The sequence below is a fragment of the Temnothorax longispinosus genome, chromosome 3 (genome assembly GCF_030848805.1).
Source record: "Temnothorax longispinosus isolate EJ_2023e chromosome 3, Tlon_JGU_v1, whole genome shotgun sequence".
Lineage (NCBI taxonomy): Eukaryota > Metazoa > Arthropoda > Insecta > Hymenoptera > Formicidae > Temnothorax > Temnothorax longispinosus.
Window position 1 is genome coordinate 9121163 of NC_092360.1, and position 216222 is coordinate 9337384.

The 216222-nt window shown below is 38.0% G+C and overlaps 9 protein-coding genes and 1 non-coding gene across 32 annotated transcripts; 3 read left to right on the top strand and 7 right to left on the bottom strand.

The window, feature by feature from the left end:
* Nucleotides 1–7652: 7652 nt before the first annotated feature.
* On the bottom strand, nucleotides 7653–58219 carry LOC139810329 (cysteine-rich secretory protein 1). 4 transcript variants are annotated; one of them, XM_071773764.1, is made up of 8 exons: nucleotides 57985–58219; nucleotides 50377–51082; nucleotides 22700–22797; nucleotides 21486–21622; nucleotides 15392–15537; nucleotides 14596–14802; nucleotides 10102–10356; nucleotides 7653–9009 (listed from the first exon to the last, which is right to left on the bottom strand). In XM_071773764.1, the coding sequence occupies exons 3-8, from the start codon at nucleotides 22779–22781 to the stop codon at nucleotides 8958–8960; spliced, it is 879 nt and encodes a 292-aa protein (XP_071629865.1). In that variant the 5' UTR covers nucleotides 22782–22797; nucleotides 50377–51082; nucleotides 57985–58219; the 3' UTR covers nucleotides 7653–8957. The 4 variants fall into 4 exon arrangements, with proteins under 4 accessions (XP_071629865.1, XP_071629866.1, XP_071629864.1 ...); XM_071773765.1 differs by lacking the exon at nucleotides 57985–58219 and adding an exon at nucleotides 51786–52243; XM_071773763.1 differs by lacking the exon at nucleotides 57985–58219 and adding an exon at nucleotides 51576–52243.
* Nucleotides 58220–68187: 9968 nt separating this feature from the next.
* On the bottom strand, nucleotides 68188–84431 carry Dnaaf6 (Dynein axonemal assembly factor 6). Of its 2 annotated transcripts, none has more exons than XM_071773767.1 (5): nucleotides 82445–84431; nucleotides 81345–81553; nucleotides 80636–80763; nucleotides 80282–80453; nucleotides 68188–68506 (listed from the first exon to the last, which is right to left on the bottom strand). In XM_071773767.1, the coding sequence occupies exons 1-4, from the start codon at nucleotides 82557–82559 to the stop codon at nucleotides 80324–80326; spliced, it is 582 nt and encodes a 193-aa protein (XP_071629868.1). In that variant the 5' UTR covers nucleotides 82560–84431; the 3' UTR covers nucleotides 68188–68506; nucleotides 80282–80323. The 2 variants fall into 2 exon arrangements, with proteins under 2 accessions (XP_071629868.1, XP_071629867.1); XM_071773766.1 differs by lacking the exon at nucleotides 68188–68506 and adding an exon at nucleotides 76136–77780.
* Trnat-ugu (transfer RNA threonine (anticodon UGU)) lies at nucleotides 76128–76200 on the bottom strand. Its single transcript has one exon. It is a non-coding gene; the product is annotated as a tRNA-Thr (tRNA).
* A 192-nt stretch (nucleotides 84432–84623) lies between the features above and the next one.
* On the top strand, nucleotides 84624–88638 carry Lysrs (Lysyl-tRNA synthetase). Of its 2 annotated transcripts, none has more exons than XM_071773759.1 (8): nucleotides 84624–84800; nucleotides 85296–85440; nucleotides 86092–86541; nucleotides 86719–86964; nucleotides 87058–87480; nucleotides 87691–87884; nucleotides 88023–88185; nucleotides 88356–88638. In XM_071773759.1, the coding sequence occupies exons 1-8, from the start codon at nucleotides 84766–84768 to the stop codon at nucleotides 88452–88454; spliced, it is 1755 nt and encodes a 584-aa protein (XP_071629860.1). In that variant the 5' UTR covers nucleotides 84624–84765; the 3' UTR covers nucleotides 88455–88638. The 2 variants fall into 2 exon arrangements, with proteins under 2 accessions (XP_071629860.1, XP_071629859.1); XM_071773758.1 differs by lacking the exon at nucleotides 84624–84800 and adding an exon at nucleotides 84856–85219.
* Nucleotides 88607–91827, bottom strand: LOC139810328 (deubiquitinase OTUD6B). The gene is made up of 4 exons (XM_071773760.1): nucleotides 91589–91827; nucleotides 91043–91451; nucleotides 90699–90918; nucleotides 88607–90551 (listed from the first exon to the last, which is right to left on the bottom strand). Exons 1-4 carry the CDS (start codon nucleotides 91656–91658, stop codon nucleotides 90369–90371), a joined length of 882 nt encoding a protein of 293 aa, XP_071629861.1. The 5' UTR covers nucleotides 91659–91827; the 3' UTR covers nucleotides 88607–90368.
* A 915-nt stretch (nucleotides 91828–92742) lies between these two features.
* On the bottom strand, nucleotides 92743–166671 carry Rdgb (retinal degeneration B). Of its 14 annotated transcripts, XR_011731293.1 has the most exons (23): nucleotides 127801–127972; nucleotides 113800–114042; nucleotides 112810–113146; nucleotides 112263–112402; nucleotides 112037–112154; nucleotides 110488–110908; nucleotides 109312–109475; nucleotides 108653–108682; nucleotides 107919–108023; nucleotides 107544–107729; nucleotides 107198–107360; nucleotides 106732–107124; nucleotides 106278–106549; nucleotides 106004–106156; nucleotides 105536–105798; nucleotides 105347–105455; nucleotides 104973–105129; nucleotides 104549–104698; nucleotides 103928–104108; nucleotides 103263–103537; nucleotides 101914–102030; nucleotides 100945–101197; nucleotides 97402–97540 (listed from the first exon to the last, which is right to left on the bottom strand). XR_011731293.1 is itself a non-coding variant. In XM_071773749.1 (21 exons), exons 2-21 carry the CDS (start codon nucleotides 113875–113877, stop codon nucleotides 97387–97389), a joined length of 3849 nt encoding a protein of 1282 aa, XP_071629850.1. In that variant the 5' UTR covers nucleotides 113878–114042; nucleotides 166467–166671; the 3' UTR covers nucleotides 92743–97386. The 14 variants fall into 14 exon arrangements, 12 of the variants coding, with proteins under 12 accessions (XP_071629850.1, XP_071629853.1, XP_071629852.1 ...); XR_011731294.1 differs by lacking the exon at nucleotides 101914–102030; XM_071773749.1 differs by lacking the exons at nucleotides 100945–101197; nucleotides 101914–102030; nucleotides 127801–127972 and adding an exon at nucleotides 166467–166671 and having other exon boundaries at nucleotides 92743–97540.
* LOC139809305 (uncharacterized) lies at nucleotides 129644–164663 on the top strand. 5 transcript variants are annotated; one of them, XM_071772097.1, is made up of 25 exons: nucleotides 129644–129889; nucleotides 143679–143804; nucleotides 144384–144514; nucleotides 145324–145450; nucleotides 145572–145697; nucleotides 146217–146360; nucleotides 146521–146609; nucleotides 147360–147564; nucleotides 148045–148205; nucleotides 150522–150627; nucleotides 152369–152491; nucleotides 153785–154011; nucleotides 154277–154376; nucleotides 154532–154866; nucleotides 154962–155202; nucleotides 155315–155452; nucleotides 155826–156011; nucleotides 156166–156449; nucleotides 156600–157356; nucleotides 157692–158026; nucleotides 158151–158289; nucleotides 158470–159376; nucleotides 159649–160046; nucleotides 160351–161035; nucleotides 161417–164663. In XM_071772097.1, exons 2-25 carry the CDS (start codon nucleotides 143688–143690, stop codon nucleotides 161548–161550), a joined length of 6195 nt encoding a protein of 2064 aa, XP_071628198.1. In that variant the 5' UTR covers nucleotides 129644–129889; nucleotides 143679–143687; the 3' UTR covers nucleotides 161551–164663. The 5 variants fall into 5 exon arrangements, with proteins under 5 accessions (XP_071628198.1, XP_071628197.1, XP_071628196.1 ...); XM_071772096.1 differs by having other exon boundaries at nucleotides 129644–129885; XM_071772095.1 differs by lacking the exon at nucleotides 129644–129889 and adding an exon at nucleotides 138882–139413.
* Nucleotides 166672–178002: 11331 nt separating the features above from the next.
* On the bottom strand, nucleotides 178003–187874 carry LOC139809383 (protein charybde). Its single transcript, XM_071772241.1, has 4 exons — nucleotides 187524–187874; nucleotides 185363–185546; nucleotides 184750–184905; nucleotides 178003–184395 (listed from the first exon to the last, which is right to left on the bottom strand). Exons 1-4 carry the CDS (start codon nucleotides 187570–187572, stop codon nucleotides 184305–184307), a joined length of 480 nt encoding a protein of 159 aa, XP_071628342.1. The 5' UTR covers nucleotides 187573–187874; the 3' UTR covers nucleotides 178003–184304.
* Nucleotides 187875–200564: 12690 nt separating this feature from the next.
* Nucleotides 200565–211557, top strand: LOC139810790 (RNA-binding protein RO60). Its single transcript, XM_071774666.1, has 9 exons — nucleotides 200565–200722; nucleotides 201771–201977; nucleotides 202048–202405; nucleotides 202777–203000; nucleotides 203412–203641; nucleotides 203716–203836; nucleotides 204234–204643; nucleotides 205199–205358; nucleotides 205441–211557. The coding sequence occupies exons 2-8, from the start codon at nucleotides 201789–201791 to the stop codon at nucleotides 205329–205331; spliced, it is 1665 nt and encodes a 554-aa protein (XP_071630767.1). The 5' UTR covers nucleotides 200565–200722; nucleotides 201771–201788; the 3' UTR covers nucleotides 205332–205358; nucleotides 205441–211557.
* Nucleotides 211558–211859: 302 nt separating this feature from the next.
* Nucleotides 211860–215210, bottom strand: Hsc70-3 (heat shock protein 70 cognate 3). Its single transcript, XM_071774665.1, has 5 exons — nucleotides 215022–215210; nucleotides 214489–214909; nucleotides 213901–214266; nucleotides 213372–213775; nucleotides 211860–213257 (listed from the first exon to the last, which is right to left on the bottom strand). Exons 1-5 carry the CDS (start codon nucleotides 215156–215158, stop codon nucleotides 212603–212605), a joined length of 1983 nt encoding a protein of 660 aa, XP_071630766.1. The 5' UTR covers nucleotides 215159–215210; the 3' UTR covers nucleotides 211860–212602.
* Between the last annotated feature and the right edge of the window lie 1012 nt (nucleotides 215211–216222).

Sequence of the window (216222 nt, forward strand, 5' to 3'; positions counted from 1 at the left end):
GAGTACTTACGGATATATGTCGTTAATAAAATTAACAAGAAGAATACAGGTTCTATACGATTTTATTAATTATATTATTGTCTGATACTAATTAAAATAGTGTTTTGATAAGCGACAACAATATTAAATTAATCAATTATCCAAATGGCGATCGCCGAAAATGAGAGTGTCTGTAAAGCAGCGTATTAGTAAATATGCCGGGAATTGATGAAAACGACGCTACTGTTTCTCTCACTAATTAGCGCAAATTATTAATTCAGTTTCAAAATTCGATAAAATGACATCAGTTGCGAAAACACCAGCGACTCGTTACTCTAGGGATATATGTATAACCTACATAATCGCGTGATAACACATTTTCCTGATTATCACGGCAATTAAACACGAACCGTAGAATTTTGACCATATGACCAAAAAATCCCTAATGACATTTCATAAAGGTTGGTATTAAAAATTTCATGCTTAATATCGAATTTCGTAATCGTTTTTAAATTTTATAAATGTATGAAAAAAGCTGTGGAATGCACTGCAATGATATTAATTACTTAATATATCTTTTGAATAAGTAACCGCTTTCTAAGATATAAAACAACAATATATTGTCATAATTTTTGTATAAAATGCTAAATGTTTTTGTGTATAATAAAAAAAATTTGTTATTGCAACATTCGCGCTCTCTCTCTCTCTCTCTCTCTCTCTCTCTCTCTCTCTCTCTCTCTCTGTCACTTAAAAATAAAAATATTCAAATAAACTGTGTTATGCCAAATTAAAATCGAACATGATTGAAAAATTGTAGCGAGCATTATTCTCAATGACTATTTTAACAGCATGTGCTTGGATTAGATAAAATTAATTTGATTAAAGTCTATGTGTGTGAAACTTATTATAGAGAATAATATTAGATGAGATTTTGTGCTATTGTAATTTATTAATATTTTATTATCATATATTTCTCTAATCATTATAAAAGCAAGCTCACATATCTCGCATCTAATTGCTACAGAATTTAATATTGCCTATAATAGCTGCAATAAAGCTTATAGTAAATTCTTTGTAAAATTCTTTGTAATTTATTAATATTTTGCTACGTTATTTAATGTTATATAAAATACATTTTTTGTATATTTTATGCGTGACTGTTAATTAAAAATAAACGCAAAGGAAAGCAGGATTAAAAAATTAATTAATTAACAAATTTTTTAATTATTTAATGTAGCTCAAAAGTAAATGAGAAATATCTTTTTTTATTTATCTTTGTGATAGATTTGTTAAAGAAAAACACGAGAAAAATAGGTATACAAATAAATCCACAAAATCGTGCAACGATGAAAATATAGCCATGGCATGGAGAAAATGTTTGACAAACAAGAGTTTGATTTTAAGATATTTTATTTGTATTTCATTTGTCACGATTTTTTCAGCTTTTAACATTGAATAAATTTAATCTTATTTTAAACTAATGTTTAGAAAAAGTTGATTCTTTAAGTCCTTTAAAGAATATATTTATATATTATTTTTGTATTTCTTAAGTATCTTATCTAAGTTAATCAACAATTTAATTATAAGGAGAAATAGCCGTAATCGATTTTATATAATATGGTTCTAACATACACGCAATAACTTTCTTCGCATGCAATTCTTTTACTGAGAAAGATACTACGTCCTTCCTTAATTGAACTATGTTTTTGCACGATACAAATTCTAGAATAGCCATTGCTGAACACGATCTGATTTGCTCTCTCGAAAAAGTGCCACGAACGGGTAAATCGAGCGGAAGCGTTAAAGCTCCGCGAAAGCTCTGATAATTTACGCGAAGCGGTACTTAATGAATAAAAGAAAGAAACGTTCGAGGTAAAAGAAGCTCGCAATGGAACTGGCCTTTTACTTAGCTCGAGAAAATGTCTGAAAGCTATATAATAACGAATGACATGCTGATTAATTAGCATAAAAAGAAAACGTGTCGCTTCTCAGTCATTGCTGTGCATGTTATAACTAGCTCAAAAATTAGAAGCGCATTCTATATGAAATATTTAAATAATTGTATTGATATTCTTTGACTTTAAACAAAAATTATATATTTATATAATTACGTACATAAAAAATTATATTTATTTATTGAAAAGATCACGAAATTGTTCGAGTAATATACTAGTTACAAATTTTTTTAATATCACATTTCACATGTCGATTATAAATTTTTTTTATTTGAAATAAAGTTAGTGTAGTAACATATTGCAAAAAATAGTCTAGAAAATAGTCCAATTAGAAACAATGTGATAAAAGCATTCGTTTGTTAAACAACCGCAAAATGTTCCATTGTCCGCATTTCTAAATATACTAGTCCAAAAAGTAGCCGCAGGTGTCAACAAAATTTCTCGCGATTTAACGCGAGTGCCGACCTAATTTTGGCAAATTCCGACAATTTGCAACTTGCGTCACGCTAGTGAACTTTCGCGGTACGAAGTCGACCTCGCGCTTTCGTAAACGAAGCAGCTTCGAGCTTTTTACTCAAAGACGTCGCGTTGACTTTCCAGCAACATCAGTCAATGCCGCTCGTCACTGTCGACTGTCGTTGTATGGCAGTTTTCATTGCCGTGAAATATTGCCGCGATGTGCAGACATATTGGCGGTCACGCTCGTCCTTAACTCGATATGACAGGCACTATTCATAGATGCAAGAGTTGTAGAAAACTGATATTCAAAAGATGAAAACTAGATGAAAAATCATAAGACATGGAGATTTAAGTGTTAGAATTATTTAGGAAGAATATCTTAAGATCTACAGAATATATATAGAATCTAAAGGCACAAGAGAGGACAAGATGGAACAGCTAAAAGTGTCAAGCATTCTAGAATCCGAATAGCTGCAAGTTTTAAGAATCTAACACGCGAGGATTTAAAGTTAAGAATCTAGCTACTCCAGCTGGCATCCAACAGTCTGAAAGGATTTCGATTTTTTGGGCCGCAGGATCAAAGAAACTTTTCTACGTTTTGCAGATCCAGCTACCTACAGCCTCAAATTTATAACACTCCTTTACCGCACACCCCGTGTAGCGCAACGAGCGGAAAAAAAAGAGGGATGAGGAAGACTACATCTCATCTTTCCGCTGCGCTTAGCATTTTTATCGCTCCTTTTCGCCGTGGAGGAATTTGCCGTATCCGGAAACGAGTTCGCCGCTCCCAAGTTGGCTATCGCGCAACAACCTACCCTCTTCTGCTATATTCAAAAGATTCAGATTCTCCTCATTCCCTGGGCATCAATATGTTCGTGGGAATTCGTGCTTGGCTCTACTGTAGCCTTTGCACGTCATAAACAATTTTTCGTGTAGCGTTTGAGACTACAAAATGTAAATCGCGAAAGTTGCCGCATCCTAGAATCTGCAGAAGATCCAATAATACAGAGCACGTCAAAATAATCATATTAATGAAAAGATTCCATGTCTTTCAATAATATAGAAATTACACTATCTTATTAGTCTTTTAATGTATAAAACTCAGAAGATAAACAAAGATTTCTATATTATTTTACAAATTTTAGAAATTTTGTGTCGTATACCACTGAATTTCACTTTATATTTTTACTTATTCGATTTGTTTCCAAAGCGCGCATTCATAATTCAGAATTTATTTTATATGGCTCTTCTGAAAAATCAGATTTTTAGACATACGTTTTCTCTCTTTTACTTGAAATACTGAAGTAATTACAATGTTACGAGCACAGAGAAACTCTCTTTTTTCTCATGCAATGTACATGATCCGCTTGCGACTCGCCGAAAGCTGGAACTTTCTGCTCGGTCGGCTAAAATGGATCTGATAATTCACGCGCGGACGTCGATATGCGGCTTTCGCTTTCGAACTCGTCGATGAAATGCTGATTTACGCCCCGGGCAGATTCACGCTGACTGCGCGTTTCCGTCGCTGCGAGAAACTTACCTTGTGCCGCGCGTCCACGGTGAGTAGAGCGGCTCAGTATGGTCCAGGTTCACTGACTTGGAAGCTTGCGTCAGCTTCGTCCTACCGGTTAGTTTCCGGTTCCGCTTGTCGGCGTGCAAGATATTACGTCGGCGAAATGTTGAAAATATCGAATGCCCTCTCCTCCGTCCCTCTCGACGAAAAACCCTCGTCACTGCCTGAGCGTGGATAGTAACAATTTCGATTCTTAATACTTATGCTGCTGCTACAGGTGCATCTAGTTAGGCTATCTTTTCCCAATATTGTTATTTTTTGAAACGCATGATTATTGCATGCAGCACTCGATAAATTATACAAAACTTTACTCGCACATATACTATACGCAAAAAAATCTATACTTTTACGCAAAGATATTCTCTATTGGTATATATAGATATAGAAGCAAGATTTTGTAAGCGAGTCTTTGTTAGTGATTTATAAATTTAAGACAATGTGGGTCCAAAGATCTACAAAGTTAAAATCTGGTAATGAACCCCTGAAAGCGAGAAATCGTACAATAGATTAAAAGAATGCTTGCACTCCATTTGCTTCGAGATAATTTGTATAAAAAAGAAACGTGTGTGTGTGTGTGGCAAATATGTATTTTTTTAATTTAATTTTTGTTGTATAATACGAATGAAAACGGCGTATTACAAAAAATATTTGCAATAATATTCTTTAGCATATAAAATTGTTTCAAACAAGATGGGATGAAACGTGCAAATACTTCTTTTGTGGCTGCATGTGTATAAGAGACTTGTATAACATGATATACATTCTAATATCATAAATGTACCAAACTGAGGATCTCTTTCGAAATTTCACTTTATTCTTCCGATAAACGAGCTTCTGATAAATGCACTTCTACAGCAGTCAGAAATAAGAACAAAATTGCTTGTGCGGGCTATCGATCTGATGCTCGAGATGCCCGGGTATTCGATAAAATTTAATGTCCCAGTTTCTCTTAAGGAATTCAATTAACATAACAAATCGGGATACGCCAAGCGCAATTGCGTGAAATTTTAAATAATTACGTGCTCTCCACTCCGATCAATTGTTTACGACTATGTAAACATTTGCATATGTAAACATCGAGAACGCATATTGTAAAGAAAACATGGTTTGTATAATATTTGGATATTGAGTAATTGAATTATATTATGCGATACGGAACTATAGAAACATTGTACCGTGAAAAGTATTATTTTCACTTGTTAATGAAGCATGGCATGTTCTCTTGCTATTAATGAAATCCTACAAAATGCAACTTGTTATTAATTCTGCTGTAATAAGTAGAAATAAAAAACTATAGCTTTTATCCTTGATTAAAATATTAATTTTATTAACAGGAAGAAAAATTAATTTTACATGAAATGAAATGTTTTTTATTCCTAATAGTTTTAAGATTTGAATTATTATATATGACAGTTGATATAATGCTGGAATAATTCTAACGATGTATCACGGATACATTATACTGTATTAAAATTGACATATTATTGGTAATAAATTATGGAAAATTCTTCAATAATTTAAATAATAGCAATATAATTTAACTTTGCTCATGCGAATAAATTTTTTAATATGGAATTTCAAAAATATTTAACACATTGTCAGCGTGAGAATTTCGTTACATTTCTAAGTAATTAGGGCTGAACTCATAGCTACTTTACAGTATAATTACTGGCTATCAATCAACTAATGATAGCGCCCCGGATATAATTTATGTGTTCATAAATCAACCTTGTAGTAACACCTGCTTTAGCGAAGTCATTGCAAATTACACACACTGAATCACGTATATCATAAGCCTATTGCATTGTTTAATACATTGCCAAGATTCGTGATATAAATAATTGCAGTGTTCTTTTATTGCAAGTTTTACAATATTTACACACCTAAAATCTTTTTCTCTATTATCCGCAATTTGTTCTGGAAAAAATTTTGAATTTTTACACAATAGTGCTTCTAGAGCTAGACTAGAAATTGAACAAAATTTTACACAATAAAGCTTTAAATGTTTTAAAAATATTATTATTAATGAAACCTTGCTGAAATGAAAAGTTACTGCTAAAGCACAATTTTACTTAAAATTAATCGAAAAACAAGATTTATCTATTATACGTTATGAATCATTTAATTTATTTACTATAATATAGTTTTTGATGTTAAGTAACTTTTATCAATGTCTCGACATCGAAGCAATTTCTTTTTTATCTTTTACTTTAGGTTTCCCTGATGTAGTGCTTATTAGAGAAACATTTGATGCTCGATACTTTTATACGTATAATGTAGCAAAATAATAACTATATGCATGCAAAATACTTGGCGGATAAATTATTCCGTGGACTTGAAGCAATTTGTAAAATAAAACCCGCTAGCTTCTCTCACGTTTTCTCAGACCTTCCTACATTATATCCGCGGCACTCTTTGTTTCCCCGGGTTATACCCTTACACTCTAGAATTCAAAGAACTACAAAAAGGATTAAATTTAGCGAACGAATTTTTCGCTTCGACTGGCCGATTTTTCAATCGCCCTTCTCCTGTAAAAACCTTCGAAAGACGGACGGAAGGAAATTGCTCGTTCACGACAATGCGATCACCGATCTTTGACGAAAGCGCGTGGCGGCATTATCGGCGACGGAAATAGCGCTGCTATTTGGTCCTACCTACTTTTCGACGGGTACGTTCAAAGGAATCCGTGTCGACGGGCCTTTCGGCTTTGCTGAAGTCGTCAGCCCGCGGACGAATCGGCCCAATTCCGCGACGAACGGGTATTATTCCACTTGGCGGGGCCCGCCACGGCCAAATCGATTTTTGCTCGCATTCTTTGATACCACGCCGGAAATTGATGGCTGTATCGTTCTAGGCAGTCGATTTCGCCCATTGACAAAGAAAAATTTAAAAAATTTTTTAAATACTGCATTATTTGATATTATGATAATGATTTGATGTTATATATTTTTGTAAAAAAAATGTTTATTTGGTTTTTAATCCCTTCGCTGATAGATTATCCAAATTAGAATCACTGCAGTGACTGTGATCTTTTTTTGTTAATCTTGGCACTTAGGATTCTTTTTTGTTAAATTTAGGTACAAGTCTAAATTTTAGATTTAATTTAATAAGACATTTACGATTTTACGTAAAATCTCAACGCAGGGCACTTTATTTGGAAGTCTGACGAAGTTCGCACTAGCGCCATTTTGTCGTTTCCCGAACACAGTTTGAAAAGCATTCCTAAGCCCTTTGAAGCAAAAAGACTATGCACTCGGTTCACCGCTAACTCGAATTCACCGACTGCACATTCCTCTTGACCTAGGGGATGATTCCCTTCTCTCCCACCCTTAAAGCTCTCATCGATTTATTCGCCACATAATTCCGCTTAATCCTTCGATTCCCTAACAAATAAATATTACGGCGCGATTAAACGCACCGTAACCGACCAACCATGCGTTCATTCTCTTGATCGAGAATACGATTACGCTTTGTCAAAATTCAACAATATACGTTAATTTATTAGGCATTAAGAGGCGCTTAAACTCCTTTGATATTACGCGCACGTTGTTCGTTTATTATATATTGATAAATTCTATTATTTCAATATCACAGTTATGAATTATTCAAACGCTTATGAAACAAATATCGAGAGATTATGGCTATTCGAATATGCGGTTAAGTAAATAATGAAATTCAGGGAAATGTAATATTTACAGGATATTTATTCTGTAAGTGGACAAAAAGTATTACAGTTTAAACATTTTATTTGGAGCTGTACCGTTACATTCACTATTATATCTCTTTAACGAACTCCTTAATTACCGACAAGTACTTAACATTATCATCAATCACGCTCGCCACTCTCGTCACACGCATTGTTTCTCGACGCGTATTATTGATTATGTGTCTTATGATTTATGATTTATTTTAACTCTTTACCGCATCATTGCGGTACGTATTTCACAATATTAATTTTTCAATTTCTATAAAAATAACAACAATGATTTTTCATCAAACCTTACGATGCGCTATATTAAACATTTCACTTTTTACAAAAATCAAATAGATATATTTATTTATATAAAATATTTATATATAATATAATATAATATAAATATAATATTTGCAATATTTCATTTTTAGGAAAATGCATCTTTTTTATTTGATAAAAATTTGCATTTTGTTGCTAGAATTCTTTCTCATAATTCAGCCGAAAATTCTCGTTTTGCATAATAAACGTATCATATTGTTATGAAGATAATATATAGATAATGCGCTTTTGACATCGCGCGATATGTGTCTTTACAAATTTTTTCCAAGAAAAGAGAATTATGTCTCTAAACGCACCGCATTGCTCATCTAAAATATATTCTTAATTGTAATAAGAGAAATTATGCGGTAAAGAGTTAACTTTACAATTCCGATTTGCTTTCATCCGATATTGCACTGTGCGTGAACACGTTGTTGTTAAATCTAAGATAAAAATAATTGTTATCGTTATTGTTAATTGCTAAAGGAAAGTTCCATCGTTACATCACGACAAGAAACATCGACACACCGTTTTCTCAAAGCTTAGATTAATTTTTACATTGTTCCTCTTAACAGTTAGCTAAAATTAAAAGTACGTCTATCGTCTAATAATTGTCAGTTTCGATATGTTACCCACCGGATTTATTTACAATTTTTATGATATTTAAAATTGTTATTGTTTTAGGCAAAAAATATGATATAGATATATGGGTAAGATTCCACGATTAGATTTACAAAAAGAAATATGATCCAATTAGCTTATTATTTTATCCATTTAAATGAGTTTTTTGATTACCCATTTAATTAATATTTGAGGCAAAATCTTTTATAATGGAGTAAATATTTACAGCCAAAAATATAATTTGCCGGCAGTCACGTTAAACTAATGAAATCCGTTATGTCTTAAGTTTTATTTTGTGCAGGTTTATAAGAATACAAAAAAAAATGTGAAAATAATTACGAAAATATAAAATGTAGAGTTAGCCTTTATTCTTCTTTTGACGTACAGATGACCAAGCTGTGCTCTGTATGCTATAATAAAATACAAGAGCGATAAAGATTTTCTCAGATATTATTTGTTTGTAGATATTCAAAAGATATAAAAAGATAGCCGCTCTGAATTATCTTGCATACAATGTAACTAAAAACTCTATCTTTACAAAGAGCAAGCAGATTAAAGAGTTGTTGATAAAAAGCTAAGCGTAGGTAAAAAACTTTTCAAACCCAGTGGAACTTTGTTCTTCTGCGGACGTGCATGATGTGCGTGCATATTAATTACGAAATCATGTTCATCTTTAGACACGTGAGATGTAAAACATCTCGATTAATCTCGATTTTAAAGACGGCACACGAAATTTACCTGCAAAAAATTAATCCATTTCTATTTAAGCTTCTCTCTTTTGATCTGTTTTTACATTATTGGAAGAAACGAGCACGCAAACAAGTCAAATATTAAATTAAATAATGCTTTAGCAAATTAAAAATTATATATATACGGTTGATATTTTTTGCAAATGTATTGTTACTTCGCGAGAAATGCGATTTTATTCAAATCATAAAAGATAAACAGATGCGAGTTTTACACCGATAATTCGTAAAGTTTCCAAGGATCCTGAACATTCGATTGTAAAATTCAGAATCCTAGAATGTAAGGATTATATTACAACAATTAAGAATCATATTTTGAAATCTCTGGGATCTGAAATCGAATGATCATGTGCAGTCATTAGATCGTTGCGGTATATAATTTATTGATCTATTGCATAGACTTGGGGGCAATCCCTAGAATCCGCGAAATCTAGGCCCCAGAGATTCAGATAGCACACAAATTCCACAATCACTTCATCTACCATATTTCCATATTATCCCCGTTTACTCGCTATTCGCTTTGTCTGTCTCTCTCTGTCTCTCTCGATGCCCTAGCTCGAAACGTTGCGAGCGTTCCTCCAGCTCTCATCACTAAACAAACGAGCTCATCAATAAAACAACACGATCCCCCGTTAAACGATCTGCAGCCGTTTAGCCGTCGTCACACCCACCAGGTTTGAGTTTAGTTTTGCAGAGCGATTAAATTATTCATGCAACACGGTGGACCCAAACGCGGAAGTCAAGGAGCCTTCCTACCCTTGGTGATGGTAGTAGATCTTGTCCTTGCAGTTGCACGTGGCGCCGCAGAACTTTCGGCGTTCACGGCCCTCCTTAGTATCCGTCTCGCAGACCCACGAGCCGAACGTTTTGACCAGTTCAGCGCAGTTCGACCACAAATCTGTGTGGTAGCAAGCGTTCGTGCAGAGCGCGTCCCGCATGCAGTGATCCTTGCACATGCTGCACGGCTGTCCGGCCACGTAGGGTAGACCGAGACGGCCCTTGTAGTTCCCACTGCGAGGCAAAAACATACCGACTATTAGATAATCTCGATTTTTTAGGGACGATTGTGCAACAGCCCGAAGCGACAAGAAATGTGAAAAATAGATCCAAACATTTCAAACATTTAAATATCGCGGCGTTACAGCGAAACACGTTCAGCATTCCACTGCTCTGACATAAAAGAAAGAAAAATTTAAATTTCATCGCGCGACAAGAATATAAATTTAATATCGACTAATTCAGCATTCACTTCAATACTTGTAATGTGAGAAAAATTTTTTACATTGAAATAGTTCGTTGGATTTTACAAGATGTTATTTATATTGCTCTCTGTTTCTAACTTATGCAAAAAAATAAATATACCTCGGATACAAGATCCACTGTATATATTATTATAAATACATATATGTTGAGTTTATATATTGAGACTTGAGTTTATACGAAGGAAGGAGAGTAAAGGATCACATCAAAAGGTGTCGTTTAGGGTGTGTCTAAAGCCGGCGCTCTTATTAAGCCCGTACTCGACAAATTGGAGAAGAGGGAGAAGTCCTTAGGGTGAGAAGATTTTAACACGCGCGCGTTTGCCTTGTAAAGATCAAAACAGTAATTATATACAGAGTTTGAACCAAAGTTTGCTTTAGCTAAATTTCTTGGATTAAATTTCTTAATTCGTAGCAACAAGTATTATCTCGATAATTAGGTTTCAAGATAAGCTCAAGATAAACCTATGTATTGCTACAATCATTCATTTTATAATTTATACTCAATTAAATGAAGAATATGTAGAGTTAATTGATCACTTTCTATTTTATTTACTGTGAAAATATCTGTTCTTTTTAAAATAGCTTCTAATAATTGCGACTTAAAATAAATACCCGATTTCTTCTGAGGTACTCTGCACAACAGTGTAAATACTTTAGGCAGTATCCTAATCCAAATCCATTAGCCACGCGCATTAACGAAAAGCCGTGGAAGGACCGTCGAGCAATTTGCAAATGGGCCACCAAATTTACATTCAAAGTATTTTTCGGTGCGAGTCGCGCGTCTTAAACGATCGGGCGAGAATTTCCGTCTCTAAAGGCCGCTGAGGTCCGGGCTGCTGTATATCCACGAAATTAATTACGAGATAGAGCCGGTGTGGAAGAACGGCAAGATAAAAGGAAGGATAAGGTGGCCCACCACCACGTGACGCGGTTTATTTATTCAGGACTCGGGCCACTGATGGCGGCCCATGCAACCACGCCGGCTTCGCTTTTCGTGCAAAATAGGTCAGGCGTCAAATACACCGCCGGAGAATGTACGCTGCTTAACAAGAAGTACAGATCGACATATAAAACGGCATATGAAATGATCTTAAAAGCCACTTCGTGTAACTTCGTTTTATCTGAAACGCTAGAGAGCTCTTCTAATGGAAATTGATTTTGAATTTCGCAATGAATTAACATTCCACTTTTCAGCTAATTTTGAAACTTATTACAAAGTATACTCGATGTATGAGGTATATATTCTCTAGTTCTAAAAATGTACGACGTAAAACATTTCATATTTGTTTCGAAAATGCGGATCTGAATTTAGTTTTATTTGCCAAATTGCTTTCTCTGCGGCAGAAAAGCTAGTACGATGACCGTATATGCGTTTGCCTGTTAGTATCTCGTCTTGTAACATGAATATATGAAGCTGCGGTGAACTCGTCGCCGATCGCATTAAAGCGGATCTCGCGGAAAATTTATCGGGTCTGCGTATTGCGGGGGATCGATATGAGGAATATATAGCGTCGCGATTTGTAGGAATCCTTAGTTCAGAATTGGGTCGCCGGCATTTTTGTACGGATTGCAGGAGCGATAAATTGCAAGACCGAAGACCGGACCGAATTTTAATTGCGTGAGTCGTTCGCGCGTGAAATGTCGTTGAGAAAATCATTTATTTATTGTCACTCACTTGGACAGCTTATCCGGGAATGCAAAGGTAGCAGCATGATTCTCTCTCTGATATATAATTAATTCTCTAGAATCCATGTTACACAAAATAAAAAGTTATTATTTAGCTTACAATTTCTAGAACAATATCTGAAACGTTATATATAGGAATGTAAAAATTATTACAAATTAAAACAAATTATTCCAGCTATATCTTCCTGAATAGCGTTGTTATTTAGAGAGTGAAGGTGTAAATAAAATAAAAGAGAATTATATACAAACAATTTCAGTCTCTATTAACAAGAAGTGTAAAAAAGCGCAAAATTTATTTCAATATAATCATTTTTATACTTTTAAGAGAGTATATAGCATTTTATTTTAAATTAATTTTATATTTAAAGTTATTGAGGTTTTTACAAATTTATTAGTACTTTTTAATTCAATTTCGTTCGGTATCATAAACAGTTTTTTGTAAATCAAGGTGATATATTTTCCTTTTCAACCAACTCGTACTTCTCTCTCACTGATATATTTCTCGTCAAATACATATTAAATCCAAAGAAACCAAGCAATCATTTTTTACCAGAGAGCTTCAAGACAATTTTTGTATCATACGTTTTGCATTGAGCATCCTGCACATATACAAACGCATATAAAAATATACATATATATATATATATATATATATACATATATTATATAATATTTTCTTTTTCAACCAGTAGAGTTGCGTACAATGAAAACCATAAGTATACCGAGAAAGTGTGCCATACTGATGACAAAGAGAGCCGTCTAAGTGCCACAATGGGCATGACAAAGACGAACGAGCTATAACTTGCGCTGACGTTGCATATATTCCGCACCAGTGTCACCATTTTCCTTGTTTTCCTTGCTTACGTCGTTCCTCCTGTTCTCCCCCGAGCGGGTTATGTCGCTTACATACAGTGTATAAATATAGGATTTACATATTTCAGCGCGTCTAGGGAAAGCTTACGTGCCAGTCTCATGCGAGCTTGAATACAACATCGGTTATTTTTGGTTCGTAAAAAAGGCTGGGCTATAATCAACTTCATATATGGAGTGCCTGAGGAAAAATTGCATCTTTTTGGCAATCATATGAAAAAAATATAGCTTCGAGTTATGGAATTTGCTGGAACATCGCACCGCGAAAATTTATAGTACCACACTAAGGTCACTGTATCCCGAGTGTTAACATCGTTTTCCATTCAAGAAGCACGTTTGACAGCACGTTTTCTCAAGCAACATTCTTCTCAGCTGTTTGTGCAATATCTATAGTTGACTATAGAAAAGAAGCTAAAGAAAAGAATTTTTCAATATCGAAATAACAAATATCTTCCGTTCCACAAATATGCTTTATCAATTCCATTATTACGTATTGATTCTTAATAATATATTCTTCTTTTATTCTTTCAGTCAATATTCTATAATATCAGTCTGCAATAAAGGTTAATTCCTTAAGAGGAAAACTTCTAATAGATTTATTTATGATACAAAACTAAAGTTCTTGTCTAAATTTGACTATCGCTGCTAACGTAAAGAGTGAATTGTTTGCGAAATTTAATCGAGCTTCTTTTCTCTTTTCGTCCTAGTCGAAAAGAGAGAGTCCTTCTCTCTTTTCCTCTTATATTTACTCCTCTTGCATTTTTAACAATCTGCTTTAACCTTCTTCCATTCAACGTGCAAATGTCGATTTAACTAAGATCCGCTTTGACGATACCGCGCTACTTTCGTCAAGTTTACGGTTAACCAATCCGCATTTCCCTCCAGCAAATTATTGCGTCAATTCCATGCTAATGAACTAAGTTCTAGCCGTGGCCCAATTGCAATTGCTGTTGCAGAAACAGCCGTGTATCATAACAGTCATGGCAAACGGCGTGCAACCCCGACGAAAATAATTACACCGCCTTATACTATCCTATCGATATACTCTGCATTTGCAATGTGTAACATTGTTACACGTGGATTGTATTGCGTTAATCTAGCAAAAAAATGAAAATTTCTTACGCGTTTCGACATTTAAATAACAAAATAACAATGCGCGAGAATAATCTTCAATAATTTCCATAATCTCCAATATCGCAAACACTTTTATGAAATATAGATACAGACAATATTGCGCGAGTAGTAATGTAATTCATTCTCTCTCAAAATGAAAGGAAGAAAAACATATCTAGAAATATATATATCTGATGGACATGCGTTTGATACAAGAGTATGAAAATTCTTTTATATGAGACGCAAGATGATGAAACTCAATCCGTTTAACTGAACTCGCTATTGAGACAGTTCTTCAATTGTTCAACATTATACCTACCTCGGAGCGTAGTTGCAAACATACATATAGAAATCCTTGCCGAGCGGACCCTTGCCGCCGGTGCAATGGCTCACCCCGCATCCGACCAGATGTGTCGTTGCCCACACCACCTGCGTGTAATGGCCGATCTCGAGGATCTCATTCGTCGTATTGGGCCCGTACTTGAAGTCCTTGTACTCCATGTACCACATTCTGATGGGGAAGTTCCTGCAACATTCCGACGAATAATTCGGAGGGAGCGATCTTGATTTGTGGTCGTGGCGAATTGTCCGCGTGCAAACGTAAAGCATGACGCGTCCGGCAATGTTTGTGAAGCCCCTGGCCTGCATGGCAAAATCTACGCGCTAGCCCCACCACTGGACTGTTTGTTTACGTTCTACGTAATCTAATTTTAGCTTTGTTGATTGTAGAATTAACGACTGTACGATTAGCAATATCCTTTTTCAACAACACGAAGCAAAATTTTCCGATGGATCGAAATGTGATCAGTTCTTTTAAAATCATCTCTGCGTGTCGGAATTTCGCAATTAAAACATAAAAGTCGAAATCTCGTCGCATCCAACGGCAATATTAATAACCATCCCGAATGGTATCTTCTCGAGAAGTTATCTTTGATATGTAAATAATGAAGCCGGTAGTAAGCTAATTAACGGCGCATCCATGGCAGATGGACCGGCGTATATTTTCATGAGATAAAGTCTGGCGCGCGTGCATGGAGTCTGTACATCTGTACAAATATACCGACTGCAACACGAACTCGCTAACTAGAAGTAAACAAGATTTAATAATATCTCACCAGAGTGTACGACCCGTACTGATGAATATATTTTGTCCACTCTGTCCAAAGCCATCCAGGTACAGGCCGGTTGCATTGTCATGAACTAAACCGAGGCAGCGATCGGCCCACCTCTGTGCTGCCTTCGCTAAACCCGAATGCCATTTCTAAAACAAAGAAAGATATCCAGAATTATCAGACGTGCTTGACGCTTTACACAAACAGCTCTTGGAAAATACTATCGTTAATTGCAAACTACGAATATTACAGACTAAAAGGGAAAAATATTTTTATTAATAATTGATAATTTTCAAATTATAAACGCTATCGAAAATTTAATTTCTTTTGTGAATTAAGCTTTAAGGAACCAAATAGATAACAAAATTTTAGACAATCAAATAGACAATTCTTACAATTTGAGTAATTAGTTACAAATAAATTTAAAACTAAATGTTAACAAAATGTTGGAAAAATGCGCACAATCTGTTTTTTATCAAAAAGAAGATGACTGCAAATTAATCGAGGGATTCGTAATTGAAAGACTCTGTACATTATATTTAAAAAAAGTTTAAAGTTTAATTAAATACCTATAATATAACCACGTTTACGAGTGAAAAAAAGTTTTCTCGCGTTTGCGTGCATACGTAAACTAGCGGCAAAAGTTTCTTGACTTTCCTGTGGCTTCTTAATTGCTCGTTATATGCAAACATCGTGCTTTCAAAACCATAATGTTCGCTCCGTAAAGGCGTACCCCGCATTCTCAGAAGTTTCTCGAAGGAAGATGCTGCGCTTTCTATTTTTTTTTTCGCTATTTCTCATATTTCCCTTTATTCTCCCATATTTCCCAAGCTCGATATCTGTTTTTCTTCCCAAATTAGAAATGTGGGTTAATTCTCCGTAATGAACGACCTTTGTAATCGCAATAACTGCAACTATATAACTTGACGTAAAAAAACGGTCAAAAGTTGCCCGTGATGTTCCGATATTGCATTCTACGCGCCTACATTAAGCTTAAGAAAGTCAGAACCTAAGTCCTAGAGCAAGGTTCCTTAATCAGAGGCGCTTCTTGATTTATGCATCTCGAGGCGACTGCTTTCTTGCTTATATAAAGTTGACTCTGAATTCTAAGTACCAGGTGCAATATCCTGTAGCGCACAATATGCTTTGAAATTACATTTTTAATTATTGCTCGCTTCGTAGAAGTTTGTAAAATAGATCTCAGTATATTACCGTTATATTTCATATAGATCAACATTTATGTATTTATTATTATGTCAGCTCTCTCTCTCTTTCTCTCTCTCTTATATAATTTATATATACAATAAAACACAGTGATATTTTATAAATGAAAACACTTAAAATGGAAATTATTTACTCGTAAACATTGTAAAATTAGGAAAGGTAAAGATAATTCTGATAATTCTCTATTGCAAATTCACATTGAAATAAACTCATGAATGTATAAAATCAGTTAATCACGATTTCCTTTAATAAATTGTAATGGCGATATCATTGTTGATAATGATAATTTGCTGGATAAAAAATGTAATATTTCGTTGACCATCCTCGATATTAACCAACTTTAACACATCTCTACTGAATCGATAGAAGTATTCCCGATATCGGTCATTCTCTCCTCGAGAAACTGCATCGCGTCTCGAGTTTTGCCGAGAAACCTCAGATAACAGTCGCATCTACGGCGTAACTCTCGCCGAAAGTAGCTTTTACGGTGTCGTCGCTGGTAGTTTCCGTAGGAAAAGAATTTAAGTGGGAAGTCGTGTAACTTATAACCAAGCTTGAGATTGGCGGCGCGAAGGAAACGACGAGCAAACGCGCGGCGAGGAGAGATTCAGAGATGGTCTGACCACGTAGACACCTGGCCGCGTCCACAAATATACCAGATTTTCCGGCAAGATATTTTACCAGGTGCAAGACCTAACTTCAAATACTCGAAAATTTGTGCAATATAACAAAGAAATTAATCATACAAAATATGTTAATTTATTAATAATATAATTGTACCTATACAATCGTTACTAGCATAAACTGCTAAAAAGACAATTGCAATAGCAGTCGTGCATGGCCATTTCGTTCTGACTTCTTCTTTGCATATATTCCTTACGCTTTCATTCTTGTGTCTGCTTCGTTTTATTTAAAAGAAGAAACTATTGAATTAATCTACATTTCGATTTATTTGGGTTAAACTATTAACTGCGGTATAGATATCGTCTTTCCTTCTGGAATATCTCCAACGCTATATCGCCGTGAGAAACAACGGGAAGTGAGTGATATATAGTACATATACATGTTTATATATAGATCGGATAATAACGTCGATGCAGGCGGAAATTGAAATCTTGCACCGTACTCGACGGCGAACCTCGAAAATTCAGTTTTCTGATCAAGTAAACCGCTTCGTAAGGTAAATCTCTGCAAACCCGCTATTTTGTATGCACAGCGCGTTTAACATCTTAATATCTTCATTGAGCAATAGAAATATATCCGTAAGAATGAATTTACAGCTACGTTTAGATAAAACATTTTACATACATACATATGTGCATATATGTATATATGGGGCATTCCATGCCAAATCGACCTGCGTTTGACCCTCGACCTCCGCGATTTTTTTATGTTATTGTTCCAACTTTAAAAAGCATTCGGAATTTTTTTTTATTTTTTTTATAAATTTGATTTATTTATAATTTTTTAAACCGACATATCGTTGGCCACAATTTAAAAATCTGAAAAAATTCTCAAAAATCCTATATTAGATATCAACATTTTTAAGCCTTGACCCAGAGTGGGCTGGCGTTTGCTTCTATTTTTTCAAGCTTTTTTCGAAAAAAAAAACCATTGAAAAAAAAACATTGAAAAAATTAGAAGCATAAGTCAGTCCACTGTAGACTGTTGCTTGAACATTTTTATATACAACATAGAATTTTTTAGAACTTTTGAAATATTTTTGAAGCGGTTTTCTAAAATGCCCCATATATAATTATTATAATTGTGTAATTAAATACAAGAGAATTGTTCACAGTATAATTAATTATACTTTTGTTTGCCTTTTCATAATTACTTGTATTATAAATTTATACACTTTATTCGTAATTGAAATTACATAATTAATTCACAGTTAAATAACCTGTTACCTTTATTTAATTATTCATTATTTCTGAAACATCAGAGCACATCTTATTATCATGCTTTATTATCCAAATAGAAGAAAGGCACGTGTTGCAAATAATAATTGCTATAGGATTACATTCAGCAATTCTGATAATTTTCCAGAGAAATACGGAAAATCGCGAAACGAGCGTATAACGAGCGCTTTCGCCGCTTAATTTTAATCAGTCCAATTAACGACGCGCATTATCTACTGCGAAGTTGCCAAAAACTCAAATTAAATGCGTATTGTGCACACGAGAAAGTTGAATTACGTTACTGCTGTATTTATTGTGCCGCTTTTGTTGCATTTCCAGAAGAGTGCCTCCTCATTCGTTGACCAGTAATTATTTCTCCGAATGTTATCCGAATACAAATTTTACGAAGAATAAACCAGTTAAATCTGTGTTTTCTAATTGATTTTATTACATAATATTATTGGATATATTCAGATCTTTGAACAATTATCGTATGATTAAATTTGTGAACAGATTTTCTCAGAAATAAATTTGAATTGCTAATATTTATTAAATTAAAACTAAATCAAACGTATTAAATGTTTGTATTGTTATATATTTTTTACACAGAAATGATGTATATACAGTAAAAACATAAAATAACGATACATTTTCATTCAAATTTTAATAATAGTTCAATAACAGTTTTTATCCCTCAGACATAATATAGATATGATATTTATTTTAGAGAGAGAGAGAGAGAGAGAGAGAGAGAGAGAGAGAGAGAGAGAGAGAGAGAGAGAGAGAGAGAGAGAGACTTTTATTTTATATTTGCTCACTCTTTTTTTTATCATTAAAATATCCTAAATTATATAGAATTTTCAATATATTAAAGTGCATCATAATTAATCGATCTCAAATAAACGAAATAATCTATCAATATCGATATCACGAGACTCAATAGTCGAATAGTCAAAAGGCTATTTCTATTTCTGTAAAGGAAAGAGATACGCGAACCAAAGAGTTTTGGAAGATTCCATTTTGAAAAGTGACAACGTATTGTCGAAGGTACAACGAAAGATGTGAATCTGGGGAAAATCGATAGAATTTCAAAGCGAGCATCCCTGCTATTATTCGAACTGGCTGAGAAACCGTTCGTTCGCATTATTCACGAATCCTATACGCGAAAGAATTCTAAATCCAAGCAGCTGATATAAAAAAAACTAGATCCTTAAAACTTCAAATTTAATAATAATCTGATTATAATACAATTATATTATACGTATTAATACGTAATATACGTATTCATATCAGAACTCTTACAAAAAATTGATTAGGCAATAATGAGTAACAATATTTAATGTTATCGGTAATATATATTTGATGTTATTACAATATTAAATATTTTTCCAATATTTAATGTTATTTATCTCCTGTAATTATTCAAAACGTATAAAAGAAGATGTTTCTATTTCTTTATCGCTCAAAGTAGCTTTAAGTTGATGTATAAGGTTTGTCATTTGTCTATCAAGCTCTGATGTATTAAACAAAGTTAAAACTCGACTTCTTTGCAAAGAGAAGTGAAAAATTTTATTTCAAACAAAGTGTGAAGTATACTAACATGAAATTCATAGCGATACTTTGGCTTTGATTTTGCTAAAACTTTCAACTCTTTTTGTACTAATACGACAAACTTTTTGCAGCAATCTAGTAGACGATCATATATCTGCAGAAATAGTGTTCGCATTATCTCTTGGTAGTCACACGGGATCAAAATGACCCCATTTTTAAACAGCTGGATGCTGTTCAAAAACTAACAGTTTAAGTGGATCGCAAAAAAAATCTAGAATTAAGTTTAAACATTTTGTATAGAATGTATTCTCATTATAAAATATTAACTTTTTGAGTGGCATTATGTTAAAAAAGAATCCTTTAAAAAATGTTTAAAAAAGAGGTGTGATGACTACCGAGGGTTATACATCTTTTTTATTTTAGATTTAGATGACTTATTTGAGATGATAGATAGAGAAGCGTATAAATTCGTCTTAAAGTGTGTAAAAATTTGCCGCGAATATCACTAGAGAGATCGCGAAATTATCTTATATCACATCTTCGTAAAATTCCCAAGTCTTCGTGTTTTATCGTTCACGAAATAACAAAAATATGCCGTCACGAATAGATGCAACACGATGACAAGTATATCAAAGTTCCCAGTATCGATTATTATCGATCGCACGTACTGCAAGCGCTGTAGCGCGAGAACGACGGCGGACAAAAAGCGAGCGTTAGTAAAATATCGTGATGAACTGCCAATGAAATTTATAGAAAGGTGGTTATCGCGACCGGTGAAAGTTCCCGTAAACGTCCCGATGAAGCGCGTAACGTCTACTTCCGCCCGGCAAAACCAATTTTACTTTAATGTTCGAGTCACGCGGACAGACGTCGATCAACGGAAATAGGATATATCGATTTCGTGTCTCGCTGGAATACTTGCGTTTGTACTTCCAGCACCGTAAGAGGCACCCGCGGTGTAAATTTCCCTTCCATAAACTGTTTATCGTTCGATCCAGCAGCGATTTACAATCAAATCGTGACATCTTTGTGGATCTATCTCTGACAAACGACTTTTCTCGTGCTCTGTACGCAAATATATTTATACATGCATGTACAATATACTCGGTATTTAAACACGAAAAACACTTGTGTGATTAGAAAAGAAAATGATCTAACTTACAAACTATCTATTATTGCATAGGTAATTATGCAATAATATTACATAATATTGCAATATTCTGAAAATTTCCATAGATGTGGTATAAGGGATAATCCAACGCCAAGGTGCACAGTTCTAATGATAGCCTTCGACGAATACGGAATCAATTTTTCTAAATAAAAATTTGATCATTGTCCAATATCTTGAAGGCGCTGGAAGTTTATTGAACTGTAAACGGGATTCGTCCCTTGTTAGGCGGGAATAGAAATGGAGCTCTTACCATGACGAGCATGTTGGCGGCAGATGGCTTGACCTGCGTGCGAAAGTAATTGTGGGTGTCCACGATCTTCTGCCGCACCTTGCTACTAGTGGTCCTTATTAAACTGACAGGGACTCTGTCACCATATAGACGTGGCGCTGAAAATAAAAAAAAAACATCTCCTTCCGATAACCGACATCTGTCGCCGACGAAGGCTTGAGTTTGGCCGATAGCTCTGCGACTACTCAGTTCTCTTTTGCGAAGAGCAAAGGGAAGATCTTGGACAGATCTTGCTGTGAAAGCGAAAAGCGTATTTTGCTTCCCAGCAAAATATGTCAGTTAGGACATAAAGAAATGTGAGAATAAGGAAGAAAAAAAGAGTACAGAATTCCATAACTATAGGATACAGAAGCTCGTGTTGTTTCATAATGTACTTTCCACTTCTCGTTTACTCGCGACGTGTCGCGAGAGTTCCGATCATTTCGGAAATTACTCGAATGTCCGGTTGAAAAACGGAAATGTTTCAAACGGATGCTATTCTCGCTATCACATGACGCGATATCGTTTCAGTTCCTGTTTCGACTCTGTCTAAATGCTTTATTCCGCATATATCCTCCTTTGATAAAAACAGAATATTTTCTTCGTTTTTATCGTCCAGATTGTCGGAAGAATTGAAAATCTATCGTAAAACAATTTCGGATAGCAATATCGTGTGTATTTTTGAACAGTCACGGGTCTCTTTCGGAATCGGCTTACCGTCGTTATGCGGGGAAACAAGCGACGGCACGGGCGGTTTTCTTCATCACGATGTGAAGTGATTCTCCGCGGCCGTGTCCCGATCAAAATCGACTTTCCGCCTGCTCGCGATGTATCGAGTAGCCTTCCGCGATCCTTTTGGGAACCAGTATACAAGAATGTCCGTGATAGGATAACGGTGAAAACGGGAGCATTTTGATCGAATATCTTTCCGGATAGTTACAAGATACGTTCTTTGATGTTCTCGTATACGAAAGCTCACCGTGAAACCTCACGAACTTCCATTTCTCAGAAGTTAGATAGAGCGTCCGGGATGCGCAAAAACGACCAACAAATGCAATAATTGTAATTAATAAAAGAATAAAAGAAAGACACAAGTTATTCTCTTCGCATAAACTTTTAAAGCAGTTTATTTCAGGAATAATATTTCTCTGCTACAACTGCTCGTGAAAATTACTTATTTAAAGGTGTTTACTTACTCGGCTTGCTCCTGTGGATTTTTCGTGGTACAGCAGCTGGCAGCGCCAGAGCCACTAAGACAATTATCCAAAGCCACTTCATTGTTTCCGTATATGAGCTGGAACATGAAATGTAGCCGTTTTATATTTCAAGTTCTCGTTGCCAAGTTCTATTCTATTAATATACAAGGCATTGCAATATTAAGTGCTCAAACTTTGAGATCGTATTGAATATTCAAAGATGAACTGAAAGTTTCGTTGAAACTATAAGACATCTTTTTTCGTGTGTCATGCACATTACGTGAGCAATTGATATTATACAATTGGCCTTTCGTAAATTTCTTTGTCATTATCTATTCGTTTTACTTAAACAACTTTTCTTTTAATGTGACATTTAATCCCCAAGACAATCAATGTTGAAAATTACAAAAAAATACGAGAAAATGAGCTCTAATGCATTGCTAAAGAAAAATCGACTTTGAAACGGTCAAAGAAACTGCAAACGAAGTTTCCACGTAATTTTTTTTATCTCCGTACATACAATTGTATTTCGATCAATCTTTTTCTCCCTGCTCTTGTTAGTCATTCGGTCGTCGAACTTTTCTAGCACAGCGTGCATGCACATGTGCGCGCAGCCTCAGTCGAGCGACACGACATTCGTACCTGTGTGCGGCTCATTAATCACCATTCGCCTCGTCAACGGCAAATTTCATTATTTCTCGCCCGCGAAACTGTATGTCCACGGCCGTAGCGTTATCAACCCCGCTATCAACCCTGACAACGCCGCCGCTATCATCAATAGCACGGCGCCTTTCGCGGTGGTAAACGTCAAAGGCAAATGGCACGTACGAAGACAGATTACGTTGAACGTTATTCACGTTCACGCAATAGTCCGCCGAACAAAATCCCTCGATTTTTTTTTTTTTTTTAATCAGTTCACTAGGCAACAATGAAATACTCTCAATGAGACTCGATAGTGTTTCCAATTCTCTCCAGTTCTCTCCGATTTAATTTTCGAAGAATTTTGAAGCTAGAAATTTGATCATTTTTACATTTAAAAAACATTCATAGTTACAATTTTTGAAAATACTAAATGTTTTTTTATTATTTGATATATATTTGTAAAAATCGGTTAAAAGTATTAAATAGCAGCTAATCATATTTTTGCATTCTATAATTAATATCTACGTAAGCTGAGCGACTGATATAATTTTGAAAAATATAATTCTTATATAAATACGGATTCTTCTCGATTATGAGGTATTAAATATATAGAGATCATTTTCAAACGTCTATTAAGATGAAATGTAAATTTCCTGAACTTATATTAATATCCATCTAATTACCGACTCAAATCTTTAATGCACATTGTCAAGCAAGTAAAAATGACAGAAATGTGTCTACATAGGAATAATATTATATTCTCTTTAATACGTTCTCTTTAATATGAGGTTCTTTAGATGACGGGGACCAAAGTTCGTCTTCTTCGTCTGTTCTATTTGCTGCGAAGACTTTGAGGACTTCGAAGTATCAAAGGAATGCAAAAAGGTTCGACCAAGCTGAACGACATCAAAGGCACATTTTGTTTCCTCAGTCCTGCGCACATTCTTATGTCCGTCACTTTTCATTTTCTCTTTTAGAATATCCTCCGTCTTCCGGACGAAAGATATTCCAATTTCCCCCCTTCTAAAGCCCCTTTTCTCTCTCGCAGACGGAGCGTATGCAAAATAGTTTAAGACAGATGATACATATGGATGTCTCTTGGCACGCTTTTCGCGTTGATTAGATTTTGATCACTCACTCTCGAAATCGACACAGAAAAACGTAAAACATCCGCTCGTTCAATTTGGCGACTTGAAACAAGAATTAACAACGAAAGCTTTTAAATTTTCTTTAATTAAATATTTTCATATTTTGTTGTGTAATATTATATATTTTATTTGTTTTTAATATTTAATAAATTTTAATTTTCCGATTTGATTTTAAAGCATAAAATTATATCATATCAGTTTGCAATTTATATTGTATTATTTCATCAATATTATATCAAAAGATTTATTATACACAGAGTGTATAAAAATGCAACTGACGATATCTTTTAAATATACTGTCCGCGTATAGGATTTAACTGAATAAAGACGGGCTCTATACGAATATCCAGTGTATTAATATCCTCGGAAAGTACTCGTGGCTTCTCGGGATTCCGGGGGAAAACGCTAATGCGAACTCACCAAACATTCGGAACTTTGTACAGGCTGTTGCTGTTTGCTTCGACATGCTAAACACATGGCATGCGGATGTCCGAGTCGCAATAATTATTCGCAATTTTGTTGGCTAGTTGCGCATGTTTGAGAAACGACAAAACAACATGTGTGATAACAAAGTTTCTCCAATTCGAGAATCTTTCGAAAGCAACGATCTTTTCGCCCAAGATATTTTTTATCACGATTGCCTTTTAACTTACAACGCCATTTCATGAAGTTTTATACCTTTTGTTTTTTAAATTCTCCCGTTTATACCAATTTTTTATTTTTACTTTAACAAGTCTTGTTTAAGAATCTCAGACGTCTTTCCCTACCTACATCATCTCACGAAGACTATATTCTCTGAATAGGTAGTATAAAAGAAAAGAATTTTTATTAGACAACTTTTTTTTTACGTTCTATCGTTTTTATGCTTTAATTGCAAGTGTATTTTGCATGCGAAAGTGCAAAGTAAAAATTAAATGAGCTAAAGATGTTGTAAAAAGTACAAATATGTATATACGAACTTATAATTAAAATCATCATTAATTTAATTTTTGCTGGCAGTTATCACTAATTTCATAGTTTTCATATTATGCAGAAGTGTAACAATGTCGTTGTATAAATAAGTTAAGTTTTATATTATATTGTAACATTGTAAACATCGACATATGCAAGACTTGTCTGCGCCTTGGCATTATTTCAAAATCGTACGTGACAGTCCAAACCCACTCCTTTGTCGAAGCACATATATGCGGTGCGCTCGCGGCTCGCCCTCGAGGGTTAAAAGGATACGATGGTGCCGTAGTACTACCACATATTCCACATTTATTGCACGTTTGATGTGAACAGTGTAGATAGATATCAGTTTATTCTAATGCGAGTGTGCGGTACGCCTTTATAGCGCAGCGCTAGTGGTAGAAGCGAAGTGAGGTCAGCCGTGTCTGACCACAACCGTCGTTTTCACTGAAGCAATTCACTTAAAGTATGTTATAGCTTAATTTACCCATACTCAGCGTTCTTTCGAGACTTGTGCAAATTTATTATCGAGTTCTAGCTATAATTCAATGAAGATACAGGCGTAAAGATATGGCTCTCATAATATAAGAGGCCGGTATGTTAAAGTGTTAAAAGTGCTGTTTCGCTGAATTAAAATTAGTTTCTCTGCCGTTTTTTCGAGTACGAATCGGTAATGGAAAATTAATGAGGCCGATTGAATGCCACAAAGGATGATTCTTTTGTCGGACGAGTTGGTTATTACGAGATTCATTACACTCCATGTTACATGAGGAATAAAGGGACGCTCCTTTCATCAAGAGTCAAAAGCGGCAGTTCGTCAATAATTCAGAGGAAATTTCAGACCGAGGATAAGCCCGACGGCAACCGCATTTAATTTGCGACAAAGTCCGTGGTCGACGAAGTACTCCGAGTACCCGTGAGACGACGATACGCGCGCGTGTTACCGCGTAAAACATGTAGCGCGTAATATCGGCCGCGTGTAAATTGCTCATAAATATTTTCACTTAATTTCGCAAATCAAGAGTGCGTCGCACGGATAACAACGGTTCCGTCAAGCCCCTCGGTAACGCCCGTTTATAATTAAAATCGTAATTGCGAAGTAGCTTGCCGACTACGAGATGATCTAACTTCTCGTTTTGGGATAACCACGGCTCTGGATTTAAGACCGTGCAATGATTTATTATACCGCGCAACGCGATGATTCTCGATATTTGTTCCATGTAAATAAGAAACATTTATATATCAATGTAACCCAATTTGACACGCGATCAATGACGCGTATTTGTATATTTAACATAATTAACGTAAATACGGAAACACTTTCAAATATAAGCTGAATTAATCAATATATTTGGAAACTTGAAGGCACATAATATTTAAACGTTTTAGAAATTAATTTTAAAATAAAAAAATATCTTTTATATAAGAAAAATTATAATAAAAAAAGAGTTTTATTGAATTTATTAAAATAATTATGCCTGCAGTCCGTCGAGCTGCGTATAAGCAGTTATCATTTTTTTCTTTCTTTTTACTTTATATATCTTCTTATGAGTTATGATAAGATGACGATTTATTACAGCTATAACATCGTTATCGCGTAAGGTTAGAATTCTTGGAGGATTATCTAAATGTTGATATAATACTATTATGTCATTTGCCTCCCTTGTTGCAGCAGCACAAAAGTCGAATTACAAGGCCGCGGACGACCTCTTTGACTCTCCGTCGTAGTCGGAAACGGGAAACTTTATCGATAGTTTCGCATTCCCCGCCATTAAACGCGGCTTTCGCATTCAACTGAATCCCGAAGTATCTCGCTAATGGGTACACCCGGGCTTTTGTGCGTTAAACTCCGAATGAATCGTCACCGCATTGCCGCCGCGACATCGCTACTAACAAACGGAGGCATAAATCGCCCGGTTATTTCGCGGTGCACATGCACGAGCATTATATTTTTTAATAAAAAAAAAAACATGGAAATAACACTGCAATTTGAGGCAGCAAAGCTACAAAGAGCCTCCGATTACAAAGTATCGTGCGGCATATATTGAAATATGTATTCCGACGGTGAATATCGAAATTGCAGAACCATTTTTCATCTCGCAGATTATTTTTTTTCGGACGAAAGCAGTTTATTTTAAATGCCAGTTGTTTGAGAAAATGTTATATGGAAATTATAATAGAGGATCAAAAATATAAATGCGTGGAAAATACGAATCATTTAACGTTCTTCATAATATACCTACAATACATGTACGACATTTTACTTTATTTTACAAACAATTATTTGTTTTCTATTATGTTTTTGATATAACAAATTGCTAGGTTATTATTTGCAGCCCTGTAATAAATCCACAAATCAATAATAAATTTTATTAATCTATAAATTAAAAATCTTTAATATTTAAATTTATATATCATGGATTCAGTCTGCGGTTTAAATGTCTTATTGTTAGAGAAAATTCAATTTCAAATTCGAAAGTACAGTTCTGCTACTGATCATATGCTTTGCCGGATATCATACATAGCATTTTATATGACATTATATTCACGTATATTTCCCAACGATTTCCGACTTGGAAGTCAACGAAGTAAATTGCAAATTTCCATTGTGTCGCGGAACACGATGATCAAACAGCCGATGGTGCACATTCGACGGGAGTGTACGCTGGAAACGTTTTCTAGAAGTACTCTCTCGTGCATATTCATGGTGGTTGGCTGAACACTCGATCGATTGCCAATAGACACCACGAGCCAATATGGAGGCTAATTCCGGACGTGAAAACGTTAGCCGCGCGGGGTGGTCCGTGACCAAGTAGATGGATAAAATAAACTACAAGATAATGGAAATTAGACGTAACAAAACAGATTGTGTGATGTGAGCGAACTAAATCTATAAATATCAAATATATCAAGCAAGAACAGACTAGTTACACAATTTGTCGGTCATGATGTCGTAATTCACTAAGTGAAGGTTACAAATGTATGAATTTAGTTTTTTAAGTATATTTTTGAACTCCTGAAATATTGGCATTTAATCACGACACAATGAGATGAGTGAATTTTGGAGACAGCATAAATTGGAAAGCTAAAGTGCGGGCAAATAACTAGAAAATTTCACTGTTACAAGATAAATAATTCAGATAAGTTTATGCTTTCGAAATGCATTTCGTCGGCGATTTTCTTTTTTGTAAAATTATGCATTTACATTATTTTATAGAAATGACCGAATCATCAGAAATAAAAACAAAATGAATTTCAAACGGACCATGGTATGATGGCGCGTAATAATTTTTCTCTTTTTACGGACAGCGTAAATGTGCAACGTTTTATTTTCCATAATGTGATGCGAATACGTGCCGAGTATACATGTTGGGCAATGATTTTTGCACGAGCTCAACGCGACACAATGCCACCTTGCACTCAGGTGCAACGTTTTCCCATTGCATAAAGTGGATACAAGCAGAAGTGCGATGCGAACATCTCTCAGTGGCCGGCTTATGTATATGCATTGCGGTTGGACGCTCGTTTGACTGTCAATATCAATGTTAACCGACTATCCAAATTTGTAACGGCCGGTCCTTCAACATCCAAGAGCAAGCAAACGGACATGTTACGATGACACATGTTGCTCAAGGTTGACGATTTCATATTCGTATTCTAACGCGCATTTGCAATGCATATCGTCGATCCATTTAAATCTCGGTGATTTTTAATCGGACAGACAAGAATTTAATAGCATGTGTGTTATTAAAGCATTGATATTTTTAACTTTTAATGCACTTGTCCTACTTTCTAGATTAACCCAGTCACAACATATCGCAAACAAATTATAGATTAAAATATTCTTCTAAAAATTAACATTAGAAGCTAATCGGTTAGAAGCTAAGAAATAATAAAATCTAGATCGGGGGTGAGGGGAAAAACTTGCTGTTTTCGTTGCAGTCACCAGTCCGCTTTTATTTTGCAATCACGAAGCAAATGAAAACTCGGCTTTCTCAACTGGAGATAAAGACGCGCGCCGATGCCAGTAAATATGTACACGAACTTCCTAGGATAAAAGGGGGTCGCGGGGCTAAGCTTTTCCCATTCTCTCGCGTCTCCGTCGAATTAATGGGCGCTCGCTACAGCGGGCGCATTTACTCGATATTTTACTCGTGCCCTAGCGCATTGGAAAAAGTTTAACGGCGGCGTTTTTCCACGACGACAAAAAGAAGCGGCCATCAACGGCTGCTCCCTCTAACGCCGCCACCCTTCGTTGTCAGTTGCTCGACAGCTCGTAGACTTCCAACCCTTTCTACAGCGAAAAATTCTCGCCACCTCAGTGGAGGGTGAAATCGGAACGATCGGTGGTCGTGCGAAAGGAGGACAATTTGCTTCGTGATTGCAACCATCCGCCGTACTTGTCCTTTATAGCTGCAAGAGTACACAGCTGTGAGTATCCTCATGATTTTTAGGGAAGTATTATCGGGAAGTACGACGTTAAAAACACCGCATTATAATTTTTTTATACGGTTTTTCTAAGTGACTTCAAATGTTGAAATATATAAAATGCTTACGCTGTAAATGGTTGAAAGTGTGAAGAAATGCATTTTTTTATACGAATTAATCTTTAGCAGTATAAAAAGTAATAAAATTACGTATTTTAATTTATGCTCGTCACTTCATTGTGACAGAATTTTTACTTAATTATACTGGGATAATGTTAAATATAATGATGTTGAATATAATGTTGGATACAAAATATAAAGAAAGCGTAAAAGCAAAAAAATAATATTGTTACTTTTTGTTAAAATCAACTGTAAGCTCGTAAGGTAATTCGACACATTAATTTAGAGCAACGCGCGGCGCGAACAAACGGGGGGTGTTAAAGACGCGAGAGAAATATCCGTATCAGTTGACGGTGCCGGCACTTGAATGGTGTTTCGTTACCCATGCATGCAGAACCGGTGTTGTGCGGATACTCCGTAAGCCTCATATACAATCCCGAATCCCCCGGTTCACCGCAGAAGCGCGGTAAATGGCCTGGGGCATCGTTCGCCCCTGAACTGTGATCAGGAAAGGTAGAGAGAGAGAGAGAGACAGAGAGAGAGAGAGAGAGAGAGAGAGAGAGAGAGAGAGAGAAACGAGAGGGAGACCCGAGTAGTGCGAAACGTGTACACAATGTCAAGATGTTCGAGCGGAATTCCGGCTGACAAGACTAGAATTATATCGTATTTACAGCAGACGTCGCGTCGATCCCGTAATACAGCTTATCGACATAAGCTTATCGTCGATCCCGTTAGAACGTATAGAGCCAAAATTCCCGTTTCAGATTTCCGTATCTTCTCGATACATCGCGTGCGAACCGAACACCCTACCCATTGACGGATCGGTAAGTCTCTTCTCTTGCTCCTCGAAATGCGAGAAGTCACGTTTCCTGACGAGAAACTAGCGTCCTTCGCGAGACGCAGCCGCGCGCTCGCTTCGTGCGCGCATTGTAGCGTGTATCGGCGCAATTTGCCATTCAACCTAGAATCCGTGTTTGCCAAATAGTTCGTCCCGGATACGTGTGTGGCTGCACCTGCAGCCCCGTACTGGCGACGTGTGCTGCAATTCCATCAGCGATCGGCAACATCCGGAAGATCGCGCGGCATCGACGCTTTATCGCCCCCCTCGCCTTCCCCTCTCCCCCCGCTCGCTATTCTCGTAAGCAAACTCGTGCTCGTCCCGCGCGAGCTTAATGGGGAACGGATCGCGTAGAACGAGTGGAAAGGAGTCAACAATCCGTCCGCGTAATTGGGTAACTCGAGAGCGCTCGCGTGGAATGGAGATCCCACCCGATATGCTGATCGTTGCCCTCTTGGATATACTCGGTAATGTCTAAGATAGGTATCAAGGACTCTGAAATTTTTGCATTTTATATGTAGATCCAAAGATTCTTGGATCTTAGAGAGATTCTGGGATCCTAGAATCCCCAAGTAATCTGGAATCTTAGATAGGGTAACCAGATTTTTTTCATGAGATTCGAACGATAGGGAAGAGAATTAGAACATTTGGCAAAAAAAGAAAACAAATCTAGAAAACTAGTGGAGGTTTACATATTTTTATTATCAAAATAATAAATGCCACAATATTATATCAATTTATTATTAATTATTCTCTAAGTGTATCACATAAAATATAAGTATTTTTTTGCATAAAAATTATTTTAAAAAATATGATGCAATGAAACAGCAATATTAATAGTAATATATGACTTTAATAAATAAAACATGGGCGAAAGGCGAAAGATATTTAAATTTTTAGTTATATGATTCTAAGTACAAAATTTAATAAATTTTAAAAATTTATATTATGTGTTGTGTAGAGACTCAATATGTTTATGGAGTGTAACACAATAGTTAATTGTGCAAAAATTATATTTAAAAAACATGTCTCATTTTTAACGCTTTTTCGATAGCAAAGTATCACGTTCAAAGATGTCGGTTTTATCAGCAATCGGATATCCTCCCAATATAATTGTATTTTTCTAAGGATAAGGTCAGATGATTGATATCATATCGAATCGATTGGTCTCTTATTTCCAATTTCCAGGCAAAGTGCTACGAATCCATCGTAAAAGCCTCCATACACTGTAGCCTTTTTCAATAATTTTACCCGAACAGACTCTATACAAGTTGACCTTAATCCTAAATCCTGGGGAACATTCATTCGCTTGGAGCTGTCGAAAAAAGCATGTATATAGACTAATAGCGAGATACTCCAAAAAATGACGTCATGTACATAAGAATGCCGGGAATGAAGTTCGGGCGTGTAATGCAAGTTGTTTCGATAGGTATCTCATCGAGAAAGGAACAGCCCTCGTAACTGTAAATGAGTCGAATCGAGCAAGCGAGGGGCGGGAGAGAAAGAGTTTGTAGGAGAAGGAAAAATAGCGGAAAAAGTTTTAAGTAGTTTCCAAAGTTTTGCAATCAATACTGTCACCAGCAACGGCCGGATAAATTCACCTCGAATCGTTTTCGTAAACTCAAGTCCGTTCGCGATTTATCGGGATCGCTCGCAACAACAGTACCGATAGGCCATCGAATTAGCTCGATGACTCCTGGAAACATCGAAAGTCTTCGTTCTCTCTAATAAGATCACGGTCGGAAGAAGAAGAGAGAATTCTAGCGCGAAATATAGCTATCTAAATGGTTGTATCTCAATGTCTGTATTTTAAAACTTATGTTGAGTAAATATACCATTCAGAATCGCATTTGACGTTAAATCAAATAAAAGTGTAACAGGAAACAATCGTTAACAGTGCTGACTGGGCACTGTCAAATTAATATTCATACTTCGATATTGAAATAACCGCGGCATATTTATATCAATTTGATTGCCAATATCTGATGTTTAAAGAAAGCGCGCGGTGCGCCGGAACGCCGATGTACGCTATAAATGTGGAAAGGGATATAAAATACGCGATGACGTGTGATATAAATTTAAAAAAATCCTGATAAACCAATCGCGTGTGGTGAAACAGTATCCTACGATTTTCTTCACGAGGTGGCCACAGGCCAAATTTTCCAATTTCACCCCTTAATCGAACGTCGGGCACGAGCATCGTTTATTCCGGTATTTATTCGTCAATATCGCGCGGGCCGCGTATATCGCGTGCCCGTATTGCACCCAAGAGATTAAAATTGCGATGTATTATTCCGATCGAAACGGGCTGGCGTAGAGACTGCGCTCGCAACCGTGAATGCATCCCGCGTTTCGAATGTGGCGCTACCTTCCATCCGCGCCACCATTGTGATTTATGGCCCGTGTAATGCGAATCGCAAATTTACCTCAGAACCAAGACTATATGACGGAACGATTTGTCTACGAGCATAAATATATTTTAAAATATATTTTGAAATTTTTACGGCAAAATTTGCTTGGCAAGTTTCTCCTCACGTACGTCAGCCCTTGTCTCTGATATGTGACGTCAATTTTATATCCCTTTTCACATTCGTGATTTCTTCTGACAAGAAGTAATTACTCGGAAATTTTATCGTTGCGTGGAAAACATTTTTTGGATAGATTAAAATTTTAATTCGGTCAGTCTAGATAAAACAGCAGGATGTTTGATATAGTCAAGTAAATATTTTTTCACGATCTAAATTTTGTATGATTTTCTATAATATCAAAAATTAACTAGTCAATGTCACTCCGCGCGTAACATTTCATTCATTAAAACTTAGTATTATTTCTAATTTAAAAAAATAATTACCTGGCGATTTTTTCATCGTATGGAAAAAATTATTTTGACAAGTTAAAATTTTAATATAGCTTTTAGGTGTATTAGAGCATCAGGTATTAGAATGGTCTACTTTAAACTACGCATTTTTCATAACTGAATCTTTTATAATGCATACGAGTTACCTAATGAATTTCCCTTCACACACAGAAAGTTTCGGTGCAGCTGGAATTTTAATCGAACATTTACATTAAATATTTGAATAGTCTATTTTGGCAAAAACTCTTTTTCCAGATTTGAGTCTTTCATCACGAGTGAAAGTTATCTAGCGAATTTTATACGACGAACGAAAGTTTCTGTAGTCTGATACATATTTTAACCAAGTTACATTTGCATTGAATGTTAGAATAGATGGTCTTGAGAAAATCTTCCTTTAAATCCAGATCTTTACAGCTGAAAAACCTTTGTCACTCACAAAAATTTTATGCGGTTGAATTACTATCTGTTTTTATTCCTGCCATATTTTCCACCTGCTTTTATACAACGCTGTAGTTATGAAAAGTTCTCTTTTTCTAGTTTTAAAAATATAACACGTTTATAGTTTTGCGCTATTAAACGTATTTCACTATGATGCACATTTTATATGCACGTAAACTCGTAAAAGCAGTTGATTGCAAAACTTTCTAGGATAAATTTGCGCATAAAAATATTCGCCTACTAATATTTCTAATAATTAATATAATATTTAAACACATTCCTAATTTAAAAGTTTGTTTATATCCATTTTTTATTTTTTCCTATATTAAAAACAGGCAAAGTCATAAACTTTTAATATACGCAATATTCTTACTATAATAGTTGATTTTACCTTTCGTTTAAAGTAAAGTTAACAGAAAAATATGCGTGTCTTACTACATAATTGTAAAGAATAAATAATATGTACTTTCAAGAGTAAGAATACTATATGATAGGTACACCAGAGGAACAATCGCTGGTTTGTCACAAATCCAGCTAGACTGTAGATTCTGATTTATTCGCAAAACGGCAGTAACGCCCAAGGGTTGCTTGGATGGACACAAAGGGACAATATTATACGCTGCACTATCGCAGTGTACACGAGTTAGCCATTTTTGCTGTACACTGCACGGAGGTTTTATTTCTGCTCTATTTTATGTAGCTTGAGGGAGATTTTTTTTCATTTACTTAAGATTTATTTATCAGTTTTTATCATACATTATAAAAGTTCTCGATTTTAATACCGTACAGTTTACCCGAACAGAACTCAACGAAGTTAACTGTTTTCTTTTTATTTAACTTGAATCTTCATTGTTTTGGTATATGACATGTTGCAAACGAACATGCTTGCAACAAAAAAAGTTGCAAGCATGTTGAAAACGATGGTAGGCACCCATGGAATCGAGTTTGTTTTTCCGCCATTCTCGCTAAAAATTCGCGACTAAAGGGAATCCGTGACAAAGGCGAATTTAGAAGTTTGCGCATAACACAGAAAATTGTAGTGTAATTCTCTATGGAAAATTCGATGTGACAAATGGAGAGTTTCGGATGTTTCATAATTCTACGAATGAAGGGTGAAACTATCCGTTGCATTTGCATGCCGTTGCGGCGCGGTTACATTCTTTCGTAATTAAATAAAACCGTTCCGGGGTACGCAAGAATTCTGCGCGATCGATACCTGACGTCATGAGAATGGTCAAAAAAAGAGACGGTATACGCGGTGGCATAGAGGCAGCGCGAGATTCACCAACTTCGTTTCCCGCGACCAGTTTTTTGCTCTGGCGCGTTGTTTTTAATTTGTCCTAATTAACGCGCAATTAGGGGCTGCGTCACGTAAGCTGTCGCGGCGTAAGTCGACGAGCGGCGGCTTATCCGGAAATTGCTTTCTCAACTGCGCGCTGGTAAACTCAATTCTTCCCTATGTCCCTTTTTTAATTAAAAGTATCCGCCCGCGCGCGCATGTCGTAATCGTCGTGGCATTAAAAGGATACCTTCTATCCCGATGCCTCTCCCTTTTTTAAAACAGCACGAAAAGTCAGAGACGGCCGCGTCGAAGCGTTCTCGCAGCGCGTGAGAGTACGGCCATTATTTCACTTTAAATCCAACAGGATTTTCCATTTTTCCCGACGGCGCTGGCCGCCTAACGCGCACTCTGTTCTCGGGTATCTCCCGGAGACTGGAAGTTATTACTGCTCGGAGCGTGCTTTATTTCCATTATTATTTGCTCGGCGAGTTTTCGAGCGCGAGCAAGGTGCCCGACGTCGTTCGAAAGCTCATTATAATAATATCGGCCTAGTATTTGCATTGAAATGATAATTTGTATTCACACCGTGCCGTCGCTCGACAAGCTACACCCTTTGTCTACCTTCGGTCCCTACCGCACTTTGCATTATTCTTTAACTCGCAAATAACACAACCATACTTGAGCGAAATTATTTGCTTCTTGCGTAACGATTATTATTATTATTTTCGCACATCTTCTCTATAAAATGTTATATCATTAAAGGAGAGAGATACCTGTAAAAATACATACAAATACCTGTTACGTAAAATGGTAAGGTATTGCGAACCACGTTCGCTAGTATTATCTGTATGATAACAAGCTTGTTGTAATAACGCTCAATCGTGCCTTGTCAAGTTTTACCTCTGGTATATTCGCTGGTTTGCTATCTCCCAGTTGCGACAGCGTTTAGAAAAGCCGCGTCTTGGAAGGAACTACGGCACGTTCCAGCTTCATTTCGGAGACGACGACGTGATTTTTCGCGACCGTTCACGGATTACTGCAAACCCGGAACGCGCAACTTTCCCGTCGTCACGAAATTAATGCATCCGGCGACAGCTGCTTTGACAGTCGTTATTGAAATTCCATCGATAGTGAGAAAATTTTAATAACATCTCCGTCGTTTCAGCGGAGCGACGGAGAAGCCGGAAATAAGGAAGTAGGCTGTAAGTGAAGATTAGATCGCAGGCTGTAGATCAGGGAAAATACGATTTAGCACGTACGTTTACATTAACTCTTTTTTCACTGATAAAGCACGTGTTTATCAAGTCTTTTGTTTCATTTTTTCTTGCGTCTATTGAAAATAATGAAAATAAATAAGATCGTAAAAGACGTGTGTAACCCATTGCAAAAAAATGTTCTCTTTGAAATAATTTATTGTTAGCTTTCTCTGAAAAAAAAAAAAAAAAAAAATTATCAAACTTGTACAATTTATTTTTGTTATAATATAACTGCTTCTATTTTTACGCATACTGCGTGAGACGGTGGCAAGAATAAACTGTTGCCACGAACACGAACAATTCTAATTACGGCCCCTTAAGAGGGAAATCACGCAGCTGCCGTAAATAGAAGCGCCGCGCCGCGCCGCTGATTGCGGAATTAATTGTTCCCCTCAGGAATTTGATCGGCAATAATTAAATTTCGCGCACTGTTTGTAAAGTTTCTGGGGTAGAACGCATATTCTTCTAACGCCGGAGCCCACTTGCTTCCTTTTTATTTCGTTCTGCGTAAGCGATTCGCCATTTGTTGCACGGTTAATGACTTCTCGCAAATCGTCGAGTAAATCACATTCGCGCAAAATGAGAAAAGTGTACCTGCGTAAAAATACACAGGCGGTACTAATAAATCTTTGGTTTTGCAGTTCCTTCATTCCACGGATCCTTGCTTCCTGTAGTCTTTGCTTTCATAAATCCTGGGAACATCGTGGATACTATGTTTCAGGAATTCTTAATTCCACGGTACCTTGATTTCGCAAATTCTGTTCTACAAATCAATATCTCTGTGGCTTTTTTATTACGTACACAGAGATTCCGGGAAACGCAAGAAAAGTCTAGAAAATTTATTCAAATGTAAGAGAGGTTTCCTCTTCAACAAATCTTTCGACGAATCTTGAAATAAAAATCCTTTTTTCTTTCCGTTCTCTCCTCTTCATACTAACAATGTTTGATTAAACACAATGTTTTTAATTATCAGATTACGACACGTGTAACTCGCAGACGAGATGCGAGTAGTGCGTAGGAGAATCGCGACACTTTGAAAAATCGAACATATATACTTCGAAGAATCCCGCAATCGCCGCGAATGATAACCACCCAGTCGGCTTTCCATTCAGCCCGCACGAGCGAACCGGGACTTCTTTGGATCGGCGACGTCTTTCACGAAAATGGAGCGGTGAGATGGGATGAGCTTTGAACTCTTATCAAAAGTGCATTTCAGCGCAAGCGACGAACGAGAATGCCCAGAGTTTTGAATGCAACGCGGCAACCGACAATGAGATTACAATGGAGTCTCGCGGCTCGCGACATATTCAAAGTGTCGCATTTATACAAACTTATCAGTACACAACCCCCCGTATGATGGGGGACGAATAATAAAAAGCAGTCTGGAAAGGGGGTGTCGCGCGGTGATTTTCACGCAAGAGATAACACGAGTTTTAATGTCGCGGAACATCGGGAAAGTTAAACGTTTAAAAAACGTGATAGAAGTCAAGATTACTGGTATCTCTCTTTTACCCTATTTGAACACTCGCTACACATACACGCAAATAAAGTGTGTCCCTATTGAACGATTGCGACTTCTTATGAGAAAAATGTTTTCGTATAGGTATTAGAAAATAATAATGCATATTTTCCAAAATGATGCTGATATTAGTAAAATGTAAAATTAAATCTTATTACTTTTTCAAATTATATTTGAGTTTAATTTATCTTATTTAAATATTCTTTGTACGTAACTCAAAACTAGTCAGTATAAATTACGTAAGTCTCAAAAGCAAAAGAAAATAATTGAGTCGAAATTATATCTATGCAGGAAAAGAGTGCAAATGAGAAGAGCAATAGGCGGATAAAATAAACTGTAATATATTTCCGACAACATTAAAATCTTCTTTGAGGGATCTTCTATCTCTTATAAGACGTATTTATAATTGCATTTAATTAACAAATAATATATGACGGATAATAATGTGTACATAATTATTTTACGAGGGCACGGGTACTCATGTTCCAAAGCTTATATATACGTGTATAATGCACGCAGTATAACTGGAGGGTTATAACAGACAAGCTGCTTCCAGCCTCATCGTCGACTAAGTGCTATTGTTCTTCCCGCATGATCCTAAACGAGCTGCCCATTGTCTAGTCTGAATTTGGTAAATTAACGTCGGCGTTTGCGGTTATCCGACTACGTAAACACAAACCGAGAAGAAGCGTTAGAACACAATGGAGAAGTGAATGCAGAGGCTGCGTCAGGTAGATAAGCTGCAGCGATTATTTGTTATCTTGAAATTCTTCGATTATTCAATTTGGAGTTGATCTTTCTTAGCAAAAACCTTTTATCTCTCTTCTTTTTCGTTATTTTATAATTTTATAATTTTATTATTTTTTTATTATTTTATAATTTTAGAACTTTTATATATATTGCTGATTAAGTGTCGAATGAAAAGTCCCTCGAGATAAAATCTGTTCGCAATTAACCGAAAAATATCACGGATCCGTAATGCAGAGTCTACGTCAAATTTTTATCAAAGAGACCGACGAGGTGTGGAGGTTTCTGGGGCGTTATAGCATAAGAGAGGGTCGAAAAGTTCGGAAACTTTTCTCTCGAAGATGAACCAACCCATGCAAATGCTTCTAGATGGAAGCATCTCGATTCTTCTCTATGACAAGCAAAATCTTGTCGTAACTTGCCACCTCGTGAAAGCCAGGAACATATTAGTTTTCATCGGATGACCGTCTCCTCTCGGAATGAAACTTTCCACCCCCTCTCCCTTCCCTCTTTCTGTCTCCTTCGGGCGATCGCGACGGATCCTCCGGCTCGAAGGACCACCGATTCGGAGTTTCGGCACGTCGCGTCGGTCGGCCGCGACGTTGGTCCAGCCAGCCAAGCTAGACCGGGAAATCTCGACCCCGGGTTCTTCGCCGGCAGTGCCGCGAGAGAACTGCGAGACATGCGTTGGCGGAAGAACCGGGTATCCGAGGAAGCCGATCGGGCATGAAGCACGCTCTGATTGCACAAAGAGGTGGCGAAAAGGGAACGCGATTGATTGCCACGATTGTGGCGGCTGTCGGGGATCCTCCTCCCCAGATCCCCCGATTTACTTCAGAAACACAATGCGCCATCCTCCGATACGATACGACTTATTTCGCCGTGTTTGCTTTCATGGTTTTCATGGAAAGTCTCGGCGAAAGTCTCAACGACCGCAAGTTGTCGAAAGTTTGTTAACTGTCTCGTCGTCGGTGCGCTGTAGACTAGCTCAATACGTTGGTATCAGGAATATTTATCGTAATCTACTTAAATATAGAAAGATCTTAATATTTACGGTTAATGAAAAAGATATTTCTTGAGTTTCGCCAGATAATCGATAATTCAGGTCACGTACACGTTAAACATAATTTTCATGAGAATTAAATCGTCGATTTCTGGTTCTGGAGTATTAGATTACTTCAGATAAAGCGATGCGCTTCTTGAAAAACTTTATTTAATAATAGTGGCGCTGTCTGTTTAACTGGAAATAAAGAATATGAATCGGATATTGAGTCGGAAATGTAATCTTTATTGCATGCGATTGTCATCGATCGATAAGTGTATATTGACCTCAATGTTACATAAAATACTAAACATGCTGCGATGCAAATCTAATATTGAATTAACTGTAAATGTTCATCACGTCTGTACATTATGTTACCGATTTATTTAAGAAATACTCGAAAAAAGATATAATAGGAATATAATTTAGATATCATACGTGCGTGCGGGAGCGGACGCGATTAGCAATTTATTCACGCAGGGGCAATTCATATAAGCAGCATCTTATAGAATTGCGGAATCCGTTGCGATTACGTCGGCGCGACGGAAAAGAAGTAATCAGATTGATTGCCACGATTGCAGTAGTGCTCAAGCGCCGTCTCCCGCTATCGAAGAATACAATTGGCTTGAGTGCTCTCGGCTTGAGAAATCAGGTCAGATAAGTGCAGCCAATCATTAAGCGGATCTGTGAAGTCCCGTCGGATTGTTGTTATCTCTATATTCTCGATTCGTCGTTATCGTTGCGCTGGACGGAACGACGGATCATTGGCTACATCGAGAGTGATTTTAGGTGATAGTCTCATCGGGTTTCTCCCTTTCCTTCCTCCATTTTCTTTTCGTATCATCAGTTGGGTCAAGAATGCTGCAATGTTTTCGAGAGCTGCGCGCGAATAGGATCGGAATAGAATCGATAGAAAGGATATTATATTCCAGATCCATAACATTGTCTGTAATCGCTTGTTGTACAGGGACATGAACTTTTATCTTCCAAAATAAATCAGAATAACTATACATCAGTAAGATTAAACGTTCTTCTTCAGTGATAAACTTTTTTAGTGACGTTCTATGATTTTTAGGCTTAAAACTCTTCAGAGTCATTGAAACAACCATGACACGCGATTATTTAACAATTTAGTAAACTAAAGCTTGACGAAATATTCTCTTAAAGGCTAAATATTCTATTAAATTGAAATTTAAAAAAGAAAAAAGATTTTGCTGTATCTCGTGTCTGTAACGATGATCTCTAGAAAGCTGTTTATACGCCCAATTAAGGAATTGTTGTACGGTCGACTGTCATGGAGATATCAAATTGACCGAGAAAGATGGCTCGATAATATACACAAACACCGCGCGATATATTGTCTCATTGCGCCTCCAGTGTTCATTCTCTGCTCAGCTACGAATTATCTCCGGGCTCCCATCAGTCCCAAGTCATAAACGACCCGCACATCATAAATCTCGGAAGATATTGCCGTAGTTATATCCGCGGGGACGATATATCGCTGGCGATTATTACGATAGTGCGGTGGCCCACCGATAAGCGCGTTTCGTCGCTCTCTCGCAGGACATCGATCCTGCATCGACGTGGCGGATCGCCCTAACGCCGATAGCGACTAGATCGTGACAATCGTGACAATTTTGCGTTTGACGTGTGTGTGTATACAATCGCGTCGGTCTATTTGCGCGTATTTACGACCGCCTCGCGTTCTGACTCGGTTAATTGGCCGTGCGTACGCGGCGCAGATGCGCTCGCGGCGACAACCCGGTTCCCCGGTAGATCAATTAGACGTTGCACGCCTAGCGCCTCGTCGTTTCGACGGATTGATCCGCCCGTTTGAGACGCGTTTTACGATAGTATCGCGTTGGCGCACATCCCGGATTTCCATTTAACCTGTGACATGTTACGTCGCTTTTTCGGAATCGGACAAATTGAAAATGGATCGCGATAAGGAAACGTTGTACTTCGTGATTCACTGTTTCTGTACAAATCGGCAGAAAATAATTCGAATCTTTTGAATTCTTGAAATTTATAAAGTCACTGCCTTCGACGCTCGCGTACACACTTTTCCCTATAGGGTAAACTCGGGTAAGATGGTCATAGAGGAAAGATGGCCAACGTATGTTCTTTCAATCTAACTCGCCATGAAACATCGAATGAAGATGAGTTGGCCATCTTACCCGAGTTCACCCTACAAAATTACATTTAAGAGACAGATCATTTCGCGCCGTCGTAACATTGCGCGATAACACCGTAACATGTCCCCGTAACTCCTTCGTCGTCAGGCGCAATATGGACATCCGAAGAGCCAGGATCTCGGCAGTTTAATCTACGGGATTTTAAACTAAATCCGGGCCTTGTCGAAAAGGAAGAAAAGCAGGTGGAAATCCAACGAGGGGGAAGCAGAAGGAGAAGGGAAGGTGTCTTCGTTCGTCGGCAGACGGCCAACATGCAAATCCTTCAGGATGGCACAGGAGAGGGATTTCGATGGCGGAAGGGTTTTCGGTTTATCCATATTAATGCTTCTAATTAAGTCTCAGACAGCACTTCGCACGGACGTAGATGCAAACAGGAAAACACGTGTAGTGAAGCGCATAGCGGCGCGCGGCGAGTTGTAGCGCGAACGAAAGGCAGGGACGATATATTGATTTGGATTTGTGTCTGTTTGTTCATTTGGATGTATGAACGGTCGACTCTCCGGGAAACTTAACTCAAGCGTCGAGGTATGAAGCACTGAAAGCTACGAGCTAGCAACGATGCTATGCGTTGCAGATTTGCGAAATTGGCTAATTTAGAGGAATAAACCGTGATGGAGGAAAAGTGTTGCTCTGAGAAACGTACGTCGTCTTCCAAATTGCGACGAGGCTGAGGTCCTCCCAGGAAATTAAATTTATGTCGGAAAAATTATAGGAAGGAGATTGCGTAAAACATATGTTATCGTATCCATCATACGTATAGTATAGTTTATAAAATTAATGTATGAGCGTAATGTCACGTGACGCGATTTCTCAGCGATGAAGCCGCGGAAAGATAAGCGTAAGAACAATTCGCTTGCGCAAACTGCTGCGAAACTATTCCCATTGCATTTCGCGCGGATGTAATATCCCTCGCGCTCTTGTCGCATATCCGTAACACGTGTCGACGCCACGAAAGCGTAGAAATTCATGCAAATCTCGAGATTACTTGCGCAACTAGTACACGTTAGAAATACTAGTACACTAGTATTTCTCGTATTTTAACTTTAGGAAAATACGAGAGAGTGAGAACGCTCCGCGGACGTATTGCACAGTGTAGTCTTAAATCTCCGAGAAGAATCCAAGAGAGGCTAGAGTATCGCTTTACACCGTGTTTATTTGTTCATTGGACATGCTCGCGCGATATTGTAAAGTCAAACCTATATATAGCAGCAGACTTCCTACGCGTATCGAATTCTTTGATTAACTGCAATTCGTCATTCTGTTGGCGTATCATTCGATAGCTCGTCGTGTAAGAGGAATATTTTATTTAAATACGTTTCGAAGAAAAATTTCTTCTACGAAAACATAATTGCGTTCTTATTTATATTATTTCGTTACAAACACAATTATTTTTACATATTTTTACACATTGTAAAATCTATTTACAATTATTTATTTATTACTAAATTCGATATAAAGCTCATTTTTTGTAGATGATTCGCTCTCGAAATTTAATTTTCATAAATTTCTCATAGAGATTAAGCTCAGATAAAAATTTTTCGGAAAGTTTGTATTAAATTTCAATTAAACTGTAAGCTCTTGCGCGTAAAGATTAAAATGAGCATAAATCAGAAAGTATTTGCCAAGTTTAAATCCATTATAAATGGGAAAGCACACTTCTTGCGGAGCCGCCTGTACGTAAGAACAAGTTAGACGGACAAATGTGCCCGGTATACGGGGCCAGCTGCGATTTTATTTCAGAAAAACATCGGGGGTGAAGCCAGGAATCTCTTTTAATTACGGCCAATCCGATACGAAGCAAAAATGGCAGTGTGCTATCGATTCCGCAGCCGCCTCTCGGCGGAGTTGAAATCTCAAGAAATTAAAAGTAGAATTAGTTCTTTCATTTTCTCCCCTTCCAGCTCCGTGACCCATCTGTCCCACCTTCTTGTGATATATCCGCCGCCGTCGCCGACGAATTCGATGTTGCCCACGGATGAATTAGGAGTAATGGAACAAGCGCAAATGAAAAGGAACGCAACACAAGTAAGTGTAACACGGCCGTCGACTACTTTCGCAAACAATTATTTATCGGTTCTACGAAACGAAGCGGATAGCTTTAATTAAAGGCGCGTGTACACGGCCAACTGAAGAGCCACATTTCAAGGATTGTGAGTGCTCTTACGGTCTCTTAACATTTATCTACCACGGCTTTAATTATCGGCGTTCCCCGTTCCGCGAATTGTTTGACTCGCGAGGAAGAGGGTGATTAACGAGTATAGATAGCTACCGCGAGCTAGGCAAAAAATCGTTTCCCGGTTTTTTACGAGTACCGCGTACCGCGGAAGTACCGCGTTGAACGTTACAAGTGTGATACAAGATCCGCAATAATCTGCACCTCATACGTAACAAGAGGATCATTTTCTCGAAGGCCAAGCTAACAACGGAGTTGTAAATGCGATATTAAATCCTTTTTTAAATCGTTCTTTGTAGAATTTTCAATGAGCGATTATATAATTTTGCAGTAGGTTATATGCAGTATTCGACAAAATCGTAGAACACCTTCACAAATTGGAAACCATGTATTAAGACATAAAGTTAACACCGACAATTGCCAGATTTATCGTATTTTTCAATGAGAGAGCTGCGATTTTTTATAACAAATATTATAGCTTTACCGAGAATTACGCAGCTTCTTTCGTTCATGCTCATCCGCAATTCGATATGAAATATGCAAAAATACGTTTATCTCACACATTATCATAAATATTTTTATAACTATTTTTCGAGAGATATTTTCTATTTCTGAAGTGGCCTTTTTGTATAAAATTTTATTCAAAAGTAAAGATCGTTGAGAGCTTTGTTTGATGGCAGGGCTTTATCGCCCTATGTTCCTTTAATAATCCCTCGCATTTCTCTTAATTAATCTTTCGTGTTTCTCCACTCCCAATAGTTTGAAACTAATTCTTCAACTTTATTAGATTTTTAGATTTTTAAGTTCTGCAAGCGCTTAACAATCTTTAAAAAAAAAGCCTGAGAGATTTATAAGTCTCTACGATGCGTTTGATCTCATTAGAATCTTTTTTGGTTTATCAGAACATTTTTTTAAATTTGATAAGAAGTAGAAATAATCTTTTCTTTACACAATTTGTTCTAATTATAGATATTTCATAATAAAAACAAACGTTCTTGTAAATTATTGATCGCGAAGTGTTTTGTTGCAAAATTTTGTTTCTTGAATAATTTCAAATTTAGTTTTGTTCAAAATCTGTTAAAATTCTGATTTAGGATATTTCAAGATATTTAGTATTGGAAATTACCAAGATTACAAGAAAGATAATGACTATATAAACACATTTGTCACGGAAAAGTCATCAAAGAATCTGTTCCTAAAATATTTTTTAATATAATAATATATGACTAAATACATTTTTTCTAAAATATTTTCAATACAATGCATCCTATTGTAAACAAAATTGTAAACACAATTTTAATTGTTGTCGATAATTCATTCGTTAATGAATTATCACGAGAATTACATTTTAGGCCGGTACATATAATAATAATAACAATTATGATAACAATAACACGGTCGACAATGCCGATTTCGTCTCGGCGAAGGCACGATATTTCGCGATTAGTTTCGCGTTAATATAATGCACACCTTTGTTTATCAGGCTCCGTTACAGCCGTAGTTCCATTAACTAAAATGGAACAAAGGATTACTTCAGGACCTAATTAACTCCTTGCGTGCACCGTAACAGTGCGGTTGCTTCTCCTCAACCCCTCTCTAACTCCTGATCGCAACGAGCACGAAAGGAAGTCCGCACGAAACAAAATTTCATAAAGCGGAATTTTTGGAATGTACTTTGTCGACAAGTTTCATGAATCACGCGGCTTCCTCAACAAAGATTCCGCATACTTGTAACTGACGTAAGCAGGCGTAGAATAATGAAGGTAGCGCCAAAATATTCTACGCATGTAGGACTTGGGTTCAGTTTGGCGACGTGGAAGATACCTCGTTGCCTTAGCATTAGCTTCCTAAGATTCTTGCAAAACGTCGATGTAATCAGAAGCTCGATTATTTCCGCATTGAATAATATCAAGCTACTTGACTCGTACAACGATGCAATCTATATTTAAATTCAATATGTATCGTACCTTTTCTTATATGAATTATTACATATAATCCAGATCTAAATTAAAAGAAAACTGTTTTAATCATTTTTCCTTTTTCACGCTAATAATAATTTCGTACTCGTCACCTGATTTTTCGCGGAATTTATATAAATCTAAAAAGATTTATAAACATAAGAAATTTTAATTTCTGTGCCCACAATAAGACGTTTCAACAAGAGAGAATAGATCATTTGTAACGAGATTAGTATAGTTGAAAGGGAGTTCGAAAAGAAGAATAATTATAATCTTTCTCATTATATCGTGCCATTACGTTTCTGCTACAGGCGTTTACTGCAGTTGAAAAATTCGATGCAATTTTGCGCGCGAAACTAGTCGGACGTCCACATCGGGTAGGAGTGGGGAGTTAACTAATCGCGAGCTCAAATTAACTCATTATTCTCGAGTTTAATTTCCGCGGCGTGCCTCATTTTGGCAGAATGAAAGGGCACAAAAATAAACTCCGGATATCATACGGCAAAACGAGGCTCCGCGAACCGTGCAATATCACGACGAGGAAAGCGGGGCGAAGTGTAGTTTGCACCGGCAAAATGCAAGATGCTTTCGGTGATAAACTACTCGTGGAATAACTCTCAGTTTGCGAAAAAGTAATTGACCACTCTCCGCGAAGTGAGTTTTATATATGTATTTTTTTTAATATCCAGTTAATTGAGAAATTTAACTCAAATTCTCGAACTTGCATATCTTATACTAGCTCGTTAGATATACATGTATGAAATGGCCGAAAAAATTTCGCTTGGAGAGTTTTTATAGAACAAGTTATACAACAAATGTGTGTGTGTGTGTGTGTGTGTTATACTTAATTATTAAGTGCAATGCGTTAAAATGTCATCATTTATCTGTAATACTTAAACAAATATACTTCAGTCGTTGATAAACATTTTTTAACAATAACAATTACATCTGAATAATTAATTAATACTTTTATAACGATGCGCCCCAAAACCGCATTGTTCCCGGCGAACATCAGCCGGATGCCATCACCCGGCCGAACATCCGCCGGGCGAGGAAAGGCACGGTGTGCCATATTTTAATCTTTTACAAAATCGCGTTCAAATAAGTCCACGCGAAGGACTTATCGCGGCAACCGACCGGAGACCGCCGAACGCAATCGCGACGTCCGCACCGAGATGGAGCGGCGGCGGGACGATCGGAAATTAGTGGCGTCCCGACATAAAATAGACGATATAATTACTAATTTTTGGAATGTCTCTGAATTCCTCACATTTTAGAATTGCAGCATCTCATTTATTTCATTATAATCCAGTAATTATAACGTACGCGCTTCTCCTGTGTTTAGATCTTTCTCATGTATGGTGGATTTACATACACAAAATACAAAAAAATTGTTGAAAAGCGCATTGCAAAATAAATATTACTTTGTATCAGGTTACCCAGCTAGCTTTACCGAATAAATACACGTAATAACTCACGTGAAATATTCTGCGTATGTAAAAACCGCCAACGCGCGAATACGTTTATGCATGACAACGAAATAACAATCGGGATAACGGTGCTTACGCGAATGTAATTGAAAATTTTGCATGAGCTCGCAAAATTTCTTGATATAAATTGACGTCATTTTCTAGCAACGAATGCTTAGCAAACATTAATTTATCACATTTTGGCGACACGACCTACCGCATTTTCATATATTAATCGCTTTATGGAGCGAGAGAATAGCTGGTTTATTAAAATTCCAGATATTTAATAAGATATTCTAGTAATTTACATAACCATACTTATATAATTAAATGAATTAGTTCTAGTCTTTTATTATATATTATATAGTAAGAAAATCTCACACACACACAAAATTACATATTGAGATATCTTTTTATGAGTAAACTGATTTTTTTTATTATTATTAACCTATTTTTCAAATATTGCATAAGAATAATAATAATAGAGCATGATAAAATTACTTCAATGCAACACCGCAAGCAAAATATAAAAATTAATTAATTTAATTAATTAAATATATAATATGCCGTAGATATAAATTATATAAAATTATTGTCACTACTCTCTTAATTCGTGAATAACGTTTACGTAATTAAATTTCCTATTTACAGTCAGAAAAAGAATATTACACGTATTAGAATCAAGAGGTGCTTGTGACATGCAGTTGCGCGTAATGGATTTATTAATTCCAACACTCGATCTTTATGCAAACGGAGTATGCAAACAGGGGAGAGTGGCAGATAAACGCGGCTACTAAACCAGAAATATTTCCCTCTATTCTAACGCGTATAGGTAAACAAATTGCATTTTGCCCGGTTTAAACTTTTCCACCGCGACGATATCGCATTTTCCTGAGAACAACGGGCAAATAAAACACCAGCTGCTGAATCGGCAGTTTTTATGCCGGATCGCGGGATGAAAATGTGTTTCTGCTTTTCCGAGTCGCGCGGTATTTTGAGGATTTCAAAGGCTTTCCGGAGATTCTTGAAAATATTATTCCTCGGAGCTTCGTGAAAGATGAAAACGGTGAAATATATATGAAAAAATATTTTAAAATATTTCAGGTATATTCGTAATATTGAAATGAGTGAAGCAAAAATTTGTGCATTACGATCAATGATGTTTCCATCCCGATGTCTCCAATGGAAAACATGATGAAAAAGGTGAATACCTACGTGAAAGAGATCATCACAAGAGCGCGACTTAATCCTCTCTCGTTAATACGTATATGTAATATCTTTTTAAGTAATTTATAATTAAATATATTTTCAAAGCTTTTATCTCTTTGTAAGTATAATCGTGAGAGTTTTAAAAAAGCTGCTTTGTAGTTTATTCTGATAACATGGACGTGAAAGATAGAAAGATAATAAAGAATAAAAATATATTCTAATTTATTATTAACATCGCTCGCGCTAACCATTATTAATATTTTATTATATTATTATTTTAATAAAACGTGAACTCTCTCTCTTTCTCTCTTTGCTTTTTGCTAAATGTAAAGCGGGTATGAGTTTGCGCTTTATACGCGTGGTGAATAAATCGCAAACGAGAAATTGCTTGAAAGGCAAAGTTTCTCGGAATCCGCGCTTCATTGACCAGAGACAGGCCAGAGTCCGAGACTGTTACGGCCGATAAGAGACGTACAATGCAACGGTAAATTTCGCGCGAGCGCGCCCACCGCGGAAACTTGCCGCAATGACTCTAACTTATCTTCGTGCCTTCCACGCTCGTAAACGTAAATGCGGATATAAAGAATCGACGAGGTCGAGTCGCGAGATATGCGGCGGCAGATGCGCGTTAGTGTCGCAGCTAACCCAGAGAACACTGCAATTCTTGCAAGCATGCAAAGTCAAAAAACCAAGAAAAGGAAGATTCTCAAGACCGATTACGTGGAAGTATCGGTATTGTGCGGATTTAATTCTGGACTGAGGACGCGCGTGATATCATTGGGATTCCTGCCATTTATTTTGTAATTTTGAAATTGTTGATCAATTATTCTTTTTTTTAAAAGCTATTTTTAAACAATAAATTTAAAAAAATAAAATATATAATTTTAAAAAATTATATATTTATAAAACTTGATTCCATGAACAGTTAATACACTGAAAAATGCGAAAAAATACAATAACAAAGTATGTATACAAAAGTGAAAAGCAATTAATTTTATTTCTTTTTTCATATCTAAAAAGTATAGGAATCTCTAAAACTCCACATCCACTAGAGTGTAATATAGACAAGACACACGTCCATAGTTAATATAAAAATTTACGCACGTCGCATTCCGGACTTTGGCAATTTTTTACGTTATCGTTATTTCGAATCTCCGTCGAGAGGCGATCGGTTCCGAATTATGAAAATCGGATTACACGGTGCTGTCATACCCTCGATTACAATCAACAATAAAGACCCTCCATCTTCGCGAGAGCGGTTTATTAGTTCGCAAGCTAGGCGAAAACGACATTGAATGTGTTTGTCGAGTATCTTACGCGATTAGAGATGTCCTTATGTACAGATAAGTGGAAAGTGTGTACAAACAGCTACTAGGCTGTCGCCGAAGAATATTTGCTCGACTCACCTCGCGACGACGGGAAGCGTGAAAGGAACTCGCAGCTCGAATCCGACAGAGACGAGGAGCGTGAAGAGTCACACTGATTAATTAGCGGCAATTATACGGCGGCTCTAAGATAATTAGCGATGCTTAACCTCGTTGGCTCGTCCGATCTCATTGCAAACGTTCCATCGTGTACAAAGTGAACCGCACATGCACACAGGCACACAAACATATACGCCAGGAGGATCAAACCCTTGTCCACAGTTAATTTAACCGCTGATGGCGGCGGTTAATTCATGGGACCACCCCTATCTCAGCTTTATATCACAGTTTATTGTTTATTATTTATACGCACAGATGTCGCTCGAACGTGTTGATTAACGCTGCCGTTATTTAACGTTGTTTTTCGAGTTGTTTGGTTATATCGTTGCCGTCGCTATTGATATTTTGTATCAAATGAAGCACCAGGCGACGCGTCGCGACATAGTTCCTTCCGTCGATATTTTTACTTTTGCAACGAAAAGTAAATCACATTTGAGTCCCACCGTGTCCCTCGCACTTACGAGATTGTCTTCGCGGAAGCACATTCGACGAAGTGAAGTTATATGATCGCTGAACCGTACTCTCCGTACTCTCAAGTATGTATTGTCAGCTACAGCTCAGTCCGTATCTCTCGGTCTTTCCGAATCCTAAAGTTGCGGTCGTTGTCTCTTGGCGATTATTAAAATCTCTAAAAATTCAACAATTCAAAAATAAAACCCATAACTGATATAATATTTATAGAAATAATTAGATAATAAAATTGCTTATATATGCGTGCCAATTAATAGGATATTTGAATAATTAATGACAGAGTAAACTCAATAATAAATATCGTTTAACAATTTGAAAGGTCGAACAATTAACGCGAAAATAAACCTGGTATATCGGTTGACGAGATAATGAATCGATCAATAATTGACGCGAAAATACATGCGATCGCGGATAAAAATTAAATTCAAAACATCTAAGGAGGCAAATCCAATCTCATCCACGTTCGTTTAAGTGTCTTTAAATTTTGCGCTATTAATTTGAACCTATGATAAAACAGCAAACACGGAGGAAAAACAAAATTAACAGAACTAAACGAACTAAAAATAAACGATTAAAAGCAAATCCGCTCGCGCATTGACATTCTCGGATAATTAATGCGCGGAAGCTCGTATAATTAACACGAAAACAACCTGAATGTTCAGGCTCTTCAAGTTCCTTCGCGTAAGAAGTGACTCGTCCTTTTCAAGGGATTCTCGCGAAATTCCAAGGGGGCTGTGAAGAAGCACGAGCACGATCGTCACATAATTTTGCCGCAGCGCGCGTATCGATTCTCAATCACCGAGCCGCGTTTTAACAGGCGTCTACGTTTTGGGGACGATATCGCGAGAAATGAAACCAACGTTGAAACTCTTCGCGCTCTTGTCCCTATCGAGCGTCGTCGCGTTTGTGTCCATTCTTTGAAGGATCATCGAGGGGCACGTTTCGATCGACTTCCTCGATCGTCGCCGAGCCGTGCACCATCGGGACCACGCGCGATCACATCGTTCACCAGTGATCAATGGGTCTGTCAATCATTCACTATTCACGCGAGTCCCCGACGACTTAGCGCGGGATCTTGATCGAGAAGCGAAAGATGGAAGACCGTGGGGGAGGTCGAGGGCGCGAGGCCGCGCGAGGACGCGAGATCGATCGCGAGTCGAGGGAAGAATTCGGACGACTTTACGACGACAGTGCGACGACAGGTGAGCCGAGTGTCATGCCGATGAGGAACGAGCGGGATGGTTCTTGCGCAAACCGTACGACGGTACTGCGGCCGGCGGCGCGTTACCGCGTTGGGAACCTGTCCCAGAGTGTTCCGTACCGCGGCGCGCGGCTCTCTGCGTGCTAACTGGCGCAAGCTCTTCCGAAGCCGAACCGGGGACGGGACGGAACGGGACACGGGTCCGGAGCGGCGCGGCGGAACTCACGAGCGGCGAAACGGGACAAAGAGGAAGCACGATTATTCGGAAAGGGGCACGCGCGGCCCGCGCGACGAGATACACGGGGGATAAAGCGATGACCGAAAATTCGTGCGCTGATTCCGCGATATCGCTGCAGAGCCTGGTTTCAGCCTGCCGGATATTAGCCAGCGAGTCCCACGAGTAATGCATAGCGATGCGCTGCTAAATTATTAATAACGAACGCGCGATATACCTTCAAACGATCCTCGCAATTTGCGTTTCCACCGATTATTTTGGGTAATTTTTTTTAATACAGGGCATATTGCGTAAATGCGGGTCATTACGCCGAGTGTATAGTTTTTTATTAATTCCGCTAATCCCTCTGATAATGTCCCTCTCACAATTTTTTTTTATAAAATTCTCCGACCCAAATACATCGCTGCTCATTACGTTCTAAAAGGAAAAACTTGAAAATTTATGGAACAGTAATAGGTAGAACGGGACATAGAATGTTTTTTTTCTTCATTTGCAGATACCAGAGACAGAAGGAGAAAGGAGAAATTTTATAAATTATAAAATAGAGATGTGTGAATTGAGACGAAGATACTTTACATATATATCGATCAATAACTGAGATAAATAACTATGAAAAATATTTGCAGTTGAAATTTGTTAAAAGTTCGAGATATATAACATTGATATTTCGCGATATAAAGTCAACATTAAAATATTGAAAATTTATTGATTCTCCTTGATAAATGAAAAAATTTAAAATAACACACTAATAATTTATATATAGAAAATATGGAAAACGAATAAGATAACTGATCCAGTCACTGATAAAATAGTGCAATGTTTTTACATTTTATCTCTGTCGGGGACTTGAACTACGAAATCGAATCGGAAAAGTATCTACTGTTTTATGATGGATGAAAATATAAAGGTGACGTCCGCGACTTCGTTCGTTTATACCATTTTATCTATCTCAAGACGGTCAACACACAGGATATGACCATTAAATACAGACTTTTTATGAAAACAGTTACTATAGACGACAATAATGCAAAAATTTTCAAGAACGATTAAAATTAATTCTATTAATTCAAAATTGCAGTTTAATTCAAAAGATTCAAGCGTGAAATAAAGAAACAAATAAACTTTAGATTTACTTTAGATAATCTGTACTAAGATTTATAATTTTAGGTTACTATATGTACAATATGAAAATATATCTCAGCATGTGCCTACCGATAATAAAAAAAAGTCTACCGATCGCAGTCTTATTCGTATAGATCGCAATTTACAACTTTTATAGTTCAGACCAGGTGTAGTTTTATAGCTCATGAATATGAGGGAATATTCGATGTCCTCCGACTACGACTAACGCCCTTGTCAGACTTTATTTACGCGACAGGCGGGTCGCCGTGCATAGCCGAAAGGAAAATGTTTATGATGCGCGAATGCATTAAGCGAACGCCGATCCCGTGATATGCGTCCGCATAAATCCGCATTTGTCCTGCATTTACCGAATCGATCGATACCAGTGTCTTTCGGTCGTGTAAAGGGAACGCCGATGGAGAAAACGTTCTTTCACTCTCGAGCAGATCAGACAGATAAGTTTGTTTATCCGAGGAGCGAGGGAGGGCAAAAGAGGGAAACGAGAAGTTTCCTTAAGCACACACACACACGGTGCAATCCATACCCTACCTACTTGCGGAGTGACCTGTGGGACCCTAGGAACAGCAGCATTCTGCGACAGTAGTGTCCCTCAGTAAATTCGAGCTCACGTTGCCGAAAGTCCGAAACAAGGTTTTCTCTTGCTCTATCTGTAATTTCTTCAAATAATGCACGAGCTACTCCGGGACGCTATGAATTAATTCTTGACGTAAATCTATCCCGAAAGTAAGTAAAAGTACGAAAAACAAAATAAAATAAATAAATAAATAAATAACGAATCTAAAGGATTCAGCATAGTGAAAAACTAAATTTGTCTGTTGTGACAAAGGAAGAACCGTATAGTGTCGGAGTTTCCTCTTCATCTTGGTTAATAAAGGCAACATTTCCAGGACGCGTGTCAGAAAAAAGGCTAATCAACTATTCTCTCTCTCTCTCTCTTTCTCTTTCCCACACGCTCTTTTTTTCTCTTTCTCTTTGCAAAACGCGCCCGTGCATATGCATCACCCGGCGTGCGCCTTGCGCATCTTTATTCTCGTGTACAATGTGCACGGTGTACGCGCGTGATGCATTTTTTAGGGCGCTGCAAGAGAGAGAGAAAAAGAGAGAGAGAGAGAGAGAGAGAGAGAGAGAGGCTTGATAAAGAAATCTCGGTTTCGCGAGAGCTCGCGCACCGGGATACCGGAAGCGAGGTAGCAACCTAATTAAAACAAAAACTTGCAGCCACTCATTACCGGCTTAATACGTTTTTTCGTGCGCATAGAGCACAGAGCAACGCGCGTCGGAACGTACGTAGTGCCTGAAAAGTCGCGCTGCACAAGATTTACAGGTGTAATATTATCAGTGCGGAAACAAGGTTGCCAAGCAGTCGTCTTGAAAAGGAGAAGGAGCAAGATATTTAAATACCTCTGCATTGGAAAATATGAAAAAATGCGGAACGCTATTTAAGTGGCCATTAAACATTTCTTATTAATGTAAATTTAATAAAACAATTTTATACTTCACAGATTTCCTCGCTTGCTTATAAACTTCTGAGTTCAAAAGTTCAAAGTTCAAACTTGTGCAAGATGATATTATGACGTTATATAATCGTGCCGCGATATCTTGGATATCAAGATAAAATGCAAAGGATAGAGAAATCAAGAGACACGTGTAAGTGTCTCGTGCTAAGTACGCGCGGAGCGAGACCGACCGTGACTCATTTACGCGATGCCACGAATTGCGAATCTCGAGATGTTGAGATCTCAATAACGAGTGAATCACGAATCAAGTTCTAAGTAGGCGATAGCTTGGGGTCGATTTATATAATATGTGATTACATTAAAAAAACATTAATAATCTTAATAATATTTAAAAAAATTATCTTTGACAGAAAGAAAATTATATATGTATATATTTACGTACGTAATTTTTTTTTTTTTAATTATACATACGTTATATTTATTCATTAGATGCACGAGTTATGTTCTACATGTTTATGTTATTTTTGAATGCAAAGAAATGTTAAAAGTCTAGATATTTAAATATTCCGTTTTTGATAACTCAGCTCGCACACACTTCTTCTATGAGCTTTCATTTATTAGCGAGTTGAGAATGAATTTTTATTTAACAACAATGATTTACGTTTTCAAATATTTTCTTGTATTAAATATCTTGATAATTAATTAATGTTTCAATGGGAACATGTTTTACTTCAAATTTATAAATAAGCTACTGTGTAGTAAAAATAACAGATTGCGAAAGAGAACTATAAATGAAAGAGAAGGTAGAATTTTCGTTAAAAAGAAATCGACTCCGAGTTCATCAGGAAATGTACTGTTAAGAGGAAAGGCAATTACCTCAAGAGCACCTAATATAATTATTTCACTATTCGATAATATTATACCTGTAGTTTCTGCAACAACGCAATAGAATAAAAAAATACAAGATCTAAATTTTGTATTTTAAATACAAATTCTATTTAAATCTAAATTTATCGTCGAAATATCGCACGTGAATTACATATTCCGATTGTTCAATCGCACAAAGATAAAAATTTCGAGAATCTCATTACCGAGATAATTCTTGCGAAAAATGTAAAGTTTCACAATTGGGCAACTTGTTACGAAATAACTGGAGCATCGAATTTATTAAAAATAGCCCCGTGCCGTTTTATATTGTTGCATGTAAGAAGAACATTTTGTTTTACTCGGTTATTTCCACCTCAATAGCAGAGGAAGCATCGTAAAAATCATGCACTATGTGTTATTCAACATAATAATTATTATCCGCATAGATGCAGTAAAAGTCACACTAATCAAATCGAAATTAAGTCTAATTAAATTACTAATAATGATCATCTTGAATTCATAACGGGTTTTCCGTAAATAACTATTATTAGATGAATACAATATTAAGATTTACCGGTTATAAACATCGTTTTCTCATGATAATCAGCTAATAAATCATGCGCATTCGTGCGCACATTAATGCGTATAATTAATGAGATTCGATCGGATTCTTCCGTCATGTAAAACATAATCGTTAAATGATGAATAGTGAATAATCTTAGAGATTTATTATAAATCCACGTGAACGATTATAAGCCGGTTATATACTTACTTGATACTAACACGTTGTAAATAAATAAAGAAATTTCCTATCGAGACAAATTTTATTATAATAAAGTCGAGAAAGAGAAATCACGCGTTGCGCTGCTATAAGAAATTTTGTGAACTGCGGAAGGTTAATTAAATGCCGGCGGCGATCGCGCTAATTAGGATAGCCACGGGCACACTCGCGTTTTCGCTGGGACAGTTTGCCTCATCGGAGTTTCGTTGGGAACTGCATCAAACGGGGTTTTGCCAATCCCGCCGCATACTCTTCCCGGTATTTCGCCGTTCCCATGATTTTACTCGGCAACGCTCGGTAGCTATTACACGAACAGTTTCGTACTGTTATACGCGTATACACATAGCAAGTTTTTGCGCACGGTGCCTCGCACCCTTTACGTGTCCTTGTCGCGCCGCCCTCCCGAACCTCGTTAAAGCCGTTTCCGGGCTTTCCTATATTGCGCTCATTCACCCATTCATTGCCTCATCCTCCGTTATAACCGGAATCGACGATACGTTTTCCACTTTTTATTATATCTCTTTTTTTATCAATTTCGATGGAAAGATTTGTTGCGCGGGACGTTATTAATCTCCATATAGTTATAAGAAAAATATTCATTACATTACAATTATATAGTCGGCGTTTCTTTATTTGCTCTTGTCTGCATATATACACATTATAGTTATACTTATTTATACAAAAATTAATTTTTATTAATTGTGTTTATTAATTTATTCATTTATATATATACGTGTTGATGTGGGTTATTTATGGATTTGTTTATTCGTACTTACATTTGTTGTACGTTAATTCATTATATTTATGCTTCATCAATGCTTTAAATGTTTTGCATCACAATAATTCAAACTTCAACATAAAATACGGACGTAGCGTTTTACATTTGAATAAAGATCTATCATCAGAATTATAATCTAAATTTCCTCTCTCTCTCTCTCTCTCTCTCTCTCTCTCTCTCTCTCTCTCTCCCGAAGATTAAAGGGCGTCAGACATCGTGGAATAATATTCTCGAATTAAATATCTCGCCGTTTCAATATCGCTCCATTATAATACATATAAACTACGTATAACGGGACGACCCGACGAGAAAGTACGAATCACTCGTGGAATAATATTGCTGGATTGAGAATTCATCGTTTCAATGCGCGCTGCACCATTAAAATACAAGTCAGGTATAATAAACAGTTGCGAGAAAGGAAAAATTGGAAAATCACAAATATCGCGAAATAATATTCCTATATTGGTGTGTGCGTGCACGCGCGTGTGGGTGTATGCCTGTGTTGACGTGAACTCATCAATTCCATATTGTCCGATTTCAATAACGTGGTGGCATTAGGGGTGCGGCGTAATGCCGTTCGCAAACTAAGAAACTCACCCTTTAAGCGTCGCCCGCGCTGCCGCTGCTGCTATACAATACTGCGAGAGCCAGATGCGACAAGCTGGCGCAACGTTTTTGCGCTACGCGAACTGCACGTTTGCTCGGCACCGCGACAATAAAAAGCCGCGGTGTACTGGCGAATGGCGATCGATCGCGACCGGCTTGTCTTTTATAGTCTTTGGGAGCGCCGTGAAGCCCTCCTATTGATGAAGAGTAATCAGTCTCGAAGGCTCGCGGTAATAATGTCTTCGTTAAAAGCCCGTTTGAGTCATCCCGGCTCGATAGAAAAATGAAAATGCGGAGAACAACTTGAGCCGCTGCTTGATTGAACGCAAACAATTCCGCATGACGATACACGCAACGGTCGTTATATTGCAGATTGTCGCGCGATCGCCGCGCAAGCATGCCGAGCGTGATTAAATATGATTAAATATTATTATGCAACGCCAAGTTGCAGCTTGAACTTGTAGACGCCGCGCGGGAGATAATAAATTGTCTTACATTTTTCCCCTCTTCTTTTCTTTGCGTACGGTGTATAATAACAAATAATTACACAGGTACGTTGTTCTACTGCTGCATATTTTATTTTGTTATTTTTACAGAAAAAATTTAAGGCGGTCTTTTCTTACGAACAATTAAAGAGGGGTTTAATAGTAAAGTTAGTTTATTAAAATATACTTACGCAAAAACAATAAGTATATACTTTATACATACACGGAAAAAGAAAGTCGTAAAATATGGACAACTAACATTTTTTTGCTGCGACCTAAAGCTACATTTTTAGCAGTAGCAGTAGCAGCACAAAAGCTACTATTACTAAAAATATAGCTCTCGCAGCAAAAAAAATGTTAATTGTCTATATTTTACAACTAGATTTCCTACGGTAGTTAATTTTTTTCCGTGTAGTTATAAAATATACTCTCTAAATCTGAATTAGTGAATAGTACTGCTGAATCAATGACTATTCACTGATTCAGATTTAGAGAGTATAGATATACAATCATTAAAAAGTGTAAATTCTTTTTACCTATATTATGCGTAGACACTTCAGGATAATAGAATTCTTAAGTTTAAAATATTGATATTATTGTCATGTGGGTCAATTACATAATATATAAAGTACTAATTGCCTCCCTTTTTTTCATCGATGTATTATATTTATTCACGTTGTATAAGCGCGAGCGATTCTGCGAACGTTTCATACAGCAAAATAATTTCTATTAAAAAAAAAACGCTAGAGAAACATCGGAGCGATATAAATTTTATTACGGTCCGCAACGTATGCAACAAGCGTGTGTTATTCGAGTATTACTCGAGCATCTCGCGTGTTAAACGCGCTCACATTAAAGTATCGCGCATGAGTGTAGGTAATAAAACATTAATTACCGGTGTAAAACGAACGTTACATTGCCGTCTGTTCGACTGGTGTTTTCACCTACGGCTTATGAATATCCTTTGACCCGGAAATCTGCCCTATCCCTTTTCGAGATTCACAAATGAAATGCACATTTAAACGCAATTTCCCCCTTCCCCCCCCCCCCGCCGATTATTAAAACCAGTCGCACCAGTCGCGTTACGGTGATGCGCTTAATTCGCTAAAAATTTCGTTACGCTCTCGTTTAATTTGCGAAATATGTAATCGAGACGGCTCGTTTCGCGATATGTAATTTATTACATCGCCCATCGATGTCATTTGCGTTTTCGCGATCGATCACCGGCGGTTTCAGCCGTTGGCAGTGGTTTGGCGAATTTCGCGTTTAGGTCGACGTTGCTGATCGATAATATTGCAACATGAAAATTATTTTACTATAAGAATCGCGTTACTAAAATGGAAAATAGATGGATGACGTCGATATGTCATGGCAAGCGCAAAATGTAGGCAAATATGACCCATTGGCTGGAGCAATGGTATAAGCAGCTTTTCTCGTTTGGGGAGAAACATAAGAAAAATTTATGGAAGTAAGTGATGTATAAAACCCACTTATTTGATCGTGTTGTTTATGCGCGTATATAAAAAGAAAAATCCATCATTTTCTGTGTAATCCCAAATTGATGGATTTTTTTCGCGAACTAGTATAAATATTTCTTTCTTACTTATAGCTATAATGCTATATGTATTATTTCGTTAATTATTAATGTTTATGTTGAAATATGTGGATATGTGGTATTCTTCGATTCTATGTGATTCTCATTCCTACGATTAATTAGTTAACAATTTTACCAAAAAAAACTTTTTGGCTGAGGCTCGAATCACCGCAAGTTTTGATTGCAGCTGGTGAAATTTCGATAAAGATGAGCCCTCGATTGATTCACTTTATTCACTTTATCACTTCGTGGATTATTGTATTGCCGAGTAGTTAGATTACCCTATTGAACCAGATGTTCTGTGTGTCGGTTTGAAACGATTCCCTTGTCGGCGCACGGCGCACTAAGGTTCGACAGTTTCTCTACGGGATTGGTCACGAAATTCCCTCTGAAGTTAAGATTAGTTAAGGATAGCGACTATCGGAAGAGTCAGACTGAAACTTTGCCCCCGTCCAACGACTTCCATAATATTTCTTCTCGTTTTTCTTCGATGTTTTGTACGCCCGGTAATTCGCCGAGGCAATATTCTACGAAAAACGAAGCATCTCCGACACACCATAGATACGAAAACCAAAGATTTGTGAAATTTCAGATTTAATCATCGATATGAATTCTATATTGAGAAAACCAAGAATCCGTGAAAGAAATGCTCGTGTAATCAAGGATCCGTGAAGAACTTAAAAAAATTGGTTATCCATTTCGTTAAAAATCTATGAAACATAAAAATATATGCAGATTTGTAATATTAAGGAATCTAAAAATAAACATTCAATGAAATAATTTATAAAAATATCTGATCTGCGATGAAAATTGATAAAAGAGGCGATGCGTATATATACATAATTATATATATAATAAGTTTGTACATATATAAGTTTGTACATATATAGAGTATATATCTATCAGAACTGGAGTCTCTCATAACGGACTCTTACAAAACGTCAGAATCATTATCCTCGATTAGACACTTTTAACTAATTTACAGATCTTTGGAGAGATTTACACGAAATATTTTGTTCATTATTTCTTTATAATCTTAACGAAAATTCTGCAGAAAGTCGAAAATATCGGCGAGAGATATCTAACACTGAGATAATTAATCAACCTGGATGGAAAGTGTATGCGGAGAAGGAACTCGCCTATACTACTCGTGGTGGCAATTTTCCCGGGAGAAAATTTGGTTCTCGGTTCCGACTTTGATCATTTTCGTGATAGCTCAGACATCTTGATCCCTGGCTGACTCGTGACGAGGTAGCGCGAAGCTTCTTTGACACTTTGCTCATATAAGTGACGAAGGTAAGTCTTTACGGTGTACAGGTGTGGAATCACGTACGTAAGTAGGCGAAGTGCGCTCACGGGCAACCAAGACGGGACATGTAAATTGGCAACGCGAGCGTTACTTCCACCGTGGAGGCTGGGACGTGATACGTGTGTAAACGTATTACATACTTACACGTATAGCGCTCCTCGTCGCAACCGCACTTCGTTTCAACCGAGAATTACCGCGGAAACAATTGAAGGAGATCGCGTTTGAGAAAATGGCAGGTAATTCTTGGGAAAGCGAAAGAATTAAATCTGATCAATCGCAATATTTTGCGCACTCAAAATATAATCTTGTTCCCGTAGAATTAACGCGCCGTTAATCTCAATAATATCCCGTTTAAAAGATAATAAAGACGTACGAGATTTTAAAAACGCGATTATTTTTAGAGATTCGTTTAGCCCCTATATAATGAAGAGAAAGCGCGGTTGCTGTCGAGACACCCGGTATAAGGGACAAAAACGGATAAAGCGAAAGGTCTGGGGAGAAACGGTGGTGGAGAGAAACGCGAAACGATATATAACTCATGTGCGAAACGAATAGCGCCCTGAGAATAGAAATATTCCTTTTAACTCCGCAGAGTTATAGGAAATATTCCTCTTAACTATGCCGTACCCGCGTGGCGTACCTAAAAGGTATCTAAAAATCAGTATTTCCGCCGCAAAATTTTGTCACCGCGATAAATGCGAGGCATATTATTTATGAGGGAAATTTGCGTTGTGCGCGCAGCATTAAAACGGGCCCACAGGGAGCTGTATATTCATGAATAATAAATCAGGAATTTATTAAGTACCGTGATAGACGTGGACGCAAGGATCTGTGAAATTAGGGATCTGTGAAATCAATTGACATGTCATTATCGTTGCTAAAGCAAAATCTGCATTAAATTGCTCAATGCATAGATACAAAAAATTACGGGAAATACAAAGCTCTTTACACATACTTGAAGGATATGAAGTTGTAACTTGAGTGATAAATTGTATACAATAAAAATATAAATTTTATTTTAAAGAAAAGAAAATATATTCATTTTACTATGATTAATATCTTGATAAATTTATATTAATGAATTATCTTTTACTAACTGTAAAACTCTATCTTATATCTTGAACGTCATCGAAATGACAAATTGAAATCTTCTTTCAATATTAGATATTTATTGCGGATTATCATTATTTTTCCTACATCATTTACTTGTATTCATCAGATATCCGTGAAGGAAACGGATCTCTGTGTGTAAATGTCGAACGAAGATCGAGAAACGTTTGAATGGCGAAGTTAGTATCCTCATCGCATCTCGCAATCACATCGAAATTAGGTGAAAGTGACACGTACAGAGACGATGTTCGCGATGAAAATATCAAACGACTAGAAAAGAAATATTCCTGAGAAAGATGGGGAGAGAATAAGAGACACCCTTGCGCATGAGGAATATATGTACACACACACGCATACACACACTCACACATATATACATATATGTATATTGTATGCGGGATAATTTGGGAGTCTGCTCTTCAGTATCCTTGCTCCAGATAAGAGGTTTACGGCAACTATCCTGTCCTCGCGCTCTTCCCGACCTTTCTCCCTCTCACGATACTCCTCTTTTGGACTGCTCGTACCGTGCCGAGATTTATGCACTCGCCACACGACCGAATGCACAATTATATCATCCTTCTCTTCATTAGCGCGCACTTCGTTGCTTACATTGTGCTTACAGAAACAAGCATGCTGAATCCTACAAGGGTCGCATCGATCTGCAGAATGCATGTTACAAAGTAATTTCGCAGATTCTACAGTCTCATTTAAATATAACGATTTTTTATGTGCACAATTATGAAATTACTTACAATAAATTCTTTCGAATTTTTTCAATCAAAGAAAATACCTGCGAATTTTGCTGCAACGATTTTCGAATACCTTATATAAATAATTTCTAAGCACGTATAAAAAATTTTATTTCTGCATTGACTTGTTAGAACTGATCATAATAAAGAAATTTTGTTTCTCTCTATCTATGCGAAAACGCTCCGCTCAGTATCGGGAAGATTTCTTTGTCAATACTTGAATTATCCGCTCATTGTAGAACAGCGGATACTGTCAGACGCACAAAGAGATCGAACAGACACTAATTGCCTTCTGCATTCAGTTATCTATCCCCCTTGTTCAGCACTTTTCCACGTTATGGCAAAAGAAACCACGATCGCACGATTCTTCCGTTTTCTGCGGTATATGATGTATAAGAGAACAATTTTAATTAAATCGCTTCCATACTCTCTCAATTATATCTGTGACTTTCAGGCAATGCATAACCAAATATTGTATGATCGTAGCTAGTTGTTTGATTGGACGAGGAAGCAGAGGTTTACGTTTCATTATCTTCCGTGAGTTCTTTAGAATGCTCGGAAAAGTTAGATTCCGTTTTTGATGAAAAATCAACAAATGTTAATACATAAATTTTTTTCATTTAAAAAAATTAATGATAGCTGATGCGATATAAAAACACAAAGTTTGTATAAGATTATCTGTTTTTAATTATTTAATATTTGCATTAACTTAATAATATTTATTAATTATAAGTATGTAGTTACTATTGATAAGTAATTACTAGTAATAAGAGATATAATTATTATAACTAATACATTTGCCTTTTGTATTATCGTGCAACTTGAACAATTAATAAATAATCCAGATCTTGAATAATTGAATGAATTAGACGAAATAGAATTCGGAATCGTAATAAAAATATTTTCATACATTAAATAAAGATTTTATTTAAAATACATCTCTCGTCCAATTCATTATAATTTTTATAAATCATTAATAGTGTGGAATTATTTAATTAAAATATTTTTCGTTCGATCATTACATTAAGCTTCTTCACTTATATTATTCTGCATAATTAATCAACCGTTCGAAGTTTCAAAATAATGACACAAATATTTTACAGTTTTAGTTCCCTCTCGTGCAGGGAAAAAGTTTTCAAATTATGACGAGATGTTTTGCGGCAAAATTTTGTAAAATGTCAACGTTTCCTATTCGATCGCTTCATCTCTATCTACTTCACCCGGAAAAAAGGGGCGGGCGAATTCTGAAATACGCGGGGGTAGAAAATACTTCGGTGCTCGTACGGTACGTGACTTATGGCGACCGTACGTATATCGTCGAGAACACCGCAGTTCCGGTGCCGTAGGAAGCGTCGAAAGTGTGGAATATAAACTTTAACGGATGGCTTCTTCCTCGTGCACCGCGAAGTCTGATCTAGAACGCCTGTCCTGTTCATACAGTACCCTCCAGATGCCAGATACAGGGCATTTCATACTGCGAAGTTGACGTCACTATGTGTAATCCATTTTCTGTTTTGAGGTATACGCCGTCTATCCCAAAATATTAAGCGACGCTCAGAAATTCCGGAATGTCCTATGTACAGGATTATTTTTAAGGTGTGATTTATTATCTGTGAGAAGGCAGAAAAGAAGTCAAGTCCATCTTTTTCTGACATACGATCAGAAAAAAATGTTAGCATTTCTATTTTAATGATATTTTTAGATGAAATCCGGAGATAACTTGACATATTGAATTTATACATATTGGTATAACTTTAATATTCGTAATGTTTTAAAAGTCACGCACGAATATATCTCTGCTAGTTGTGTACAAAAGAAAATTGTTTATCCAAATAAATCAAAATGTCATAGAATCATGCGAATATGGACATGGAAGATATAAAGTTATAAATGTGAAAATGTTGCTAATAAATAGTTTTAAATAAAAATTATAATATTTATGTTATTTAATGTTAATTAATTTTTATTTTAAGATTGATTTAAATCATAAGTTACATCCCAAATTCTCGATATAATCCTTTTTAAATCGCATACACGTAAATCAAAACTTACTTTCTTTAATATCAGTAACGGTATAAATTTCAGAATCAGTTATTTCGACATACCAATTACTTAAACCGATTTTACATACTTTAAAAATCAATATTTCGCACAGTTCTATTGTGCAGAGTTGATAAAAAATGTACCTATAATACAGCATAGTGTTGCATTCGAGTAGCATTTATCAAAACGCATCATTTATTTCAAAAACTACTTGTTACTCGGGTATTAACATCTTGGATTCAGATTCTTAGCATAAAAAATTTTTGCTTAAAAATCCGCTTGAGAAGAAGATATGAAAGAAATTTAAAGGAACAATATGCCGCAACACACAGAAAAGTTGAAAACTGTGTTGAGAAAATTTTATTTTATTCCCACAAAATGAAATGCTATTTTTATGGAAAGTTATACATTAACTACTAGTCAAGTTTCTTTAGAATTGCGCTTAAATAATTTACCTCTCTCTATTATTCATTACCTGAGCGATGTAAATTTAATTTTCGTACTTGAAGAACAGATTCTTATCCGATAATCTCAATCGAGTATCAAAACTTCTATCAATTTTTTGCCAATTTTTCAATAATCGAGTTTTTCGTAACAGAGAAATCTACGAAGAGCTTATCGTAAAACTAAAATTTGTAATATAAATTGTCGGCTAACTAGGTCGCCGAATATATTTCTCGCTTTAAAAACGCTTGCAAAAATTGTGAATCTTCCATTACGCAAAAGATCGCATTCTTGGCGTTCTAAAACTCTTCACTTTGAATAGTTATTTCTGGAGAGAACCCGCAATTTGTCATACGTGTATAAGATGCGCGCCGAGCGGCGCGTTCTCCGTCTCGTCGAAATACTCCACTATCAATGGAATCAACTGGATCATTAGGAATTCACGAATACCCGGAAAAATACTTACGAGCGCGCTCGATATACATAATATACACACGACAACAGCTAAAACAGACGACGTCGATTATCGCCGACACCCTCGTGGCACGTGGGAAATCGATACCTAATTATCGTTCGGTATTCTACGTGCGAGCTGCCGCGGGAATTTCCTTCGCCGTAGTAAACTCGACCTGTCCTGCGCCGCCTCTATACGCTCCCGAGGGATTACAGGGCGAACTGGTTCACGAAGTTAAGCACAAAGTAAAGGATACGTGGCGCTCGGTATTTACGTAAGCAACGAAATTTACGGATCGAGGGATGTCGCAGAAAGGCAGCATTGTATATCTGAAGGATATACTCTCGCACGCATTTGCACCTAAATCTACTTCGAGTAACAATTTAAGAAGATACATATACGTAAAGGCCAAAGAAAGCGATCTTTTTTCGAAGGGTTTTCTGCGTATTTCTTGACTTCTATCTCTTCAAAATCATACTTTTATCTCTCATGTGAGTGTAATCAAAATTTTGTGATTAGTACTCGTTTCTTTCGACGCTGTGAAATTGATGGTACAAGAAAGTAGGACAAAATTTTTTTACATATAAATTCCTGTGTGCGGAAAGAATTTAAATATTTAGATTCCATGAATTTTCCACAAATATCAAACGTTATTGGATCAAAAGTGAGTAGTCTCTTACGTGGCGTTTGCTAAGATAGAAAATATTTTCTCTATTTTGCATATAGCATCGTAAATAACTTATTTGACACGAGTAAAAAAATTAACGCATGTTTACGAAGTCTGTCGAAAAAGGTTCCGAACTTTGTTTTTATCATTTTTAGGGGTTTACTTTACAACTTATTCAATCTTGTCTCCTTTTTAAAAATGTTCCTCTGTTAATAACATCCACTCACAACCCGCGCCGTTTTCACTTCTGAAAGCAGTTCTAGTACGCGTTTTTCAGAATCGCGCGTAAGTCCGTCTGCAAATTTTTCTTGATGTCTTCAATTATGTCGAATATTCAGTTTTGAAAAAAAGAAGAAAATCCGCGAGGGCCAGATCGTGAGAGTAAAGAGGCTGAGGAAGTACAATCATCTTTGTTTTGGTACGGAAATGACGAATCAGCAGCAATGCGCGTGCTTGAGCGCGGGTCGTGGTGAAGGAACCATGAATTGTCTTTCTACAATTCAAGTCAATTTTTTTTCCAAAACGAAATTTACGTCGAAAGGATTCGACACTTGGAGACATCAAGAAAAATTCGTAAGTGAACTTTTACTCGCGATCCTGAAAAACGTATATTAGGACTGTTTCGGGAAGTGGAAACGGCAATCGAGAAGGAACATGTATAAATAAGTAAACTGCCAAAAATTATAAAGACAAATTGTTCGAAATCTTTTTGGGTAGACCTCGTATACCGTGAAAGAATTTTATTATTTGATATCTTCCGTAGTTATCTCGTAGTTATTTTAATTGAATTCCTAAATGACATCTTCATTATCTCGAATGACAAAATCGAATGACTTAAAGTGTATCAATATCTTAATTGTACAAGCTTGCGTTTTTCCCCGAGCTCCGAGAAGAAGCTCCGTTCGTGCCGTTATTTACGAACCCACTTTCGAAACGATTATCGGCTCGCCCTTTCGGGATACCGCCGTTAGCCTTTTCCTTCTTCGGCCTCGCGTCGCCGCGGGACAGAGTCCGGCGGGCATTAGGACTTCACCCAACTCCCATCAGTCCTGCTGAAACTGCACAAGTTCCGCGCCCTCTCCGACCGACCTCGGCAAGGAAAATTTCACATCCGAGACATCTGCCGCTGCTTTGCCTGACCGCCGTTGCAATTAACTTTTAAGGCTGGCACCGCCTGCCCAACATGGGCGACGGAACCACGAGGCGTTTCGTGCGCTGCTACCCTTCTCATTCTTTGGTAGCAATTTGGTAAAGGGAGCAAAAAAAGTCTAAAATATACGGAGGATTTCTAAAAAGCTCCAGCGAATTCTGTGGATCCGTCTACAGCAATCTACGCTATAAGAAAAGATCGATCGTTATCGAAGCAAGATTACAAAACGAAAAAAAAAGCTCAAAAAATCATGTTGCATTGTTAAAATAATGCGGATCGATACTGCGCGATGCAATCACCGTGGCTATTACGAAGCTTCCGTGCTTCCGAACAAAAGTTTTGAAAAGACGGTAGCGTCAACGTGCGAGTATTGGATTACAAAAAGCGGATGCAAAAAGACCGAGAGAGAAAGAACCGCGAAAAAAAGCTAAGGAGGAAACTCACTGTGTAACTCCACGTTGGAAGATAAAAGTTAACCGGTATCCACCGCGTAGTTGTTATTCTATCCCTGGAACAAAAAAAAAGGCTAACTCGGCGTCCCGGCGTGCTTATTTCTAAAAGCGAGGGCCGGGTACTTCACAATGGCCCATTGAGACCGGTAGTTCTTCAAGAGATTCCTTCGTGAGTTTTACGCGCCATTTAATCGAGAGGGTTAGAAATAAATTGGGTACGCGTGTAAAGGCGCGTTTTCATCATCGAGAAAACAGCTATGAACAAACGCGCAGCAACCAATTGTTATAAACAATAACGTCTTCTCTATTATTGCCGATACTGTGGTTTCCGGCATCTTTATCAATTAACAGTAATAATAACTTCTCAATGATACTTGCAATTAATCAAAATTAGGATCGACAACAATTTTCGAACTAAAAGTGCATTTGGAATCATATATTAAAAGAACAGTCAGAAATTTAATATTTGTACATTTTTGAAAAGTAGCTCGAGTGAGACATTTCTAAATCTCAACGAAGAAATTTTACTCTACAATATTTCTTCGATAAACACTTGGTCCGTGGGGCACCCTATGGAAGCGCAATCCTATAAAAAAAAAGAAAACGAATCCATAGCTCAGAGGTTAAAGCACTGGTGTTGTAAACCGGAAATCGCAGACCGCAAATCTCTCTGGGGACAAAACTTTTTCAAGCCCCCCTTTCCCTGTCGCGCTTTTCTCGCGCCCTTGTAATGCCGTCTCGACGTTAATTCCGCGAGTTACTTAACCCTTGGAGGAACGTTTGCCTTATTGACAAAATTTCACGGGAAAGTCGTGAGCTGAGTACTATTTCGCGAGTTTCACGAACTCCCTGTCAAACTGCCTGAGTTTTTGTTCGGATCCTAACTGATGACAGTTTTTTTTTTCCTTGGAACTACTAAATGTACGAAGCAAAGCAAAATAGATCCGCTTATTTTTTATGTAATTACAACATTCAAAATATCATGCGAGAAGAATAATGAATAATTACGTATGCTGCACAGAAAAATTTTAATTCGTAAAATTTTACAAAAATATATGGCGTAAAATTATATAGGGCATGAATAAGTCACAAATTGTGGAAACGCTAGTTGATCATACGGGCTGTATAAAATGAGCAATGGTCCAAATCATCCGGGTATTTGAAGATCATTGCGAGGGAAAAATTTATATTTAGTATAGATGATAAATACAATAAATCATCATTCCATACTAATGTAATCTTTTTAAAGTACCATCGAATCATATTTAATGACAAAGCCATTATTCTATCATTATTCTTTATCTGATAAATATTGGAGAATTGAAAATCTGATAATATGCGTATAACAAAAGCTGTATATACTATCAAAATAAAAACAAATAAAATGAATAATACTTTCCTTCTGCTCGTTCATTTTGTACGATATCGTTATAATCAATCTCTTTCAATAATTAAAATATTTAGCATTCTATAACATTCTTTTCCAATCGTTCCATAAATGAGAAAAGATCCTGTTTTCCAAATTAATGAAGGCAGGCTTACTTCGTCTTCAAGTTCAACGATGTATAAATTCGAATACAATAACGTCTAGTTCTCGCGTGTTACGTTCTCGAATCCGACAAATTGAAGCGCGGAAATGAGCTACGCCCGGCCTCGGTCATTAAACTATGTCGCGACGAGTTAATTGTGCGCAGAAACGAGATACCGTTCGATGTTTATTTCTCGGTTATAAACGATATCGCACATATCGAAACTCACAGCAATTTCCTGCTTGTGTATCAGTAACAACGTTGCGCAAGAACCTTTATATTCCCCGGCAAACTGGGCCAAGAAGGCAAACGCATCCTCGCGCGCAACCACATTACGTTACTTCGTGTCGAAGTAACCTATAGAATAGAACTTTGTCCTCCAATTCGGTATTCGTATTCTTCAACAATACAGGGTATCCCTATAGAGCTAAAAATAAGTAAACTAAAAATAAGAGAAATTTCTCGCAAATTACCGGAAAACCTAAAAGTAAAATTTTTTACAATAAAAAATAATTCCTTATCTTCTTTTCTTTAAACTGAATGTTATTCGAAATGATCAAAAACGTTGCGACATATTTTTTTAGTAACAATCGTTTCTTTTATCTCTTGCAACGAAAAGTTAAATTATTTTTATCTGAATTTTACTATTATTTTAAATTTTTATAAGATATGTTACATAAATGATATATTATATGTAATATAATATAACTTTAACAATGTTATTAAAAAATCCGTATATTTCACTAAAAATGTAAAAAAAATACGATCTGTTTAATTATAATTATAATTCTCATTATAATTGTAGAAAACGTATTAAATTTTTGTTAAAAATTTCCATTTGCCATGTGCACATACGTCCGCCAAGATATTCTGAATTATTTATTATTAACCCATTACCCACTTGCTGAATAGTTTAAATTGCAATTTCAGAAATAAAATCGAATAAACGCACAATGAATTACTATTACATGTCTACGTTTTTCCGTGTTATCTGAAAAAGTTGCTTAACAAAAGCCCAATTTTTCTGTTCATTTTTCTTATATTTAATTATTGTACGCACGCATACACGCGCATATACGTACCTATATCCTGTCGGTAGAATTATTTGACGACCGGTTTTAAGAAATGTAGTGGCGAGAGTAGAACGACGTCGACGAAAGAGGAAAAATGTGGGCAGTCGGATATGTAGGGCCGTGCCTCGGGAAACCAAATGTTTGCAGACAAATCGTCGTTTTCAACGAGGAAAATCAACAAACGTCCCTCGTTCGGTCCTAATGCACCGCTCGGAATGAAAATCGTTCCGCACGCGCGGACTCTCGATCCCGATCCAGAGGATTTTGGATCCTCTGTTGATCCACGTTTCCGATTGGCAAATCCGGGAAAACTGAATGCGGCATAGAAAAACTCGGCCGTTTTCATCGATTCGCGGAAATTTGCCGAAGTTTTATGTTTCGAGATCCAGGCCGCGGGATTTAGTAACGCGAGCCTGTCTTGCAAAATGCAAAGCTATGCAAACAGAAAACATCTTTTCCATTATAAATTCTTGTATGAGTTTAGAATCGATTCTTTAAATAAGATGGAAAGAAAGAGAAAAGAGTTAACAAAACTCTTTTAATATAAAAAGTTAAGTATTTTCTCTCTTTTGCTCATAAATCAGGCCTCATATATATGTATATCGTCTCCAACCAAATCTTTAGCGGTAAAATTAAGTAATTAAAAAAAGAATAGAAGCATGAGATGGACAGCGAAGTCTAAATTTTCCACGCAACATTAAATAGGCCGGCAATTGAAGTTATCTTCGATCTAAGATGTGATAAGGAAATTGAAGAGACAAGGCCGATATCAAGATTGTAAGAATGTAGCAAATTAACTACCAGAAATTAGCAAAGTCTAAGAAGTGTAAAGTGTCATAAAAGGCAACACGTGTATAGAATTATTATAAAAAACATACTTTAAATTGGGATCAAAACATGAATTTTGAAGATTTACTAAAAAAGCATATGATTGTGAAGAAGATATATAGGTATGTACATATATATTTTTTTTTATTTATCTTTTATAATTTTTTAAATTATATAATTAAAGTTAAAGTTAATTGTAAAAATTGTATTAACTTCTCTCTCTTTCTTTCTCTTTGTCCAATTGCTCCTCATTGATTTGACATTTTGTTATAAAATTAAATCATATTATTTCGTACCTTTCATTCAGAAAGTGTAATTGCGTAATTATAATTGTAAATGTAATTGTACAGCAAAAATGCAATATAATTTCAAGTATTTCATTTAAAGAGTTAAAATATTAATATTTTCGTGCGCGACAAATCCGACGGCATTCAGAGGTATCGTGCGGTTTATTCAGATTATTCAATCTACTCTGGGGCAGAGAAAAGGATCGGGAACTGTTACTACAGTTACCTTTGTCTACCGCTTCTTCTCTTTATCCTTGATTTGCATTCTGCGACTGCTTATTTACATTCTGCGTTAAGATATTCTGCAACTTCGTATTTGAAATTAAAGTGGAACACCAACGAACTGCTTGCTTTGCGCTAATTAAATGTTAACAAAACGCGAAACATGTCTTATTATCTTAAATGTTTGAAACTTTTTTTCGCAAACCCAGACAAAATATTCTCGAGTTTAAGCTCGATATTTTGTTGCACCGCTCGTATTACATTTGTTTCTTCATACAAGTTTTCATTATTTTAGCACAACAGCGTTCTCCTCCTCCCTTGTTTTTAGATCAATAGAAAGTAACTTTCTGAAAAATTTGAGCTATATTTAGCACTTAAGGTCTCTGATTCATCACTGCAATAGTATCGGTTTACGATGTCAGAAACATAACGTGATTTATTTTCTTGATGTATATACGTCGAAATAAATAACTTTTTTCGCATGCCACGCTCGTATTCGGCTTGTGCACTTCCTCTTTTCGGTCCGTGTGAACATTAATAGATAGCTATAAATCTTAATCATCTGTCACGAAGTCCGTTTTCGTATAGAAAACGTAGAACACGTATAGATTATACTACCACGTGTAGATTATACTACCATGTAAATTATACCACCATTTATTATACTGAAATAAGAGAATCATAGACGGAGACTTCGGTACATTTTACCAATCTATTCGATCGAACACGAATAGCTGCGTGTAAAACAAGATAATTTATTTCAACGTGTGCTGTATATGAGAAAAAGATTCATGTAATTTCCCGATTCAATATTGTAGCAAAGAAGTTCGGGAATATTTTTACATTTAAAAATGTATATTCACGCATTTGTTTTGAGTTTTTCCATTTGCTCGAACAGCGTAAATTCTAAAAAAAATATATATATATATATATATATGGGATCTAACGATACGAAAAGATATGCTCTTCAAAATTCATGAAGAGCTTTGAGAGCAAAATACATGTGTAGAAAAGAAAAATTCCCGAATTTTATTGGATATTTCCTCGCAAAAAGAAGCAGGATGTAGCTCATCGCAGGGGTGTTTCCGTTTCGTCTTACGGCGAATAAATTCTGCCGTCGATACCCGGCGCGCGGCGGATATCCGGTATCGCATCGGCTCACCCGGTACACACTTGGCAGGCTTATGGGCTTTTCAATTTCGTTCCCTCGCCGAGTGCGAGTTCCATACGGCGTGGCGGCGCGCGATAGCTATTGCGAGAGCTCTACGTGCACGCCCGTTGAAATTTTTCCGAGACGGCGTTTCGGAGGCCATTATGGCTTTCCCATTTCTTGAATGATATCTCGGACGAAAGCGCAATGGCGCGGGCGAGAGGATGGCTAACGCTATCCGCGAGAAATGGAAAAATAATTGGCCGGATGCATACGCCAGTCCGGGCGCATTTCGGGAATATATCACGGAGACCGAGAACCGCACCGTACGCCCGCGCGGCAGTACGGCGCGCAGTTTATTTCGCCTTTAGTTTATTTGCGGTTAGCTCCGCCGTACGTAAAAGTTCCCGGGTTGCCCGAGAAACGAAATTTCGAATTTGTTCGTATTATTGCCGTCAGATCGTTGTTATAATTCAATTACAAAATGTAACCTTGCGTGACTTTACGATATCTTATTCTGTGATGTAAAAAGCGATTATTGACCCTCGCGTGAGGTGTAAAATACACCCCAGCCTTAGGAATTTACTAACTTCACAAAGTATAATGTTTATTTCTACGAATGTAGATTAGCTTTAATTTTTTTTTTTTTTTTTTTTTTTAGAACTAGAAAAAGATAAAGACTGCATTCCGATATTTACTGTCAGTAACTATCAGTACTGAAAATGTATGCTATACGTGACGCAAAATATAGAAAAATATAGATTTTCAGTATATACTGACAGTAGTGAATATCGGAATGCAGCCTATAAGTAAGTTAAACTGAGATTAAAGTTAATCTGCATACGTTGAAATAGATGTAAAACTTTTTCATCGATCGAACGCTGCACAAAAAAAATTGTTTCACGATTAGAAAAAAACTTTTGCACTTACCTTTATCTAGAAAATATATCTATAGAATATAATCAACCTTTATTTAACTGTAAATCATCAAAGAGATAACAATGAAAATTGCGATATAATGTTGAAGTGTAAAATATACCTTACGTGAGTGATTATGTTAAAAAAAAGTGCGAGTAATACATGGCTTTAAGAAGATTAAATCTACGTTCTCTCGAACGTAGAGAGGGTTTTTCGCCGACGAACGGAAACGTTCACGCGCGAAACGCTTTCGCGCAAACTTGCCGCGACTATCTCACGTAAATTTCAGGATCCGAAACAATATCACGTTGTATTACCGTTTATTGAGTCTTGACCGGAAGGCACTCAAGGAGCTCGGTAGCCACAATGGCTCAATGCTAAATTGAGAAAGTTCCGGAAAGTTTAATATCCCATATACTCCGCAGGGCCAGTCAACAATAATTCTCGTTACGTCTACAGGATGTACCAAAACTCGCGCATTTCCTCTAAATTATAAACATATCGGCGAACTCGCAGTTCCGCAGGTTCTTAGCAAGAACGTTTGATTAATCGCAACTTTCTAACGTTAAACATGAAACATCGTTATATTTAAGGCTTCATTAAGATTCTATCAAAGCTTGAAATTAAAATTGATTAAAATTAATTGAAATTTAAAAAGTAACATTCTACCATCTATTTGCAACTCAGTCTCTTTCTCAAATTTAACTAGCTTATTAGTTTCTGTTGTTAACTAACTGTGCAAAATCGGAAGTTCCATTATAATATTTTCCCTAAAGAATAATAAACTCCAAATTTATCAAAGGAGTTGCATAGAGGAATTTGTAACTGAACAAGGGGCGCAGCAACCTCTGATACACTCTGTACATTATGTATACTAAAACACTACGACGCAAACGATCCTGTGGAAGGGTACGGGGGCAAAGTTTCTTAATAAACGTTGACGTCGACACCGCGTGGCAATTCCTTAAGTCGATACAGAAACCCGCTTCTATGAACTGACTAACGGATTAGAAACGGACCTCCGTTTTAATTAAGCTCCGCGGAAATATTAATCCCGTTAAAAATAGATTTTAGCTATGTTAAAGAATTTTGAATCTTACATTATTGGCAATTCAAATATTGAAAGAAGGGACGTTTCTTAAACACTTTTTTTTTAGAAGCCTGACAATGGAAATTTTATTAAAGTATTATATTTTCGACGCTAATCAGTACATTAATAAATCCGGTATGAAAAGATTATATGAGATATATATATGTCATTAATAGCAATCACACATCTACAAGTTCTGACTAACACGACTTCTTTCCTTTTATACATGTATAAGGCGAATAATCGAATGAGTCATCATATCGTGATACTGATATCAAATGCATAGTCATTAACGTTTTATCATCATATTAGGTACCTTTTTGAGTAAATATTTTCGGATACGTATTTGCATAGTTTTTCCTTTTTTTTTTTTTTAATGAATACGTGATTAAAGTATTCCATATACTGTAGAATTATATTTATACGTATATATGTGAATATATATTGTAAATATATAAAAATACAATAATATTAACATATATTTCTGTATATGCACTACCGTATGCACGTGATATAAAAATTAATGTTGTTGTAAAAAGCCTATTGGTATATTATGCAGAAATATTGAAAAAAAAAATCTTGCCCCCAGAGAGATTTGAACTCTCGACCCCTGGTTTACAAGACCAGTGCTCTAACCCCTGAGCTATGGAGGCTTTCGATTGGCACTTCTTTCAACACGCTAAAAAGTGGTAGGACGTAAGTCATATTTAATGCATTAAACCAAGATGTTATTTTAATTGCAATAGACCTCTTCTTTCTTTATTTTATAAAATAATATCGTCAATTTAAAAAAAATATAAAAGATTTTCATGCAGAAAAACGAAAAAATCACTTTAAAAAGAATCTATTAAATACATTAATTAAATATACCTATATGTAAGTACTTTCGTAACATTATTGAACTTTCATCGTTTTTTTAATTCTCTGTTAATAAACAAACATGCACAAAGTATTCTATTAAAATAAAATTGCTAGTTCTTTTTCAAGTCGTTTTGTGTTAGAAAATATTACATAAGTTTGTTTCAAAAGGATTCCAAGAATTCGAACAAAAGAGAATTCAAGTAAAACATCAGATTGCCTGGATTGCAACAAATAAAATTGTTCATTTAGAAAATCATAGCGTAGGATATTTCTATACTTTTTACAATACAGTAGCGTTTTACCCCAGTTTTTCCGAGTCAAAAGAATCCGCTAATATATTTCTCAGTACCTTTGAACCGCTTCTTTCGATGCTACAACTAAATATTAAATATTTATTTTAATATTGCATATTTATAAGGAAATGCTCGCATATGCCGCCACCGTAAATTTGCGTGTTGACATTTCGCATTTTATTTCGCATCTACTGAAAACTTGACATTTTTGCGAAATTTTAAATCTGCTGAAGTGTCACGTTTTACTAAAACGATTGCATTTACTCACACTATATATCTCCGAATTTTTCAATTCATTAAACGTTTAGCCTTTATCTTATCGTACCTAATTACATCTGAAAGACAATGTAATGAATTTAAGCTTCAAAAACTCGAAGCAAAATGATATTTAAATACCGCAGTATATATATAACCGAAATAAGTTTATTAAATGTAAAACCACTATCTACGTCATTAAAAAAAAAAAATAAGCGTTTTACTTTGACGATGATAAACAAGGCGTGATGTAAAACGCTCCTGAAAAACACCTTCCATCACTCGTTTTCCGCCAAATAAGCTACGAAATGCGGCGGAGGAAGTCGATGAAGGACAGCTCGTCGTAATGCAGCCGGTTCTATGTGCGCAGCCACTGTACCTTTCGCATACCTTGGGGAGTGCATCCTTGAGTGCGTTCGCCAGGCGACAAAGTTCGCCTGCGCTCTTATCGTAAAATCACTATGTCGCCCTGTTTTAAGCTACCGACTTCGCGATGTCTGTGTAAACTTTAAGGGTAAATGAGGATAAAGTAAAATTTTACGCCGGCGCCGCCCGGATAAAGTTCAACTCGTGCAAAAGCATCTTTATTGCTACTGTTATTATTGAACGCATTATACCATGATTTCCACAAGCTTAACTTTATCGCGAAACGTTGTAAAAATCGACGGATGTATCTTTATACATCGTCCTCCAGTTTCTTCGGCGAGATCGGGGAAGAGGAGTCTTAAAAAAAAAAAAAGAAGAACTGCGCACAGTTTCGCAACGTAATTTTTTTACGACGCTGTAACTTTTTACACGCTGGAATGATCGTCCGGGGATTCTCTCTGCAAAAATGCGAAATAGAAAATTATTCGATAATAACGGCTAAGTTCGCCGTTTCGGAATTAAAAACTTTAGCCGCCGGAAATTAAGGCAAGAAACTAACGAACTACGTTCAAGGGTTGATTAAGTTCCGACAGGGCTAATTAGAAGCGGTCCGTGGGCATTCGTCGACTCGCGAAAATCGTGCTGATTTGATTAAGAGTATATACAACGTCACGTTAAAACGGGGGAGCGTGTAAAAAAGCGCAATCATTTTGAATTTATGCATCTACGTTCCACGGAGGAAAATAAATAAAAGGCGAAACGAATGCTTTTAGCCGAAGGTGGAAACGGAAGCATTTGTTTGTTTCGCGTTATAAAGCACGTCGTACGTTTCCGTTTGAGTAATCCTCCGTTTTTACTGCACAGCAATTGCTTTGCTTTTTCACTCTCAAGTCTGCAAGGCGTCTTTTGTCGTCGCTATCGCATCGGCTAACGTAAATCTGGTTACCGTTAACATATTTACCACAGTAATTGGTCTTTAAAACTCGTAATATATAATTATCGCGACGCGTGTATATTGCAAGATAAGTAGAAAGAGAGATGTACATTCGAAGTATACCGGGAAGTCAATTTAATATCGAGGTATTTACTTTCACGTGTATCGAATGTGCCAACGTTATTCATCTCCAACGTTATTACGACTTCTTACTAACAAAAACAGATAATCTAATATAAGCAAAAAAAAGCTTTGTTATTAAAATTTATTTATTAGTACTTTATCATTTCTTATTAATATTTCTTATTAATATCAGATAAACACAGAGAACATATAAATGCTGGCGAACAAATTCTCCAATCGCGTGGACTTTTTCCAACCCTAAACTCTTTTAAACGATCAATACTTTACTATCTTACTTATTCGCTAGATCTTATCTGTTTTGTACTGTAAATTGTAATTTGTTATTTTTGTATTCTTCTTTTCAGCATTTTTTTCTGCGTCTTGCTGATGTTATAATTATAATTGTTATATGTGTACTGAAGAAACTCTCTAAATCCCGATTTAATTTAATTCAATTAATTAATTAAATAAATATTTTCAATATTTTTGTATTGTTTTTGTTACTTAATTAATTGTGCTCGACACTGGTTGATCACAACTGATTGAATCACAACGCTAAACTGCTAAATAACAACGGCGTTTTTTCATCTGCAAGAGCAATCAAGTGGGAAAGAGAGAGGTAAAGAGTCAACATTTTATGATCAAACTTTTTTCCATCCTCTTGAACGATAATGCAAGTGCATTCCTTTGCATCATCCTGCAGTGCCTACTATCAAAATCCAAAAAACTTCTTCCCCAAGTATGATCGAACGATTGTCTTACAGCACAATCGTGACGGTCCATCCCGCCCTGACGCGACGGTTGCGCGCCTATTGTCGGTTATCGCCGATAATTACCATCTCGCTTCTCGCACAATAAACATTCAATTACAAACACCGGCATAATCGATGCTCATAATCGCGCAACGCAAGACGAACTTATCCGCGACGATTACGAAGGTGCAATTTTCTACTTGTAGGGAAATTAGCATCGCGTAACGCGGACACGCGTGGCGCGATCAAGGACGTGGCATTACACAAAATGCAAATATGATTTTGTTGTTGATACGTTACTCGCGCCATCGCGCGCGACACGCGAGGTCGACAAAAGAAAAATCTATCAGGATGTAACGGGGTATGATAGACGAGTCTCTTTAATAATGAACGGACGGAGGTTTCGCGTCCTCGTGCGCATGAGGGAGATTACGTTATGAAACACGTGCGTGCGAGGGAGATTACGTTATGAAACACGTGCGTGCGAGGGAGATTACGTATCTCGAAAATGATTTGGTTCATTCAAGTGGATTTATGCTCGGTGCTTTAAATCGCGTGTTTATCACAAACCGAATGCGCGGCACGTGGTCTCGCATAAATAAGTATATTAAAGATGCCGTTATAATGCATGGAAATTATACACGTAAGCTTCATTTTAATATAACACGTTTTAAAAACAGATCTTTTCGCATAAATATTTCCTGGACAGATACGTCAAGACACGATTAACTTTTAAAATCGGTGACTATATAGTGACAATAAAGACCTTCTCACGGAATTAAAAGCTTTAGAAATAAAAAATTGTATTAAAAAATAAAAAATGAATAAAAATAAAAATATATAAAACGAAAAATAAAAAAACAGAAATAAAAAATTGTATAACAAAACGTGATTTTTTATTGAAAATTCTCAAGATGAACTTAATTGAATTACTTAAGCAAGATTTTAATTTCAAAATCAACTGCAATACATATTACATATATTTGTATTTAGATAAACTGAAAGGATGCTGAAAAAACTATTTGCCTAAAGAGATATTTATTTCGTGCTCGTTAAAGCGGAATCCGTCATCACGATTGTATATATAGAAAGTGTTATGTTACCCAATTGGGCAGTATCGGGAACAATAAAAGCGCACTAAAACACTCACCACCGAGTTCCTTCGACGGGACGACGACGTATCGATCCGGAGTTAAAAGTTTACGTTATCCAGCTCGCGCGCGAGTCTCAGGGTGACTTCCAGGGTGGAGGTGTCGTTGTGCCACTTGGCGGACGACGCGTTGGGATCCACGGGATGCGGCGTCGGTAGGTGCAGCCGATATCTAATAGCGAAATCGCGACTGGGTTTACGCGTCGGGCAGATTTACGGCCTCGTAAAATTGCAAAGAAGGACGGGCGCTCGCGCCCGTCGGAATCAAACGCGACTCCGACACGGCGAGCGAGCTTCGCTCTCCTTCTGTCCACGCGGGTCATCCCGATAAATTCTCGATCGTGGCCGTCTTACCTTGGACTGCGCACGTCGATCGCCTCGGATTCCACTGAGAGCTCCACTTCTTCCCGCGTTTCCTGGGGCAGTTTCACCAGCACCGACAGCCATTCGCAGGACGCCGTGCTCGGCGTTTTAAAGCCCATCTAAATAATAATTCGTCCGTCTTAAAGGCCGCGACTCACATACGTAACGTGTCGAGCGAAATGAATTTCGACATCCCGACGAAATCGCCGGATTTAAGAGAGAACAATTGAGGGGTTCTGGACGCGTTATCTTACTTTGCTTTATCGCGCTATATATATTTTTTTCGACGGCGATTCTGTTTTTTCAAGAAAACTGTATACATTTTTATTTTCAAAGCGCGATTCGAAAACAATGATATAAATCTTATTTCTTAAACAATTAAGTTAACATCTTATTGTTTTATTTCTCTAAGTTCTCCTTTGTTATTAGCTTGGAAGAATAAGTAAGTCAACATATGTAATCCATAATAAAAAATAACAGATTTATCGTCTATTTCATCTAACTTATTCTCATACATTGAATATTCTCGAACTCTCAGAAAAGATTATTATAGTACAGGAATAGAATTTAAAATCGGATGATCGGCTATTTAGCGTGAAATCTACGATAAGAATATGAACTACGACGTACATGAAATCCTCAATATTATCCAAATCCAGCTACTTCGTTTGTCGGAGGAAAAGGGAGAGGCGCGACTTACTCCCAGATAAACGTCCTCCGCCGTCACTGCCTGCTTAAACTTCATCTCGTATTCGGGCGCCTTCCGGGGGTCGTAATCCTGGTGCGAGCTCCGGGTGTCGGCCGCCTCCGAGGGATGCCAAATATCGTCACCCGCGCCCTGTAGGGGTGCATGAGGTCCCGAACGATCGCTCGGGGAAGGATCGCTCGGCGCGCCGATGTCACCCGGCCCTTTGGCAAATTCATTTCATTCGCGATCTGCGAAATTTGCGTTTCGCTCGGCTAATGACTAATAACCACGTTGTCCCGGAGAATAATGCACGATATAGCGTCGAACGATCGCCCGGAGGCGGCGCGCGAGCTGTTTGACGGCAATTTAAAAACGGATGTGTAACGATGATTTATAATTAACGCACGTTGCACGATTGCGAATTGAGAAATTACACACGAGTCCTATTAGAATTAATGATTGACAGCGCGGCGGGCTGCTTCATTGGCTCCCGCGATCGGATCGTTCATAAAACGTTACGTCGATAATATTACCGGTTTGCGAAGAGGAAATCGAAATATGCATATGAAACTCGCGGTATTAATGTTGCGCTCAGGTCTCAATTAGCCAGTTACCACATCTGTCATCCAACGAGAAGCGAGGGGGGAGAGAGAGAAAAAAGAGAGAGAGAGAGAGAAGAGAGGATGCAATCCTTCATAAAATATCCACTTAAGCAGCGTGATAAAAAATTCTCTTTCTATTTATCGTTGTTTCGTTCTCCTCTCTCGCCGCGAATGCAAACAGAACATAAATAACCGGCTTACGAACGTACAAAATACGTGAATAAAGAATGCGCGCGTATATAGTACCGTTGTGTTTGCCAATTAATTTGCGTTCTTCGCTCGGTCAAATAATATCCCGAACAATACGTCGAATTAAACGTAACGATACAACGAGATTTGAGTTCGGGAGCCACCACCACGGGCTTCACCGGGCACGAAATTGCACAGGGGAAATTATACGTCGGCGTCGGCGTCGTCGCCGCGGCGCCGATTGTTTTAACGGCAACAATTTTGCGCCGGGGATATATGTATATCTCAATAATTAATCAGTCGTAAAGCGTAAACTCTCACCCAACTTCCTCGCGCCCGCCTGCGGTAGATCGTCCTCCTCGTCGGAGTCGTCCTTCGGCGGGCAGATTAAATTTTGAAGCGCCTCTAAATTCCCCGGACGGAAACAGTCGTCCATCGCGGAATATTATACACGCGCGAAGGATAGCTCTTCCGTCTTCGCCAGGACGCACAGCCCGCAACCCGCAACAACAAATTGACGTCGCTATGGCGACGAAACTCGTTATTGCCGGCATGGCGGCATGATGTAAGGCATCACGATTGTCGGGATTCGGGATTGCCCCGAATGCCCCGATAAAGCAGTGTTATCCGCGATGCGAAAATTGACTCGGTCGAAAAATTCCACGCTCGACATCGCGCGGCGCGAAACTATTTATTATCTATTAAATTGAATATGTAACAGTCGTCCCCCGTCGTCGATCGGAGAACAATTTCAATCGCGTGTCACGCGAGAGGGAAATAAAAATTGCCGAATCGCGATGGCATCGCGGTACGTTGATGACTTTTAAAATTTAATTTAACTTCAATCACTTTTATCACACGTATATAGACGAGATGACGATAACGATGTTATAGTTAAGTATAATACGCGTGCAAAGATGTGCAACACGCGCGAGAGATAAGAAGGCAACAATGCCTGCCTGAAATTAAAAAATACGACACTCGTAACGTAAAGTCGATGGAGCGTAAGGAAACACGGTAAGTAAAACGAGATAGTTATGAAAGAACAAAGGTGTGTATGCAATTAATATTCATATTCCGATTTTATATTTAAGATCGTTTCAAGTCTTTCGAACTTAACTCTTAAGTCGAAATACGAAATTTTTTTATGAGTATTTTTTAAATAAATAATGACTGCTTAAGGAATCCTAAAAATATATATATATTTAAAAAATTATTTACTAATTTGAATCCTTTTTTCATTCTTTGAACCCTTTTTCGCCCTTTTTGTCCTAGCGGAGAACCGATCGATGACGTGCAGAGAATTAAGGCTCTTTACAGATGTGCGAAGCCGACGCGCGTTTTCAAACTTCACAAGGGAAAATACGCGGAGCATCGAAAAGTCGTTTTGCATGCAAAGCTGCGCATTTAAGAGTTAAGATGATCTTATAAGATCGGATTATGAATACCTGATTGATTTTAATCGCAAATTCCGATTAACTTGATCCGCGCGCTTAATTTATCGAGTAATATTTATATTATTTCGTTAACGTGGATGAAATCAATAATTTGTTGCTTAACACATCACTGAAAAAAATAAATATTTTGGTTGTACCAACAAGCCGTATATAAAATAGAATTTCAGATTATTAAATATTATATCGATAATTTTAATAGCTTGAATATTTGATAGACGTAATTATTTAATTCTCGTATCTTTCTGGCTGAATCTACCAGATTTCCAATTAATTAATACAGCCAAGTTTTTTTTACCGTGAAGGAAAATTAAATTAGGACAAATGGATTTATATATAGAAATCTTGCCATGAGAGAAATTCTGCCGTTGAACTGCTTCATGTAGAATTAAATTAACCGAAGTTTGATTGCTTTCAAAGTTATATATATCAGGCTTCTCTTAATTAAATTTTATGATAAGCATTTTATTAAAAAAAGAAATAAGCCTTTAAAAGTCTTCTAAATCTTCAATGAAAGACTCGGAAAACGTGAAAATATAAAAAAAAAACGTAAAAAATTATGAATTAAATTATACAATATAAAGAAGGGGCGCTTGCGATCTTCTTGCGTGAAATTTGAAATTTGTATTCCTGAAAGACTGAATGAGAATCTATCTGAAAAGAAAATCTATCTCGCGTATCCCATATGTAAGAAATATTCTCTTTAGGAACGGAATTCGATCTTACATTCAAGATCGTTCGAAATATGATTTCGGAAGGTTATATACGACCTTTTCATTAGCTAGATATGTTTCAAGGCCAGATTTAAAACGATCTAAATACAAGGAGTTATCTATGAATACCGGTCGGTCTTTATAATTCGTCTTTAATCTCGTTTGAAGATCAATCCGCACAATCGATCGTGCACAATGATGACAACAATTCGAAACACTTAACAGCTTCCTGCGGAAATTCCGTTCCGATCCACCGCAATCGCTGGCGGCGAGAACGGGACTTTACAGGACGCACAGTGGACGCACCTCAATCGAGAAACCTGAAAGCTGAAACGTCTCTCGTTTCGCTACGCGAATCGCGTACTTATTCGCGTGTAGTCATGTGCAGTCTGACCAACGCAACGGTGCGGACGCAGCGGACGGTGTGAACGGTGAACGACGTCGGCGACGATCTTTTCCACGGCAGCTTGCCATCATGGTGGACGTCATGAGCGAGAAACTGTCGAAAAAGTAAGTAAAGTGCGCGACGTCGAACAATATATCGTCGTGTCCGTAGGATATTCGCCGTGACGCCCTTCGCTCGGATCGCCCTGGCCGCTCGCGACGCGCGACTTCCCCCTCGTGGGCGACCTAACCTAAAAAGGAGAAAAGTCCGACACATGTGGGCACGTCGCCACGCGGTCTTGCACATTGCTCCCTACATAGCTCGCATTTTCTCGCAGATAGCGATATCTCGTGGAAAAATCTAAGCGCCGATGAGCGCGTCACGTGGCTAAAATCTAATCCCGGGGACAGTGTTGCGCAACAATTATGTTCGGTACGTTAATAACCAGTGCTCGCGACGTCGTCGCGCGGCCAGTAGTGCGAACCTGGTTGGCGTGTCACAGGACGAAGTTGCGTCAGACGTTTCCGCGTCGGTTCGCCACTAAGTGCGTAATGAATCACTCGATACACAATGCAACCTGAGACTGAGAGAGATGAGCTGAGACGATGTCCTGTTTGCAGCGAGCTGAAAAGGCGTCTCAAAGCCGAGCAGAAGGCCAAGGAGAAAGCCGAAAAGGAGCAGGCCAGGACGCTTGCAGCGGCAGCTCAGCCAAAGAAGGATGTCTCTGCGAAGAAGGATATCAAGGAGGAGGAGATTAGTCCGAATGTAAATGTCGAAGTCTTATCGCATAGAAATTTAAGCGGGGTGAAATTTTGCACCCCTAGAAGAGTACCGTCACATCTCAAAGATTCACCATTTTCAGGAGAGAAGAAAAACAAATTTAATTCAATTTTTTGAATTGCGAGATAACCATCACAGTTACAATTACGATAGCTTGTTATAATGAAACTTGTACCGTTTCTTAAAGAGATCTGCTGTGATTCGCTTGTCAATTCACTATGACACTATTCATCCAGCGATTGCAATGTAACTGGTTTCAAAGAATAACGACGCTTCTGCCCCGTGCAGCGAATTTTGCATACAGACTTGTGATATTGTAGCACGTAGGTGACATTTTAGGCGTAGTTTTTATAGGCTTAACTCAAAATGGAAATTTTTTTGAGTTGTGACAGTATTCTTCTAGGAGTGCGATTTATATTAGGATAAACTTGTCTCAAGAAAAGCTTGCAAAAGAATAAAAGTCCTTTTATCTAGCGATTACTTCTTGGATTTTTTATGATTCAGCAGTTCAGTTTTTGGTATCATACTTTAATATTCTAGATTCTTGAAATCTTATATAATGCAAGATTTTCAATTTTCTTATTAAATCTTGAGCTAATTATATAAAAGATTTATTATAGAATGTATTATTTATAGGAATATTTTAAGCTCCGGTCGAATTGGGTCAGTCAACTCAAAGCTATCAATGACAATCCTTACCCGCACAAGTTTCATGTATCGATCTCTCTCGAGGAGTTCATCGAGAAGTTTAGGGATACGGTAAAGGACGGTGAGATACTTGAGGATACGATACACCACATCGCCGGACGCGTCCACTCCATTCGAGAATCTGGCACCAAGCTGATATTTTATGATCTTCGTGGGGAAGGTGTCAAAGTGCAAGTGATGGCCAACGCGAGATTGTATGTGAATGAGGAGAGGTTTGTAGCGGACACTGCAAAGATTAAGAGAGGTGATATCATAGGCGTCGTCGGCAAGCCCGCGAAGAGCCATAAGGGCGAATTCTCGATCCTACCGCTCTCTATTTCCCTTCTGAGCCCATGTTTACATATGTTGCCACATCTCTACTTTGGCCTGAAGGACAAGGTGAGAAGTAAATTCGCAGAAAAATGCGATGATTCTTGAGCATATTGAAGGGGGGGGGGATATTTTAGAATCGTTATATAATAATTCCATATAACTCTATACAACATGCAATGTTATGTAAATATATTGTGTGAATATATTGTGCAAGTTGCGTTAAACGCTTTTGTACGCAACCAGGAAACGAGATTCCGGCAGCGATACCTGGACCTCATATTAAACGATAAAGTTCGAGAAATCTTTCATACACGCGCAAAAATAATCGCTTATATGCGCAAGTTTCTTGACGGTATGGGTTTCTTAGAAGTCGAGACTCCTATGATGAATATGATCGCTGGAGGTGCGACCGCCAAACCCTTTGTTACCCATCATAACGAACTCAATATGGACTTGTTCATGAGAATCGCTCCGGAGTTGTATCACAAGGTATCAAATTGTTTTATTTCTTGAGTCTAAAATAAATTTATTTCTAGAATAAAAGAAAAATTAAAACACAACAGTACCGTAAACATTTAATAGATGTTGGTCGTCGGTGGAATCGACAGAGTATATGAGATCGGTAGGCAATTCAGGAACGAGGGCATTGACATGACTCACAATCCCGAGTTCACCACCTGTGAATTCTATATGGCATATGCCGATTACAATGACCTGATGGAGATCACGGAGAACATGGTGTCCGGCATGGTGAAGGCCATACATGGGACTTACAAGATAGAGTACCATCCGGACGGACCGGAGGGCAAAGCATATGAGATCGACTTCAAGCCGCCTTTCAAGCGCATCTCGATGATGAAGAAGTTGGAAGAGGTTCTGCAGGTCAAACTACCTGAAGCCGATCAGCTTAATACGCCAATAGCAAATAAGTTCCTTAGCGATCTTTGTGAGAAACACGAGATCGAGTGTCCTCCACCTAGGACATCGGCGAGGTTACTAGACAAGGTAAGACATAGATCGAACTTTATGAAACACCTAATGACTTTTTAAACTTGGCATTTTTTAGTCCAGTAATTTTAATCAATGATATTCTGTACATATAACATAACCAAATGTGAAAAAAATTATAGAAATATATATGTTAAGACATTTGTATCTTCCAATTACACACAATAATATCAGCTACTCTAAATCGGAATATCTTTTGTGGAATAGCTCGTTGGAGAGTTTATCGAGGAGACGTGTATCAATCCCACCTACATCATTGATCATCCACAAGTAATGTCTCCATTGGCGAAATGGCATCGATCCGAGAAAGGCCTTACTGAACGATTCGAGTTATTTGTTATGAAAAAGGAAATTTGTAATGCGTACACCGAACTGAACGATCCAGTCGTTCAGAGAGAAAGGTAGAAAATTAAACTTTTTGTTAAAAATTGGTGTCAGTAATATCAGTATGTTTTGAAAAATTAAGTTATTCGTGAATTAATGATTCATTCAATTTTACGATCATTTTACAAATTTGAATATTTTAAATGTGCATACAGGTTCGAGCAGCAGGCAAAGGATAAAGCAGCGGGTGACGAGGAAGCACAATTGGTTGACGACAATTTCTGCACAGCTTTGGAATACGGTTTGCCGCCAACAGCTGGTTGGGGAATGGGTATTGACCGATTAACAATGTTCCTCACCGACTCGAATAATATTAAAGTGAGTATATAAACTAAATATGTAACATATCTTCTAAAGCATTCGAGATAGAAAATCAAAATTTTATGAAATTAATTTATTTGTCCATAACTAAATTATTTTATATGTGAGGAAATTTATAAGAGAGACTACGGATATCGTAAAAATGTATGGTTCTTTGATCTTTGCAGGAAGTATTGTTTTTCCCTCAAATGAAACCGGACGATCCGAATAAAAACAAGGAAGTTACTGAAGATGACAAAGCGTCAAACGATAGTGCAGAAAAATAAAAGTTAAAATTATTTAAAAGCTATATATAAATATAAAATTGATGATTTGTATTTCGAAATTTTGAAGTATAAAAGTTATTTTTTTCAATCGATAATCGGCTTACAAGAAAAATACTTTTTATTATTAAATTATTTAAAAAGTCAAATTAAAATAAATTATACAAAAGGTGTTTTTTTATATGTATTATGTATTATATTTATTTGATACAACCCGACTACAACACATCCATTACATGCGATCAAATAATACATATATATATTTACAAAACATACGAGAACAATGTCATTGTACATAATAGAGTGTCCCTTGTCTAACATCACGATTACAAGCCATTTTTATATTCTTTATCACATAGATAAACGATCGAAATCACAAGATTATTAATCAAACTATTATTGAAATGACATACAAAATCCACAGAGTTAATCAGGAAATAGATAATGTTGAGAGGACAAATTTTTGCAAGTAAGGAACACTTGCGTATACTGAGCTGCGTTCAAAACTCTAAAATACTTGGCTCACTGTCGTTCCAAGATACGAATTAATAAGCTACATGGTTCGAAAGCCTACTTGTTCGAAAAGTTAACGACCAAAGTTGATTCTCACGAGTTGAGATAAGTTAAAGAAGTACTCTTACAGTCTTATCCTTTCTCAATCTAAATCAAATTACATCGCTAATTTATTCTATTGTCCGAGTATAATTTCGAAACACTACTTCGGACACTCGTCATAGACGTACTTAGATTTGATAGCCGCTTGAAATTTCGAAACGTGACAGCTACCAATGAACACGGATAGTATACGCAATAAGAGAGTAATATTCATACTTCAACCCTTGGAACAACCCAAAGAACATTGAATCTTAATAAGTATTTGCATATTTGCTGGCAGCATGTTTATATTGTCTGATATCCATTTGGAAAATAAATATAATTCTAAATTTAATCACTATAATAACACAAGAGCTCTAAATCAGCTCACATCTAACTCGCCGAAATATTTATAATGGTCTGTACTGACATATTTAAGTAAATATATCTAAACACCTCTACAGTCCACATTCCCATCGCACGTCTAGCGCTAAATATGACTACCTGAAGCCCATTTAATATAGGAAGATCACAAACACAATAGTGTCTGATATATTAAGAACCGTTTCCTTGATCTGTGTTAAATCCCAAGTTTCGATATGATGAAGCATACATTTGCAGTATACAGAACTTTAGGATGTGATTATGTTTATTAAATATACAATAAAAATGTACCCTATAAACCTACAAAAAATCTATTTTCGTAGAATTTATACAGAACTTTCAGTCATGTTTAGCTCTAAATGTGCACATCAAAATATAAGTCAGTAAACTAGTTTGAATGACCAAGAAAATACATTTTCTGATGATTCATTGATATGTATCTCGTATTTTTAACTAACTAGTGACTGTAAAAAAGAATTCCTAAAATGTGTGTGACCATTAAGATTACATCTGATCAATAATATATTTTTATTACGTATTTAAAGTAGCATATGATTTTTATTTATAAAAAAACTAATTAAATTTTACATTGAATCCTTTAACAGTCACTGTACACATTTGAAGAATTTCTCTCATAAACATTTTATCATTAATAATCATCACAATAATGTAAAGTTTAGAAATGCATTTCTCGTCGGAAGATTAAATATTCTGCTGGCAGCTTTTTCAATATTTTCATGTATACTTATCGATAAAAATATTTTATACTATCTGAAAGTTTATATTAAATTTTTCACACAAAATAAATTAGTTTATTGACTGGCAAAACATGTTCGTAAATTGAAACATGCTTAATTCATCACGATTAACCCATCGATCAATAATAGAAGATGAAGACTGTTGTAATAAAATAGAAATAAAGTCTAAAGGAAACCTTTATCAGCTCTCTTCATCCTGAAGTTTCGTAACAGAATTGTAGTGAGCGCCTAACTCATACATATGTCGATGATAGGTCAATATTACCTTTTTGCCATTGCTGTAGTCGTCTCCAATGATGTAGGGAGCTCCTGTAGCTTGTATGACTTCTATTGGGCATTTCAGTATACGCGACAATACCTGCAACTGTAAGAAAACACAATGAAATGGTCTATAAGAAAAAAAAATGATGTGTTACGTTAACAGTTCATAGACCAGAGAGGAAATAATTACAGAATTAATTGGCTTATAGTCACATTGTGCACAGCCTACGAGTCTACAACATGTATTTACCTCAACTGCGCCGCCCCAAGCACTAGTTTCAGCCACATCGTTGCAATACTTTTCATACTCGTCAGGTGTCAACAGATCATCGGAATCAGGATTGGAAAGAAATGGCAAAAAGTCATTCATATTTTCTCTCAAATAGTCAGCAGTCTTTGTTCTGAGATCGTGCAGGCTAAGAGGCGTCTCTCCGTTTATCTTCAGCTGATGTGCCACTGCGTTATACAAGCTAAAAAAACAAATTTGGACATTATGTTTGGACAATCAAAGCTCAAACAATATAAATTGTGATGCATTCTATCGTTCCTCTTTTTTTAACAAATAAATAAGGCTATATAGTTTATGATCTTTACCAGTGACCGTCGCTAGGAATTTCGTAGATCATTAAGTCGCGCTCAGAAAGGATCTTCTTTATGGCTTCTATCTCGACATTCCTTTTGCCGAAGACGTTAAGCGCTTCCTGTTCAATGATCTTCTGATTGCGTTCTTTCTCCGCGTTTGCTTTCTTCTCCCGTCTCTTCTGCGCTTTGGAGACCCTATGTGCCGACTGTTCCGAGCAATTGTCTTTACTAATTTCTTCATTTGCTTCTACAGGCTCTGTTTGTTTGTCGTTCAGTGTAACATTAGCCAGTCGCCATGTGTTCAGCTCTTCCACGTGACGTTTCTCCAAGCTCTCCTCTAAGCGCCCTATCTCTTCCGTGATCTCTTTCTTCTTCTTCTTGTCTCCTTTACATATAGATTTCTTCAAGATCTGTATGTGCGCTACGATCAAGAAAAAAAAAAGATTAGGCGCCCCACGTTGCGCAAAGACTTTAACCTCACAAATCGAAAAACGACCAAAGTTACAAAAACGTATTTAAAAAAAACAAAGATAAAGGAAACCGTGATTATCTGAATACCTTGCAGTTCCTTTCGTTCCTTTTTATGCTTCTGCATTAGTTCTTCCTCCGTCAACGCCGCCTCTGCCATTTTAATTTAAATATAACCTCTATGGCCTGCCGTGAGCAATATTCTGGTCGCGGGTCGCGCGGAACACGATCCGCCGGATCCGCCGGATCCGCGTTGTTACGGAGAACAGGAAGCTGGACCGCTCGGCGCTCCGTCTTTCGCTGACGCTGACAGGGCAGCACAGTGGAGAGGAAACGCGCCACGTGATAAACGTCAACGCGCGCTAACCAATGCCGTTACGTCATTGATCCGCAGAAATAACTGACGTCATGAACGAATGACGCACTAGAGCCTGGAGCCTGAGCTTGGCTTGGTGAATCCGTAATCCGTATATAGATCCGAGCTCGCTCCACTGCTGACGCTCGCGATAATTTCGACTAAACTCTGATTATTTTAATCGGTGTTTGCCTTGTGGTACCCGTAGTATTTTGTTTGTTTGGACAGAATTGTAGCTTTTTGTTGTTTAGCACGTGGAAAAGTAAAAATTAGATCAGAGACGATGAGTTATGACTTATGAATTATGTGATCAGAAATTTTATTATAAACAAAATTCTATCATCAATTAACAAATTAAATTAGGAATTAAATAGGAATTATAGAAAGCAGGAGCACAAAACGACCTGATCTAAAAAAAGGACAATAAATTAAAGTCTAAAAAATTTTAAACAGCTTTTAAAACCAATTTTTTTAAATTCTACATTAAAGCATATGTAAAATCATAATTTAACATTCTGAGTTATGACTTATGAATTATGTAATCAGAAATTTTATTACAAACAAAATTCTATCATTAATTAACAAATTAAATTAGGAATTAAATAGGAATTATAGAAAGCAGGAGCACAAAACGACCTGATCTAAAAAAAGGACAATAAATTAAAGTCTAAAAAATTTTAAACAGCTTTTAAAACCAATTTTTTTAAATTCTACATTAAAGCATATGTAAAATCATAATTTAACATTCTCAAAAATCTTCGAAATCTATAGCTCTTACAATACATATATTACGACGATATATCTCTGTGATAGCAGAGAATGCAAAAGTACGAGGTTCGCGTGCGACACACGTGTTAAAGGAAACGAGCGGTGAAAAAGAAACGAGAAATATAGATTTATCATTTATTAATATCCAATGAAGGAAGTGGAATACAGTTTTGTCCGCTAAGCGTCTCATCTCCATTATCTCCCTCAACTAGGAAAAGAAACGGGGTGCCTCGCTGCGGCAGGTCGGTCTCGGGGGTTGGAAAGGGGGGTGGGAGGAGGGAGGGAAGCCGAGCCGAACTGTGATCGTCAACATTATATACATATATGTATATATAAAACAATTGTTACACACTAGAGCGAGAGCGCGTAATACAAAACAATGATTCTCCGGTTAGTTTATTACAATATGTCACTTTACGTTACGTCACTAATAAAAATATAATTCTCATTACCGCTCAGTACAATGTGATCGTCCGTCTCCAATATAGTATATAGTATAAGTAAAATATCTCTTGCAGTCGCTTACGTATATCTACGGAGCGTCCGCCGAGTCGTGAGTCTCAGGCAGGGGGGCTGCTTTTAGAGTTCAACTTTGCGCAAGCGATTCAGTCCCACCTCTTTGTCTTTCCTTCTCGCCAAACTCTAAAAACGTCCGCTTTGTCGACAGGACTGACAATAATAATAAAAGAACCCTAGTTAGCTATACGCGTTGCGCTAGATCATCTTTAGTCACGGCTGACTAGTTTTTACTACAGTCCAATTTTAATGATTATTAAAAAACCTTACCGTTAACTTTACAGCACGTCTATCTGTAACCGATCCGTAGCCTTAACCGTAAGCGATTTGACTCAATTACAAGCTAATTATTTAGAATCACTTAGCGCTAGTTAATAAAATAACCAATCTCGATTATCAGTAAGTAATCTTAGTCACAATTGTTGTAACATTAGAAAAGAAAGCCCGTATTATAGTATCGTTGACGCGAACGATCTTAAATTGATCTCGCTTCGATGTCTCTCCTCTTCGTTTCGCGTCGTCGATCGCAATAACAAGTTATCTTGGATCAGAACTTTGGAAAGTTTCTCTGCGAACGATGTAAAATTTCCCGAAAAGCGCAACAGCTGAATCGAAATGAAAATTCCCCCATTCGAGAGACATAGGACTCCGCGGACACCTCGCAGGAATGCATATATACATATTATGTATATACACACGCACACACGTACATAAATGTATATATGCATTCGCGTATATATCTCCAAGTTTGCAACTTGTATATGTATACATATTTTTCTCATTTAATATTTATATAATATATATATGTAGACATCTGTATAATATAGAACTATATTCTCATGCCATATTACAACAATACAAACAGTCAATATTAATGATAATGTTAACTTGCGTAATGCAAGCACCACAGCTAGTATAGCAGTTTGAGCAATACGTAATGCTTCCTTGTTTCAGGATCGGGAGATTAACACGACGGATCATCGAGAAACATACGATGGCAACAAATTAATCTCCGTCACCCTCGTCGCGCTTGATTCCGTTCTACAGGGTGTCCCGAGAGTGACAAAGGTCAGGTCAGGGTATTATCTCTTGTATCTTTAATTTTAATCTGTCATTTATATGTAACGTAACTTAAAACTTGAATGAAAAACTTAAATTTCTCTTTTGCTATCTATCAATATTAATCTCTATGATATTAATCTCGAATAATAAACTTAAAATGTATAAAAATACCTTTAAAATCTTTAAAATCTTTAATTACGAATGATAAATATCTTTAATTACGAATTAAAACGATAGTTTAATCTAAGACTTATAATGATCGAGATTAAAAGATATGCATATATTTCGTAATCTTGAAAATAGAAGGATTATAGAAAATAGAGGATCGTTAATTTTTGCTATAAAAAAGATCAAACACAGCGTGATCAATAGCGTAGAACACTTTCGGTATTCCGATACAAGACTCGGAACACCGTGTATAGCGAATCGCGCCTGTAGGAAAGATTTTACCACTTTCTAACATTGATTGTGATAGACTTAAGCGTAATGAAACACCGTTGATTATGTCTCTCCTATTCATATCGGTGCGATTCAGAACTGAGACAAATCTTTTCCTTTCCTTTCTGTGTAAATGATCGCCGCGAGACTCGAAAATTCTCCCTAATAATAAAAGATCTGCGGATAGAGTCGGGGTAATGGAATTCCATATCGGGAATCGGCATCAATTCATCTCAGCTCGGACTCGCACACTTCCCTTGGCACGCTTCCCTATCATCGACGAAGCATCTAGCAGTCAGTCATGTAAATATGATCTCGATCTTCTGCTAACATTTATCCACGGATAATGTAATTTATTTACACAACATCTCTAACGTATTTACATCGCTAGCTACAGCTTTACGCGACTATGTAATAAGAAAGAAGTTAGCTTTGTACCGCTCGTGTATGTGTCGCGCGCGCGCGTCTATAATAATTTAGACATCGATGCTTCGTCTTATATGTAAATACGATACGTTTCCGACTTTCTCAACTAATTGTAAATACGAATAGTTCTCTCGGTTATTTTCAAGAATATTCCTGAATTACCGTGTCGTAAAAAAAGATTTAGAGAGGACAAGTCTATTAGCGTCGTCTATTAGAGACAACGAGATTTAAAAAGATTTTCTTCTTATTTCTCAAATTATTATTTTTACCTCACTCATTATCGTGTTCTTGTCTAAATAATTGCACTGTCATTTTTCAAATTACTGCATTAATATTGTCTTGTATCATTTTCTTCAAGTACAAATTATACGGATTATATATATGCACTGTCAGCTAATTTGATAATAAATATATATAAATAATATATATAAAATATATATATTCTCAGTATGTTTGTATTCATGGGTAAATGATATTCGTTATAGAATATTAAATCTTCTTAGAATGAATAAAACTGTAAAGTTAAATGAATAAAATCGCGTAAGACAAGTAACATCTTCTTCTAGTAATTAAATAAGTGTTACTAAACATGTCCTTCATTTTACGACTGTCTTTCTTGCCAGCGATATGAGTCTCTCACGCGAAGAAATAGCCCTGGAAGAACTTGACGCGGACTTTGCAGAGCATTACGTATTACGTCTCTATATTAACATTTGGCAATGAGTAGAGTACTAACAGTTCTTACGCTAATTATCTCTAAGCGTCACAGATAACATTACGTTATACTTCTCCTTAATAACAACAGGGAGACTCAGGTAACAGTTTCAACAAGTTCTCATTCTCAGCGTATTATTCCGTTAAACAAAATTCCATTGATATTTTAATTCATTATATTTTTTTCATCATTCACGTATCAAGAGAAAAAATGTACTTAGAATAGATGAGTATCTATAAGTGTACAATAAGATTACTGATAAATTGCAGTATAAAAATGACACAAAGTATATAAAAGATAAATATTGGATATCTTTTTTCATATAAGCAAAATTTTATTTATTGGAATAATACGAGAGACGTGCTAGTTTGTATAACAGAAGTAGTGTAGTAGGAGCTGTACAAGGATTCAAACTAATTGTAAGATACATGATTGTAGAATTAAAAATTTGTATATATACATATAATATATATATATACAATAGTATATATATAGGTATAACGAAAGCTCGGTAAGATCAGATTGAGAAATAAATAAATTATCATATACCAGAGCCATATGCAGATAAATGAACGTAAATTGTCAGTCTAAAAATTTTCTGTCTGATTTCCTAAGACGCTTCTGTCATTTATTTTGATCATCTTTAGGTCTTGGTTGAGATGTACATTATAAAGAAAAACGAACGTCTAATATTATTTATATTTTGACAAACAGGACATTATTAAAATGACCAAATATATAGGTGTTTGTATCTTTAGCCGACGTGTTTGCACTATGACTTTTATGTAACTTAATAATATAAGATAAAATGTGTTACCAGCAATAAAGTACGATTTAAAAATGAGATTACATGTCGTTACATCCATATGCAGGATATCTTGTAATTAACTAAATATTCAATCCACGGATATAAATAACATTTATAGTCACTATTTTTGCTAGAAATTTACCTAATGTTTGTTTTGATTTATAATGTATATTTTAACTAAAATGTACAGACTAAAAATGATAAATATGTATAAATAAACCATCAAAATACCCCAGAAATAAGATGAAAAATTTTTAGTGATAAATAATTTACGCTTTGCTCATCTGCGCACGACTCGTACACGCTAATTTCTTCATTTAATTGTCAATTCCCGAGTCTCAAAATTTTTTAATTGAGGCTCGAATTTTTGGGATCTAAAATACATAGTATAATGTAAAACGAATAAACACGAGGTGATTCCAAAGATCATTGAGAACTAGCACTCCGCGTGCGAAACTAAAAATATTCAAGATCGAGAAGGCTAAAGTACCTATAATACCTATCTATAAATACATATAAATCTGCGAAAATAGATCAAGGAGATTTACGATATGAGGTACAACGAAATGAGACAACAACACTTATGTACGTCATCTATAGGACAGTAAAAGATCTATAATATGAGATATCTGCGAGACTGTTGCGTGAATTATGAATACACGGCGTAAAAATCTATAAGATCATCACAAAATATAATGATCTACGGAATAAAGGAACTACCGGATACGGAACCAAGAATCGTGTCCTTCCTTCACGAGCTACCGCCGCGATTCGAAGAACGAGCGGCAGCGTACAAATCGTCAGAGTTTCTCGGTTGTTGCTGATTGATGAACGCTGGCTGATGCCGATGATGCAGGCGTGACGGATGGGCCCACGCTCGTTGATCGTTCCAACGGGAAGGATGTCTTGCCCAAGGGTGGCTGCGAGATCGCACGCTTCGCCGTCCTAAAAGAGCTGCCGTTCGGCAATAGTCAATAAACAGACGTAAGCTTTCTTCTCGAGATAACCGAAGAACGTTTAGCAAGCTCAATCCTTCCCATATAGAGAGATGAATTTCATCTCAAATTAATTTTTTTTAGATGTCAAAGATAAGTAAGAATAAATTGATATAAATATGTATACATATATTCTTATTAGAATAGTTTATATAAATATTCAATATTTTATATTATGCTAAATTATATTATGTAATATTCAATTATATAAAAAGTGCATTTTCAATTAGACACATTGAATTTTACTCTTATAACTTCGACATTGCATTGGGAAGAAAGGGCCTAAAGCGTCCCAAAGTTATCTTGATGAGTGATTTATCGTTGGCGCATTCGGCGTACTGTCATTCGAGTCAGCACGACTGACAGCACGCAAAATGCGATTACTGCGATGGACATCGTATATTGCATTCTCGAAACTATTCGCACATCTAATTAAAATCTATCAAATGTGCGACAGAAATGAATTGTAAATCAATCCTGGAAACAGAAGCTTCTTTATAATAACACGTTTTCAAGAGCAAATTTTATTTATCTATTACATGAATGCGATAAAAATAGCATATGTACAATAATGGATCGAAAAATATCGACTGATGCTAGTTGAAAAGCGATTGGAAGTTAATTGGAAGATAGTTTAAAAATGTATGAATTAAAAACGTAACGATAATCCGGCAATGCCATATAAAATTATTAATTGGATTGTTTTCCAGACAGTATATTATGCAAATCCGCTTCTGTGCTGTGCGACGTGTGCAAGAAGCAGCAGTGATACATCTTTCTTATTCGCTTATCGTGTCTGGATGAAAGCACAATAATGCACAATAATTTATCCCTCCTTTCTAATATTTAGCCTGAAAACGATTAATGATCACTTGCATTTGCACATTATTCATTACTGTTGTTGTTGTTGTTGTTATTGTTGTTGTTGTTGTTGTTGTTGTAATATAATGTACACATTATTTCTCGATACCCTATACATAGATAACATCAACAGATATCTACAGAATGCAAATATATATATATATATAAAACAACAAATTCTTTGAAGAGTTTGAAATAGAGTTTTCCTCAGCAAAAATTTTATTAAATGTCATGGTAATGTCTCGCGCCAAGTTTACACGCAGCGAGACAGACTATGTATCTTTCTTAATTTACTTGACTTTTTTAATATAAAATATTTCTATATAATTAAACCTTACAATAAATAATAAACAAATATAAGGAGAAATTAATTGAAAAGTAATATTATTACATTTTAGATTTCTCTCAAGAACTCGTTAAGATTTTGTAGCTCTTAATATTTGCAGTTGATGCTCATTAAAGTTTCAAAACGAGGAGAATATTTTTTAAAATATTCTAAAGATATCATATGGACCATTTTTATATATTTCGCTCTGCATCCTGTGTAGAATAGTGTGTTTCGTATTGTAATTTGTAAAACTCGCTTGCGAGTGAAACAGATCGCCATTGAAAGCGGATGAATGAAAACAAGCGCAGTGGGAAAGCGGCGTGTTTTACACTGGTATTGTACATTGCTGGAAAAGCGTGACGCAACATATCTGTAAAGCGTTAATGGATAATGAACCAGATGCGTAGACGGAAGACACCTGTCCGCCCTGTGGATGACAGCGAGACAATTATTTTAAATCTTGTCGTCCTTGAATGGCATGGGGGATCGTGGTACTAAGCATTCAACTAAGCGAGACGATTCTGTACTGTCCAAGCTTCTGTTGTTCGATCCTAAAATAGCATAGCTCTGGCAGACAATTGCAACTATAGAAAAAGTTATAATTTTACACACAGTCTCCCTTATATTCCTCTATATATAATTACAAATTAATTATATAGACTTTGATTCTTCCGCTTCCACCACAAAGACTTTTTTCTATTTGTGATGATGTCGGCATGTCGGCATCTGTGGAATAGTTTGTTAGACGGAAATTTAGTAAGCTACACGTTACGTAGTTGATGTTACAAACTCGTCGAGTCTTCGCACTTGCTGCCAGTACTATGGAGAGAACCATAAGTAGACAAGCGAAAAGGGCAAAACGATTTTCCTCTCTATGGAGGTAGCAAAAAAACAGCTGCGGAATGAAATATGTATAATTCGCGGGGAGAATTCTCTAATTAATCGATTGATTCGTTTCTAAAAGTACGCCAAGAGAAAAGAGATCTTGTCAGTTGCCTGAATTCTGATCTTACATTTCAGTTAGTCTTTTTTTTTCAGTAATTCTTGATACCGCTTTCTCGTTAGCGTATATGCTATCGTTTGTCCCATAATTCCGCCACCTATGGAATGCAAGATTATGAACGAACCAGAACCGCTCAGAGCGACGAGATTGTTAGCGCGCGTGTATCATGATTGGCACAGCAAAGTATGCATGATCGGGTGACAAGAGCGGCGTTTGCCTCTAATAAACAGAGAGATCACACGGTGCATCCGTGAGTTCTCGGAACTTGCACATTCACATATATGATAATCGTGCACTGATGGTGTCTTCTGTAAATCTATCACATCCCCATTCGTGCTGTCTGTGGTCTTTTCAAGCAACGATTCAGCCTGATCTACCACCAAGGAAATCTTTCATCTGAGAGATCATCTATTAGATGCCATATACATCTAATCTAATCAGAATCTATCGATTTTACTTGATTATTATGTAAACTCTGCAGCGTGATAAATGTTCTACGTAAATTCTATCATGTTCTTTGCTTTCCAAAAAATAATTATACTTATTTTTAATACTTACAACATCTTAATACTTATAAAAGTATTAAGCAATGGTCTCTCGATCAACTCGAAACATTGTGGAGATTCACAACTTATAGCTTTTTGTTATAAAATAAAACTTTTAATTTTATCGATTTTTTAATTATATTTTTTGAAGAAAGATTACAAGATTTCTAATGTTTACTGAATTATACGTGATTTGAATGGATACTTAAAAATACCATTAATTATGTATCATAATTAAATCCCTGTTATTATGTATAAAATTATGTTAATGAAACTAGATGAAAAATTAATACTTTATATTACAATAAATTATAATACTTTATATTACAATAAATTAAAAACTCATTCCTATATTTTTAAATAATTATTTGCATTAAATAGACCACATTTTAATCCAGTTGAAAAGGATATTAATTATTCAGTTAAAATATCCTCCAATCGTATAAGTTATTCGGAATCCGCGACCCAATTTAAATTGGGATTAAAATATTAGAAGATATTAAGTCAGAATCCCGTCAGTTGAGAGACACGTAAAACGCGAAGCGGTCTAGGTGGTGGATCTAGCATTCTATGACATAAAACACTCATCTAACAAGTTTCAAGCGAAACGTGAGACGGCGGTTTACCTTCGTCGCTAAAGTGAGACCGGTTCGTTTCGGGGAGGATTACGAAAACAACTCTATTTCCCGGGCGTATCTAGCGAGCGGTCATAGAGCGAATTAACCACAGATCCTGGACATTGTGTACTAGCCGATAGGCAAACAATGAGTTCGAGCGTAGGTATGGCGACAACAGCTTTTCGCCAAGTAAGAGATAGAGACAGAGAAGTGTGATATTTAACTACGCTGAGACAACGCGACATATCCTCATAGCAGGTACCTGCAATCAAGAGACTGATCAGCGAAATTCGGTCGGCGAGCCTCCACTTTACTGACTAATAGACAGCGTGAGGACGTGGGCCGGTGCAGCGCGCGTTAATGGTAAAAAGATCCGATCGTAAGGGGAAAGCGAGGAATAGTGGAATGTTGATTACGAAACGTCGATCCGACCTGGCAATCGCGAAAATCGAACGTTCTGTGACTGCAATTATTCCTCTTCCTCGTACAAATGTCCTCCCCTCGATATAAGCCGCTGCCAATTTCCGCGATCGTTAAATGCTCACTGTTTCCACGTGTGAAAAGATAACACGATCTTGTATAAGATCTTTCTACCAGTAAGAGATCGCGCTGCGATATCTGCGATAGAGATTTAGGGAAAAGCGGAGGGCATAGGCGCCGACGCATTCCCGATTTGGATCAATTATTTAGTTAATTAATTTAACAAGTTAGTGGAGAGAATTGGATTCAATAACAACGACAGCAAGCGGTAAGCTTCAAAACAGTCCAAAATGAAGATTGGACAAGGGACTACAATTTTCCTTTTTAATAAAGATTGCAACTATAACGAAACCGAGAAGGTCGTGACTCTCCAGAGGCTTTAAACAAAAGAATTAAGAATGCAATACTCATTGGTTGGAGTAAGCTGAAAACACGATTATCGCGCACCGCCGGCGCCTATGACGATGATTAAGCAGTAGACGGTTATTAGATAGTTACCAATGTGAGTAAGTAAATTGTACGTAGATTATAGGCGTGTGTTAGATGTGAGTAAGGTAGATTTTCCGCTTTAAGTAGACGCTGTTGCGCGCCGGGGAGTTCACCGCTGTGTCGTTACTGGAACATAGCCGGTGCTCGTTTTCACACACGCAAAGGACACACACATTTTGCCGCTAGCCGAAGAGCTATGGCAATCCCGCGCGCGAACGCCGCACAGGGTGTCCTTTCTCAACCCTTTCTTGCCTGACCGTGATAAAGGTACAATAAAGAGTAGTCTGTGCCAAATTGGGCAAATGTCAAAAATTCGGCGTCATTTTTATCGTTATTTGTTATTAAATTGAATAAATTTTAATTTAAATATATAATTGCAGCAACGTTTGTGCAACCTTTCAAAGCACATATTTTCCGGAAGATTGAAGAGTTCATCAGATAGCTTCTTAAATTTTCATAAACGATTGTTAAACCGACAATTCAAACCAGCAATTAATTTAACGATTACTACCCCCAGAGCGAAAGAAATAAGACAAAATTGTCGCGTTTGAAAGCAATTTCAAGCAATTGGGCAACAGAGGGTTGAGAGGATAAACTCGCTCTCGTAAAGATGCTGTCTGCATCTTCCCCTTGTAGCTTCGAAAGTCAGTTGCACCAATGTTAACGAACTAAACAGTTTTTCATTCTTGAACAATTCTGTGGCGATCTACGCCACCCACATAACACATCCGCGCGATAACTCGACGGAATCTATATTACCAGTTATTGTTGTTCCTTGGCGCAGAGACGCCTGACAGGAATTCCTCAGGTTACGAGGCTCCTTCCTATCACTCCTGTCAGGCGTATCTGCGCCAAGGAACAACAAACAACTAGTAATATAGATTCCGCCGCGTTATCGCGCGGATGTGTTATGTGAGTGGCGTAGATCGCCACAAGTTCGACAGAATTTTTCTCCTTCTTCTTATAATTACAATAAACTGTTGAACGTAGAGAAAAATGAATTGAATTATTAGATTATTTATTACACAAGTTGATACTGTTTTCAACATAGTACTATTCGAATGCAATGATATTTCAGAAAAGCTTCCTAATATCTACATATTATTGTGAAGAAGAAAAATTATAATCAAAAACTAAGTGTTGTAAGAATAAGCAGAAGTGATTGGTACTCTTAATTGTGAATTTAACAGCCACAACCACAGGTGCAATTGATTCCGGTACAACAGTAAATGCATAACTACAACGCTTTCAGCGTAACGAACAACAGAATCCGGCAAGAAAGATATTTGATCCTTTAGCGAAGCGTGGGAAGATCTTTTGTTACGATATTGTCAGAATGCATTGCTAGAAAAACTCACCTTCGTCGACGCAGGGAACTATTCTGTCCTGGTAAGCCGAACTGACCCCTGGGGATCACCATGCGCGCGTTGCCCTGAGCAGGCCGCGAACCCCCGTGCACCTGCAGCGTGCTCAAATGAGCGGCATACCCGTCGTACAGTATTGTCGCCATAGCTTGATGCTTCTTGGATACTTTGCCGATGATGAAGATCTGGCTCGGTTTCAGGCTTATCGCCGTATATACGTTAATGTCTTTCTCGCTGCCGTACGCCTGATGTATTATCATACCGTGCTCCTACATCCAATTGATCATTATTAATTCGCTGTCAAAATTGTATCGTGTAGATTGAAGAAATGCGAGGCAATTGATCATAATTTAACCTGAATTCTTTCCAAGATGTAAAAAAAAATTATTAAACTTTCTTAACTTTGGATAAAAAATTAATTTTGAAATTAATAAATATAGGTACTTGTGACGGTGTGATGTATAAAATACACATTTTTATAAGTAGTCGAACATCCATCCAAATTAAACAAAACAATGATTTGTAGGTTTACTTGTTGATTAGAAAACGAAAGTATTAGCTGTCTGAGAATTGATCATCCATGAATATTTAATTGATTTATCTGGTTCTATTGTTAGCTGTGCATTCTAAATATATGTATAATCCTAGCAAGCACAAACCTTCACAAGCTTATTCAAGTAGGCGGCTTTGTGGGCGAGCGGATCTCTGGACAGGCCGTCGGCAAATGAGACAAGACCGTGAGGAAAATTATGCTGCGACAGCCAGGAAACTACTGTCTGCTGTTGCATATCGGGTCTCGCAGTAATATAAATGATGAGGTAACCCAGTTCCTGCCAATGCCTATAAGAAATAATAAAGAAGAATGTTACTTCCTAACAATATCAACTTTTTGCTTAAAAAAAAAAAAAAGACGTATGTACATTTGTTATAGAATATATTTTAGAGCTGATTTCCAAATATAATTATGTGGCACCTTTTCGTTTAAACAAGTCGATTTTTCAGATTAAAGTATCTCAAATAAAGAAATGCCACAGAAAATATTTGTAAATAAAATTATTTCTTAATGTTATGTAGAAATTACGTTGAATAATAAAATAAAGATTTAACCCAACTACGAACACCTTATATGTACATTCAGCAAAAAAAACTTTGTGATAAAAACGAGAAAGTGTTAAGCAAGAATAATATAAAAAATTTTTATTTTTTAAATACTTTTGCATTCCGCAGATAAAGAAATATTCGCAAAATTCGTTCTCTAATTCGTCTTTATAATATATTACCTCACAACGTCGACGGCACCAGCCCAGACTTTCGGATCTTTACCACTCACCGACCTACTAGCGGCAAAAGAACCATCTATGCTAAAAACCACGCACTCAGTTCTCGGCGGTATCACAGCCATGAAAAAATCTACAGATGTATGATCTCCCCTGAAACGCGATTGAACATGCATTTGTATTAGAAATTTATATTTCCTTAGCATTAAATAAAAAGCTAATTTATATTAATTACATCCTTAATTATTCTTACTTATTCATCTATATTTTAACTTTCATTCATATGACGTGAAATATTAATTTCAATTTTCCTCGATTAGTATATTAAATTATAATTTATTTTAATTATTAGCAACAATTTTAATCTACATGGATTATAACTTACATTAATATCTATTTAAATTTTAAAGAGGGAAATATATATTACCTTACAACCATCTTTACTGGATAAAGTCCGTAACCTAGCGCTTTGTCATCTGGTATTTTGTAAATTATTCTACCATTTTTGTCAGTTACCTCAGTAGAGATGTATGTCCACTCGCCTGCCGGTGCGTTTTTCATAATATGGATATCAACTTTCTCACCTACGACGTAATGACAAATATTTTTCATCTTACATTTAATATCATATTTTTAACGACTACGATATCGATTCGCGTTTCAATGTATAAAATTATTATTAATAATAAATGATAAATTAAGTAAGTTATTAATTAAATGTTATATTTTGAAATTGGTTAAATAGACCACTTATTATAAAGATCAGTTTTAGAAAAGTTCTTTCCTTAATTTTATTTATACCTGTTAAAGTTATCATATCAATAGGACTGTACATAAACCTAGCGACTAATACTTGTGGTGCACCTTCCCTCACGATGACATCATTCGCTCTGTGATTGGCAGCAACATTCTGAAATATGTCAATATGTCATGTCAATTTTTAAGTAACAGACAATTAAATATTATATTTAAATTGATAAAGAAATAAACCTTAAGTTTAACGGAGGTACGCTTTTTATTCCATTTTTCTCTGGGTTGACCTGGACGGAAACAAGTGAGATCTTTTTCCTCGTTGCCGAGCAATGGCAAATCGAATCTGCCTAATTGCCTCAAAATGAACGCGATCACGTCCGAAGACTCCCAATAACTAGCGTGGAAGAGATGCGGCAAGGCGTTTGTAGGAAAATTAGCGAGACCCTCTGGACAATAGAGCGCATAATCTAGTCTTTTGGTGCCCCACCACCTTTGCATCACTGGAACAAAATAATAAGCTTCGGACTACTTCGGTATGCTTGACATTACGTAGGATAATTCACTCTTTCGATTAAAAAATTGACGCTTGCTTAGAAAAACTATCGCAAATTTAATTTTGGAATTTAAAGCTTTTAAACAAGCTTTTAGGTTCTGAATTGCTGGTATAGTAAACAAACGGCAGTGCAACAAATAATTTCTACTTACGGGCAGATACTGCCTGTAAAGGAACATTGTCGATAATGCCTGACATTGTACTTTGAAGTGATATATCGGATAATCTTCTTAAATGCGACATTTGAAGATTGGGAACATTCAATCCGTCAACAATCAGTTGCGGGTTGGTCTGGATAGTCTCCACTGAAATCAAGTTTACAATCTACTTAAAATTTTTGTTCTCCCAATTTTACCACAAATCTCGGAGAGTGGAAAATATAATTTCTATGTTCCATAATCCTATTTGCAATCCTAATATACTTACGCAGGTGATAAGGCTGGCCATTGCCAAGTGGATACTTTTGATATCGGGCAATGTTGACCGGCGTGATCAGTGAAAACCTTGCTGAGATCAAGGGTTCCAATCTCGCGGCCATGGGATCCGTAGGATGAAACAGATTGTACATTTGGTTGACTAACGGCTTGGGTATAAAACTATTCCTGTCGCTAGACGTGGCAATCTTTCTGTAAGCGAGGACTGATGCAAGCGGACTACCGAACGTAAAAAAGTCACCCACTTCAAAATCCAGCTTGTCACTGTAAACGACACGTTAATAAAGACCAATTAATATTTTTATTAGTCATAGGTCAATTCTATTGGCAACATACTGTGCTTAATGTAAATAATTGACAACAAGTCGCGATATATTAATTTCCCTTTTTATTTTATTTTCTTAGCTTTATTTAAAAGAATCATTGATATAATCATAATTGCTCACCTCGTGCCGGAAGACCTTCTCCTAGGAGATGGAGCGGTCAAATGCTTGCCGTCTTCGCCGTTATCATTGCCCTGCTGACCGCTACCTTCCAGAATGCTGTTCTCGCTACTGTGTCTCGAGTGCTGTGTCGCCCTGCACAGGACGTCATAGGACAGGATCGACCCCACCGAGTCACCCACAAAGCAGATCTGCCCGCTGAAACCTTTACCCTCATCACTCTTGATAAAGTCATGGTACACTTGGTTGGCACTTATCACCACCCGCGACACTGCGTCTTGATATTCGGAACTCGAACTCGCTAGCAGTGGAATCGCGCCGATCGGGATAGTGTCGTGCGTTACTTGCGGAGCGTCCATGCACGAAGGCGACATGTCGAAGCTGTATGGGCTCAGGCTACGCAATGAAATTAAAAGATTATAGTAACGTCCGTAGATTACAATCAAACGTAAAAAATAGATTATATTACCTCGACAAAATTCCCAAGGCTTCGGTGCAGATGGAAGGACAGGCGACAAATTTAACGGATACGTGACCGACCATGCTAGGATAATGCTGTCTCATGACGGATTCAAAAGCTCCCCGGAATGTCGTAATGTCTGATTTTTTTGCCGTTAAATCGACATTTGCGTCTGGAATACAAAAATGTGATTCTGGCTCAATACATGCTGATACAGTGATTTTCTTGGTCAGTTCTTTCCACGTAATAAAGGATATATACAACTATATACGAAATAAAAAATCTATAATGTTAACTTTCTTAAATTAAAAAAAAAATAGCTTACGAATTATATAAATTAGACAAAGGTATTTACCTAAAACACTACCACCATGCACCACAATAATTAAAACAGTAATTTTGCATGGGTGATGCGTGGGAGAATGTTGAGGGGACGCTGGACACGACATGTCGATGCTGGCCGATGTGCTGATCTGCAATCTCTTGCTACTTCGTTCATTGGTGATACGTTGCAGATACGAAGGCGAAAATATTGTATCCTCTGAAAATAGGAGAGGTATCCCCATTGTTACCGTTCACGTTAAAAGAATTTAATAATTTAAATTTGTTCTATGTTTTATCACATTTCAGAAAATAAAAATTATTTAGTAGACAGAAAATAATGCGATGTAAGCTTAATAATAACTATTACATTTATGCACTATAAAAATATTTTTTAAAATATATTAACCTTGCTCGTTTGCCGCAGATGGTGTCCGCACAGTCGTGTCCTCCCCTTCTGCTAGAAGATCCAAAGAACTCCATTTAGCTAATGAAGAGCTATCTTCAAAGTCCTCTGTGTAATCAGAAACGTTAACACTGCTTATGCAATGTGCTTTCTTCCCGATTAATCGTATATGTTTTGAAACATGACTCGCAATAATATATGAATCGATATTATAAAATACGATATTTCAAAGAGAGCATCTCACAAACAATAATAATTTTATAACAATATTTGTCTAATAATTTGCGATGTATAAATAGAAGCTCAATTGCAATTATAGATTATTCGAATTCTAGATTATATAGAGGTCATTTTGCATGTGTTACTCCGTCTAATGCAATACTTATGTGAAACTCTATCTAACGTATGCAGAACTAGTTAATTTTCGTTAGCCACTAGATCAGTTAAATCTCTTTACTACGTAGCCATGCTGCTGCATGCCGCATGTGAGCCTTTCGCGGATTTTCATGCTCGAGTCTAATCTTAGTCGCATGTCACGCCGAAAGATGCAAATTTTGTATGTGCCAAACAGCTCGATTTATCGCATCTATTTTAAGGCCATTCTTTAATTATACACAGATGACATATGTATGACAACTCTCTCTTTCTTTTTTTCTCTCTCTTTCTTTCTTTCTTCCTCCCTTTCTCTCGCCTCGCAACTTATCTCGCTTATTATTTAATCACTCTGCGTATCCTACCTTTGCGTATAACAGGTATAATGAACCCAGCTGCAGTATGAGGGTGCGACATAAAAAACAAAGAGGTTTTTACACATAAAAACGCAGCACATGCTGTTGTTTCTACTTGAGTTAGCTACGCATTGTTGCAAGACACACTTCTTTCGCATAATTCACAAGAATTGGCAAGAGCTTCATTATAAGACATTATAATATCAGATTGCAGAAAATATTTTAGAGAATCTCACAAGAGAATTATTTACACATATACTATACAAAAATCTCTTAAATGGCATATTTAAATATTTTCAAATAGGATGTCTAAATAATTTACAATAGATATGTTCTTGAAAATTTTCTCAAGATTATTATTCATTCTATGTTAATTAATTTCGACATTAATGAATAAATAATATTCGACGGCTCTTTGGACTCCTTGGAATATTCGGTGTTTATCTTTTAAATAATATATTTTTTTGTTTAAACTGATCAGATTCGACATTTATAATGTCGTCTTAGGTCTTTCATTGATTTATTTAAGACTCATTAAGACTTACGACGGAAAGCAGCGTGTCACAGAATTATCATCCGCTATCATTCATTTATTACGAACCGTGTTAATGCGTTTTCTCTAAATTATCACATGCATGCTATACGTACGCATGCGTCGTAAGTCTTACCCTGGCAATCGAAGAACTCGTCGTCGCTGCCGGATTCGGACTCCCTGACGATGCTCTCCATCCTCCAATTCGCGATCTGGATGTCGAAGCTTTTGTTCGAACTCGGCGAATGCACGTTGCTCTTCATCCACTCCTTCTTGGCCTTTTCACCGGCGGCCGCATTTCTACAACGCAGCTCGCTTTTAGTCCAATTAATTTGTTAACACGTTATTGACCGGGAACGTATGACCTCGTCTCTCATTGCCCGAATGTTATTGTCTGACGACGAGTTTACTCGTGTTTAGAGCATACAGTTTAAATGTTTGTGCGAAGTTAGAGCTTAAAATTAATAAAAATGACATTATCATTATAGAATTTGTGATTGTATTTATCCTTCACTGTTTGTTGTGATTTGTTTTTTTTTTTAATCTTTGGTACACTATTTATCTTTAATAAATTTTGTATGCTTGTGTGAAAAATAGCATTACAGGCATTAGTTTTTGCTCGGTCAATAATGTGTTAATGCATTCAACCATAAATGAAATTTAATATCGTGTCCTGTATTAATACCACAATTATTATCACATTACTTTATCATGATTTAGAACGCAGTTTTTTATGGCAGTTATATAGCTGTAATCAAAGCCACAAACTACCAACCCCACAGATATGTGTGCATTCGCGATTATCTCATCGTTTTAAGAAAATAATGAAAGCAAAATGATATTAAATATTACTTGATACATAATAATAAGAATAATATACAAAAATAAATTCTATTATACATAACATGCCTTATGGACAATAGATACAAAAATATTAAATAAATACGTAATGAAAAAATTTTTCCGCATTTTTACATATAGTTATATAAAGTCGTTTGCCTCAAAAGCTGTCATGCAATAATCAAACAAAAAATTTTCTTCTGTATCTTTAATTTATTGTCAAAAAAGATCATTTTCTCGCCAAGTAGATGCATTTATCGAGTATTCTACGTTATTATACGCTGTTATTTTGTACATGTTACTCTGGATATGCTCCGACATTGTTTAAAATAATCAAAAACAAATTTCTGAAAAATCGGCTCAATCTTTCTTCGAAATAAAATCTTGATTGAGGATGTAAGTTCACACACATCGGCACAACTGTCAACATTTTTCGGGAAGCGCGAATAAGATAGAATCGGGATAATCTTACTTGATTTCATCCACGTCGATCGGAGAGTCCTCGGGGCTGATCTCGCCCTCGGAACTGGCCGCCGTGTTAATGATGGGAATGTCGGACGGCTTCCTGATGGACAGCGGGCTCTGCGCCTCTTCGTTCTTCTCGATGCTGCCCAGGGTGGCCGCCAGCGTTTTGGCTACCGCCGATTCCTCCGACGTCATCGTCGCGTTCGCCGACGTCGCTGTTGTTGTCGTGATCGTCGTCGTTCCCGTCGCGCCCGCTTTCCAATTCTCGTCCTCGAGCTCGTCCTCCGAGTCACCCAGGCCCATCTTCCGCTGCAGCGCCAATTGCGTCTGCCGCTCAATCTCCCTGATGTCTTCCATCGTCAGACCAGTCCACTCATCCTGCCAGGCCCAGGCCTGCCTGTGCGCCCGCACCATCGTCTTCCGCAGAGCTGGAACCGACCTTAATACGTCTCACGCACGGCCGACCGGGTGCGCCGGTTAAAATTAACCCTTTCGATCACGACCTCTTGTGTATCACGGGGAGGAAGAAGCTATTCCAGCAACGGCAAGCGTGGCAACGCCCGATGTTGCGTGGACAAAAGTAATAGCGAATCCATAATGAAATAGGCTACAATTCTGCTAATTCGAAGATAAAAGTCTTTACGTTAAAAATCTATTTTTATTTGCATGCTTCGACTTCAACAAGTATATAAATAAGCTACAATAAGTATTCTAAATTAGTATTCAAAATTCAAAAGATGTTCAGAAAAATGTTAGAGATCAACAATAGAAAATTGCAATTCTAATTTCAATTAATTTGTTTTTAATAAATACTTAAACGGTAGTTTAATCCACGATTAACTTTTAATTTAAAGCAACCTAAATTAAATAAGATTCTTTTTAACAGAATAAAGATTCATGATCGAAAGAGTTAACCCTTTAGCTGCCGGGCTCTTTGCATAAGAATTTATATCGTGTTAAATTTGGCAAACTCAAAGCATCGTTATTCATAAAAAAAGCGAAACATGAACAAATACAAAATTACAATATACAGGATGTATAAAAAATTGTGCAATTTCTTTCGACTGGTCCTTTTTTTGTAACTTGTAACTTTGTAATATAACTTTTTATACTACTATGTACTGTTTGTTTTTCAATATTTAACATTAAATGTTTCCATTTTATACAAATTCAAAATCGATATTTCTGTGCTCACTTATTGTGCAATATTGAAGAAGAGATTCTTCTTCTTTTTGACTCGTTCTAAGAAAATGCACAACTTCCGAGATACTCTGTATATCGAATAAGTGAACCCTTAGTTCTACGAAGAGAAACGCGTACTTAAATTGGCAGCGCTGAAGTTTCTCCAATTTCGTTTTATCCCGAAGGAAACAGCATGCGATATCTTTATTCAGAATTTTCAGAAAGACCAATCTCATTTCTGGGAAATGTTCTTCCCGGTAAACTGGCCCGGTGAAGGGCAGTCTCGCGTTCGGGATAAAAATGTCAAGAGTTAAATGCCCGGCATCCAAAGGGCAAGATAGGGCAAAAGTGGTGAGCACGTAAACGGTACTAACCTACGTCGTGTATGAACTTTTCTAATTTCGTTTGCATGCCCCAATAACGGAACTCTACTCGGCATAGCTTGTACGCGCACATTAATGACTTTCCCGACGGCGTTGGCTGTTGCTTTCCCTAGCGAGAGAATCGCTAATGTATCAACGGTGAAACTACTTAAGCGGATAGGTGTAAAATTCTTCGAAAAAGATAGAGAAAGAGGAAGAGAAATGGGGAGATGTATACTTCCACATCGGCCCAATAATCCTCCAGCCACGTGTCCTCCAGCGGGCCTCTACCGGTCTTCTCCGACATGTACAGCTTAGGGTCCTCCTCCTTCACATAGTCCGCCCCGTACGGCTGATCCTTGACAATGTCGATCAGGTCTTGGGAACAAATTGTCGCGGAATCAATCGGAGTAAGTGTGACACAACCGCGTTATTTCTTAATTATTAAAAGTCAACAGTAGTTTATAACATCGTTAAGAGCAACGGTAAAGATTTTCTGAATACTCGGGGAATTATTATAACTAATCCTAGTTCTAACAAACAAGAAACCAACAATGAACGATCCTATAGTAATCGACAAATCGTACGAAAATTAGCGAACAACATTATCGAGAAATTTATTTGAGAAATATTGCGAGCTTCGTCTATTGTTAAGACGAACATACATATTTTACGTCACGAAGTTCACGCGGTATTTTTACTTTCAGGCTCAACTACATCGCTGTTGAATGGCGTGACAACGTCGTGTTCCGTGTTCGTCTAATCTAATCTAATTTCCTCTTTACCCACGATCCTGTTCCTGTAATCACTGCCGGTGAGATTGAAGACGTTCTCCTGGTGACCGTCGTCCGGAAAGTAATAGGTTTCGATCTCGACGGAGAACTTCTCCACGAACGGGCACGTGTAGCGGGTCTTGGTGTACGGATAGGCGTTCCATGCTTCCTCCTTGGCGATCAACGCCGATTTGGGCAGGAGGCTCTTGAACCAGCCCGGCAGGTGACTGCCCACGTGATAGATTTTGTGTGTGTACTGCCCGTTACCGCCCGGACCGTTGCTGTACGGCTCGTTCTCGATTATCTCCACGCCGCTACCGGCACCCTTGCTCTCGTCCCGAGATTTTTTCTGTGCGAGTTACACAGGGCGAACGGTTATTGATCACTTAAGGAGCACATTCGCCGCGTCGGCCATAAAATCTTTATCCTTATCTTTATCGGTGGAGGAACGGCCGCTGTCGCGCGGGCATACACGCGGGAAGGACGTAAATAGAAAGAAAAATCAGAGGGAAAAAAGGATAAGATAGGCGCAATAATCGCGAGGGACAAAAACAATATATAACACCGAGGATGTCGGATCAGCGAGCATTTGAATAACGTGTTTTACGACGGAAATTAATCGCGTTAGAATCATTATTGACCAGTACGCATAATCTACTTGGCTAATATGCATAATTTATTACAATTGACGAGTAATATTCAATGTTATTCTTTATCATAAAATCGCAAAACCGATCGTACGCAAATAAACTCTGCGGAAAATAGACAAGTTGAAGTAAATCGAACTTCTGAAAAGAGAAATTAGAAATTTACGGCTATCTCCAAGATAAACTCTCTGTAATTCACCATCTATAGCTTTCGTAGAGTCAGAATCTAGATGTTTCGCCGAAAGTACGCAAAATGTAAATAAATTTCAATTAGCAAGTAAATCGAGATTAAATCGCAAGTCTCCTTTCTCGCGACACGCGGGCCGACGCGATGAGTTATAAACGCGATAATTACCGCTATCATGTACAGCTGAGCGATTCGATACTCCTCTACCGTGAGAGGCAACGGTATGCGATACTCCTTGATCAACATTTTGTTGGAGCCTGTCCTGTATCACCCGTGCATCTTCGCAAAGCGCGTCTCCCCTTCAGAGATACCGGACGCCGCCGCGTTCGACGTCTTCGCGACACCTCAAGAGATCTTTCTCGCCAGGAATCACGAGTGACGTCTCCATTTTGCGTCGTCAAGTGTAATCTTCTGCAAAAGTAGAAAGAAGATATTTCCATATCGCTTTACATCGGGGACGATCTGCATTTAAAATACCAAGCTACGATTGCTACGTAGATGGTTCTCGAGAATCCTTAGATTTCACGCGTTCGTAATAACGGAGTTTGATAAAAGCTTGATAATTATCTCGAGGATAATGGCCACGCTTGGAAAAAATGCACCGACGAAAAGTGAGTAAGTAAGAGCGAGAAATAAAAGGAAAACATAAAAAAAAGTATTCTACTTTTATAAGCAGAATACTTAACGACAATTCGCATAATGTTGAAATATCGATAAATATAAAACAATTGTATATATAACAAGAGTATATTCTTTCATCTATTGTAAAAAGATTGCGTAATCAAAGAATTGTTTAGAATTGAAAATTACGCACGCGGCCTCAATTCGACTCGTTTCTTACAAAAAAAAAAGATATCGAAAACGAGGAAAATTGATAGGTACCGAGAATTACTATCATTATACCCGAGCTGTGCGCCGCTGGACTTTCTTTGATTGAATTAAATTCTATACAACTCTCGTCTTGATTGCAGGGTACACGTTGTGGCGAACGCAAACCACGTCGATCGTATCGCAACTATCGCGCAAGTTGCTGTTGCTGCTTGCGCTCAGCGATACGTAAATATCGCATCCTTATTGACGCGAATATTTACTGTGTCGGAAACATTCGTAGTTCCGGCGCTTAGTCATGGTTAAAAATAGCAAATAACCATAATAGCCAACGCCAGCAATAAATTCATGTCTATAAGGAATAAAAAATTCAAGCTTCCCATCTACGTAATTGGCCGTTTTTATCAACATGTTCCGTGAACAGTATCTGTTCATCGCGATGCAGGTGAGTATGGCCTTGGTACATAATTGATAGCTAAGCGAAATAATAATGGATAATGTGCAGTATTGAATAATGAAGTGACGTTTATGCGTATTTCGAGCGCGAGATCTGTCAATTACATTATCAATAATCATACAAATTATCACGTAATTCCGATATTTTTAACTTTCTCTTATTTTTGTCAATTTGAATTATATACCAGAGCCTGAGGCAAACGTTTCTTAAAAAGAACACTGTGTTTCAAGTGCTGTTTTTGCGATATTGAGCAGGAAGACAATTCGTCAGTTTCATTGTCATTCAATTTCATTGTTATATAAATTCGTCAATTTTATACTTTAAAGGTAACACATTTTAATTCGTTCTTCATCGTCCCTAATCTCACGCGTAAAATATCCCGCATGCAAATCGCTAATTTTTAGCGAATAATTCGCGGCACGAAGCAGCCGCGTTCTCGCAATGTCTCGCATCCGAGCAGAAGCAATAAACAAAGCGTTACGCGAAACGTTTATTTATACGCGGGTCAGCCCCGGCGCTCGTGCGTACGTGAATTTTATCTCGCGCGCTAAATTAGCAGCCGGCAATTACGCGGCACAGATCGGCCTGCTGCAAAATCCGCCAGTATTCATAAGACCACGGTCGTTTCTGTAAACATATACGTGAACGCGCACACACACACACATACACACACATACACATACATGCACACGCGCATACATCACCCACACACAAAATTGCAAACTTTAATCGCCGTACTGCGAGTTCTGCACAAATGCACATTTGCTCTGGTCGAGCGAGAGTGCAGTGGATGTTGACGATAACGGACGTACCATTCACGGCACCACCGACGTGCGGCGTAGTTTCCGGAGGAGATACTTCTCTCCGAGTTTTTACATCTTCCTCGTGTCCCGATTTAAACTCCGCTTCGCGGGAGCGAGATATGTGGGATCGGGACACGAGAACATTGCACGCGTGTCACTCCACTCCGTCAGTCCAATTCGGAGACTTTTGCGATCGCGCTCGCTGAACGTGCGCTCTAATTGAGCTTTTAATCTCAAAATTCGCCCTCTGTTCGTCGCTTCACACAAGCGCGATAAATTGCGAAAAGAATTCAATTCGTCGATCCTGCACCGTTTTTAGTGAATGAACTCTTATTCTCTATACCTATATATAAAAGAATTTTTTTATTAAATCACTTTTATTATATCTACATATATTATATATAATAAAAATAATTTAATAAAAAACAACTTCTGTATAACTATACACATATACATATAATGTATAACACTCCCAGAAATAAAGCGTTAGGATGCTTAATTAAATAGAATTATTAATTTAATTGAGAATGAATTTTAAAAGACGATGAATAAAATGTGAAACAGATTATTAATTAATAATATATCGCGAGAGGAGATTTTTAAGAAATCTCTGTAAATAATCTCTTTAAATATGAATGATTTTTAAAGTCGATGACACACAGTACCATAGTGTACAATGTATACTATACATTTCTCGTAAATAAATATAAATGAGCTCTTATTAATGTGCATTATCGTATTATGTTCATTATGATCCTTTTCAAAACCGGTCGTAAGAGTAACGATATCGTGACAACATTAAAGACAAGAATTTTCTTAATATTAGAGAGAATAAAGATACACAGAATAAAATTAATACGCGTCGCAATTAGTTAAGGAAAATTAACCCGTAGATTTCTTTCCGATATCGTACGAATTCACGTCGCTTCGATTAAGAGGAAGGAACGGGTCGAAAAGCTTTCGGCGAAAAAGGCGGGCGGTTTAATTTACCGATAAAAGGGTTAAACAATGACGTCGAATGATGCGAATGATGTCACAGCGGGGACGGCGGGGACGCGATTGAAGGGTGCTTAAGGGGGGCGGCTCGACGACGACGACGACGACGACGGGACCAAGTGACATCGAAGGGCGCGCACACGCGACATACAACACGCGAACACGGCGACGCGTCGCCACCGACTGAACTGACGGACGGCGGAGCGGAAGGAGGCCGCGATCGCACGCGCGACTCGTCGAACCCGCGAAATCGCTGCCGGCCAATCGGAGCTCGTATACCTCGCGACCCGACGAGCCCGCGGGCAGGGCCGTAAATTAAACAGCGCCAATGTGAACAAACATGTTATTTTACAACAAAGAGCAGGCCTCGTGCGCCGTTAGACCGCCGCGCCGTAGCGTATAATTTATTGCGATTTACGCACGTCACATGATTGAAAAGATTTTTATGCATCGGCTCCGAGGGTGGTCCAGGCTGCGATTACCTTCTTCTCTCTTAATTATTAAAGGGTTTAAGAAACATATCGTTGTTTGAGACATGTATAAGATATGTGATATCTTTCAAATTCTGCATTTGCAACACGCTTTTATATTTTACACTAGATATCGCACATTTTTGTACTATAAGGATTATATCATAATTTATGATATAAAAGTATACTAGTGATCTGTCGTAAAAAAAAAAACGAATAATGCGAAAGCAATTTACTGAGAAATTCCCAAAGGAGAATTTCCCGTGCGATCACACGCTGACCAAGACCATGATCCAGCGATCATCATTATTTATCAGCGATTTATCGTAAAATGTATATACGAAAGAGAATCGACGTATTTGCGGATGCTCGTATATGCACGTCTCTGAAATGGAGGGTGCCGTGTGTCGTGACGACTCCGCGATGACAGAGCTCAAAGATAACTCCGCCCCCTCCCTCCTCCCATATCCGCGTGGCGGATATACGTGAGATCTCGCCGGGGATCGTTTCTAGATAATGGAGACGTGATACCGGAGATTGTCGTTAGATAATAGAAATGTGACGCCGGGGTGGTTAACTCGCCACTGCCCGGACAACCACCGTCCTCCGCCGCCACCCGGTCTATTGATCGCCCCCGAACGGCCAAGAAGGCGCGAGACCAGCTGCGCCACTCGCGCGCCGACGAACCCCCGCGAGAAGGCGAGATCGAAAACGGCGGCGTCGCGACGCCGCGACTCCGGCGTGCGCGTCTCTTTCCCGCCGGAGTCACCTTAACCCTTTCGGAACCCTTCCGTTGTTGTCGCTCTAATTTGACAGTGAGGTGTCCTGAAAAAAAATCTCGCCTCTTTCCAGGCCTGTCCCGGGCCTAAGTTTAATCCCCGAACAATCTCTTGGAAACTACATCTTTCGAAATCTCAAAATTGTGAGAAACCGCGTTCCTTAATCCTTTTACTCGATTAAATTTAATACAGTCGCGGTGAGAGGAATAATTATGCAAAAAAGCACCAGTCTTAGATGACGGAAGATATAATAATGTAAGAGAAACAATTTTAACAAAGCGACTCTGGAAATTTTTTTTTATTGAAACTTTTATACAGCGGTTTTAAACAATTATTTCCACAACAATTTCGAATAAATAAATGTCACCGTGCGTTAGGTGAGTAATTAGGTAAACGAGTTACAACCACTTTATGTGCAACCGAGAGTCCAAATTAAAATTTAATATTTCATATCCGATCCTCCTTCCCCCTCCCCCCTCTCTCTCTCTCTCTCTCTCTCTCTCTCTCTCTCTCTCTCTGGGGCGACAAGAACCGATTAAAAATTAAAACGACCGTCGCGCGTCGGCAGACAAGCCATCATATTTGTCTCGCCTATTTCCAGCTGCCACTAACAGGATCAAGTTATTCTCACGCTTCTGCTAATTCCCCGCCTTCTTGGCGATTCTGTTTGGATCCTCGACTTCATAACCGTGCGGAGGCACCGGGTTTTTCACAGGATTATGGAATAACGTGTGATTCCCATCGCCCCAAGGAAATGGCTGTTGAAAGAAAAATGAAAGCTATATGGATGGGGATTTCTTAGCCATTCGCGCATCGAATATTCGAAAGAATAATATTTTCGAAATAGATTCGATCAAGAATTGATCAAGAATTGATTCGCTACGTAAAGCCTCTAACGATAAATGAGCAATATTAATTTTATTCTAAGTAGACAAACAAATTTAAATTAATTTTGCATCGAGTTACTAAAAAAAGCTCACGCGGTTGAGAGAGATGTAACAAAACTGGAGAATGGCTCTGTTTACAAATCCAAAATCAAAACAGACGGAGAACTTTCCTCCGTCGTTCTCTCTTTTGCGAATTTTACGAAATATATAGCAAAAATTATAATGAAATTTATAGTATAAGAGAATAGTATAAGAGAACTAAGGTAAGGTCAGTGAAATTGTGGGTCTTCATTAGTCGATAATCGAGACCACCAAGGAAATAGGTCTAGCAGTCAAAGAGACATAAAATAGACTACCGTAAGTGACCGAATAAAAATTTGTGTCACAATTTAATCATGCATCTTGCAAAATTGAAAAAAAGAAAGAAATGGCTGCACAGATTTCTGAAACATTCGCGCATTAAATATTTGAAAAATCATATTTTCGAAATAGATTTGATCAAGATTGATTCGCTATACTTTCATTGTGAATTTAAAGAAGGAAGCAAGTTATACCTTACATTCACTTTTATGCTTAATCAATGCAATTTGAAAATTCTACAAAAGCAATTTGTAAGTGCTGGTCTACAACCTTGCTTTAAAGGATATTTAAGCTCTAAGCCGTAAGAAATTGACCAATCACAATAAAATGTGAAGAGAATACTCGACTGTGATTGGTCAATTTCTTACAGCTTAGAGCTTAAATACCCTTTAAAGCAAGGTTGTAGCACTAATGCGTCTTGAACGCTGTGTGATTTAACGGCAAATTAATAATATCTCACAATTATTTTCGTATTTCATCAACTCAATTAAACGCAATATAAATTCCACGAGTGATTTGCAATGCAATCGCTCCGCGATTGATCTGCAATGATTTTACAAATTTGTATACAGAATACCTCCTATCGCCGCGTCAACGATTAAATTCTCGCTGATAAAGAATCGATCGCAAAACTCGCCGTTTGCAGACATAAATTGGCACGCGAGAGAGTCTACATTCGCGCTACCGGAACTACTAGATCATAACGGTAAAAAGATTTTTTAAGTCCTGTTTCTCGTGACAGTTTCTGACAAATGTGGGGACCAGAACCTTAGTCCGACGACGCATATACGGAAGATCCAGGAACGGCTCCCTCGGCTGCTTCGCTTTTTCTCGCAGCCGCGCATAAGTAATCGCCGACATGACCACGACCAGAGGTAACGCGACGCACAATGACAGCATACGCCAAAATGCGAGCTTGCGTGGATCTGCGCCCATAATCGGTCGTATTGTTATTAACGTGTGATTAACGCGTATCGCTAGAAATTCCATATAGTGAAATTAAATTGCGTTCTACTCGTTGGTCAGTCTCACCCGTCGGTAAATTAAATTCGTGCCAAGCACTCGATTCTCGATCCATGCATATTCCTCTTTATAAATGTGAAATATCGAAATAAAAGGCAGAATATCGAAATAAAGCAAATTCAATTAGATTTTGAGTTATTACTGATAACATAAATTAATTGTACTCAAATTTTGTTTTAATCTGCAGGAAATCGAGAAAAATATAAAATTGATTGAAATAATGATTAATTACATTTAATTTTCGTATGATATTTAATAACTTTTTCCTTTTCCATTATATATCGCGTTTAATTTACGTATTTTAAAAAGTAATTATTTTATCTTCTAATATTTATACGTAAAAATAAATATTTTATTTTCTATATATTTATATGTAATAAATCAAAGTTATAGACCTCCATATAACACGGGTTCGTACAACACGGAAAATTTTTAATATTTACTTATTTTAAAATAAAATATAAAATATTTTACTATTATATCTTTAATATTTATTTTATTTTACATTCCCGTAATAAACCTTTATATCTTTTATAAATATGTGTTTCCATATGCATACATAATCCATGTATGTATAATTTATGTGACTCGTATAACATATAGATTCATATATTTCATATAACATGGAACGAATCCCCCGTGTTATACGAGGGTCTGTATAATAGTCTAAACTTAAAGTTCCATTTTTCCAGAATATTATCCAGAGATACATGTGACTCTGTCTTCTCCCGCTTTTCTGTATACATATATGTGTCCTCCATTTCGATAGATCATCGTTCGCAATTCTAATCTCGAGCCACCTAAATCTCGGCGCCGCAAGATTCCTGGTGCGCCGAGCCGCGAATTTATCGGGAAAGTTCGAGATACGCGTGGAGGAATTCCCAACGTTACCGGAGTGCGGGCGATAAGTTGGCGGCTCGGGAGGACACGGCGGTCTCGGCGAAGGGCACGGTGGGTAAGGATCGCAGCGAGGATCATCATCCGTCGGAGGGGAGCACGGATCCGTCTCTGGCACGGTTCGCGATTCGCAGTCCTTCGATCTCTCGAACATACCGAGCTTTCGTCGGAATGTCAGGCACCGCGAACCGGACGGCCTCCTCCAGATACGAACGAACGATGTCATGTTATACCTCGTGTATCGCCTTACGTTTCCTCTCGCTTAAGTCTTGGAATTCCTCTCTCGAGGGAAATTGGGGGTGAAAGATGCGGCTGAGACTTTAAGGGTCCCAACCACGAGAAGTGTCGCTCCTTTCGCTTGAAGTTACCGTCATGATTATCACTCAATAGTCGATTGACACGTGAATAATAATTTACGTTAGAGGCAGAAAAATGAATAACGAATGCGAAAAATCCGATATAGAATAGATGAATATATATTGGCTAAATTTCCAGACGTTCCGGACATTTACTGAAATAAAATTAGCGCGCAAGAGCTACAAAAAATGTAGAATATAAAAAAATAGAAAATAAACTTGGAATTGTGACACGCGTTATTCGGATTACTGTGATACTGTGATATAATGCCCGACGCGCGACGTTGCCTGCGAAACCCTAAAAGCGACGGTGCGATACGCTTTGCTATGGCGACGCCGACGCGGATCTAATGAGACGTCGAAGAAATTGTGGCCCCATTTAATCCCTCGGGAAGATGAGATTAATGGGGGAGTGCACTTAAACGCGAAGACGTCACGCTCACGAACGGATGCGTCGCATGACAAACGGGAACATCGCTTAATCCACACTTTATCGACACGCCACTATATCTGGACCAGACGGAAGCTGGTAAACTGCCCGCCACCTGCATATCGCAATTCCCGCGGAAAATATTTCCATATTTGCCTCACGCGACATATATTCCTCTCGAATCAAGTATTTTCTTGGAAGTTCAATCGTGAAAGATTCGTTTCTTCAAAACAACTTTTTCATCTGAACACAATAGTAACGTGACTTACTATTGTGCACTAGAGTTAAAAGACCGATCTGAGAAACAAAGATCATATAAAACAATTATTATTATATTATTATAAAACAATATAATTATAAGATTATATATGTTATTTTACGATATGATAATAATTATATAATAACTCGTAATTATGTGTGTAATATGCCGAATAAATAAAAAAAAATCATTACAACAAAGTTATACTGAGATTATAAATCTAATATAATATAAATTAAAAAAAGGGTTTATATATTATATACTTATAGCGTTCTCTAAAGAAGCGAGAGGATTTAATCGAGGCCTGCATGCCCTAAATTTAGTCCTAGTCGCAATATCCGGCGTCACCCGCCAAGAAACCCTATTTGGCCTTTCATTCCCATAAAGATTGAATATCGAGCGAGCGAAGGAAAATAAAATTGTTTGCGAGCCGACGGCAAAGGGCTGCACTTTAATTCCGCCTCGGATCTTTCGCGTGGCATTTAATTACGGCTCTCGGGAGTCGCGAATATTAGTCTTTTCACGCCGCGCGGCCGACGAATGGGAAATTCAGAATTTGATGGAATTGTAATGTCACCGCGGTCTGACCTTTCGAGGGAAGCGCGGCTAGTCGGATATTCCGGTACGGTATTAATACAATAATTGTGCGAAAATACCAAAGGCTCCGAGCATCGATCACGGCGGATCGTTAAGATTATAATTAACCCCGCGACACAGACATGGGGGTTTTTTCACCGATAAAATAAGAATGCCCGCTCTTAACTTATTTGCACGATTACCAGAAATGTATTGGCCATCGATTACGCGTCTTTTTATAAAAATTTTCCGTCCCCCGGGCGCATTTGTTATAGTATTGACCCACATACAGAGAGAAAGAGATTTACGATTCTTATTCGATTAAACTTCGTATAAACTTGATTTTCGAACGGAATGAAAATCCATCGTGAATTATGTATGATTTCCGTTCCGTTGACGCCTCGTCGACGGACTATTTATTTGTTTTATTGATAAATATGTATGAATATGTCTCCCGAATAAATGCTCGGAGCATATTATTGATCTCGTGTCCGCGCGTTAATATTTCCTAAACGGATATCCGAGATATTATTTTTCTACTTGTTTGCTTTCTCGTGGGATGACAGCGAATTATCCTGCGTACAAGTGGAAACAATGCCGCCAGATTCGCACCAGGGGCTGCTTCCTGGGAAACGGGAGTACGTCGATGCGACTTGCGCGGCAACCTTTGACATTTCAAAAGGGCGGGTCGAAGTTTCCTTTCCACCCTCCGAGGATAGGCACGCTCTCCCGGTGTGACCCAACATCCGGCCGAAATGTGTACGGCGCATAAAAGATCTACGTACTAATTTGCTGGGCCGCAAATGAGTTTCGATTCTATCTCGTAAAAGTTAATTAAGACATTAATGTTCGTTAATCTCCTCTGCTTCCTTTTTTTCTTCACTTCCTAACCCTGATTCTTTTCAATAGTTAAACGCAAATGTATCCTCCCCTTTCCCCTCCCCTCCTACATTTCGTTGTATGCGACATTTGTAAATGAAAGTGCGCACGAAACGCGCAAAAATGTTCAAAGTGCATGCCATGATCTCGTATATCGCTCGAAAAATATCTAAATATCTCCTTTGCCGTTAGAATTCTCAAAAAGCTTGCATTGTTAGTATGTAAATGAGGATGCTTGCAATTACTAGTATAAGAAATTTCTCCTTTACATTTACTTTATTTTATCTTGGAATTGAACACATAGAATGCATCATAGTGTGCGTATTTGGTAAAAAGACCGAACTATTCTCTTTTTATAAAAAAAATAAGAAAGAAATGATATATTAAAAAATTGCGTAATTTTTCATACTTTTTAAAATATTAATATATATGGACATGTATGTAAAATTACATATTGAAAATTTTTCAATTTAATATTTCTATCGTAGTGTTCTAGTACATTATAAAGACACGATACAATAGTAGACGAATGGAATGATAAGACATGGATTATTTATTAAACCGCACAGAATAGTATTAACCTAATCGTATTTCCGATATACATGTGATATTTGCGTAATATTTCATATATATCCAGTGGAGCTACAGCCCAAGTCGGACTCGGGTCTCCTCAAATTTTCAAGTTTCGAGACAAGATTTGTTTTCTGGGAATAGGTTGTCAGCCTAAACTTCCAACCCCTAACCTGGAGGGCCGGTACCCTCTCTAAATATAGAGGGGTTCTCGTGGCAAGATACTCTCAGTGGATTATCATTATATACCTTCTGATTTCGAGATGTAGCGATCGAATAAAAACCAACGATTTTCGGTCAGACTTGAACTCGGATCTTCGAGCAGCGCACATTTCTCCGATGCGCCACGATCGCCACAAATCGTCATTATCATTATGTAATTAAAGATTACTCTAATCTAAAACATTACTTATCAAGATAGCATAAGATCCGCTTAAAATTAACTCTAAAATATGATTTTATTATATATTTACATTTATGAAGCTCGATTTACTGTTTCTCGTTCGTTTACAGCTAAAATACTGTCTCGAGTACTTATCTACGTATTGTACTTCTTACAAAAATATTTCTTAATTTTTTAATAGGAGATAGTATCATTTGAATCGAATATCTGACATAGAAATAAGAAAATATCTCACTACATATGGGAATAAATTCGTTAAATCGAGGCCCACTTGTTAAATCACATATCGTATGATATATTCCGCAGTTTGCAGAATCAAGAGACCGTTAAAAAAAAAAGTCTGCGAGACAATGAATTCAGAGAGCCGGAAAGTTCCGCTAGAGAACAAAGCTCTGGAAATAAAATAAAAATTCCAAACACCTATAGACCCAGAGAATTACGGAATCAAATAAAAGAACTGAGAATTGCACACAAAATCAAGTGTTTTAGGTTAACAATTTTATATTATTGAAAAAAAGCTCTTGAAATAAAAAAGCCGATAAGGGCAAAGTCCTGCGAAATTAAGCATCTTACAAATCCGTTACGGATTCAAAGATGACGAATAATTTCTCGAGATTTTTCTCTCTATCGCAACGTGCAAAATCCTGAAAGTTTATGGCATTTTGCGGCATTTATGTTCGTCACGTATTTATATTAACCGCTAAGAGAGTTCTCGTTACGAAGGCACAGATGCTGCCGGAAAATAAATCGACCACGCGCTTCTTGAGTCTCAATTTCTACTTATTGCAGACCATAATTAGTATAGCGGACGTGTGCGGTTTATCATAGTTCATCATTCAGCTGCGTGAACCTAATTACATCGCACGGCACGCAGAATCTCCGAGGTCGCGTCGTGTATAGTACATATCCATTAACCGCAATATAACAACAAGCTTGCGATATCGCGTAATTAAACCATCGAAATAATTGAAGTTATTAAAGTAGCGGTTTTTTTTCCTCAGCTTCTGCTAGCTTTTTCTCAACATTTTGGACTGCGTTCTGTCAACAAAAGTTTATATCTTTTTCTGACAAGTCAATATAAAACTATTTCTTCATCATTATTTTTAATAAATAAGACATTTAGGACTAAAATAGAACTAAAACATAGAACATTTTCTATAATTGGAAAAAAAAGGAAGTGACCAATATGAACGCAATGATGTAGACATAGATAGATAAGGAAATCCCATTATTTTTTATCTATGTAAGTCTTAAATTTCATTATCCTCTCTCCACTATTAAGCTTTATTAAGTTTTCCACCCGAAAATTGGGGCGAGCCTACATTTAATCGATTTTCCAAATGTCTGACGTCATTCATGACGTCTCTTAAAGAGAGAAAGGGAGATACTTGAAATTCGCTCTCATTCAACCGACGCGACGTCAACATTGTGATGTCCTCCGCTGTCGTTAACGTCAGTAACGAGAGTAAAATAATAACGAGACACGAGTGCATGGATATTTATACTGGACGCCACGGGCGTGACATTTTCCGTAAAGTGGAATATTAATCGCAAATGTCAAATTCGAGTGTGAAAAGCGAAAAGCGCGATTGTGCGATTGAAAAACATTTGTTTTCAAAATAATAATAGGGCAGATTAAACGCGCGATAAAAGTAATAAATTATCTCCTCCGGTTATAATAAGTCAATTTAAATTTGCATTTGCGAAAACGAAATTAAAACTGCAATTAATCGCGATTAAGAATCGAAGATTTATAAATTTAAAATTTCTATGTGGGATTATCCACAGCGAAAGAGAAAATTCCATGGCAGACCTAATGGATATCTAATAATAATTGCAAATTGTATTTAATAAATTCTTATGAGATAATTTTAGTTTATTATACTTACAATTAGTAATACGATTAAAAAAGCATAAAATTATTTGATAAAGTTTACTCAAATGAAAAATAAGATAGAAATAAGATGTTTAGTTAAAAATATCTATCTACATAAAATAATACATATCTAATAACTTACTAATCGTATATAGGACAAAATATTTTCCAAATAATTATTCGAAAGTGCTTTTATCTATGTAGTGTCTTTAGATTTGAATAAAAATAAACAATTTATCAATTTTATGGAATTAGAATCGTCGAATAAACGATTTCCGGATCTGAAATCTAAATCCATAGTTTGCTAAAATTGCAACCATTATGAAACTATCTATAGATCTAAAGATTCTATCTCAAGGATATGCAAATACAAAGGTCAATGGATTTTGAATTCATGAAGTCAAGTATCTGTGAATCCATGAATATATGAACAATTCGTGGTGACTAATTGTCTGAAATATACGCAGCAGCATTGAAATATATTAACTTACAATTAGAAGTAACTTGTATAGAACTGCCTTAAACAGATACCATTATTATAAATCACATCATAAATCAGTTATATCATATTTAATTAATTATATTAAATTAATGATATTCTCTCTCGCAAATACTACATTTCCTAAGTTTGTGTGTGAATAGGTACAATTTCACCAATCTAAAATTCTATTCCACGTGCTAAAATTCCACGAGATAACTTGAATGAATAAATTTTCAAGTAATTGAGAAGAAGAGAAGAAATTTTATTAAATGTACGAATTGTTTAGAAAACGTAACATTCCTAACATTATCTTAGGCGTATTTAGTTATTTACATCTATGATCCCTAATGTCACAACATTTTCAAACCAAACGGATAATTTTATCCGCGAACACAACAGAATGATGTTATCTTATTTATCAGTAATTATATTTTTGTTCTGTCATATTACTGGGCATCACGGTGATTGATACAAAGGAAAGAAATGTATAGCAACTGTAACGTGTGGTGGGGCTAAAGTTCTCACATGGAGGAGGAAGGTTCTCTGATAGAGAGTAAGATATCATATTTCACATCAAAAATCCTCTCTAAACGTTTCTCTCGCGTGTGCCTCTCTTCTTCCCCCCCCCCCGTTCCCTCGTCTAATTCTTTCGTACGCTACTGTCCATCATCATCGATCACCGGAACACAGGCCATCAAATTGCTCGACGATTCACAGCGACGATCACGCGCGCCGTTTCGCAATTCGCCGACAATTTCCTGCCGTTCACCAAGCACGCAGTCGATTTGTCGCTCGTTTATACGCATTCGTCGAAACGCGCCAATCGATCGCCGACTTACCGATTTCCCAATGAGCTTCCGAATCGCCGACACAGGTGCTCCGATTGCAGGACTGCTCTGATCGTATACTCGCGACGGTTTACACGCGGAACGATCACACGCGACGATCGTGCGGCCGCAAGGTGTTCCCCGGCATTTTCACGCGACGACTCCTCGGACGCGACCAAGGCGAGACCCTGCGTTGGGATGTCATCTCGGTTGATAAGGTAGCTTCTTCGACGCCTGCGCCGTTGTAATTAAGAGCGCAATGCCGTATCTATTGATGACTCGAACAAGCGAATTTAAAGAGCGAAAATTTTTGCTTCTTTTACGCAACGATATTAAACGCGTCTCTCGGAGGTATTCAGATTTTTTAATCCCTGACATTTATAATCTTTCAATTTTTGGATCTTTGCGAACCTCGGCTTCAGCATCCTCGAACGTTTGCACGACTCAATTCCAAAATTCTCAAATTCTATTACGATTTCATAATATTATATTTTTGTATACTTTTTATTTTATAAGGGTGCTTCAGAAATGATAATACTTATGTGGAAGTAACTTTTTGAAGAGACAGCACTGATGACACGAGATATCATGATAACACGATAAAGACAAATGTATTTAAGACAAAGACAATTGTCTTTAAAAAGTCTTTATTTGTCTTTATTTGTTTCATCGTTATCAACACATTCTTGGAATCTTCTCCAGGTGGTCTCCAGAGGCACTAAGTTACTTCCGTTTAACATTTTTTTTTGTTAAAAGCATTTTGTATACATGTATATGTGTATTTAATAGTAATTACAAATTTTTTGATAAATTTATATATAATCTTTAATTGTGACATTTATAATTTCTCTATGTTTCAACCTTCGCGTCTTCGAGTTCGTCAAACATTTGCATCACTCGACTCTAAAATTTCTCGAATTGTTTCATAATATATCCCTAAATCTTTTTTGCTCATAAAAAATAAGTCAAACATCCTTTTTCACAATATTTTTTGCCTAATTTGTCTAATTCCGAAATTAATCAATTTGATTATTCAATTCGAAAATGGAACGGAAATTTCGTAACGAAACTGAGATAATAATGATACGAGTTTGATGACACAACACCACGTTTTCATAAACGCTGATGTTCGTGGACAACTTCGATGGTCGTACAGAAGCGGCCAATGATCATTCGCTGCGTACGCAGATCGCGCCGGCGTGTCAGCTGTTTCATTCAAAACCCACCATGACGATTCCGCGTTCCGCTCAATTTACAAACAGCAGAACGAGCAGAACGAAATAGATGAACGAAATATATGTTTTGAGACATCTCATCGGTGTCAAAATTATTTGCAAGTCCATTTTGTATTACACCCTAGTTATAGGACTCACACGTGATATTCTTATGCCTATTATGTTTCAATCGCTATAGATCGGAGCGATAATGACGTGAATATCAATGACTGAAATCGGCCTACGACAATTTTTTTAAAACTTTTACAAGAATTATAAAAGAAAATTAAGAAAAAAGAATGTTACCCTTTAGAACGTGAGACTCCTTATTTTAATCGTTAGCACCTTAAAAGTTATCAGCTTTGCGAGCTTTTTGAAAAAAAGCAACTATAAATTAAAAGACACTCTAAAATATATCTCTGAAATATATATATATAACAGTCAAGAATTTACATGAATCGTAATTATGTTGCCAACAATTAACAAGCTTGCACGTATCGTTCGCGTAAATGGGACAAAGATTTAGGGTAGGTAGGTAAGGGTGAAGGAGGAAGGGTGCATTCGAGCGCCGGACGCTCCTGCGCCCTTATTACTCTAGTTGTCTAGTTACGTCACTGGTTGTCTGGTCGTCATAGTGAAAATCCGCCAGTTACAGCGGGGTTGCAAGGGAACGCACGTCACGTTCTCGGTGTCGCCGGTGCGAGCGGCTTCTTCTCAGAGGCAACGACAGTCCAGCAGAAAGAAAGAACAGGTGTCTCCGAGAAAATATCCCGCGAACGATCATCGTTTTCCCCGGCGCGTAGACCGGTGCACGGAGCGGAGCCGAGCTGAGCGCGGCGCAGCGCGTGGAGGGAGCACGTTCCTCATCGATCTTCTCGACGACGTAGGTAAATCCCGGGTTCGCCCTTATTCCCGCGATGCGTCGAAGCCGCGCGAAGGACCGGCGAGATTCAGAGAAGTAAAAGAAAAATACTCGAGGCCCGAAATAAGCTCGGAGCGTATAGGGAGCGTGGATTTCGAAGGATCCTCGAGTTAATTTCTGCGAGTGTTAAGGAAAGGCCGCAAGAGCGAATCCTGTATCTCGTCGTCTTTATTCTCGCGATAGAGCATATTTTACGATATATCCCGGAGATGAATAACCGGCGAGATTCGCACAGAATCCGAAATGAAGGAGGCAGGAGTATCGGGAACACAGGAAACTCGGAGGAAATATTAATTTACTGTTACGGATATATATCTATATATTTACATATATACATATATATATATATACATATATATATATATAAAATAAAAGTTCGAAGATTCGCTGTCAATAATAAAGTCTCTTCATTTCGATAAAGAAAATTTTTTTATCCAACGATTTCGGTAGGTACTCGTGACCCCGTAGATAAAGTCTGACATTTACGTTCGTAAGACCTCCCACACTTCGATATACCGCTCTTAAAAAATCGATAGTGCCGACAAGGATAAGGAAAATCTATAGAAGAATTCTGCATGTCGATGTGAAATGTCATTGCGGTATTTGTACTAACACGAGGAAATTCTAATAACAGTGTTGTATTGTAATTTTTGTACTAAATTCCCACACTGTAAAAAAATTCTGTAAAATTACAACTATTATAGTGGGTAATTTTGAGACCCACTATAATAGTTGTAATTTTACAAAATTACAGTACGGAAGGAAAAAGTAATTTTGTATTACAATTACACAAATTAAGAATATGTGGAAATTTACACCTATTATAGTGGGTCTCAAATTACCCACTATAATAGTTGTAAATTTTACACAAATTTTTTACAGTGCAATTTAAATGAAAGCGCTCTCCTTAATGTACGCAAATTATCACTATACCGATGAGTCGTAACTGCAAAAGAGTATGTATTCAAGTAATTTCCTCTGACTCATAAATTGTTCCCGTTCCGCGATATTTTTACTTGAAGCTGTCACGGTATTCCGGGTATTCTTCGCGTAGTTCGCCTTTGTCATCACGAATAGACCTACATCGAAACTTTTAATTATTATGATAGAACAAAGGGCAAAGAAGTGCGCAATGGGGAATAATTTATTTTCGTCCTACAAAAAAAAATTTACGAAAACAAGGCGTCGCTCCCGGTGTCGCTCAATATGACCGGGCGAACCGTCTACTAATCTACTTTCGCGCGAGAAGACTATCTTGCTGTACGCCGCTGAAGGAAACTGTAGCCGAGTCCCCAAGTTCTATTAATCTGAACGATAAGTGTAATCTGTCGTTACACTTATCGTTGAGATTAGGAGAGAATATGAGGAACAAAAGCTCAACGGATCGCCCTCGCTTTTCGTTTGGTGGAATTTCGTTCGACCGGAAAGATTAATTTACGCTCGTGTCTTATTTTTACTTTGCACACAGAGATCGCTCATCGCGGACAGTTAAACTTTTCTCTCTCTCTCTCTCGATCGGACACAAGCGCCAGTTCATCGGCCGACATGCCTGCGTATCGATCGGCGGGTTTATACCGCGATATCGCTCGTTCTCCTTTAAGACTTACCGACCTCGCGGGTTGCACGAACCGGCCGCATGTCTAGCCGCATAAAAATTTTATTAATAGCAGTGCCTGCATTTTAATAAGACCGTATCGTTTCCTAACGTCTGGTAACACCTGGGAGTATTTTATAAAAGATGAAAAATGCGAGATACACCAAGTAACCGAACTCGCGCCTCTGAAGTCGAAATAGAGTTTTAATAAAATACGTTTTATACTTTTGACGTTCCTATTATTAATGTCAATATTAATGTCATATTCTTGCATAATACACAACGTGTAATTAGTTCTTTCACAATTAACAACCGTAATTAACGACTGTAATTAACGTGAAATTCGAGTGAAATTGACACGAAAATTATACCGTAATACGCGCGATAATCCCATCGTGATAATCGTATCACTTTCTTTTATGAATTACAGTTTTAAATATCTGTTATTTTCTATAGGATAATAAATAGACGACATGATAAATGGAAACATTCTGTGATATGTTTTATATATTTATCAAACGATCTTTTCACATTCAAATACGTCGTTCCACGTTCGAAACAACATTGTCACAAACCGCATTCCGATCACGATCCTCTACGTCTCCGTTTTTCTTCTTGGCAGTTTTAACAACGCAGACACTAATTAATACAGCACATTACGAGAATCCTTTAGAAACATTTTACAATTTCACGTTCCAACATGATTAAGCGAAAAATACGTATAATTACCGAAGACTATTGGCATGGAGTGAACAAAAAAGCGCCTACTCCGGTGACTCGCTGATGATATCGATCGTTTCGTAGGAATATTTTCCTTTCTAAAACGATAAGCCCTCGATAACACGATACCTAATCGGCAATCAAGAAACTCCAAACCCGAAATCAGAAGTCATGCTCGGTCACCCGAGACTATCTACCCACTTCCGGTGTGACCACATATATTTATCATCAGTATTGATTACTGATTAAAATATTTATAGATCGGATGCCGCCATTGTGCACTCTCGTTAACTGCAACAAATTTTCCCGACGGAACGAGGTTCTCTTTGATGGACAGCGTAACGTGTGGAATGGGATTTGTTATCAAACACGAGGCTTATCGAGCGAACCTCGAGTCGAATGACGCGAATCATCATGCCATGCACTTGGCGTATGTCGTCCGCGCTCTCGATAACGGAAATGCGAAGATGCGTAGCCGTCACGATAACGCGAATCGCGACGCGATCTTCACCCGCGCGATAACGCGGAATCTTTCCAGTCTGCTGATTAGTCCGACGTTGCGATCCCCACCGTGCTGACCTTGGCACGATAATGACTCTTAGCGCAGCTTGACGCCTCGCTCTCGCTAAGATAACGAGAATGTTTGAATTATGATTAACCGACGCGCGCGCGCGCGGAAGTTGACTTATCCCCTGTCGCCGCAGCTAACGACGAAATGAGACACGCATTAGTCCTCGCATTTATCTTTAATCCGGGTTAATGCCATTTTACGTGTATTACGACGAAAATGACGAAAATGCGCGAAAGCGTTTGTTTTTGTTTGTCCCACTTACATCGAGGAATATTCCAGTTGTGCTAATTGGAAAAGACCACCCGCGAAGGACCTGTTTGCGTAAACTCCATTGCGACACGCGATGTAATTGGATTGTATAATCGCACGACAAAATGACGTGTTACTTTTATGCTCTTAAAATGCGTGATACTGACGTCAAAAACTGCCTGTATCCGAGGGGGTATCCTTCAGGGCAACGAGTTATCCGGAGACATCCAGTTCTTCAATTATCTTGACTTTAGAGACATAACTCTGAACAAAAATAACACTCGTCGCGGGGGGCCTTTTTACATGAAACTGAAGAACATTCTTTGTGTAAGAAATAAAGCTAATTTAATTACATATAGTTAACTGTACTTGGTTAACTGGACTATATATAAATACGGTTAACTTGACTATTATAACTTAATCAAACCTTATAAAATGTCTCCCTATAAATTATTTTTTATTATAAATATATGTTCTCATTTTGCTTCCTCGTTTGCTGTCCATCATTTAAATTCTTTTATATGTTTTCATACTAAAATACTGATTTTTTAACAGAGTAATGTTTATTCTTTTCATTCAAATTTTCTATTCTCAAGAAATAATAAAATTATTCAAGAGTAATTGTTACGCAATAAATAAATAAAAATTAAGTCATTTTTATTATCTTATATATTGAGAATGGTTATATACAAAAATTTCATACATGACAGTAATGTAAATTAATTACTTGAGACGAAATTTTAGCAATCTTAGTCGAGATTAACAATTTGTGCTAATAGAATTCTTGTAATTAGTGGGAAAGCTTTAATAAACATTAAAATAAGAGAAAAAATAAACGTGACTGAAATTCATATAGTTATTTAACCTTTAGACTTCAAAATTGATAACATCAGAATAAAATATCAGATTCCGATTGCGATCTCGAGCACGTACTCTCGGGTAATTTACGCACAAAACAGATCTATACCATTTATCTGATCACGCCGACTAGAAATAGATTTGAGAATACATGGTTGATCTCCGCAACGTTCTATCGTTAGATACTTCATTCGACTATATCTCTATAATACCCTGTTTCCTGGCATTCTTATTGCACGCAAAATAACCGTGGTTAACTCGACACACAGCATACTTTATCTCGGCTCGCCCGAAGAAATTGATAATAGCGCCTTTTTTTAGCCTTCTCTTTCTTTCTGTCTGTACAGTTGCTCTCTTCGTTGCGCGCAGTAACCTAATTATAGAATGGAATTGTTATCTAACGACTACACGAGTAACGGCGCTTACGCATTTACGTAATCTTACACTTCGCGTCGTCCGATAACTTTTTTTTCTTACCACCCCGCAAATATTAGTACGCGAGCACGCAATAAAATCTAACGATCCTTCTCGCTTTCTCATTCTACTTCTGCGTCTCTCTATTTCCCTCTTCGTCAATCGCGTTATCGACCGCACGATGTTCGTGTATCGTTTTGCGTCAAACAGCATGACGAAGCTGATTGCATTTCTTGAAAAGTGCGCGACGATATCCAACAGAAATAGGGTGTTCGAGATTTCTGAGGGATAGAAATAAATGTAGAAATACAGAAATCGAGAAAAGAAACGAATTATCACTTTAATCAAGATAATTACTAATTTAATAAATTGCTAATAAGAATAGATAAAAAAGATAGATAATAAATAAATTTTTTTATATATATAAACTGTATGGATATAACATTCCAGAATAATCACTATTACCGTAAATTCTAGACAGAATGGTTATCATATATATTTAAAAAATATTGTACATATGATAAGCGCATGCGTTTGTATTGATTCGCATATAGGCTGAAATATTAATGAACGCGCGTGCTAAGAGATATAGTCCTTTAATGGATTATTAATAGCATATTTGCATGAAGCAAGTTAGTTATATTCTTACAAATATCAATAGAGATACCAACACGACTGAATTGTGATGTAATCAACATGAATTGATTAAACGACGTCTATTAATTGTTCGTTATCTTTGAGCAACTTGACAAAAGATACACGATTGAAATTTTTCATCATAAAATCTTCGCGTATTTCATACGATTAAATATTTGTGGTGTTAACAATTTACGCTTTCGGATAATAACATCCGATTCTAGGATTCTGATGTTTACACTAGGTGTTTAATAATAGACCGATTTGGCACTCGCGATTTACACGTTCGGATAATACAATAACATCCAATTCTAGGACTTCAGTGCTTCTATACTAAATATTTTCTAATAGACGGATGGGATAGCCTACCTGCAGCTAAAATGATTTGTAGTCGAGCGAAATTTAATTCGACGCCATACACTTTCTCAGTCTTTAAAACATTAACATAATATGTTAAACATTAACATAATATTTGGTAGAGCGTTATACATGACATACGTATCTTTCAAGACGAAAAAATGTTGTCAATGTAAAATTCATATAATATTAATCGATATGAAAAAGATTTATCTTCTGAAACGCACATCAGAACTTTCCTTTCTTCGAAACGCAAAATCTCTATTTTTCTATTATATAACTTCTAATAATACAAAGAATCGCGCTACGTAGAAACATTCCTACCGGACCAACTCAGAGTTAAAGTATTTGTATTGTCTAATGTACTTTGTCCCCAAGTTTCTTGTGTGAAGCGCATTGCTTCAATGCATTAACCGTTGCAATGCCGGTGCAAAACTGTTATTGTTCAATGTGAGCTGTTACAAGCCACAATATTTCATTCTATTAAAATCTTCCACGTGCTCTCATGTACGTGCTGTAAATTTTTATCTCAAAATTAAAAAAGCATTTTTCTAGCATTTTCTGAGACTCTCCGCAAATAATATAACAACTTTCGACACAACGTCATAAAACTTCTAATCCTAACGACATATATTTTCTCGAAAGCATGTGCACTAAATGCGCTTATCGGACAGTGTACCAGTATATCCACGCTCACCGACACAAATCTCTTTTAAATTGATTAGAGATTTTTTTTATCGCACTTATCGCGTTGCATACGATAACAAGCCCAGATTGACACACGAGGAATTAGTAATACACTTGTCGAACGAGTGCGAAGAAATTCCAAGAGTGATATTTCGTTGGCCGTTGACAGAATTCAAAAACATAGAGGCAGCGGAGACGGTCGCGATTACGAGGGCAATAAGTGACGTTATTTCGCGCAGATGTGCGAATTAGTGAATGCAAATGAGGCCGGACGGAAGAAGATAGAGATAGAAGGAGAGTCGAAGACAGGGACTCGCAGATGGGCGTCTCGTACTCGCAACGTGCCTCTTTTACCCACATGACGCGATGGAATGTTAATGAGTGTAAAATAAAAAGAAATATTGCCCTGTAAACTAAATTTTTGCCGAATTAACATTGTAATTCGGCAAAGCTCATATGTTGCAAGCAGCATTCTTACAATTGAGCAGAGATATATTGTTGCTGCAATTGACGAGTACGAGATTTGCATTATTTTCAATATTCAAATCCCGAGAGAGATTTTCGCTCGCGAAGAGATTCATCATTAAGATTAAAAATTTCCCGGCGTAGCTTCAGAAGTTTGTCTGCAGAAGATACCAGAGAAAGTTAGAAATATTTTCTTCTGGCAATGAAATGAGATAAATTATTACGTATCACCTTGTACAGATGAAAAATTAACAATGTTACACCGTAATGATGTAAAGTCGGTACTTTACATCATTTCGGTAAACAACGTAGTTTGCACAAGAAACCTTGAGACAAAGTGCACTAGACGTGTCACAAATTGCTTCTCAACTCTAAGTTGGTCTGGTAGAAGCTTGTCTATTGTTAGTCCTGATGGAGTTTGACGGTAAGTATCGAAAGTTCTTTAACGAAATAAATGCTAAACTAATCTATATGCACGCTAAATCATAATGCAGACAAAAGTTTTGAAACAATTTTTAAGTGAATAAATATACCGTATTTACTAAAGTCGATAAGACGCAGAGACAGACCTCAAATAATCCTTATTTTACCTTTTATTTTTACAAAATGTAACACCTGCCAAATGTTAGCTATCATTTATTGAACATCGTTATTTATTTTTTTATTACGTATATTTCTTTTTATATCACTGTGATAAAGATTATAGTGTATATCAACATTTTATGACATCTGAGATATACTCAGAATATTCCGAAGTTTTATTAGAGACAATTACACGCATATTCTCGATTATTTATGCTTGCTGGATTATCTAATATTTATTTACCCGTTAATTAAGATGTCAAATAAGATATTTAACGGAAATTTTTGTACGTAATAAAGCGGTAATAAGGTGGATCCTTTTAATTATTCAATCATCATTTTACTATCATTTCACTTAAATTCATAGTGTCAAATCATGTTCAGTTTCAGTCATTTTTAACCATTCCTTTAGGTCGCTGCTATTCCTACTCTAGATATATGTCGTTAATTTAACTAAAGCAATGTTAGTTTAACTAAACCAATGGAGTTAAAATAATACTGCTTTGTGTTAAAATAATAAATTTCGACACACATGGTAGTTAAAAATAACAAAATGTGTTATTTACCTCAAGATGTTGCTTTAAAATTAATTCTTTAATATTTAACAGTGTTGCATTAATACCACCGTATTATTATCACGGTTAATAAAGAGCATATCGTGTATCATAACAATAATATTATATTACGTTAGAACCTGAAATAGAATTAAAGTGCTATGTGTCACGCCTCATCGGCAGGATAAACAAAAAGACGACAGTTCAAAATAAACTGGCGCGTTTGTTTCAAAGCAATTTATCGCGGAACTTGAAAATAAAGCGTTCGGAATTTTAATAACCGTTTCGGAATTCGGAGACGGGACTCTGTAACTCTTTAACTACAGCTTTTTCACCATATATAATACTTGCACAACGATACCGAAACTCTGTCGTTAAGAAGTTACAGAATATCCCACTATACAAGTGACGTAATGTCAACCGAACAATGTATGACTCCGAGACAATCGGCTCAAGAGAGGGGCGCGGTGCGGAACTTCATTAACATGAAAATAACCGTGCGTTTAAACGTCGCGCATTTAAATCAAGATAATTCGAAAACGAGAAACGAGGCCTCGAACTCTCGAGCCTCGTCTCAAGACGACGCGACGTGTCCCGCGACACGTACGCTCCAAAAGGGTTCGTCTCAGAACTCGGAGCGGAATCGCGACGCGAGGTGAAGAGCGAACGAATGTATTAATTAAATCGCATGCAATGCGCCGTTCTTGTCGCATGCTTCGCGTAACGATCAATCGTTACAAAGTGCCGCTTGAAATTGCGCGGAATATATCCGCGGCGAAGCTACAAACACTTTGGGATACAATCTAGAGAAAAAAAAGGAGAGAAAAAAAGGAGATGTTTTGAATGAACGGCCTCAAGACGTCGCAGAAGCGTACTCCGGAGCGATTTGCATCGAAACTCGTCGGCGCGCGGCGCGGCGTGCCAAGAGAGACGGAGGCGCTCCGGAGTCCGGAGCGAGACCGGAGACGCGCCGGAACGCGGGGCGGGAGGAGGATCAGGAGGGACGAGCGCCGCATTGGCACAGAGGGAGAGTGAGCGCCGGAGGAAGGGGCAGGTGGGGAGAGGCGTCGCGACTCGCGCGTCAACGAGCGCGATGGGGTAAGGGTAAGGCGCCGTGCCACGAGAGAACGAGAGAGGGAGAGCCAGCCCCGGTCTAGGGACTGGGAAGAGAAGAGAAAGGGAGGGAAAAGAAGGGAAGGGGGACTAGGGGGAGCTTTTTCGGTTTTTAACGACATCCGAGCGCCGCCGCCGACGGCCGACGTCTCAGCGGTCTCAGTCCTCAGTGCCCGTCCGACTCGCGATTCGTATGTACGTTCGGTTCTCGTTTTATTTTTCTTCTCTCTCGCGCGTGCTTTTGCCGATTTAATCGAAGCTAAACGGTCTGAGAGGAGGCAGAGAAGTCGTTATTCAGGACTCAGAACGCCCTTCTCCCTCCGCCAGACAGTGGCGCTCGCAGTGGTCCTCAGGATCGGGACGTGGTGCGGTTCGTACGATTGCCCTTAAAGCCGATTGACCGAGGGTTGAACTAATAACTCCGGTGTGAATCGTATATTGTCACAGTGCCGAAATCGCGGTGAATATTCTGCGGAACTTCTGGCGAGACGTGTTTTTCACTCGAGTGAGAAAAGAACTCTATGTAAAACGATCCAATTGATAATATAGACGATAACTGATTCGAATTAACGACAATTGATAATCGTGCAAGAGATTCTATCCTCACGGTAGTGCTGATTGGCGATAAGGAAGACGCACGCACTCTCGAAGCGACCTGTCTGTCGACCTGGTGCACCTAATTCCTATCGGTAAGAGGGGACTACGCGCCACGTCGACTGAAGCGAGGAAGGAAATGCAAACCCACGCGCGCCGGCTCGCGATAAATCTCTCGCATATCGAGCTTTCCTGTCAAGGAAGTCCGATTAAAATTCGAGAGAAAGATATCAGATTTCATTTAAAAAATCTATTACATCGAGATGTAATTGAAATTTATCAAGAATGACTCAACGAATTCGCCATATGAATAGAGACTCGAGATCTGCTGGGATCTTAGAATGCGAAATTTCTTTATTTATTTATTTATTTCTATGTGATTTTAATTTCTTTCCTAGAAAACTATAAGAATAATATTGAGATAATGTAATTTATTTGTATTTATATTATCAAAATACAGTATTAAAATACAGAACTTAAAATCAAAACGCAAAATTTATAAATCAAGAATTTAATGAATATCTCTTAGACATTCTTGTTGGTAAGGGTAATATTTAACGTTCTTAAAAATTGTTTTCATTTAAAACTTTTTGCAACATATCTTAAGTAGAGGATCTCGAAATTAATTTGCGTTTAAGTACTTTAATTTACCGCTGAGAAAATCCCAGAAAATAAAAAAAATATTGGAGAAAGAAATTATATGCATTTGAAGATCAAGAAAAAGCATTAATTCGAATTTGCTTATGATAAAATCAATATATATTTTTCGTAGACACCCTGTATGCAGGCACACGCTGTTCGCCAAGTGTCCAATGCTCCTATAAGTAAACCCAGTCCTGACATACAACGTTCCTCCACATGCGTAGTCCTTTTCTTCTTTTTCGTTCTTCCTCTCTCTTTTGCGCCGCTTTGGCGAGAAACGGGTCTCGAAACACGAATGAACAGGTTAAAATACGGACATGTGGACGGACGTGTATTTTAATGCATTTTAAACCACCACGTTTTCACTACCGTGACGGAATGCGCGTGCGAGAGAAAGAGAGAGGGGGGAAAGACAAAAAGAGTAATCAATATTTAATATCTTTTTAAAAAATAAATTCAAATAAATACAATAATTATTTTTTCTAAATATCCGAAGCAATCTCTATACATGACTAAAGAGAATCGCTTACGTAGCAAGCGATTGAATTACTTTTAAATAACACACTCAATGTGTAACACTAAATCAGCAGAAATTCTATTTTATTCTTCACTGTCGACACTTCTGCAACGCTAAAATTTAATGGTATAATATTTTTCTTTTCTTGCTGCTATTTTTATGTACTCCGGAAAGAGCACGCGAAAATAATAATTTGGAAACAATTTTAATAATTATGTGCTTCAGTGAAACTTCACGATTTCTTTGAAAATAATTTATAATTATATTTATAGATATATTGATTTTAAAAAATGCTCCAGACATTCCTCGACGATGATTCGTCAAGAAATCCGTAACTGGAAACTCGTAAGCGAGCTATTTTTGTAACATTCCATATCCACTTCTTTCTTATCGCAGCGCATAAATGCAGAGACGATTAACCCATGCAGTTATCGCGTTTCATACACTGACACTGTAGTTTCTAATTCGGAACCGTAACGCAATTTCAACGATAACATTGCGTATGCGAGAGTTACGTTTCCTCTCCGGGCCCGAAATGACCGGAATAGCTTGAGGATAATTTTGGAACACCACCATCGTGGATTCCTGATCCTTATTACTAGCCCACGCGCGGTCTAGAGGGAACCAGGGAACGCGCTTTGATCCCAAAATCCACAGCCTATTCTGCATGCGCAATAAACGTTTGTCGCAATATATAACCGTGAAATTAATCAATCAAAATGATTCATCAAAATAGCTATCCAGCATGCGGTCTCGGGAGAAACACTGTACTATAAACTAGGAAAAACTAATTTCAATTTATTAACATCGTGCGCGATGTCATCGCACTTGCTATCGCACTTAATATATCTATATATTCTATATAAAGAATATAGATAATATTCTAGAAAATAATATTCTATATAAAGAATCTATACCCCCCGCTTTCTCTTTTACGTTATCTTTTAATATTATCTCTCAATCCCCGAAAGAATAACATACCATTACATTGTCATTATCTGTTTATACACCTGATAGGGAGCACCTTTCTGTTCGTATATCTGACGAAAAAGCATGATGGGGGAACGTGATGGGCATGTTTCTTTTCGACTCCAATGTATTTTTCATTCTGATGTATAACTTAAACTTAAAAAATAACTACCTTAAAAATAAGCGATATGAGATAACTGTCTGAAGTCGGTTTCCATAATCTTGCCAACCCTCGAGATTTATGGCCTCCGAAGTCTTTTCAATTCTCCGTTACCTCATCGATCCTCGGAAATGTCCAGCATCCTCCGAGGACGAGCCTTGCCAGGCCTTGCCGGGGCTTTCAGACACACCCTGTATGTCGTATCGATCGCTCGCTCACTCGCTCGCTCGCTTCCTCCGCTTCTTCCTATCGCACGTGGGTTACAATCGACAGAGGTGGTCAACCTTCGCGAGTTTGCCGGTCGTCGCTTTTTCCGCGGATTCCTTGGCGCGCTTTCAAGCCGCGCGTGTTTAACGTTAAATGGGGACGCCGCGTCTGATTTTTTGCGCTCCACGCTGGCATTGGGCGCAACTTTCATGTTACACGCGCGAAATTACGGGATTGGGCGTATGCGAGACGCGAAATCGTGTAAATCCATTCTGCGACTTAAATAAAGCGCGAGCTTGTAATTTATATTTACGTAATAGTCTATAGTGCCTATACGAAGTGTTTATAAGAAATTATCAGAACCGGTTATACTCCGTTCCTCTCTTTTAACTCTACACGTTATATATAAATATAATTTATTGAGGATTATTATTGACAGATAAAAGTGAAAAATGGTTCGCCTTCCATTATCGGTCTAATTTCCATAAGCAAAGACAGAAGTCTATTTTAGAACGAGGATGATTTTCTATGTCTTCCAAAGAAAATGATTCAATGATTTGAGAAACAACTTCGTGTCAAATTTGTTCGAAAATATTGCAGCAATATATTTATCTATCTTTATCTCGATATTATTTCCTTCCTTTTTGCGTTTTATTTTCGAATGTACTATTACTGTCAACAGTTTTATCCTACTTATCTCTTAATTAGTTCGATAAGAGAGATTCGATAAAAATATATCATAATATCCAGCTAGACTCTAACAAAGAGTAAAAAAAAAACGAAGAGTGAAGGTTAGAGAAAAATAGAACACACCATTCTTTACTAACAATCAGGTTTCAATAAATGAAATCGAAGTTCTTGGATGGACAATTCAAGCACGAGTAATATAGTTCCGGTATACTTATTGATGATCAAAGTCCAGTTACACGATCGCATCTCGATCAATATTGTGAAAAAAGGAAAAGAACTCGAAAAGGACGCAAACAAAGAATGAGAAATATTATATCGAACAATTGGCCACCCCTGTTACACGCTCGGTACATCGGTCGGCCACGTGAACGCGATACCCATCTCTTCGACGTATTTTCTTCGTTTTGTTTACACACCGATCATCATTGCGATTCGTTGCCGCTACGGCGACAACGATGACGGCGATGCGCGACGTCTGTTACGCTTAAATGACTGGAAATACACACTGGCTTTACGTAATGCTGACAATGCGATATCCTGCGAATCGCTCTGATACCTCGGAATTCCCCCGTCGTTCCGCCCCATCGTTCCCGCGATCTCTACCCCTAAATGCGCAGCTATAAACGCGTGGCGTTTATCTTCCAAGGAACCAACGGATTAAAATAATCGTCAAGTTACGAATCTGCGAGTTGGAAGGGACGAGATATGTATTACGATTTTGTTTCCCATTTAAAACGTTAAATTCAATTGCGCAAAACTATTTTAATTTTTTACATCTAATTAAAGCGTACATCACGTGCGTATATGTTAATCGCATAGCGCGCACTCATTACGATGACTAGAATAATATACACGTGATTCAAAATTGTTTAAAAGAAAAGTGTACAGAACAATACAGTAATAGCTTGTGAATGAATTATTTATATCGCAACAATTGTACCAATTAGCTCGCAATGAACGAATATAGATAACGAATATGTAGAACGTATCTATTAGTTTTTTCTTCCGGATAAATTATTGTTGCATACTCGTTATATGCTGTCTTCAAATCAAGAAAACAATTGACATTTATTTAACTTGTTTACATGTGAGAGAAAAAAAAGAGCGAGTTTAAGCAATTAAGAGTTATTATCGATCAGAATGACGTATAGAATTTTTCTTTTCTCGCTTTTCAGATTAAGATTATGAGTTCCGAGCCGTGGACCTTGCCTCCGAAGCAAGGTCTATATGACCCTACCCTCGAACGAGAGGCTTGCGGCGTTGGTTTTATCGTCGCCATTGACGGGAAGAGGTCGCACAAGGTGAGTCAATTTTGAGCTTCGTCAGTCTTTTACACGTAAAGTTCAAAGAACGACCCACATCTCTTGAGTGTCGCGCGTTTGATCTTTGTAATCTATTATAGATGTACGTCCGTATTTTTTGCCTTGTGTCACGCACATAGCATAGAGCGAATAAAAAGGTGTAATAAAGATAAGATAAACAGCTAAATGCGGAAAATAGTACATAGCATACTAATGAGTTCTTATAGACAAATATATCGAGGAAAAAATTCAAAATTGTGGATAATAAAAAGTATCGAATAATTACGTTGGTATTTTAAAGTTGCAAAAGCTTATATAAAGGGTTATATAATATTGAATTAAGATCCCAAAATTGCGCATAATTTTAAAGATAAACGCCGCTTGAAACTTATGCAGAAAAACGATAAGACAGATAAAACAGGAATATAAATTAATGAAATGTATATCTGAGAGAAAGAAACAAGAGTTCTCTCCATCTTAGAGATAAACAACTCATTGATAAATGCATGAATTACGATTTTGCGATCTTTTAAGAAGATTGGATCGGTTTTCTTATATCGTTTTATTTGCGAATTTCAGATCATTCGAGATGCTCAGACTTTGTCGGCGCGAATGAATCATAGGGGGGCATGTGCCTGTGATAATGACACTGGTGACGGTGCCGGTGTGCTTTGCGCAATACCGCACGATTACTATGCCAATGAAATTCGGTAAGAAAGTCAGTCTGTCCCAGCGACATGCTAAATCTTATTTCGACGAGATCCGTGCTTAGTTTCTGAAGCTTTTACAATTTCTGATGTATATCCAATCCATGATATCCAATTTTCGCCCAAGCCAAGTGCCTGTGTCACATTTACGCTGTTGTCCGACTGAACTAAAAATTTAATTTCAGTTCATTTTTTGAATTAAATTTTTAAGTAAATTTAAATCAAAAATACAAATCGCAATACCATTATGAAAATCAGAAGATCACGTCTTGTACCTTGATTACTGTTGTATTAGTTTCGATTTTGATAGCCTCGCATTTTTTATTCAAAATTTTGATATTGATTATTTAAGGTTGAGAGAACATTTTATAAATAACTGACTGCAATCAGAAGGACTATTACACGTAGTTTCTGTGATTCATAAACTTTTGGCAGGTATTTCGTTCCTCGATTACATATATTAAAGGTTCTTCCAAATTCTCAGAGAAATTCCCTCAGATTCACAGAATTTATTCCTGAACTTTTAGATGTCACACATCCATCACTTCTTACAATTGTCTATACATATATCTGTGACTATTTTGTGGATTTTTAATTTCACAAATCCTTGGCACAGTTCTATAAATCTTTTGCGTCACAGATCTTTGTTTTGTCCACAAATCTCTGAGTCTACAACTCGACCGATCCTTAGTTTCTCTAATCCTTGTACTGGTTTCGACAAATCGTAGAAACTGCATATTGTTAATTCTACAGAATTTTGACGGTTCAAACATGAATTCGTTAGGCTGACCAAATTATTTTTCGTGTTATAGCGAACAACAAAATATCGAACTGCCCGAGTTCGGACGATATGCGACCGGTATCTTATTCCTTGACAAGAACACCCACAAGGTGGCAGAAGCCGCATTTGAGAAGCTTGCTAAGGAGTGCAATTTAAGAGTAGGATATATCATTATTGTTATCTGTTTAAATGCTTAAATTAACGCATTATTTTACATGCGTTATTTTAAATGCGTTGAGTACGATATCGGGCATATTCTCGAGGTCGCGTGATCCGTAGGTGCTGTGTTGGCGTAACGTTCCCACCGATGGCACCCAAATTGGCCGAGTGGCGAAGAAGTGCGAACCGTACATGCGTCAAGTGTTCGTTACCGGCGATCAAGATGCAGAAACGCTTAAACGACAGGTAATTTGCTCAATCCCTAAGGTCGAGTTGTGTCTGAAGTCAATTAGCTCTGGTCAGCGTTCAGTCATATATCTCTCTAAATTCTAGCTTTATATATTCATAACTAACAATAAGATCGAAAAATAATTTCAATTAACCAGATTTGTTTAATTGTTTAATCAGCATTAACTAATATTTATATTTCCGGCATTCTTTTACTATTTATTAATCGCTAAAATGTACGTTCGTTGACAATTAATATTTCCATATTTTCCATACGTTGTCTTTGGAGACTATTTTGGAAGACTCCCCCATTAATTATTATTAATGAATCGAAAGTTACGCGCGCCGTATCGTGCTCCGAGTTAAACGACTTGGCATTAAACGACTTTGCCAATTTATAAAATTAGAACTCGGATTCGTCGCAGATAGCCGCGATTTTCAAGGTTGAAACGCACACCGACCTTTTGTTTGATCGATTAATTACACGTTTCATCTTTCGTCTTTAGTCTTACATTTCGATCATGTTCTGTTCGTCAGATTTTCGTGCTGAGGAAGAGATCGTCGCATACAATCCCGCGACCAGAATTGCGGTACTACATTTGCTCGTTGTCGTTGAAGACGGTCGTCTACAAAGGTCAGCTCACCGCTGACCAGTTATGGCTGTATTTCACGGACTTGAAGGTGAGTCCGTGAGTTATTTCTGTGCTGTTTTTTTTTCCTCAAAAAAAGTATCGCTCTTGTCTGGAAGTCTTTACGTAAAATGCATTATGTATGCCGTCGTAGAAACAGTAATGTCTCGAGTAATGTAATATCGCATACATTTTTTTTTCTTTCATATCAGTCTCCGAAATTCGAGACCTATCTGGCACTGGTACACACACGGTTCTCTACAAATACTTTTCCGAGTTGGGAAAGAGCGCATCCTTTACGGTAAGATACTACATAAAATCCCATAAAAATCGCGGGTAAAATGACATATTATAATTGGTCATTTCCAAAAGCTAATTAATCACTTTTAATAATGAGTTGGAAATGAGGAAATATTTGTATTTATTCAATTCCGTTATTTTTCGTTATTTTCCGTTATTATTCTTCGGTCGCTTAGTCATATTGTTCAATTATCTTGCTTGAAAGGTATATGAAATTGCTTTAATGACCTTTTTTAATAAAAAAAATTAAATAGACTTTAAAAGTACAAATGGAACTATTCAAATTTGTTCGAGCTTTTTCACGACTGTTACTATACTATATTTACGCGAGCGTTACTTCTGTATTAACTTAACGATAATTCCTCCGCGTAAATGGGGTTGTGTAGTAACTTATGATAATTCACTCTGCGTAAACGTAGTATAAGTGATAAAGATTCTATTTTAGCTCTTATTAAACAAGGTCAGCGTAATAATTATCGACTACTTATTTTGTTATAGAACTTTTTTCCTTGTTCAATTTTTCTGCGTATTTTCTTTAATTTCTTTTCAGCATATCAAAAATTCGTGATATTTTGTTTTGTAGACAACGCACTATAAAACTCAATGCTGCTCTCACAGGTTTAGAGTAGTATTTGCGGTAGTCCTTCATTACAGCGATAAATAAAATGTTATCATAATCATAGTTTCCACACAGGACGTTTCAAAACCGCAAATAGTGAGCATCGATATAACGCGCAATGTTTGTTCATAGCTTGCTTGCTCATAACGGCGAAATTAATACCCTGCGTGGCAATGTGAACTTCATGAAGGCGCGAGAGGGTGTGATGAGCAGCCATATATACGGCGATCAGCTGAAACAGTTATATCCAGTCGTAGAACCGAATCTCTCTGACTCTGGATCGGCGGACTGTGTACTCGAGTTCTTGGTGATGGCAGGTCAACGCTCCTTGCCTGAGGTGAATTTACGTTGTGAAATTTACCATAAACGTTTAACATTGAAATATAAAGTGTTGCTATAAATCCTCGATTTTATAGAAAACTGATTTCACAATTTTATGAATCATTATATTCTCGAAAATATTTTTCACAGATAGTTTTACAGATTTAAATAGATTCTCGAAATTCTCCTTGATATTATAAAACTTCGTAATAATCTTTAATCCTTATTCCGTAAATCCTTAGTTTTAAAGGGCATTTTTTCTACTTTTCCTGTCTAGGAATATTCCAACAAAAAAATCCTTGCCTCTGTGTTTGAAACATCATTGTCCTTTTGATACTAAGAATTTACATGACTAAACTGCACTCTTCATTCCATCAATTATCCGGAGTCCCACATACTACGATCGCGCATTACGATTCCTTTAGTTTCTCGATTTCAAGAATGTCGATCCTCGAACAAACAGTAATGTAACACTTGAAATCATTACTGAATCTAGGCTGTCCTGACGATGGTACCAGAGGCTTGGCAGAACGACTTGACGATGGCCACTGAAAAGCGGGAATTCTACCACTGGGCGGCCTGCGCTATGGAACCCTGGGACGGCCCGGCTCTTCTGACCTTCACCGACGGCCGCTACGTCGGCGCTATCTTGGACAGGTAGAAATTTTCTATCTCTCGTTACGTCTTGTTTATCACACGTTTTTACGTAGGCTCCACTTCCCCTCTCGTTCGTGCTATCTGGTAACCCTTGCCACATTTTGTGTCCATAGATCCATGAGTCTGCGACTCCGCGGATCGAAAATGATTCGCGGTTGTGCTGGTTCTTGGATCTTTGACTCCATTGACTTTCAACACTTTGAATCCAGTCGCGCTGACGTTGCACATGCCGCATTTTATATTTCAAAATGTTTCGATGTTAAACATATAAACATCCAATATGAATTCCTTCTTAATATATTATTGTTTCTCTTAAGAATAGCGAAGAGAAATTATTACCAAACATTGTTGACATTAACGACGGGAGTTATATTCGTTGGCTTACATATTAGTTAAAAAAATTCTGAAATTTATAATATAAATTTATTGGGAGATGTCAGATTGTCAAAATGAAATTAATGCGGCGATAAATTAAACTCTTAACTGTCAACGTGTTCAAAAAATGCGAAAGATAAATGTGTATTAATTTGCTATTGCATAAGATTCCCGAAAACCATTGAAAGAATTCACATAAATTCGCTGGAAACTGCACAGGTAAGCAAGTGAATTCTTTTGCATTGAAATAATTCCGTGCAATAGCAAATTAATATCGCAAAGAATCGTCAATGTCACAAGTATCATAAATATTTCTCAAACATGTAATAGAGAAATATCTCTGAAATATCTAATTTGCAATCAACAAAGAAATAATAAAACGTTTCACAAAATTAAATTTGCGTTGACAGTTTAAATTTAATTAAATTAAAAAGGTCACGCGATTTAATTAACTCTTTGCAGCATTCCTGCAATATTACAGCAGGTACTTTTTTGCTTTTTAATTTTCTATCGCAATTTAATTTTATTTAGTAATTTTATTAATGTAAATTGCTACAAAAGTACTTTCTCGTTATTGGTAAGCTGTTCAAAGCACAGCTCAAAAATAAATGTAGTGAGAGGTAGAGTTGCAAAGAATTGAATTGGAGTCGAATTCAAAGTGTTGAAAGCATTCTATTGAAAGAGAAACGAGCCGAACGAAAGGATTCTGCGGTGTCGTTTGTTATGGGAGCCGCGAAGAAAGAATGCTAGGCTACGTGGGCGTATTGCCTACGCTTTGCAAGACGCATTCAGCAGGATTAACGGTGCTCACGAAATATATGAGAACGGTGCACACGTGTAGAGATATTCTCGGGTACAGGTAAACATGGATTTCTAAGGCAAAGGGAAGTCGCGCAATCGAACGAAGGGTAGAAAAACACCCTTGAATCCAATTTTATTATACTATAGAGATTATGCGGAATAAAACGTACGATAAAAATATTCTTCGGGGAAAATAGCAATTTCTTTATAAGAATATTTTTACTAAAAATTGCTTTAGGAAAGTTATTAAAGCTTCCGTTTAATCGAGACACGATTTTATTTTTACACGATAGCAGAAAGCTTACAGTAACAAGCAGCAATCGTGATAAATAATATAAAATGCCCATTCATTAACTGTCCTAGGATTCTAGAAATGAAATAATATTACAGATAGAAATTTCCTGAAAAATTTAAAATTGATATATTTATTTATCAAAAATTAGAAATTCATCGTTTTTTGAAATCTTTTAGTTTTCCTATTATACTTAGTAATTAAGCAAATCTCTGTTTTAATAATAAAACTTTGTTTTTTATGCTCTTTTTATTTTACTTTTGTTTACTAGGCTCTTATTGTTTTTAATTATAAATGATATTGGATTTATATTTATTATAGTATCCATTTATTTTCGATTACTTATATCTCAAAGTTTATCAACATTTTAATAATGAAATAATCGCCTTAATTTGTCCTCTAATATCCACAGTAAATCTGTAGCATGAAATTACTATAAAATACGAACAATAATTATTCAGAAAGTGAATGTACAAAAGCTTATAAAAACAAGTAAAAAGAAAACCAGAAAAATAATACGTCAGAAGAATTTCGCGCGACTTCCCTTTGCCCTGCCTTGTTCTTGTACAGCCAAAGCGAGAATCGATATTTACGATTTACTAAGTGTCCATCGTTGTCCCGACGTGCTGCTAACGCAGGTAAATAGGGCCTAGGCCAAGAGACTGAGAGAGCGAGAGAAAGAAAAATGATATAGAGAGCGAAAGAGAGAGAGTATAACGCGAGTAAGCCAGCAGGAAGGCAGGCAAGCGAACGAACGAACAGCAATGTAGTTCACTCAGCTGATACCTAGCGCGAGACACAGAGGTGGTGTGAAATACAAAAGACCTTTTTGAATTTTTGTTTGGCAGAAACGGCCTGCGCCCGTCGCGCTTCTACGTCACTAAGGATAACATGATGGTGATGGCGTCCGAAGTGGGCGTCTATGATACTCCGCCCAGCAATGTAGTCCTGAAGGTAAACGAAGGAAATATGCGCATCCCAAGCACCAGCCGATTCCACGGGAGTGTCTCTCACTCTGTCTGAGGCAGAGACAGCTAGCTCGCAGCGATTTATGATTTACGCGACGAATCAACCCTCGTATGCTCAATCTTTTCCCCCCAGCCCCCTTTTCTCTCATTTCCGCGCCTATTCTCTACATTTCTCCCCCGATATACAGCAATTTCAGCTAGTCCGGAAGAGCGACCAAGGGGGCCCTTGCGTCCTATCCGGAGAAGTTGGACCCTTTTCCCTCTGGCCAAGGATCTCTCTACCGGAAACGACGAAAGAGCCTGCTCGCATTACAATTGTACAAAAGCAATGCTTGCGCATTTAGCTCGCGCGATAAGCCGACTTGGATTTTTTTAACGTCACTTGAAAGTTTCGCCGTTTCCGAGAGCGGCTTTCGTCGAGATTGTTCAACGGGCGATAACATTGATCGCTTAGAGTGAGCCTTTACTTGGCTACGTTTTTCGAAAATACTCTCTGACAGAGCGACTCTTGTGTATCAGCGAAACTCTCAAACGCCATATCTAGCTTCGAAAACGCGTCTTCTCGCCATCATTCTCGACGGTTCGCATTTGTCTCGTGGTGTGTCGACTGAGTATTATTGTGTCACAAAACAACCCGCTTTGTTGACCTCTCGCTGATTTCTCATTAGAGGAGGAGGAAGAGGAGGTGGCGATACGGCAGAACTCTCTTTATTGGAAGAAAGTCGAGATTTCCTTGACGATAAAATTCTAAGGACAGAACTGGGAGAAAATCATAGCTTGTTGATTCCGCGGGATAATGGTTTTTGCAGATTTACGGCTTGATAATTGCATGCTTACGCAAATTTTGAGTTCCAGAGGTCTTTGGTTATACAAATCGTTGATCATATACGTCCTTGGTTACGTATGTTGCGTCCTCGGCCAGGTCTTAAATCTATGGGCGTCTTCGTTCTGGGATGCAAGCACCATCATGCGATTTGTTTACTACACAAATCACTTTTTTTATCACCATATTTCATCTATGTCTAACAAATACATTACTCATTACACTTTGGCATCTCTGTCGGAAGCAACAAGCGTATTGTCTCCATCGAGTCCTAACGAGTATAATATTTCGTCCCAAATGATCAATCGAGTGCATCGAGACAGAGTGCTCGTGTATAAATAGACAATAAACAGAGTTCTACCATGCGGACGAGAATAAAGCAATTTACATTTTAAACGCTCGTCGGATAATTTTGTGCGAATTCTATAGATCTCAGATATTACGAAACAATGTAATGTACTGGCACTCTGCTTTTACACTGGCCGATGATCACCAATGCCAGCCATTGAGCCGATCATCACTGACTTCATCCAGGATACGGTAATCCTCAAATGTATATTTTTTGCACACATTTTTCTTTCGTTCCTCTAATAAGGCTGCAGAAATGTCACATTCGAGGATTAAAGGTAAATCGATATCCAATGAGTCGGTAAGGGCAGACTGTCATCGATCGATTCGCAATACCTACTCGCTGTATGTTAGTATACATGTATAATAGCTAATCACATATATCGTATTTTATTTATTTTTTGATCATGTATCATGTATGATGTATAATTTGTCATCTAGGGACTAGGTTTGTATAGAGCTGTAGGACCGTCATCCAGTGCTGTCATATGAATGTCGATCATCGACGTGTCGAACCCGTTCTATGGCGATTATTGGTGTACTCTTTTATTTGCAGAGTCGCTTGAAGCCCGGCCGGATGCTTCTCGTTGACACCGAAGAGAAGAGGATCATACAGGATGTCGAGCTGAAGTTGCAGATCGCTCGAAACAGGCCTCATTCCAAGTGGCTCAAGGAACAGGTAGCTAAACGTTCTTTTCCCCAACCGAGGATCAATTCGCGATCAATTGTCACATTATCGGCGTCGACATTTCAAATATTACTCTTCTGAGAATAAGGCCGAATTTTAAGTGCTATTTAAAAAGATTATATTATATTACTCGAGATAAAAGTTAAAAAATTTTTCTATTATGATGCTTGTTTAATGCCGATTACGAGACACTCCTGTATATAACTTCCTGTATGTAATGTTTTATACATAAGATATGTATGTTAAATTTAACGTGCTTGCATGAAGAATATTATTGCACATTATACCTATAGGCCAACTCGAAAATTGAGTAACTCTCATCGCTTTTCCCCCTCATCATATATATCAATTACTGATTACTCAATCAATTAATACACCTAATTAGTCAACTAATGCATTCTAAAGTCATCAAGTATCACAATGTTACTTTTTCATTAAATATTTAACTCAGGAATTCCGTTGGTTTTAATGAAAATTGCAATAATATGATTGTGTTAGAAAAATTTTCATCTAAGTCGTCACAAGAAAAATTTCTAACGCAAAACTAACTTTTTTTTATACTGCTGTACATGCTGTATCGTCGATATGCAGAGGGTGAGTCGTTCTAATCATACCATTTTAAGTATGTTGATTTCTTTCGGTGTACAGGTGGAGGTAGCAATACAATAGAAGAATACAAATTAGTATGTATAGTAGTAGTAGTATAGTAAAAATATATTATGAATGAATAAGTAGAAATATCCGCGAAAATATCTCAGATAATTTTTTTTGCATGAAGGTTTGCCACATCTATTAACTTTATCTTTAGTGGAGGCAAATTAGACCAAAAAAGTGCGTTATCTCGGAACCGATTAAAACTTCTCGGATTTGAACGTTTTTTTTAAATGTAGATAATTAAAAACACTACAATGTTTATGGGTTAAAAATTGACGCTTTTTTTATTAAATAAATTTCTTAAATAAACAATTAGCGTCAATTTTTAACCCATAAACATTGTAGTGTTTTTAATTACCTACATTAAAAAAAAAACGTTCAAATCCGAGTAGTTTTAACCGGTTCCGAGATAAAAACCTAATTTGCCTCCACTACTTTTCGTATTTCAGTTGTTAGCTAACTTATTAATTAACTGATCAATCGCTAACAGAACTTCCGATTTGATATCTGCTTGTGCTCGATCATAGAAAACATACATCCAATTGCGGTACCACAGTTCTACTCAACCTTTTTTAAGACACTCTTAGTTTCGGCAACTAGTTTTTATTGGTGATGCTGTTTTAAACGCAGATCACCATGGAGGAATTGCGCGCCGCACATGTTCGCAACAGCAGTGCAGGGGACGTAATCGAGAACGGTCTATCCGCCGAGACAGACACCGCAAAAAAGAACGCTATCAACGGCGTAAACGAGGTTTCGGCCGTGAATAAAGTTTGGAGCGGCGACAAACGGCTCTCTCTTTACTGTTATACTCTGGAGACTATCAATTTATTGCTTCTGCCCATGGTGCAAACCAAGTATGTATACCATAAATTTTTCCCTATCAACACCACATTTCGTATGTCTGATATTTCATATACAATAACAAATAAGTAAAAACACTAAATTCGTGTAAATTCAAAGAATTACTTATTATAAATTTAATGTAATTAAACGATACTTCGATATTATTTTCGACGTTTGGGGCGGTATACGCCACTAGCAATACCCATTTTACGGTTACCAAATAATTATATTTTAATTAATAATAAATATTCACAAACAATGAAAATTGTCTTTCAGGAAAGAAGCGTTAGGATCTATGGGCAATGACGCTCCCCTGGCGTGCTTGTCTGAATTCCAACCATTGATATATGAATATTTCAAGCAATTATTCGCGCAGGTAGACCAAAATTGAACTATTGTTAATTTAAAACGCAAAATATAATAGAAAAGTGAAGAAAGAAATTATAGAAATTAGTTTAACAATTAATTAAGTATGATCTAACATATATCTTTGATACGTTAACACATCTCTCGATTACGATTTCTATGTAGGTAACGAATCCACCGATCGATCCATTCCGCGAAAAGATCGTAATGTCCATGCTTTGCCCAATCGGACCCGAGAGTAACATTCTGGAGCCGAACGAGTTGCAAGTACATCGCCTATTCCTGCCCCAACCGATACTGTCTCTGAGTGATTTTGAGGTTCTCAAGCACACGACCCATCGTAATTGGAGAACAAAAGTGATCGATATCACTTACCCTGTTCAAGACGGGCCCGGTGGTTTGCTGAAGACGCTGGATCGCGTTAACAGTGAGGCTAATGTGGCCGCTAGGGAAGGTTATCAGCTCCTCGTACTATCCGATCGACAAGGTGGCCCGACAAGGTGAGCTCGATTTGTAAATCAAAATATCGATATATTCTAAACTGATCTTGAAGGAAATAAGAAACTAGAATTCATATCTGTTTTGTTGACTTTAGAGTTCCGGTAAGCAGCCTGTTAGCTTTGGGCGCCGTTCATCATCATTTAATCGAAGAGAGACAGCGAATGAAGGTCGGTCTCATATTGGAAACCGCCGAGGCTCGAGAGGTGCATCACATTTGCGTACTACTTGGTTACGGAGCAGATGCCATATGTCCTTACTTGGTATTCGAGATGGCGAAAAATCTGAGGGCGGATCACGTTTTCGATGAAACCTTTACTGATGATGTTATTTTTAAGGTAAATCTTACAAAACAAAAATTATTGTTTGAAGATGTTAATGATAAGAAAAGCTTTTTGTTTGAATATGAAAGATAAAAATGAAAATTATCTAATTGTTTAAATTCTGTAGAATTACGCAGAAGCTATGGAACGAGGAATTGCGAAAGTGATGGCCAAGATGGGAATCTCGACCTTGCAATCCTACAAAGGAGCGCAGATATTTGAAGCAGTTGGATTGGCCGACGAAGTCATCGATAAATGCTTCAAGGTATTTTTCATATTATAGCCTAAATCGGCCTAAGATAGATAATACGAGAAAAATATATTCATATATTCTATCATTAAAAATAGTTTTTAATAAATAAATAAAACACACACACACACACACACATATATTTTTTAAATGTTTTTAACTTTTTAAATATTTATAAATAAGTAAATTATAACTTTTTTTAAGTATTGTTTTGTATATTATTTTATTTTTCAAATGCAAATGATTAATACTTGGATCCAATTAATGATTATTTAATGATTCAAACTTTTTAATGATGCATCTTAGTAAAATTTTATTTATTTTGTTGCAATATATCGTTAAACAATATTATCTTTAATTGCAAATCATGCATATTCGAATTTTTCAGGGTACTCATTCTCGTATTGGCGGCGTGACGTTCGATATTTTGGGCAAGGAGGCGTTCGAGCGGCATCAAATAACGTATTGGGACAAACCAATGGATTTGCTGGTCATTCGCAATCCAGGAGTTTATCACTGGCGAGCCGGTGGCGAGAAACATATCAATGATCCCGCGAGCATTGCTAGTTTACAGGTAATGAAGACATTTTCGGACATAATATCTTAAAAACTAACTTAAAACATTGAAAATTTACATTTACTATATAAGAAACGTAATTGTGTGCAAAGTCTTTATCCTAAAAAAATATATAAAATACATTTTTCTTTAACAATCTTTTTTTCGTTAGGAATATGTTGTCTCCAAAAACAACTCTGCTTATGAAAATTATCGCAAGACCACGATGGAAGTGGTGAAGGCTTGCACTCTGCGCGGCCAACTCGAACTGAAGAATTCACGCGATCCGATTCCCGTCACGGACGTGGAACCCGCGTCGGAAATTGTAAAACGTTTCGCGACTGGCGCGATGAGTTTCGGCAGCATTTCCTTGGAAGCTCACAGTACTCTGGCAATCGCCATGAACCGCATCGGTGGCAAGTCGAACACCGGCGAAGGCGGTGAAAACGCGGACAGGTATGATCAAGAAGAAAAGATAATAAAAGATTGTATGATCTAAAGAGTTTAAGAATGTCGAACGTCTCTTATAAAATTATTATTACAATTATTGCGACTAATAACAATATCAGATAAACCTGTAACCAACTGTTTATCGTTATCCGACAGATACCTAAACCAGGATCCGGAGTTTAGCCAGCGTTCATCTATCAAACAAGTAGCGAGTGGTCGCTTTGGCGTTACTGCCAGTTACCTGGCGAATGCGGACGACTTGCAGATCAAGATGGCACAGGGCGCGAAACCCGGTGAGGGCGGCGAGCTTCCTGGTTATAAGGTCACCGCGGAGATTGCTGCCACCAGGCACTCGGTACCTGGGGTAGGTTTGATCTCGCCGCCACCGCATCATGACATTTATTCGATCGAGGATCTGGCCGAGCTGATTTACGATCTCAAGTGCGCCAATCCATACGCCCGTATCTCCGTCAAACTTGTGTCTGAGGTCGGAGTGGGCGTCGTCGCCGCCGGCGTCGCCAAAGGCAAGGCCGAGCACGTAGTGATATCCGGCCACGACGGCGGGACCGGCGCCAGCAGTTGGACCGGCATTAAGTCCGCCGGATTGCCCTGGGAATTAGGCATCGCCGAGACGCATCAGGTGTTGACCCTGAACAATCTGCGGTCGCGCATGATTGTCCAGGCGGACGGCCAGATGCGCACGGGTTTCGACATTGTGGTGGCTGCGCTGCTTGGTGCGGATGAGTTCGGCTTCAGCACCGCCCCGCTAATCGCAATGGGCTGCACAATGATGAGAAAGTGCCACCTGAACACCTGTCCAGTAGGCATCGCCACGCAAGATCCGGTGTTACGAAAGAAATTCGAAGGCAAGCCGGAACATGTGATCAATTTCTTCTTCGCGTTGGCTGAAGAGGTAGGAACGACTTACAATTAGATATTTTCATTTTGACATCTTCCATTTATCTTGATGTTTAGCCACTGCTTGATTTCTTTGTTTTGTACATATTATGCGCTTGTACTGGTATTATTTTCATATTCTTATTTATTCTTTTAAATATTTTTTGTTCTCAAAATGATTATTGAGCCGGAGTGTTAATTAAATGAGATTTTTATATTAAAATTGAGAAACTTGAATATATAATATATAAATATATAATATAATTTAATTCTTGATTTAATTTTTATAAATACAAAGTATTATTTTAACGAGTCTATTAGATTTATCTATTATTTTTCTTGTTTCTGCAGGTACGTTCGCATATGGCGAACCTGGGTATCCGCAAGTTCCAGGATCTAATCGGACGCACAGACCTCCTTAAAGTACGTGACGACATCTCTGTTGAAAAAGCCAAGACCCTAAATCTCAGCAATGTACTGCGAAACGCGCTGGACTTAAGACCCGGCGTAAATATCAAGGGCGGCACCGTAAAACAAGACTTCCAACTGGAGAACAGACTCGACAATAAACTAATTGAACTAGCCGAACCTGTTTTAAATGGAGTACACACTCGAGCTGACATCGAAATGAATATCAACAACGAATGTAGGGCATTCGGATCGACGCTGAGTTATCATGTAGCCAAGTAAGTATGTCGATATTCCCGAGTTCAGATAAAAAATCAACGAAGCAAAACTGATACATAATTTATCTCGTTTACCAATAATTTTAACTTCCTTATTCTCATTTATCTTGTAATTGGTTCGCAGACGATTTGGAGATGACGGATTGCCCGAGCATAGCATCAATATCAAGATGAAAGGCTCTGCGGGTCAGAGTTTCTGCGCTTTCATGACAAAGGGTATTCATGTCACTCTTGAAGGCGATGCTAACGATTACGTCGGCAAAGTAAGCACGAGTTTCTTTTAAACTTTTGAATTTGCGACACAAATAATCTATACATAATTTCATATTGATCCAATCAAATCTATATTGTATCGTATTAAATACGATACGTATCTAAATACTAAAAACTTAACTGTTATTAATATTCTCTTGTATAGAAGAAATAAATAATTTTATTTGCAGGGTCTCTGCGGAGGTGAAATTGTCATATACCCGCCGAAGGACTCCGAGTTCAATTCGGAGGGGAATGTGATCGTCGGGAATGTCTGCCTTTACGGCGCTACTTCCGGAAAAGCCTACTTCCGCGGCATCGCTGCCGAAAGATTCAGTGTGCGTAACAGTGGGGCGGTTGTTGTGGTGGAGGGTGTGGGTGATCACGGTTGCGAATACATGACCGGCGGTTGCGCCTTGATCCTAGGTCTTACTGGTCGAAATTTCGCGGCTGGAATGTCCGGTGGAATCGCATACGTCTTGGATGTCGACGGCTCCTTCAAGAGCAAGTGCAACCCCGAAATGGTGGAGTTGCTATCGCTCAACAACCCAGAAGAAATCGCCTATGTGAAACAACTACTGGAAGAGTTCATCGAAAAGACCGGTTCGTTGATCGCACAAGATTTACTCGCCACATGGCCGGAACCCACCACGAGATTCGTCAAGGTCTTCCCTTACGAGTACCAGCGAGCTCTCAAACAGCTGGAGGAGGCAAAGCAACAAACACCCAACGTAATTAACGGTAACGCACAGATAACGAACGGCAAGATCAAAGATATAGAGGATTCAATAGAAGACGCAGATATGGCACAGCGAAAGTTGGACAAGATCAAGGGCTTTATGAAGTACTCAAGGCAGAAGGCCATGTACAGACCGGTCGAAAAGCGTGTAGAGGACTGGGATGAAATATACAACTTCCAGGGTGTCAGGAAGACTCTGCGAGTACAAGCGGCAAGGTGCATGGAGTGCGGCGTTCCATTTTGTCAGAGCAGTCACGGTTGCCCGTTGGGCAACATCATTCCTAAGTGGAATGATCTCGTATTCCACAACAACTGGAAGGAGGCCTTAAATCAATTGTTGCAAACTAATAATTTCCCTGGTGAGTCAATTTATGTGAGAAATTTTTTATTAAATACAAATATTCCCCCCTTGGTTCCATTTTTTGCACATAAAAATTGTACTTTTCATATATAATAACTTTCTATTGCATTTATTATTATTTAACAGGAATAACTTTTCTCTATTCTTTTTTCTCTGTCAATTATTTTTTTCAATCTTATCTTTTTATATATATTCATTTATATATGATACAATATTTTATCAATCAATTGTAGATAATTATATCTAATCTTTTGAAATTAAATAATCTAGAGTTTACCGGAAGGGTCTGCCCCGCACCTTGCGAGGGTGCATGCGTCCTAGGAATCTCCGAACCACCGGTGACAATCAAGAATATCGAGTGCGCCATAATCGATCACGCGTTTGAGCAAGGTTGGATCGTGCCTCAACTACCGACCAGAAGAACTGGACGATTAGTAGCTGTAATCGGATCCGGTCCCGCGGGACTGGCCGCTGCTCATCAACTGAACAAAGCGGGTCACACAGTGACCGTGTTCGAAAGAAACGACAGAATCGGTGGGTTGCTGCAATACGGTATACCGACGATGAAGCTGTCCAAACAGGTCGTACAAAGAAGAGTCTCTCTGCTCGCCGCGGAGGGAGTCATCTTCAAAACGAACGTCGATGTAGGCAAGGATATTACAATGCAGGTAAGCGAGCGTGTTTGAGATGACAATTTTTCTTAAACCTTAAAACCTTATATATATCATTATAATTGTATAAAAAAGAAAATTTGATAATATTTTTACCATTTGTATATCCATCATATATACTATATACTATATACTATATACATATGGCAAATATAAAAATTATATTCTCATTTCTATAATATTTATACACTCTAATAGATCTCTTCATTTTCTATTTGAACGACGGTGCTCATTCCCAAAATATCATTCATTTATTTATATAACATAATTCTCCGACACTCACGCATGTATATTATTGCAGGAACTTCAAGAACTGTACGACGCGATATTGTTGTGTACAGGCGCGACATGGCCGCGAGATCTGCCGATTCCAGGCCGACAGCTGGAGGGAATTCACTTTGCCGTGAGTTTCCTAGAGCACTGGCAGAAGAAACAAATGGGTAACACAGCACCCCTAAATATGCGACTGATAGCCAAGGGCAAAGATGTTGTCATCATAGGAGGCGGCGACACCGGATGCGATTGTATAGCAACTTCGCTACGTCAGGGCGCGAAGACGATTACGACCTTCGAAATCCTGCCCGAACCGCCAGCCCAGAGGGGCAAGGATAACCCGTGGCCTCAATTCCCACGAGTGTTCAAGGTTGATTACGGTCATGAGGAGGTATCCCTGAAATTTGGCCGAGATCCACGTAGATACAGTACGTTGAGCAAGGAATTTTTGGACGACGGAAAAGGCCACGTGAGTGGCATCAGGACGGTAACTGTGGAATGGCGAAAGGACGAGAATGGTCGATGGAAGATGGAGGAGGTACCAAATTCAGAGAAGGTGTACAAGTGCGATCTAGTATTGCTCGCCATGGGCTTCCTCGGACCCGAGAAGTACATCGCCACGGAAGTGAAAGCCGAATTGGATGAAAGAGGAAACTATAAGACTCCGGGCGGGAAATATTGTACTAGTTTACCCAAAATATATGCAGCAGGCGGTTAGTATATAATATTATTGCGTTAAATACATCATACAAGAAAAATTCTGCTTCTTTTATTATATCTATAATGTATAGGGTCAGTTTTGCCAAGAAAAAATTGCCCAGATCTTGCATTTATTACAAATTTAGTATTATAATTTTAAAAAATCTTATCATCTTATTTGCTTTTATTAGAATTATAATATATATTCTTTTAAACGTTTAACTTATGATGTAACTTTCTGCCTTGTACTCTACACAAACTTTTGATTACAAAAATTCATTGTAAATTAGAACTGATAATATTATAATCCTCATTAATTGTCGAAATTGATTTAAATGTGAATTACAAAGGCATAAATATTATATATTTGTTATTACATGTAATTTGTAAAATAGATTGCAGACGTGGACAGTCTCTCGTAGTATGGGCGATCGCAGAAGGTAGATTGGCCGCGAAGGAAGTTGATTTGGCCTTGATGGGAGACACCGGCCTTCCCGGAAACGGTGGTATAATCAGCGTTAACGCTTAAAGGACCTTCACGATGGATGTTGGTCTTCCAATTTAAACAAGAAAAGATCCACCGTGCACGCGTACTGCGAGGAAAGAGTCATATCGACTATTAGAAGGCAAGGAGGGAGTTCCTTGGAGATCCAAGGATGTGAGCTCCAGGATCCGAGGATTCGAAAGTTCCATGAATCCAAGGAGATACAAGCCTAGAATCGTAGAGTTCAGAAATCCTAGAGTCCGAAGGATGTAACGTTCAGGAATCCGCGGATTCAAACTTCCAGCAATCCAATGATTTATAGCTCCTAAGATGTGGAAGATCGAAGAATTCTCTTAGGACTAAACAAATGACTCTAAAATTTAAAGAATTGAACATCCAAAAACCTTGAGAACCTGAAGAGACCAGAAAATTCGTGTATTCGAATTTTATGACATCTAAGAATTAGGTCTTAGGATTCCGAGGGTTCAAATAATCAAGAATCTAACAACGAGAACACTAGAAAAGCAAGTTCCGGCTTTCACAGATACGAAAATTGAAGAGTTTAAAGAATTAAGGATTTTAAAATATGGAAAAATAAAGGATTATATAATGACATATGTATCTCAAAATTGCAAGACTTTAAGAATCCTTTCAAAAAGTTGTGAAAACTAATAATTTGAAGATACGGAAATTTTAGCCAAGAAATTGGAAAATATTATATTAAAAAATTTTTTTAATCATACCTAAGTTATGATAAAAATCTAATAATTTCATGATTTGCAGATATAACAGCTCTAAAAATTTAACATCAGTCAAATAGAAAATAAGAAAAATTTTAGAAATTTTAAATCACAAATCTACAATAATTTCAGATTTAGAAATTCAAAAATCTGCTATATTTACGGCTGTTTACAAACTAAAAATTGGAGAAATTAAAGAGCTTGGAATTCGAGTATTTGCAAGTCCAAGCGATTAAAAGCATTCGAGGATTTAAGAATTGAAAGATTCTCAGACCTCGAACTGAGGATGTGATAATCAAGTGAGAAACGAGAAACAGAGTAAGAGAATTTTTGTGGCGCGAATCTCTTCGTATCAGAGCAACGGCAAATAAACGTAATTCCTCCGTAACGTAGTAAACTCGTTCAAGCATCTCGTTCGTCCAATTAGAATTAATCACACGCGAAAGAATTAGAGCTTTGAGTATAGTGAAAGATACGAGCTGGTAGCAGGATCTACGTAAATCCGCATACGAATTTATATTAGACCGGTATACTTCATCAACTAAAATGTTTTTTTTTTAACATGCAACTGCAAATCTATTATTTTAAAAATAAAAATTGAAGAGAGATGTTTTAGTAAAACATTATTCATAAAGTACACCTATATGAAACGTTGTTCTAGCTCTCCAAAACAAATACTGAAAAAGCAGAAATATTCTCAATTATCTAACATACCGTTTAGATACTTTAAATGCAATTATAAATTTATTCCTTTACAGGAACAAAACGTTCGATTGTAATGATTAACGAAGTTTATGTGTAAGTACAAAAAGTATTCGTATATCGCCATTTTTCCTCTGTACGTTTTAATTAGCAATTAAGAATGTAAACACGAATAGATCATAAAGCGTGTTATACAATAAAATAATATTCATGCATTATCATCTTTGTTTCTCTGAATCTCATTCTATTAGTCAATAATAGATAAACTCAACACCTAAAAAAATATAGATATTACGTATATGTAAAATGTTTAGATATAAATATTAATATGTGCTGCATCATTCATAAAAATTGCAACCGATAACATATATTTGTAACGTTTATTATTTTATTAGTAGAGTATATGATAAAAATATTTGTATAATTAAAGATTATTTCTTTGGTAGATTTTATATTATTCCATTATTATCGGGTATTAAAACGAATATTCTTCAGAAGAAAATCTGAAAATTATAAACTTAATGAAACAATTTGCTTTAGAATAGTTTTATTTAAAAACCAAATTATTACTTAAAAACTAAGGATACGAAGAATAAAAATTTACTCACGGAGATTTGTTTCGCCTTTCTTTTTTAATGTATGATGGGCAATTAATTACTATCGCAAAATAAAATGATGGCATACGAATACTTTTATGGTACACTAATTTTTTTCGTTCATTTTCAGTATATGATTACAAGTATTTTTAGCGTTCTTGGGCATTCGCCTAGGTTGCCTAGCGTATTATTACGAATCTGCTTATATTGTCGGTGAAAAAAGTTACACGAATTACCGAAAGATCATGCTATAGTATAAATAATAAGAAGACGATGTAGCACTTGTATTGTATATGTCGTTCACTGCAATTCCATAATAATAATAATTCTGTCAATTAATTCACAGTCGAATTTTTGCAAGCGAATAGAAAACGAGATTGTTTAACCCTTTAACCACACATCAATTATGATTAAGCACAAACTTGATCATAAATTAATTGCTTATAAACTCCATTAAAATAATCGTGACATTCTTCAAGTTTAGTTATAATCTTTAATTTAATTTTCCATAAAAATTATATATGATTCAAATATAAACGATATTCGAAATTTATTGTAATTTATTATATCTTTTTTATGTAAAGAGTCTTTATTATGTAAAGAGATGTCTTTATTATGTAAAGAGTGATTGAGTTATTTTTAATCAAACAATATTGAATCGAATAATCATCTTAGTTTTAATTCAAATATAATTGTTGCAAATAATAAATTCACATTTAAATTTAAGTAGAATTAAAGTAGAATAAAGTAAATCAACCATCTCGGTTAAAGGGTTAATATCGAACAATAACTTAATTGAACATTTTCAACGCTTTCGTAAGCTAAAAATATTATTGAATTGCATTTATATAAATTGCAGTTTCACTTATATCGCATCATATCGTATATCGTATCAAGAAGAGAGCGTTAGTGCTTCTAATTACGTTTTCGTAAAGTTTACAGTTTCGAAAAAGAAAATCTGCAGCTAGGCCTTAAATTAGAAATTTATTATCAACGAAAAGAAGTTAACGTTTCATATTTAGACGCGATTTATTTCTAATGCAATTTACGTTTTTATTGATAGCCTTGTAAATTTCAATACATACAATATCTTGAGACAATAAATATATATTGAATGTTACGAGCGATATCGTCATTGGTCTTTTGTTCATATAGCAATTTTTTAACCCACTTTGTGTGCTCATATTACACACACAATATTTTGCCGTCTATTAACTTACAAATTCAATTCAAATCAAATTCAAATCAATCAAAATTAATTCTGTTGTTCGATATTCTTCTAAGAACAGTTTTTGCTTATAATCCTCAACGCGAAATAAATTAACATAAATGAAGAGGACACTATATATATTTTTTTTTGCCTGAACTTCTGTAGTAATAAATAAACTGTCCCCATTTATATCGATCTGTCAAGACGTTACTTGTTTATTAAAATGGTACATATGGATGGACTATTCTTCGTTGACTTCAAAATTTTATTAGGATCAAAATTATAGTTCTTGGAGAACGACTGAAGAAAGAAATGCTAAGGAATTCGCGGCGCAACAACGAATCGACGAATTCTTTGCACGTGTCGCGCGTCTCCGAAATCGCCGAAGAGTTTTCGCCTCCGCCCTCTCGCATTCCAACGGCGAAATGGCAGGAAATAATGGAAAACGAACGCGCCAGCCATGTCGTCGGCTTCATCCGCGAGGAACTCGTCCGATCGGCCACGGACGCGATCTGCGAAGGTTATTTACAAAGGGCGGTCTACGATTTCGTTGTCAATTGCGCGTACGAGGCTTGGATGCGCGCGTTTCGGGTAAAATTCGCGAAAAGTGTCGGATGCGCAACATTGTTAAATTCGTGTCAAAAAGTTATACTCAATTTGAATGATTTTTAACCATTCCCATATGTCGTTAATTTGACTAATGTCCATTTCTACCAATGTAGATTAAGTTTAATCTCGGTTTAACTTACTTTCTATCTTTATCTATAACTCTTAAAATTAGAAAAAGGTGAAAGGTAAATTAAACCGAGATTAAAGTTAATCTGCGTTGATAGAAATGGACATAAAACAGTATTGATTTAACTAAATCAATATAGTTAAAATAATAGTTTTGTGTTAAAATAATAAATTTCGACACATATGGTAGTTGAATGTAACGAAATGTTTGTTTAACTTAAGGTATTGGTTTAATTTTTAACAATGTTTAATATTTAACAATGAGCGATGCATTTGCTCATCACGGTTTACGTATCATAACCACATTTTAATTCACAGTGGGCGCATCTGGAGTACGATAATCGGGGGACGTCGAACGGATGCCCCGTTCCGGATGAGGCACCGCCGCTAGTCGCGAAACATCCCCGATCACATCGCGGTGTTCCGACGGTATACGGACGACTCGCGAAATTGACCGCGAGTCGAAAATCGTCGAGCCGTCGCGGGGCGACCTGCGCGAAAAGTACGTTGCACGGACGGGGCGGACGATCGAGTACGAAGATCCATAATTAGAATAATTACGCGATTTGGTTGAGGAAAGCCCGTAGCTTTCGGTCCCATAATGTTCTATATGTGTGTATATCTGCATGTATGTGTGTGAAATAATTAATTACTTTTCCAAACCCCCGACGAGATACTAAGGTTGCTAAATTCGAAGCGGCGAGGAAATCGCTCGCGCCTTTGGTATAATTAGCGCGGGACCATCAATTAGGCTAATAAGGCTAATAAGAATAAAAACTAACGGGAGATAAGAATAATGAGGCTAATAAGAATAAAAAATGACGAGAATGAGTACTTCAAGATCGGGGATCAGAAAATTGTGTGATGAAAAGCGTCAATTAAATCATAATTACAATTAACAATGACGCGCGCTCGTTGCCGTTGATGGACGAGCGACGATTACTCACGCAAATGCGGGCAATGATTTTTTTTACTCACCGTGGTGCGCCGCGCAGCTGTTCCTTCCGCGCCAACTTCGGGTCGAAATACCGCCTGAACCGCCTCGGAGCTCGGAGCCTCGCGGAGCTCGGAACACTCATTCGTAACTTCGTACCCGAGTCCGATTGCTAATCGGCTAATTACGCGCGACGATTGACACGTCCCGACGATCGCCCGACACTTTGCTCCCGGCACCCGCGACATTCGTTTAGCGCGCGCGTTTCGCTTTAACGAAACGAGACATACACGAGATGCACCGATACACGCGGATCGCGATCCCGAGCAAACCCGGCGCGAGAAGCAACATGGCGGACGCGACTGCGCGCCCCGCTCCACCTAGCGCGGCGCCATCTACAGATAATCTCGATATCGTCGGAGAAACATCTGATTATTCTGATTTACCGTTGTGTCGCGTTATAACCGGCACACCGCGGCGATCGCCCGATACTTTCGTTGGGCATTCACGAGCGCAGTTCACTTAAACGCGCGCAACGCGCGCGGAAATTACGCGGAGCGACCGCACGGACGGGACCGTGACTTGACTCACTTGACTGACTTCGAAGGAACGCCACTGCACTGGTGCACTAGACGCGCGCCGAACATAGAGCCGAACATGGCGGACGCGCGTGCGCTGTACGTAGCGTCTGCGACGTATCCACCCACGATATCGCAAAATGATGACTGATTACTATTGCAGTTCGTTGATTAGCGCGTCATAACAGTCAGCCGAGACTTCCGATCGCTATCCGGCGACGCGCGCTCGCACGCACGGTTCTTCTTGACCAGCGAAACGCGAAAAGCACGGAGCGACCGCAACCGGCTACACGGAACGGATACGTCGCACTGCGTGGCCGGCGGGGCGGCGGGGCGACGCGAACTTGTGGCTGCGCATGCGCGCGTCCCGACTCGCGCGCCCACCAAATTTGAAAATCCGGATATCGTCGGGAATCAGTTTATCAAGTACCTTGATTTCCACGTAACGACACGGTATTTCGTTCGACATTTTCCGTGATTCTTGCGAATTCGCGATTTTCGCGTATCGACCTCTGATGAAGTATATACAACGCTACAGGTGTTACAACTTCGAATTGTGGCGCGAGAGAAACATATGGCGGTCGTGCAAACGTGTAATTTGTATATACAAGAAATAATCAGAACGAGAGATATAAATTCTTTTTTGTTCTTAATGCTTTAGAACAAAAGATAATTAATATAACAATACAACTTTATGTAATTTCACGGATAAAAGAAGACAATAAAGAAATGAGCTACGTAATTATATAGTCATATAAGTAAACAGAATGAGAGAGCATAATTAACAATTATCAGCTTCTATAAACCAGAACCTTTTTGGAAATAATTGATAGATTTTTCAAGATTAAATTTTTAAAATCCGTTATTAAACATGAGTATCTTTTGGTTATATAGCAACGTAGTAAAAGTAGTACAACCGTACTGCCTGCAGCAACACTGTGTAGTAGTAGCTTTCTAAACCCAGATAGATTCATACTGCGGCTTAACATAAACAACGAAAAAAAGATTAACGGCCGCCAATACCGCTTGACTTCAAACTCTCTTTAAAGTATAAACTAGAAAGAAATAAGACACGAAATAACACACGACAAATTATATCGCACTGAATTACCAATGTCAACGAAATGATATCAACACCGCAGCCACTATACTGTTATAATCAATTAACCGTGATCAGAGATCGAGGTTGACGTAACTTCGGTCAATTCGCTATCGAAATCTTAAACGTTCGTGACATTGTGATGTTTTCATTGCCATGAATAACCGGTAAACGCAGAGACAGATCAATTTCGCGTTATATTTATATCCAAACGCAATGAGAATACTACGCTCGCGTAAAGCTCTGTAATTAACATACGTAAAATTAACGTTAATTCATCGACATGCAACAACCCAACCGACGATTGCGAAATCAAGATCCGCGGTAGTTTCTTTTCCACGGCATTCAGGCGTCTCTTTTTTTTTATTATTATTCGACGATGCGACTCACGCGAGGAGAAAGCGCTTCCACAAAACGCGGATTCGTGTCTCTCTAGATTTAGTTCCGTGTGGGACATTAACTCCCCGGGTCTCTCTCTCTCTCTCTCTCTCTCTCTCTCTCTCTCTTTGTCCCCCTTCTCCCTCGCCCTCTCTCTACCAAACGATTCCGCACAGTCCCGCTCTAGAGTTCAGCGGAATATTCCACGAACGAACAGCGGCCGTCCTTGTTTCGCGCCACGCGATCGCATAACAGCGTCCTTACCCATCTCGAGCATCGTGGACTGTTCCATCGCTCCCCTACCGTTTCCAACGCTCGCTTCCTACCCTTGTCTCCCTACCCTCTCCAGCCTTAGCACTCACCGATCCGAACCACTGTCGATCATAGCGAGGCCTAGGCCATTTTGGCACCCTAATCATTGCGAAGGGATACTGCGTCGTTCGGACAAAGGCTTTTCCTTTCACGCAGGGACAAAATGTCGAGTAACAAAGAAAACTCGAGTGGTTCTATGAAAAATGAAGTATTAATAAGATTTACAGTTTCTGCGAGATTACGGGGAGATCTCTCTCTCTTTCTCCCTCCTCCCCTCCCCCCCCTCTCTCTCTCTCTCTCTCGTGTCCGTTTTTGTTCTCCTTCTTTCTCTTTCTGACTACAGCACTAAAAAGATAAACCTCAAAATATATGTTTTAATGCACATTTCGTTTGTGTATTTTATATACGTATATGTATACAGTCTTGTTACATTTTCTTTGTAGTCGACCAATAGCTTTTTTTGTCAATATCAGATAATCTCAAACGATCACGTGACGTATCATTCATCTCTTCTTTCAATTTTAATTACATAAAAAACTACAGAGTATGTGTATAATACAGTAATAGTTATATAATATGTAATAATAGTACACACATATACATACATACTTCTAAAAAAGTTGTAACATAATTTTCCTAAATATATCTCTACTAAAACTGGTTTTCTGGTTATATAAAAATAGAATGAAGAAGAATGATGTATAAATTTCTTACAATTCTCCTTTAACATCAATTCATAAACACCGAGACAGAAATAACGTATAAAATAATATTTTCTAAATCTTTTTGTACTCAATGTATAAATAATAATTAAATTCGTAATTACAGAGAACCGTGAAACAAATTCATATACAGATTTAACTCAAAATTATCCTCTCCGGATTTTGACCATAGAAAATCGCTGTATTTTAATCTCGGCTTTATTCCCGACGACACCGCAACTCCTGATTTTACTCCTGATATTACGCCCGGCTTTCTGTTGGAACCGCCGATATTGTATTTTAATATTCCCAGCTACCACGGGCATTTCTATACTAATTCTCGTAATAATCTTCTCCGATTTTCCGGAATTTGCCCGTTTCCAGTTGAATGCCCAAATGTACCGAATATCGCTCCGAATATTGCTCTTGGGGGTCTATTAAGCGCTCTCTTTTTCTTAATCTGCGATTTTATTCTTCGAGGCGTTTCACTTTTACCACCAATTTTATAAGCAGTTACACCGCGCTATCAATTTACGACACGAGGTCCGTGGTGCAAGATACAAGTTCTCGATTAGTATAATTACGTAACATTTTCCCGTAGATACAAATTGCAGCGTGTGCGCGTATATATATTCCGCTTAATAACTGCAATCTCGTGCGCTTCTAGACATTACGTAAAACAAATTTAGATACCGCGATTTATACGAGAACTGAAGAAGCTAATTGGAAGCTATCTGGACGAGGCTACAACGCGCGCGGATCATCAGCTCGATCTCTCAGATTGCAATCTTAGGTTCACTCATCATTTTGCAAACGCTCTCTTAGGAGTTAAAAATTATGTGGCATCTCGTTCTCTCCTACCGTTTTCAGTTGGCAAAGAGACGGTGCGTCGAGGTCGAGATCTCTTGTTTGGCCAACCTGCCCGAATAGACGTTTACATCACATTTGTACGTACGTGTAAACAAAAAGGCGCGCTTAACGCTATATAGAGCGGGCCCAGAATACGGGTCGAAGTGTCAATATCGATCTACCTGTTTAGCAGGATCGTCTGAACGACTACCGTTTCGATTCTTCATGGTGTTTTCTTTCTCTCCTCGCTACCGCTTCTCTGCCCTCCCCCTTCCCCGCCGTGGTTGCTTTTTTTCTATCTCTCTCCCTCTTCGCTTCAATTTCTCTCTTTTGCCGTGCGCCTCCACTTTGCCTTTCCCCTCCCTTTTTCCCTCCCTTCTCGTCAGCCCCGTTTCTCTTCTTCTCTTCCCTTCTCCTCTCCGCACCCTTTAGCCCCTTTCGTTTCTTTACCGCTCTACGACTCCTCCCAGCTTCTTCCTTTTCTCCTTTACTCCTTCCCTTCTCTCTGTTGCCGTCTCTCGCCTCTCTTACCCGGTTTTTCGTTTTCTCTTTTCTTTCCTATGCCCCCTTCTCTCTCTCTCTCTCTTTCTCTTTCTCTAGTTCTCTCTTGACCAGAGCCGGATTTGTGAATGCTAAAGCCTCACGGCAATTAAAGCGTCTTCTATTAGAAAGAAGCGAATGTCAACTTTACTTGATGCAAATCGCTCTTTCAAATAGACGGCGATAAAATATGATAAGAGATAGAAACATGCGCGGGCGCGCGTAATTTACACGGTGTAATGGTAAAGTAACTGGTATAACTTGTGCAGGTAGTTTCGACAATTATTTAACTGTGTTTCTATACTGTTATTAAAATTCTAAATAATAAATCGATTTTTTCTCGAAATAAAACCTTTCAAAAAATATCGGTATAATAAACTCTTTGTCGCGAAGCGAATAAAATATACGGATATTCGGTAACAGAGAGAGAAAGAGAAAGAGAGAATACCTTGCTTCACACGCCAGGTATATATATATATATATATATATATATATATATATATTTCTCAGTTTTGAAAATAAAAGTTTTTCGAGACAGCCTTCTCGATATAGAATATATTTTTATACGCACATATATATCTTTAGTGCAAAATATACATTTCTTCACGCAGAAGGATCTGTCGATTTCACAGCTCGCTCGCCTCATCCTAAATCCGGTCCTGCTCGTATAGCTCCATCTTCCATAAGACCCTCCTCTCTTTCTCTCCCTCGGCACTTCCCTTCTCCTCTCCGCCCTCCGCACCGCAACACTCTTAACGTGGGCGCAAATAGCGGGTCGGCCGAACCGGGTGAGGGAGAGAGAGAGAGACGCCGATATCGCACGCTCAGCAGGGTAGCAAAAGAGACGTCTTTGTGCCACGCTATCTTCGTCCAGGCGATCTTTCCTGTTTTCTCCGTCCCCACCCGTCCGCTCCCCGCTCGCGGTCTACTCCGTCGTCGAATATACTTCTATATAAGAAACGCTTCTTTGTTCTCCGCGCCCTTCCTCACGCGTAACGCAGGTAGCTCCCGAAAATCGTATTAAATCCGCCCCCTCGTATCATCGGTGGCTTAGAACACGAATGCTACCCGCTTCGTTTATCCGCTCCATCCGAATCCGTCTTCCAAGAGTAGGTAATCTCAAAAAATCCGCTTCTTTTAGGAAAAGAAAGACGAATTTCTAGGGAGCTAAATTGTCCGGTAAATCCGTTTAAAAAAGTATATACGTATATACTCTATACTTCAGTCAAGATACACATTTGCTGCAATCCCATTGTAAAAACAAAACGGAGATATTCTTAGGGATAATTCGGATTTTCTTGATAAACAAGTCTTTTAAAGTCTTTTCACGCGTTTATATCTCTTTAAACCTTTTTTAAACATTTATCAACTCCTTTACTTAATTTATTACGTATAGCGATTTTAATTAAGTGAATTAATAGCCTCGTGAAATAAGCCTGAAAAAGGGCAATGATTTTCCCCTATTATTGACCAGCTAATGCTGATGCAACCTCACCCCAGCTTACGATGAGCAGATTTACTGTCATGACAACACGTTCCCGTCGTTGTTATGATATTTCGCAAATCCCCAGTCGAACGGGCCGGGCCGTACGTGCATATAACACGTTGACGCTGATCGATCGTACGCGATCTTTATCTCTCGGCCAAGAATAATTCGTCAAAAACCGGTTGGTTCCCTCTCGACAACGCAGTACGCAAATTTTTGTGTATAACACACCCTTGCCAAAGTGAAAATAGAGCGGACCACGGGCAGATTGCCCATCTATTACGCAAACATGAACTGCGAAAGGGGTTCAACGGCTGAAGATGCGTTCCAAGTTTGGACGGTTGGATCATGGGCGTTGTGTGCATAATAGGGAAATCCGGGTAAATAGAGGGAAAGAGAATGAGACGAAAGGAAGGTGAATTTATTATCGTCCCCGATATATGAGCTTCGTGTTGAACAAGGAAATATATGAATAGATACGCGAAGCGTAACACGTGAAAGTGTACATATAAACAAAAATCATTGATTGAAATTAAAGTTCAAAAGTTTAACGTAACGCCATATACATTTTATTATTTATTTGTAACTATAAAGATATACTTTTTGCTCGGTTTTTTTTTTTTTTTTTTTAATTGCGGGTATTTTCTTTCTGCTATTATCGCACACGAGAAAGCGTGATTTATCTAATCTTAACGAAAAACAGAGACGGCGGATTAGAGCCTCGATCAGCGCGGCATATGCCGCGATCGTGAGGCGAAAGTGAGAGCACCGCAGGAAACCGCGAGATAAGGGATGGCGATTATTGCATCGGGGTAAACGAACTTGCGTGCGAGCGATAAACGCTCGCGCACGAGCAGCGTGTACCTATATGCTTGTATGCGTGCGCGCGTGAACGCATCTAGTCGAAGTAACTGCGAATCGACCCCTCGGGTAAAGCGAGCTTCCATCAGGACCAATACCACGCGTTGAGAGAGAGAGAGAGAGAGAGAGAGAGAGAGAGAGAGAGAGAGAGAGAGTGAGTGAGTGAGTGAAAGAGAGGAAAGAGGGGAGAAGATGATTATTTTAATGATGAAAATATGTTATATATTGTAGAGATCAAAATTGAAACTAAATCAAATTAGATTAAATTTGTCCCCCCCATTATCTTGGTGGCATCTAAAAAGATGCGGGTCTGTCTAAAGTAAAAAAACGAGAGACACACTGATGCTGATTCTTATCTCGACTTTACATGTCAATAGTTCGAAACTAGAACGCTCCGTGTCATTCTGCGACTTACGGAAGTAAAAAAATAAATAATGAATATAATCGTGTGTACCACTTGCTTTCCATCGCTGCCTAGCGACAAGTATATATATAGGCATTGGTCCTGTCGGTCTCCAAGTATCGATATGAGAGCAATAAACAATATAACTGTGACATGAATAAATATGTGTAATAATTAAATAAAACTTGAATGTAGCTTAAACGTGAAACTTTAGAAAAATATAAAGAGAAAGGTTTCAGAAAAACTAGCGCAGTTTCTTTCGCCATTACATTATCGGTTCATAGACGAAAGACATAAATGCAAACGATAAGCGAGAAATATAACAAGTCGTTAAATCGAACTTAATATCTAGTGCTACTCGATTTCAACTAGTGCTACTTATAAAAAGAAGTTCCGGTATGATGTTTCAAGAAAAACATCCTGAGCGTTCGAAGATAGACTAAGTAGACTGATGATATCATGAAAGAAAAATAGCTCTACAGTTTATACATCATTATCTCTATATTTTTTTTGCCGATCGCTACGTATGCACTGACGAAAAACCCTCTCATTTGGCGACGAGAAATTCTCTGCACGAAAAAGCGCACGAAAGTCTCCAGTTGGAAGGATATATATAACGTCGCCTTTTAACAATTTTACTTCGTCCCGTTTTCTTTCCAATCGTTTTCTCGATATTTCGCTCGCAGCGGCAAACTGTCTGCGCCAACTCCGACTCTCATGCGCGAGGAAACAGTAGGCGGTTGTGCGTGCGTGCGTGCGTGCGTACGTGCGTGCGTGCGTACGTGCCGGTTCACACGTGCGCCCGAACGTCGGTTGGATATACCGGCCATCAGCTGAGCGCGCGGCAAGTCACCCAGTTGCCAGCCCGTTATCGCGCACGACTCGAGTTACCTACGCGTTATTGATATCCCAGATCTCAGGAAGAGACACCCGCGAACCGCGGTGTCCGGACGCGGATATGAGAGCCAGAACTCATTCGCCACCAAATTAAACACAGATGTCCCGAAGCGCTCGCGTTCCCGTTTTAGCTCATCGAATATCCGGAGATGCTAACAAAGTCATTCGCTAGGTCGTAGAATATAGATCAAAGGCTGAACCCGTGAAATTGACGGAGTAGCTGCCGTAGCCTGCACGACTCCGAGGTGCGTTTAGGCTGAAAAATTTACGCAACGTCTCTATATAGGGTATCCCAAAACCGCTCTATCATCGAAGCTCGGAACGACGTCGTTCATTCTCGTAGCACACAAATACTTTTCAAGTTCTAAAATCGACGAATCTAGAAATATTTATATTATCAAAAGCGAAGAGGCGCAAACAACACGGTAGTATTATATATTATATATACTTTATTCACATCGTTCGCGATTTCAAATTGAATTCTGTTACAAACGGTAGTTTCTAGTTTAATTGCACAGATAATACATTTTTAAACACGACAAAGCAGAGTGTTTAAATAAATTCCACTGTTGAACTAGCTCCACCATTGAAATTTTTATCGGCTTTTGTCGGAGAGGAAGGCTATAGCTCGAGGCCGCTCACAAGAGACCCGTTGTTCCGCGATGGTAGAGCACCGAGCTGTATAATATGATAAAAAGATACAGTATACATATACTTGCGAGCGAAATAAGAAGGGAAAACAAAACGCGAGCCGCGCGCAACATCACTAGATTCAAATTTGAATATATATCGATTAACTGTGATTAAACTACCTCTATCAAGTTAGCCCCCCCCACCATCGCAAAAAAAAAATCCGCACCTATTAAAAAATTTAGTGCTATTTATGTGCTAATTTGTTGCTCTAGTTCGGATCTATTTGCTCTAATCCGGGTCTTTTTGTTATTTAAATATTCTATAGACCGTGTCCTACCAGAATATGCAATGTATGATTTTGTTGCTCGTCCCTAACTGCAAATAAACAAATTATTTATCTCCGCGTCGACCGTTACCTACGACTTCGATGGCTAAAAACTAACTAAAAGAATTTGTTGCTCGGGTCTTTTTGTTATTTAAATATTCTCTGGACCGTGCTTTACCAGAATATGCAACTTACGATTTTGTTGCTCGCCCCTAACTGCAAATAACAAATTATTTATCTCCTCGTCGATCGTTATCTTACGACTTCAATGGCTAAAAACTATAAAGTAAAAGTTTTAAACTATAAAGTAAAAGTTTCATTTCATTAATTAAATTTTATAACAATTATAACTCAAGTTAGAAAACTGTTCCATGCATATTTCATACTTAAATTTAATTTTTTTTATTTAATAAACTGCCTCTATAGATGGATTATTGTATCTGTATTTTGATTTCTTATTTCCCTTGACCCTCAGTGTACTCATTAAACTCCATCTCTACTGCTAGACAGTGGTTTGTCCCAAAGCAATAATGGTATTTAAAGTACATATTAAGAAACAAGATCATACACACTAAAATTCAGCTTATTTTAGACCGCACAATTTGGATAATTTCAATAAAATTTCACGCATAATCAGGCATTTTTAAATGCATAAATCTTAGGTCTTTAAACTATCTCTCTCGCACTTATAGCTACGCATAAGACTTTTTTGTCGCATTTAGTTTTAAATCTTTATTCGCGTCAGGGAATTATTAAAACCGTTTAATTCGTCTGGCAATTTACACGTATTTTAATATTATTTAATAAACATGCTATAAAAATTTCAGAATGCCTAAAGTATATTTTTGAGGTATAATTATTAAATATATTCGGGGGGGTCAGGTTATACTTTAAAACCCAAAAAATAGTCTGAGATTTTTATTTCTGGGTTAAATAGATGCTAAAATTAAAGATTAAACAAATTTCAAGTTGCCTAAAAGATCTTTTTTTGATTTATTTTTTTGCAAATGTCATAGGTTGCGCAGTAGCGAAATAACCGCAAACCCTCTGCCTGACTCAGGATTCTAGATTCACCAATTAATAAAATATTATTTTTTTGTTATTTTAACTTGCCTAAAATACATTCCCTAAATTCGTCGTCAGCTCTCCGACTAATCGGCGTGGCTTGCGCAATCCTCCGATCCGGTTTACGCGATTACGCTTTATGCAGCTTAGAATTTTTCATAGAGGAGCTCGGATCGGAGTGCCGATAATACGAGTTTTCGAGATGGAAACACGAACAAACGAGTTGGTGCCGGGCGACCGCAGCCGCGCGCGCGAGCACGAGAAACCGGTTTCTCCTATCCAGTCCTGTACGCCGTGATAATTGCGGGAACTAAGAGTTGAGACAATACGGCCCCCACACACCACACACTGTAGCGTAGTTTCGAGCTTTAATCCTAGCTGCGCTCCTCGCATTTTACATTTGCAAGTATAATCTTGAATATATCGCATAGGTATACTATACATCGTATTCGATTATTAATTTACGTATACTTGACATGGGCGTGTTGCTTTACGTAGGCGTGGGTAAATTTATAATTATTCTGGGTCGACGTGCACGAATAGTTTTCCTCCCCCGGCTGATGATACAATTATCACCAATTTATCTCGTTTCGACGGATATCGAGCTTCGTCAGCGTTTTATCTGAAAACTTTGTGCAAATATCGATGGCGAAAACATTTTTCGCGCATGCAGGGCAATAATAACAGTTCCTTTGTCGCCACGTCGGCGTATTCACGCCGTTGTTTGTGTATGCCTCACAATCCCGGTATTATATTTCGATAATAAACACCTTCCCGACATACACGAATTTGAAATCGATCATTCGTTAGGACAGATCGCGCAAAATTTTACTTCTTGAATCATTTCGCATGAATTCGCCAACAGTTAAACAGTTCAACAAAAATACTATAACAAATAAAAATACTTTAAATATAATAAACCTTATTCTTTTTATGAAATTCCTTTTAAATGCGAAACAGAAACCTCACACAAATTTCTAGTAAAAAATAAAATAATCTATTTAATTCAAGCCTGCACTTGGTTGCTCTTTGCATACCTGACTGATAATTCTCTCAATTTTATTAAAATTGTGAAAATAAACTTATCACTTTACATTTATCTCCGGCACAATTTTATTTTACGCTTTAATTGCAAGTTTGAATCATAAATTTCATTGATTTATTTTTCTTCTATCTAAAATGGAAAAATGTATTGTTCAACTTGCAAAGTTGTATATTTAACAATGTGTAATAATTACATTTATTATATAAATGTATTTATCAAATGTTTTAATATTAATTTTAATAATTGCAAAATATTTACCTTTACCCGTTTTCTCTCGTACTTATCTTACTTCAAAGGAAACGTAGGTGCGAAGGTTTTGCAGAATCTCTGACAGAAGGTCCAGAGGATGATAACGAGGAGCAATGGGGAGCTCAGGAGCAAGAAAAATCGACAACAGCCCTCTCTGATATATATCTCTCTTTGTTATTTGCGTTTCTCAAACGCAGCATAAACTGTCGTAGATATTACAAATTAGAAATAACATCACATAGCGTTTCTTAAATACGGGAAAATGCGCTCGCAAAGGATCACTAACGTATCGAGAAGCCGCGGCATTAATCGCGCGAGCAAACTATCGCGAAAACTACGTAATCGGACTTTCATATCGCGCAAAGGTACAAAAATATCGAAAGCACAGCGAGTGTCGCGCAAATCGTTGCTGTGCGACATTACGAATATTATCTGTCCCCTCTCTCTCTCTCTCTTTCTTTCCTTCTCTTCCTCTCTATCCCTCGCGAAACGAGAAACTCGCTCTCATTTCCACCCTTTCGCCATGAAGAGCGTAACTTCATCAATCCTCGTCTGTTCGCAGTAACTTAACGTCTAACATCCTGAACAGTATAAAGAAAGAGAGAATGTTCCTTTTTCATTTATAAAAACATGAAGAAAATTGAGAAAGATTATCAACTCTCTATATTCGTATTGAGCGAGTTTTTGACAAATTCTTACAATCTTTGGAATTCAAACGGATAATTTGGAACGAGTCCAGAAATTCTCTCTTTTTCCCTTGCCAAACTTTCGTATATGTTTAAATCGCTTTATACTATTTAGGATTAAACCTTACTCGATCATCGTCGCGACGCTATATTACGCAACATTCGCAAACTTATAAATATTTCACGAATATTTATAGGCGATCCTTCGTTTACGTACTTCACAGGGTGGAAAAACCCTCTCGCACACGCTCATGGAGATCGGGAAAACTTTTCCTTGACGGGACCGTAGAAACAATTTACTTCGTAAATGAGAGCGCGTATAAACGGGAGTGCGTCCCGCGGTGTGCAACGCAATTTGCAACATCCGCGCGCGTTAACGCAACGTCGTTTCGCAAGATCGATCCTGTTAACGTTCGCTTTGTCGACAAACAATCGCTACAAACGATAAATAATGGAGGCAATCAACGGGATGCGAGCTTATTTTTTTTTAATCGCTCTTGTCACACAGGCGAGAGCGACGGAGACGTTCGCCGCCGCAACTTATCGGTAATTGAATTTTTGTTATCATTTTGGACTTCATCCAATTCTCTTTCACGATGTGTTCCACGCAGGGACCACCATCGGGGATACGCCCCGAGAGAACGTCGTTAGATATTAATCTACCTTATATATGATATATGTATATGTATATATATACGTTCCGTAATATTATTTTTAATTCTTCTTCCAGAAAAAAACTTGTACTGTTTTCTCTCTCTTACTCTATACAAAGAATGAGATAAACTTCTGCAACGCCTTCAATAAAATTCTCACACACTATAAAAACGTGATTAACGACGATACTCGCCGCCGTTATCACATTCGACATTATTGTGTTTATCACGATATATAATATTTCAGAAAGCACATATACGTATAAATAGTTCCATCCGCGTTTAACCCTCGACAGTATAAACGGACGTTTCAATAGATTTCAAAACTTCACGGAGGGGGGGGGGAGAAGGGGTTACACGTACGCACATTCAATTATAAAATTGAATATAAATAAAATGGTCACAAAGAGAGTTTTCGTGATTTCAGCTTCTTTTCACGCTTGACTCCTTTATTTCGCATAGCAACTTCGAATTTGTTATAAAATATATCATATATATATATGTATATATATTATATACGGTATTTGCAATATAATATAAATTACATCGTACTTGATAATATAATATATACGCGGACGCATTCACATTTTCATGTAAAAAAAAAGAAGTGTTATACTGTATAGGATTAACCTTTCACGTGTAAAACGTATATCCGCTCGCAACTTACCATACATTCGTAATTATCTGATAACAATTAAACGAGGCCGCGAGTATTGCTTTCTATCGCTCGGTAATGCGACAATTTTGACTTGCGACGTCGTTTGTAGCGTTTTGTTATTAAAAAACTGCTGATTACAATAGTACATGTTGATACGCGGTATGAGCCAAATATCATTCCCCGAGAAAGATAGATCCGCATTTTAGATTTATAATTTATACGCGTCGCTTATTCTTTTCTCTTCAATCATCAGTTTTTCGAAGATAGATATCCTGCGAGGGAATTCTATAATTTTTTCTTCAGACGGTACCTTCTCGGGCAATGATTTACGGTCGTACCGTATTGTGAAGTGCCAGCTGGCTCGAGACGGACGAACGTCTCTATGTCTTTCGTTTGTTACATCAGCAAATCAGTCTTTACACCTTCGTGCAAATGCGAATAGCCCAATTTCCAACGCGCGGTTAACTTTACACGTGGCTGTCCCTCATTCTTACGTGACCTTTTAGCCACTTCTCTTTTTTTTTTCGTCTTCGTATGAGGTAAGGGGATGTAGATTTACGACTCGGGAGAATGGTGGGAAAATGTATCTGGACGCGTGATTGTGTCTCTTCCCCCTTAAAGCTTTAACCGGTTCAGTTTCGTCATTTAGATTATTAAGAAACAAGTTTTGAGCTCGGCGTTGTAAATTAATTTCTTGTTCGTGTATCGATACTTTATATCGATGTTTCTTTTCCGCGACAAAGTTGCAAAAAAATATTGGTTTCTTTTGTAAATTTTTCAAATTTGAATTTTTTATAACAAGACAAATTGGACTCGTTCTATGATTAATATTTTAAAGTATCAATTATATTAATTATTTTTCTCAAATAGTCATCCAGAAAAATGTATACTTTTCAATTAATTATTGTGGTATCAAATCGATATTTTTTTCCAATAAAATGCAACAAATTTTATTTCATATGTTGTGTGAGATTAAGATTTTACATATTGTTTGATTTGCAAGATCTTTGAAATCGCAAGATACTAACAAAAGATCCCTGATTATATTCTTGGATACTGAAAATTTATAGAGATCTTTTGTTTCATAGATTCTAATATATAAATATATATTAGGGAGTCTCTCTCCTCTTACATATATACACATATGTATTGGTATATATATGTGAGATTACGTAATCCAGACCTTTTGCTGTCCGGAAAAAAATATTAATTAAATACGCATAGTGTTTACGAAATTACAAGAAACAAGTTTTAAAACAGTGTTGCATCAGAGCATATGAGAAAGATTAGATTTTTTTTTTCAATAAAAATTATAATTTATTTTAACGTATAAAATAAAATATATACAAATAAATCATTCCATACAATTTCTCTCTTAAACAGTGAATTTCATTGCAACAGTATCGGGTTTTTTTGCTTCGCCGACTTTGAAAGAGACAGTTCCATTTTATCACAAAAAAAGAACGAGTTCAATCTAATTCTATTGAGTCTCGTCGCGGAACGCATCCAGTTGTAATCCAGTTCGTAAAAGGAAACCTCACTTTCTGGCATAAATATTCGATTCACCGGTTAAAGCGTCGCCACCCTTTGTAAGTAAACCACGAAGAGGTTTTCGGTTTCAGCGTATTCTTTCTTTCTCTCTCTTTCTCTCTCTCTCTCTCTCTCTTGCACGAAGGTAAAACCGGAGGGGTTCGTATCCCCTACGCAACACGTTTCTCTCGACCCCGCGAAGAAAACTTTACGCGAGCGTCTTTAATCTAAATCCTAACGATAATCACATACTTGCTTCTTTCTCTTAATCACTTCGTAATTCTTAATATCACAATACCGCCACTAAGGTCTTTAATCGCGCTACGACGAAAAGCGACCGAAGCAAAGTGAAAAAAAAAAAAAAAACAGAAAAAAGAGAGGAGTAAAGAAATAAAAATATATATATAGACACAAGAAAAACGCGAACAGATATTAACCACAACGTAAGTAGCAGTACGTACGGTAGTCAACGAATAATAACAACAATAATAATAAACATGACAAATTAAAGCGAAGATTGTGAACAACAATTTACTGGCAGAACGTTAATCCTCTCTCTAATCCTTCGTCCCTTTCAACGTGTTAAGCGGCGAACGCGAGCTCATCTCGTCATTGTTCCTCTGTGAAAATCTGTTTGAAGCTACACAGAGTTAAAGCGGTACAGTTTCAAGATGAATCGTCTCTCAGATTATACTGACGATAAGAGATATATAGTTCAACTATCTAGTCTAGTGGATATACATTTAGTCATTAGTCTGCATACGATTTTGCACGGTTATTTTTTTATATCTGATAGACAATAAGGTTGTTTCTTGTCTGTTAATTCAAGAAGTTTAAGCTACATTCTAAAATGTTGGAAATTGCACCGCTTTACTCTCTATCTCATCAAGGGATCCTCATTAATCCCGTGAACTATATACGGAAAATCTGTGACGAGTTTCACGAGCTACGAACTTTTCACAGTATCTACCGGAGAACATTCATCGAAATACGTTCACAATCGCAGGACCAAAATCTCAAAATACGAAATATTGAAATTTAACTGAAACAAAACACCACGCACTAACGATGCAGACTGAAGGCGAAAGACTTACGCTGCTTTCGCCGACAATTCGATCACTTAAACAAGTTACCGTCGAGACGAATCATGCGGTAATGATCGCGTAAATATTAATATGTTTATCGGTGATACGCGGGAACGATTTATCAGCATCGCGACATCGAGAGAAGATGTTATTATAATTTAATGAGATTTTTCACACATAGCGACTGTTTTTTTATGAAAAGAGAAAATGACGAGGGAGAAAGATAGATCGATGGAATGACGATATGGGCTGAACATCAGTACCATCTATCGACAGGATATACAGGATGTCCCAGAAAAATGTGCACTGTTAAAACGCCCTACTGAAATTACTTTTGTTGCAACTTTTGAGGAGAAAAAGATATGTTCCCTCGAAAGTTTGCAAAAATGTAAAAATTAATTGGAAAAATGTGATTATTTAGATTCTTACGCTTCTCAATGTAAAATAATTCGATTATATGATTAATTATTCTTGATGTCAACATCAACGGTGACTCGAACAAAAATGACAAGTGATGAAAAGTGAGTGTCTTATCAGTATTCACTTCTCTGGGACTATCCTGATTTTCATAAAAGATTTCTATTTGGAAAATGTGCTGCCACATTTCGCATTTCACGATGAAAAATGGACAAATGTGTACGTGTGAGAGACACACGAGCTTCGAAGGATCGTCACTAAACATCCGACGCGACTAATAGCTACCTGACTACGATTAATCAGTAAAACGCGCTCTCTAAAAACTAATCATACTCGCTACGTATCACGTGAAATTTGTTACAAGTCTTATAATCACATATCCTCTTCAAGAACGAAGACGCGAGGAGCCACTTCCTCGCGATATAAGATCTGCTACTACTAGAACTTGTCTCGCGCTATCACAATTATCGAACGCGTAATAGGCCTCTTTCTCTCCTTGAATACAGTGTATTGCATGGTGACAGCAGACAAAACAAAGAGCGATATTGTTGTCGTTAACCCTTTAACCGATTCGCTGTTCAGCAGTGAGAAGTGCTAGGTTCAGAGTGTTAGATTCATCCTTACCGTTACAATACTTCTAACTCCAAATCTAGATATCTAGATTTTGGAAGCCTTAAATTCTACGGTCCTCAACATCAACGATCTTCAAATTCTACGTATCTTATAAACTAGCCTTGCAAAATTTCTTTCTTCAATATATCCAGCGTCCTTCAAACCCAATTGTTTAACTTCTGGATTGCAGTTCAGCTGATTGAATTTAATCCCCGTGCATCTGCAGATTGAGATGTCTATGATTCTCAAGTTCCTTAGATCCCGACTTTGTTAAACTATTAGATCTGTGGACGCCTAAATTATCCGATTTTTAGATCCATGCATCGCTAGACCTTCGACACAAGATCTAACTTTTATAACTGTTTCGTTCAAACTGCAATTATTTTATACTGTAAAGTAGCATTTCTACGAACTACTCCATTTCTTTACACATTCAACGAATAAATTCTAAACACACAGAACAATCTCATTTCCGCGCTCGGGCGCGATCATCGATCAAAAAGTTTCTACGGTCTCTCGCAAGTGAAGTGTCAAATAGAAAATCCAAATGTAATTTCCAAGTTAAAGGGTTAAACGCAACACTTTGCGCAATCAGTAGTACGCGAATTTGACAACGTGCCGTTGCAACGACGAAATCTAACCTCGGGTCCACATCGCTGCTTCCATCATCTCAGTTTTTTTTCCTTCCTGGTCTTCCGATATTGTATAAATTTGACTGACGCCCACAGGGCGGCAGACTGACAAAAATGGCCACACCCATTTAAGCACAAACGGGTGATCATTAAACGTGCAAAACCCCGATGTGTGATCTCGAGGCCCCTCAATGAGATTGCTGGAAAGACCTGTAGAGTTTCTTCTTTTGCAGAGTGAAGTCCCTACTGATCATAATGGTGCCACCACGCGTGAGATTTCTGCAAAAAAAAAACATCGAATTTTAAGTTTTATTACATCACAGAATGTGTATAATATTTTGCAACGCGATGTTTTGTAGAAAAGCTAGATGGATCAAAATTTAGATACGATCTAATCGTACGATCTGAGTCAAGAAGGTGTTGCGATACCGCTTGGTTTTATCGAAGTGAAATGTGAATAACAACGGATAATTATGAAACGTAACAGCAGAAGATCTCGGTCCGACGATAGTCGAACAAGGAAATAAGCGAGATATTTTTTACACAAAATTAAATTCCATTAACACGAGTAATTTAAAATAATTTAAATCAGGCTCTAATCGTAAGACGTTTACTTCATCGAGTGTTACTCACTTTAAGAACTGAGGCAGCAGCATGTGCCAGGACGTATGATCCTGCTTCAGCGTGAGATAAAGCTCGAACGTCGACACGGTACTGGGATCACACTGTATTCTCGACAGTTTGCGGCACATACTGTCCGTCTCGAAGCTGATGAACAACGTGCAGCCTCTGAAAAACAAGTATACATCGTTTTTTCAAACATATTGAAAATTCCAATAGTACATTAATTAAAATTTGGAGAAACATTTGTTAATTAAATTTAGAGAAACAGCGATAACAAATCTGTTTTCAAGTTTAACGTGTTTCTACTTTTTAGTATCAATCTTTAATAAATGAATAAAACTGTGAAAATTAAAAAAAAATTGAAAATAAAATTCGATCAAGGTTTCGCTTGGAAGAATAGCGCTCCAAATATTTTATACAATTGCCGATATCATAATTTTGCTATTCGTGAAAAACGAACAAACACTTGGAGAAAAGTTTCGCGATGTTTTTCCAGATAGACACTTGTTGCGCGAAATAATATTTATCTGGACTCTCTAATTGCGCTGAATTGTTCAGATTCGGATTCGCGGCGAATCGAAGGAGCCGCCGTGTTTCGGCGAACACGAAAAATTATGCTTACCGAAGGCCACAGGGCTCGTTCTCCGCCATGGTAAGTACATCTTTGGCTATCTTGGGCAGCAAATCGGCAGGCAGGAGGACCTCGCCGCAAGCCAGCTGGGCGTGTTTAGCCCTCCTGAGCTCGACCTCCAGCCTCTTCGCCAGCGCCTGACAGGCACCGTCCAATTCGTCCGTCTCGCTTCCAGCTGTAACAATTAATTAAACGGAATTAAGCGCGCGCACGCTCTCAGCCTCCCCGTCGAGTAAACTAACGTTAGAGCGGTCAATTGAAAAGAAAGTGGCGGATCAATTTTTCCCCTATTTTCAGGCATACAGACAGCTCGACGATCATTCCCCCAATTAGTCCCCGCCGAGACCTAAATAAAATTAACTCGGATCGACCAATTGTCTTGTTTATCACCAAATTAAATATCAAGTTAGAATACAAAAATAATATATCTTGTCATTTCTAATTCAAATTTCCGCCGGGAAAATGTCACGATAGCTGAAAATACACTTGAAAAGCGCGAGATGCCTCGTATACTATACGAGATACAAAAAATATGAAATGATTGACGTAATCTTGGACATTAACATCAAATCGGCCGATATCGCCGGATTGTGGACGTAATCGAAGGCCGCGGCGAAAACGAAAAACATATTTTGCTCCGATAGTGATTCACGTTATCTGCCATTCCACCTAAATGTAATCCGAGCCTCGGTATAATTTTAATCGCGCTTTAATGCTCGTTTCCACGATTAGATTTTAGATTATTACCCTAGTTTTATATATATATACACACGTTGGCGTTAACTCGATCGCAGCTATAATCTGGATTAATCAATGAGATCATCGCTTTATTACCTAAAACCGTTTGTGCGACGTAACGTAACAAAGAACAGTCGGGAAAGAAGATGCAACGTCGAATCTCGTCGGGCATTTCAATCTTTCAATCGATGCCCGATCATCGAGAGAACATTTCAACACTGTGACGTTTCTTTACTTCCTATGTCGATCACTCAGCCTACTATCCCGAGCCCCGAGCTCGCTTCGACCATTGTTTCTAGCGGCCCGGCGGCCGGGCCGGCGAAGACGAGGTAAGCTCGTCGGTAACGTACGAACCCGTTTGACCTCGATCTTTTTATCCGCCCCCTGTTTCGCGTTTACCAAAAAATCAACGCGTCCTTACTCGAATAATTAACTCTTTTGTTTCGCGCTCCAAAATTTTCATCCCTTACAGTGCAAACATGGGTATTCCGCGTCCGATCGATTTCTGTCCATGGTTTCTCGAAACTTCAATTAAAAGGTTCCAATTACACTGGCATTTTATTTATTTCCAAAATGATATACAAACATTTGTTCTAGAAACCTGAAAGTGTGTTCATGAATTTTTGGCGATTTTTGAGCTACTTTAAATAGGTGAAAAAGTAGTCGGACACGTTGATACCCATATTTGTATGGATAAGTTTTCTACATTGTTATTGTAAGGGTTAAAATATTAGCTCCATCGCCGAACTTGCTGGAATCGAGAATAAGAATAATCTTACGGCAGAGCGAGTTGCTAATTAATTACTATTAAAAATAATGAAATTCTCTCTCCGTTTGTATCCTATAGTCCTATAAGCGATCTGAAGCAGCAATTAAAGTCAAGTACCCGCTTCACGTCGGTTAATCCGTATTTATTTACCGGGGAATCGAGAGAGAGCTAAATTTTTGGAAAATTTCCATTTACAAACACACCGAAGGCAAGTTCGTAAAGTCGTAAGTGGTAAACGCGACGCGACGCGACGGGGGGAACCGGGGAACAATCGAGGAGCACGGAAAAACGGCAGCGAAGGGCATCTCTCCCCCCATCTCCCTCGTACGATCGGAAGACCGCTGACGCAACCATAATTCGAGGTTACGCCGGTAAATCGCCGGTGTGCCTGAAAATCGGTCCCCGACCGTGCATATTACGGAGCTCGAAGCGAATTTTCGGACCGCGACGCGGTCGACGAGACGTGTCGCGAAGCAAAAATCAGCTGATTCCCAGCCGGCGTTGTCAGCTGAGAACAACGACGGCTCGCTTCATGGTGCGGAGGAGGAGGAACGAGGAGCAACAATTGACGGGCGACAATTAAAAGGAGAAGGATTTAAAGTTAAAGGGAGACCGGCGCGGCGGTCTCGAGAGCCGGCACCTTACCTCGGGTGTTGCTGAAGTCCACGTTGACGGGACACGGCAGGACCTCCATGATTTCACGACAATGTCCAGCGGCGGACGCACAATGGACACGGCCTTCTCGTCGGTTTCGCCGGACGGCAGCGCGATTCTCCTCGAGAAAGAGTCGCCGACGGCGCACGACGGACAAAACCGTTGGACACGCGACAAAAGCGATCGCGGGGGACAGCAGATTGGACGATATCGGGACCGCAAATTCACGAATTCGGACCACGGCGGAGCCGCTTTCACCGGTCGTTCACGCGAGATTCGCGAAGGACACCGGAATCAAACTCGCAGCGAGATCACCCCTTTCGACTGATTGGCCGCCGGTGGCTGACGCGACTTATATACGGGAATCCCCACCCGGCGGCAGCCTCGCGCTCCCCTCGCCGCGCGCCGCCGCCGGTCGACCGCCTAGCAACACCGCCTACGTGACGTTTCGGCAGTGCGTCCGCGGCTCGGCCGTTTCCGCCGGCGCTCGCGCCGGCCTTCGGCCGCGCTCGGCACCCCGACGAAGCGAGAGAGCGTGCGAGAGCGAACCAGAGCGAACCCGTTCAGAGGGGGGCGGGAGGGAGGGGGGAACCTATCCGCTGTTGCCGGCGGTGACGACGGTACATCGAGTTTTTTTTTTCACCCACGATGCTCGTTTTGTTTTCTACTCTTTCTCCCTTCTTCTATCTTCCCTCCCTCCCCCCCCACCGCCCTCCTCGCCTTCTCATCTCTCGGCGGAATACGTGCATTACGTCGCGCAACCTTTTATCGCGGCTTTTAACACGACGCGAGAGACGCGCGTATTAAACCGCAGGGTGAAATTATTACGGGGGGGGGGGAGGGGGGACGGAGGGGACGGGCCCTACGCCGGTAGCGGCTTTTTAAGCGTAGGCGATTTAGGCAAAACTCTCGAGAGAGAGATCTGCCCGGTGTGTAAAAAGAGAACGCGCGCACAACTTCCTTCTGGCTACATCCCGGTGGTGGAGGGAGGAGGGAGAAAAACCTGTTTTAGAAATTCAGAATGAGGTGTTGTGTTTTGCTTGTAGCTTGTAGCGCAGGGATCAGCTGACCCTGGCTCCGTAGCGAAGGTTGCGGGTAAAAAGTCGTCACGGCAGGAATCACGATCGAGAGAGAAAAAAAAAAAAGAGTTCGCCCCTTGGCGAGAATCTCGATAAGAAACTCGGAGATATTTAAAGACGTGTAACCTGTATGATGAATCGAAATGTAGAGGCTGATTGTGAAAACCGCGCGCGCGTTGCGTAAGATTTCCAATTGTGTTATAAGAAGCGCTTGCTCACGGCGCGCGGCGGCGGCGGCGACGCGCTCGATCTAAGCTCTACCGGTGGAGCACGAAAAGTATTTCAGAGACAATTCAGACGTTGATTCACCCGTTATATTTATTTTATCGCCGTCCGTAAGGAAATCCGTATCTTTTTTAATCGCAATACTTTTTATGTCACGCCGATTAATCATCATCTCTTTCTCTTTTTTTTTTGCCGAGTAATATCCAATTCGACACGGTCGTTCGTGTAACTTTTTTTTCCGATACCACTCTATTTTTCGATCCATAAGTCGCCCCGTCACGTTATGAAACGGAGAAAATGTTGTTTGCTTTCGTCGCCGGAGAATTATTTTTTCGCAGCTGACAAATAGGTTGTACGTGATAAGTGTCTCTCTCTCTTTCTCTCTCTCTTTTATCGGTCTCTAATCCGGAGGACACGTTGGGTCGCACGCGAGAGGAGGATTTATGTAACGAGAGTTACAAGATTAGCGCGCCGTTTACGGACGCCGTTTTAATACAAAGGTTTTAACACAAAGACGGTCACGTTCGGACAATAGATCCGGCCGAGGTGCATTTGGAGTAAAAGCTTCATATTCGCGGGAGTTATACGCTCGACGATAAACCGCCGCGATTATGGAAATCGCGGTAGAGAGAGAAAGAGAGAGAGAGAGAGATTAAGGGCGCGAGAGAGGTTTACGCGACGAGGAAGGAAGAATTATCTATTTTACACACATCTCGCGTTCTCGATTTCAAAACAAATCACGAGTGATTCTCTTTAGGAGCACTCGAGATAAAGAACGTTAAAAATGATCTTCCTGTTTGCTCGCTGTTTCAACGTTTCTGTCAACCCCACGGGTGAATTTTAGAATGACGAATATGAGAAAGCGGCCGAACGCGTTGAGCAGGAAATACATGAAACACGCGAAGGAACACCGTATCGAACACCTGTGATTTCGAGGGGCTACGTGGGGCTACGTGGACACGAAGTGCCACGGGGCGAGGGGGGAACCCAACAATAACCAGATCGCCGACTCTAAGAATCCGTGACAGCCCAGAAGATCCGAGAACCTGCTCGACAGGTCCCGTCGATCTATAAATTCGGAGTTCTATGCCGCCAGCGATCCGTGAATCTAAGAACCCGTCGAACGAAGACAGTCCACACGGATCGCAGCGATTCATATCGCTGAGGATCAGCGAAAACGTGATCGCGTATCGCGTTTAAATCTGGTAAAAGTCGACGAGTGTACACGTCTCTTATCGCTTATCGTTTATAAATATACAAGCCACTTAAGCGGCATCGGTCGAGCGTGGTATCAGGCAGATAAAACAATCCGGAGCGATCTCGTTTGAGGCCGAATCTCGCGGCGACGATCGACAATCGGATTCGCGGCGGATTGCCGATTGTTGCCGATATGCCGATTCCGCGCGGAGGCTCAGCAGGGACCGACGCATGCATAAATCCGACGATCTGCGAAACGCGAGATTCTGGCTGGAACAACAGCCCGCCTGTAGATTCTGGAGAATAACATCTCTATCGGAAGTGTCGCTTTTATCTGCGGCGCTCGCTCGCGCGATCGCGTTTTCGTGCGGCAAACAAGCTCCGCGATAACGACGCCGGCCCTCGCCGGCCGGCCGGCCGGCGAGTCGCGATCAACTTTCGCATTAGCTCATTCACGCGTCAATCAAAACACATTAATTTCGCGGATCGCGAGACCGAGTCGCGAGACGACCGGCGAGAGAGGAGCGAGTCACGGTTCTCGTAAATCGGGGGGAGAAGAGACGGAGAGGGAGAGAGAGAGAGAGAGAAAAGGAGAAACAGAGAGGAAAGGAACCTTTAGCTATGGTCGTCGCTCCCCGCAACTCGGCCGATCGATCTCTTTGTTTCGCTTACGTGGAGGCGAGTACGTGATCGCGAATAACATGACGTTCGTGCCGTCTCGCTCGTTTCTGCCGCGACTCTCTTTCTCCACTAAGTGCCTCTATCTTCTGCTCCCCCCCCCTCTCTCTCTCTCTCTCTCTCTGCCTCTATCTCCCCGACTCGCTCGCTCTTTTCCTCTCTTTGTCTCTCGCCCGCTCGTTCTTTTTCTTTCTCTCCCTCTTTCTCTCTCTCTCTGTTACTCCGTTTGTTCGTTCCATCTCTGTCGGACCTCGCCGGGCGATGCGCTCTCCGATTGCATCGTACATACATCCGACGACATAATCGAAGAGCTGAATTTTATTAAAAACCGGTTCGGGCGGCAAAAAGCGACGGGCTAGAGGTAATAATCATCAAAATGCACCGTGAAGCCTCGGCTCCTCGTCGTTTTTCCTTTACTCGCGCGCGGATCGGTATTACGCGGTGTATAACAATTACACGGGAGCGGCCTCGGGGGACGGAGGGCGGGGGAGGGGAAGGGGGGAACGAGCGAGCGCCTACATACGGAGCTCACTAATCCGGCGAATTATCCAAGGAATTACGGGAAAGAAAAAAGAGCCGTTGCCGACGCGAGAACCGGGGCGTCTAAAAGCGAAATATAATCTTTGCCTCGTGTACATACACCAGCGCGCTATACAAAGCCATCTGACGATCGTTTACGTGTAGAGATAAGACGGAGAGTCTGTTGATACTCTCCTTATCAGTCAGGAAGACAGGGTGTTTCATAAATGCTGAAATCGCACATCTTCGAGAGGTTCAAAGGGAGATGTTTATCGAGGAGTCGTGTGCTAGAGCCTCTCGGTATATTACGATATATATTCTCAAAACGAAGGTGTCGTCGTTATCGTCACGTCCGTCATCGCCCTCCATTGTTTTAACATCTCATCAGGTTTAATTTGAGCAAAACGTCCTGTATGTGAAGTTAGCCCCGCACTTTTTGAATTTTTAGTTTTTTTTTATTGTGCCGTATTGTGCTACGTTTGTGCTGTATTGTGCCGCAAACCGCAACTCCGTAACTCAAAGCGTATTCGAGAAAATTTAAAAAAACAAAATTTTTGATAGCCCCGCACTTTTCGAATTTTCAGTTTTTTTTTATTGTGCCGTATTGTGCTGGATTTGTGCTGACTTGTGCCGCAAACGAGAGATTGATAACTTCGATAACAATTAAGAAAAAAAATAAAAACAAAAATTATACTAGCCCCGCACTTTTATCGAAATAAACCCATTTTTTTTGGTTGATAGATAATAATTTGTGCCACGTTGTGCCGTTGGAACTAACTCGATATCTCTTTTCGTTGGGCAGATAAAAAATATTAAATTTTTAAACAAAATAACAATTAATTACTTTAAAACGCATTTATCAAACTTCTGTAAACTGTGCTGAGTTTCGCTAGATGAGTACAACAAAAAAATGGCCAAAAATGCATAGAAAGTTGCAGGGGGTTGAAAATAATGGGCTAAGGGAGGGAGAGAAATGGGGATGAGAAAAAAAATTTTACAATTTAAAATTTTTTAAAATTGTGCCGGATTGTGCTAGGCGATTACAATAACTTTTCTTAATGACAAAATGTCCGCAAGTCGTTAGTTATCGCAGCACAACCATCTAGATAAAGCAGTTTTTAGGAATTCCAATTTTCAAATCGCTATAACTTTTGAACCGTGACAGGGAATGAAATTTTGCGACTTGTGCTGAGTTGTGCTGGACGGGCACAACAAAAAAACGGCTAAAAAGAATCGAAAGTAGCAGGGGTTGAAAATAATGAGCCAAAGGGATGGGGGTGAGAAGAAAAATTCGCATTTTCAAATTTTTTAAAATTGTGCCGGATTGTGCTAGGCGAGTACAATAACTTTCGTTAATGACAAAATGTCCGCAAGTCGTTAGTTTTCGCAGCACAACCATCTAGATAAAGCAGTTTTAGGAATTCCAATTTTCAAATCGCTATAACTTTGAACCGTGACAGGGAATGAAATTTTGCGACTTGTGCTGAGTTGTGCTGGACGGGCACAACAAGGGAAAACGGCTAAAAAAAATTGAAAGTAGCAGGGGTTGAAAATAATGAGCCAAAGGGGATAGGGGTGAGAAGAAAAATTTGCATTTTCAAATTTTTTAAAATTGTGCCGGATTGTGCTAGGCGAGTACAATAACTTTCGTTAATGACAAAATGTCCGCAAGTCGTTAGTTTCGCAGCACAACCATCTAGAGAAAGCAGTTTTTAGGAATTCCAATTTTTAAATCGCTATAACTTTTGAACCGTGACAGGAAATGAAATTTTGCGAATTGTGCTGAGTTGTGCTGGACGGGCACAACAAGAAAACGGCTAAAAAAGAATCGAAAATAGCAGGGGTTGAAAATAATGAGCCAAAGGAGATAGGGATGAGAAGAAAAATTCGCATTTTCAAATTTTTAAAATTGTGCCGGGTTGTGCTCAAAGAGTACAATAACTTTTCTTAATGACAAAATGTCCGCAAGTCGTTAGTTTTCGCAGCACAACCATCTAGAGAAAGCAGTTTTTAGGAATTCCAATTTTTAAATCGCTGTAACTTTTGAACCGTGACAGGAAATGAAATTTTGCGAATTGTGCTGAGTTGTGCTGAACGGGCACAACAAGAAAACGGCTAAAAAAGAATCGAAAATAGCAGGGGTTGAAAATAATGAGCCAAAGGGCATGGGGGTGAGAAGAAAAATTCGCATTTTCAAATTTTTCTTCTCACCCCCATGCCCTTTGGCTCATTATTTTCAACCCCTGCTATTTTCGATTCTTTTTAGCCGTTTTCTTGTTGTGTCCGTCCAGCACAACTCAGCACAATTCGCAAAATTTCATTTCCTGTCACGGTTCAAAAGTTATAGCGATTTAAAAATTGGAATTCCTAAAAACTGTTTTCTCTAGATGGTTGTGCTGCGAAAACTAACGACTTGCGGACATTTTGTCATTAAGAAAAGTTATTATACTCTTCGAGCACAACCCGGCACAATTTTAAAAAATTTTAAATTGTAAAATTTTTTTTCTCACCCCCATTTCTCCCCCTCCCTTAGCCCATTATTTTCAACCCCTGCAACTTTCTATGCATTTTTGGCCATTTCTTTGTTGTACTCATCTAGCGAAACTCAGCACAGTTTACAGAAGTTTGATAAATGCGTTTTAAAAGTAATTAATTGTTATTTGTTTAAAAATTTAATATTTTTTATCTGCCCAACGAAAAGAGATATCGAGTTAGTTCCAACGGCACAACGTGGCACAAATTATTATCTATCAACCAAAAAAAAATGGGTTTATTTCGATAAAAGTGCGGGGCTAGTATAATTTTGTTTTTATTTTTTTTCTTAATTGTTATCGAAGTTATCAATCTCTCGTTTGCGGCACAAGTCAGCACAAATCCAGCACAATACGGCACAATAAAAAAAAACTGAAAATTCGAAAAGTGCGGGGCTATCAAAAATTTTGTTTTTTTTAATTTTCTCGAATACGCTTTGAGTTACGGAGTTGCGGTTTGCGGCACAATACAGCACAAACGTAGCACAATACGGCACAAAAAAAAAAAACTAAAAATTCAAAAAGTGCGGGGCTAACTTCACATACATAAACGTCCTCCATTCTCGGGGGAAAGATGCGTCTCTCTTTGTGTCGATTCGAATTTCGGGGAATAAGCGGTGCGGAAGGTTGCGGCTCGGTCCCGTGCGTGTCGATGCAAGTCCGTGCCTGTTTAAAGCCTAAAAACCACGACCTTCGCGTCAGGCCTCATGGGTTCCTCCCCCTCCCCCCCGCATTGTCCCCAAAATCCAAAAAGGACGAAAAGAGAGTGGCACCCTGTAGCGCACCACCCGCGCGCAACGGATGAGATAGGCCGTCCTGGGTGTCACGGACGGCCGTGCGGTATTGTATACGAGCAGCGTGATTAATTCTCGGCCGATTAGCGACATTAATAGAAACGCGCAACGCTGCCGCGTCGTTACGTAACTCCGCGAGCCGGCGCGAGCGAGCGCGTATACACGCACGCACGTGCACGGACGCGCGCGCTCGCGCGTGTATCTATGTACATACGTATATAATGATGTTACGGGCAAAGTCAGCATGGTGTGCAGTGTCGGCATTGCCCGGGGCAATGTCAGCATTGCACAACGCGACTGGGCAAAGTAGTTTATTAGCGGACATTGCCCGGTTTTGATGTGGGCAAAGTTAACACTGCCCATCCAGCGATGGCAATGTCAGCAACGATTATCACATTGCGGACTTTGCTTCGGTTCCCAAGTGGGCAATGTCGACAATGCTAAATCTCCGTGGGCTAAGCTGCGCTAATAAGGGTAATTCTTCAGTTTTAGCTACCTCAGCACAGAAATCGATGCAATTAGGCTTAATCGAGCGCGTTTTTTGCATGAAACGAACGAATCTGGCAGAAAAAAAGTGTCGCTCTGCCCCGCGACGCGAGATATTAATCGTCAAAGTTGAAACCGACGACATGTAGCAACACTGAACGTGCCCTGCGGCCATATGCGCATGCTCCATGTCGCACGCGCATGTAAAACTCGCGGCCAATTTTGAAGCGATGAATCAATCGTGCAGAATAACCAAGCATCTCGATTCAAGCAGTTAGGTCTCACGCATTGGGAGTTTCATTAGTTTAATTATGCGTGGGAAGCACACACACACACACACACACACGGGGGGTGCGAGGGGGGGGCCTGCGGCCCCCCCTCCCCGCACCCACCCCGTCGGTAGGCAGCGGGACCTCGCTTTACAACATAAAGTACATGCTAAGTTGTAAAACGAAATTATAAAGTACATGCATGGGGGAGGGTGCAGGGGAGAAAAGCCTTTCTGTTCACGTGCGCTCACGCATGTAAGCCCCCTTGCACCCCTCCATGCATGTGCTTTATAATTTCGCTTTACAACTTAGCATGTACTTTATGTTGTAAAGCGAGGTCCACGCTGCCTACCGACGGGGTGGGTGCGGGGAGGGGGGGCCGAAGGCCCCCCCTCGCACCGCCCCCGTGTGTGTGTGTGTGTGTGTGCTTCCCACGCATAATTAAACTAATGAAACTCCCAGCGTGAGACCTAACTGCTTGAGTCGAGATGCTTGGTTATTCTGCACGATGTAACTGTTTAAGTGATTTTCGTTAAGCAGGGCACATACACACGTGTGTATGCCCTGCTTTATAGACCGACGTGTATGGGTGTGATTTTCGTTAAAGCAGGGCATACACACGTGTGTATCTCGCGTCGCGGGGTCAGAGCGACACTTTTTTCTGCCAGAGTCGTTCGTTTCGTGCAAAAACGTGCGTCGATTAAGCCTAATTGCATCGATGTTCTGTGCTGAGGTAGCTAAACTGAAGAATTACCATACATTTAGCGCAGCTTATGTGCCCACGGGAGAGAGATTTAGCATTGTCCGACATTGCCCACTTTGAACCGAGCAAAGTCCGCAATGTGATAATCGTTGCTGACATTGCCATCGCTGGATCGGGCAGTGTTAACTTTGCCCACATCAAACCGAGCAATGTCCGCTAATAAACTACTTTGCCCAGTCGCGTTGTAGCAATGCTCGACATTGACCCGTAGCAATGCCGACACTGCACACCATGCTGACTTTGCACCGTAACATATACATAATGCTGCATGTGTAATCGTGTCTAACGGAGATCCAGAAAAATCGATAGCATCCGCGCGCGCGATACCGTGTCGTTTGTAAACGCGTGTGACCGGCGAAGTTATAAATATACGCGTAACGAGCAGAGTGAAACTCGCGCGTTTGGTCATTGGGGGGCTGACTTCACGCATGGCCACGCGAGCGAGAGACGCTCGCTCGTATGTATGTAATGTATGTACATACATATGTACAATACAACCGAGTCCCCTTTCCCCCTCCCCCTCTTTTCCCCTTTCTGCTCCTGCTTCTCTCCGGCCCCCCCACAGTTGGGAACGAGGGGAAACGACGAGGGGGCCTCTCTCTCTCTCTTTCTCTCTCTCTTCTCCGCGCCTTCTCCCCTCGGTGGCAACAATTACAAGCGACTTTCAGCTGTGTGCGGAAGCGCGAATAATGCGAGGCCGGCTAGTTTAGCGCTTTTAGGTGCGCGCGCGCGTGCACGCGTGCGGATGCAAAGGCGACCGGCTCGGCTCGGCTTCCACACACGCGCGTGCGTTGTATAGTTCGCGTTGAATAATTGCGAGTGCTCGCATAATGTGTACACTTTATCCGCGAAAACGCCGCGGCTCCGCCGGCCGACCTCGCGAGGCTCTCGATTTCCTTCGCGGTTCCCTTCCCGATTCTTCCTCGCCGGGAAAATTCTACGGGGAGACGAGAATCGGCAGGCTTCTTTCGGTAAACTCCGATTTTTTAATGCGCGCGAGGACGCGTCGCCGTCGGCTCCGTATATAATATATCGGAGTACGAATTAATTCGAAGTAAAAAAACTTCTATTTTTACTTAGACTTGTTTACTCCTCGCTTCGGGAGATATGAAAAAAGCGCGTATGTAGATAAAAGATAAATGAGATAGCTGCGACTCCGTTGGAGAGAATTTAAAACGTCACAGGGGATTGGAATTGAATGATGCTCGATTTCGTCAAGAAGATGAAGGATAAAACGGTAGAAAAACAAAGAGATGGAGAGAGAGGGAGAGCAAGGGGAGGGGGAAAGATTGTGTATAAAAATTATGAAATTAAATTATGAAATTGTTTACTTAATCCGCGATGTTCGACGGTTTCGGCGTCGAAATGTCATCGTGATAAATCGTTTTGCATCGATTTCAAGAGGCCGCGACATTGCGGAAAGGAGTGGGTCAATGGACAAGGCGATAAAATGCAATCGGAAAATTGAGACGAGAGATTGAAGGAGCGCGGAGGAGAATCGCCGTGCCGCAACGGAGAAACGTCGTCCACAAATATATGCGCTCGTAAAAAAAAAAACCTCGCGCGTACACGCATACAGGCGCACGTGTGCGTCACGCGAGATTTTTTTTCAGCGATAAAGCGATTCGGTCGCGTATGCATCACTACACGTTTGTATTTTTATAGATTCTTCTTACGTGTCTGCACTCTCGCGCCGGACTCGATCGTCGAATCCCGCACGCGCGATCGGCAGAAACGAAAATGATGGGAAAAACGCGCGCGGAACGTATTGTGCAGTTTAAAAAGTTTATGGAGATTGCTGCCTCGATCGCAGGAAATATATCCCGTATTGTCCTAAATACTAAATAATATATATGTGTGTGTAATAAATAGATACATGTCCTACAAATTTTCAGTCCCCCTTTTTTATTGCATCGATAATCGGATAACACAACACAATGTGATAGGATCAGTCTTTTCAATATTAATTGTATATTTATACGATTGATTACACAGGGTGAATCAATGAAAATTTCCCTAGTTTTTTAACTGACTGATTTGTGCGAAGTATATGCCGAGATCTTCTCCACCAATCTTCATACAATAATAAAATCTCTGTATAAAATTGCTGCAGATATTTTGAAACATTTCTGGCACTATTGACATATGTACATTTTGCGTGGAATTTGGTGTTGTGTTGTGGCCAGTTTTAATTTAGTGTCCCGAAAGAAAAAAATTTAATAGAAAAAATCGAATGACCTCATAATATAAATCATTCAATCGGATCTCTTTCAACAGTTAGGTAATGGATGAGTGTCGTGGAATAACGTCGGAAATGTTTTGAAGTGTCCGTAACAACTTTGAACAGAGACTTCATTATTGTATGGAGGCTGATTGAAAGACATTTTCAAACGTTTATTAAAGTAAATTTTTTCGTAGATTGCGAATTATCAGTTTTTAAGATTTTTGATTGTGATATCTCGAAAAACATTCGTCCAAATTAAAAAAAAAACCAGACATGATTTTATAAAGAGAGTTAAAAGACTTTTAAAACTATGTGATATGTCACTTGGCTTCTATTATTAAATTTAAGATGATTTTGAAAGAGTGGCTAATAATCAAATTAATAAAGCAGCACGATTGAATTTATTACAATTCTACATTTCTCTTAAAAGTAAAGTTGATGAATTTTTAGCACTATGTATATTTTACACAAATTAGTAAGAAAAAAAAGCAGGAAATTTTTGTTAGCTCATCTTGCACCTATATAAAGATATTCAAATTAATATATTTGTACAAAATCAGAGTTATGTTTATGTATACAAAATACAATTACATATATTTTATATGCTGTATGATTTCACTGAATGTTCGAGAACATTATTGATCTGTATATGCGGTAGGAATCACACAGGATGACGTAAATTTTCGTGAGGTTGCTCCGATAAAAATTGATTTCTTGCGTAACATATATAAAACAATTAACTCCTGTCGGAAAGCAATTCGGCAAAAATTTACGTCATCCCAAGATTCGATTGTGTAATCGGCGGGTATAGTGAGATTTGGGATGAAAGAGTTAAAAAAAACACACACATTCTGAATCTCGCACGCGTACGACGTTGCCTTTTGGTACAGATGATAAAATACTCGATTAAATTCCGGAATATTAGAGCCCGATTAGCGTTTGATTAGAGATAACACGTCGGCTTTTCTTTGGTCGCGGGTTACAAGATTAGAGAACAAATATATAATGATACCGATTTAAATATAGAGGCGAGATAATTCTGATCGATCGACCGCGTCACGTGGAATCGTCTATTTATTTTCATTAAACTTATCTCGATCCTCGCAATTGATCTTACAAGTTATAACGATAAGGGGGGGGGGGGAGCCTGCGGCGTGGCCGCAGGGGGAAAAATTGTTTTGCTCGACGTTTTTGTGCATCTCGCGTTTAAAGGCCGGCGTACAACGAACGGAGTCCCGCGATGAAGGCACTTTCGCAGCCAGCTTCGTCGACCTAACTGCGAATGCGACACGTCATATATACGTTCGACAGGGATATTGAATATTGATATATTCGCGAAGTGGGAACAATTTTATATTCTCAAGTGACTAAGCCGGTCAAGAATTCTCATTAATTGTTAATTTACGGCATCGTCATTCGTGTCGGTCAATAATAATTAACATGAGAATCGAAATACGCATCGCGGTGTGGCATATAAATTATAATGGCATGTTTATTTTATCATTGCAAAAAAGAATGTTTTCTTCAAACCGCGATGAGTGAGAGAGAGAGGGGGAGGGAGAGCAGGGGGAGTGGACGAGAGAGAGAAGGGGAAGAGTCGATCGGTAAGCGGCAAGGGGGAAAAGAGGGAGAAATAAATTTCTTCTCGAGTTATCGATATCAGCTGGAGGGTATTTTTAATTGCTTTAAATGTTATTATAGAATTGCCACGTCCAATACCAGAACATTCGATTGACATTGAGAAACAGGAATTACTTGGAAAAATACAATTACTACGTAAGAAAAACTACAAGGTTAAAGCGAAAATAAAGCAACAAGAAGAAGATCAATCTTTATATAAACTTAGTGGAGCAGTTGTACGAACGGTTATAAATAGGCATCGCATACGATGCGAAACGTGCAAATCGGCTTTATTGAAATCTACTTCGTGTGATATTTCTCGTGTACAGGTTCTCACTGATCTAAGCAATTACTCTCGACCAGACACTTTTGACAAAAATTCAGGGCTAATATTTTGTAGCGAATTGGTTTATTGTTTTTTACAAAATGCAGAGTTCATATTTCGAAAACGTGAAGAAGAAATTCTGTCAGGTGTAGTTACATTCTCTGAAATGTTAGAAACGTTGCTGCCGCTTTGTATTAAATACAAATTTCCACCGTGCCATTCTGTTGGACCCGAAATATCAGCGTGGCGCCACCCAGCGTCGTCGCGTTTAACCCACGCGACAAACGTCGACGCGGCGACGCGGGCCGCCGCCGCTCCGCGTCGCTCCGTGCGTCACAATGCGCTTCAGCGCTTCCCCGCACCCCGCACGTCGTGACCGTGGTGTGTTGCGCGATCGTCGTCAGTGCGAGTGCCGTCAGTGGTCAGTTTCCGTTCCTCTTGTGGATGGTTGTTCCGCACGTCGGTCCACATTGACGCAAGGTAAATCGCTGAACGGGAAGGAGCAAGGAGCGAGTAGACGATTGCGTCCCTCGCGTCCCTCACGTTCGACTCCGCGCTAACTTCGCGTCGCTTCCGCGACGGGCTCGCAGCCGTGTGTGTGTTCGTGCGTGCGTACGTGAATGCGTAAGATCGCATCACCTTGTATCTCCGCGTTACCTTATCTGGTAAAACCAGGTGATACGCGCGATCCTCGCGAAGGAATCCGCGCTCATGCGCGTGCATGCTGCACGGGTGCCTGATTGCGCGTGTATGTTGGTGTATGTATACGTGTGGATGTTCGTACGTGTGTCAGACGCGACCTGTAATAATTCGCGATCCAGTTAATGGGTCATGTAAATAATGCGGATCGAGTGTCCTTCGCATTTTTTTTTGGAGGAGAGATTCAAAATAGAGTAAAACGCTTACTGTGTCGAACGTAGAAACGTGTGAAAACGATCGCTTGTTGTGATCCAAGTCGAAACGCTCGAGTTTTCTAAAGCGCGGAGTACCTCGCTGCCCCACATGCCCCTGACAATACCGTTGAATAACACTCGACGTGTTTTTCGGTATAATTTTTGAAGCTCTTACCCAGCATAAACAGTCTCTTTTATGTCTCTTTCTGAATGTCATATTCTATCTATCAGAAGATGGATCTGTGTAAACATTTTGTATAATCCTAACTTGCAACACAATTTAAAATTCATGTATGTTCATATATATTCCACACTTATTCTATATTTTATCATATATAGGGTCTACCTAATATTTCACTTTTTTTATGACAATTACACTTATAACAATCTCATTAAATGTTGTAAATAAGCCGAAATAGAACTGTTGCTTTTAGAAACAATTAAATTGAGAACTTATATGAATTATATAGGTTTTTGCCCATTGAGAAAATATAAAATAAGAGTGCTAGTTGTTTGAAGATTGAAAGCTAAGCGACTGCTGATAATTGTTCTTTGTCAATGATATTTGTCAATGATAATTAATTTTTCAAGTTATAAGTATTTAAAAAATCTTTGTAATTTAATTGTTGTTTTAGGCAAATTGTTACTGGGAAATGGCAGCAGAAAGCAATGACCCCGAATCACGTTTATTACGATATCTGTATGTCGGAAAAGATTATCCCAATTACCAGCCTGGATATTGGTTTGCTCATCATTATTTTATAGTCAGGAATGTTATAGCCATAGAAGAACTTGCTGAAGATAGGGAGAAGGAATTGGTACCCATTCAACTGATTAAACAGGTAAATACTGGTATAAATTGCCTAATATATGTACAAAAGTATTTACCATAATCACCTATTCCTGTTACAGGCATTTGCGAGCAATTTGGTTACACATCCAGAGGCTTTGGTGTTTGCCCTCGCTGTTTGCTGCAGGCAAAATAAAAGCGAGAGATTACGTCAAGCAGCGTATGAAAATGTGGGAGAGATCTGTAAATCTACCCCGGATTTTATTCTGTTCGTTAAATTCGTTTCTAAACTGTGCAGAGAGAAAGAGTTGAATTATATTACGCAAGGATGGGGCCACGGTCTGAGGAAAGCTGTTAACAATTGGTACCTCTCTAAGCAACCAATGGATTTTATAAAGTGTGTCACGAAATATAGAAGCAGGTATGGCTGGAAACACAAGGATATTGTCAAAATGGCTCATCCTCTAGGCAATACTCCAGGTAAACATACAAAACCGTCAAGTTTATGAAGAAAGCACAAATCCATGTAAAATACTATTTAAACTTTATCGATCTCTTGTTTCTTTTTTTATATAAATCCAATCTTGTTTTTTTTTGTACTTATATTCTTACATACAATTGATATTAGTGTAATTATAATTAGATTAAAGAATAATAATAATGGCTGAAAGTTGCCTAAAATTAGTAATGTAATAAAATAATAAAATTATATGATAATAAAGCTTATGTTTATATAACTTGTAAATTTAAACAGCTAAAGTAAATCACAATGGATTTGCGTTGTCATAATGAATGGTTAAAACTATTAATCAAGGGTAAAGATATCACTTAGGCAATTAATTATTTAATAGAAAAAGAAGTTATACTGAAGTATGTAATATACGGCTTGGAAAAGACCAAAACAGAAATGAAATCTAAAAGCAGTGAGAAGAAGGAGATTCAAGAGCTACTAAAATACATGGAACATGTTGAAAACTTCAAACATTGCGAAGATGAGTTAGAAGCTGCCAGTATGCTGGAAACAAATCATTTCTCTTTAGATCATGTACCTGGACATTTGCTAAAATCCAAAGAGGTATAATGCCGACATACGAGAGCATATTTTTTATTTTGCCATTAATTTATTAGAAACTGTAAGTTAATGTTGGTATAATATAATATTACCAAAAATAATTTTTAACCAATTTTTAGAAATGACAAATAAAGTTATATACTATATATTATAGTATATAAGATTATTTCTACAGAAATTAAATTTAATTATTAAGATACATAGTGCTAAACTTTCAGTGTTTCAAAGAATAAGATTGTTAAAAATTATCAGATTTTTACATTTTCAAATAATATCACATAAGATTAAAAAGAGATTCGATATTTTTAGATACAACATAAACAAAGAAAATTTTGTTTATGATCGGCGTAAAAAAATATTTATGACAAATTGATTCTATCGAATTGACATAACGTTCCATTATTTTATATGTAGGTTTGGACTGCATTGCTAATGTCAATGGATGTTGATGTTCTTCTAAACAACCTGCAAAGGATTCACAATCTTGGGTGTCTTACTGCTGATAGTGCTGATCCTTCTGATCGTACTAAGATAGCAATCGAGGGAGTAACGAAACGACTTACTGATTCAGATTGCGTTGAGGCCAGTAAAGTTCATCCAGCATTAGTTTTTATTACCCTAAAAAATTATAAAAATTCCGGAAAGTAAGTGCGCAACAGTATTCTGTGTGATTTAAATGATGAGTTAAGATTGTCATTGATAAATATGCATTTTCTAGAGCTTTGACCTACGAGAAACGAAAAGTTCGAATGTTAGCAGAAAGAAAGAAATCGCCGGAGTATGATCCAAATGTCGAAGTAATAAACGCTTTAAACGAGGCATTCCGTCTGTCATTTAAAGTAAGTCGATTTTTTTGAATATTTTCTCGTGAGTTATTAAGTGATTCAGTAGTTATGAATTTCAGTGATATTAATATAAATTGTTTTTAATAATTATTAATATAATAATATGGATAAAAATAAGTATATTTGTATGTAGGTGAAATGATAAATAGCTTGATAACTACATATTAATTATCTGTCTTTTTAAAAATATGATTATTAGCTTTTATTAGTTCTTTCATTATTAAAGTTTTTTTTATGATTAAAGCGAATTTAATTACATATATGTAATTTGGCAACTTATTGAAACATTTTATAATAGTATGAAAATCAATTAAACTAACGAGCATGTGTTGCTTTAAATAGATATTATTATCTAGCTTATTTGTCTTATTGCCATTATAATTATTTACAGAATATACAACCTACGAAATTTCGCCACTTAGTGACAATCAGTACAAACAAATCGATGGAAATACGCACTTGGCAGAACGGTAATATGACTGGCATCGAGACGGCTGCTTTGATTGCGCTGATACTTTTGCGTTCCGAGGAGAACGTTACCATAGCGACGTTTACGAACGACGGCGACGGAATTTCTCCAGTAAATGTCCGCAATACGGATTCTTTCGAACATATTTTGGCGACCTTAACGACGAGCCCCATAGGAAGTACCAACACGAGTAAACCAATCTTGTGGGCCACAAACAAATCTAAGCCGTACGATGTTTTTATTAACATTATAGATCAAATATTCCAAAGGCACGATGAATCCCAGGAAAAACTGATAGCGTACAAAGAGCATATGAAACTTCCGGATACAAAGTAAGTGCGCAATTTTATTTATCACCTGAATTTCTTAAATTGAGAAAGCGAAACGAATTCATTGGAATTTGTTTCTCAATATTTTACAATTGAATTTACTAAGACATTTTTCTACACTTTTAATTTCCTTTAATATTCTCATCCATATAAAGAGACGGTATTTATTTAGAATATATCATCAATTACAAGTCACAATAAAGTATTAATGAATTTATTGTGCGTATTTAATGTGTTTTTAGTAATAAAAAAATTATAAATGTAGTTTGCTGTAAAGCAGTTTTAGCAAATTTTTGTGAAATGATTTATATGATTATTATTACAATGTACATACTGTAGAATGTGCATCTTCTATAGAAACAAATTATGGATACTAACATAATCTTAACATTCTTTTAATGAAATTAAAATATATTAATATCTCAGACCTGAACCGTTATTCTATATTGAAATACAGATATCTACAGATTTCCATTATTTCATAATAAAAACACAGAATAATACTTATTCTAATTTTACAATATATCTTGCAAATATAAAACTATGGTCTCTTTGCAGACTGATTACTTGCGCTTTATGCTCTTCCACACCATATTGTAAAGAGCCCTATGACCGACACGTCCTGACGATCAACGGTTTTGATGCTACCGTACCTAACGTCATTCAAGCGTTCGCCAAGGGTTTATTTTAGATACAAGCACGAGTTAAATTTCTATTGGTAAATAGCGTCAATTTGAAGATGATCACACATTGGTTGTTGATACAGTCACCTCAACATCTTTGTTATTGTATTTTTGCAGGAGATTCTTCAAAACATGTTTCTTCAAGTCACAAGCGGTCAATCGAGAAAAAAAAGTTATCCTCTTAAAGCATACTTCAATAAGACTATGTCTTTAAGGTCATCAAAATATCATCGAAAGAATCCATTTATTCACTATATAAACACTTGGCAGTTTTAGAAGCTGGTGGTGAGGATATAGGTTTTTCTTCAAAATCAAGTTTGACTAATAAGCATACTAACAAAAGAACGTGAGTGAAGACGGAGGAAAGTTACGGAGAGTTTTTAGAAATTATTTAAAACAGTGCCGAGAGAGAATTTTGAAATTTAAACTATCTCACCTTCTTCATCAGTTTCGAATGTCGGCTTGCTTGCACATCCATGACTGAATCAAATTATTTAATTTTGCTATCCGTTAATTTTTTTTTTAAGATCCAATAGGGACAATATAATTTTTGAAACATACTGCAAATAGGTAAACGATGAAGGTGATTAAGAAAAGTGGTCGTGCACTATAATTGGCATGACAGTAATATTGATATCTACTACATGTTCGTAGTGTTAGGAAAGAGCTGTGTAGCATTTCCCTTTTTTTGTTAACAAAATGATCAGGTATTTTTTTACTCCTATTCGGATTTCTGATGATACGATTTAAATAACTCGGTATTTTATTTTTAACAAACGTTAATACAGTATCGTATCGATCCGATTATATAAGCAATATATAGATTAATTACGGACTATTTTTTATTAAACTGTTGCACATGAAATCTCAGTTTTACGTTAATTTTTTATATATTCTATATTTAATAACAATTTCTCTTTTCTTTCTACGTTAACATTATAATAATATACATTAATTTGTAAGTTTTGAAAAATATTTTGCATTGCAAAAGAGATTTTCTTTTATTTGATATATATTTATCATAGTACGCATCATAAGGTCGTTCTTATAAGCCAGTATTCTCAAACTCATGTGCTCACGCGGTCCGCATACGAGTCCTCGTTTCCCCATCTTCCGAAAAGCTATAAAACTTTTGTAGTTGCCTCTGCCTAAAAGCTCAGTGCGGTCTGCGGAGAGCTAGTTAAGGCTCTGCCCCATAAACATTAATTAAAATTAACTTCTCTGTCTCTTCCTAGTTTTATAGAGATGCAGAGAATTGCTTAAATCTTAGGGGTAACTCTAACTTAAACTCTACTTAATTTTTTAACGTTTATGGGAACGACCCGCGATAGATCGTTACTTATTGTTAGTTTTCAAAATAGTTTTTGCGAAACTGTAAAACTTTGAAACTTTTTTTGAAAACCCGAAGTTTTATATGCAACTGTAAACAATCTTGTTTTGAAAACTATAGGAAAAAGAAGTACAATTCAATAGTCCTATGTTTCAGTAGTGCATTACGCAGCGAAAAATTAGGATAAGACTGCATAGTGGATACGGAAACACGTATCTCAAGTAACATACGGTGCATTTTTTGACTAATGGTAAAAAAAATCTTACTCTAATATTATTAATTGCTTGCTTGTTTCTGGTTGGCGGTGATGCTTCGTAATAATGCGTATAGATAACGTGACCTTATTAAAGAAAAAAAAGTGACACGCTTCTGGGACCGGTGCGCTTCTGGACGGTTAAATAATAATCTAAAAATAAGTAAAAAAAAAGACAAAAAAGAAAGAAGAAAGCGGAAGACGTAGAAGGTGGTGAACATAGGAACGTTGAAAATTTTCCCACTGTGATATGCATTTAGCCCCAAAGAGTTATAGACTTACATTAGTATAATTTTACTGTTACTATCTCATATTTGCCATATCCAAAGTGAACGTGAGACAAATACTAAATACACTACTGAATAATACTGTGATACGAGATACATTGTTGTTGTTCAAACTAGGGAAATGATATTTAAGTGACGCGGCCAGAAGCGCACCGTGTTTGATATTTGTTGAGTCTCTGCGCGAATTAGCGCATGAATTTTTTGTTGAAAATTTTGTATCTCGAGGAAAAAAGAGGGCTCTCGATCTGCCGATTATTGTTGTCGGGTTTTTCCCTCGTTTCTCGCATGAGACCACGGAAGCACGTACCTCTTTCACACACATATTGCTAAAAAGTACAGCGTGGATGAACTCTCAGGTCTTCGAAACAAATTTGAACTAAGTGCTTAACTATTCACCTGTTCTTTGCAGCTGTCCCCGATAATCTGCGGATCGAAAGCTGTCGGCGTAAATTCTATTTCAATAGAACAGTGTTCCGAAAAGGGTATATAAGTAGACTATTCTTTAGCAATCTGCATTTTGCTCCTGATGAAAATAAAGTCAGACTTTCGACGAATTAGGCAAGAATTATTGGAGAATTAGAAAAGAATTCAGCTTTATTTTAAGTCTCTTTTGTCAAGAGAGATTTGTTTAATAAATTATTAAGAGAATTAATTAGCGACGAGTTGAATTTCTTAAAAAAATAAAAAGTAAGGGAAATCGGTTCCATATTATTTATCAAAAGGCGTATGTATTTCAAGACACATTTGTATATAGCGATTAAAGCATATATTAATTTTTTATATAGAAATTTCAAGCAGAATTGCGCTTGCAACTCGGCAAAAAAAATCTGTAATACGTATTATGCATAGATTTATTTTTAAGAGTGGTATTTTAAAAGAAAATCCACACGAATGTTTGTTAATCTCGGTTGCGCAGCGTCCCGCAGAGAGTTCTGTATAAATTATTTATCGGGAGTGAAGTCAGTATATATATCTTCTACGCTCGACTATATTCCTACTCGAACTTCGTGTTTTGGCGAGCATTCGCGCGCTTAGAGAAATTATTTATACACACTTACTGCACATACACACACACACTCGTGTCTAAATCGTTCAGTGTTAGGAAGAAAAGAAATCTCTAGCGCATTTTTTTACGGGAAAAAACTTCTAGCGTGAAGGCAAAAACTTCTTTCAGAAACGAAATGTCTAGTTACTAAAACAAGAGTTTTAAGAGTATATATGCTACGATCATATATATAGTAGCTCAATGTATTCATTGGCATTAGCAAGTAGGCATTACAAGTATTTGTAATCGTATGTACGGGAGCGATATTGCGAGCGGAAAGGATTCCCCGCACTTCGTCTAAGCTCTTTTTTACAGACGTTTACAAGAGTCGACCAATTTAATTCTAAAAATCTCAATCTCTGATAGCAATCTTATCATAGTACAAGCTCCGACCTCCACTTTAATCTCATAGCGTTGCGCGAAAATTATATTACTTATAATATATTAAATTTAGCTGTAATATCGAGTATAGTCAAGGGTCACGAGATTCGAGAAATAAATCTAAAATCGGAATCCTTTCCGCTCGCGGTGCACGCAGATATATGTGTATTCATTAATACTGCTATTATAAGAATATATACGTCCGAGATATGATATAGACTGGCACACTGGAGAGAGAAAACGGAAAAGAAAAGCAAAAAAAAAGAGAGAGAGAAAGCAGTACAGCCAGAATCTGAAGAGAATCACTTCTCCATGCTGTTATTTCACAGTCCATTGATTTCAGGATGTGCTGTATAGTTAAACAAGAAAAAAAGAAACAATATGTTGAATGTGTTCATGCTAGACGAAGAAAAAAAAGAAGAAAATATTTACCGCGTAAGGAGAGAGAGAAAGGAAAATAGGAAATTCCGCATTATGTAGTTATTAAAAAATGGGAAACAAAGGGATGTGTGTAACGGGAGACTCGAGGTACACCGTCGGGTACGTCGCGGCACCAAGTGCCACGGTCTCGGTCGCCGCTACATCCTTGCACTTCGCGATATCGAAGAGGGGGGACAAATTTAGCTTCCTTGCCGAAGACGATTCTCCGAGGTTCCGGACTGACCATTGATTTCGACCAGGAAGCACGAACGATATTTATCCGATACTCATAGTATTTTACGCGCCGCTGGACACGCATTACTGACTCTCGGAGCAAGTGTCGGTTGACCGTAAATCTGTATAGGACTAAGAACTGATGTAGAAGTACCACTCCGTTTTTATTAGCGGCATTTCAGTGTTAAGTTAAAAAAAAAAAGTATTGCTCGCGATAATTGCTCGATTTGATTCCGCACGTGTTTCCGACAATCGGAAGTCACGTTTCGTCTCAATCGCCCCTATATGCCGGCGGATCTTTCCTTTTTCCGAGGAGAAACAATCGGATACGCCGACGATTAGTCAACACCAAAGGACTTCCATTATTTTTTAAACGTTCTTTCACGCATTGCTTCAGTCGTATGCAGACTTACGCTTGACTACGTATACATAAGTACGAGATAGCGCCATGGTTCCTTAGGATTATATACACGAGAAAAAAACTTATAATTCCATAATTAGTACATTGTCGCTTCAACGATCTAATAGGAAACTAGACAAAAAAGAAATGCTCAATGCCCGTTGTTCGAAGTTTTCGATGCAAATGCCAAAAATACAAAAAAAAATGAAGAGAAAAGAAAATCGAAGAACGGAACAATATTCAATTCTACATGTACAAACCGCAATGAAATACCTCGTTACTTATTCTCAGTGTAAAATAGCAAAAGCGAATTGTACTAACTCTGCGAGTTACGACGAAAAAAAAAGAAAGAAAAGAAAACAGAAAAATTGTCCTTCTGGTTCGTGATTCACACACTGAATGCCTATCTTTTGGCCTTATCTTTTTACATATGGAAAATAATCCTGTAAAAGTGATTCACAGGCAAAACAATATACCGTTCACTCACTGCTACCTGTTCGATGGTATTTTACGTTTCATACGTGGGCGTCTGAGGAAGGTCTTGAGATTTTTAAAAGATTCCCCGTTCAGCTCTCGACTTGGGCACACTGTCATCTCTCCTCAAAATTTCATGCCTTTATCGCAAGCGTTAGTAAAAAAAATTGGTGTCACACTACTTCTATGCATATATTACAGTAAAAATCGAGTGAAAAAGTAGTTTCCTTGTTCCACTTAAATATTTATTTAAATGGAACAAGGAAACTGCTTTTTCACTCGATCCTTACTGTAATATGCATAGAAGTAGTGCGACACGATACAAAGCGGTGGTAAAATTCAAATGGAATATCAAAGCAGTATAGTATTGCGATTGAGGATGATCGAGATTAAACACGCGTTTCTTCTCGCGCTGTGAAAAAGATCAGTGTGACAAGAGATAAATCTTTCGAAAGTCTCGAAGCTTATTCCTCTTCAGATTCCCTTACGCGCTAATCGTAGCGCCCGAAATTGAATAATGCGAATTAATTTCTCAGCGTTTTTTTCGGTTAAAGATAGTATTATTACTACGTAGACTACATTCGTAAAGCGATATATTACTCGGTAATTTATGGTACATCGGAATCTGCGGAAACCGAAGTAAAAAGAACTGTACAAGCTGCGTGGGAGAAGTTTCGAAACCAGATCATGAATCGAAACTTTTTAAAAAATTATCTGTTGTTTGCCATTCTTAATTCCTAACGTCGAAAAATTAAGAGATTTTTACTTTAAATTTTATAAGAATCAATCTCCTTGAAATCTTTTGTAGCATCTTGTGTTTTCAGAACAGAAATAAAAATACATAACGAAGATGTGACTAAACGTGTCACACACAATGATTATCTTCGATAATTAAATGTATATCAGTAAATCATATTTATTGAAAACTAAGAATATTTGCTTTTTTGTCCTCGCAGGGTGAAATAATTAGATTATTATATAATTATTCTTCAATATATCGGGTTCTTGAAAGACACACTATTCGGCAAAGAGATAAAAGTAGCCTAAGCAACAGTCCTTTTGAAGTTTTATTTCGAGATCGCGAAACTTTTCCAACGTAGCCTACGAATTTCCCATCCTAATTACGTACACGCGCGGTAAACATCTGTCGCGCAATTTCGATATTATTTTTATACCTAAGTAAATTTGTGAAACATTGCGTAAGTCCAGCGATTAAATTGCTCTGAACAAATTAACGTCGGAGTTTCACAAAGGAGCGAATTATGTTATTGTCATCGTGTCTGTTAACGGTTGTATTTCGGTACACAATAGGCGAATTAAGATATTATAGGGAATTGATTATGTCTACAAATTCCGTGCTGTTTTTGTTACGATATGAACTGGATCCTTAAATAAATTTTCTCAAAACGATCTCCCGCTGTAATTATGTCGACGGATTAGAAGATAATTAGAATATATAAATTTTCAAGTGGAATCTTCTTATTTAACAGAAATTTGATTTGATCTGAACACTTGGTTTATTTTAGAAAAAACTGTAAACGTCTACGTGGCCAAGCGATACCAGATTCTAAAGAAACGTATTTTGAAAGTTTTTAAGACATTACTTCTTCAAACATTTGTGTTATCTTGTTATCTACTTGTGTATTGAGTCTCAGGATCTGTAGGTAGATCTTGGGATGCGAAATGTCCCATAATATATATGCCGACAGAAGTTACAGTTTACTGAAAAAATCTTTATTCTTGCATTACTGATACACATGTTGCACACTCACACGGCTACATTGTACATAGTACGATGCAACTCGCTGGCAGTATACGAGTTACAAGCCCGCGCGTTTTCACGAATTTCATTCACTCTCTCGTTCAGTCGTATATACGCATACTCACGAATTACATCTTTAACGCGCTTTGCTCCACGATTAACCGATCGTTCGATTATTACACTTAGTGGAGAAACATATAAAACAATTCGAAATAAATTAACGACGTAGTGGAGTTCAGTATGCTTATTTCGCGGGGGAAAGAAACGAGCGCAGCGTCGAAAATGCTAATAATATTGGAAAGTCGTTAAAATTGTGGAAAGAATCAAGATTTTCATCGATTTCAATTCTTTCAAAATTTGACGACTTTTCGATATTGTTAGCATACTCTCACATTTTTCTTAAAATGTACGTGAGACTTATGACGAAGACTTCTATTCCCACTGCACATTTAGCTTCAAACGCCCTCCTTAAACCTAAGTCTTAAAGTTATAGATAGTGTATACTACATATTATCTAAGTAAAACTTAGAACCAGACAGCCACTTTCAGCTAAACGTACGGCGAGAACATGATCTCGCGTGTGTACCGCGCTCAGCCTCTCGTGTATATCAAACACTTCTGTAAAGTGTTTGCTCGGAAGGCGAGTAATCAGTCTAAACCGCGAACCGAGGTGAGCGGGTCGCGAATTTGCAGTTAAAGTTCGTCCCTCATATCCTCTTCCTCGCCACCAGTGGGTGGGACACCGCCGCCCGCGCCTTGATAGAGCTTGGCGATGATCGGCTGAACGATATCGGTGAGCTCTTTCTTCTGTTTCTTGTATTCTTCTGGCTCGGTATCCTGATTGTCCTCCAACCACTTGATCTTCTCCTCGATAGCCTCCTCCATCGTAGCCTTGTCCGCGTCGCTCACCTTTGAGCCGAGTTTCTCCTTGTCAGCCAATTGGTTCTTGAGCGAGTACGCGTACGATTCGAGATCATTGCGCGCCTCTACGCGCTCCTTCAGTTTCTTATCGTCGTCGGCGAACTTCTCTGCGTCCTTGATCATCCGCTCGATGTCATCGGGCGTCAAACGATTCTGGTCGTTTGTGATGACGATCTTCTCGCGATTGCCAGTGCCCTTGTCCTCGGCCGATACTTGTAGAATACCGTTGGCGTCGATTTCAAAGGTGACCTCAATTTGTGGTATGCCACGTGGCGCCGGTGGGATGCCAGTCAGATCGAACTTGCCAAGCAGATGGTTGTCCTTGGTCATGGGACGCTCACCCTCGTATACCTGAATCGTGACAGTGTGTTGGCTGTCAGATGCCGTGGAGAAGATCTGAGATTTCTTCGTGGGAATGACTGTGTTCCTACGGAAATAAAGAATATCGTTTTACTGCAAGAACTCTTGATTCAACTCTAGTCGATAATCTAAATATTTACAGATTTAATGATAATCTTAAAGATGTGTTTTTCGTATTTACCTTGGAATGAGTTTGGTCATCACACCTCCAACAGTTTCAATACCCATGGTAAGAGGATTAACATCGAGAAGTACGATAGCATCCGTATCTTGTTCTCCAGAAAGTACACCAGCTTGTACAGCGGCACCATAAGCGACGGCTTCGTCAGGATTGATGCCTCGCGATGGTTCCTTGCCACCGAAGAATTCCTTAACCAATTGTTGAACTTTCGGGATCCTAGTCGAGCCACCAACTAAAACAATTTCGTCCACATCTTTCTTGCTCATGTCGGAATCTTCCAACACCTTTTGCACAGGCTTCAAAGTACTACGGAAGAGATCCATGTTCAGCTCCTCGAATTTGGCACGAGTCAAGGTCTCAGAGAAGTCCTCACCCTCAAAGAACGATTCAATTTCGATCCTGACCTGTAATACACAAAAGAAATAGATTAGACTGATAAAAAAATAAAAATAGTAAAAAAATATTTTAAAGACGAGAATAGAAAAATTGTAGATAAAATATTTAAATATAAAAAAAAATGTGTACACACCTGGTGGCTGGCACTGAGTGCTCGTTTAGCCTTTTCGACTTCACGACGCAGCTTCTGCACTGCTCGGTTGTCCTTGCGGATATCCTTGCCCTTCTTCTTCTTATACAGTTTGATGAAGTGATCCATCACACGCTGATCGAAATCTTCACCTCCCAAATGGGTGTCGCCATTAGTAGCAACGACTTCGAACACACCGTTGTCGATAGTGAGCAAACTGACGTCAAAAGTGCCGCCGCCCAGGTCAAACACCAATACATTTTTCTCGCCGTCTTTCTTATCCAAACCATACGCGATCGCAGCGGCAGTCGGCTCATTAATAATCCTCATTACAACCAGGCCAGAAATTGTTCCAGCGTCCTTGGTGGCCTGTGTAAAAAAATAAGAAATTATTTTGAGGATACAAAGTTAATTTATATATAGAGTTAATTTACAACACGATTTCTTCAACAGAATATGCCGAAAGATTCGAACAGAATATTAATTTGAGATTTATTGATTAATACTCATGATACTTTTCAACTTGGAGCATACGATCTTTTTTGGAGTTGAAAGACAAAACTAAAGCGTCGAAGTTATCATAGACCTCACCTGTCTTTGTGCGTCATTGAAGTAAGCCGGCACAGTAACTACCGCATGAGTGACTTTCTTGCCAAGATAAGCCTCAGCAGTCTCCTTCATCTTGCCCAATACCATAGCCGAGATCTCCTCGGGCGCGAAGACCTTTTCACCCTGGCTCGTGTCGACCTTGATATGCGGCTTATTGTTCTTCTCAATGACCGGGAATGGGAAGAATTTCACATCGTGCTGCACAGTGGGATCCGACCACTCGCGACCGATCAATCGCTTGGCGTCGAACACGGTATTCTCGGGATTTGTCGTCAGTTGATTCTTGGCGGCGTCGCCGATCAAACGCTCGCCATCGCTGGTGAACGCCACGTAGGAAGGTGTGATTCGGTTACCCTGATCGTTGGCGATGATCTCTACGCGACCGTTCTTATAAACTCCAACACTGAAAAAACACGTAACATTTTACTAATTAGCCCACAAAAAAAAAAGATATGAATTATTTTCTCTCGATAAATTATTCTTAATAACGCATCATTGTGACAATGTATACTCACCAAGAGTATGTTGTACCCAAATCGATTCCTATCACTGTACCAATATCTTCCTTTTCTTTGTCCTCTTTGGCGAGCGTGGCGACTGACAGCAGTGACAGCAGTCCCACTATCAGTAGAGCTTTGACTCCTCCCTTCATGTTGCGTACGCTTTGTATAAACTATACCTGAAGTATCAATAATCATAGGGTTAACACGCCAGTAAGATCTGAATTTTTCTTCATGAAAAACAGAGTTTATAAATTTTATTCATGAATGTAATGTCATTTAAATATCATATCTGTCTTTAAATATCAATTATTAATTATTATAAACAGTATACCAAATTAGTCATCCATAAATTTTAATATACATCTATAATTTCGTATATAACAATCCTTGATCCACCTGATATGTATATTAGAATAAATTAATGACAAAAATCAATTTTGGAGTAAACTATGCTTGCAAAGTATCTCTATATGTCTTAAATTTTTTTTACATTACATATCATTACAATCAGATAATAATGTATCACATATAAAAATGTCTTCAGGTATCAGATCTATATCCCTATCTCTGCTAAAAGAACAACTCCCTGGTTTTAGTGAAATCTATTCTGGAGCATTCCATTCAACAAATTAAAAAAAAAAAAAAGCTATCAGTAGGGTTCACGAGCCGGATGAGTTTTCGGCTCGATGAGCGAAGTCACACGTCATCCTTTCGAAGAGAGATCATTCTAGAAATTCGACGCGTCACGGAGACGCGATATCGATCAATTGCCCGTCCGTTAAATTACCGCGACTATTGACAATTTAACGAACACGTCTTTCACATCACTCAAGAACGTGATAAGAGTTTCTACGATCGGAGATTCGTAGCGAGCGAGTTCAACGTGGCAGAAGACTCTCTCTCGCCGCTGTCTCCAAACGTAAGTACTAAGAAAAAAAAAAGAAGGAAAATACCGTGTCGCCCGTTGGCAAACAGGACGCGGACAAAAGGCGAAAATAACGAAAAGAGAGACCGTCGTTGATCGTCGATCGTAAAAGTGACGACTCCTTGACAGCGGGACGACGTGGAACGCCCGAGATTCCCCCGGGGGAGAACGGGAAATTCTTTCTCTTCGAGGAGACGATCGAATTCCGGTGCGCGACGTCGGCGTCGGTGCGCGGCGGCTGACTCCGACGGAGCGGAGTGCGTCTCGACGAATAACGAGTACAATTTA

Bases quoted from the DNA above. Each gene is read 5' to 3' on its own strand.
- LOC139810329 (XM_071773764.1), bottom strand. From the start codon at position 22,781: ATGAAGTGGCTTTGGATAATTGTCTTAGTGGCTCTGGCGCTGCCAGCT. The intron at 14,803-15,391 runs GTGAGATATTAT...GGAATGTTGCAG, and splicing joins AGTACGGGTCGTACACTCTG to GAACTTCCCCATCAGAATGT. The intron at 10,357-14,595 runs GTAGGTATAATG...TTTGCCTCGCAG, and splicing joins GTTTGCAACTACGCTCCGAG to TGGGAACTACAAGGGCCGTC.
- Dnaaf6 (XM_071773767.1), bottom strand. From the start codon at position 82,559: ATGGACGACTGTTTCCGTCCGGGGAATTTAGAGGCGCTTCAAAATTTA. The intron at 80,764-81,344 runs GTAAGTCGCGCC...ATTATTATTTAG, and splicing joins CGGAGGACGTTTATCTGGGA to ATGGGCTTTAAAACGCCGAG. The intron at 80,454-80,635 runs GTAAGACGGCCA...TTTCGCTATTAG, and splicing joins ATCGACGTGCGCAGTCCAAG to ATATCGGCTGCACCTACCGA.
- Lysrs (XM_071773758.1), top strand. From the start codon at position 85,101: ATGTTCGGTACGTTAATAACCAGTGCTCGCGACGTCGTCGCGCGGCCA. The intron at 87,481-87,690 runs GTAAGACATAGA...TTTGTGGAATAG, and splicing joins CGGCGAGGTTACTAGACAAG to CTCGTTGGAGAGTTTATCGA. The intron at 87,885-88,022 runs GTAGAAAATTAA...ATGTGCATACAG, and splicing joins CCAGTCGTTCAGAGAGAAAG to GTTCGAGCAGCAGGCAAAGG.
- LOC139810328 (XM_071773760.1), bottom strand. From the start codon at position 91,658: ATGGCAGAGGCGGCGTTGACGGAGGAAGAACTAATGCAGAAGCATAAA. The intron at 91,452-91,588 runs GTATTCAGATAA...TCTTGATCGTAG, and splicing joins GGAACGAAAGGAACTGCAAG to CGCACATACAGATCTTGAAG. The intron at 90,919-91,042 runs GTAAAGATCATA...TTGTTTTTTTAG, and splicing joins ATTCCTAGCGACGGTCACTG to CTTGTATAACGCAGTGGCAC.
- Rdgb (XM_071773749.1), bottom strand. From the start codon at position 113,877: ATGTTGATCAAGGAGTATCGCATACCGTTGCCTCTCACGGTAGAGGAG. The intron at 110,909-112,036 runs GTTAGTACCGTT...GGTCGGTTCCAG, and splicing joins AAAGTTCATACACGACGTAG to CTCTGCGGAAGACGATGGTG. The intron at 108,024-108,652 runs GTAGGATACGCA...CTGATTACACAG, and splicing joins TATACCTGTTATACGCAAAG to AGGACTTTGAAGATAGCTCT.
- LOC139809305 (XM_071772097.1), top strand. From the start codon at position 143,688: ATGAGTTCCGAGCCGTGGACCTTGCCTCCGAAGCAAGGTCTATATGAC. The intron at 154,012-154,276 runs GTATGTATACCA...ATTGTCTTTCAG, and splicing joins CTGCCCATGGTGCAAACCAA to GAAAGAAGCGTTAGGATCTA. The intron at 155,453-155,825 runs GTATTTTTCATA...CGAATTTTTCAG, and splicing joins TCATCGATAAATGCTTCAAG to GGTACTCATTCTCGTATTGG.
- LOC139809383 (XM_071772241.1), bottom strand. From the start codon at position 187,572: ATGGAGGTCCTGCCGTGTCCCGTCAACGTGGACTTCAGCAACACCCGA. The intron at 185,547-187,523 runs GTAAGGTGCCGG...TAATTGTTACAG, and splicing joins GGACTTCAGCAACACCCGAG to CTGGAAGCGAGACGGACGAA. The intron at 184,396-184,749 runs GTGAGTAACACT...TTTTTTTTGCAG, and splicing joins CTGCTGCCTCAGTTCTTAAA to AAATCTCACGCGTGGTGGCA.
- LOC139810790 (XM_071774666.1), top strand. From the start codon at position 201,789: ATGGCAGCAGAAAGCAATGACCCCGAATCACGTTTATTACGATATCTG. The intron at 202,406-202,776 runs GTAAACATACAA...ATTATTTAATAG, and splicing joins TCCTCTAGGCAATACTCCAG to AAAAAGAAGTTATACTGAAG. The intron at 204,644-205,198 runs GTAAGTGCGCAA...GTCTCTTTGCAG, and splicing joins ATGAAACTTCCGGATACAAA to ACTGATTACTTGCGCTTTAT.
- Hsc70-3 (XM_071774665.1), bottom strand. From the start codon at position 215,158: ATGAAGGGAGGAGTCAAAGCTCTACTGATAGTGGGACTGCTGTCACTG. The intron at 214,267-214,488 runs GTGAGGTCTATG...TTTTTTACACAG, and splicing joins TCAATGACGCACAAAGACAG to GCCACCAAGGACGCTGGAAC. The intron at 213,258-213,371 runs GTAAATACGAAA...TTATTTCCGTAG, and splicing joins ATGACCAAACTCATTCCAAG to GAACACAGTCATTCCCACGA.